General features: G+C 43.3%; 1 protein-coding gene and 1 pseudogene across 3 annotated transcripts; one reads left to right on the forward strand and one right to left on the reverse strand.

Annotated features, from left to right (window-relative positions):
• Positions 1-46,517: 46,517 nt before the first annotated feature.
• adgrl4 (adhesion G protein-coupled receptor L4) lies at positions 46,518-216,024 on the reverse strand. Of its 3 annotated transcripts, XM_063064756.1 has the most exons (16): positions 215,843-216,023; positions 199,127-199,313; positions 192,312-192,488; positions 155,119-155,271; positions 145,473-145,543; positions 137,139-137,318; positions 132,627-132,810; positions 121,222-121,338; positions 120,928-121,133; positions 116,687-116,860; positions 114,427-114,630; positions 113,231-113,451; positions 110,650-110,716; positions 79,528-79,619; positions 69,764-69,932; positions 46,518-48,934 (listed from the first exon to the last, which is right to left on the reverse strand). In XM_063064756.1, the coding sequence occupies exons 3-16, from the start codon at positions 192,376-192,378 to the stop codon at positions 48,872-48,874; spliced, it is 1,968 nt and encodes a 655-aa protein (XP_062920826.1). In that variant the 5' UTR covers positions 192,379-192,488; positions 199,127-199,313; positions 215,843-216,023; the 3' UTR covers positions 46,518-48,871. The 3 variants fall into 3 exon arrangements, with proteins under 3 accessions (XP_062920826.1, XP_062920825.1, XP_062920828.1); XM_063064755.1 differs by lacking the exon at positions 199,127-199,313 and having other exon boundaries at positions 215,843-216,024; XM_063064758.1 differs by lacking the exons at positions 155,119-155,271; positions 192,312-192,488; positions 199,127-199,313; positions 215,843-216,023 and adding an exon at positions 155,017-155,108.
• On the forward strand, positions 183,104-183,202 carry LOC134355292 (U6 spliceosomal RNA; annotated as a pseudogene).
• Positions 216,025-288,358: the final 72,334 nt, after the last annotated feature.

The following is a 288,358-nucleotide window of genomic DNA, read 5'->3' on the forward strand; positions in this document are numbered from 1 at the left end:
TCCTGTACGTCTAGGACAAGCAGTCGGGACGCCGCTTTTTGGTCGACACCGGAGCGGAGATCAGCGTCTTACCTCCAACGAGTTACGACACCCGCAACAGAGAACCGGGACCCACCCTGAGGGCCGCTAATGGCAGCACAATACGAACCTACGGCACCCGCACGGTGCGGCTACAGTTCAGCTCCAGCCGGTTCACGTGGGACTTCACACTGGCCGCCGTGGCCCAACCACTGCTGGGGGCAGATTTTCTACGAGCCCACAGCCTGCTGGTCGACTTGCAAGGGAAGCGATTAGTCCACGCCAAGACTTTTCAAACGTTCTCCCTGGGTGAAGCACAGTTGCCAGCCCCACACCTGGACTCCATCACGCTGTCCAACGATGAATTCACCAGGGTCCTGGCGGATTTCCCATCAGTACTGACACCGCAGCTCACGGCAGCCATGCCCAGACACGGAGTACAGCACCACATCCCGACCCAGGGACCACCCCTCCACGCCCGTGCTCGAAGGCTTCCCCCGGACAAGCTCCGACTGGCGAAGGAGGAGTTCAAGAAGATGGAGGAATTAGGGATCATACGACGGTCCGACAGCCCATGGGCCTCCCCCCTTCACATGGTGCCGAAGGCAACGGGGGGCTGGAGACCATGCGGTGACTACCGCAGACTGAACGAGGCTACAACGCCAGACCGCTACCCTGTGCCGCACATTCAAGACTTCGCAGCAAACCTACACGGCGCAAGGATCTTTTCCAAGGTAGACCTCGTCCGGGGATACCATCAAATCCCTGTACATCCGGACGACATCCCCAAAACAGCACTTATCACCCCGTTCGGACTTTTCGAATTCCTCCGAATGCCGTTTGGTCTAAAGAATGCCGCACAGACTTTCCAGCGGCTAATGGACGCGGTGGGACGCTACCTGGACTTTGCACTCATCTATTTGGACGACATCATCATAGCCAGCAGTAGTCGGTAGGAGCATCTGTCCCACCTCCGCCAGCTCTACTCCCGCCTGAGCGAATTCGGCCTTACAATCAACCCAGCCAAATGCCAGTTCGGACTCGACACCATTGACTTCCTGGGCCACAGGATTACTAAAGACGGGGCAACCCCGCTGCCCGCCAAGGTAGACGCGGTCCGCCACTTCCCCCGACCCAACACAATCAAAGGCTTGCAGGAATTCGTGGGTATGGTGAATTAATACCACCGTTTCCTCCCCTCAGCAGCCCGAACCATGCGCCCCTTGTTCACTCTAATGTCGGGTAAGGGCAAGGACATTACCTGGGACGAAGAGGCCGCAACCGCTTTCGTTAAAACCAAAGAAGCCTTGGCAAACGCCGCGATGCTAGTGCACCCCAGAACGGACGTTCCTACTGCCCTCACGGTGGACGCATCCAACACAGCAGTCGGTGGAGTGCTGGAACAACTCATCAAGGGTCGCTGGCAACCCCTGGCGTTCTTCAGCAAACACCTACGACCACCCGAGCTCAAATACAGTGCTTTCGACCGGGAGCTATTGGCAGTATACCTGGCAATCCGGCATTTCAGGTACTTCTTAGAAGGTAGGCCCTTCACCGCGTTCACATACCACAAACCGCTTACCTATGCGTTCACGAAGGTGTCCGACCCCTGGTCGTCCCGCCAGCAGCGACATCTGTCCTACATCTCCGAGTACACGACGGATAGCCGACATGTCTCTGGAAAGGACAACGTTGTGGCAGACGCACTTTCCAGACCTACCATACAGGCCCTGTCCCAGGGGGTGGACTATGCAGCGCTGGCAGAGGCACAGCAGGCAGACGCTGAGATCCCCAGTTACAGGACTGCAGTCTCCGGTTTGCAGCTCCAAGACCTCCCCGTAGGCCCAGGTGAGAGGACCCTACTATGTGACGTAGCTACCGGCCAACCCCTCCCCGTCGTCCCAGCAGCCTGGCGCCGGCGGGTTTTCGAATCCATTCACAACTTAGCGCACCCCTCCATCAGGACAACCGTCCGGCTGGTCGCCAACAGGTTTGTGTGGCATGGACTGCGTAAGCAGGTCAGTGAATGGGCCAAAACGTGCATGCAGTGCCAAACGGCCAAGGTGCAGCGGCACACCAAGGCTCCACCGCAGCGGTTCGAACCCACCCGCCGGAGGTTCGACCACATCCATGTGGATATCGTGGGGCCCCTGCCAGTGTCACGAGGAGCGCGGTACCTCCTAACTATGATAGACCGGTTCACCAGATGGCCAGAGGCAGTCCCGCTCAGCGACACCACCTCCGAATCCTGCGCCCGAGCACTGATCGCAACCTGGGTAGCCCGCTTTGGGGTACCGGCCCACATTACCTCCGACAGGGGCGCCCAGTTCACCTCCAGCCTGTGGTCGGCTATGGCCAGACTTTTAGGGACACAGCTACACCACACAACTGCCTACCACCCACAGTCGAACGGACTAGTGGAGCGCTTCCACCGTCACCTGAAATCGGCTCTCATGGCCCGCCTGGAGGGGCCTAACTGGGTGGACGAACTTCCCTGGGTCCTGCTTGGAATCCGCACGGCGCCCAAACAGGATCTGCACACCTCGTCGGCCGAGTTGGTGTACGGCGCGCCCCTGGTCGTCCCAGGAGAGTTCATACCAGCCCCAAGGGGGCAAGAGGAAGAACCCACAGCAGTCCTGGACAGACTACGGGAGAGGCTCGGTAACCTGGCCCCCATACTCACTTCACAGCACGGACAGAGCCCGACCTGCGTACCCAAAGACCTGCAGAACTGTAAGTTTCTTTTTGTACAACGGGGCGGACACCGGGCACCGCTACAGCGGCCCTACGAGGGGCCATTTAAGGTGATCAGCAACAACGGGTCCACGTTAGTGCTGGACACTGGGGGGAGAGAGGAGGTTTTCACGGTGGACCAACTCAAACCGGCCCATGTGGACTTGGCGCAACCGGTCCAGGCTCAGGCACCGCGGCGCAGGGGCAGACCTCCCAAACAGAGGCCGATCCAGACTGTGGACATTGCGGGAGGTATCGCCGGTTCTGGGGGGGGGGGTTATGTGGCGACCCACTTTCTGGCACCCACGAACCGGCTCACGAAACAGCGCGTGTAGGCAGAGGGCCGGCAGCAAAAAGGGCGCCAGGCCATCTTCACCAGCGGGGGGAAAATCCCGGGCGCAGAAAGGGTCTGGGAATATACATTCCCCACAGCAATCCCGCCCAGGGAGGGCGGGAACGGGAAGGCTTTAAAGCGGGCCGCGAAGTTTGAATAAATCTCTTTCATCGCAACTCTAACTCACCGACTCCGTGTGGTTATTCTAGCGCTGTGTGTAGCACATCGCTAACAAGGGTTTGTAGCTTGGTATACCTGGTGCAGATTTGCTTCCCACATCCCACAGACAGTACAAAACACTGCCCCTGGAGCCAATGTCTATGTACTAATAGATGAGGAATGAACAAATAAGAACACAGTAACTTACAAGACAATTTGCCCCACCCAAGCCTGATCTCACCTAAGCCTGATGAACTCTAAAGACTGGTGCACTCACAAGAATGGCCACACCTCTTGTACCTACACTACTTGGGTTCTCCCTCTCTAATGAATTCTTCTTGCTGACTGTTCGTTCCTCAGATCAGAAAAACTGCTGCAGAACTCTGCATTTGAAATCTCTGTCACCACCCTGATTAAAAAGTAGCTCTTTTCACGCACCCCTGGTGTGGATTGTCCAACTCAAAGAAAACTAGCCTGAAGCTCCGCTTTTTAAATCTTGAACGCGGACCTGACTGAAAGGTAGCTCTTTTTAACCAATGCTGCTTGCTGACTGGATGCTCCAAACGGAGGGATATGGATCATAAACAAGCAGAAGGGATTAATTTAACTTGGAATCATGCTTGGCACAGTCATCCATTACAGAAGATCCTATTCCTGAGCAAAACACACAAAAATGCTGCAGGAACACAGGCAGCATCTATAAGGGGAATAAACCGTTGATGTTCTGGGCTGTAACACTTTGTCAGAACTGGAAAGGCAGGGGACAGAAGCTAGAGCAAGAAGAAAATGGGAAAAGGAGGAGTAAAATAGGCAGTTGATGGGTGAGACCAGGTCAGGGGAAGGGTGGAAGGGTGAGGAGAGAGGAATGAAGTCAGAAGCTGGGAGATGATAGGTGGAAAAGGTAAAGGGCTGAAGGAGAAGGATTCTGATAGAAGAGGATAGGAGAAAGGGAAGGAGGAAGGGATCAGAGCGAGGTGATGCACAAATGAGGAGAAGAGAAGGAATGAGAGGGTGACCAGAATAGGGAATGGAAGAAGAGAAAAGGTGGGAAGGGAAGCAATTGCCAGCAGTTGGACAAATTGATGTTCCTACCATCAGGTTGGAGGCTACCCAGATGGAACTTGAGGTGCTGTCCCTCTAACTTGTGCTGCACTGTTCTATGGATGAACTAAAGACCCCTGTAGAATTTGTGTGGGGGTGTGCGTTCACCCATTGCCCATTCCCAGCAGGGAGTTGCACATGCATTGCATCCTAGCAGCTAGGGTGCTGCAGCTCCAGTGCTACAGCCCACATCCTCAAGCTGCAGTAAATGCAGAGTCAGTGCATTGTTCCTTTATTGAATGACAAAGAATCAGGAAAATGTGCTGTAAATGATGCGCATCAATCTGTATCTAGCAGCAACACATATTACAATCCAAAATCATGTCTTGTAACATTATCAGTTGGAACTAATGGGTAACTGCTAGGTTAGACATGAATAAAATATTTTTAGTGTGAACGTAGCAAGGTTAAGAAAGGCATTAAAAATTATTAAAGAGTAGAGATAAAGTGAACCTAGAATATTACCTCGAGCCATAAATTCAAAATGATGAAAAGTAAATCCAAAATGGGATCTTAGAAAAATATTCTCTGCTTAAAGTATAATAACCATTCACAGGTATAAAAGGGGAGTCAAGCAATGGAGAATGATCATTTTCACAGCTCTGAATAGCTGTCAAGCCATTAGAGGGTATGGTACTTAAGTAACAGGACTAACATACAGACAGCCAGGCTATTGATTCTCACCGCAGCTGCCAAGGCACTTCAATTCAAATAATTAAATTAATCCAGCATAAAATACCACTATCAGTAAACGTAAACCTGCCGAATTCTTGTTATAAAACCCCATCTGGTTCACTGATAGCTTTCAAAGGAGGAAATCTACCAGTCCGACTTCAATGTGACTCTCTACCCACTAATCAAATTGATGCATAACAGGCAATTGTAAGCCAACCACTCTATCTAGGAGCCATTGAGACACTGACAATAGTTGCTGACCTTGTCGGTGACAGCCACATTTCGATATGTGAAGTAATATGTATTCTGGTGATGAATCGTACACTGTTTGATCAACAGAGGTTTGAATCATAGAACATAGAACACCATAGAACAGTACAGGCCCTTTGGCTCATGATGTTGTGTCAACCTTTTAGCCTATTCTGCGTCCAATCTTCCGCACCCTTCCTCTAATGAGGTGATCAGAACTGAACCCAAGCGTGGTCTAACCAGGGTTTTATCGAACTGCAACATTACCTTGCAGATCCTGAACACAATCCCCCGACTAATGAAGGCCATATGCCTGTGTAAACATCTTACTTCTGACATCACCTCCCCTATAATTTCCTCCAGTCACCTTAAAATTATACCCCCTCATGTAAGCCGTTTCTGTCCTGGGAAGAAGTTTCTGGCTGTCCAGTCATTCTATGCTTCCTTACCATCTTGCATACCTCCATCAAATCACCAATCATCCTTCTTCGCTCCAAAGAGAAAAGCTCTAGTTCGTCCGACGTATCCTTAGACAACGTGCTCTCTAATCCAGGCAGCATCCTGCTAAATCTCCTCTTGACCCTCTGTGAAGATTTGAAAGTGGTGTGAGAAATTTTAGGGAGAGGTTGGCAGAATAGAACCTGTAGCAGGCTGAGGGGTGACCTTATACGACTGTAGAAAGTCATGAGTGGTGCAGATAGTTAGAACGTACTTGACCTTTTACCTCAGGGAAAGGGAATCAAAACTAGAAGGCATGGGTTTAAGGTGGGAGGGGAAAGATTTAAAAGTATCTTGGCCAGAAACTTTGACTGTTTACTCTCTTCCATAAATGCTCCTGTGTTCCTCCAGCATTCTGTATGCTTTGGATTTACTTTTTTTTAAATCTCTGCAAGATTTGATCAAGGCGCTTCAGCACTAAACTAACTTTGCAGCTCCGACCTGCAACCATCAGTCCCTGGACCAGCTACACTTGCCTCAGTGTTGAACTGGCTCTGTGGCTGTGGAGTCATTTTCAGGGACACCGCAGTTAACGTTTGAAAGACTCAAAGTACATTTATTAATGAAGTATGTATGCAGTATACAACCCTGAGATTCATCTTCCCACAGTCAGCCACAAAACAAAGAGGAGCATGGAATGTGTTCAAAGAAAAAGATCTGTGTGTTACTTGCTTATTTTTTACTAAAAAAAGTTTTGTATGGTTTGTTCTTTTTCATACATTGGGTGTTTGATGGTTTTCTTGTGTGGGTTTTTTTTTAATGAGTTATATTGAGTTTCTTTGTTTTGTGGCTGCCTGTAAGGAGACAAATCTCAAGGTTGTATATTGTATAGATACTTTAGTAATAAATATACTTTGAATTTTGAACTTTGTGTTGTTATAGATTTATGGCACCTACGGAATTGATTGTGTTTAAGATTTGAAAGGAATTTCAATGGAGACTTCACGCAGAAGGTGATACATATGCAGAACTGTTGTGTCTGTGCACAGCTACAAATCAATTAAATAAAAGCACACATGTGGGAGATGGCTTTAACTGGTGTATTCACATTGCAGTGAGCAAGAGAACAATGCACGTGTGCAGGCAACAGATCATCATGCAGTATTTGGGGGGGGGCCTCATTGTTCTAAAAGAAACAGGTCCATACATTACACTTTCTCTCCTTTTAGACTAATGCAACATAAAACTATTTATGTACAAAGCATTCAACTTCCCTTTCATGAACCCATATTCCAAATAAACATGACTTCACAATAATAGTCCGTAACAACTTCATAGTTCTAAAGGTTCAGTATTTTGGGTGGTGCTCTGTTTCTTTCAGGATAGTGCCTCTGGATCTGTGGTAGGGGTCTTGTCTAAGATAACGTTCTCATTGCACCTCTGGACCTGTGGGGTGGCACCAGGTTTGGTAGGGGTCTTGTCGAAGACAACATTCTTGGTTTCCGATGTCACTTTGCTGTCAGTGACATGATCATCACTGGTGACTGTAATGTGTCCATCTTGTTGGATGAAATCGACTCGGTTGTGATCCTTGGTTGAGCATCCATTATGTACGTCAATGGTCCAGATCTTGTAGCTGTAGCTATCCTACAAAATGTCCACTTGTCTTCTTGGTAATCATGCGCTAGGATTTTCTGTCCAATTTCGAAGCTCCTTGCTGCTTCATTTGGCAACTGGCTGAACTGCTTATTCTTCACTTCCCTCCATAGATTTGGGTTTGGGAGGTCTATGAGATCTCTCATAGACCTCCTGAAACCTATGAACAACATTGCTGGTGTTTGATTTGTCATAGCATGAACAGAGATCCAATACACAAAAAATTGTCCACCTTGTGCTGTAGAGAAATGTACTCCTTGTCCACTTTAATGGACTTATTGAAGGTTTGGATAAATCTTTCAGCTAACATATTTGTTGCTGGGTGGTGAGGAGATGATTTGAAATGTTTGATGTCATTTTTCTTCATGAACTGTTGGAATTCTTCTGATGTGTACTGTGGTCCATTGTCACTCACAATTTATTCTAGTAAGCCTTTTCTGGTGAAGATAGTTCTCAGAGCAGAGACAGTCCTTGCTGAGGTGGTTGACTTCATTGGTATGACCTCCGGCCACTTCGAATGAGCATCCACAGCAAACAGAAACATGGAGTCCTAGAATTGCCCAGCAAAATCAGTATGTACTCTTTGCCATGGTGAAGATGGCCACTTACACGGGTGTATTGCTGCCTGTGGGGTGCATTATGAACTTTTTGGCATCCCGAACAGCTTTTGGCCAAGTCTCCGATCAGTTTAACTATTCCCTCCTCAAACACCTTCTGATTAGCATTAAGCAGCTGTGACAGTCTCTGGTTAGTGCTAACATTTGGGTTGTGGTTGCCTGTTGATGTCACACTAAGAGCTTTGATTGAGTGCCAGTCTAGCTGGATTTTTCTTAACCATTCACATCCAAAAAGAGCGGGCCCTCCACTTTTCAATACATAAAGCTCTAACTGTTGTGTTTGGCCTCTATATGTCACATTTACTTTCAGCTTGCCTTTGGGAGACACTTTTTTGCCTGTGTAAGTCTTTAGTATCACTGAGTTCTTCTATAATAGTATCTTAGAAAACAGTCTGTTGTAGTCAGCCTCTGGAATTATGGACAAAGCTGACCCTGTATCCAGCTCCATTTTTAGTTTTACACCAGACACATCTGTTGTGGTCCAGATGAGTTTGTGATCCGTTTCAGTTATACTGTGCAATTCCAGGCATGGCAGTTTACCTTTGTCAGACTCTATGTTGCCTGATTCTGTTTTACATTCAGTAATTTAATGCATTTGTTTGGTTTTGTGTTTGACACTTGTCACCCAGTTGTGCTTTTTGTCTGCCTTGCACATTCTCTCTATGTGACCTTATCTGTGTCACTTTCTGCAGACTTTTTCTTTTAACCAACAGTCATTTGCATCATGAGAGGATTTGCTACATCAATAACATTTTTGTCTTTTTGCACAATTCATGGACATTTTGTGCATTCCCCATTCTAACCTCCTTTTCTGTAGTTCCGATACATCCTTTGCTGCAGTCTCTAATAATATTGCAATGGTCATTGCCTGTTCTAAGGTTAGATCTCCTTCTGCCAGTAGCCTCATGTGAGTGCTTTGACAGTGCATGTCACATACAGGCTTATCCCTTAATGCATCAGCGAGTCCATCTCTAAAGTCACAGTACTGGGAAAGCTTGCACAGTGCTGCAATGTATTCAGAAAGGTTTTCACCTTTTGACTGGCTCATTTTGTAAAATCTTAATCTTTCAGCTATTACCAGTGGTTTAGGGCTCAAGTGACTTTGAAATTGCAACCATTTTGTTGAACATCTTGCTTGCTGGCTTTGCAGCATTGCTAAATTGGATAAAAGACTACTTTTTTGCACCCATTGAGCTAAGTGTAGGGGCTTTCTTTTACTCCTGCATGTTGTTTGCATTACAAGATGGTTCAGCCCACTTGATATATGACTCCCAGCCTTTACTAGCGCTATCAAATTTGTCAACTTTCCCAACCGAAACCATCGGCATGTTATTTTCACTTTAATTTCAGCGCTTCCTTCACTATTACTCATGCGTTCCTTTGTTAATGTCCGTGATGGCTTTCTCGTGCTGTTTAACTCTCGCTGTTTTGTCCTGTAACTGTTGGTGCAGGTCATGATATTCTCTGACATTCAGGTTCGTACTTGTTGCCAATTTGTTGTGTCTGTGCCCAACTATATATCAATTTAATAAAAGCATGCATGTGGGAGATGGCTTTAACTGCTGAATTAACATTGCAGCGAGAGAGGGAGAGAGAGAAAACAATAGAAAATAGATCAATTTTTTAGTGCTTAGATGGGGGTGGGGCGGCCATTGGCTTAAAAGAAATAGATCCATACATTACAGGAACAAGCTTCCAGAAGAAGTAGTTGAGGCAGGTACAGTAACAGTTAGAAGACACTTGGGCTGTTACGTGGATCGGAAGCGTTTAGAGGGATATGGGTCAAACACAGGCAAATGGTGCTTGTTTAAATTGGCATCTTGGTTCAGTATGGATAAGTTGGGGTGAAGTTTCTGTGCTATCTCTATGATCATCCCCCTGCTGTCAGCTATCCAAGTGTATGACATGCTTAGTCCCCTAACTAAAGAACCTTCCCTCTCCCTCCCCCACTTTCATACAGCTAGGACACTCATTCTAGAATGGTCCTGACTCAGACCATGCTTCACTGTGGACTATCTGCTGGCTCTTCTATTTCGCTTGTTGAAGCTTACTCCCCTCTGCATACTCTTCAGCTGTGGGGTGGTTGCTTGCTCAAATATGTTATCTACATTCTACAACACACACACACACACACACACACACCCCTAAACCAGAAGTGGGTTTGGAAAACTGCTTTGGGCTGGGTGCTGAGGTCTGGCTCACTGATGCACTATCAATTACTCCAAAAGACTGGAAGTAGAGTAGATACTGAAAGGCTTTTATTAACAGTAAATGGATCCACGTCCATTCTGAGTATCTATCCTGGACTGAGGGAGGAGCAGTGACACAATCGCCTTTATTCAGGGGTCTGTGGGAGGAGCCACAGGAGCAGTCAGCAGAGGGGTGTGTCCAGGCATGTCCAGACAGGTAACCCAGTTACAACATATATATATATATATATATGGTTTACCATAGGCACAAGAGTGTTTCGCTGCAGCAGGGCCTGGGTCCTGGTGCATGTCACAATCTGGGACAACTTAAACGTCAGCCCAGGTAGAATGGAAAGGCAGGGTATCGGGACCGGAGGTGAGGGTCGAGCAGATTCTGCTCACTCTTCTGCGATGTTCACTCCTCTTGAAGCACCTTCAATTACTCCAAAGGACTGAGGTTTGGTAAAATACTGGAAGGCTTTTATTCGCTGTACAATACGACCTCCACAGTGAGTGTCTGTCCCCGGACTGAGGAGGAGGGGCAAGGCGAACACCTTTATACAGGACTCTGTGGGAGGAGCCACAGGGGCAGTCAGCAGAGGGGTGTGTCCAGACAGGTAACCGAGTTACAACATATATACATGGTTGTATATATCTCTCCGCAATGCTGAGGCCGTGAGACTGCTCCAGCCGCTGTGCGCTTTGTGTCTGCGAGCTTCGTAGTGGTTTGCCCCGCTATATGATGAACAGAGACTGAGGCTTTGGGCCTACTCTGGCTGCTCCTGGGATCCGGGTCCGTGGACTCAGTTTGGTTCAGAATGCTGTTGCTTGCTTCTGTTGTCTGCATGATTTGTGTTCTTTTCCCTCTTTCTCTGTGTACTGGGTGTTGGTTCCTTGTTTTTAATGGGTTTCTTACTTTGTGACTGCCTGTATGAAGACGAATCTCAAGTTTGTACAATTTATACATAGTTTGATAATAAATGTACTTTGATAATAAATCCTTTGAAACTAGTAAATGTGATGCTTTACATTATCAGTGATTAGAAGATCAGAGTTTAATTCCCGCCACTGCCTTTAGGGTGCTTATATGTTCTCCTCCTGACCGAGTTCGTTTCCTTCCACATTCCAAAGACAGGCAGGTTAGGGTTAGTATGTTATTAGTAATTTAGCAATACAGAACGGAGTAGGCCTTTCTGGCCCTTCAAGCCATGCTACCTGATAAACCCAATTAAGTCTAACCTAATCATGGGACAAATTATAATGACCAATTCACATACCCAGTACATCTTTGGATAGTAAGTTATGGGCATGCTATGTTGGCGCTGGAAGCATGGCGATACTTCTGGTCTGCCCCCGGTGCGAATTCAGACTGTGTTAATCTTTAATATTAAACCTCTGACATCTCTTTCAGTAGTCAGGCCATTGTCTCTGTAACGCCACTCCTCTCTCCACAATACTGCCCGTCCTGTCCAGCATTTTCTGATTCCAAATGGTATTTTCCAACCTTCTTGTTTTACAAATACTTCTTAAGGTGTTGCATTGTGTGATGAGAGCCCTAGGTGAGGATGGTAAGGACTCAAGTGCTGGAGTATCCGAGACTAGAATCGAGACACGATACGTGACTGAGGTGAGAACAACATTCTAAACTAGACGGCAATCGGGAACCCGAAGTAGGGCTGACAATTGAGCACCGAACCTCAGTTCAGGTGCCCTATAAATATTAAAATCCTGGTGCCAAAACATGGCCGCCAATTGGCGGGATGGGCCTGAGTCTTTAAAGGGCTGCATCAGTTATCCATAGTCTGGAGAGTCAGAGCGTCTAAATCCCAGAAGCTGGCGCGGTTGGCTGAGTATCATCATAGCACTGAAGCAAGCATTCTTTGTTCACAGTCAGCTAGCAGAGAAAACAATAAAATAACTCACCACATCATCTGCCGGGTGAAAAGGGTACACTTTTCAAGAATACTTGGATATTATTTGTTGCTTCTGTAATCTCTTTGCTCTTCACATAATTGCATTGGCATTAATTTTTGTCTGAAGAAATGAATTGTGTAAAAATGTATATAAACTTGCCAACTGATCCATTAAAAAGCTTTTAGAACTATTTACAATATAAAATATTAGACTGCATGCACTCTCTTCCTGTGGTAATGATGGATGAGAACTGTAGGCATAATTATCTGAATCTGTTAGAAGTGCAGATCAGATAAATGAATCATTATAGTTGGAACTAATAACTCCCTAATCTCAAGTGACTGTTAAAATTGTCCATTCAAACACTTTTAGATGGAATATAACATGCCCTGTGTTGTAAGCTGTGTCCCATTTTAATAATTTCTGACTTTATTAAAGATTTTATAAATTTTGGCACATTATTTGATTAATACAATAAAATTCCACATTGTCAGGCTGGTGATGGTTTACCTGGAGTGTCAGTGACCCACTCAGCATTAGGTCAGCTATCTTCCAACAGCCTGAATCAATTCAACATCACATCTAAACGCTTTCACAGAAGGAATAAAGGCATCTCTACTTTTCTAAATGGGGAGGAAAATTCAAAAATCAGAGATGCAAACCGACTTCATGCAGGACTCCCTAAAGGTTAACTTGCAGGTTGAGTTGGTGGTATTGATGGCAAATTCGATGTTAGCATTCATTTCGAGAGCTCTATAATACAAAAGCAAGGGTGTAATGCTGAGGCTTTGTAAGGCATTGGTCAGACCACACTTGGAGTACTGCAAGCAGATTTGGGTCTCTTATCTAAGAAATGATGTACTGGCATTGGAGACGGTCCAGAGGAGGTTCACAAGAATTATTGCAGGAATGAAGGGGTTGACGTACATGGAGCATTTGATGGCTCTGGGCCTACACTCACTGGAGCTTAAAAGAATGAAGAGGGAAATAATTGAAATCTATTGAATATTGAAAAATCTAAATAGAGTGGATGTGGAGAGGATGTTTCTTTTTATGGGGGAGTCTAGGACCAGAGGGCACAGAGTTGAGGGACGTCAATTTAGAACAAAGATAAGGAAAAAATTCTTTCACAGATGAGAAAATCTGCCGATGCTGAAAATCCAAGCAGCACACAAAATGATGGAGAAACTCAGCTGGCCAGGCAGCATGTATGGAAAAGAGTACAGTCGATGTCTCTCGCTGAGTCCCTTCAGCAAGACTGGAAAAAAAAAATGAGGAGTCGAGTTTGAAGATGGGGGGAGGGGATGGAGAAACACAAGGTGAAAGGTGGAACTGAGAGGGGAGGGGCGAAGTAAAGAGCTGGGAAATTGATTGGTGAAAGAAATACAGGGCTGGAGAAGGGGGAGTCTAATAGGAGAGGACAGAAAGCCATGCAAGAAAGAAAAGAGGGGAGGAACACCAGAGGGAGGTGATGGGCAGGAAAAGAGATAAGATGAGAAAGGGAAAAGTGCTCGGTTAGTCGGCGCATCAAAGGTTATGGGTAGAAGGCAAGAGAGTGGGGTTTAGAAGTCATGGTGGAATGTTTGAGCAGATTTGATGGACCAAACTAACTGAATTCTGCGCCTATGACTTACAGCCTTATGGTCTCACTGTCAACTGTTCACTTGCTTCCATGGATGCTGCCTGACGAGCTGAGATCCTCCAGCACGTTGTACATGACGCCAGAATATAGAACATACACTGTAGCACTCTATCGGCCTTTTCACCCGTGAATGTTGTGCCGATCTTTAAACCCACTCTAAGACCAATATGAGCCTTCTCTCCTACATACCCTCTGTATTTCTCTCATCCATTTGCACATTTAAGCACCTTTTAGATCCCCCTCATGTATCTGCCTTTGCCACCACCCCTGGCAGGGTGTTCCATACACTCACCACCCTCTGTGATGATGATGATGATGACATTATCCTATTTCATACAGTCCTTGCCTATATGTCCATATATATTCTGAAAAAAAAATCAACATTACATCTAAAAACTAGGACAACATTGTACTCCACAGAAACACCTGGAGACCCAACCACTAACCTCAGTCACCACTTACTCTTACTCACACTGATCCAGGTCGGCCTCTCCAGCTTCCTGAGGACCCACCAATGGACAACCCCTTTGGAGATCGCAAAGCTGGTACTATTCTGGGACAAAGTTAAAACTCATGGAGCCACAGATATGTTGGTTTCTGATAATGACAAGAAACTTGCACGGGAGAGTTTTTCAAGTGGAAAAAGCTGTTGCACTGGGTCACTTCCACTCTCTTGACCTTGGAAGTCTGGGCCCAGTGGTACAAGTATATGAGTGGTTGTCACAAACTTGAGTCTTCCTTGGTTGTTGTGGTTGACCACGACGTCTTCTGTGCCTTGCCATGCCCTTTGCTCAATGGAGTGCTGCAGAGCCACGTTCCCGGCCATTGTAGATCTTATCTGGGTAGCCAGAGCTGACGTCACATGTTAGGGCAGGCATGTCCTTATCTCACTGGAGCTCGAGGCCCGCTGACTACCCTCACCTGGTTTAGACGACCTATTGAAGTGCTGTAATGCAGTGTGGCCGCTGTCAGATGCAAACAGGTACTTGGAGCTACAGGTGCGAATTAAATGTCTGGTGAGGCCCAAAGGTGAGAGAGCTGCCCCAGAATGGACATGAAAAGCCCCTCCACCCGAGGAACTACCCCTCCCTGCGCACCCCATACAGTTCTGGTGTACAGAAGAGGTACCACAGAGGTACAGTGTAGAATTCGGCCCTTTCGACTCACTAAGTCCACACTGACCTTTTTGTCCATCTATACTATCCCATTTGCCCGCATTAGTACCGTATCTGTTTAATCCTTACTTATTTTCATTGTCTGTCCAAAAGCCGCCCAATCACAGGGCATGGGTTGAGAATCAGAGGACAAAAGTTTGGGGGTAACACGAGGGGGAACTTCTTTACTCAGAGAGTGGTAGCTGAGTGGAACGAGCTTCCAGCAGAAGTGATTGAGGCAGGTTCAATGTTGTTGTTTAAAGTTAAATTGGATAGATATATGGACAGGAAAGGAATGGAGGGTTATGGGCTGAGTGCAGGTCGGTGGGAATAGGATAGGGTAAGAGTTCGGCACGGACTAGAAGGGCCAAGATGGCCTGTTTCCGTGTTGTAATTGATATATGGTTATATGGTTTGCCCCGCTACAGCATTTGCATCTATTAGGAACGATAAACAAAAAGCTGACTGATCTCAGTGGGTCAGGCAGCGTCTAGGGAGGGAAATGGACAGTTGGTGTCTCAGGCCAAGACCCTTCATCAGGACTGGAAGGAAAGAGGGGAGAGCACCAGAACAAAAAGTGTGGGAGGAAGAGGTGGAGTTGGCGGGTGATGGTGATGCAGGTGAGTAGGGAACTGCAGAGATCGTAGACATATGAGGAGTGTTTGATGGCTCTGGGCCTGTACTCGCTGGAGCTTAGAGGAATGATGGAAGATCACAATGGAAGCCACTGAATATTGAAAGGCCTAGATGGACTGGACATGGAGAGGATGCCACCAGTAGCTGGGGAGTCCAGGACCAAAGGACAGAGCCTCAGACTAGAAGGACTTTTCTTTGGAACAGAGATTAGGAGGAATTTCTTTAGCCGGAGGGTGGCGAGTCTGTGGAATTAATTGCCACAGACAGCTGTGGAGGCCAAATGATTGGGTGTATTTAAAGCAGAGATTGATAGGTTCTTCATTAGTAAGGATGTCAAAGGTTATGAGGAGCAGGGAGGAGGATGGTGTTGGGAGGAAAAACAAATCAACCATAATTGTATAGAGGACCTATTTATACTCTCCTGGGGCATGCTCTCTTCTCATTTCTACCACTGGGAAGGAGGTACAGGAGCCAAAAGACTCGCAGTCAATGCTGCTTCTCCTCTGATATCAGATTTCTGACCGGTCCATGAACACTACCTCACATTTTCTCCTACATTCTATCTATCTGTCTATCTGTCTGTACTAAATATCTGTTTATTTGTCTGTCTGTTTGCTTATTTGTCTATTATCTATCAATCTTGTTTTTTTGTTTATTTATTGCTGCTTGCATTAAATTTTGTGTCTGGCACTGTACTGCTGCCACAGAACAATAAACTTCATGACATATGTCAGAGATAATAATCCTGATTCTGACTCTGTCTATGTCACATCCCTCTAGGTACACTTGCTATGGTTTTATTTAATTGAATGTTCACCCTAGCTCTACCATAATTAAGCTAATAGAGTACACACTATCCAGTCCTTAATGAAGATTGTTATAGCTGAATGTGGTAATGGGGACAAGCTCACACTGCCTATTAAATGCTCCCAGTGGTGCGCACCTCAAATAGCCTCTGACAGCTCCTGGCCTTCATGTGTGGCCTAGCTACTAAGCCTAGCAGAACCGTTTCTACCAACAGGAAAGGGGCAAAGGTGGGTCAGTGGTGCCTTAAAACCAGTTGCTTCTGGCAGATGGGGCTCGTCGGCCACAGTTGGCAGCTCTTCTAGAGAAGGAAGGAAAACTCTGATCTTAAACTTCTCTTTCCTTGCAACTGTACCCAATCATGGGGAAGGCTTCGAGAGTAAACCCCGAGGGAAAAATCTGGAAGTGAAGTCCTGCAGGCAGTCCTGCATTGAGTTCAATGCTGACTGACAATTCCTGCGACATTGCTGGTGCCACAAACTGTATCATTCTCTGCTGTTCCTTGGGTTAAAGAGATGTGTGGAGAGGTGGAGCTTGCTTTCTATATCAAACTGTCCTGGATTGCAAGATATGGTTGACCCTGACCAAAAGAGGGCCCTCAATGAATACCACAAAATATTTCATTTTTATCACTATCTTGAAAAATACTTGATGCAACTTCCTCCATACATATTTAAAGTCAGATTTCTTTAAGAACTTGATATGGCACTCTGATGATGTCTTGCCATCCCAACTCTTCATGTTCATTTATGCACGTCCCATGAGGTAAAGTCATGCTGTCGTGAGGGAAGATGCGACAGCCCATCTTTACAGAGCGAGATTCCACAAAAGTGATGGGACATGAGCAGTTTATCTGTTTTATTGGTGGGGTTGATTGAGTATCATTCCTGGGACATGGAAAATGGAATTGAAATTGGTTTATTATTGGTACATGTACTGAGATACAGTGAAAAGCTTGTCTTGCATCCTGTTCACCCAGATCAGATTCTTACACAGTGCATTGAGATAGAATAAGGTAAAACATAGTCATAGTCATAGTCATAGTCATACTTTATTGATCCTGGGGGAAATTGGTTTTCATTACATTTGCACCATAAATAATAAATAGTAATAGAACCATAAACAGTTAAATAGTAATATGTAAATTATGACAGTAAATTATGAAATAAGTCCAGGACCAGCCTATTGGCTCAGGGTTTCTGACCCTTCAGGGGAGGAGTTGTAAAGTTTGATGGCCACAGGCAGGAATGACTTCCTATAATGCTCTATGCTGCATCTCGGTGGAATGAGTCTCTGGCTGAATGTACTCCTGTGCCCACCCAGTACATTATGTAGTGGATGGGAGACATTGACCAAGATGGCATGCAACTTAGACAGCATCCTCTTTTCAGACACCACCGTCAAAGAATCCAGTTCCATCCCCACAACATCACTGGCCTTACGAATGAGTTTGTTGATTCTGTTGGTGTCTGCTACCCTCAGCCTGCTGCCCCAGCACACAACAGCAAACATGATAGCACTGGCCACCACAGACTCGTGGAACATCCTCAGCATCGTCCAGCAGATGTTAAAGGACCTCAATCTCCTCAGGAAATAGAGACGGCTCTGACCCTTCTTGTAGACAGCCTCAGTGTTCTTAGACCAGTCCAGTTCATTGTCAATTCGTATCCCCAGGTATTTGTAATCCTCCACTGTGTCCACACTGACCCCCTGGATGGGAACAGGGGTCACCGGTACCTTAGTTCTCCTCAGGTCTACCACCAGCATGCAGAATGCAGAATGCAAAACAAGAATGCAGAATAAATTGCAACAGCTACAGAGACAGTGCAGCACAGGATCCTAATGAGGTAGATTGTAAGGCCAAGAGTGCATGTTATCGTACAAGAGCTCCTCTCCACACCCACTCTATCTAGGCCTTTTGCCTTTGGAATCTGGATTCAATTCCCATGCTGTCTGTAAGGAATTGCGTGTTCTCCCTGTGACTCTCCATCGGCTTCCTCTCAGTGCTCTTGTTTCTCCCCAGATTGCGAAGATGTACGGTTCATGGCTAATGAGATGTGATCATGCTATGCTGGCTCAGGAAGCATGTCGACTTTTGCAGGCTGCCTCCAGCACAGTCCCTGGATGGTTGTTGATGCAAAACGATGCATGTCACTCTATGTTTCGATGCACATGCCATAAATAAATGAATCTGAATCTGATATTGCATCTTTACTGGTATTGGTAATAGCTTATTATTCACATATACTGAGATACAGTGAAAAGCTTGTCTTGCATATTGTTCATACAGATCAGATCATTATAGCGTGCATTAAGGTAGAACAAGGTAAAACAATAACAATGCAAAATAAAGTGTTAACAGCTGTAGAGAAGGTGCAGTGCAGGTAAACAATAAGGTGCAAGATCTTAACAAGGGAGATTATGAGGTCAAAGGTCTATCTTATTGTACTAGGGAACTATTTAATTAGCTTATAACTCCAGGGTAGAGACTGTATCATCTGCCCAGTGGAAGAGGAAAGAAGAGAGAGTCTGCATTGGGTTTGGTCTTTGATTGATGGATGGCTTCTTGCTGTTTCCTAACATACTGAGATAAGGACAGAAGCACGTAAGCAGTAGCAGCTGGATTTAGACATCCCACCCTTCAAACCTGTTCTGCCTTTAAATAAGATGCTCTTCCTTAGCCAGTGTATAACATATCAGACAAAAAACAGGTCATGCATCAGGATATCAACTTGAAACCCCAACATACTGAAAATCTTTTGTCTCCACAACCACAGTTTGACTCACTGAATTCTTCCAGCATTTCTTGTGCCAGATTCCAAGATCAGCACTGTTACAACTTAAGACTATGAAGGCCATGATGGAACTTTATAAAACTTTGTCTAGCACACAGCCGAAGTATTGTGTACAGTGGAAAGATGTGATGGTGCTGAAGTGGATGCAGAGGTGATTCACCTCTGAATGGATGCAGTGGATCATGACCTGCTTGCCTGGGATGGCGCTTTTTAATTCTGAGGAGAAACAGGATGGATTGAGACTTGGGAGACTGCAGATGCCGGAATTTGAAGCGGCACCAAAAAAAAAAAGATTCATAAGACCATAAGATACAGGAGCAAAATTGGGCCACTTGGTCCATTGAGTCTGCTCTGCCATTCCATCATGACTGATTTATTATCCCTGTCAAACTCATTCTCCTGTCTCCTCCCTGCAACCTTTGATACCATTACTAATCAAGAATCAATCAGCCTCCACTTTATATATACCTAATGACTTGGCCTCCACAGACATCTGTGGCGATGAATTCCACAGATTCACTAACCTCTGGCTAGAGAAATTCCTCCTCATCTCTGTTTTAAGGGAACATTCTTTTATTCCGACGCTGCGCCCTGTGGTCCTAGACTCTCCACAACTAGAAACATCCTCTCCACGTCCACCTTATCTTGGTTTTTCAATATTCGATATGTCAGTGACTATCTTCTAAACTCTAGCAAGTACAGGCCCAGAAGCAACAAATGCTCGTCATATGTTAACCCTTTCATTCCTCTCTGCTTTGAAGTATTCCAACAGAATCTCCTGCCTCTGTGAGTGTGTGTGTGAGAGAGAGAGAGAGAGAGAGACTGTGTACCTACGTCTACTGATGCTTCTGGACACACCTTCAGTGATGTTCCTGGAATCATCGGGTGTTTCGGGTCTTTCAACATCATACAACCTCCTCCAGGTGACCCAGCCGGGGCTGATCAGACCCCAGCTTGTGTCCAGATGGCTGGCTACTTATGACTCCATGGCTCCCCTCTTTTGAGTCACAGCCATCTTGAGGCCCTCTCTGCCGCATCGGTGCTACTGCGGATGGCTCTCCTCTTCCTCTCTCCCTCGATGTCCAAAATGCTGAAGGCTCTAACTAAGGAACGGGCTACGAATCCCCTACAACCAACCTCCACTGGGCTTGCAGCTTCCTATCAACCCCTCCCTTCGCCGTTGCCTCCAGAATTTGGTTAACACCTTCATCAAACTGCTTCCACAGTGAAGTCATGTTATCTGCAGGCCATTTGATCCACCTCCTGTTAGACTTCATGTTAGGGGGATTAGTTTGCAACACTTGGAGGTTCCGGGCACTATGGGGTGACTCCAGGCCTGGCCCCTCCTTCGTCTCACCAGGTTGAACGCCTGCGCGTTGTGCTGCTCCTGCGCATTGTGCTGCTCCTGCGCCAAACACTTCACCTTCGCTTGGTGGATCTTCAAGCCACGATCGTTCTTGCAGATTTTGCCACATGCACACTGCTTCCTCATCGTCGTTTGTTCATTGCCTGGGTCTGATGTCGTTGTGTGCGAAGAGAGAGGAGAGAGAGGGGAGAGATATTCCACATTATGAAATCTTAGTTCCTATAAAAGCTCATCTTTGGTACCACTGTGTTAAAATTCAGTGTTTACCTGTGTGTGTAATGTAAGCCTGAACTGAGGAAAACAATTGTACTGTTGCTGTCAAAGAAAATTGCCAAATGCCTTGATATTAACAACAACACACATCTGACTGAAGCAAATATTCAAATCCTAGCCACAGGCATTATGACAGGATGTGCAAAAGAAAAGATACCTCTGCATAAATTGGCCAGCTAATACTTGTTAGGAACCCCCTGTCCCCGATAAAGTGGCCACTGAATGGATGTTCATGGTCTTCTGCTGCTGTAGCCCATCTACTTCAAGGCTCGATGTGTTGTGTGTCCAGATGTGCTCTTCTGCACACCAGAATCCGAATCAGAATCAGTTTTAATATTACCAGCATATGTTGTGTTAACTTTGTGGCAGCAGTACAATGCAATACCCGATAATAGAGAGAAAAATATGAATTACATTATATAATTGTTAAATTAAATAAGTAGTGGAAAAAATAGGAAATAGAAAAGTAGTGAGATCGTGTTCATGGGTTCATTGTCCATTCAGAAATCGGATGGCAGAGGGGAAGAAGCTGTTACTGAATTGTTGAGAGTGTGCCTTCATGTTTCTGTACCTCTTTATTGATGGTAGCAATGAGAAGAGGGCATGTCCTGGGTGGTGGGGGTCCTTAATGATGGATGCTGACTTTCCGAGTCCCCATTCCTTGAAGATGTCTTGGATACTGACACCTTCCTGTCAGCTTGAACCAGCCTGGCCATTCTCCTCTGACCTCTCTCATTAACAAGGCATTTTCACCCACAGAACTACTGCTCCCTATGCTCACTGGATGTTTTTTTTTTGTTTCTCGCACCATTCTCTGTAAACTTGAGAGACAGTTGTGCGTGAAAATCTCAGGAGATCAGCAGTCTCTGAGATCCTCAGACCACCCATCTGGCACCAACAATCATTCCCCAGCCAAAGTCAGCTGGATCACATTTCTTCCCCGTTCTAATGTTAGGACTGAACAAAAACTGGTCCTTTTAACCGTGCCTCCATGCCTTTATGCATAGAGTTTCTGTCACATGATTGCCTGAACAAATTAGGTACATTAACGAGCAAATGCACCTAATGATGTGGTCACTGAGTGTAAGAAACAAACTCGACTGCAGACTCCACCTTCCGCTGTGCTGATAGACCTCCATTTACTTTATTTTGTTTTTTCTGGCTTTGAGACCTTGGAGGATTTAACTTCCACCCGTTACTTCTGTTTTACTTGACTGACATTAGCTAACTCAGTGGGAGTGACAGCAACAGCAACTGAAGAATTTCTTGTTCTCTTCTCTCCGTTGACAGGTCTGAGTCTTTTCGCATCCCTTGCTGATCCATCAAAGAATTTGCCTCGGCTGCAAACCTCAAAGGAACCCTTTCATTTTGTGGCAAGTTAAACACTTTTATTGCCATGTGCTTGATTCCTTTGAATGCGGTTTGCCCAGTTAATGCCCGATTTTAAAGTTCTAAGTTCAAGGTTCAAATTTACTCTCAAAGGACCAGATGGTTCGAAATTGCACACTACAGTTAACCAAATAATTCAGGTATTGGGGATATGGATGCAAGTCCAGGGGATTAAAGAGGCTGTTGTTGGCATGGATGGTGGTGAAAACAGAGATGTATAGCGAATGCAGTTTTCCATAATAAGATATAGGGGCAGAATTAGGCCACTTGGCCCATCGAGTCTGATCCCGCATTTCATCATGCCTGATCCAATTATCCTCAGCCCCAATCTCCTGCCTTCTCCCCATATCCCCTCATGCCCTGACCCATCAAACTCTGCCTTAGATATACATAACGATCCTGGCCTCCACAGCTGCCTCTGGCAAAGAATTCCAAATTCACCGCTCTCTGGCAAAGGATATTCCTCTTCATCTCTGTTATAAAAGGATGTCCCTCTATTCTGAGCATGTATTCTCTGGTCTTAGGCTTTTGCACCACAGGAAACACCCTCTCCACATCTACTCTATCAAGGCCTTTCACCATTCAATGGGTTTCAATGAGGTCACCCCTCATTCTTCTGAATTCCAGTGAATACAGGCCTAGAGCTATCAAATGTTCTTCCTATGACAAGCCGTTCAATCCTGGTATCATTTTCATGAACCTCCTTTGAACCCTCTGCAGTTTCAGCACACCCTTCCTAAGATAAGAGGCCCAAAACTGCGCACAATACTTCATGTGAGGCCTCACCAGTGACTTATAAAGTCTCAACATTACATCCTTGCTTTAATGTTCTAGTCATCCCGAAATGAATGCTAACATTGCATTTGCCTTCCTCACAACAGACTCAACGTGCAATTCAAAGGCAGATGAAATGTAATGTAAATAAATGTAAAATATTATATATAGGAAGTAGAAATATTTGATACAAATATACAATGAAGGGGTCTTGAGTTAGAAAGTGCAGTGTATGAGAAGGATTTGGGTGTCCTGGTAGACTCATCATATCAACATCTAGTCAAGGCACATAAGCAATTATGAAAGCTAATCAAATGCTGGGATATATAATGCCCTCAGTGATGTTCAAGTCTAGAGACGTTCTCCATAAGCCTTATAAAATGGTTGTGAGGCCACATCTTGAATACTGTGTACAATTTTGGTTTCCGTATTTTGTGAGGCATGAGAGGCACTGGAGGGAGATCAGAGAAGAGTGACGAGACTCATTCCAGGTTGGCAGGGTATGAAGAAAGATTGAGAGAATTAAAGCTTTTTAGCCTAAGTAGATACAGAATGAGAGGAGACAAGACAGAAGTGTTCAAAATCATTAAGGGTATAAGGAAGGTGGCTGCCAGCTACTGCTTAAAAATTAATCCGTCAATGAGGACACAGCGCCACAGGTGGAGACTGGTTAAAGGGAGATCTCAAACTAACATCAGGAAACATTTCTTTACACAGAGTTGTGGATACATGGAACAAGCTACCTACTTATGTAGTTGAGAGTAGTACCAAAGAAACTTAGAGTCCTTAGAGTTCAAATCTAAACTCGATAAGTATTTCAACATACTATACGTAGAAACATAGAAAATCTACAGCACAATACAGGCCCTATGGCCCACAAAGCTGTGCCGAACATGTACTTACCTTAGAAATTACCTAGGATGACCCATATCCCTCTATTTTTCTAAGCTCCATGTACCTGTCTAGGAGTCTCTTAAAAGACCCTATCATTTCTGCCGGCAGCCCATTCCACACACTCACCACTCTCTGTGTAAAAAATTTACCTCTGACATCTCCTCTGTACCTACTTCCAAGCACCTTAAAACTGTGCCCTCTCGTGCTAGCCATTTCAGCCCTGGGAAAAAGCCTCTGATTATCCATGTGATCAATGCTTCTCATCATATTGTACACCTCTATCAGATCACTTCTCATCCTCCATTGCTCCAAGGAGAAAGGGCCGAGTTCACTCATCCTATTCTCATAAGGCATGCTCCCCACTCCAGGCAACAGCCTTGTAAATCCTGTAGTGAGACAACCAGAATTGAGCACAGTACTCCAAGTGGGGTCTGACCAGGGTCCTATGTAGCTGCAACATTACCTCTCGGCTCTTAAACTCAATCCCATGATTGATGAAGGCCAATACACCATATGCCTTCTTAGCCACAGAGTCAACCTGCATAGCAGCTTTGAGAGTCCCTCTGTGACCCCAAGGTCCCTCTGATCCTCCACACTGCCAAGAGTATTACCATTAATACTGTAATCTGCCATCATATTTGACCTACCAAAATGAACCACCTCACACTTATCTGGGTTGAACTCCTTCTGCCACTTTTCAGTCCAGTTTTGCTTCCTATCAATTTCCTGCTGTAACCTCTGACAGCCCTCCACTCTATCCACAACACCCCCAACCATTGTGTCATCAGCAAACTTACTAACCCATCCCTCCACTTCCTCATCCGATCCTTTATAAAAATCACAAAGAGTAGGGTCCCAGAACAGATCTCTGAGGCACACACTGGTCACCGACCTCCATGCAGAATATGACCTGTCTACAACCACAGTTTGCCTTCTGTGGGCAAGCCAGTTCTGGATCCACAAAGTAATGTCCCCTTGGATCCCAATAAGCCTTGCATGGGGTACATTATCAAATGCCTTGCTGAAATCCCTATACACTACACTTACTACTCTACCTTCATCAATGTGTTTAGTCACATCCTCAAAAAATTCAATCAGGCTCATCAGGCACGACCTGCCTTTGACGATTCCTAAGCATATTATGACTCTCCAAATGTTCATAAATCCTGCCTCTTATGGTCTTATTCATCAACTTACCAATGACTGAAGTAAGACTCACTGGTCTATAACTTCCTGGGCTCTCTCTACTCTCTTTCTTGAATAAGGGAACAACATCCGCAACCCTCTAATCCTCCGGAACCTCTCCCGTCCCCATTGATGATGCAAAGATCATCGTCAGAGACTTAGCAATCTCCTCCCTCACCTCCCACAGTAGCCTGGGGTACATCTCATCCGGTTCCGGTGACTTATCCAACTTGATGCTTTCTAAAAGTTCCAACACATCCTCTTCCTTAATAGCTACATGCTCAAGCTTTTCAGTTTGCTCTGTCCTCCCTACAATCGCCAAGATCCTTTTCCATAGTGAATACTGAAGCAAAGTATTCATTAAGTACCTCTGCTATCTTCTCTAGTTCCATACACAGTTTTCCACTGTTACACTTGATTCTCACACATCTTATCCTCTTGCTCTTCACATACTTGTAGAATGCCTTGGGGTTTTCCTTAATCCTATCCACCAAAGCCTTCTCATGGACCCTTCTGGCTCTCATAATTTCATTCTTAAGCTCCTTCCTGCTAGATCTCTATCATTGCCTAGTTTTTTGAACCTTTCATAAGCTCATCTTTTCTTCTTGACTAGATTTACAACAGCCTTTGTACACCATGGTTCCTGTACCCTACCATCCTTTCCCTTTCTCATTGGAACATACTTATGCAAAACTTCATGCAAATATTCCCTGAATACTTGCCACATTTCTTCTATACATTTCCCTGAGAACATCTGTTTCTAACTTATGCTTCCAAGTTCCTGCCTGATAGCCTAATATTTCCCCTTATTCCAATTAAATGCTTTCCTAACTTGTCTTTTCCTATCCCTCTCCAATGCTATAGTAAAGGAGATAGAACTGTGATCACTATCTCCAAAATGTTCTTCCACTGAGAGATCTGACATCTGACCAGGTTCATTTCCCAATACCAGATCAAGTACAGCCTCTCCTCCTGAAGGCTTATCTACATATTGTGTCAACAAACCTTCCTGAACACACCTAACAAACTCCATCCCATCTAAACCCCTCACTCAAGGGAGATGCCAAACGATATTTGGGAAATTAAAATCTCCCACCACAACAACCTTGTTATTATTACGCCTTTGCAGAATCTGTCTCCATATCTACTCCTCGATGACCCTGTTACTATTGTGTGGTCTATAAAAAACACCCAGTAGAGTTATTGACCCCTTCCTGTTCCTAACTTCCACCCACAGAGACTCAGTAGACAATCCCTCCATGACATCCTCCTTTTCTGCAGCTGTGACACTATCTTTGACCAACAGTGCCATGCCCCACCTCTTTTGCCTCCCTCCCTGTCCTTTCTGAAACATTTAAAGCCTGGCACTTGAGGTAGCCATTCCTGCCCCTGCACCATCCAAGTTTCTGTAATAGTCACAACATCATAGCTCTGAGTACTGATCCACGCTCTAAGCTCATCCACATTGTTCATAATACTCCTTGCATTAAAATAGACACATCTCAAACCATCCGTCTAAGCACGTCCCTTCTCTATCACCTGCCTATCCTCCCTCTCGCACTGTCTCCACACTTTCTCTACGCTTTCTCTATTTGTGAGCCAACCTCCCCTTCCTCCATCACTTTAGTTCGGTTCCCACTCCCCAGCAATTCTAGTTTAAACTCTCCCCAGTAGCCTTAGCAAACCTACCCGCCAGGATATTGGTCCCCCTGTGATTCGAGTGCAACCTGTCCTTTTTGTACAGGTTACACCTGCCCCAAAAGAGGTCCCAAGTAACCTGAATCCCTGCCCCCTGCTTCAATCCCTCAGCCACGCATTTATCCTCCACCTCATTCTACTCCTATACTCACCGTCACGTGTCACAGGCAGTAATCTCAAGATTACTACCTTTGAGGTCCTGCTTCTCAACTTCCTTCCTAACTCCCTGTACTCTTCTTTAAGGACCTCCTCCCTTTTCCTACCTATGTCGTTGGTATCAATATGTACAATGACCTCTGGCTGTTCTCCTTCCCACTTCAGGATATCGTGGACACGATCAGAAACATCCCAGACCCTGGCACCTGGGAGGCAAACTACCATCCGCGTTTCTTTCCTGCATCCACAGAATCACCTGTCTGACCCCCTAACTATAGAGTCCCCTATCACTGCTGCCATCCTCTTCCTTTTCCTACCCTTCCGAGCCACAGGGCCAGACTCTATGCCTCTGTTGCTTCCCCCAGGTAGGACATTCCCCCCCCCCCCAACAGTAATCAAGCAGGTTTACTTATTGTTAAGGAGAAACAGCCACAGAGGTACTCTCCAGCATCTGCCTCTTGCCCTTCCCTCTCCTGACTGAAGGCTGGAAGTCTCCAGAACTTCCCACATCTGACACCAAGCACAGAACACCGGCCTCACACACATACTTCCTGTCTGTATTCTACACAGATAACCTAGCTCACCTCGATCTGTTATCGTGAGCCTTCCTATTCTGTCTCCCTCTACTCCATCACCCGCTCTGTACAGCTGTCTCCTTTTAAACTCTTCTCACTATTCTGACTGGCTGTTGTCCACGCGCTTGCACAGTCATGCCCTGATCAAACTGCTGAAGAAATAACCGCTGAATAAGAATTTGACAAGCTTTGTTGGGCCAAATGGCCTGTTCTTGTCAAAATCTTTCTAATGTTCTAATGTTCTAATTAACTCCTAGAGAATCCTGCATCAGGACTCCCAAATCAAAACCATTAACATACAACATAAAAAAGAATCAGTCCCAACACAGATCCATGTGGAACACCACTAGTCACTGGCAGCCAACCAGAAAAGTCTCCCTTTATTCTCAGTCTTTGCTGACTGCCAATCAGCCACTGCTTTATCCATGCCAGAATATTCCCTGTAATAACATGGGCTGGTAGCTTTTTAAACAGCTTTATGTGTGGCACCTTGTCAAATGCGTTCTGAAAATCCAAGTACACAACATCAACTGATTTTCCTTTGTCTATCCTGCTTGCTATTTCTTCAAAAAATTTCAACAGATTTGTCAGGCAAGATTTTCTCTTGAAAAAACCATGCTGACAATGGCTTATGTTATCATGTGCCTCCAAGTACCCTGAGACCTCATCCTTAATAATCAGCACCAACATCTTCCCATACACTGAGTTAGATCTAATTGGCCTATAGTTTCCTTTCTTTTGCCTTTCTCTGTTGTCGAAGAGTGTCGTGACATTTGCAATTTTCCAGTCTTCTGGAACATTTCCAGAATCTAGTGATTCTTGAAAGATCATTACTAATGCCTCCACGATCTCTTCAGCCGCTTCTTTCAGAACATCTGATCCAGGTGACTTATCTACCATCAGACCATTCTGTTTTCCAAGAACATTCACTCTAGTTACGGTAACTTCACACACTTCATGACTCCGACACCTGGAACTTCCACCATACTGCTGGTGCCTTCCACAGTGAAGACTGATGCAAAATACTTATTCAGTTCCTCCGCCCTTTTTGGTGTCCCCCATTACTACCTCTCTAGCATCGTTTTCCAATGGTCTAATATCCAATCTTGCCTGTCTTTTACCCCTTATGTATCTGAGGAAACTTTTGGAATTCCTTTTAATATTAGTGGCTAGCTTACTTACTTTCGCATTCCATCTTTACCCTCTTAATGACTTTTTATTTGCCTTCTGTTGGCTTTTAAAAGCTTCCCAATCCTCTAACTTGCCACTAATTTTTGCTCTGTTATGTGCCTTCGCTTTGGTTTTTATGTTGGCTTTGACTTCTCTCATTAGCCATGGTTATGTCATATTGCCTTTAGAATTCTTCTTGCTCGTTGGGATGTCTACATCCTGTGCCTTCCGAATTGCTTCCAGAAATTCCAGCTATTACTGCTCTTCCGTCATTTCTGCCAGTGTTATTTCCAATCAATTGTGTATACAATGCAGAATTCCAAACTTTGCAGATGATGAAAAAATTCAGCAGAGTTGAACAGAGTAGAGAATTCATGGGAATAGAATCATAGAGTCATAGAAAAGTACAGAATAGAAACAGGCCCTTCAGCTCATCTAGCCTGTGCTGAACCATTTCAATTGCCTGCTCTCATTGACCTGCACCGGGACCATAGCCCTCTATACCACCACCATCAATGTAGCTATGCTAACTTCTTTTAAAAGTTGAAATTGAACTTGCATGCACCACTTACACTGGCAGCTCGTTCCACAGTCTAAGTGAAGAATTTGCCCCTCATGTTCCCCTTTAGATTTTCACCTTTCACCCTTAACCCATGACCTCTGGTTGTATTCCACCCAACTTCAGTGGGAAAAAAGGCCTGCTTACATTTGCCCTATCTATACCCTTCATAATTTTGTAAACCTCTAACAGTTCTCCTTTCAATCTCCTACATTTCAAGGAATAAAGTCCTAACCTATTCAGCCTTTTATTTTAACTCCATTCTTGGCAACATCCTTGTAAATTTTCTCTGTACTCTTTCATCCTTGAAGATGAATTGTTGATGGATGAGAGTTCAGTGAAAATCCCTCTCACTGCTTCCTCTCTGTGGATTCAGGACTGTGTACAGTATACATACTATGATAATCAATGTGCTTTGAAACTTTGCTTTTACTCTGGCTTCTCTTTTCCTTTCCAGTTCTGATGAAGGGAAATGTAGACTGTTTGTTTCTCTCTTTAGATGCTGAGTTCCTCCAGCATTTTGTTTATATTGCTCTAGATTTCCAACGCCAGCAGAATCTTTCAGAATGATTTGCTACTTCTCTGCGAAGTCTCTTCGAGGTAGGCCTACCCTGAAGAAGTTTAAAACTTCTCTTCGGTGGTCTCTGCCACTCGTATCTGGTTTCTTCTCTCTTCCTTTCCAGTGCTGAAATTTGACTGTTTATTCCTCTCCATAGTTTCTGGCTGAGCTGCTGAGTTCCTCCAGCATTTTGTGTGTGCTCTTGTTGGATTGTTGTGCTGGTAATTGGTTTATTACTGTCATAAGTACTGAAGTACAGTGGAAAAGCTGTTATGCATGCCATCTACGCAGATTATTTCATCACATCAGTAGACCGAGGATATACAAGGGAATATAGAACATATATTCAGAAAGAGGTGGCTGAAGAGATTGTGGAGGAATTATTAATGATCTTTCAAGAATCATTAGATTCTGGAATGGTTCTAGAGGACTGTATAACTGCAAATGTCACTCACTTTTTTAAGATAGGAAGGAGGCAGAAGAAAGGAAATTATAGGTCAGTTAGCCTGATTTCACTGGTTGGGAAGATGTTGGAGTCCATTATTAAAGAAGAGGGCTTGGGCTATTTGGGCACATGATTAAATTGGCCAGAGTCATAATGGATTGCTGCAGGGCAAATCTTGACAAACAAATCTCCTGGAATTCTTTGAAGAAAAAACAGACAGGATAGACAAAGGAGAGTCAGTGGAAATTGTTTTCTTGGAATTTCGGAAGACCTTTGACAAGGTGCTACACATTGAGGCTGATTAACAAGATAAGAGCCCGTGACATTACATTAAAGATGCTAGCATGGATAGAGCTTTGGCTTTCTGGTGGGAGGCAGCGTGGGAATAAAGGGGACCTATTCTGTTTGGCTGCCAGTTACTAGTAGTGTTCCACTACTAGGGGTCGGTATTGAGACCGTTTCTTTTTATGTTGTATGTCAGCAATTTGGATGATGAAATTTATGGCTTTGTGACCAAGTTTTCAGACAATACAAAGATAGAAGGAGAGACAGGAAGTGCTGAGGAAGCAAGGAGTCTGCAGGAGGACTTGCAGATAGGGAGAATGGGCAAAGAAGTGACAGATTGAATATGGTGCAGGGAAGGGTATGTATACACACATTGGTAGAACAAATAAATCTGTGATCTATTTTCTAAATGGGGAGAAAATTCAAAAATCCAAGGTGCAAAGAGACTTGTGAGTCCTTGTGCTGGATTCCCTAAAGGTTAACTTGCAGATTGAGTCAGTGGTAAGGAAGACAAATGGAAAGTTAGTATTAATTTCAAAAGGACTAGAATGCAAAAACAAGGATGTAATGCTGAGGCTTTATAGGGCATTGGCCAGACCACACTTGGAATATTGTGTGCAGTTTTGGGCCCCTTATCTAAGAAAGGACATGTTGGGATTGGAGGGGGTTCAGAGGAGGCTCATGAGAATGATTGCATGAATGGAGGGGTTAACATATGAGGAGTGTTTGATAGTTTTGGGTCTGTACCCGCTGGAGTTTAGAAGAATGGGGGGAGACGGGATCTCATTATAACCTATCGAATATTGAAAGGCCTAGATAGAGTAAATGTGGAAAGGGTGTTTCCTATGGTGGAGAGTCTAGGATCAGAGGGACAGAGCAGAGACAACTCAGAATAGAGGGACATCCATTTAGAATGGAGATGATGAGGATGGTGAATCTGTGGAATTCATTGCTACAGACAGCTGTAGAGGCCACATCATTGCGTATATTTAAAGCTGAAGTTGATATTTTCTTGATTGGTTAGGGTGTCAATGGTTATGGGAGAATGGGATTGAGAGGGATAATAAATCAGCATAATGGAATGGCAGAGCAGACTAAATGGGCCAAGTTGCCTCACTCTGCTCCTATGTTTTATGGTCTTATATAATGTTACAGAGAAAGTGCAGTATTGACAGACAATAAGAATTAGGGCCAAAATGAGGTAGGTTGTGAGATCGAGAGTCCATCTTATTTTACAAGAGCTCCATTGAATAGTTTTATAACAATTGAATGGAGCCTGGTGGTATGTGCTCTCAAGCTTTTGTATCTTCTGCCCAATAGGAGGCGGAGAAAAGAGAGCATGGAGGAGCATGGGACAGCTGAAGTGAAATGAGGTAAAGTGATCAGTGATACATTTTGGCAGGACCAGAAACATAAAGGGCAATACAAATTCAATTATACAGCTTTAAAGAAAGTGCAAAAGCACATCAATACATCTAAATCTTTGAAGTTGACAGGACAGGTTGAAAAGATTTCTGAAAAATTATTTGTGCCTCATGGGTTTATCAATAAAAAAAAGTTGATGAAAGGAAGAAACTTCTGTTAAAGTTTTTAAAAAAAGTGTTGGTTGGGATTTGGCTGGGATATAACATTAAACTTTGTATTTTGGGGAAGGTGTATGAAATTATGAAAGGCTTAGTTGAGTCGAAGGCAGCATTGCAGTTAGCAAATTGTTTTATTTATTTATTTTTTTCTTTGTTGTATACAGGGTGGAATTGGCCCGTTCAGCCTTTCCTGCCATGCTGCCCAGAAATCCCAATTTAACTCTAGCCTAATCACAGAACAATTTATGATGATCGGTAAACCTACCAACTGGTACGTCTTTGGCTTGGGAGGAAACCGGATCACCCGGAGGAAACCCATGCAGTCATGGGGAATCACACAATCTCCTAACAGGCGGCAGTGGGAACTGAACCCAGGTTCCTGGTACTGTAAAGTGTTGTGCTAACCATTACACTACTGTGCCACCCCTGTAAGATTGGAGTTCTGCTCTGTCCCTCTGGTCTGAGACTCCCTCACTATAGGAAACACCCTTTCCTCATCCACTCCGTCAAGGCCTTTCAACAGTCAAAGGGTCTTGGCCTGAAACATCGACCGTACCTCTTCCTAGAGATGCTGCCTGGCCTGCTGCGTTCACCAGCAACTTTGATGTGTGTTGCTTGAATTTCCAGCATCTGTAGAATTCCTGGTATTTGCTTTTCAATATTTATTTGGTAGGTTTAATGAGGTCCCCCTGCCACCCCTGTTCTTCTAAACTCCAGCGAGTACAGACCCAGAGCCATCAAGCAAATGTTAACCCTTTCATTCATGGAATCATTCTCATGAGCCTCCTCTTGCCCCTCTCCAATGCCAGCATGTCTTTTCTTCGATAAGGGGCCCAAAACTGCTCACTGTATTCCAAGTGTGGTCTGGCCAATGCCTGGAAGAAGGCAGTACATTCCCTACCGGTGCTCCCGTTCCCTCCCACATTCCAAAGATGTACAGGTTAGGGTTAGTGAGTTGTGGCCATGCCACGTTGGTGGCAGAAGTGTGGCAAAACTTGAGGGCTGCCCCCAGCACAAGACTCACAAATTTCATTTGAAGCAAATAATGCATATTTCGCCGTTCAGATGAACATGTCACAAATAAGGTTAACTTGTTGTGTCAAGATGAGGTAACCGTCAGAGCAGAGGAGAAACACCTTATATTCTGCCTCCAACCTGATGGTATGCATATCGATTTCTCCTTCCGGTAAAGATATTATTCCCTGCCCCTCCCCTCTTCTTCAATTTTCTTCTCCGGCCTCCTCCCTCGTCTCACCTTCCCTTGGGTCTGCTTCTTCCTCACTTTCTCCCTATGGTCCACTCTCTCCTGCTGTCAGATTCCTTCCTCTTCAGCACTTTACCTTTCCTACCCACCTGGCTTCACCTATCACTCCCCAGCTATCCTTCTCCCCCTCCCTCAGCTTTTCATTGTGGCATTCTCCCTTTCCTTTCCCATCCTGAAGAAGGGCCTCAGCTCAAAATGTCAACTGCTTGTTCATTTCCGTAGTCGCTACCTGACCTGCTGTGTTCCTCCAGCATTTTGTAAGTTGCTTTACATTTCCAGCATCTGCAGAACTTCTCGGGGAAATGTGGGGAAATGTAACTTAGATTAGGTGGGATACTCGGCATGGAACCATTTGAGCCAAGGACCTGTTTCTATGCTGTATAATGTTTTGTATTTAATGATTCAAGTGTGGGCACATGGCCAAGTGGTTAAGGCATTGGACTAGTGACCAGAAGGTCATGAGTTCAAGCCCCAGCTGAGGGAACGTGTTGTGTCCTTGAGCAAGGCACTTAATCACACATTGCTCTGCGATGACACTGGTGCCAAGCTGTATGGGTCCTAATGCCCTTCCCTTGGACAACATTGGTGTTATGGAGAGGGGAGACTTCGCAGGCGCAGATCCATGGTCTCACAAGAGCCTTTATTTATTAATGTTTCAATAATATTTGAGTTATCTTTTTATATATACATATATATTATTTGATTAACCATTCTTGTTTGTTTAAATAACACTGGACGATAAAAACTTTTTTTTGAAAGTCTTGCTTCCTCAGTAATTTTTTGTATTTATGATAGAATGCTTGAAGCTGAACATGAATATAATTTCAGACTACTTTCATCACAGAGAAATTTGTAGAAGCAGGAACTTAACTTTTATTGAATATAATATGTTTAATTGCATAATGGTGCTGACACTTTGTAGTAGTTCAACTAAATTTAAAATGTTTTGTTGATGATGTTCATTTGTAACCAGTGTCTGAGGCTTCTTGCTTAATTGTCCAACAATTGTCAGCCAGCATTGATGGATTCCAATTGTTCTGATGCTGTTTCTCCATGAGCACAATGTCCTGGTGAAAACTTTCACCATCTTTGTCACTGACAGCAGCAAAATTTGCTGTCTAAATGTGAATGCAGTAAATTAATCTTTAGTGACATGTTGCACTTCATGGTTTTGTATGCTTAATGCATATTGTCAACCAGCTGCAAATAGTTTGGTGCTCAACAACATTCTTGAATGCCTTCCATGTCCTTTTCTCTGGTCCCACTGGAAGTTCTTTGAATTGCTTGCCATTGATGACCTGTCTGATTTGTGGACCAAAAAAAAAGCCTTCTCTAATCTTGGTATCATCTATTCTGGTGACAGCAAATTCCAACCTTGCAGTCTTGAATCCAATAATTCTGTGTTTGCCTTTGACAAACCCAATTCTCTGGCCAGGTCATTTAACTCAGACTGAATTATTAGACAAGGCTCACTCGACATAAGGGGTTCAAAATCTGCATCAGTATCAGTGTCATTTTCCATTCCTAGCTCATGCATCATGGCATCTTCATTTGCCTCGTCTAGACTCCACGTCCTGTTTTTCTAAAACCTGTTCTGCCATGCAGCATCTGCCCTTTCTAAACATGCCTGGGCAAGATAGAAAACTTTTCAGCTTATGTTGTGGGCAACATTTTAATTGACTTGAATTATGAATTGAAATAACTGATAAAAGCGATTTTAAAAAATGCATGATAGGGAAATTTCAAGTTGACTTCCATGATCAGCAGCCCAAAATCCATAAGATACACACAAAAGTGTCCGGGAAGCAAAATCTTTGTTGTCCACTGTAATTCATTATGGGTTCTATGGTAAAAAAAAAACGCGAATTGCATACGTCATCACACTATCACTTGATCCATATGCATGCCTCGCTTAAAGTAAACATGAAGCTAGACTCACATTTCGGACTCCTGTGTCCGCCTTGCAATTAGTTAATGCTTTGAAGTTACAAAACATAACAGAACAGGATCTTGGAGAGGTTAACAGGAGTGAGAGGCTTCGAAGATGTTGGAGAGAAGGGGCTGGTGGCCTCTAAACTTACCAGAGGTTGGAATCAGAATGAGGTTTATTAGCACTGACATATGTCAAGAAATTTGTTGTTTTGTCACATCAGTATAGTGTAATATGTAAAGAATAACTATAAGTTACAATAAAAATACTATATATAAAAAGAAATTGGTAGTGCAAAATAGTGAGGTGCTGCTCATGTGCTCATGAACCCTTCAGAAACCTAATGGCAGAGGGGAAGAAGCCATTCCTAAAAATGATGAGTGTGTGTCTTCAGGCTCCTGGTGCTCTTCCCTGATGGTAGTAATGAGAAGAGGCATGTGCTGGATTGTGGGGCCCTTCATGATGGATGTCACCTCCTTGAAGGTGTTTGGGAGGTACATAGTGCCCCTGATGCTTACAACCCTCTGCAGCTTTTTCCAGTCCTGCACATTGGCATCCCCAAGCCAGCTGGTGATGAAAAACCAGTCAGAATGCTCTCCACGGTACATCTGTACAGATTTGTTGAGTCATGATTGTCAAAATATGATTTTTTTTTTGTTTTGTGGTACAGCATGGCCCAGTGAGCCTGTCCCTCCTGATTACACCTGTATGACGAATTAACCTACTAATCCACATATCTTTAGACTGTGGGAGGAAACTGCAGCACCCAGAGAAAACCCTTGTGGTCACGGGGAGAACCTGTAAACTCCTTACAGACAGCAGCGGGAATTGAACTTGTGTTGCTGTTGCTATATTAATGTTATGCTGGCTGCTACACTACTGTCCACCCCCAAGAGATGTCACAAGTTTATCATATATAATTTGCAAGCTTAACATATGAAAGGTTCTGTGGTTGAACTCACTGGAATTTAAAAGGATAATGTGGGATCTCATTGACACCTATCAAATGTTAAAAGGCCTCGATAGAGTGGATGTGGAGAGGATGTTTCCTATGGTGGGGGTGCCTAAGACCAGAGGACACAGCCTCAGTCCATTCAAAATGTCCCTTTGAAATGAACAGATTCGTGATTAATCAGGGAACGAAAGGTTACAGGGAGAAGGCAGACAATTATGGGTGGGGGGGGAATGGATCAGCCATGATGAAAGTGCGGAGCAAACTCGATGGGCCAAATGGCCTAACTCTGCTCCTACATCTTATGGGGAGAAGGAATAGGCAAAGTGCATATCGGGGCTTTAGCCAATTAAGAAAACAAATTGACAGGCTGCAAAATACTGCTAATATTTGTAGTTAAAAGAGTAGGGAAATTCTGTGCAGCAAGAAAGCTCCAATCTTCTGTAGCATTTTATTCTTGGTAATACATTGCTGGGCCCTTGTCCAAACTCTGTAATGAGGCAGCAAGAATGCAACATCTTCTGGGCTGAGACATTTTTATTAAATCTCTTTCTTCATTTCCTCTAATGGGATTTTCAGCTTGACAGATACGAGGAGTGACAAGACAAATGCGCCACTGAAAAACTGGGGGAGTGCTTCTTAAAAGCACAATTCCTGCTACTTAACCAGGAATGGATCTAACTCCTGCTTAAACAAACAAGGAGAGCTGTAATTTTCCCTTGCATTAGGCTTCTTATCACAAGATGGTCTGATTAATAGCTGCCTTAAAACAGTTCTGCACTATAGCAATGAAACAGGCCATTTGGCCCATTTAGTCAATGCTGAATGGCTGCTTCTGTGCTGTAGTGCTCTAAGTCTTTATGTCTCTATGTCAAATTTCAAGGTTATTTTGCTAGCAAATAAAGATAACAATTTGGAGGGATGTCTTCTCTTTTTCTGAGCACTGACTCAGTACACATCTAGCTATTACAGTAATCAGAAGAAAGTGATGTTGGAATGTAAGTCTAGCTTTGATCTTGTGGAGACAGAACATGATGGAAACACTCAGCATCCCAGTCAGCATCTGTGGAGATAGTGCTGGAATACAAGATTAATGCTGACCTTACTGAGACAGCAAATGCTGGAAACAATTAGCAGATCATTTGGCATCTGAGGACGTGATGCATGAGTACCTATTATATACTGTATACAGTGCTTATAAAAAGTATTCACTTACCCCTGTCATGGTCCCGTCTGGCTAATACCTCAGTAATTGGGCCTCAATCCCCTCGTCTAATTTCCAATCATTCCCAGTTCCACTAATTACACACACCTGCCTTCCATCAGTAAATGCAGGATAAAAATCCTGTAATCAGAACCAGGAGCTGCTAGTTCGTTGGTTGACTCTTGATTGAGTAATCTTGTTTCATGGTGCTTTCGGACTGTCAGTTCTAAGTTCTGCATCATTTTCCTGGACTCTCTCCCTCCAGAATGAGGGGTCACAGTTTGAGGATAAAGGGGAAGCCTTTTAGGACTGAGATTAGGAAAAACTTTTTCACACACAGAGTGGTGAATCTGTGGAATTCTCTGCCACAGGAAACAGTTGAGGCTAGTTCATTGGCTATATTTAAGAGGGAGTTAGATATGGCCCTTGTGGCTATGGGGATCAGGGGGTATGGAGGGAAGGCTGGTGCAGGGTTCTGAGTTGGATGATCAGCCATTATCATAATAAATGGTGGTGCAGGCTTGAAGGGCCAAATGGCCTACTCCTGCACCTATTTTCTATGTTTCTACGTTTCTATGAATCTTGTCTCTGTGTAAAGACTCCCCTGAATACCTATTTCACGCTCGCGACTGTGCTAATGTTTCTCGATCCTGTCTCCATGCCTGTGTCCAGCACTTGGGTTTGCCCCACAGCAACGTCCTTGCAACAACTCTTCTCTTGGAAGTTTCCATGCTTTGTTGTTTTATAACATGCATCAGAGTGGATTTAATTTGGCTTTTTTGACACTGATCAACAGAAAAAGGCTCTTTCGTGTCAAGGTGAGAGCAGATCTCTACAATGTGATCTAAATTAATTATAAATCTAAAACAAAATAATTGATTGCATAATTACTCACCCCCTTCAACTCAGTATTTAGTAGTTGCACCTTTGGCAGCAATTACAGCCTTGAGTCTGTGTGGATAGGTCTCTATCAGTTTTGCACATCTGGGCACTGCAAATTTTCCCCTTCTTTACAAAACTGCTCAAGCTCCATTGGATTGCATGAGGATTGTGAGTGACCAGCTTTTTTTCGAGTCTAGCTACAAATTCTCAATTGGACTGAGGTCTGGACTTGGCGTGGCCTCTCCAGGACATTAAATTTGTTGTTTTTAAGTCATTCCCGTGTAGCTTTAGCTTTATGCTAGGGGTACTTGTCTTGCTGGAAAACAATCTTTTCCCAAGTCACAGTTCTCTTGCAGACTGCATCAGCTTTTCCTCCAGGATTTCCCTGTATTTTGCTGCATTTATTTTACCCTCTACCTTCACAAGCCTTCCAGGGCCTGCTGCAGTGAAACATCCCCGCAGCTTGATGCAGCCATCACCGTGCTTCATGGTAGGGATGGTGTGTTTTTTGATGATATGCGGTGTTTGGCTTATGCCAAACATAGTGTTTAGTCTGATGGCCAAAGAGCTCAATTTTGGTTTCATCAGACCATAGAATCCTCCTCTAGCTGACGTCAGAAACTCCCACAAGCCTGGCCAACTCTAGCCAAGATTTCATGTGAGGTTTTTCAACAGTGGCTTTCTCTTTGCCACCCTCCCATAAAGCTGTGACTGGTGAAGCACCCGGACAAAGGTTGTATGCGTGGTCTCTCCAATCTCAGCCAGTGAAGCTTGTTTTAGCTTTGTATTGGCTCAGTGGTAAGTGTTCATCAGTAACTGGTAAGACTTAAACTAACTTTAAGCTACTGGGTGTTACTATTTCGGAGGACCTGTCCTGCACTCAGTAAGTGTAATTGTAATGAAAGCATAGCAGTGCCACTACTTCCTAAGAAGTCTGCAGAGATCCAGCATGATTCCTAAACCTTCGACAAACTTCTATAGATGTGTGGTGGAGGGTGTTTTGACTGGCTGCATCTTGGCCTGGTATGGAAGCACCAATGCCTTTGAATAGAGAATCCTACAAAAGATAGTGGAGTCAGATCAATTCATCACAGGTAAAGCTCTTCCCAACCATTGAGCACATCTACATAAAGCGCTATCATAGGAAAGCGGCGTCCATCGTCAGAGATCCTCACCACCCAGGGCAAACTCTTTTCTCGTTGCTGCAATCAGGGAGAAGGTACAAGAGCCTCAGGACCTGCACCACCAGGTTCAAGGACAGTTACAACAATTACTTATTGATCCTATTACAGTTACTATTCTATAGATTTGCTGAGAATGCCTGCAGGAAACTGAATCTCAGTGTTGTATATGGTGACATATATGTACTTTGATAATAAAGTTTACTTTGAACTTTAATATGCAGCCCTGTGGAAAAGTCTTTGGAACCCTAGCTGTATATATGTGCCTAAGACTTTGCAAAGTACTGTAGATATTCACTCATTCATTCATTTATTATGTGCCGTGTTGTATGATGTAGGGGATTATAGTCTTGACCATGACTGGTCTTGCCAAGTTTTTCTACAGAAGTGGTTTGCCATTGTCTTCTTCTGGGCAGTGTCTTTACAAGATGGGTAACCCCAGCCATTATCAATACTCCTTAGAAACTGTCTGCCTGGCGTCAATGGTCACATAACTTGTGATGTGCACCAGCTGCTCATTCGACCATCCACCACCTGCTCCCATGGCTTCACATGACCCTGATCAAGGAGGCTAAGCAGGTGCTACACCTTGCCCAAGGGTGACCTGCATGCGAGCAGACGACAGGAGTGCCTTACACCTCCTTTAGTAGAGATGTACCTCCACCCTGGCACCATACTGTAGATATAATATAACTATATAAATATATCTTATTGTATGTATATATATATATATATATATATATATATGATATGCAGTATAATTTGTAGCACATCTTAAGGATTGCAGAATCAGAATCAGGTTTAATATTACCAACATGTGTTGTGAAATTTGTTAACTTAGCAGCAGTAGTACAATGCAATACATGATAAATATAGAAAAAAAATGAATGTGTAAGTCATTGCCTGGAATGCACTGCCTGAGTCAGTGGTAGAGGCAGATACACTGGTGAAGTTTAAGAGTCTACTAGACAGGTATATGGAGGAATTTAAGGTGGGGGGTTATATGGGAGGCAAGGTTTGAAGGTCGGCATAACATTGTGGGCTGAAGGGCCTGTAATGTGCTGTACTATTCTATGTTCCATTTACAGTAAGTGTATATATGCATATTGAATAGTTCGATTAAAAATTGTGCACAACAGAAATAATATATATGAAAATGTGAGGTGGTGTTCATGGGTTCAATGTCCGTTTAGGAATTGTATGGCAGAGGGGAAGAAGCTGTTCCTGAACCACTGAGTGTGTGCCTTCAGGCTTCTGTACTTCCATCCTGATGGTAAAGATGAGAAGAGGGCATGCCCTAGATAATGGGAGTCCTTAATAATCAACACTGCCTTTCTGAGGCCCCGTTTCTTGAAGATGTCTTGGGTGCTTTTGTACCGTTGTGGCAAAACAAGAAATTTCATGACAAATGCAGTGATAATAAACCAGAGTCTGACTAATTCTTCTGAGGGATTCTCCTGGTACCCTGGCTTGCATTTCTCCCTCAACCAACAGGACCAATTACAGAGAGAAGATAAAAGCAAAGGTGATTTACTGCTTGTAGATCTTGCTGTGCAGAAATTGGCTGTCATAATTCTTACAAGTGTTAGCGCAAAGGGTGATCACTGTGTATGGTTGCTTTGAATTTTATTTTCTTACAGTAGGACAATAAAGTGCAGTTAAATAGTAATGTTTTACATTATTAAATTGTGCAAATGCAGCACTAAAAACTGTTATTAATCTTTTTAACTGAATAGATTTTGCCAGCTTTTCTACAGGAATGTATTCGCAATTTTGAACATTACTGGGAAGTTGACTCTCAAAACACATTGCCTCCCACTTCATATTGATGCATAATGAGAATGCCCCTGAACACTCAAGCCCCTGTGACTCGTGAACGTAAATGAAGGTACTGCAGCCTTGTTCTGATTCAGGCCTTTTAACGGAAATGAGTTTGGCATAATTTGCCCCTGATTTTGACAGGTTTGGTTTTGAAAGGCATGTTCGTGCCGTGCCTCTCAACGTCCTGGGTTCTGAATAAAGCAAACTACCTGTGGTCTAAACCTGTAACTGAAATCGTGGCTGGCTGAAATCTTTGTATTGCAAAGAAAGAAAATAACTGAATAATGAGACTGGGTTTGGGATGTCCCAAAGGGCTTTGCAGTTAATTTAAGATTTAGTTGCATTTGTAGACATAGCAGTGAACGTTTGCAAAGCAAGCTTCCACAAGCAGGTAATCTGCGTTCCTTGTTGAGTTAGAGGTTCTGTGAAATCATGGTGAGCATCCCTGCTGAGCAAGTGATGCATATCCACCTGAGAGGGTAAATGGGGTCTCCATTTAAGGTACACCAGTGGCAATATTTCATTAGGTGTTTGAGGAAATTTGGCATATCACCAGACTCTAGCAAATTTCTGCAGATATACTGAACATAGAACATAGAAATCTACAGCGCATTACAGGCCCTTCAGCCCTCTATGTTGTGCTGACCATGTAATCTACACTAGAAACTGCCTAGAATTTCCCTAGGGCTTAGCCCCTCTATTTTTCTAAGCTCCATGTACCTATCTAAGAGGTTCTTAAAAGACCCTATTGTATTCGGCTCTACCACTGTCGCCGGCAATGCATTCCATGTACCCACCAACCTCTGTGTGAAAAACTTACCCTGACATCCCCTTGGTACCTATTTCCAAACACCTTAAAACTATGCCCCCTTGTGTTGGCCTTTCAGCCCTGGGAAAAAGCCTCTGGCTATCCACACAATCAATGCCCCTCATCTTCTTACATACCTCTGTCAGGTCACCTCTCATCCTCTGCTGCTCCAAGGAGAAAAGCCTAAGTACACTCAAGCTATTCTCATAAGGTACACCCTCCAATCCAGGCAACATCCTTGTAAATCTCCTCTGTACTCTCTCTATAGTATCCCCATCCTTCCTGTAGTAGGGTGACCAGAACTGAACACGGTACTGCAAGTGGGGTCTGACCAAGGTCTTTTATAGCTGTAACATTACATTAGGAGCATTCTACCTGATTGCATTACCTAGGGTGTGCTTTCTTCCCATTGTTACCGTCAGAGAGGAGGTACAGGATACTGAAGACACAATCTCAACATTTTCGGAACAGCTTCTTCTCCTCTGCTGTCAGATTTCTGAATGGATGATGAAACTATGAACACTACCTTACTACTTTTGCTCTCTTTTATTCATCTCCTTACAGACAGCCACAAAACAAAGAAACGCAATAGAACTCATGATAAAAAAGACCGTCGAACACCCACTGTGCAGAAAAAAACCTGTCATGCAAACAATAAAAGTAAGCAAATAACATCCAGAACTGAAGCCTATGAAAGTGAGTCCATAACTGCAAAACCAGTCATCACCGCAGCCAGTTCAGGAGCCCATTAGTTGCCACAGCTTCAGCTCAGCACAGAGATGAGTAAATCTCTTGGATCCTCCTGCCCAGACACCCTGACATTTTCAATCTGGCCCAGAGTTTAAATCAGCCAAATCTCGGGTTGTTCTTTACACCTGCGCCCTGACCCTGCCACCTTAACTCAGCCCGTACACACCACGCCATAACTGTCCCGCACCTTTGAGACTTCAGTATACACACTGCAAAAATGCCAGGTTGAACAGGTGGTTCAAAAGCTCAACTCCAACGGGGAAGTTAGAGGCTAAAGAGAAAAAATGTGATTAATACGGTAATTTATAGTTTGTTTGTTACCAGCAAGCATTTGCTGTGCTTCACCAGTGCAGTCTTAATCCAGAAAGAAATAATATACCTGGTTGAGATTATGATGCCTTTGGCAATGCATATGACTTCAATGGATCATTGGGCTTTGTGCTCTTGCATCTGGAACAGAGCTAAGATCTACCATCCATTTGGAAAGATATTGGAGAGGGCCCAAAGCAGATTCATGAGAATGATCCTAGGAATGAAAGGGTTAACCTTTGAGGAGTGTTTGATGGCTCTGGCCTGTACTCGCTGGAGCATTGGGTAAGGCCAAGTCATTGGATGTATTTAAAGCTGAAGTTAGTCATAGTCCTAGTCATACTTTATTGATCCCGGGGGAAAATGGTTAAATAATTGCTTTTGAATCCCTGATGCATGGACGGGGTGAACCCGCGATCTACGGTTTACGAGACCGAAGTTGATAAGTTCTTAATTAGCAAGGGGGTCAAAGGTTATGGCAAGAAAGCAGGAGAATGTGGTTGAGATGGATAATAAATCAGCCATGACGGAATAGTGGAGTAGACTTGATTGTCTGGATGGCCTAATTCTGATCCTATGTCTTATGGTCTTATAACCTTTTGACTTGGAAGAAAATATGTTCCACTAGTCTGGTACCAGCTCAAGGTTACAATAGAGAAGGCTGCTGTGAGGAAGCCTTATTCATTGGCATGTCAAGAACCCTGTTTATTGCTACATTGCCTATCTTGCTGTAATGCTGAACAAAGTCACGGGAGAGATGCAGCTAGTAGATAGAAAAGTGGTCTTTTATTCAACAAAATGAGACACTCTCTGGAGGGAGAGGCCTGTTCAAGCCAATATTACATGACATTTTGTATACTAAAGATTAAAGGACAATTCTACTTACAATGTATCTATAACCCTTCCTTTGAATTACATAAAATTTTCTCACTTCCTTCTTCACTCCCACACTCCAGATACCCAAAATGAATGTTAATCAGCATTATCTATAACTGCTGTCCACAACTTCTGGAAACTATTGTTTAGGGCTGCATTTTAAATTAATCTACAATCCATGTTCGGGGTGAAAGATTGATTGCTGAAGTTAATGTTTGCTTATATACCATAATTCCAGAATATGTCCTAACAGTCCCATTTCGCAGGCCTCCCGAAGTCACCATTGGATTATCACTGCCTAGTGTGTAGTCCTGCTTTCTTGCACATCCTGGGCATATACAGGGAAATGGCTGGCAGAATGTCCAGCATTTCTTGATTTGGCTGTATTTCCTACAGTGAGCACAAAATCTACACGTGTAAACGAATTCCTTCCTGTTTGTCAACAGACTCCTTGGCTTTCTTAGGGAGTTTCTGGTAGGTTGCTGGTGACTAGTGGTGATCCACAGGGGTTGATATTGGCACTGCTTCTTATATTCTATATCAGTTGAGGGAATTGATGGCTTTGTGGCCAAGTTTGCAGACAATACAAAGATAAGTAGAGGGGCAGGTTGTGTTGAGGAAGCAGAGAATCTGCAGAAGGATTTAGACAGATTAGGAGAATGGGTGAAGATAATGGCAGATGGAATACAGTACAGGGGAAGTGTATGGTCATCCATTTTAGAATATAGGTATAGACAATTTTATAAATGGGGGGCAGTTCAGTAATCAGAGGAGCAAATGGACTTGGGAGCCCTTGTCCATGTATTGGAGAGGAAGTTCGCAAGAATGGTCTCAGAAATGAAAGGATTAATATGTGAGGAGTGTTTGATGATTCTGGGCCTGTGCTCGCTGGAGTTCAGAAGAAAGAGGGGAAGATTGCATTGAAACCTATCAAAAAGGTTCTCGTCACCTATCTACTGGAAAGATATCAAGAGAGCAGAGAAAATTTACAAGTTCAGAGCCAGGACTTGAGGCTATGAGTTATAGGGAAAGTTTGAATAGATTAGGACTTTGTTCCCTCAAGCACAGGGGAATGAGGGGAGACTTGATAGAGGTATACAAAATTATGATAGATATAGATAGGGTAAATGTAAGCAGACTTTTTTTTCCCCTTTGAGGCTGGGTGAGACTAGAACTAGAGGTCATGAGTTAAGGGTGAAAGGTGAACTGTTAAGGGGAATATGAGGGGGAACTTCTTCACTCCAACTGTGGAGCAAGCTGCCAGTGCAAGTGGTGGATCCAGGTTTGATTTCAACATTTAAGAGAAATTTTGATAGGCACATGGATGGGAGGGGTTTGGAGGGCTATGGTCCAGGTGCAGGTTGATGGGACTAGGCAGAATAATAGTTCGGCACGGATGAGATAGCCTGCAGGACCTGTTTCTGTGCTGTGCTGTTCCATGACTCGTTGATTCTAATAATGAAAGGCTTAGATAGGGTGGCGCGTGACCAAGTGGATAAGGCGTTCGTCTAATGATTTGAAGGTCGCTAGTTTGCGCCTTGGCTGAGGCAACACGTGTGTCCTTGAGCAAGGCACTTTACCACACATTGCTCTGCGACGACACCGGTGCCAAGCTGTATGGGTCCTAGTACCCTTCCCTTGGACAACATCGGTGTCGTGGAGAGAAGACTTGCAGCATGGGCAACTGCCGGTCTTCCATACAACTTTGCCCAGCCCTGCGCCCTGGAAACATTCCAAGGCGCAAATCCATGGTCTCACGAGACTAACGGATGCCTATATAAGATAGGGTGGACATGGAGAGGATGTTTCCTATACTGGGGGAGTCCAGGACCAGAGGGCACAGCCTTAGAATACAAGGGCATCCCTTTAGAACAGAGTTGAGGAGAATTTCTTTAGCCAGAGGGTGGTGAGTCTGTGGAATTCATTGCCAAGATGGCTATGGAGACCAAGTCTTCGGATATACTTAAAGCAGAGGTTGATAAGTTCTTGATTAGTTTAGGTGTCAAAAGATACGTGAGAAGGCAGGAGAATGGGGTTGAGAGGGATAATGAATCCACGCTGGAGTGGCAGAGCAGACTCGATAGGCCGGGTGTCCTGATTATGCTCTTATGTTTGATGGACTTATGGTTCATCTGCAGTTGTTATTGCCCTCTCTTGGCCTTGTGTGAGAGGACTATAGTTAGTCACAATTTTGAACCACAGTTGACCTGTGGTTAAGGTGCTCCCATGTTGCTCTTCAGGAGGGAGAGCCATAACATTGAGCAAGCAACGAAGGAGGAACAAAATTCGAATGGGGCCTTACAATTTCAATAGAAATTCTTCTCAGCTGTCAGTTTTGCTGAACACCATTGATTTAGACCTTGCTTCAACCTTACTCTTCAGCGATGGTAGAGAAAGGAATAAATTATATTAAGCAGCTTCTTTGCTTCATCTCATTACAAGGAACTCTCGCGCACACACACACACACAGAAAAAAAACTATTTCACACCTTTATTTAAAAAGCATAAACGTAAATGAGTTTATTTTGCAGAGAATTCTTTTTTATCCATAGAAATCTATATACAGGATAAAACTCTTCACCAAATTACCAGTCAGTTGAATTACTTTATAAGAAATTCCAGAATCCCATATTCCTCATCCTGGTTGACATTCTTATGCATTGAGCATAGGAGTTCAAATTTTCATGAAACGAGTCCCTGATTAGAGGGCTTACTTTGGTGATCCATAAAATTTCCTACTTAAAGAAGGTGCAGCAGCATCTATGCTTGCTGAGGAGATTGAGGAGATCATGGAGTGCAAGGCTTCCTACCTCCATTCTAACAATTTTTTATGGGAGCAACATCAGGTGTGTCCTGTCTGGTTGCATCATTGCATGGCACAGAAGCTGCGAGGCATCAGGACACATGACTCTACAGAGGATGGAAAAAGATGCTGAGAAGATCACCAGGGTTTCCCTCCCCTTCTTTGTGACTCTTACTGGGGTTGTGCATATGAAAGGCCCATAGCGTTGTTGAGGATCCCTACCACCCATCCCACACTCCTTGACCCACTACTGTCAGGAAGGAGGTACAGAAGCAACAGGACTAGGACCACCAGTCTGAGTAACAGCTTCTTCCCTCAGGCTGTGAGACTAATGAATACCGTGCCACCACTGAGGACATGTCACGAAGACTTTTTACCTATACCGACTGCTTGCATTTTGAAAATATATTTTATTAACTTACTTGTGGTAATATTTTAAGTGCTGTATGTGATATGTTGTGTGGGTGCACTGTTCGAAGGAACTTAGTTTCGTTTGTATATATGTACAGTCAGATGACAATAAACTTGAACTTAAATGTTGTAAATTAAGAATCTGTGAAATGAAATAGTCCACAAGGTAGAGGTGTTCTCATCACAGTCCCGTCTATAGAACTGGATAATACTAAAGAGGCGACCAATACTTTGGCTAACTATTTTTATTTTTTTTTGTTTACCTATTTATTCCAGTGCAGGACAGGCCCTTCGAGCCCAAATGTGCCGCATTGCCCAGCAACCCACCTAATCAAAATCAACTTACAATAAACAATTAACCTACCAAACGGCGCATCTTTGGCCTGTGGGAGGAAACTGATGCGTTCATGGGGAGAAGGGACAAAATTCTTACAAACGGCGCTGGAGTTGAACTCTGAACTCTGGGAAGACCTGAGCTGTAATAGTGTTGCACTAACATCTACGCTGCCGTGGAGCAGGGTCTCCCACTATCTCTCCTTGCTGCATGCTGGAGGACCCAAAGCCACAATCTAATCCGCAATGCAACAAACTTTCTTTTCCTGCTGTGCCCTTTTGTGGGATGTTTTCACGGGACTTTTGATTTGGGAAGGGAAAGTGGAGCCACGTCACCACGGCTAGCTCACCGGAGGTAAGCCAATCAAGTTAAAGCAGCAAAATTCTTTGCCAGCAGAAATTGAAGAAAATTCATTCTCCAGAGCTTGAGATTGGAATATTCAGTCACTGACTAGTTAACCTACAGAAAATACTGAACTTTGTCCATGAATCACTGTATTCTACATCGTGAAAGCACTCTCATGGTATTGTCAAGACTAATCCAGCAGGTAAGGTTATCCTAATGACTAAGCTCACTTCGTCAAAAGTCTTCAAACACCATGCCTTGCATTTTATTACTCTTCGAAACAAGATCCAGCAGGGATCAATTTGGGCTGAATGGCCTCTTCCTGCGCTATCTTTATGATAAAGCAAGCAAATAAAAAACAAACATATTTCAGAGTTTCACACTGAGGAGATGTGAAACTGTGGAATTCTCTGCCACAGACTGCAGTGGACGGCAAGTCCATGAGTATATTTAAGGTGGAAGTTGATCGTTTCCTGGTCGATCAGGGCATCGAAGGAAATGGTGAGCAGGCAGGTGTATGGGGTTCAGTGGGATCCGGGATCAGCCAAGATAAAATGGCAGAGCAGACTCGATGGGCTGAATGGCCTAATTCTGCTCCTATATCATATGGTCTTGTGGAGATCAACTGTCATTGTCCCTTTTGAATGAGGGATTTAATTCCTAAAATGCAAACCGAGAAATTACAATTGAGGTTTTACCGGATGCAAGGTTGCATGAAGGAGAAATTGCTTTAACACTTTCATTATACATTTACAAACTAGACAGGAATCCAAATGGAACCAGAAACCTGTTGTAAGGATTTTAAGCGATTTGTGTACTCCATTTCACCCACACTTTCCCAACACAGCCCACCCCATACAGCAAAACTTTAAATAACTTATGGTCACGGCCCATCAATGTTACTTGTAGCTCTACTGAGAGGCATCTTTTTTCTTCTCCCATCGCAGTGCTGGTTGTCCATCATCTTCAGCCAAATTCATCTCAGGTATTCAAAGCAACAGGGCACATTTTTAAATAACCGGTAGTACTCTTTCTGAATCTGTCAAATGCAAAAAATACAAGCAAATTAATTTCACTATTTATTCAGATTTCAAAGTTTCAATTAGACATCAGTGGCTGGGTGGCACAGAAGTTTTTCTCGCATTGCGGCGAGTATTTGCCATTGGTTGGGCAGACTAGGTCTTCTTGGAGGAGTGTAGAGGAGGTTTTCCAGAATTATCTCAGGAATGAAACAATTAACAAACGAGGAGTGTTTAACGGCTCCGGACCTGTACTTGCTGGAGTTTAGAAGAATGGTCGGGGGGTTTGAGGGGGGGAAATCTTATTGAAACCCATCGAATATTGAAAGGTCTAGACAAAGTGGGCATGGAGAGGACGTTTCCAATCATGGGAAAGGACCAGAGGGCACAGAATTAGAATAGAAGGACATCATTTTAAAACAAAGATGAAGAGGAATTTCTTTAGCCTGTGGGTGATGAATCTGTGGAATTCATTGCCTCAGATAGTCAAGTCATTGAGTTTATTTAAAGCAGATGCTGAAAGGTTCTTGATTAGTCAAGGTGCCAAAGGTTAAGGAGGAGTAGGCAGGAGAATGGAATTACGAAGGAAAATGATCAAATATGACTGTATGGAGAAACATACTTTATGGGCTGAATGGACTAATTTTGCTCCTTTGCTTTATGGTCCTATTCCTAGGAGACTGAGAGGTGACCTTACAAAGGTGTATAAAATTGTGAGCAGCAAAGTTAGGGTGAATGTGCTTTACTCTTTGGTATCTGTGTGGAGCCATTCCTAATCAATATCCTTGTGCTGGTTCAATGTAAGAACTATTAGTGTAACACTATGTGGAGTACTTCGCCATGTATTCAACCTGAGCCTGAGGCTCTGGAGGGTTCCTGTGCTGTGGAAGACATCCTGCCTCGTCCCTGTGCCGAAGACGCCGCGCCCCAGCGGCCTCAATGACTACAAGCCGGTGGCATTGACCTCCCACATCATGAAGACCCTGGAGAGACTTGTTCTGGAGCTGCTCCGGCCTATGGTCAGGCCACACTTAGATCCCCTCCAGTTCGCCTACCAGTCCCGACTAGGAGTTGAGGATGCCATCGTCTTCCTGCTGAACCGTGTCTACGCCCACCTGGACAAGCCAGCGAGCACTGTGAGGGTCATGTTTTTTGACTTCTCCAGTCGTTCAACACCATCCGCCCTGCTCTGCTGGGGGAGAAGCTGACAGCGATGCAGGTGGATGCTTCCCTGGTATCATGGATTCTTGATTACCTGACTGGCAGACCACAGTACGTGTGCTTGCAACACTGTGTGTCTGACAGAGTGATCAGCAGCACTGGGGCTCCACAGGAGACTGTCTTGTTTCCCTTTCTCTTCACCATTTACACCTCAGACTTCAACTACTGCACAGAGTCTTGTCATCTTCAGAAGTTTTCGGATGACTCTGCCATAGTTGGATGCATCAGCAAGGGAGATGAGGCTGAGTACAGGGCTACGGTAGGAAACTTTGTCACATGGTGTGGGTAGAATTATCTGCAGCTTAATGTGAAAAAGACTAAGGAGCTGGTGGTAGACCTGAGGAGAGCTAAGGTACCGGGGACCCCTGTTTCCATCCAGGGGGTCAGTGTGGTCATGGTGGAGGATTACAAATACCTGGGGATATGAATTGACAATAAACTGGACTGGTCAAAGAACACTGAGGCTGTCTACAAGAAGGGTCAGAGCCGTCTCTATTTCCTGAGGAGACTGAGGTCCTTTAACATCTGCCAGACGATGCTGAGGATGTTCTACGAGTCTGTGGTGGCCAGTGCTGTCATGTTTGCTGTTGTGTGCTGGGGCAGCAGGCTGAGGGTAGCAGACACCAACAGAATCAACAAACTCATTTGCAAGGCCAGTGATGTTGTGGGGATGGAACTGGACTCTCTGACGGTGGTGTCTGAAAAGAGGATGCTGTCTAAGTTGCATGCCATCTTGGTCAATGTCTCCCATCCACGACATAATGTACTGGGTGGGCACAGGAGTACATTCAGCCAGAGACTCATTCCACCGAGATGCAACACAGAGCGTCATAGGAAGTCATTCCTGCCTGTGGCCATCAAACTTTACAACTCCTCCCTTGGAGGGTCAGACACCCTGAGCCAATAGGCTGGTCCTGGACTTATTTCATAATTTACTGTCATAATTTACATATTACTATTTAACTATTTATGGTTCTATTACTATTTATTATTTATGGAGCAACTGTAACAAAAACCAATTTCCCCCGGGATTAATAAAGTATGACTATGACTATTAGAGAACAAATATCGCCTCTCTCTTCTCCTATCAGATTCCTTCTTTAGCCCTTTACCTCTTCTACCTATCACCTGCCAGCTTGTACCCCTTCCTCTCTCCCCACCTTCTTATTCTGACCTCCTCCTCCTCCTCCTCCAGGTGGCAGAGTGTGGCAAAATTTAAGACGTGATTATTTGAAGAGCGAAGTGTGTGAGAGAGATTAGAGAGAACTTTATTTGTTACATGTACATTGAAACATCGAAGGGCACCATGGTTGTGTAGGACGTGAGGTACCAAAGCAGTTAGTATGATGCGATTGCAGCTCGGGGCCTTTCAGAGTTCAATTCCGATGTCGTTCTTTAAGGCGTCTGTATATCCTCCCCGTGGAATGTGTGGGTTTTTCCCGGATGCTCTGGTTTCCTCCCACACTCCAAAGACATAGAGCGTCAGTTAGTTGGTTGTGGCAAATGTCCGGTGATCAGGTTAGGGTTAATTGGATTTGTCGTTTGTCGCTGGGGCAGTGTGGCTCGCAGGTCTGGAAGGGCCTATTCCACGCTGTATTGGTGAAATAAAATTAACATATGATAATACAGCGTTTGTGTCCAATCAAATCAGCGAGCAATATGCTGGGGGCAGCCCACAAGTGTTGCCACACTTCCGTCACCAGCATAGCATGCCCACAACCCACTATCCTTAACATCTGTGGAATGTGGGAGGAAACTGGAGCACCAGGCAGAAACCCACATGATCACAGGAAGAACAAACAAACTCTGTACAGACAGTGGTGGGAAATGCGTTACGCTAACTGCTACATTACCATGCTATTCAAAGATGAAATTACCTGGTGATGTCATGCCAAATAGAACATATTATTGATAAATATAAAATAACCATTCCTGAGAAATAAAGGAATTTTGTGACTGATGAGAGACTGAAATATCTTGGGGTTTGGATGTCCTTGTACACGGATCGTTGAATATTAACATAAAGGCACTGCATATGATTAGAAACTCAACTGGTATGTTGACCTCTATGGTAACATGGGTTAATTGCACAGGCAAAGGCATCATGGTACTACAGTTCATGGTGTGTGCAGGTCTGGTCTCCCCAGCTAATGAAAGATTTACTTGTGGTCGAGACAGAGTCAGAGAGACATAGAAAAGTACAGTGCAGAAACAGGTCCTTTGGCCCATCTAGTCTGTGCTGTACTGTTTGAACTGCCTACTCCCATGGACCTGCACCAGGACCATAGCCCTCCATATCCTTACTATCCATATACGGTACCTAGCTAAACTTCTCTTAAACATTGATATCGAGCTCATATGCATCACTTGTGCTGGCAGCTCATTCCACACTCTTCACAACCCTCTGAGTGAAGAAGTTTCCCTGCATGATTCCCTTAAACTTTTCACCTTTCACCCTTAACAAACATTCACTTGGCTTACTCTGAATGAGGCAGGTTTGTTGTAAGATAAGAAAATAAATAATCCAGGCCTGTACTCCCTTGAGTTGAGGGAAATTAGAGGTGATTTCATTGAAATCTACTGAATTGTTGTAAAGTTAACAGAGACACAGGTGATTCTGCAGATGCTGAAAATCTTAAGCAACTCAGAATACTGGAGGGACTCAACAAATAGCTGACATTTCATGAAGAGGAAGAGTCTCAGCCCAAAAAAATTGACTGCTCATTTCTCTCCATTACTGCTGCCTGTCCTGCTGAGAATTCGCATCATATTGTGTGAGTTGCAGAGTTAATGTTACTTTGAATGGGACGTCCAGGACCAAGAGGTCACAGACTCAAAATAAAGAATTAGATATTCAGGATGAAGATGAAAAGAAATTCTTTCACTGAGAAGGTGGTGAACCTTTGGAATTCCCTCCCTAAAGGAACTGGGGAACCTAGCTCATCGAGTAGAAAAAAAGGTTCACTTTTGTTCTGGGCCCTCCAAGAGGACCATGACCTTGTCGAAAGGGGTTTGAAGCTTGCGTTCCTTAGTGACCTAGAGAGCTGTGTTGGCTGGAGTCAGGGCTTTATGCTTTGACTCTTTGTAGGGTCACTCATGCCAAACAGGTCAAAGGGTAGAGTCCACTGGTCCTCCAGGTTTGGGGGTTCAACACGAGGCTAACAACCCTGACTGGTTAAAAAAATTGTTATGGAAACAGCAATGAAGAATCCTCTATCTGTGTGTGGTGGTACAAACATAGGCAAAGGCTGTGTGCTTAGACCATAACTATGCTGCCGATGATTTATACATCTCTGTAAGGTCAACACTCAGTCTCCTAACCTGCCAACCTCTGGGATCATCACCATCTAGGCCATGCTTTCTTCCTGGCTTCTACCATCGGGAAGGAGGTAGAGGAGCCTTAGCTCCCACATGACCAGGTTCAGACAGAGTCATTACCCCTCAACCATCAGGCTCCTGAACCAGTGTGGATAACTTCATTCACTTCAACACTGAATTGATTGCTCACACTATGAACTCACTTTCAAGGACTCGTTCTCAATATTACTTATTTATTATTAATTTTTTGGGAGAATTGCACATTGACTTCTTACGCATTTTGGCGTTCATCCTTATACATAACACTATATATTCCGTGAGGGTGGGCTCCACGCTGATGGCATGAGTATCGATTTCTCTTTCCAGTAGAAAAACATTTCCCTTCCCACTTCCTTCTTCTTCTATTTCCCCACTCTGGCCTCATACTTCTTCTAGCCAGCCTATCTCTTCGCCTTCCCTTTCTCCTATGATCCACTCTCCTCTCCTATCAGCTCCCTTCTTCTCCAGCCATTTATCTTCCCCACACACCTGGCTTCACCTATCACCTTCTGGCTAGCCTCCTTCCCATTCCCCCACCTTTTCATTCTAGCGTCTTCCCGCTTCCTTTTCAATCCTGAAGAAAGGTCTTGGCCTGAAATGTTTACTATTTATTCATTTCTATAGATGCTGCTTGCCCTGCTAAGATCCTCCAACATTTTGTGTGCGTTGCTTTGGATTTCCAACATCTGTAGACTTATTGGTGAGACCCGACGTAGACTGAGAGACTGCTCTGTCCACCAGTAAAAGCAGGCTCTCCTGGTGGCCTCCCATTTGAATTCTACTTCCCATTCCCATTCCGACATGTCAGTTCATGGTCTCCTCTACTGCCCCAATGAGGACGCACTCAGGTTGGAGGAACAACCTGAGTGCGTCCTATTCCGTCTGGGTAGCCTTCAATCTGATGGCATGAACATCGATTTCTTGAACTTCCAATAATTGCCCCCTTTCTCCTTCACCATTCCCTATTCCCATTTCCTTCTCTCACCTTATCTCCTTATCGGCCCAGCACCTCCCTCTGGCCTTCTATCCTCTCCTATTAGATTCCCCCTTCTCCAGCCCTTTATCTCTTTTATCAATTGACTTCCTAGCTCTTTATCTTAACCCTTCCCATCTCACAGTTTCAACTATCACTTACTACCTTGTACCTCTTCCTCTCCTCGCCCCACCTTCTTAATCTGACTTCTAATCTCTTTTTTCCAGTCCCGATGAAGGGTCTCAGCCCAAACCATCAAATGTTTACTCTTTTCCATACGTGCTGCCTGGCCTGCTGAGTTTGTCCAGCACTTTGTATGTATTACTATTAATCTGCAGACTTTCTCCTGTTTTTTGGTTATTTGTCTGCCTTTGTTTCTGTGTAGCTTTTCATTGATTCTACTGTATTTCTTTCTATCTACTATGAATGCCTGCAAGAAAATGAATCTCAGGGCAGTATATGATGACATATAGATAGACAGATAGATAGATATCCTTTTTTGATCCCGAGGGAATTTAGGTTTCGTTACAGCCGCACCAACAAGAATAGAGCATAAATATAGCAATACAAAAACCACAAACAATCGAACAACAAAATGCAAACTATGCCAGATGGAAAAAAAATCCAGGACCAATCTATTGGCTCAGGGTGTCTGACCCTCCACGGGAGGAGCTGCAAGTTCAATGGCCACAGGCATTATCAAAGTATATACTTACTTTGATAATACATTTACTTTAAACTTTGAACTTCTCCCCATAACTCAGGCCCTCAAGTCCTGGTAACGTTCCCTAAAATCTTCACACTCCTTCTAACTTGATAATGTCTGTCTCATAGGGCAGCGGAAACTGTCCATGATGCTCCAAGAGCAGTCTCACCAATAACAGCATAGTGTCTCAACTTCTATTCTCTATGAAGGCTAGCACGGCAATGAACCTTCTTCACTACTCATGGCTTCACTTTCAGGGACCTATGTACTCCGAGACCTCTCTGTTCTGCAACATTCCCTGGAAAAGTTAATGTAATTCTATGTCAAGATATGCAGCTAAAAAGCAAAGTCAGAGAAATGTAGTATATATATATTTTTTTCTGTTCTGTGATCTCTGGAAATCCATGATCAGCACATCTACAGATGGCTTAATGAAAACAATGTTTAAAATTCCTGTGCAGGATTTTCAACTGGGGTTGGGGTGACTTCCGCTGACGTGGAATAAACAGGACATAATCCAAAGGGAATATTGATAGAATTGATTAAAGGGATAACATCAAAAATGATTGACTGCAGAATTAGTGTGTCATGTACCGATGCATATTGACCTTGCCTCACAGTGGCAGTGAACCCTAATTAGTTATCTCCACACTGCAGCATTGAACGATATGTTGACAAGCTTGGTTAACAGTGACACATTTGTCCCAGTCAATAAAACCATAAACAGCAGCAGAATATATATTAAGCGCCTAAGTCTATCAGGAAATCCTTGCTAAATAAGAACCATAATGAGGTTAGAGGGCTGCCAGAAAGATGATTTCAAATCTATTTACTGTTTAGTGGCATTCTGACCTTTTCTTCCTTAATAATCTTGCCATACACAATTAGCTCAGATTAACTGTCAGCAATTAAACTGCAGGGAGAATTAAACGAGGGCACCACAGTGAGTAGAGCGCCTTGCTCTCAGATTCAGCAGCCCCAGGTTCAATCGTGACCTTGTGTGGAGTTTGCACCTTCTGCCTGTGACTGTACATTTCCTCACGTTTCCTCACACATCCCAGAGGCGTGCAAGTCAGTGGGTTAATTGGTCACTGTACACCCAAAGGCCTCTTAAAGGTTCGAAGATGCTCTTCTGCACACTGTTGCTATAACGTGTGGTTATATGAGTAACTGACGCCTTCCTGTCAGTTTAAACCAGGTCATTCTCCTCTGATCTCTCTAATTAACAAGGCATTTTCACCCACAGAACTGCTGCCCTTTGGATGTTTTTTGTTTCTTGCACAATTCTCTGTAAATTCTAGAGACTGGTATGCATGAAAACCGCAGGAGATCAACAGTTTCCGAGATACTTAAGCAACCCTGTCTGGCACCAGCGATCGTTCCTTGGTTCTGATGTTTGGTCTGAACAACAACTGAACCTCTTGACCATGACTGTACACTTTATGCTTTGAGTTTCTGCCACATGATTGGCTGATTAGGTATTTGCATTAACGAGCAGATGCACAGGTATACCTAATAAAGTGACCACTGAGTGTATGTTACCACTAACATGTCGATGAGTAGAGGAATCTTGATTGGGGTGGGGTGGTGGGAGCCGATGTATAAACTGAAAGAATATAACAAGGATAGTGTAAATGACTGCCTATTGGACAGCAGAGTCTTGATTAAGATTAAGATTAGATTAGCCTTATTGGTCATGCGTACATCAAAATATGCAGTGAAACGTGTTGTTTGGGTCAACGAACAACACAGTCCAAGGATTGCTGAGAGCAGCCCGTAAGTACTCCCATGCTTCTAACACCAACACAGCATGCCTACAACTTTACTACCCGTATGTCTTGGAAAGTGGGAGGAATCCAGAGCACCTGGAGGAAACCCATGATATCACGAGGACAACGTACAAACTCCTTGGAGACAGCAACAGGACTTTAATAGGCTCAAAGGCCCAGTTTCTGTGATGTGTGAGTCATCAAGGGCACAAACCTCCCCTCCATCAAGAACAGCAACAAAAGGCAGTGTTTCAAGAAGGCTGCACCAATCAAGAAAGACCCTGATCATCCAGGGCAAGCTCTCGTCTCATTACTACCTCAGTCCTTAAATTATTTAAAGACTACTTCCACCATCATTTGAGAAAGAGACAAAGATTTGTGGCCCTCAAATAAGAAAACAAAATTCACCTCACATTAGCACTGAATGGTTGACCACATACTTCTGTCATTAAGGATCCCCATCAGTTCTACCTGGCTGATGGGGACCTCAAGTGCTGGGAGGTTGCAGGTGACAGTGATCTCCCACCATCCAGAGCAGGTTCCCTTCTCATGAATACAGTCAGGGAGGAGGTACAGGAGCTTAAAGACCCACTCTCAGCATTTTAAGAACAGCTTCTTCCCCTCTGACATTGGATTTCTGAATGGACAATGAACCCATGAACGCTATCTCACTGTTCATCTTCTACACTTTAATTCTATTTTTATACTGACATTGAATGCAAGGTTATTGCTGTGACACCATGCAACTAGCTGAAGCCAGTGGTAGTCATTTTGTAACAGTAATCATAATAGTGAATTAAATTTCTTGGTAGGACCTTGCTCTCTGTGATTTTAGTAAAGTTACTTGTGTTTAATGACGATTAGAATCAGAATCAGGTTCATTATCACTGACTAATGTGAAATTTGTCGCTAATTGTCAACAGTGCAGAACAGCACATAAAATACTGTAAATTACAATAAGAACTATATACAAAAAATAAAAAGGTCATGTAAAAAGAGAGAAAAAATTGAGGTAGTGTTCATGGGTTCATAAACTGTACTGAAATCTGATGGTTGAGGATAAAAAGCTATTCCTTAAAAGTTGAGTCTGTGTCCTCAGGCTCCTTTATCTCCGCCCCCACAACCCCCAGAGAGTAGCAATGAGAAGAGGGCATGTTCTGGATGGTGAGAATGCTTAATGATGAATGCCATCTTCTTGAGGCACTGCCTATTGAAGACATCCTCGATGGTGGTAAGGCTAGTGTCCATGTTTGCAATCTTCTGCAAGTTCTTCCGAATTTGCGCACTGCTACCTCCATTCCAGATGGCGATGAAGCCAGTCAGTGTGCTCTCCACGGTAGAAATTTCTACAGAGGATTCTACTCTGAACTCCATTACTGTAGTAGATGATAGAAAAAAGAACATAAGAGCTAAGAAATAATAGGCCATCTGGCCCATCGAGCCTGTTCCACCATTCAATAAGATCATTGCTGATCTGGCAATGGGCTCATCTCCACCTACCTGCCTTTTCCCCATAACCCTGCTAAGAGGGCTACGTGGTAGGGAAATTCTAGGCAGTTTCTAGAGTAGGTTACATGGACGGCCCAACATTGTATTGTGGTTCAAAGAGTCTGTAATGTGCTGTAGATGTCTATGTTTCTATGCAAAAATCTATCCAAGTTTACCTTAAATGTATTTACTGAGGTAGCCTCCACTGCTTCATTGAGCAGAGAATTCCACAGATTCAACACTCTCTGGAAAAAGCAATTCCGCCTCATCTCCATCCTAAATATATTCCCCTGAATCTTGACATTATGTCCCCTAGTTCTTGTCTCACCTACCAGTGGAAACAATTTTCCTGCCTCTATCTTATCTATTCCTTTCATAATTTTATATGTTTCTATAAGATCTCCTCTCATTCTTCTGAATTCCAGCAAATACAGTCCTAGGCGACTCAATCTGTCCTCATAGTCTAACCCCCTCATCTCTGGAATCAACCTGGTGAACCTCTTCTGAACCGCCTCCAAAGCCAGTATATCTTTCCCCAAGTAAGGAGACCAGAACTGCACGCGGTACTCCAGGAGTAGCCTCACCAGTACCCTGTACAGTTGCAGCATACTTCCCTGCCCTTAAATTTAATCTCTCTAGCAAAAAAAAGGCCAACATTCCATTTGCCTACTTGATAGCCTGCTGCACCTACAAACCAATCTTTTGTGATTCATGCACAAGCACCCCCAAGTCCCTCTGCACAATAGCATGCTGCAATTTTTTTATCATTTAAATAACAATCTGCTGTTTCATTTTTCCTTCTAAAGTGGATGATCTTGCATTTATCAACATTGTACTCCATCTACCAGACCCTTGCCCACTCACTTAACCTATCTATATCTCTCTCCAGACTCTCCATATCTTCTGCACAATATGCTTTTCCACTCAATTTAGTCTCATAAGCAAACTTAGATACAGTACACTCGGTCCCCTCTTCCAGATTGTTAATGTATATCGTGAACAGTTGTAAGCCCAGCACTGACCCCTGCAGCACGCAGCTCACCACTGACTGCCAATCAGAGTAACACTCATATATCCCAACTTTCTGCTTCCCATTTGTTAACCAATCCTCTATCCATGCTAATACATCACCCCTAACTCTAAGCATCCTTATCTTATGGATAAGTCTTTTATGCGGCATCTTATCAAACGCGTTCTGGTAATCCAAATAAGTGACAGCTATCTGTTCCCCTCTATCCGCTGTGCTTGTTATATCCTTAAAGAACTGCAGTAAGTTTGTCAAACAGGACCTGCCTTTGCTGAATCCATGCAGCATCTGCATGATGGATCCATTTCTTTCCAGAAAACACCTCCCTATCCTAAATTGAAAGTCTGGAACAGCCTCACCTACTCATTAAAATGGAGGAAGACCAGCTGGGAGGAAGTCAGGATGTCAAGAGTCCATGCAGTTGTTAATCGTGGACAGCAGGAGAAGTCCTTAACACCACAAACCACTCACTCATCCTTCCCATCCAGTTGCAGACTCTGTGGTTTCTACACAAGTCATCAGAACTGAAATGGAAGTGACTGCCTCAAAGATTATGTTGGCAAAGTAGGGTGGTGCGGTGGTGTAGCGGTTACTGTCATCGTCTACAGTGCCATCAGTCACTGAACGGGGTTCAATTCCCATCTGTAAGGGCGTTCGTTATATGTTCTCACCTGACCCTGTGGGTTTCTTCAGGGTGTTCTGGTTTTCTCCCACAATCCAATGACATGGTTGGTAGGGTACTTGGTCACATGGGTGTAACTGGGTGGCACTGGCTCCAGTAAAGATTCTTTTACTCTTAGTAACAGGGTGGCAGGGTGGAAATATGTCTCTAGCAAAGGAGATGTAAGGTGCTCCTTCCCTCTGCTAGCCTGCACGTCTCCCTTGGGCAAGGTGTAGCACCTGCTTAGCCTCCCCGATCAGGGTCACATGAAGCCAAGGAAACAGGTGGTGGATGGTTGTATGAGGAGCTGGTGCATATCATAAGTCCTGGTTTATGACCACTAATGCCAGGCAGAAGGCAAATGCAAACAACTTCTGTAGGAAACTTTACCAAGCACAATCATGGTCATGGAAAGACCATGATTGCCCGTGTCCTATGAGATGGCACATAAAGAATGAATGAACACTTATTAATACCTCTGCTGAACCTGTTTCTATACCAGAACTTTTGCCACCCTTATTCCTATTATCAAAAGTAAAGTCCTACACAATCAAAGACTTTCTCGGCTCCCTGTTTCCTTGGTAGAAAGGCAGTTAGTGTAACACTACATCAGCAGTGATCGGAAGATCAGGGGTTCAATTCCTGCTGCTGTCTGTATGGAGTTTGTACATTCTCTCCATAACTTTGTGGGTTTCCTCTGGGTGTTCCAGTTTCCTCCCACTTAAAAATGTATGCGTTAACGTTGTGGGTATGCTATGTTGGTGCCACAAGTTACTCCTAGCACATCCTAGGACTGTGTTGGTTGTTCGCACATTTCAGTGTATACAGTGCGATACATTGATGTAGATGTAATCCTTAAAGCTAATCTTAAAGATCTTTATTTTTAATGTATGGATTAATAAAGAGACAGCTCTCTCCCTTTGCTCACATTTTGCCTTTGTAGCAATTTAACCAATATTGTTATTGCACAGACATTAACGAGTTTGATGTCAGCGTTGCAAATTCACGTTAGAGGAACGAGGAAGAGAACACAGCTTGCTTTCCCCCATGTGATATCAATGAACATCACAAACAAACAAGCAACTAAAACTTTGCTTGTTAGTTTGCGCTATTGATATGAGAGCCGAAGCAATCCCACAGTCCCATGATTCCATGGGTAATAATGCTAATGCACTTATCTACTGTGAATAGCAGTATAATTAGGAAGCAATTTATTTCCAGTTATATGTTGGTCATTGGAATATAAAGCAATATGGTAGCATATAATCAAGAAGGTGCTCTGATGCTCTTTACACTACTAATTATACATTGTCATTATTGTTAATGATATTCCAGCTATTTAACAGAGGCAAGATCTGTAATATATGGGGAAGATATATAAACTGGGAAAAGACATATGACTGATTTTGTTCAGCACTGAAGTTATGAGCTCACTTTCAAGGGCTCTACAGCTCATGTTCTCAACCTTACTTTCGGGGTGCAATGGTAGCGTAGCCGTTATCGCAACGCTATGACAGCTCGAGGTGTTCTGGAGTCTGGAGTTCAGGTCCGGTGCTGTCTGTAAGGAGCTTGTGCATTCTCCTCGTGAAGCACATACATTCCCTCCAGGTGCTCCAGTTTCCTACCACAGTTCAAAGATGTACTGGCTAGTAAGTCAATTGGTCATTGTAAATTGACCAGTGATTAGGCCAGGGTTCAGTAGGGGAGTTGCTGGGCGTTATGGCTCATTGGGCCAGAAGGGCCTGTCCCATACTGTATCTCTAAAGAAGTAGATACATAAATAATTTATTTGTTTTTTTTTGTAATTGCACAATTTGTCTTCTTATGCATATTGGTTGTTGGTCTGTCTTTGTGCATAGCTTTTCATTGATCCGATTGTGTTTCTTTGCATCGACTGTGATTGCCTGAAAAATGAATCTCAGGATGACATTCACATACTTAGAGAATACAATTACTTTGAACCCTTTGAACTTTTGATACCCTGAAAATGGAGCAGGCCACTCAGTCCCTGGTTCTGTTGTTCTAGATGAATGTGCCTGATCACCAGGCCAATATCATATTGAAAATTATGAGGGTTATAGATAGGGTGAGTGCAGGCAGGCTTTTTCCACCGAGCTTTGTGTGAAATTAGATCTAGAGGTCATAGGTTAAGGGTGAAAGGTGAGATATTGAACGGGAACTTGACGCGACGAGGGGGGGGGGGCTTCTTCACAAAGAGAGTAGTGTGAGTGTGGAATGAGTTGCCAGCAGAAATGTTGGACATGGCTTCGATTGCAGCATTGAAGAGAAGTTTGAATGAGTATATGGATGGGAGAGGTATGGAGGGTTCTGGTCCACGTGAGGACCTCCTCCTTCTCACCATTGTCTGCTAGTTTTAGAATATTGTACACAGTTGCTGTCACCTACCTGCAGGAAAGGTATCAACAAGCTTCAAAGAATACTAAGAAAATTTACAAGGATATTGCCAGGACTTGAGGGCCTGAGTTAAAGGGAAATCTGAAATAGGTTAGGAGTTTATTCCTTGGATACAGAGGAATAGTGGACTTCAGAAAGGGGGAGCCAAGGGAACGCACACCAGGCCTCATTGCGGGTTCAGCAGCGGGAGGGGTGAGCAATTTAATATTGCTGAGTGTTAGCATCTCTGAAGATCTATCCTGGGCCCAACATATTGATGCAATTATCAGGAAGGTATGTCAGTGGCTATATGTCACTAGGGGTTTGAGATTTGGTATGACACTAAATCTCTACAGATGTACATGGAGAGCATTCTGACTGGTTGTATCACTGTCTGGGATGGAGGGGCCACTGCACAGGATTGGAAAAAGATGCAGAGGGTTGCAAACTGAGCCAACTCCATCATGGGCACTAGCCACCACACCGTCGAGGACAGCTTCAGAAGGTAATGCCTCAGGAGGGCTTCAACCATCATTAACAAACCCCATCACCTAGGACATGGCCTCTCTCATTTTAGGATCAGCTTCTTCCCTTCCACTATCAGATTTCTGAATGGACAATGAACCACCCCATGAACAGTTCTTCACTGATTTTGCATTACTTATTTAAGTTAATCTTTAATATATATATATTACTGTAATTTACTGGCACAAAATAACAAATTTCATAACATCCGTCAGTAATATCAAACCCGATTCTGAGAATGAAGGGAAACTTTACAGAGGTGTACAAAATTATGAGAGTAGTAAATAGAGTGAATTCTTGCAGACAACAGGAATTCTGCAGATGCTGGAAACTCAAGCAACACACATCAAAGTTGCTGGCGAACGCAGGAAGCCAGGCAGCATCTCTAGGAAGAGGTACAGTGGATGTTTCGGGCCAAGACCCTTCGTCAGGACTAACTGAAGGAAGAGCTAGTGGGAAAGTGGGAGGGGGAGGGATGGAGCTAAGAGCTGCGAGTCTGAGTCAAAATGTGGTCGAAAAGTCGAGTCTACATCCGTTATTTATTTATATACACACATTCTTTCTCTCTCTCCTTTTTCTCCCTCTGTCCCTCTCACTATACCCCTTGCCCATCCTCTGGGTTTTTCCCCCCCTCCCCCTTTCCCTTCTCCCTGGGCCTCCTGTCCCATGATCCTCTCATATCCCTTTTGCCAGTCACCTGTCCAGCTCTTGGCTCCATCCCTCCCCCTCCTGCTTGAATTCTTGCAGGCTTTTTTTCCATTCAGGTTGGGTGAGACTAGAGTTAGAGGTCATAGAGTAGGTTTAAACTGGAAGTTGAAATATTCAAGGGGAACCTGGGAAGTAACTACTGCATTCAGAGGGCAGTGTAAGAGTGAAATGAGTGGAAGCGGTGGATACGGGTTCAATTGTAACATTTAAGAGAAGTTTGGATAGGTACATGGATGAGACCAGATTGGAAGGATATGGTCCCTGGATGGGATTAGGCAGAGGACTAGGTCAGAATGGACTAGATATGCTGAAGGGCCTCTTTCTGTGCTGTTCTACTGTATGACTTTATAACTCCCCCCAGATTCCACTACACACCCACACACAGAAGACAGTTTACAGGGACCGATTATCCTATCAGGATATGGTAAAAGAATCAGAATCAGGTTTAATATTACCAGTATATGTCATGAAATTTTTTAAACTTTGCAGCAGCAGTACAATGCAATACATGATAATATAGAGAAAAACTGAATTATAGTAAATATACATAAAGGCATCCGTTAGTCTTGTGAGACCATGGATCTGCACCTGGAAAGTCTTCACTCTCCGGGACGCAGGCCTGGGCAAGGTTGTATGGAAGACCAACAGTTGCCCATGGTGCAAGTCTCCCCTCTCCACGACACTAATGTTGTCCAAGGGAAGGGCATTAGGACCCATACAGCTTGGCACCAGTGTCGTCGCAGAGCAATGTGTGATTAAGTGCCTTGCTCAAGGACACAACACGTTCCCTCAGCTGGGGCTCGAACTCACGACCTTCAGGTCGCTAGTCCAATGCCTTAACCACTTGGCCACGTGCCCACAGTAAATATACATATATACATTAATAATGATATTAAATTAGTACAAAAAATAGAAATATGGAAGTAGTGAGGTAGTGTTCATGGGTTCATTATTCATTCAGAAATTGGATGGAAAGGGGGAAGAAGCTGAATCTTTGAGTGTGTGCCTCAGGCTTCTGTTCTTCCTTCCTGATTGTAGCAATGAGATGAGGGCATGTCCTAGGTAGTGGGGGACCTTAATGATGGATGCCGCCTTTTCGAAACACTGCTCCTTGAAGATGTCCGTAAGACTCTAAGAACATAAAATATAGGAGCAGAATTAGGCCATTTGGCCCTTCTTAGTCTGTTCTGCTATTTCATCATGGCTGATCCAATTTTCCTCTCAGCCACAATCTCCTGCCTTCTCCACATATCCCTTCATGCCCTGATTAATCAAGAATCTATCAACGTCTGCCTTAAATATACAGCTGCTTGTGGCAAAGAATTCCACAGATTCACCACTTTAGCAATAGAAATTCCTCATCTACATTACAAAAGGATGCCCCTCTATTCTGAGGCTTGGTCCTCTGGTCTTAGACTCCTCCACTATAGGAAACATCCTCTCCACATTGACTCTATCAAGGACTTTCACCATTCAATGGGTTTCATGAGGTCATCCCTCATTCTTCTGAATTTCGGTGAGTACAAGCCCACAGAAATCAAATGTTCTTCATATAACAAGCCGTCCAATCCAGGAGTCATTTTCGTGAACCTTCTTTAAGATCCTCTCCTGTTTCAGCACATTCTTTCTAAGATAAGGGGCCCAAAACTGGTCACAATACTATAATTCTCCCTTCACTTGTGCTTTATAAAGTTTCAAAATTACTTCCCTGCTTTTATATTCTAGTCCTCTAGAAAATAATGCTAACATTGCATTTGCCTTTCTCAGCACAAAATCCACCTGCAAATTAACCTTTTGAAAATCCTGTATAACAACTCCCAAGTCCCTATGCACTTCAGATTTTTGTGTTTTCTTTCCATTTAGAAAATAGACAAACCTTCTGTTTCTTCCACCAAGGTACATGACCATACATTTCCCGACACTGTATTCCATCTGCCACTTCTTTCCCCATTCTCCTAATTTGTCCAACTCCTTTTGTAGCCTGTCTACTTCCTTAAAACTACCTGCCCCTCCACTAATTATCATTGCAACAAAGCCATCAATTCTATTATCTGAATCATTGACATATAACCTAAAAAGAATCAATCCCAACACAGACTCCTGTGGAACACCACTAGTCACCAGCAGCCAACCAGCAAAGGCTCCCTTTATTCCCACTCTTTGCCTCCTGCCAATCATTCACTGCTTTATTCATGCCAGAATCTTTCTTGTAATACCATTGGCTTGAGCTTGTTAAGAAGCCTCATGTGTGGCACTTTGTCAAAGGCCTTCTGAAAATCCAAGTACACAACATCACTGATACTTCTTTGTCTATCCTGCTTGTTCTAGCAGATCTGTCAGGATAGATTTTCCCTTGAGGAAATCATGCTGACTATGGCTTGTTTTAACATGCGCCTTCAAGTACCCTGAGACTTTATCCTTAGTAATCGACTCCAACATCTTCTCAACCACTGAGATCACACTAACTGGCCTATAGTTTCCTTTCTTCTTCCTCTCTCCCTTCTTGAAGAGTGGAGTGACATTTGCAATTTTCCAGTCTTCTGGAACATTTCCAGAATCGAGTAATTCTTGAAAGATCATTAGTAATGCCGCCATGATTTCTTCAGCCACCTCTTTCAGAACCCTGGGGTGAACACCATCTGGCCCAGGTGACTTAACTACCTTCAGACATTTCAGTTTCCCAAGAACCTTTTCTCTAGTAATGGTTCCTTCACACAATTCATGCCCCCTGACACCTAGAACTTCTGCCATACTGCTAGTCTTCCATTTTGAAGACAGATGCAAAATACTAATTCAGTTCATCTGCTATTTCCTTGTCCCTATTACTACCTCTCCAGCATCATTTTCCAGTGGCCCGATATCTACCCTCACCTCTCTTTTACATTAATATATGTGAAGAAACTTTTGGCATGCTGTTTAATATTACTGGTTAGCTTACTTTCCTATTCCATCTCTACCTTGTTAATTACTTTTTAGTTGCCTTCTGTTGGCTTTTAAAAGCTGCCCAATTCTCAAACTTCCCATTAATTTTTGCTGTATTATATGCCCTCCCTTTGGCTTTTACAAACGTACATTGTCTTTGCCTTATCTTATTAGCCATGGTTGTGTCATCTTGTATTTGGAATACTTCATCTTCTTTGGGATATCTATATCCTATGCCTTCTGTATTGCTTCCAGAAATACTAGCCATTGCTGCTCTGCCATCATCCTTGCCAGTGTTCTTTTCCAATCAATTCTGGCCAACTCCTCTCACATGCCTCTGTAATTTCCTTTACTCCACTGTAATACTGATGCATCTGACTTTAGTTTCTGCTTGTCAAATCTCAGGGGAATTCGATTATATTATGGTCACTTTCCCCAAAGGGTTCTTTTACCTTAAGCTCTCTAATCAATTCAGTTTCATTGCACAACACCTAATCCACAATAGCTGTTCCCATCATGGCTCAACTATGAGCTGCTCTAAAAATCTATCTTGTAGGCATTCTGGAAATTCCCCCTCTTGGAATCCAGCACCAACCTGATTTTCCCAATCTACCTGCATATTGAAATCCCCCATGACTACTGTAGCATTGCCCTTTTGGCATGCATTTTCTATTTCCTGTTGTAATATGTAGGCCACATCCTTACTACTATTTGGGGGTCTGTATATAGTTCCCATCAGGGTCTTTTTACCCTCGCATTTCCTTAGTTCTGTCCACACTGATTCATCTCCTTCCTTCTGACTCTATGTCATCTGTTTCTTATGATTTGATTTCATTTTTTGACCAACAGGTCAATGCTCCCCCCCCCCCACCCCTTGCTTTCTGCCTGTTCTTTCAATCCAATGTGTATCCTTGGACATTAAACTCCCAGCAATATTCTTCTTTCAGCCACGATTCAGTGATGCCTACAACAGCATACACGCCAATCTGTAGCTGTGTTACAAGTCATCTACTTTATTCCCTATACTGTGCGCATTCAAATATAACACCTTCAGTTCTGTATTTGCCCTTTTTGTTTTGTTTTCCTTTTACGTTGCAACTCATCCTGTTGACTGCAGTTTTGCTCTGTCAACAGTCACTCTTCACTACACAATGCCTCTGTTTGTAAACCAGCTACCTCATCTTCAGCACTGTTATCCACCTTTCCTACAATACTTCCTACATTGAAATATACGCTGCTGATGACACTGGTCGCAGCATGCTCAGCCTTTTGATTCCTAACTTTGTCTGAGGATCTACTAACATCTGCCTCCACACCCTCTCCATCAACTGTTCTGGCACTCCGGTTCCCACCCCCGTGCAACGCTAGTTTGAACCCCACAGTGCAGTATCTTTGTGCTAAGATATCAGTCCCCCTCCATTCCTTCTATCCAGGTCAAACCTTCCCTGGAAGAGTGCCCAATGATACAGAAACCTTTCACCATCCCTCCTACACCAACTCCTTAACCACGTATTAAGCTGTATAATCTTCTTAGATATAGCCTCACTAGCACGTGGCACAGGTAGCAATTCTGAGATCACAATTTAACACCTTACTCCCTCTACTCTGTATGCAGAACCTCATCACTCATGACATTGGTACCTACGTGGTCCATGACTTTTGGCTGTTCACCCTCCCACTTAGGAATACTGAGGACATGATCCAAGATATCCCAGACACTGGTACCTGGGAGGTAATATACCATCTGGGAATCTTGTTCTTGCCCACAGAACCCCCTGTCCATTCTACTAACTAACGAATCTGCTATCACCACAGTGTGCCTGTTCTCCCCACTTCCCTTCGGAGTCACAATGCCAGACACAGTACCAAAGTCCCGACCACTGTGACTTTCCTCTGTTACATCATCCTCCCTGACAGTATCCAAAGTGATATATCTGTTGTAGGGGGAGACGGCCACAGGGGTACTCTGCACTAGCTCCTTACCCCTTTCTGCTTTCTGACTGTCACCCATTTTCCTTTGTCCTGCACCTTGGGTGTAACTACCTCTCTATATGACCTATCTATTACCCCCTTAGCCTCCCGAATGATCTGGAGTTCATCCAGTTCAACTTCTTAACGTGGTTTGTTAGAATCTGCAGCTGGATGCATGTCTTGCAGTTGTAGTCGTCAGGGACACTGGAGGTCTCCCTGCCTTCCCACATCCCACAAGAGGAGCATTCCAGTATCCTGCCTGGTATCTCTACTGTCCTAACTGAGTAACATAAAGAAGTGAAGGAGAAAAAGAAACTTAATCTTGAGTTACACACATAAAAGTTGCTGGTGAACGCAGCAGGCCAGGCAGCATCTATAGGAAGAGTAACGTCGACTGTACCTCTTCCTAGAGATGCTGCCTGGCCTTCTGCGTTCACCTTTTATGTGTGTTGCTTGAAATTCCAGCATCTGCAGATTTCCTCGTGTTTGATAAATCTTGAGCTCTTCTTTTTTTGCTTTCTTAGACTGAAGCCTTTCTTTGCTGAAGCCTTGAAGAGCTAAAGCCTCAAGATCACCACTCTGGCTTTGTCCACTGAGATGACAGCCACTATGATGATGGCCTGGATATTAAGGCAGCTAGTGCCTGTGATGGAGTTGACTAAGTTTACAACCCTCTGCAGCTTACTTTGATCCTGTACAATAACCCCCCATTCCCCATGCCAGACAGTGATGCAACCAGTTAGAAAGCTCTCCATGGTATATCTGTGGAAATTTTCAAGTGCTTTAGGTGACATTTGGCATCTCCTCAAACTTCTAATAAAAAACAGCCACCGCCTGTCTTCTTAAAGTTGTGTCGATATGTTGGGTACAGGTTAGGTCCTCAGAGATATTGACACCCAGGAACTTGTAATTGCTCACTCTCTACTTCTGATCTCTCTATGAGGACTGGTGTGCGCTCCCTCATCTTTCCTTCTCTGAGGTCCACAATCAGTTCTTTGAAGACTGAAACCTCCGGAAGAAACTCATGCACAATCTATATGGACAGCACCTGAAATCAGGAATGAACTTGAGCAGCTAGAACTCGGCCACTCCAGCGGTTCATGCTCTCATTCTTAAGTGACACTTACTTTCTTTGACAGGATGCAGAGAAATATGAAGATGAACATCCCTTGGAATGCATTGGAAATGGTGAATAGATATGCTGTCACCATGGTTCCCTTGACAATGTGCAACACCCCGAAAGTCCAGGTAGCACCAAGGAGGAAGAGAAGGGCCAGGGCACCACGAGCACAAGACCTGGAAAACAGAGTGAGAGAGTACATTAATTCACCTTCCATGCAGAGTTAGGTCACCCAAACAGACCTACATCTGAGGACCAGACTCATCTCAAGAGGGCCAGCCCCACCTGAAGAGGACCATACCAGTCTGAGGAGGTCCAGTCCCATCCCAGGAGGTCCAGTCGCATCTCAGGAGGACCAATCCCATCTCAGGTCCATCTATCTCAGGAGGTCCATCTGGTCCTCCTGAGATAGAGAATGCCTGAGTATAGCTGTTTAACATGGGAAGGCTGATGTACAGGAGGCCATCACATGGTCCTTGACAGATTGGGGTCAGGGTCCAGTGACATGGAATACAAGATGACTGAGGACCCTTCACTGCTGCAGCCTTCCTCCGCCTTCACTGGCATTGCAATGTGTCATCATCTTCTGCCAGCTCCACCATTGATCTCAGCAGGGCAGGCAGCATCTATGGAAATGAATAGATAGTCTATATGTTGGGCCTAAACTTTTCTTAAGGACAAAGAAGAAAAGGGTAAGATGCTGGAATAAAAAGGTGATTTTCGTGAAATTTGTTATTGCGCACAGCAGTACAGTGCAATACATAATAATAAAAATATTCTGTAAGTTACAATAAGAAATATAAATAAATAAACAAGTGGGGTAAAAGGAGAACAGAATAGTAAGGTAGTGTTCGGAAATATGATAGCAGAAGGGAAGAAATTGTCACTGAAATTTTGAGTATGAGTCTTCAGGTTCCTGTACCCCTTCCCTGATGGTAGAAATCAGAAGAAGGCATGTTCTGGGTATTGGGAGATCCCTCTCACCTGTGACTTCCCACCACTTTAGATCCCCGTAAAGCAGGCGGTACTGGTGGGATCCTTAACGATGGAAATATGTGGTTAACCATTGAAGATAAACATGAAGTGAATTTTTCTTCTTATCTGAGCATAGTGAATCTTTGAGTCTTTCTCAAACAATGATAGAAATAGTTCTTTAAGATTTTCAATAGATCAGTAGACAATAGGTGCTGGAGTAGGCCATTCAGCCCTTCGAGCCAGCACCACCATTCACTGTGATCATGGCTGATCATCCGCAATCCTGCCTTCTCCCCATATCCCTTCACTCGGCTATCTTTAAGAGCTCTATTTAACTCTTTTTTGAAAGAATCCAGAGAATTGGCCTCCACTGCCTTCTGAGGCAGAGCATTCCACAGAACCACAACCCTCTGTATGAAAAAGTCTTTCCTCAACTCCGTCCTAAATTGTCTACCCCTTACTCTTAAACTGTGGCCTCTGGTTCTGGACTCCCCCAACATCGGGAACATGTTTCCTGCCTCTAGCGTGTCCAATCCCTTAATAATCTTATATGTTTTAATCAGATCCCCTCTCATCCTTCTAAATTCCAGTGTATACAACCCCAGTCGCTCCAATCTTTCAACATATGAAATAGCTTTAAAACCAAGGTAGTAATGAGAAGGGGGCATGTCCAGGTGGTGAGGGTCCTTAATGATGGTCAATTCTTGATAAGGTTGAAGGTTACCACAAATGAAGACCACAATGAAATTAGGCAGGATCTCTTTGAATGGCAGAACAGGCAAGAGGGACTGACTGGTGTGTTCATACTGCTGATTTATGCATATGTTTGTATGTGTTTAGCTCATCACTGCCTGTGGGAGCTTGCTTGAGGATCCAAATGGCCTATTCCTGCTCCATTTTCTTCTGTCGCAGTTGTACATATCTTGCCGCTGCATTCCCTCCATTACAACTAAATATTTCATCAGCTGTAAAGTGCTCTGGGACACACTTGCACTCCTGAAGATGTTTGAGTGTCTGTGATTTTCTCTTTGTCACTGCTCCGAGTTAGCTTGCTGTCACATTTTCTTCATCATTCCCTCAGGAGAATCTTCTGCTCACCTTGCCTGTCCCTGGTTTTCAGAGTCATAGCAAGAGTCACCGCACTGACGCAGTCCCTTCAGCCCATTGAGTCTATGCTGACCGTCAGCCAGGTAGCCTTCCAGGTTCTACCCCTCACCTAAACACTAAAGACACTAAATTTGAGTTTATTGTCATACCTCCCGGGAGCGGGGAGAAGATGGCGGTGCGACAACAGCGTGTGTGACCACTTCGGTGGTGATGTCTGTTATCTGTCAAGTAGGGGACCGTGCACAATCCTGATTTGATGGAGACAGACGTGAGAACACGGAGGAACATCTGGAAAACTTCTGAAATGCCTGCTTTGCTGCCGCTGCTACTGTGTGGTAACCAGAATCTCCGGAGCTGAGGGCCTTGAAATCCTCGGCTTTGTGTGTTTCAGCGGCTGGGGAGAGGTCGAAGGCGCTCGGCAGAGGATGGCTCTCGGGAGGCTGTATCGGAAGGCTGCTCGGAAGCTCGGAGTTTTCGGATGGATGGACTCAGTGCTGGCTGTGGTCGGGTGCTTTCAAGGTATCGGTAAGTTGACGGTGCCTGGAGGTTTATGGCAGGGAGTTTCTCCCTTTTGCCGCTGTTATCAGGGACTCGGGAGTCGATCGACTTGGGACTTTGAGTCTTTTTTTTACTGTGCTTATGGACTGTTCTTCATCAAATTATGGTATTGCTTTGCACTGCTGTAACTATATGTTATAATTATGTGGTTCTGTCAGTGTTAGTCTTTGGTCTGTCCTGTTCTCTGTGATATCACTCCGGAGAAATATTGTATCATTTCTTAATGCATGCATGCATTTCTAAATGACAGTAAAAGAGGACTGAGTGTTCTCATAATAATAATGTAAGAGTAGGTGTGTGTACAAGTGCAGTGAAAAACCTACTTGCAGTAGCATCACATAAGCAGTATCCACAAAAGAAAACATAAGTGAAACAAATTTTACAAGAAAGAACACTGTTAGAACAATAAAAGCATATCCTCTGTAGTGCAAAGTGATCATGTTGCTGCTGTACTGAGATAATTAGAGTTGTACAGGTTGTTTCAATAATCAAATGGTGGAAGGGAAATAGCTGCTCCTGAACCTGGTGGTGTGGGACTTCAGGCTTCTGCAGTGTAGTTTTTAAAGTACATTTATTATTAAAGTATGTATGCGTTATACAACCCTGAGATTTGTCTTCCCACAGACATCCACAGAACAAAGCAGCCAGTTAATTGACTGAACCGTACATTTCTGGAATTTAAAAAAAAAATTGTTTCGAGATGCAGCATGGACCAGGCACCTTTGGGCCCACCACCCAGCAACCCACCTATTTTAAAGGCATCCGTTAGTCTTGCGAGACCATGGATCTGCAGCTGGAAAGTCTTCACTCTCCAGGGCGCAGGCCTGGACAAAGTTGTATGGAAGACCAGCAGTTGCCCATGCTGCAAGTCTCCCCTCTCCATGACACCAATGTTGTCCAAGGGAAGGGCATTAGGACCCGTACAGCTTGGCACCAGTGTTGTCGCAGAGCAACGTGTGATTAAGTGCCTTGCTCAAGGACACAACACGTCTCGGCTGGTGCTCGAACTCACGACCTTCAGATCGCTAGCCTTAACCGCTTGGCCACATACCCACCTATTTAACACTAGGCTAATCACAGGACAATTACAATGACCAATTAACCTACTACCCAGTATGCCTTTGGATTGTGGGAGGAAACCAAATCACCAGAGGAAACCCATACAAACACCTTACAGAGGACAGCAGAATTGAAGTCTAAACTCTGATGGCCCGAGCTGGAAAAGCATCACACTAACTGCTTCACTACCATGGCGCCTCCATGTGTGAGTGATTGAATACGTGGAGAGGATGTTTCAATAGACAATAGACAATAGGTGCAGGAGTAGACCATTCAGCCCTTCGAGCCAGCACCGCCATTCACTGTGATCATGGCTGATCATCCACAATCAGTATCCAGTTCCTGCCTTATCCCCATAACCTTTGATTCTGCTATCTTTAAGAGCCCTATCCATCTCTTTGTTGAAAGCATCCAGAGACTTGCCCTCCACTGCATTCTGGGGCAGAGCATTCCACATATCCACCACTCTCTGGGAGAGTATAGTTTTCTATAGTAGGGAGACTAGGACCAGAGGGCACAGCTCAGGATACAAAGACATCACTTTAGAACAGAGATGAGGAGGAATTTCTGGTGCTAGGGGGTGGTGAATCTCTGGAATTCATTGCCACAGATGACTTTGGAGGCCAAGTCATTGGGTATATTTAAAGTGGAGGCTAATATGTTCTTTATTAGTAAGGATGTTAAAGTTTACAGGGAGAAGGCAGGAGAATGCGTTTGAGAATGATAATACAGTAGTGGAGTAGACTTGATATGTCAAATGATCTAGTTCTGCTCCTATGCCTTATGGTCTTATGAATCAAGAGTGCCAGGAGAAAAGCCTGCAGTCATAGGGGAGGTTGTACTAAATCTGATAGTGTCATTGGTGAGAATTGAATCTGGGTCTCTGATGTTATGAGGCCGCCGCTCAACCATCAATTACTGGAAGTTCAAGAAATCAATGTTCATGCCATCAGCATGGAGCCTACTCAAATGGAATATAATGTGATGTTCCTCCACCCTCATTGCAGCAGTATAGGCCATGGATTGACATATCGGAATGGGAATGGGAAGTGGAATTAAAATGGGGCACAAATATCAATTTCTCAAACTTTTAGAGATTGCCCCCTCCTCCTTCACCATTCCCCATTCCCTTTTCCTTCACTCACCTCATCTCCTTACCTGCCCATCACCTCCCTCTGGTGCTCCTCCCCCTTCCCTTCCTTTCATGGTCTTCTATCAGATTCCCCCTTCTCCAGCTTTATACATCTCCCAACTTTATACACCTCCCGCTCCCTTCTCCCAGTTTCACCTATCACCTGCCACCTTGTACTTCTTCCTCCCCTCCCCCCACCTTCTTACTCTGACTTCTCCACTTCCTTTCCAGCTCTGATGAAGGGTCTCAGGCCGAAACATTGACTCTTTACTCTTTTCCATGGATGCTGCCTGGCCTGATGAGCTCCTCCAGCATTTTGTGTGTGCTTCATGTTTGTATTTGCAGTTGCCTTTTGCACACTGGTTCAACACCCATGTTGGTGCAGTCTCTCATTGATTCCGTTATGGTTATTATTCTATGGATTTATTGAGTATGCCCGCAAGAAAATGCATCGCAGGGTTGTATCTGGTGACATATATGTACTTCGATAATAAATTTACTTTACACTTTGAAAAGTATGCAGACATGCTCGAGTGGTTCAGTTCAGACCAAACATCAGAATGTGGAAGAAATGTGACCGAAGTCACTTTAACTGTGGAATAATTTCTAGTGTCAGATGGAGTGTTCGAGTATCTCAGAAGTTTCCTGGGATTTTCACGCTCAACAGTCTCTTGAGTTTACAGAGAACAGTGCAAAAGCAAAAAAAGATCCAGTCAGCGGCAATTTTATTGTTGTAAGTGCCTTGTTAATGAGAGAGGTCAGAGGAGAATGGCCAGACTGGTTCAAGTTGACAGGAAGATGACAGTAATTCAAATAACTACTTGCTACAACAGTGGTGTGCAGAAGAGCACCACTGAATACACAAAATATCAAACCTCGAAGTGGATGGGCTACAGCAGCAAAAATCCCCAAACATACACTCAGTGGTCACTTTATTAGTTACTGAAGGTACTTAATACAGTGGCACTGAATGTATGTTCAATCCGTTCTCCAGCTGCCTGCATACTTGCAAGGTGGGTTTAGTTGAATTACACAGTGTCACTTGGAGCGTAGAGGCAATTCATCACTGGGGAATAATTAGCTTTCAGTGTTAGTAGAGCTGTGTCATTGTTCCCTTTGGAAGCCAGTGTATATTACTGGGAGTGAAGGGAAAAAACTGATTGTTGACTTTGCGTTTTCAGGGACAATCCCTTCCTGATCCTGACGTCGGAGGATATGCCTTTGGTGAGATTTAGAAAGTGCTTGTGCAGCACGACAGGGTTGGGCAAACTGGAAACTTTGGTAACTAGGGACCACAGTAGTGTAGTAGTTAGCACGACCCTGTTACAGAGCATTCTGGAGTTTGGAGCTCAATTCTAGTGCCATCCACAAGGAGTTTGTATGTTCTCCCTGTGACTGCGTGGGTTGTCTCCAGATGCACCGGTTTCTCCCACAGTCCAAAGATTGGCCATTCAAATTGTCCTGTGATTAGGCTAGTGTTAAATAGGTGGGTTGCTGGACGGTAAGGTTCATGGGGCTGGAAGGGCCTGTTCTGTACTGTATCTCTGAAGGAGCCTTACCCCTTTCCAATGCAACGATCGGCTGCTTCACGTCAGATTCAATAATTAAATGTAAAGATTGGCTTTACTTGAGACAAATACAATACACTGAAATACACAATGCACCATTTGCATCAATGACTAACACTGTCTGAGCATGTGTGCAGGGGCAGCCCGTGGTTTTGACACAAACCTTGCGAGCCTACAACTTACCAACCCCAACCTTTATGTCTTTGGAATGTGGGAGGAAACCCACACGGTCACACAGAGAACATACAAATTCCTTTCCAACAATGGCAGGAATTCAAGTTCAAGTTTATTGTCATTCAACAAAACACATATATACAGCTAAATAAGACATCATTCCTCTGGGGTCAAGATGCAAAACACATTTATTCAGCCACAGACGCAACTGAACCCAGAATTGAAACCTGATCAGTGATCAATAGCACTGTAACCCATTGTGCTAACCGCTACACTACCAAACTCCCTCTGAACTAAACTGAAGCATTTCCATGAGTTGAGGTGACGCTGTCCTTTGTGTTGGTCCCTCCATTTCTGAATCGTCACAGCCACCTATTGTCTTCGATTGTCTATCTCTTGAACCACTGCCTATTGAACAGTGAAGTCGGGAATCCACACCATCCAAGCACCACATTACTGCTTTGTAGATTAAATTCTAATACACTTTCCTCATTGTCTTATGAAAGAATCGTCTTTATTACATACAGACTCACACTTTGCAATATTACGAGACTTGTTATTGACCACCCACTAACAAACCACACTATTTGTTAAACCATAAAGTCAACCTCTCACAATATGCGACTACACTATCTATTGAAATTTGGGAATAAACCAGATACTGTATTATGGAGCCACCCTGTCTATTGTGCTAATTAATGTACTTGTCTATTCATCTTCATGCTGTGACCTGGTTTACATGTTGTGCAGACCTTGGTGGAGTGATGGAGGCTGAGAGGGAATCTGATAGAGGTTTATAAAATTATGAGAAGCATAGACAGAGTAGATAGACAATATATATTTCCAAGGGTTGAAATGTTTAATACTAGAGGCATGCATTCAAGATGACATAGGGTAATTTCAAAGATGTGAGGGGCAAGTTGCTTCTTTACACAGAGATTGATGGGTGCCTAGAAAATGCTATATGCCTGGAGTGGTGGTAGAGGCAGATATTGTCTCACCAGGGTTATTTTTTTAAAAAAGAAAAGATTGTTTTTCATTTAGTAGGTGGATTGTATTTTCTCAGGTTTGCAGATTTCCTTGGATTGTTTACCCTTTCTGTCCAATTGTTTGTTTTTGGACTGGCTCTGGTTGTTCACTTTGTGTTGCAGGTGTCTCATTTGTGATCATGGGGATTGTTAAGCTCTCTTTGTATTTATCACTTTGATTCAGTTTGGGGTAATTCAACTAACACGGGATTTTCAATGTTTTGTATTGTTAGTTGTTGTTTTTGGGGATTATTACTTCGTCTGCACACGTGGGCATCTGATTGGTCCTGAATTCCTATGTGCTCCAGGGTGTATTTCGGGGGGGTCGGGGGGCTTGTCAACCCCTCTTCACTTGGTCATTGTGGATCCTTGTCTGGTGAAACTCTGACTGAGTCCTTCTGTGTATCGTGGTGAGGGTTCGGAGAAGATTCACTAGAATGATTCCAGGAATGAAAGGGTTACCCTATGAGGAACATCTGGCAGCTCTTGGGCTGTATTCCCTGGAGTTCAGGAGAATGAGGGGGGATCTCATAGAAACACCACACCAAATGTTAAAAGGCCTGAACAGATTAGATAGGGCGAAGTTATTTCCCATGGTAGGGGATTCTAGGACAAGAGGGCACGATTTCAGGATTGAAGGATGTCCTTTTAGAACTGAGGTGTGGAGAAATTACTTTAGTCAGGGGGTGGTAAATCTGTGGGATTTGTTGCCACGTACGGCTATGGAGTCATTGGGTGTACTTAAGGCAGAGGTAGATAGGTTCTTGATTAGCCAGGGCATCAAAGGGTATGGGGAAAAGGGAGGGGAGTGGGGATGACTGGATGAAATGGATCAGCCCATGATTGAATGGTGGGGCAGACTCGATGGGCGGAATGGCCTCCTTCTGCTCCTAAATCTTATGGTATTATGATTTCAGTTCTTCCAGATTCTGTATAGCATGCCTGAGTTCATTTTAGTTTTGCTGGTTAATTTCTGTAATAAATCTGTGGTTTTGTTTGATTTGCTGAAGTATCTGTGATACATGCACTGGAGTTTGCTAGTGACTCTGACAGATACATTTGGGACTTTTAAGAGGTATTTAGGTAGGCACACCTTTGTGAGGAAAATGGAAGGATATGGACATTGTGTAGGCAGAAGGGATTAGTTTAGTTGTCCATTTGATTACTAATTTAATTGGTTTGGCACAACATTGTGGGCTGCAGGCCTGTTCCTCTGCTGTACTGGTCTATGATCTATGTTCTATATACACACAGGAAAAAGAAGCTAGATGCTTTTTCCAATGTTATGATAATCTCTGAAGTTGGGTGCTTGTTATTCTGCTGAACACTGTGGGCATGCTATGTTGGTCCTGATATGTGAGCTGATACTTGTGGGCTGCCCCCAGCACACTCTCAGATTATGTTAGCCGTTAATGCCAACGATGCACTTCACTCAAACACGAGGAAATCTGTAGATGCTGGAAATTCAAGCAACACACACAAAATGCTGGTGGAACGCAGCAGGCCAGGCAGCGTGTACAGGAAGAAGTACAGTTGACGTTTCGGGCTGAGAGCCAGCATTTCGTGCGTGATGCATTTCACTGTATGTTTCGATGCACATGTGATAAGTAATAAAAAGGTCTAAATCAAATCTAATTTTCACCTACCAAATATTAAAAGCTGTAGGTAGAGTGGTCGTGGAGAGGATGTTTCCAGTAGTGAGTGAGTCAAGAACCAGAGGGCACAGCCTCAGAATACAAGGACATCCCTTTAGAACAGAGGTGAGGAGGAGTTTCTTTAGCCAGAGGGTAGTGAATCTGTGGAATTCATTGCCACGGATGGCTGTGAAGGCCAAGTCATTGGGTATAATTAAAGTGGAGGCTGATAGGTTCATGATTAGTCAGGGCGTCAAAAGTTATGGGGAGATTGGGGTTGAGTGGGAAAATATATCAGGCATTATGGAATGGCGGGGAAGATTCGATGGGCCCAAATGGTCCAGTTCTGCACCTATGTATTATGTTCAAAGTAAGCTTATTATCAAAGTATGTATACCATCTACAACCTTAAAGTTCATTTTCTTGCAGGCACCCACAGGAAAACAAAAAAATATAATAGAATCCACTAAAAAACACATAAAATAGAATAATTGAAAACTGAATGTAAATGGAAATTTTTTTGACTTTAAACTTACCTAATATTTTCATAGCAGCTCACTTCTGGTTTTAACATGGAAGTGTGCCGGAACACCTTGTAAATAATGACTCCAAACGCCAGGAGATTGACCTGGAAAATAAGCAAGGATGGACGTGGTTAGGCAAATGACTGGGAGTGGGCTAAAGGTGTGAGAGACAAAGGCTCAGACAAGGAAGAGGGGGATGGTTTGGAGCAGCACAAATAGGAAGCAGGATTGTGAAAGGCAGAGAGAAAAACTTTACATCTATGGCTGTGTGGTTAAGCACAGCTCTAAAACCGTTTTCAAGTTTGCTGGATAACAATACTGTTGTGGGCCGAATCAATGGTGGTGACGAATCAGCATGCAGGGGAGAGACTGAGAATTAGGCTGTGTGGTGTCACAACACCAACTTCTTACTCAGTGTCAGCAAGACAAAGGAACTGACTGTAGACCTCAGGAGAGGGAAGCCAGAGGTCCATGAAGCCAGCCCTCATCGGAGGACTAGAGGTGGAGAGGGTTAGCAACTTTACATTCCTGGGCTGTTCTATTTCAGAGGCCCTTGTGAAGGAAGCACAGCAGCACATCTGCTTCCTGAGGAACCTGCAGAGATTCAGCATGACATCTAAAACTTTGGCAAACTTCTATAGATGTGTAATAAAGAGTGCATTGGCTGGCTGCATCATGGACTGGTCTGGAAACACTAATGCCTTTGAATGGCAAATGCTACAAAAGGTATTGTGTGTGATATACGTTTTGCAGGAGCACTGTGGTCAGAAGAATGCTGTTTCATTTGGTCGTGTATATGTACAATCAGATGACAATAAACTTGAACTGTCGTCAACCTGAAATATTAGATTGAGATTAGTTTTCAGGTTCAGATTTATTCATCACACGTACATTGAAACATACGGTGAAATGTGTCATTTACATTAACAACCAACACATCCGAGAATGTGCTTGGGCCAGTCTGTAAGCGTCGTGATGCATTCTGACAGAGAATGCCCACAGTGTTCAGCAGAATAACACAGGACCTAACGAAATAGAGGAGACCAATCGACAAAGCAACAACAGTAAATCTTTAACCGTGTTTATCTCTCTACAGATGCTGCCTGATTGGCTGTAAGTTCCCAGCATTTTCTGTTTTTATTTCCATTTAGTTATTTATTGAGATAGAGCGTGGAATAGGCTCTTACTGCCCAGCTAATCCCCCCGATTTGATCCTAGCCTGATCATAGAACAATTTACAAGAACCTGCCAACCAGTATGTTTTTTGACTGTCGGAGAAAACCAGAGCATCCAGATGAAACTTCTGTGGTCACGGGGAGCATGTACAATCTTCTTACAGGCAGCAGCAGGAAATGAACCCCAGTCACCTGTACTGTAAAGCATTGTGCTAAGCACTATGTCACCATGCCACACCAATCTGATACAAAGGGTGAGACATTAGAGTGGATGGTAGGGTAGCGTTTAGTGCTGTGCTTCACAGGGCCAATAATTAGGGTTCAATTCCCCCCACTGTCTGCAAGGAGTTTGTTCATTATCTCCTTTGGCATATAGGTTTCCCTCGAGTGCTCTGGTTTCCATGACGACACTTGCTGGGCTGCCATGCTGCATCCTCAGACAGTGTTGGTCATTGATGCAGATGACTCACTCCACTGTATGTTTTGCTGTACATGTGACAAGTACAGCTAATCCGAGATCTTAAATTATGTTGCATCTGAACAAAACATTACTTAGACCACACTGGAGTATTGTGTGCTGTTGCATTTCACTGCACAATAATCATTGTTGATCAACAATCATTGTTGTGCTGGAGAAAGTTCGGAGGAGAATCATAAGATCATAAGACCATAACATATAGGAGCATAAATAGGCCATTTGGCCCATCGAATCTGCTCCACCATTTCATCATGGGTGATCCAATTTTCCTCTCAGCCCCAATCTCCTATCTTCTCCCCGTATCCCTTCATGCCCTGACCAATCAAGAATCTATCAACCTCTGCCTTAAATATACATAAAGACTTGCCCTCACAGCTGGCCTCACCACTCTCTGTCTAAAGAAATTCCTCCTCATTTCCATTCTCAAAGGATGCCCCTCTATTCTGAGGCTGTGTCCTCTGGTCTTAGATTCTCCCACCATAGGGAACCTCCTCTTCACATCACTCTATCAATGCCTTTCACCATTCGATAGTTTACAATGAGGTCACCCTCATTCTTCTGAATTCTAATGAATGCAGGCCCAGAGCCATCAAACGCTTTTCATATAACAAGCCATTCAATCCTGGAGACATTTTCGTGAACTTCCTTTAAAATCCTCTCCAGTTTCAGCACATCCTTTATAAGATAAGGGGCCCAAAACTGCTCAGAATACTCTGTGAGACCTCACCAGTGCTTTATAAAGTTTCAGCATTACATCCCTGCACATAGAGTGGACAGCCAGCGCCTCTTCCCCAGGGCACCACTGCTCAGTACAAGAGGACATGGCTTTAGGTAAGGAGTGGGAAGTTCAAGGGGGATATTAGAGGAAGGTTTTTTACTCAGAGAGTGTTGGTGCGTGGAATGCACTGCCTGAGTCAGTGGTGGAGGCAGATACACTAGTGAAATTTAAGAGACTACTAGACAGGTATATGGAAAAATTTAAGGTGGGGGGGGGTTATATGGGAGGTAGGGTTTAAGGGTAGGCACAACATTCTGGGCCGAAGGGCCTGTACTGTGCTGTACTATTCTATGTTCTATTCTAGTCTTCTTGAATTGAATGCTAACATCACATTTGCCTTCCTCAACACAGACTCAATCTGCAAATTAACCTTAAGGAATCCTGTACAAGGACTCCAAAGTCACCTTCTATCACAGTTTTTTGTATTTTCTCTCCATTTATAAACTTTTCATCTCTTTCATTTCTTCTACCAAAGTGCATGACCATACATTTACGGACATTTTTTTGCCCATTCTCCGACTTGTCTAAGCCCTTCTGTAGCCGCTCTACTTCTTCAAAACTACCTGCCCTCCACCTTTCTTCATATCATCTGCAAACTTTGCAACAAAGCCATCAATTCTGTTATCCAAATCATTGACATGTAATGTAATCAAATCTGTCCTGACACAGACCCCTGTGGAAAACCACTAGTGACTGGCAACTAGCCAGAAAAGACTCCCTTTATTTCCACTCTTTTCCTCCTGCCTATCAGCCACTGATTTATCCATGCCATGGGCTTCTGGCTTGTTAAGCAGCCTGTTGTGTGGCACCTTGTCAAAGGCCCTCTGAAAATCCAAGTACACAATATCCATCTGCTCTCCTTTGTGTATCATACTTATTATTTCTTTAAACAATTCCAACAGATTTGTGAGGCTTGATTTTCCCTGAAGGAAACCATGCAATTTTATCAAGTGCGTCCAAGTACCCTGAAATGATATTCTTAACAATTGAATCCAACATCTTCCCAACCACTGAGGTCAGATTAACTGGCCTATATTTCCTTTCTTCTGCCTCTCTCCCTTCTTGAAAAGTGGAGTGACGTTTGCGATTTTCCAGTCTTCTGGAACCATTCCAGAGTCTAGTGATTCTTGAAAGATCATTACTAATGTCTCCACAGTTTCTTTCAGAACTCTAGAGTGTATATCATCTGGTCCAGGTCCTTTATTTACCTTCAGACCTTTCAGTTTCCAAGGAACCTTCTGTCTAGTTATGGTAATTTCGCAAACTTCACGTCTCTTGACACCAGGAACTTCCACCATACTGCTCGTTTTCATCCGTTGTTTTGTTGTCCCCCATTATTAACTCTCCAGCATCATTTTCCAGTGATCTGATATGCACTCTCACCTCTCTTTTACACTTTATGTATCAGAAGAAACTTTTTGTATCCCCTTTAATATTATTGTCTAGCTTACGTTTGTATTCCATCTTTATCTCAATGGTTTTTTTAGTTGCCTTATGTTGGTTTTTAAAAGCTTCCCAAGCTTTGAATTTCCCACTAATTTTTGCTCTATTATATGCCCTCTCTTTGGCTTTGACTCCTTTGTTAACCATGGTTGTGTCAAGTTGCCTTTAGAATACTACTTCTTTGGGATATATATATATATCCTGTGCCTTCCAAATTGCTTCTAGAAATTCCAGCCATCATTGCCCTGCCATCAACTCTGCCAGGGTTCTTTTCCAATCAATTCTGCCCAACTCCTGTCTTATGGCTCTGTAATTCACTTTACTCTACTGTAATACTGATACATCTGATTTTCGCTTCTCCTTTCCAAATTTCAGGGTGAATTTGATCATATTATGATCACTTTCCCCTCAGGGTTCTTTTACCTTAAAGTCTTATCTAATGTTCAATAGAACATTGCTTCAATCAAGGAAAAATTAGATAGGCTGTTTTTTTCCCTGGAGTAATTATGTCTGAGGGATGACCAGATAATGATATATAAAATTAATTAGAGGCTTAGATAGAGTAGATCAAATCTTTTGGGTAGAGATATCAAAAGACTGCATTCAATCTGTTTAAGGTGAATGAAAGGAGTTTTAAAGGTGATCGAAGAGATAAGTACACTATTTTTTAAACACAGATAGTGGCTGATATTGGGAATTTTCTGCCAGAAGAGATGGCAGAATCCAATACATTCACTACATTTAAGAGACATTTAGACTGGCATGTAAATAGGAAAGGCTATGAAAATGGCACAGGCAAATGGGATTAGTGTAACTGGGTACAAAGTTCGGCATGGATGTGGTGGGCTGTGCCGTACAAGTCTATGACTCATATTTCCAGTCATTCCAAGTCATAGAGCCACGGAGGCAAATGAGTGGAATCAAGCACTTCGAACCAGCTCGTCCTGAGGTTTTGCTCTTGTCCAGTTTTATGCTCTTTCTGCAAGCCAACATCTATGGCTCTTAGCTGACAATGTTACGAGTACATTTCAGAGGGCTGTTTTATTTATTGAGATACAGTGCAGAATGGGCTCTTCAGGACCTTAGTGCTGTACCACCCAGCAACTCCCGATGTTACACTCACAACACGCTGGAGGAACTCAGCAGGTCGGGCAGCATCCGTGGAAAGTTCATCGATATTTCGAACTGGAACCCTTCGTCAGGACTGTAGAGGGAAGGGGCAGAGGCCCTATAAAGAAGGTGGGGGGAGGGTGGGAAGGAGAAGGCCGGTAGGTTCCAGGTGAAAAACCAGTACGGGGAAAGATAAAGGGGTGGGGGAGGGGAGGCAGGGAGGTGATAGGCAGGAAAGGTGAAGAAAGAATAGGGGAAAACACAATGGGTAGTAGAAGGAGGCGGAACCATGAGGGAGGTGATAGGCAGCTGGGGGAGGGGGCAGAGTGACATAGGGTTAGGGGAAGGGAGGGGGAGGGAATTACCAGAAGTTGGAGAATTCTATGTTCATATCATGGGGCTGGAGACTACCTAGATGGTATATGAGGTGTTGCTCCTGCAACCTGAGTTTGGCCGCATCATGGCAGTAGAGGAGGCCATGTATGGACATATCCGAATGGGAATGGGAAGCAGAGTTGAAGTGGGTGGCTACTGGGAGATCCTGTCTGTTGTGGCGGATGGAGTGGAAGCTCGACGAAGCGGTCCCCCAATCTGCGTCAGTATTGCCTGATCTGGTGAAAGTTCCCAGCATTTTCTGCTTTTATTTCTACTTATTTTTTATTTTCTTTATTTACTGAGATACAACGCAGAATAGGCTCTTCTGACCCTTTGAGCTGCACTGCCCAGCAATCTCTGACTTAACCCCAGCTTAGTCACAGGACAACTTACCATGACCAACTAACCTAGCAACCAGTACATCTTTGGACTGTGGCAGGAAACCGGAGCACCCAGGGGAAACCCACGTGATCACCAGGAGAAAATACAAGCACGTTACAGACAGAGGCAGGAATTGAACCTGAGTCACTGGCACTGCAAAGGTTGTGTCATCTAAACAAATACTGTTTTAGAGGCAGAATGAAGGTGCTGCCAGAACTTAAGGAACTGAGTTACAGGGAAAGGTTGAATCGGTTAGGACTTCATTCCCTGGAGCATAGAAGGAGGAGGGAGGGGGATGTGTATAAAATTATGAGGGGTATAGATAGGATAAATGCAAGCAGGCTTTTTTCCACTTTGGTTGGGTGAGCTGAGAACAATAGATTATGGGTTAAAGATGAAAGGTGATATATTTAAGGGGAACATGAGGGGGGACTTCACTCAGAATGTGAAATGAGTTTCTTGTGGAAGTGGTACAGTGGTGGGGTCAATTTCAAAATTTAAGAGAAGTTTGGGTAAGTACATGGATGGGTGGGGTATGGAGTCCAGGTGTGGAGCGATGGATCTAGGCAGAATAATAGTTCAGCATAGACTAGATGGGCCAAAGGGCCTGTTTCTGTGCATGATTCTATGACTCTAAAAATCATTTTAAAGAAAACGTTACAAAACACAGGAACAACAAGGCAGGCTTCATCTGAGGAGACAGCCCAAAACCAATGGATTAATTGTCCAACTGAGCAGTGGCTACAAGACTCAAATCAAATAAACAGTACCACGATCCTCCTTATAAAACCATTATTCAGAGTAATATATCTCCTATCACACAGAGATTCCACCTTGAATTCAGAATCTATTAAAGAATACGGGGAATAATATCAGATATTCATTAGTTGTTTGAACGAACTGCAGCAGAATCCGATGATGGACAATTGTTTGTGGCCACCTGGGTCCTCTGCCAGCACAGTGCAAATGTTCAACACATTCATGGGCAATTATTTTAACAGAGGCGTGCAGGATACCGCTTCGGCTTGGCGTAATTAAAAAATTGTGAGTGTTATAGTGATTATAGCTCTTCATAGAATGCAAAGTACTTCTGGTAGTGATTAGAGACCTTCCTGGATTAAAACAGCCAATTCTTGCTTCTAATCATTGAAGGTTCTTTAAAGCAAAAATCTAATGATTTGAAAAGTCACAAAATGAGTGACAGAGGAATAATCAACATCCTTCTGAGGAGCTGATGCATCTTTAGTGCCTTTTGACTCTAAATACAACCATCTGAAACATTAATCAGAATCAGTTTTATTATCACCTGCATGTGCAGCATGTGTCATGAAATTTGTTAACCTACCAGCAGCAGTACGATGCAATGTATGATAATATAGAAAGGAAAAAATAAATAAGTAAATCAATTATAGTAAGTATATATGTTTGCGTGTGTGTGTGTGTATATATATATATAGAATAGATTTGAAATAGTGCAAAAACAGAAAATATATATATTTAAAAAAGTGAGTCAGTGTTTATGGGTTCAGTGTCCATTTAGGAATCATATAACAGAGGGGAATAAACTGTTCCTGAATCACTGAGTGTGTGCCTTCAGGCTTCTGTACCTCCTTCCTGATGGTAACAATAAGTAGAGGACATGTCCTGGGGAATGGGGGTCCTTAATAATGGACATTGCCTTTCTGAGGCACCACTCCTTGAAGATGTCTTGGGTACCATGAAGGCTAGTACCCAAGATGGAGTTGACTAATTTTACAACTTTCTGAGGCTTCTTATGGTCCTGTGCAGTAGCAACCCCCCTCCCCTCACACCAGACAGTGATGCAGCCTGTCAGAATGCTGTTCACAGTTCATCACAGTACATCTTCAGAAGTTTTCAAGTGCTTTAGTTGACAAACCAAATCTCTTCAAACTGCTAATGAAATAGGTTGTTGCTGTGACACCAGTCAACTAGCTGGTCTCTCATCTCCATCTGAGATTCTACCAACAATGGCTGTATCATCAGCAAATTTATAGATGGTGCTTGAGCAATACTTAGCCACACAATCATGGGTATAGAGAGAGTAGAGCAGTGGGCTAAGCACATATTCCTGAGGTGCACCAGTGTTGATCATCAGCCAGAAGGAGATGTTACCACCAATCCATACAGTTTGTGGTCTTCTGGTTAGGAAGTCGAGGATCCATTTACAGAGGGAGGTACAGAGGCCCAGGTTCTGTAGCTTATCAATCAGGACTGTGAGAATGATGGTGTTAAATGCTGAGACATAGTGAAAAAACAACATACTGACATAGGTGTTTGTATTGTCCTGGTGAAGAGCCATTGAGATTGCATCCGCTGTTGACTTATTGTGGCAATAGACAAATTGCAGTGTGCCCAGGTCCTTGCTGAGTCAGGAGTTCAGTCTTGTCATGACCAACTCTCAAAGTATTTCATCACTGTAGATTTAACACTTTAAGTGGCAGATAATAATGGCTTTAATGTTCCACTATTTTTAATTTTATTTAGAGATACAGCACAGACTTGGCCCTTCTGTCTCAATGAGTCACACTACCCAGCAACCCACCTATTAGCCTAGTTAACCAAGAAGGCGCCGGTGAACCACGGCAACATTCTGCAGGCTACGTGAACTTACTTTGAACTTTGAATCACAGGAAAATTTACAATAACCAATTAACCCACCAGCATGTATGTCTTTGACGTCTTTGAATTGTGGGAGAAAACCCCACACGGTCATGGGGAGAGCGTACAAACTCCTCACAGGTGGTGCTGGAATTGAACCCTGATCTCCAACGTTCCAAGTTGTAACAGCGCCGCGCTAACTGCTGCATTACTATGGCGCTCCCTGGTGCACCACTTTAAACAAGAACATAGAAGAGCCCAGAAACACGTCCTTTGACCCTTGACATCACAATGTCTTCACCGAACTCAGTACCTAATTATACTAATTCCCTTCTATTCACACAGGGTCTATACCCCTCCATTCCCTGTATATTCAAAAGGTGGGAAAAATTAGCTTTATTTGTCAAATGGACATCAAAACATAGAAGCATGCTTGTATCAAGGACCAGCACTGTTCGAGGACATATTGGAGGCAGCTTGCAAGAGTTGCCATGCTTACAGCATCATCATAACGTGCCTACAGCTTCATGTTTATGGAATATGGGAAGAAACCAGAGCACCCAAAGGAAATACATGTAGTCATGGGGAGAATGTACAAACCCTTGACAGACAGGGTGGGAAATGAACCCTGATCGTTGGCACTGCTGGACAGTACGCTAAGCGCTGGGCTACCATGCCACCATATGTTTAGCTAAATGCCTCATCAGTGCCGCTATCGTATCTGCTCCTACTCCCACTCCAGCATGCTCACCGGGCATCTGCCGCTCCTTTTGTGTATATAAAACGTGTCCCGCACTGAAAGGTGAAAAGTTTAAGTGGAGCAGAAGGGGAAACTTCCTCACTCAGAGGGTTGTGAGAGTGTGGAATGCATGTGAGCTCGATTTCAGCATTTAAGAGAAGTTTGGGTAGGTACATGGGTGGAAGGGGTATGGACGGCTATGGTTCTGGTGCAGATCGATGGGTGTAGGCAATTTAAATGGTTCAGCACAGACTAGATGTGCCGAAGGGCCTGTTTCTGTACTGTACTTTTCTAATACTCTATGACATCTCCTTCTCATCTTAAATGCACATCCTTCAGTACTTGACATTTGCACCCTGGATTAAGTTGGAAAAGGCCTTTTGCCCCCACCAGCTTGCTCTGACTTCTCATCTTTTTTCCCAGTCCTGATGAAGGGTCTCAGCACGAAATGTTGACTGTTTATTCATTTGCATAGATGCTGCCTGACCTGCTGAGTTCCTCCAGCATTTTGTATGTTTTGCAAAGGATTCTGACCATCTTTACTTCCATTTAATAAGACAAGGGTTAACATATGAGGAGTGTTTGATGGCTCTGGGCCTGTACTCACTGTAGTTTGGAAGAATGAGGGGAGAATCTCACTGAAACCTATTGAATATTGAAAGGACTGGATCAAGTGGATGTGGAGAGGATGTTTCCTATGGTGGGTGAGTCTAGCACCCGAGGGCGCAGCCTCAGAATGGAGAGTTGAAAATTTGATAGAAATGTTGCAAATGAAAAGCGAGATTCTCCTGATAAAGGGGCTCAGCCAGAAGCAGCAACTGTTTAGATAAGAGAAAACTCCTCTGTAGATCTCCACAGCTGACACAGGGTCTTTGATCTTCGGAACTCTACCTCCCTCCATAAAGGAACACAGGATCTTTGACCTTTAGGGTTCTAACTCCCTTCCTTCTTCACACGTCCTGACCTGGAACCCCCTTTGACTTGCCAGTTCTTGCCTCACTCCTTCCTCTTTTTGTCATCTGTGTACATTGGCCTTCTGCCCTTGTCACTGACATTCCAAATGAAGGGTCTCAACTCAAAATGTTGACTATTTCCTTCCACAGATGCAGTCTGACCCACTGAGTCCATATCTTTTGCTTCAGATTCCAGCATCTTTTACAGAATGGGTCCCCAGTAAGTTTTGCGCTTCTTGGTAAAACACTTGAACCAGTCTTGGCTTGAAGACTTTACGGTTCATAGCTCTCTTTGGAGAATACCTGATCTTGAGCAACACATACAAAATGCTAGGAGGATTCAGTGGCTTAGATTGCATCTATGGAGGGAAATGAACAGTTGACGTTTTGGGTCGAGACCCTTCATCAGGACTGGAAAGAAAGAAGGAAGCCAGAATAAAATGGTGGAAGGAGGGGCATTAAAGATTAGCTTTATTTGTCACATATACATTGAAACATCAAAACATGCAGTGAAATGTGTCCTTTTGCATCAATGATCAATGCAGTCCTAACATGTGCTGGGGCAGTTCGCGTGTATTGCCAAACTTTGGCTGGCAACCTAGCATGCCCACAACACATTAACCTTAAGCTCTATGCTTTTGTAATATGGGAGGAAATCCACACAGTCATGGAGATGGTGTAAAAACTGCTTACAGACTGGGGCTGTGAAGCATTACACTAACCGTAACACTACTGTGCCGAGGAGCACATGTCGGTAATAGGTAAATCATTTGATCTTTAGTCCTGCTTGATTATTGCATTGGGATGAAGCTATTTCTGGTGCTTGGTCAAGTCATTTAAAGTGGATGTTAAAAAGTTCTTGATTAATAAGGGTGTCAAAGGTTGCAGGATCAATATACAGGGGAAGGGAATAATAAATGCAAGAGATTCTGCAGGTGCTGGAAATGCACACAAAATTCTGGAAGAACTCAGCAGGTCAGGTAGCATCTATGAAAAGAAATAAACAGTTGACAATTTGTCCAAGATCCTTCATCGGGACTGGAAATGATGGGGAAAGAAGCCAGAATTAGAAGGTGGGGGGGGGAAGGTAAGGGAGTACAAGCTAGGAGGTGACAGGTGAGACCAGGTGAAGGGGAAGTTAGGTGGGGAGGGGGGGATGAAGTGAGAAGCTGGGAGGTGATGGGTGGAAAAGGTAAAGGGTTGAAGAAGAGGGTATCTGATAGGAGAGAAGAATGGACCATGGGGAGGAAGGGAAAGAGGAGGGACACCAAGGGAGGTGATAGGCAGAAGAGAAGAGGTAAGAGGGGGAGCAAGAGTGGGGAATGGAAGAAGAGGGAAGAGGGAGTTAGAGAAATTGATGTTGAGGTTGAGACTACCCACATGGAATAGTATGTGTGCTCCTCCAAACTGAGTGTGGTTTCATCGTCTCAGTAAAGGAGGCCATGGTCTGACATGTTGGAATGGAATGGGGATAAGAGTTAAAATAGTTGGCCACCGGCAAATTCTGCTTTTGGTGGATGGAGCAGAGGTACTGGTCAATGCAGTCCCCCAACTTACGTTGCATCTCACCAATGCAGAGGAAGACGCATCTGAGCAATGGATACAGAAGATGACCTCAACAGATTTGCAGCTGAAGTATTATTTCACCTGGAAGGACTGTCTGGGGCCCAGAGTGGAGATTAGGGAGGAGGTGAATGAGCAGGTGCAGCCTTTCTTCCGCTTACTGGGGTAAGGGCCAGGAGGGAGATTAGTGGGGAGGGACAACAGGAAAAGGGAATCACGGAGGGAGCGATTCCTGTGGAAAGTAGGAAGTGGTAAAGACGTACTTGGTGGTAGGGACCCATTGAAGATGGCAGAATATGCGGAGAATGATATGTTGGATGTGGAGGGTCATGAGGTGGTAAGGTGAGGACAAGAGGAACTCTATCCCTGTTAAGGTGGCAGGAGGATGGGGGCGAGGGCGGGTGTCTGGGAAATGGAGGGATATGGGTGGTGGCAGCATCAATGATTGAGAAAGGGAAACCCCTTTCTTTGAAGGAGAACATCTCTGATGTTCTGGAAAGGCAAGCTTCATCCTTGGTACAGATATGGTGGAGACAAAGGAACTGAGAAAAGGGAACGCCATTTTCCAGCTGACCAGTGGAAGGGGGTATAGACAAGATAGCTGTAAGAGACAGTAAGTTTATAAAAGATATTGATAGACAGTTTGGCTCCAGAGATGGAGACAAAGAGATCGAGAAAGAGGAGGGAGGTGTAAGAAATGGACCAAGTAAATTTAAAGGTGGGGTGGTGGGGTGGAGATACGTCTGTAGCAAAGGAGCTGTATGTCCACGTTCATAAATCCTTGCCTCCGCTAGATTGCAGGCCTCCCCCCCACCTGATTAGGGTCGCATGAAGCCACAGCAGCAGGTCGTGGATGGTCACAGGAGCAGCTGATGCATATCGCAAATCCTGGCTATTCAACCACCGATGGCAGGCAGACAATCTCCGGACAGCGTTGATAATGGCTGGGGTCACACATCTCGTAAAGACACTGCCCAGAAGAAGGCAATAGTAAACCACTTCTGTGGGAAACTTTGCCAAGAACGTCATGGTCATGGAAAGCCCATGACCACGCATGTCATACGATACAGCACATAATGAATGAACAAACAACTTTAAGGGCAGGGTGGAAGTTGGAGGCAAAGTTGCTGAAATTGATGCACTCAACATGGGTGTATGAAGCAGCACCAATGCAGTCCTCAATGCAGTGCTGAAAGAGTTGGGAGTGTTACCAGTGAAGGCTTGGGACATTGAACATGAATAAAAAATAAACGGGATAATCAGTCAGCCATGATGGAATGGCAGAGCAGACTTGATGGGCTGAATGGCCTAATTCTGCTCCTATGCCTTGTGGTCTTATGGTCTGATATACAATGCTTCTTTGTGTATTGTGGGCCATCCATTTGTATATTATGTACTAAATACTGATCTCCTGCATTGCTAAAACGTGAACGAAGTAACTTTGAGAATGCCATTCTCCCATCTGTTGAGGGATTAATTTAGCTGCGGCTATAATATTTATGAGCTGGAAAAGCAGCACTGTCTGCAACATCAACCCAGAAAAGCGCGAGGCATACGTTCTCCAGCATTAATATGGATGGCTGCAGCTGAAACATGTCAGGAGCTCACACTAATTGTGGCTCCACATGACAGAGACACAAGTGCCAAGGCTTTTTTTCTCACTGGGTGTACCATGGGAAGATGTCACTTATCTTTGTTGGAGAGAGCTAATTATCATAGCGAGATTATGCTAAAAATACTCCAGTTTCTTTTTAAGTGCTGTTAAAAGTGTGGTGTCAAACCATTAAAACTTGCCCCACACTCCCACTTTCTTGCTGTTAAGCTATACCACAGGTTGCTCCTGGTTGGAGTATCCTCACATGAATCATTTACCTGGATCCATCCTTGTTCTCATTTCTCTGAGCGAAGCTTCGCTCTCTTTAAGGTAAAGCGTTTTATAATTTTGCTGCGGCCTCATTCTCTCATTAGCTGCTCAGACATCTTTGGATTGATGAACTTCCAATATCTCTGCCCAGCTCCAATATATTCCTAGCCCAGCGATGTTGAATGTGTCTTCATATAGTTAACACAAGTTCAGAGCAGGAGTAGACATCCTGCGTCTTCTCCAAGTAGGAGTCCACGTTCATAGATCCCGCAAAGTTCCCATGCAAGTTAGAGTGGTTAAGAAGGTGAATAGTGTGTTGGTTGTATGGGGTGTTCAGCGAGGGGTAAGACTTCTGGTGAAGGGGTTTGTTGTGTCCATTCTGGGGCAGCTCAGTCATCTTTGTTCTCCACCAGACACTCAGCTCCCACTTGTGGCTCCAAGCAGCTGTTTGCACGTGACAGTGGCCACACCACCAGTACTCCGCTTCAGCAGCCAGGCTAAACCAGGTGAGGGCAGCTGGTGGGCTCATACCCCAGTGAGGCAGGGGCACGCCTGTCCAAGCATGCAAAATTAGCTCTGGCAGACTGGGCGGGTGAGATCAACAGTGAGATCCAACGGCAAGGAAAGCAGCTTTGAAACACTCCATGGAGAACGAAAGGCATGACAAGGCACAGAGGAACACGCTTAAAAATTGCTGGTGAACGCAGCAGGCCAGGTACTATCTCTAGGAAGAGGTACAGTCGACGTTTCGGGCCGAGACCCTTTGTCAGGACTAACTGAAAGAAGAGATAGTAAGGGATTTGAAAGTGGGAGGGGGAGGGAGAGATCCGAAATGATGGGAGAAGACGGGAGGGGGAGGGATGAAGCTAAGAGCTGGGAAGTTGATTGGCAAAAGGGATATGAGGTTGGAGAAGGGAGAGGATCATGGAATGGGAGGCCTAGGGAGAAATAAAGGGAGGGGGGGAAGCCCAGAGGATGGACAAGGAGTATAGTGAGAGGGACAGAGGGAGAAAAAGTGAGAGAAAAAAAATGTATAATAATAATAAATAAGTAACTGATGGGGTACGAAGGGGAGGTGGGGCATTAACGGAAGTTAGAGAAGTCAATATTCATGCCATCAGGTTGGAGGCTACCCAGACGGAATATAAGGAACCTGAGTGTGGCTTCATCTTTACAGTAGAGGAGGCCGTGGATAGACATATCAGAATGGGAATGGGACGTGGAATTAAAATGTGTGGCCACTGGGAGATCTTGCTTTCTCTGGCGGACAGAGCGTAGGTGTTCAGCGAAACAGTCTCCCAGCCTGCGTCAGGTCTCACCAATATATAGAAGGCCGCATCGGGAGCACCGGACGCAGTTGTGACAAGAATACACATAAAATTAAGATGTTTGCTGGCCTGGGTTAGCATCAGTGGCATCAGCAAGTGGTCTGCCACCTGTCCTCAGGGGAAGGAGAGATAAGGAACAATGGAGCAGCGTCTGGAGATGTGTAATGAAGGGACGGGAGAGAGAGCTGTCTGGAGCGGCTCCCCCTTTGAACCCTGAACTGTTTGAAGTGATGGACAGGCGATACCCCAGCAGGGGGATAAAAAGGGACAGGTTCGTTAAGGCAGGACACACACGACACTCGAGGTAACGAGACCCTGGAAGCGGTGCACCTCTCACGAGTCGGTGGGAAGTACCGGACCTTAAACGCACAGGGCGGAAAGGTACGATCAGCGGGAACCCGGTGTGTGTCCACCCTTACTTGGGTGCCGGGTTCACTGCAGAGGATCGACCGCATCTGGAGGAGGGGTCACAGTCGGTGACCTCAGGTGACATCACAAAGGACCCGCCCGAAAGCTGCTTGTGAGCAATATCGCCGGTCTGTGAGTGGAAGCCGTTCTGAATGATCAGTCGTTCCCGTTCTCTCTCTCCCTCCCCCCACATTGTCCATCGCCATGGCAACGATTACTGCGAACTGAACTATTAAATCGAACTGGACTTTTGTGTCACTTTGAAATTGGTCATTTACCCCTAGACAACGATAGAGCTTGATTGATGCTGTTATCTTAATTCTGTGCACATGTGTGTTTATCATTGCTGAACTGTTGCATTTATTATCCTTTCGATTACTGTGTTGCTTGTTTCTTTAATAAAACTTTCTTAGTTCTAGTAATCCAGACTCCAACTGAGTGATCCATTTCTGCTGGTTTGGCAACCCAGTTACGGGGTACGTAACACAGTATATCACCCCAGCCGACTCACAGGTGAAGTGTTGCCTCACCTGGAAGGACTGTCTGGGGCCCTGAATGGTGGTGAGGGAGGAAGTGTAAGGGTATGTGTAGCACTTGTTCCGCTTACAAGGATAAGTGCTGGAGGGAGATTGGTGGGAAGAGAGGGTGGGGACGAATGGACAAGGGAGTCGTGTAGGGAGCGATCCCTGTGGAAAGAGGGGGGGGAGGGAAAGATGTGCTTAGTGGTGGGATCCCATCGGAGGTGGCGGAAGTTACGGAGAATTATATGTTGGACCCGGAGGCTGGTGGGGTGGTAGGTGAGGACAAGGGGAACCCTATTCCTAGTTGGGTGGCGGAAGGATGGGGTGAAAGCAGATATGCATGAAATGGGAGAGATGCATTTGAGAGCAGAGTTGATGGTGGAGGAAGAGAAGCCCCTTTCTTTAAAAAAGGAGGACATCTCCTTCGTCCTGGAATGAAAAGCCTCATCCTGAGAGCAGATGCAGTGGAGACAGAGGAATTGCGAGAAGGGGATGGCATTTTTGCAAGAGACAGGGTGAAAAGAGGCTGTGAGAGTCCATAGGTTTATAGTAGACATCGGTAGATAAGCTGTCTCCAGAGATAGAGACAGAAAGATCCAGAAAGGGGAGGGAGGTGTTGGAAATGGACCAGGTAAACTTGAGGGCAGGGTGAAAGTTGGAGGCAGAGTTAATGAAGTCAACGAGCTCAGTGTGCATGCAGCAAGCAGCGCCAATGCAGTCGTCAATGTTGCGAAGGGAAAGTCGGGGACAGATACCAGTATAGGCTTGGAACATGGATTGTTCCACAAAGCCAGCAAAAAGGCAGGCATAGCTGGGATTCATACGGGTGCCCATGGCTACACCTTTAGTTTGGAGGAACTGCGAGGAGCCAAAGGAGAAATTGTTAAGATTAAAGACTAATTCCGCTCGACGGAGGAGAGTGGTGGTAGAGCGGAACTGGTTAGGTCTGGAATCCAAAAAGAAGCAGAGAGCTTTGAGACCTTCCTGGTGGGGGATGGAAGTATATAGGGACTGGACATCCATGGTGAAAATAAAGCGGTGGGGGCCAGTGAACTTAAAATCATCGAAAAATTTCAGAGCGTGAGAAGTGTCACGAACATAGGTGTGAAGGGATTGAACAAGGGGGGATAAAACAGTGTCGAGATATGCAGAAATGAGTTCAGTGGGGCAGGAGCAAGCTGAGACAATAGGTCTGCCAGGACAGGCAGGTTTGTGGATCTTGGGTAGGAGGTAGAAACGGAAAGTGCGGGGTGTGGGAACTGTAAGGTTGGTAGCAGTGGATGGGAGATCACCTGACTGGATAAAGTCGGTGATAGTGTGGGAGACAATGGCCTGGTGCTCCTTAGTGGGGTCACGATCGAGGGGTAAATAAGAGGAGGTATCCGTGCGTTGTCGCTGTGCCTCGGCAAGGTAGAGGTCAGTACGCCAGACTACAACAGCACCCCCTTATCGGTGGGTTTTATAGTGATTAAGATTAGCGTGGAGGGAGGGAGGAATCTGCAGATGTTGGAAATCCAGAGTAACACACACAAAATGCTGGATAAACACAGCAGGTCAGGCAGCATCTATGGAGAGGAATAAACAGTCAAAGTTTTGGGCCGAGACCCTTTATCTGGTCTGGAAAGGAAAGGGGAAGCCAAAATAAAAAGCTGGAGGAAAAGGAGTTCAAACTGGAAGGTGATAGGTGAAGCTGGGTGAAAGGGAAAGTGGAGGAGTATTGCAGTATTGTGTTCAGTTCTGGTTGCCTCATTGCAGGAATGATGTGAAAGCTTCAGAGAGGGTGCAGAGGAGGTTTACTAGGATGCTGCCTGGATTCGAGAGCATCTCTTAGCAGGATAGATTGAGAGAACTAAGGTTATTCGCTTTGGAGCGAAGGAGGTTAATAAGAGACCTGATAGAGTTGGACAGCATAAGAAGCATAGGTAGACTGGACAGTCAGAGATCTTCTCCCAGTGTGGAAATGGCTAATTGATGAGGCCTAATTTTAATGGGTTTGGAGGAAATTATAGGGCGGATGTCAGAGTTAAGCTCTTTTACACAGGGAGTGATGAGTGTGTGGGACATGCTGCTAGAGGCGCTGGTAGAGGTAGATATATTAGAAGCATTTAAGATACTCTTAGATAGGTCCATGGATGAAAGAAGAGTGGGTGGCTATGAGGGCAGGAAGGTTAGATTGATCTTGGAAAAGGTAAAAATGGTCAACACAATGCCATAGGCTGATGGGCCTGTTCTATGTTCTAGAACATCCATCCCCTCGATCTGTTCTGACATTAAATAAGACCACAGCTGATGAAGTTATAAGTTGAACCCTGCATTCCTGCTCACCTCCAGTAATATTTCATTCCCTTCCTATCAACTATTTATCTAGCTCATCAATTATTTATTTTAAAAAAATTTCTTGACACATAACAAGGAATAGGCTCTTCCGGCCCTTCCAGCCACGCCACCCAGCAATCCCTCAATTTAATCTAATCACGGGACAATTTACAATGACCAATTAACCTACCGACCGGTGTGTCTTTGAAATGTGGGCGGAATATGGACATTCAGGGGAAACCCATGGGGTCATGGGGAGAACATACAAACTCCTTATAGACAGTGGCAAGAAATGAACCCCGGTCTCTGGTACTGTAAAGTACTGTGCTAACCGTGAGGTTACCGAGCAGCGTTTTTATGCTCTGTCATAAAAATCAAAGCTTCTGCTTCCAGATTTCCTTACGGGAAAGAGTTCCTAAGATGCACAACACTCAAAGAGAAAGATATTTGTCTCAGCTTGTGTCTAGCATAGGTAACTTTTTATTTTTTTTTAGAGAGATCCACAATGGAAACAGCTTCTTCACATTGACCCTTTCAAAGCTTCTCAGGTTCTGCTTGAGCCGCAAGATTTGGAATTCTCTTCAGTATCCTAACATAGCATAAGGCATGCTTGCCTTAATTTTTTGAGGAATTTAAGTTCAAGAATCGGGAAGTTATAAAACTCTAGTTATGAGTATTGCATTCATTTCTGGTTGCCCCATTATGGGAAGGATGTCGAGGCTTCGGAGAGGGTGCAGAAGAGGTTTACCTGTAATCAGCCTTCATGAGGAGAGTTTGGACACACTTGGGTTGTTTTCTCTAGAGCGGCAGAGGCTGAGAGGAGACCCAATAGAAGTTCATAAGATTATGAGAAGCACTGACAGAGTAGACAGCTGGTATCTTTCTCTGAGGGTTGAAACATCAAATACTGTATGAGAGGACATGCATTTAAGGTGAGAGAGGGTAAGTTGAAAGGAGATGTGAGGGGCAAAGTTGAGCAGACTGGTGGGTGCCTGGAGTGCAGGGATAATAGAGGAGGTAGATATAGAGCATTTCAGAGGACCTTAGGGACATGAGAGGGCAGAGAATGGAGGGATATAGACACTATATAGGTTAATTTAGTTGGGTTTTAATTACTGTTTTAATTTGATCAGCACAACATTGTGGGGTGAAGTCTGTGCTCTAAACTATTTCCTAAGTATTTGTATCACCAAATTAGACTCATAGAGTCAAAGAACAGTACAGAACAGAGACAGGCTCTTGGCCCATCCAGTCCATGGCTAACCATTTAAACTGCCTATTCCCTTCGACGTGCACCAGGACCATAGGACTTCATAGCCCTCCATACCCCTGGCAACACACACAGAATGCTGGAGGAACTTAGCAGGTCCATAAGGTCATTAGATATAGGAACAGAATTAGGCCATTTGGCCCATCAAGTCTGCTCCGCCATTTCTTCATGGCTGATTCAATTTTCCTCTCAGCTCTAATCTGCTGCCTGCTTCCTGTATCCCTTCATGCCCTGAACAATAAAGAATCTATCAACCTCTGCCTTAAATATACATAAAGATTTGGCCTCCACAGCTGCCTGCAGTGAAGAATTCCACAGATTCACCACTCTCTCACTAAAGGAATTCTTCCTCATCTCCATTCTTAAAGCACATCCACATTCTGAGGCTGTGTCCTCTGGTCTTAGGCTCTCCCATCACATCCTCTCTATCAAAGCTCTTCACCATTCAATAGGTTACGATGAGGTCACCCCTCATTCTTCTGGATTCTAATGAATACAGGCCGACAGCCATCAAGTGCTCTTCATATGACAAGCCATTCGATTCTGGAATCATTTTTGTGAACCCTCTCCAGTTTGAGCACAGCCTTACTAAGAATTGACAATAAACTGGACCGGTCAAAGAGAATTGACAATAAACTAGACTGGTCTAAGAACACTGAGGCTGTCTACAAGAAGGGTCAGAGCCGTCTCTATTTCCTGAGGAGGCTGAGGTTCTTTAACATCTGCCGGACGATGCTGAGGATGTTCTACGAGTCTGTGGTGGCCAGTGCTATCATGTTTGCTGTTGTGTGGTGGGGCAGCAGGCTGAGGGTAGCAGACACCAACAGAATCAACAAACTTATTCGTAAGGCCAGTGATGTTGTGGGGATGGAACTGGACTCTCTGATGGTGGTGTCTGAAAAGAGGATGCTGTCCAAGTTGCACGCCATCTTGGACAATGTCTCCCATCCACTACATAATGTACTGGTTGGGCACAGGAGTACATTCAGCCAGAGACTCATTCCACCGAGATGCAGCACAGAGCGTCATAGGAAGTCATTCCTGCCTGTGGCCATCAAACTTTACAACTCCTCCATTGGAGGGTCAGACACCCTGAGCCAATAGGCTGGTCCTGGACTTATTTCCTGGCATAATTTACATATTACTATTTAACTGTTTATGGTTTTATTACTATTTATTATTTATGGTGCAACTGTAATGAAAACCAATTTCCCCCGGGATCAATAAAGTATGACTATGAGTATAAGGGGCCCAAACCTGCTCACAATACTCCAAGTGAGGCCTCACCAGTTCTTTATAAAGTTTCAACATTACATCCTTGCTTTTATATTCTAGTCCTCTTGAAATGAATGCTAACATTGCCTTGGCCAGCCTCATCATAGTCTCAACCTGCAATTTAACCTTTAGGGAATCCTATACTAGGACTCCCAAGTCCCTTTGCACCTCAGTTATTCTGAATTTTCTTTCCTTTAAAAAATAGTTAACCCTGGCATTTCCTCTACCACAGTACATGACCGTATGCTTCCCGACACTGTATTCCATCTGCCATTTCCTTGCCCATTCTCCTGATCTGTCTGTCCGTCTGTAGTCTCTCTACTTCCTCAAAACTACCAGCCCCTCCATGTATCTTCATACCTTCTGCAAAACATTCAACAAAGCCATCAATTTCATCATCCAAATCATTGACATATAACATAAAAAGAATTGGTCTCAACACAAACCCCTGTGGAACACTACTGGTCACTGGCAGCCAGCCAAAAAATGCTCTCTTTATTCCTACTCTGCCTCCTGCCAATCAGCCACTGCTTTAAACATGCTAGAATCTTCCCTGTCAAAGCATGGCCTCTTAATATAAGCATCCTCATGTATATCACCTTGTCAAAGGCCTTCTGAAAATTCAGTAATACAATATCAACTGATTCTGCTTTGGCTATCCTGCTTGTTATTTCTTCAAAACACTCCAACAGATTTATCAGGCAAGATTTTCCCTTGAGGAAACCATGCTGACTGTGGTCTATTTTATCATGTGCCTTCAAGTATCCTGAGACCTCATCCTTCATAATCAACTCCATCATCTTCCCAGCCACTGAATATCCTCACTACACATTGCCTCTGTTTGTAAACCAGTTATATCATCTTCAGCACTCTCACCTGCCTTTCCTACAGTATTTATTGCAATGAAATATACACAGCTCTGGTCACTACTCACACCATGTTCACCCTTTTGATTCCTAACTTTGTCTAGGGTTTTACCAACATCAGCCTCCACAATCTCTCCACTAACTGTTCTGACATTCTGGTTCCCATGCCCCTGCAACTCTAGTTTAAACACCACCGTGCCATGTTAACAAACCTTCCCACTAGATATTAGTACCCCTCAAGTTCAGGTGTAAAACATCCCTTCTGTACAGGTCCCATCTTCCCTGGATCCAAAAATCTTCCCAATAATCCAAAAATCTTATGCCCTCCCTCCTACACCAACTCCTTAGCCATGTCTTAAACTGTTTAATCTTCCTGGTTCTAGCCTCACTAGCATGTGGCACAGGTGGTAATCCTGAGGTCACAACGCTGGAGATCCTGCCCTTTAACTTAGCACCTAACTCCCTGAACTCCCTTTGCAGAACCTCGTCACTCATCCTACCCATGTCATTGGTACCAACGTGGACCATGACTTCTGGCTGTTCACCCTCCCACTTAAGAATGTTGAGGACTCAATTCAAGATATCACGGACCCTGGCACCCGGGGGGGCAACATACCATCCCGAAATCTTGTTCTTGCCCACAGAAACTTTCATCCATTCCCCTAACTAATGAATCCTTGGGCAGCATCTGTGGAAAAGAGTAAACTGCCGACGCTTCGGGCTGAGACCCTTCATCAGGACTGGAAAGGTAGAGGGAAGAGGTCAGAGGTCAGAATAAGAACATGGCCAGAGGAGAGGAAGAAGTAAAGGTGGCACGTGACAGATGAAATCTGGAGAGGGGGAGAGGGTGAAGTAAAGAGCTGGGAAATTGATTGGTGAAAGAGTTAAAGAATTGGAGAAGGAAGAATGATAGAACATAGAACACAGAAGAGAATAGCATAGTTCAGGCTCTTCAGCATACAATATAGTCCCAAACCTTTAACCTACTTTAGGATTAACTAAACACTTCCCTCCCACATAGTTTGCAACTTTTACTTCACCCATGTGTCTGTCTAATAGTCTTTTCAATGCTCCAAATATATCTCCCCTCGACACCGTACCCAGCAGGGTGTTCCATACCGCTACCACCCTCTGTGTGAAGAGTCTACCTCAGACATCCCCTTTTCCATTCCTCCAAATGCCTCAAAGTTATGCCCCCTGGTATTAGCCATTTCCTCCCTGAGAAAAAGTCTCTGGATGTCCACTCTATCTATGCATCTTAACATCTTGTACACCTTTATCAAGTTGCCTCTCCTCTTCGTTTGCTCCAAAGAGAAATGCCCTAGCTCACTCAAACTATGCTCAAGACCTGTTCTCTAATCCAGGCAGCCTCCTGGTAAGTCTCCTCTGCACTCCCTTAAAAGCTTCTACACCTTTCCTGGAATGATGTGACCAGAACACTCTGATGGTTGCTGAACAGGTAAACCATGGAGATAGAGTTTACATGAAGCCAGGAAGGGTTCACACTTGTCATGCATTTACCCTGTCCGGACTAGAGGTGCATGTTTATTGAAGACAAGTTGAGCAAGCTAGGGCTTTTCTCTTTGGAGGGAAGGAGGATGAAAGGTGACTTGATAGAGATGCACAAGATGAGAAGAGGTATAGACAGATTAGAGTGTCAAAGACACTTTCCCAGGGCGGAAGTGGCTAACACCAGGGAGCATAACTTTAAGGTGATTGGAGGAAGATATATCGGGAGGATGTCAAAGGTAAGTTCTTTACACAGAAAGTGGTGGGTGCATGGAATGTGCTGCCAGGGGTGGTGGCAGAGGCAGATACATTAGGGGTAGTTACTCTTAGACAGGCATGTGGATGAGAGAAAACTAGGGGGCTATGTGGGAGGGAAGGGTTAGATTGATCTTGGAGTAGGTTAACCATTGTGCGCCGAAGGACCTGTCCTGTGCTGTCATATTCTATGTTCTAAATTCTATTACCACATTTAAATGGGAAAAGTTTTATTGACTTGTAAGTGACGGTGATATTTTAAGCAGTAAATTAATATCATTTGGTAGGTCTGCAGTATTTTTGGTGGAATGCAACATATTGGTTTATTGCTTGACATAAACACATTCTGCATGAGTTATTTCTCACTGTTACACGTATTATTTAGACAGGCATTGAGATGATCATTCAATAGCAGATGTTTTGTCCAGAATGATGGCTCATCTAGACCAGCTCTGATTTAATTATAGTTTTGCTCAGGGGATTAGATTTTCCATAAATTTTCAGTAAACAAGAACAAGGCCTTTGAAACCAACACTTGCAAAGTTTTCATAAGCAGTAACACACTCATTGGCCACTTTATTAGGCACCTTGTGTACCTAATAAAGTGTATGTTCGTGGTTTCCTGTTGCTATAGCCCATTCATTTCAAGGTTCAATGTGTTGTGTGTTCAGAGATGCTCTTCTGCACACAAGTGTTGTAACACGTGATTTGAGTTACTGTCAACTTGAACCAGTCTGGCCATTCTCCTCTGACCTCTCTCATTAAAAAGGCATTTTGGCCCACAGAACTGCTGCTGGATTTTTTTTTGTTCTTTTGCACCATTCTCTGTAAACTCTGGAGAATGAAGTGCATGGCGATGCCAGGAGATCATCAGTTTCTGAGGTACTCAAAACACCGTGTCTGGCACCAATGATCATTCCATAGTCAAAGTCGCTTAAATCACATTTCTTCCCTACTCTGAAGTTTGGGCTGAACAACAACTAAACCTCTTGACCATGCCTGCCTGCTTTTATTCATTGAGTTGTCGCTACATAATTGGCTGATTAGATATTTGCATTAATGAGCAGGAGTACAAGTGTACCTAATAAAATGGCCACTGAGTGTGTATTTACTCTTTTTCTCCCTAAGATGAACATTTGAAGATGAATCGGTAAGGTACACAGAGGAGGGTGGGCGTGGCAAAGAGAAGGGGTTGGAATCCACTGGAAAGGCTGTTATTTCAACATAAACAGGCCATGTTCTGTGAATGCGGACTTGCAGAGAGCCAACTGGTGAAGGTTCTCAAACCGAAACATCAACTGTTTACTCTCCTCCATAGATGCTACCTGATCTGCTGAGCTTTGCCACCATTTTATGTGTGTTGCTCTGGATTTCCAGCATCTGCACAATCACTTGTGTTTATGACAGTCAACAAGGAGCTTGCTGTGACTTTATCCACGGGGATTGGCAAACAACTAGAACCAAATAGATCCTAAAGAAATTTGGCAAAAGCAATTAAAGATCTAATCTTTAGATCTTTAGTCTTTATACTTAAATCAGTCCTAAAGGAATTGGGTCAATCAGATCATTAAGAAACTCTGCTGCCTCGACACTGAACTGACTTCCTTCAGGGTCCAAGCCTAGGTGGGGTGAATTTCTCCTCCAAGAAAATGAGTGCAAAATCCATCCTGAATCTGCTTCGATCTTTGAAGAAACTGTGTTGCAAAGGTTCAGCTGGCGTTGTGGTAATAAGTTAATCACAGGATCAATACAGTGATGAGAAAACTGCATCTACAGACCAGTTTCTGTCTGGGTAGCCTCCAACCTGACAACATGAACATCGATTTCTCTAACATCCGATAATTCCTACCCCTCCCCCTTTTCTCTTATTCTTTATACTTTATACTTTATTGTCGCCAAACAATTGATACTAGAATGTACAATCATCACAGCAATATTTGATTCTACGCTTCCCACTCCCTGGATTACAAATCGATAGTAAATATTAAAAAATTTAAATTATAAATTATAAATATAAAGTTGCCAGTGGTGTTCCACAGGGGTCCGTGTTGGGGCCACTTCTTTTTACATTGTACATCAACGATTTGGATTATGGAATGGATGGCTTTGTGGCTAAGTTTGCTGACGATACGAAGATAGGTGGAGGGGCCGGTAGTGCTGAGGAAACGGAGAGTCTGCAGAGAGTCTTGGATAGATTGGAAGAATGGGCAAAGAAGTGGCAAATGAAATATAATGTTGGAAAGTGTATGGTTATGCACTTTGGCAGAAGAAATAAATGGGCAGACTATTATTTAAATGGGGAAAGAATTCAAAGTTCTGAGATGCAACGGGACTTGGGAGTCCTCGTATAGGATACTCTTAAGGTTAACCTCCAGGTTGAGTCGGTAGTGAAGAAGGCGAATACAATGTTGGCATTCATTTCTAGAGGAATAGAGTATAGGAGCAGGGATGTGATGATGGGGCTCTATAAGGCGCTAGTGAGACCTCACTTGAAGTACTGTGGGCAGTTTTGGTCTCCTTATTTAAGAAAGGATGTACTGACGTTGGAGAGGGTACAGAGAAGATTCACTAGAATGATTCCCGGAATGAGAGGGTTAGCATATGAGGAACGTTTGTCCGCTCTTGGACTGTATTCCTTGGAGTTTAGAAGAATGAGGGGAGACCTTATAGAAACATTTTGAATGTTGAAAGGCATGGTCAGAGTGGATGTGGCAAAGTTGTTTCCCATGATGGGGGAGTCTAGTACGAGAGGGCATGACTTAAGGATTGAAGGGCACCCATTCAGAACAGAAATGCAAAGAAATTTTTTTAGTCAGAGGGTGGTGAATCTATGGAATTTGTTGCCACGGGCAGCAGTGGAGGCCAAGTCATTGGGTGTATTTAAGGCAGAGATTGATAGGTATCTGAGAAGCCAGGGCATCAAAGGTTATGGTGAGAAGGTGGGGGAGTGGGACTAAATGGGAGAATGGATCAGCTCATGATAAAATGGTGGAGCAAACTAGATGGGCCGAATGACCAACTTCTGCTCCTTTGTCTTATGGTCTTATAAATCATAAATAGAAAATAGAAAAATGGGAAGTAAGGTAGTGCAAGAAAACCGAGAGGCAGGTCCGGATATTTGGAGGGGACGGCCCAGATCCGGGTCAGGATCCGTTCAGCAGTCTTATCACAGTTGGAAAGAAGCTGTTCCTAAATCTGGCCGTACGAGTCTTCAAGCTCCTGAGCCTTCTCCCGGAGCCTTCTCCACTCCCATTCTGGCTCCCCTCTTACCCCTTGACTTCTTTTCATTAACCTATCACTTCCCTCTAGTGCCCCTCCTCCTTCCCTTTCTCACATGTTCTACTGTCCTCCCCTATTGGAATTCCTCTTCAGCCCTTTACCTCTTCCACCTATCACCTCCCAGAGTCTCTCTTCATCCTGCCCTTCCCCCATTCACCTACCTTCCTCTTCATCTCATCCCACCTATCACCTGACAAATTGTACTCATTCCCCTTCCTCCCACCTTCTTATTCTGGATTCTTCCTTTCCAATCCTGATGAAGGGTCTTGGCCCGAAACATTGACTGTTTCCTCCTCTCCATAGATGCTGCCTGACCTGCTGAGCTCCTCCAGCATTTTGTGTGTGTCCATCAGGGAGATTCCATGTTTAGGATAAGACTGTGACTCTTTCAACCTCACAGTTTGGAAATAAAAAGCATCATAATGCTATTTTTTATCATTTTGAATCCAAGAGACCTATTCCAGCATCCCCTGATTCATTTATTTGTATTTCAAGGAAGAAATATGAGTGGCAGCAGTTAGCGTAACATTATTACAGTACCAGCAATCCTGGTTTGCACGTTCTCCCCGTTACTACGTGGGTTTCCTCCAGGTGCTCCAGTTTCCTCCCACATTCCAAAGATGTACATTTATAGTTAGGGAGTTGTGGGAACACTACGTTGGTGCTGAAAGCACAGCAACACTTTGGGATGTAATGTTGAATTTGTACAAGGCATTGGTAAGGCCAAATCTGGAGTACTGTGTACAGTTCTGGTCACCAAATTATAGGAAGGATGTCAATAAAATTGAGAGAGTACAGAGGAGGTTTACTAAAATGTTGCCTGGGTTTCATCCCCTAAATTACAGAGAAAGGTTGAACAAGTTAGGTCTTTATTCTTTGGAGTGTAGAATGTTGAGGGGAGACTTGATAGAGGTGTTTAAAATTATGAGGGGGATTGATAGAGTTGACGTGGTTAGACTTTTTCCATTGAGAGTGGGGGAGATTCAAACAACAGGGCATGGGTTGAGAATTAGAGGACAAAAGTTTAGGGGTAACATGAGGGGGAACTTCTGAGTGGTGAATCTGTGGAATTCTCTGCCACAGGAAACAGCTGAGGCCAGTTCATTGGCTATATTTAAGAGGGAGTTAGATATGGCCCTTGTGGCTAAAGGGATCAGGGGGTATGGAGGGAAGGCTGGTACAGGGTTCTGAGTTGGATGATCAGCCATGATCATACTGAATGGCAGTGCAGGCTCGAAGGGCCGAATGGCCTACTCCTGCACCTATTTTCTATGTTTCTATGTTTACTCAGAGAGTGGTAGCTGTGTGGAACGAGCTTCCAGCAGAAGTGGTTGAGGTAGGTTCGATGTTGTCATTTAAAGTTAAATTGGATTGATATATGGACAGGAAAGGAATGGAGGGTTATGGGCTGAATGCAGGTTGGTGGGAATAGGATAGGGTAAGAGTTCAGCATGGACTAGAAGGGCCGAGATGGCCTGTTTCCGGGCTGTAATTGTTATATGGTTATAACATTTGTGGGCTGCTCCCGACACCATCCTGGCTGACTTCATTTGACACAAATGATGCATTTCACTGTATGTTTCAATATTTCGACGTACATGTTAGAAACAAAGCTAATCTTTATCTAATCTTTAAGAAAGGGAAGTTTTCCCTTGTGTCTTGGCTGATATTTACCTAACAACCAATCTAGATTATGTGAATAACACACACTAAATTCTGGAGGAATTCAGCAGGTCAGACAGCATCTGTGCAGGGGGAAAACAGTCAACGTTTTGGGCTGAGACTTTTCATCAGGACACTGAATGTTCTGAATTATCCAGGTCAGAGACAGTCAAGCCTGGCAACCAGGAAAGTTACAAGAGGTCCAGGTACGATATCCGGAAAACTATCTCATGAGCAAAGTGGCAACTCCAGACTAAACTTGAATCATGAAGGATGCTCAACAGTTATGGCAGGGCTTGAATTCCATTATCTCTTGTAAATTTAAATCAAGTGACATTGGTGACAACAGAGCTTCACCTCCAGAGGAAATCAATCTGCTCTCTGTTCGCTTTGATCGTCAAACATGGAGAAACCATTACTAACTCCTACAGTCCCCGATGATCCTGTGACTTCAGTTACTGAGGCTTATGGCAGCCTTCAGCAGTGCGAACTGACGAAAGCATCCAGCCTAGACAGGGTACCTGGACAAGGACTAAAGGCCTATGCTGATCATGCTGACTGGAGTATTCTTTGAGATCCTTAACCTCTCGCTTCAGCAGTCTGAGGTACTCACCTGCTTCAAGCAGGCTTCAAACATACAGGTGCCTAAGAAGAATGTGTAACCTGACTCAATGACTACCGCCCAGTAGCACTTACATCCACTCTGATTAAGTGTTTTGAGAGTTTGGTGATGACACTTATCAAACCCTATTGACTTATGGAGAAGGAAACTAGAGGTTCATGAGCCAGTTCTCATTGGATGATCAGAGGTGGAGAGGGTCAGTAACTTTAAATTCCTCGGTGTTATTATTTCAGAGGACCTGTTCTGAGCCCAGTACCTAAGTGCAATTATGAAGAAAGCATGGCAGTGCCTCTATTCCCTTAGGAGCTCGCAAAGACTCAGCATGATATCTAAAACTTTGACAAACTTCTGTAGATGTGTAGTGGAGAGCATATTGACTCGTTGCATCACAGCCTGGTATGGAAACACCAATGCCCTTGAACAGAAAATCCTACAAAAGGTAGTGGATATGGACCAGTCCATCATGGATAAACCCCTGCCCTCCATTGACCACATGTACATGAAATGATGTCGCAGGAAAGCAGCATCCATCATGAGGGATCCCCATCGTCCAGGACAATTTCTCTTCTCACCGCTGCCATCAGGAAGAAGGTGCAGGAGACTCAGGATTCATACACCAGGTTCAGGAACAGTTACTACCCCCCAGCCATCAGGCTCTTGAACTAAAGGAGATAACTTTACTCAACTTCACTTGCCCTATCATTGAAAGGATCCCATAACTTATGGACTCACTTTCAAAGACTCTTCATCTCATGTTCTTGATGTTTATTACTTCGTAGTTGTGCATTTTGTTGTCTTTTGCTCACCAGTTGAATGCCCAGCTGGTGCGGCCTTTCATTGATTCTATTATGGTTGTTATTCTATTATGGATTCATTGAGTATGCCCCAAGCAAATGAATCTCAGGGTTATATAGTGACAGATGCAGTATGTATTTTAATAATAAATTTACTTTGAACATTGCCTGTGCATGCAGGCTGCCTAACCTCCTTCATTATAACAGACTCTATAAAACAACTTGAGGTCAGGATTTGTAGACTTATATTACCAGTAGTGGGGTCAGTGAGTAATACAAGATGGAAACAGCCCCTTTGGCTCAGCTCATCTATACCTAGCCACACCAGTAAATTGGTTTATTGTCGTCACATGTACTGAAGTACAGTGTAAAACTCTGTCTTGTATACCAACAGTAAAGATCATTTCTCACCGGCCTATTACTTCCCCCTAAGTCCCCTCCTCCTTCCCTTTCTCCCATGGTCCACTCTCTTCTCCCTTTAAATTCCCTCCTCTCCAGCCCTTGACTTTCTCAGCCACATGACTTCACCTATCACCTTCCAGCTAGCCTCCTTCCCCTCCACCCCATCTTTTTATTCTGGTATCATTCCCCTTCCTTCTCAATCCTGAAGAAAGTTCTCGGCCCAAAATGTCAACTGTTTATTCTTTCCCAAAGATGCTGCCTGACCTGCTGAGTTCCTCCAGCATTTTGTGTATGCTGATTTGGATTTCCAACATCTGCAGACTTTCTTGTGTTTATCAAATGCTGAATGCATTTATTAGAGTCACTTAAATTTACATGCAAAAGAGTCATTATCGTCATTACATGCCATGTCATATGACATAGATGATCATTGTCTCATGACTGTGCTTGTTCTTGGCAACTTTTTTCCACAGAAGTGGTCTTCTTCTGAGCAGTGTCTTTACAAGATGGGTGACCCCAGCCATTATCAATACTCTCAGAGATAGTCTGCCTGGCATCAGTGATCACATAACCAGGACTTGTGATATGCACCAGTTGCTCATACGACCATCCATCACCTTCTCCCATGGATTCACGTGACCCTGATCGAGGAGCTAAGCTTTTGCTACACCTTTCCCAGGCTAGTGGGGGGAAGGAGCACCTTACACTTCCTTTGGAAGAGACGTATCTCCATCCCAACACCCAAATGAAAAAGAGTAGAATGGTAATATGAGTAGGAGTGAAAAGCAAGCCATTTGGCCCATTGAGTCTGCTTCACCACTCAATCATGGCTATTTATTATCCCTCTCAACCCTATTCTCCTGCTTTCTCCCCATATCCTTTAACACCTTTACTAATTAAGAACCTATTATCTTCCACTTTAGATATATCAATGATTTGGCTTCCACAGCCATCTGTAGCAATGAATTCCATAGATGCACTACTCATATCTTAGAGAGCAGTTTGCAACAAGACACCACATCCTGGCACGGTCTCTCCCCGTACCTATGCCCCTCTAAATCTTTTGTCTCCTGCAACTGTCCTAAGGGATTAGATTCTGATTCAGATTTTATAAAACTTCAGTATATGTTTTGAAAAGTTCAAACTTACTAAAATGATTAAACAGGCCGGACCAATGAAGCTCCATATAAAGTTGCTTTCTGTACTGAGCCAGCAGCTGTAGGGAAGAAAGATTGAGATAAAGTGGCTTGTGAGAAAATAACTCTAAGTATTTCCTTCTTCATGTGTAACTTTCTCCTGAACCCCTCATCATCCATCACCCACCAGCCCGCTCCCACCACCCACCCTCAATGGCTCTCCTGAAAGCAATGGAGATCATTCAGCCATTTTCACATCACGTGCTGCTTTAACCTAATCGTGTTGACAGAATTATTGAATGACACCATTCACCCCCCTGAAACTGTACCAACTTCTTATTGATTAATCCAGTCTGATGCTTGCTACTGCTCTTCTGCCATTGCCTTGTGAGTTATTTTCCCTCACGTGGTTGTCCTTCCCTTTCAACAGTTCTGAGTATCTCCAGTACCCTAGCAGACCACCATCCCCATGAGTTTGAGTATTATCTTCTCAGCATCTTCCCCTAACTCTTTAGCTCATAACTTTGACCTACTTCTCCTGATCTTTGAACCAAGTGGTAATAGGAATATTTTCTCTTGATGGCAGAAAAATGGAGGGCTATGGGGCTATAAGGGTTAAATTGAACTTCGAGTAGGTTAAAAGATTGGCACAACAATGTAGGCCGAATGGCCTGTACTGTGCTGTACTGTTCCCTATTCCATGTTCTAATTTCTCTCTCTGCATTTCTTATGTTCTGATTCACCTATATCATATCTCTAAGGAGAACTACCTTCAGCTTTTACTAATGTTGTGCGATTCCCAGGCATGGACTGATCAGACATCCATCTATAATGGTAAAGATGGGAGCAATCCTCTATCTTCTTCACATGTCTTCACACATGATTTCAGAAAGCAAGTGCTTAAGGTGATTATCTAAATCAAGTCCAGTGCTATAATCTACATATGCACAAGTCCGGTCACACATGGAAGACCATTTGACGCATCTTAGTTCAATCATGTAGAATTTGTAACCTTCTAACCTTGTAGACCATAAAGCAATGAGCACTATAGCCCAGAAACAGGCCCTTCAGGCCATCTAGTCCATGCCAAATTGTTATTCTGCCTAGCCCCATTGACACACGCCTGGACCATAGTCTTCCATGCCCCTCTTGTCTATGTACTTAAATGTTGCAATCAAGCCTGCATCCGCCATTTCTGCCAGCAGCTCGTTCCACTCTCATACCACCCTCTGAGTGAAGAAGTTCCAAAAGGGGTTCCCACTTTTTAACTAACTCTTTGCAAATGATCCCGAGAGATTTAGCCCTTCTATCTCTGACTATCCTTGGTTCTGCTCAGTCCTTCCATAAAATAAATGGGTTTCTCAGCATTGATCTGCTACTCCTCATCCACATTACCTTTTGGAGTTGAAATTCAGTTGGGCAAACATCACCGAAAAGTGCTAGAAAACCTATTACTTTGTTCGTGTCTCCTGCTATTTTCCCTAAGGTTGAAAACAAGAGCTGTCTCCTTCGTGAGATTATCCTGGAGTCCCTTTCTATCCATGCAGATGAGTAAGATAAGTAGCAAATCTTAAGTGACTTACAATAGCACCCTAGCAGATCTTAAATGACCTACATTGGCATCCTAGCAGATTTTAAGTGACTTACAATGTACATTGGGATCCTACCCCACCATACTATTGATTTTAAAATTTATATCCATTTATTTCATCCCTTATTAGTTGCATTATCCCTGCTATCTCCTCCAGATCTAGAACTCCAAGAGTTCATCCTTAACTTCCACCAATGATTGCCTGGGTTCCAAACTCTGGTTTACCATCCCGAGATCTCTCCAATCTTTCTTTTCTCTATGAAGACCCTTCTGAAAATATATCTCCTTTGAGTCACCTCCTCTAATAGTTATACAGAACAGAACCAGGCCCTTCCACCCAACGTGTCCATGCTGACCAAGTTCCCCCATCCAAGCTGGTCTCATTTGCCAGCTGCTGAACATTTCTATTCCGCGTACCTGTCTAACTGGCTTTTAAAAGTTGTTATTGTACGTGCCTCAATGTCTTCCCTTGGAGCTCATTCCACATCCTTACCACTCCTTATCTTCAAACGAAGATCCTCAAGTGGTAGAGTAACATCATTTAATTAAGAGATCTTAGATAGGTAGGTGGACGGACAGGCTCAGAAGGATATGGGCTGAAGGCATAAAATTAGGACTAGATGGGTGGACAACTCATTAGGCTGAGAGGCCTGTATTTATGCTGTATTGCTCCATAACAGAAGTTCCTGTTAATAAACTTCCCTCTCACATGAAATCTGTGCCCTCTAGTTCTTAATTCCCCAACCCTGGGAAAAAAGACTTTGTGCATTCACCGTTTCTATGTCCCTCAAGATCTCGAGAAGATCACCTCTCAGTCTCCTATGCTCCAAGGATTAAGATCCTAGTTTCACCCCATATCAAAGTCCTGGCAACATTCTTGTAAATTTTTTCTGCATCTAGTCAGCAAAAATCTGTATTTTAGCAAAAATATGAACAGGAACAGTGCTGCCACGCAGTATTTTTTTTTACCAAGGTCACAGTGCTAGAGGCAGCTCACACTTACATCTTATCAGTGCCGTAGTACTTGTAGCCCAACAGTGCTGAAATCCCCACCACAACAGAAGGGCTGCCGTAGCCGAAGATGTAGAAGTTTCTGTGCAGGAAACCTTTGTTGTAGATGACCCCAACCACAATGAGGTAGAGATGAATACCCTCGACACACATCCAGGCAAAGGCAGCCAGGAAAAAGTAGTGAAGCAGTCCGGCTACGATGGAACAGAGTAGCTGAGGGGGTGGGGAGGGTGGTGTGATGGTGCAGAGATTAAACATTGCATCTCGATAAAGAACACCAAACTTCTCAAAACCAAAAAAAAAATCCAAGAGATACTGGAAATCTACAACACCTCGCAGAGCAGAGACTGGATATTGCATCTTGATAATGATTATAGAGTCATAGATCACTACAGCACAGAAGCAAGCCTTTTGGTACAGCAAATCCATACTGAACTATTATTCTGCCTAGTATGTGGACCATTGCCCTCTATACACCCCCATTCTTGCACATATCCAAACTTCTCTTATACGTTTGTATTTTGAAATTGAACCCCCATCCACCTCTTCCACTAGCAGTTTGTTCCCTACTCTCACCACACCCTGAGTGAAGAAGATACTCCTCAAGTTCTTCTGAAACATTTCAGCTTTCATCCTTACCCCATGACCTCTAGTTCTTATCTCACCCAACCTCAGTAGATAAAGCCTGCTTGCCTTTACACTAGCTATTCCCCTCAAAAATTTTGCACTTCAGTCTGCCCTCATTCTCCTCAGCTCCAGGGAATAAAGTCGTAACCTCCTCCCCATAACTGAGGTACTCAAATCCTGGCAACATCCTTGTAAACTTTCTCCACATTCTTTCAAACTTATTGATGCCTTTCCTGTAGGTAGGTGACCAGAATGGCACACAGTACTCCAAATTAGGCCACGCTATCATCTTATACAACTTCAAAATAACATCTCAACTTCTGTACTGAATACTTTTGATTTATGAAAGCCAATGTGCCAAAAATTTTCCTTCAAGAAATTATGTATTTGTATTCCCTGATCCCTCTGAATACATCTATCAAATCTCCCCTTGCTCTTCTACTCTCTTGGGAATGAAGTCTTAATGTATTCTACCTCTAATAGTGTGCTTAATGGTTTGGGCTACCTCTTGGGAGAAGGTTTAAGGGGGCTGTGGAGCTAATGTTAATGTTCGTTGCTTACCTTATTGCTGTTCATGTTAATCCCAGTGAGGAACAAAAGTTCTGCAATAAAGAGACTGAAGCAGAGATTCTTGTGAATTGTTGTTCTGGTGCTCTGAATCTCACTGAAGAAACAGAAGGTAAAGATGCACATTGACAGGCAGATCAAGGACACGATAATTCCCAGCTGGGTGATCCGAGTGAGGATATTATTATGTAGAACATCCTGCAAGGGAGTAAGTGTCAAGAGCCTTAAGGTTCGGCTTCTGTGCGAAAATGCAGATGAGACAAACAGCAACAACTCACGCTTGTACAAGGCCTCCAACGAAGCAGAATTTGCCAAGAGATGCCTTCGCAGAACCAATCACTACTAGAATGTGACACCAATTCAAAAATAATATGAATTGACCAAAGCATCGGCAGTGGGTTAGGGTTTAAGAAGTCTCTTCACAGAGAATAAAGTGAAAGCAGAGTGGTTTGGGCGGGGAGTTTCAGTGGGATGGAGGAGGCCCATGTCAGTGTCACAGCCTTACAAATACTTCCCTGGTAGGATGTCTGTGGGTGTCGTGTTGACATTTTGTAAGTGAATATAATGATATGTTTGGTATGGTATTTTATCATGTATTGTTTAATAGTAAGTTTATGAAACAAAACATGCTTTTCAGTACAAAAGGAACTGTGAGATGGAAGTGTTATTAACAGTAACTGCAGTGGAGAGGAGAACTCTACAATGGGTGGCTAAAGCTGCCCAACGCATCACCAGCAGCGGCTTAGCCTCTATCAGGAAAGAGGACCGGGTCGAGACAACAGAGACTTATGGAGGAGTTCGGTGGGTAATAAAATGGACGAGTTCACAGCGCTAGCCAGGCGTCAGAGAACATTTCAGGAGTGCAGTGTTATGTGTTTTACTGGAATGGGGCCGCACGAGGACATACCCGATCAATCTTTTCCATGGGCGGCTTCCAGACCGTTCGGGCTGACCGGAAGTGCACTGAGAGCGGTAAGTGTAAATGAGTTGGGGGCTTACTGTTCTGGTTAACAACGGATGGTGCAATCCGGGTCATATTACGATCGAGGAACGTGTTTGTAGACCGGATATTGAACTTTTTGCTGTTGGACCCCGGCCATATTCCACCGAGATACAACACTGGGCAGCACGAGAGGTCGTTCCTGCCTGTGGCCATCGAACTTTGCAGCTCCTCCCGTGGAGAGTCAGACACCCTGAGCCAATAGGCTGGTCCTGGACTTATTTCCATCTGGCATAGTTTGCATTTTGTTGTTTGATTGTTTGTGGTTTTTGTATTGCTATACTTATGCTCTATTCTTGGTTGGTGCGGCTGTAACGAAACCCAATTTCCCTCGGGATTAATAAAGTATATCTATCTATCTATCAATCAGAGATATATACAGAAAGGTGCTTGATAAAGCGCAGCTTTACTGTTATTATTTTCCCCATATACCATCTGAATGCACTACTGTGATGGTGGCATGAAAAACAATGTTTATCACTTAACCTAGGTACGTGTAACAATAATGAAACAATTTAGCAATTTATCCCATAATCATCATATTTCTGAATGGTCTCTGAACACTTCTTTTTTATTGCACAATTTATTTTTGAAAATGATCAATTTTTATGTCTTTCCGCTGTACTGCTACTGCAAAGTAACAAATTTCATGGCATATTCCAGTGATAGTAAACCTGATTCTGATTCTACGTGGGTTCGTGATTGTTGGTCATAAATACATAAGGTCTGGAGATGAATTAAAGAATTTATTAAAGATTAAAGATTAGTTTTATTTGTCACATGTACATTGAAATGCAGTGAAATGCATTATTTACATCTAATCAAATCAGCAAGGATTGTGGTGGAGGCGGACCGCAAGTGTCACCATGCTTCTGGCATCAGCATAGCTCGCCCACAGCTTGCCAACCCGAGCTGTGCGTCTTTGGACTGTGGGAGGAAACTGGAGCCCCTGAAGGAAACCCATTCAATCATGAGGAGAATATACACATTCCTTAGAAACAGCGGCAAGAATCGAACTCTGATTGGTGTTCGCTGGCACTGTATGGTGATTGCGCTAACCACTACACTCCCTGGCGGTCCTGGGAGGTCCAGTGTTTGCATGCATGTGTGAGAAGGACTAATTTACAACAATGTGGGGAGAGAACTGAGGAATAGGTAAGTAACTCAGCGATTTCTTCCCCTGGAACAACAACATGTGTGCTTTAATCATTAGTACTCATAGGGCTTCTAAGACCAACGTAGGCCTCTACTTACCACGATGGGTGAAGATGACATCAGCACTGCAAAGCTGGTCAGGTGATTACATCGGCAGGTGGTATGCGTGGCATTGAAATGGAAGCTCTTGCACCCACTGGTGTCCCACTCCCCCTCCATGCTGGAAGTGGAGTAGTTCCAGAACACACAGACAGATTCGTGCCCCTTCACAGGCTAAGGTTGAGACAGAATGAAAAGGCACCAAGTTGCTTAACTCATTGTAAGAATGCTGGTCTTCTGTGAACAAAACACTACATCGCTGTAACCTGAATCCTATGTAATAAAGTCATAGACTAATGCAGCACACAAACAGCATCTTCCACCCTATATGGTACTACCAAGCTCGTCCCATTTTCCCCATAGAAACCAAAGGATCCCAACTGTGGGCGACAGACACCTTGGTTAATGGTAGGGATCAACAGCATAATAAACATTGGGAGCTCCTGCTCCAAACCCTTCATTCCCACTTACTTAGCCAAACGTCTTTTAAATATTATTATTGTACCTGCCTCAACCACTTGCCCTGATGGCTTAGTCCACACATGCACTACCCTCTGAGCAAAGAAGTTGCCCCTCCAGTCCCTTTTAAATCTTTTTCCTCTCACCTTAAACTTCTGCTTTCTCAGTTTGAGTTTCTCTTTCCTGCGAGAAAGACTGTGCACGTTCATCCTATCTGTGCCGCTCATATATGTCTATAAAATCACCCCTCAGTCTCCTATGTTCCAGGTAATAAAGTCTTAACCTGCATAACCTCTCCCTATAACTCAAGCCCGCGTATCCTGGCAGAATCCTTGTAAATTGTCTCTGCGGAGAAATCAATGTTCATGCCATCAGCTTCCTCCAGCCTGATAGTATGAATATTGCTCCTCCAAACTGAGTGCGGCCCCACCGTGGCAGTGGAGAAGGCCATGGACCGGCACGTCAGAATGGGAATGGGAGGTCAAATTGAAATGGCTAGCCATTGGAAGATCCTGCATTTTGTGGCAGACAGAGCAAAGGTGCTCAACAAAGCAATTCCCAAACCTGTTGAAATCAATTTATAATAAAGAGAAAGGGTTGGACTTAGACTCAGTGTGAATTCTTTCCGTCTACATTGCCCACTCATCCTAAGGTGTTGGCCACCTCTGAGGGAGTCAGTGAGCACAAGTATTTTATTTTTAATGCTTTTAATTATTTGCTTTAATTTAATTTGTTAAGTTAAATTTTATTTTAATTATTAGATATATTTGAGGAGTTTGTACAGGTTTCTATAAGAGACGTTGGAAAAAATCGTCTTGACAGATGGCAAGGTGTGACTGGCCAACAGGGTGTTGCAGAGGCTCAAGATGCATCTGCTGAGAAGCCCGTCCACCTTGCAGGCACCTCTCAGCTGGGGAGGGTCAATTCATCTGGGTCTCTGCAACCTGGAAGGTAATTCCAGGGTGGGCATCGCCAATGGCAACTCTATGAAGCAGGCCTGGTCTCCCCTCCCCTACCACAGCTCCAGCAGTACAAGATGGTCAAATCTATTAATCACTGACATGAAAATTACCACCTGATTAAAAGCCTTGATTCCTGTCTGTCACTTAACAAATAAATTACTTCCAGTGATTAAAAATTCCATAATCAAACCAATGCAAGCACATTTATCAAGTCGGTTTCCTTGTCTATCAAATATTTATTAGTTAAATTATTCATTTACTTTGTGTTCAATAACTCATGTAAAATAGAATGTAATGATTAAGGAGGGTGGTGAAACTGGGATAGAGGTGGGATGTAAATATGTTCTTGTGGTGATCAGAATGGGCTGGTTCACCTCCTTTCTTTCTCAGAATGACTAAACCTGTCTGGTCCACCCTGGATCAAAGATTGGCTTTATTTGCCATGTACATTCAGTGGCCACTTTATTAGATACACTTCTACACCTTCTCGTTAATGCAAATCAGCCAATCATGCGGCAGCCATTCAATGCATAAAAGCACACAGACATGGGAAGTGATTTTTGTTCCAAACATCAGAATGGGGAAGAAATGTGACCTGCATGACTTTGACCGTGGAGTTATTGTTGGTGCCAGACAGGGTGGTTTGAGTATCTCAGAAACTGCTGATCAGAGATTTTCACACACAACAATCTCTAGACTTTATGGAGAATGGTGTGAAAGACAAAAAGACATCCTACGAACAGCGGTTCTGGGGGCAAAACCGCCTTGTTAATGAGTGAGATCAGAGGAGATTAGGCGGACTGGCTCAAGCTGATGTGAAGGCGTCAGGAATTCAAATAGACCCACATTACAACAGTGGTGTGCAGAAGAGCCTCTCTGAATGTCGAACCTTGAAGTCGTTGGGCTACAGCAGCAGAAGACCATAATCATACACTTAGTTGCCAGTTTATTAGCTACAGGAGGTATCTAATATAGTGGCCACTCAGTGTAAACCAGCCACGATCGAATGGTGGAGCAGACTCGATGGGTCAAATAATCTAATTCTACTCCAATGTTTCATGGTCTTGCTAGATCACTCTTAGTAAAGCCTCATTTCCAACCTTTCAACTCTGGGGAGTATGAAGAGTGTTTGATGGCTCTGGGCCTGTGCTCACTGGAAAAATGAGAGGGGATCTCATTGAAATCTATTGAATATTGAGAGGCTCAGACACAGTGGACATGGAGTGGGTATTTCCTACAGTGGGAGAGTGTTGGACCAGAGGGCCCAGACTCATAATAGATGGACGCCCATTTAAAACAGAGATGAGGAGGAATTTATTTAACTCAAGGGTGGTGATTCTGTGGAATTCATTGCCGCAGATGGCTGTGGAGGTCAAGTCATTGGGTATATATAAAATGGAGGTTGATAGGTTCAAAAGGTTCCAGGGAGAAGGAAGAAGAATGGGGTTGAGAGGGATAATAAATGAACCATGATGCAATGGTGGAGCAGCTTCGATGGGCTGAATGACATAATTCTGCTCCGATGTTTCATGGTCTTACATCTTATTGTATTATGGTGTAATGCTCTGTAAAGTTTCACTGCTAATGTAATGGTTTCTCTGTAAGGTTTCACTCCTAATAGAAACATAGAAACATAGAAAATAGGTGCAGGAGTAGGCCATTCGGCCCTTCGAGCCTGCACCGCCATTCAGTATGATCATGGCTGATCATCCAACTCAGAACCCTGCACCAACCTTCCCTCCATACCCCCGATCCCTTTAGCCACAAGGGCCATATCTAACTCCCTCTTAAACATAGCCAATGAACTGGCCTCAACTGTTTCCCGTGGCAGAGAATTCCACAGATTCACCACTCTCTGTGTGAAGAAGTTTTTCCTAATCTCGGTCCTAAAAGGCTTCCCCTTTATCCTCAAACTGTGACCCCTCGTTCTGGACTTCCCCAACATCGGGAACAATCTTCCTGCATCTAGCCTGTCCAATTCCTTTAGGATTTGATACGTTTCAATCAGATCCCACCTCAATCTTCTAAATTCCAATGAGTACAAGCCCAGTTCGTCCAGTCTTTCTTCATATGAAAGTCCTGCCATCCCAGGAATCAATCTGGTGAACCTTCTTTGTACTCCCTCTATGGCAAGGATGCCTTTCCTCAGATTAGGGGACCAAAACTGCACACAATACTCCAGGTGATGGTTTCTCTGTAGCAGCAGTGTCTGGGTTATGACCAGAGATAATGGGGGCCTTGGAATGTGCGCCGTCCAATGTAAGGTGTTGTTTCTTTCTTGTGTGTTGGAGAGAAGCGATTCACGCGCTTTTGGTTCGGGAGATGATGGAAAGAGAAGATGCCAGAAAGGGGAAGTTGTAGACTGCAGGACTGAGCCATCTTCTAATGGGGTCGGGAGTTGATGGCTGGGGAAAATTGATGGAGGACGAACGGATGTGAAAACTGTGAGCTCCAACATGCGCATTAGACTGTTTCATCAAAATGGGCCCATTTTCTTTTCTGTTTTCCTTACTAACCTCATAGTCAAATTAAGAATTATAAAGCTCAATCGTTTAATTGCATATTGTGTACTGTTTGTTATTTCGTGGTGCTGATTTGTAACAGGGGACACATCGTGCTGCATCCACCCAAACCACATTTCTCAAGTTTGGCCGGGCTGGAGCCTGTCTCCCCCGAGATTAATGCAGCTGGCCGGACCCGAGGGTTACAATGGGCTTATGTTTTATGGCCCTATGGTCTTTCCAGATCTGTCTTAGTAAATCCCCACTTGCAACCTTTCAACTCAGGATAGAGCAGTTCTCTTTGTCCCCAGATACTGACCTTCATATGCCTCAGTGTAAATGTTATATGGTCCATAAGGTACAGTGCTGGAGGTTTGGCATTGACAGCTGCTGCAATGATGGGTGAGTTCAAGGTATATTCCTTCTGCGGTACCGTCCCGTTGACTTCCCACTCCTGGGAGCTATTAGCGGCTTCCAGCAGCAACCCAATACTATTAAACTGCAGGAAAATGACCGCCACAGTCCCTAAAGATACACAGAAACATCTTCCGTGAGTATTACTGACAAACAAGACACGGAATCATACTCAATCCATCGCCTGCAGTTTGCTTACCGTTTGAGCTGGCCCCGTCGTCCTTTCGTCCAGAAATACTTATATGACTGTCTTCCAAATTTGCTTGAGTTGGAGGTTGCTCATCTTGATTTAGATCAAAAGTGTACATTTTGAGAGCTGTGGAAGCAGGGAAACGTTATTAATAAGTCATGAATCAGTAACTCTGCCTGCTCAGACTCTTCTAAATATAAACATATATCGTACACCCATCAGCAAAAATATAACAGCACCGGTAAATATTCACAGGCTGCATGAAGGAAACAATGCTGAATTTAAAGAAAAATATATTTTTTAGCCAACTCTAGCAGAAGCTGATGGAAGTAGTGCATGTTTCTGCATTTCCTGACAGTTCAGCATTTAACTTCTCAAGGTGGTCTGTGGAATAATGTCTCTCCCTCATCACAGAGTCATAGAATACTACAACACAGAAAAAGGTCCTTTGGCCCATTGAGACCATGCTAAACTATTATCCTGCCTAGTCCCGTTGACCTGCACCCAGACTGTCACCCTCCCTACCCCTCCCATCCATGTAGTTATCCATATTTTTCTTAGTGCTGAAATCCACTGGCAGCTCATTCCACAATCTCATGACCCTCTGAAGAAGTTCCCACTCATGTTCCCCTTAAACATTTCACCTTTCACCTTTAACACATGGCCTCTCATCCTAAAATTCCTACTGCTGGAGCCTCCATTTATGCCGTGTCATCTCTAAGCTTATAACCTAATGGTATCAAATCTGAGTCGAGTATGATGTTCTCCTAAAAGGTCGGCTTTTGTTGGGTCCTCGGGTGGCTGTAGAGGCTGACGCGGAATCCACATATTCTGCTGCAGTGTGGGCAAAAGTAAGTGGTGGTTGTCATTGGCGGTTGGGTCTTTTGGTTGTTCGGTCTCTCCAGTCACAGGTGTTGCTTCTTCCCTGTGGCACAGTGGAGGTCACGATCATGTAGCCTAGCTCCTTCTTGAACAGATTTCCTGCAGGTGATTCTATTGAGTGCCATGTCTTTCCCGTTTTTAGATGTAATGTTGAATTTCTTCAGGCTGATTTTGAAGCTACCTTTGAAGCATTTCTTTTGCCAGCCAGGGGTTCATTGACCTTCCTTCAATTGGGAGTAAAGGATTTGTTTGGAGAAACATCCAGATAACATAATCTATCATCGGAGTTGGTGTTGCTTTATCATGCTGTTCTCCTCCAGTACACTGTTTTTAGTGCATCTGAGCTTCCAGCCAATTCTCAAAACCTTTTGTAAGGAACTTTGGTGGTATTGTTCCTGGGCTTTCAGGTGCCTATTGTAGGTGGTTCATGATTTAACTCCATTCATTAGACCATAAGACATAGGAGCAGAATAAGGCCACTCAGCCCATCAATTTTGTTCCATCATTCCTTCATAACTGACTTATTGTCCCACTCAACCACACTGTCCTACCTTCTCCCTGTAACATTTGACACCCTGACTAACCAAGAACCTATCGACGTCTGCTTTAAAGACACCCAATGACTTGGCCTCCATAGTCTTTTCTTTCTTTTTCAATCTTTCTATTAGTTTCATAAAATATAAACATAACATAGCAATAATACAAAATAGTTGGGAATACATTGTTATACTTAAGATGAGTAATTATAAAACCAAATAGTATTAATTGACAAAACTCCCAATCATGTAGGATACCAATGAATAATACAGGACAAAAAGAAAATTACTAGAGAAAAATCATGAAAAAAGAAAAAAAAACAACCCCCCCAAAAAAAACTAATCTAAACAGAATTAATCAACTAAACTAAAAGGACTTGGGCAATTTTAACAACGTAAAAATGGAAGAAAAGAAAACCTTAGTGTCGACGACTCCGTTCCTCTCAAGGCCTCCATAGTCACCCGTGGCAATGAATTCCACAATTCCTAACTCTCTGGCTAAATAAATTCCTTCTCATCTCTGTTCTAAATGGACATCTCTTTATTCTGAGGCTGTGTCCTCTGGTCCTAGACTTATCTACTAAAGGAAACATCCTCTCCACATCCACTTTGTCTAGGCTTTTCAATATTCAATAGGTTTCAATGAGATACCCCTCATTCTTCTAACGTCCAGTGAGTACAGGCCCAGAGCCATCAAATGCTACTCAAATGTTAACCCTTTCACGCCCAGATTCATTCTCGTGAACCTCCTCTGGACAGTCTCCAATGCCAGCATATCTTTTCTTTGATAAGAGGCCCAAAACTGCTCAAAATACTCCAAATGCAGTCTGACCAATGCCTTATATAGCCTCAGCATCACATCTTTGCTCTTACATTCTAGTCCTCTCAAAGTGAATGCAAACATTGTATTTGTCTTCCATACCATCAAGTCAACCTGCAATTTAATCTTCGGAGAATCATGTATGATTACTCCCAAGTCCCTTTGCCCTTCTGACTTTTGAATTATCTCCCTGTTTAGAAACTAATCTATGCCTTTATTCCTTCTACCAAAGTGCTTAACCGTACACTTCACTATACTCCATCTCTGCCACTTCTTTGCCCATTCTCCCAATCTATCCAGGTCCTTCTTCAGACTCCCTGTCTTTGTATCATCTGCAAACATGGCCACAAAGCCATCAATTCTCTAATTCATTGACATATAACGTGAAAAGAACCCATCCCAGTACCAACACTATTGTCACTGGCAGCCAATCAGAATGGACAACCGTTATTCTGACTCTGTCTCTTGCTACTCAGAAAATCTTCTTTCCATGTTAGTATCTTTCGTGTAATACCATGAGCTCTTATTTTGTCACCTTTCAAAGGCCTTCTGAAAATTCAAGTAAACAGCGTCCACTTTGTCTATCCTGCCCGTTATTTCCTCAAAGAATTCCAAGAGATTTGTCAGGCAAGATTTCCTCTTAAGGAAATTATGCTGGCCTTGGCCTACTTTATCATGTGCTTCCAAGTACCCTGAAATCTCCTCTTCTTCTTCTTCTTTTTTGTTTTATGGCGGTTGGCAACCAGTTTTCAGTGCATTACCGCCAGCTGCTAGACTTCTTGTGTTTCCGACCAAATATGTCCTGGACTTCTCTATTTTAGACAATCTAGTTCAGCCTGCAGTTCTCTATTAGCATCACTCTGTAGTTGCAATTCCTAGTGAATGCTTAATGTGCTCATTAGATAACACCGCAAACTGCTATTCTTCCCTAATTTTGTCACGTTTTCGTGTAGTTGCATTACCTCAATTACATTGATTTCATCTACATCACTTGTAAGACTAAAATCATCTTGTTAAAGAATAGTAATTATCGCACGTTATACTTTTAAATTGCTGTTTTTCGAAGTCTACCTGCTTTTTCAGGTTTTCTTTTATTTGGATCGTAGCCTGCAGTTGTTTACTGAGACCTCGGAGTTCTTCTTCATTTGCTTCAATGTTTTCATTTTATAATCTGAATGTACATAATTCACTTTGCAACAAATTCCTTTTCTTTTTGTATCCTTGTAATAATTTTCTTCATTTTCCAATCTCTTTCCAACTCACCGTTGTTCTTGTCGGGTACTTCTATTTGTTGTTGGTGTTCTGCACATTTACCCTGGGCTTCAACCATAAAATCTGAGGATTTTCCTTAAGTTCTGAAACATTTCTTAAATTCTTGACCATTTGCGATAAGTATACTGCCATTAAGATTCCATCTCCCCCACCTGAACTGTTGAATCCTCCATTCAGCGTTTCTTTGACTTCTTCCCACCTAATTCCTTTAATACCAAGATACTTTTCTGCAGACTTGATGATAATTCTAATTTTCTCAGTTCTTTTGCTTGTTTGCGCTGAAGAATTGCGTTCACCATAAGAAGCACAAAATCCTTTCTACTCATTAATAGTGTATCCTTATTTTTCATATTACAGCCCTCACAATTCACCAGTTTATTATTCCCTGTATTTGTTTGCTTGACAACCTTTTTTCATCAAATTCTTTCACAGCCTCTGCATAACTGATTCCTTGAGTTACTTTTACATACTGTATCTCAACCACCTTCTTGCTATAAATGCACCCTCGACAAGCTGCGCTGTGTTCCTCGCCACAATTGCAGCATTTCAGCCTAGTTCCCGCTTCACATTTCCCATATTCATGTTCTCCAGCGAATCTCCCTCATCTTTGTTTTCCTCTGCAGACCGCTGCAATGTGCCCAAATTTCTGACATTTATATATATGTTGCTCTAGATGCCACCATCTCCTATGTGAGTGGACTGGCTGAAATTAAAAATTAAATCTCATCCTTAATAAAAGTCTCCAACATTTTCCCAACCACTGAAGTCAGGTTAACTGGTCTATGATTTCCTTTCTTCTGCCTCCCTCTCTTCTTAAAGAGTTGAGGGTCTTTTTCAATTTTCTAGTTCTCTGGAGCTATTACAGAATCTATTGATTCTTGAACGATCATTACTAATGTCTCCACAATCTCTTCAGCTACCCCTTTCAGAATCCTGGGGTGTAGTTCATTTAGTTATCTACCTCCAGACCTTTCAGCTTCTCAAGCATCCTCTCCTTAGTAATAGCAATTACATTCACCTCTGCCCTTTTTGGATTTCGGATATTCTGCTGGTGTCTTCCACAGTGAAGACTGACATAAAATACTTATTAAGTTTGTCCGGCGTTTTATGATCCTCATTACTACCTCTCCGGAATCATTTTCTAGAAGTCCAACCTCCACTGTTGCTTGTCTTTTAATCTTTATTTCTCTGAAAAGACTTCTGTTATTCTCTTTGATATTTTTGGCTAGCTTACCTTCATATTTAATCTTTTCTCTCCTTATGCTTTTTTTCAGATGCCTTCGGGTGCGTTTTAAGAGCTTCCCAATCCTCTAACTTTCCACTAATTTTTGATGAATTATATACCCTCTGTTTTGCTTTTATGCTTTCTTTGACTTCCCTTTCCCTTGTCACCAACAATTGCTTTATCTTCCCTTTAGAATAGTTATTCATTTTTGGGATGTTTCTATCCTGCGCCTTCGAATTGCCTTCAGAAACTCCAACCAATGTTAGTCTACTGAAATCCCTGTTAGGGACCCCTTCCAATCACCTTTGGCCAGCTCCTCTCTCATGCCTCTGTAATTCAGTTTACTCCACTGTAAAATTATTACATCTGATTTGACAATAAACTGGACTGGTCAAAGAACACTGAGGCTGTCTACAAGAAGGGTCAGAGCCGTCTCTATTTCCTGAGGAGACTGAGGTCCTTTAACATCTGCCAGACGATGCTGAGGATGTTCTACGAGTCTGTGGTGGCCAATGCGATCATGTTTGCTGTTGTGTGCTGGGGCAGCAGGCTGAGGGTAGCAGACACCAACAGAATCAACAAACTCATTCGTAAGGCCAGTGATGTTGTGGGGATGGAACTGGACTCTCTGACGGTGGTGTCTGAAAAGAGGATGCTGTCCAAGTTGCATGCCATCTTGGTCTGTGTCTCCCATCCACTACATAATGTACTGGTTGGGCACAGGAGTACATTCAGCCAGAGACTCATTCCACCGAGATGCAACACATAGCGTCATAGGAAGTCATTCCTGCCTGTAGCCATCAAACTTTACAACTCCTCCCTTAGAAGGTCAGACACCCTGAGCCAATAGGCTGGTCCTGGACTTATTTTCTGGCATAATTTACAGATTACTATTTAATTATTTATGGTTTTATTACTATTGAATTATTTATGGTGCAACTGTAGCGAAAACCAATTTCTCCCAGGATCAATAAAGTATGACTATGACTATGACTATTTTATCTTCTCCTTTGCAAACTTCAGGGTAAGTTCAGTAATGTAGCAATGCCACCTGCACTGTAAACCGGAAGTTTTTTTTTAAACCTGTAGGTCACAGTCTCAGTGGTGAGTCTGTGGAATTCATAGCTGTGGGCAGCTGTGGAGGCCAAGTGATTGGGTATATTTAAAGAGGAGGTTGACTGATTCTTGATTAGTGAGGGTGCGGAAGATCATGGTGAGAAGCAAAAGAATGGGGTTGAGAGAGAAAAGATTAAGTAGGAAGTTAAGCTAGTAGAATGGCAGAGCAAACTCAGTGGGTCAAAAAGCCCCATATGGTCTTCTGGCCTTCAAAAACTCTTTTCCTTAACCTTGAATAGGCTCCACTAGCACTACTCAGGCAGAGGTTCATCTCTGAGTAGGTGTCTGCTGTAGAGGAGAAAATGTTGCCAAAGTAGGCAAAGTGGAAGTTTAATTTCAACCAGTCCACTCACACTCACACAGGAGACCGTGGCACCTAGAGCAACATAGATAATGCTGGAGGAGCGCAGTGGGTTAAAATGCATCAGCATCAGGGAGCATGTCAGCTTTGGGTGGCATGGTGGTGTAGCAGTTAGCAAAATCCTTTAACATCAATCACCGATTGGGGTTTGATTTCCACTGCTGTCCATAAGGACTTTGTACATTCTCCCCATGACAACATGGTTTCCTCCAAATTCTCTGGTTTCCTCCCACATTCCAAAGACATACAAGTTAGGGTTAGTAAGTCGTGGGCATGCTATGTTAGCACCGGGAACATGTGGACTGACCCCAGCACAAATGAAGCTTTTCACTGACTGTTTTCGATGTTTCAATGCATATGTGACATTACACTAATCTCTGTCTTCAGCATCTGTGGAAGGAGACGGACAATTGGCTTTTTGGGTCAAGACTCTTCATCTGGATAACATCATTTAAGAAAGGAACGCTGGCTTTGGAGAGGGTTCAGAGGCCAAGTCCCTTTATCGGGACTGGAGAGGAGGGGGTGGGGGGGGGGAAGTCAGAGTAAGAAATCGGGGAGGGGAAGTAGTGAGAGATTAGTAGAAGATGATAAATGAGACCAGGTATGGACGAAAGTGCGTGGGTGGGAAGGGGAGGGGGAAATAAAATAAAAAGCTAGAACAGGACAAGTGGAGGAGGTAAAAGGCTGAAGAAAAAAGGAATTTGCTTCTTTTCCCTTTCTTCTTTCCAGCTCTGAAGAAGGGGCTCATCCCAACATGTTAACTGTTTAATTCCATAGATGCTGCCTGACCTGCTGGGTTCCTCTAGCATTTTGTGTGTGCTGTTCTGGATTTCCCATCATCTGCAGACTCTCTTGTATTTCTAGGTTCAGGGTGTTGCTTGACTTATTCTCTGTTTCCTCTGACTGTTTGCTTTGGCATCTGATTTCAGTTATTAGCTCTTTGCTTAGAGCTAGTTTGCAGTGCTTGGCGATTACATGATCCATTTTGTTAATTGATTCAAATCATGAGCCAAATATTTGCTTCTTAATGTATCCAAGCCTCCACCTACAGAAAAGCATTTCCATTTGACTGTGCATAAATAACACTTTATTCCCCTTGGAACCTCTCTTGGAAATACTCCTGTTAAAATCATTTTATAAACTAAAATGTCCTGAGGTGCTTTGCAGTAAACATTATCAGTCAAAATTTGGTGGGAACTACACAAGTGCAGAGTTTGGTGAAAGCAAGGGGTTTAGGAAAATCGGGTCTATTGACACAGGACATAGATGTCCAGGAATGGAAAACCCTATAGAGTGATGGGTACAGACCAGTCCATAACAGAGTAAGCCCTCTCCAGAATTGAGCACACCTCCAAGAAACACTGCCACAAGAAAGCAGCATCCATCATCAAGGACCACCACCACTCAGGCCCTTCTCAATTCTTGCTAATACCATCAGGCAGGGGGTACAGAAGCCCCATGTCCCACAACACCAGGTTCAGGAATGGTTATTACCCTTTAACCATCAGACCCATGAACCAGTGTGGATAACTTCACTCATCTCAACACTGAACCTATGGGTTCACTTTCATGGACTCTGCAACTATTGTTTACTGTATTTATTTATTTATATTTTTATTATTTGCACAATTTGTCTTCTTTTGCACAATGGTTGTCTGTTAGTCTTTGTTATTTACAGTTTTAATAAATTCTCTTTTATATCTTTTATTTTCCTGAAAATGCTGGCAAAAAAAAATCAAATCTCAAGGTAGTATATGATGACATATACGTACTTCAATGATAAATTTACTTTGAACTTTATGATTTAGTCCAGGTTTCAGAGTTTGGGTTCAGACAGCTGAAGGGGTGGAATGGAGACCTGGTAATTTGACTGGAACATGGAATGAGTATTTATGAGGAAAGACTAGACTGGCTAGACTTGCTTTAGAGCACCAGGGATCACTGATCAGGATTCAACTCCTGCCACTGCATTTAAGGAGTTTGCATGTTCTCCATGCGTGTTTCCTCTGGGTATTCTGGTCTCCTTCTAGATTCCAAAGATGTATGGGTGAATTGTTGGCATGCTATGTTGGCGCCAGCAATGTGACAACACCTGCAGACTGCCTAGCACAATCCTTGCTGATTTGACTTGACACAAATGACATTCTTCGCTGTACATTTTGATATTTGGATGTAGATGTGACAAACAAGTCTTATCTTAACCTATCTTCAATTCGCTGAACTGATAATTGGTTTATTATTTGTCACATACAGTGAAAATCTTTGTTTTGCGTGGCACCCAGACAGGTAGTTCACATTGTAAACACAAAAGAAAACACAGAAACAAAATGAAGAATATAGCAGTCGGGTTGAGTTTTTCTCCAATCTTGGCAATTTACTTGCAAACATTTCCATCACCACGCGAGGAGAGATTGTCAGTGTACTTTTGATTATGATATGTCCTCTGAATGCTTGGCTTTTATAAATGTTCAATCAACTGATTGGACGTAATTTCAGAAACTCAATTGTGATCTGGGGAGGAAATTTTATTGCTGGTTGGCTGTGTGGTGAACATTGTGCGCTGTGATCTGGAATTTTATCTGCATCAGCTCATAAATAGTATCGAGGTCTACGTGTTACAGTTTTAGAGAAAATGCAGTGTAGGTAGACAGGTAAAAGGAAAATAACTAGGTACACTGAGAGATCAAAAGTTCCTTTCAAAAGTCTGGTAACAGACGGATAATAGATGTCCTTGAGCTTGGTGCAACATATTCTCAAGCTTTTGTTTTTCTGCTTGATGGAGAAGAGAGAATGACTGGGTGAGTGAGGTGCTTGATCGTTGGGTGCTTTCCAGATACAGTGGAATATGTAGGCAGTGTCAATGGAGGGGAGTTTGTTTCTTGTGATGAACAGGGCTGCATTCACAACTCTGTGAATTCCCTTGTGGTCTCAGCAGACACGTTGTGTGTGCGTCTGGATCAAATGCTTAGGGCAACACACACAAAGTGCTGGAGGAACTCAGCAGGCCAGGCAGCATCTATGGAGGGGGAATCAATAGTCAATGTTTTGGGATGAAACCTTTCATCAAAGCTCACAGACCAAAAGGTTTCTGTGATGCATCCCTGTAAATTGGTGGGCATCACTGGATATATACTGAATTTCCTCAGACTTTTGAGAAACCTTAGTGCCACGCAGGATCCTGAGTGCTCTTGACAAGATGGATGTAGAAAACATGTTTCCTCTTGTACATGAATTTAAAACAAGGATAGAGGTGTATAATATGATGAGGAATTTATAGAGTGGACAGACTATGCTTTTTGCCCAAGGGCAGCAATGGTTAATAGTCTCCATTTAAGTTAAGGGGCCTATAACAATACTGGTTAAATTTCAGTCCAGATGGTGCTGAGCTGTGGTCTCACCAAAGTCATGGCTTAGAATGACTGTAGTTGATTTTTCAGGTTTGTATGGATGTTTTTTAGGGCCAGAGTGGTGAGTTACAGGTTGGGTTAGAATTTAGGCACAGGGATGTGGGGGATTTAGAGGTCCAGGCCAGAGTCTAGGTTTCTGCTCTGCATTCTGTGTTTGAAGGCCAGAGACTTGGATGTGGGATGAAGGACGTCCATGGGCAGATGTCGGGCTAGTGGACCAATGAGGACAAGGAATTGTGGACCTGCAGCTCAATGAGTTGTCAGCAGTTTCCATGATCGGAAGTCTGTCCTGGCAGAAGACATAAGGACCAGTGATCCCTAGGTATGCGAGTTGACGAGATCAAAGTTTAAAGCGCAGAGTTTGGGGTCTCGGTCTTCGGCGATCTGGAGTTTGGGGTCTTTATCCATCATCACTGGTGTACCCTGGGGCTGGCAGCGAAGATCAAAGCCCGGAAGTTGAGGCTGATGGCCAAAGCCTTGGTCTGTGAGGCTACGGGTCCACTAGGGAAGTCAAAGGCCCAATATCTGTGAGTCCACAGGTTTGCTGGCGGCTCAAGGCCCAGAGACAGCCTGTCCTGGGGTTGGAGGGTTCTGTGTGTGTACAGGTGGGAGGGAGGAATGGGGCTTGTTTTGCTGTCATTCTTTGTTGCTGTTGTTCTGCTTGTGTTGTTCTGTGAACACGGTGGACTTGCTACGTTGGTGCCAGAATATGTGTCAACACTTGGGGTGAACAGACAATGCATATTTCCTAGGGCAGCAATGACTAATACTCTCCGTTTAAAGTAAAGGTCCTGCTCCAGTCAAGATGGCACTGAACTGCGGTCTTGTTGAGGTTGTAGCTCAGATGTAATTGTTGGCTGGGATGTGCCCCAGTAGGTTATGTTGGTTATCAATGCAAACGATGCATTTCGCTGTATGTTTCAAGATTCAAGTACATTTATTACCACAGAATGTATAAATTATACATCTTGAGATTTGTTTGCTTATAGGCAGCCACGAAGCAAAATGTTTGGATGTCCATGTGGTAAATAAATGAATCTGTACCATCTATTCCTCAACCGATGCCAGTGTAAAAATCAAATTTATTCTAAATTGAAAAGATTAAAGATTAGCATTATTTGTCCAACGTACATCGAGACATAAAGTGAAATGCATTGTTTTGTGTCCGAGGACTGTGGTCGTGGCAGCCCAGTGCTTTCAGTGCCAACATAGCATGCTCACAACTCACTAACCCTAACTCGTACGTCTTTAGAATGTGGCAGGAAACCGGAGCACTCAGAGGAAACTTGCACGGCCTTGGGGAGAACGCACAGACTCCTTACAGGCAGCAGTGTGAATCGCAGCCTGATGTGTGATCATTGGTTCCGTGAAGCGATAGCACGAGCTGCTACGCCAATGTGCCACTCCAGGTTATTAGGTCAATACAGCTCATCAACTGGCTGTCACTTCTCTCACGTCCTTCCCCTATAACAGTACCTCACTGTCAATAAATGGTTCAGGAACGTCTTAAAATGCTAAAACATGCTGAATAAATGAATTCTTTTCGTGCTTGTTACAAAAAGAAATTGCTGTGTCGGATCAAAGCCCACCATCGCTTAAAGATGCTGAGTCTGTCAGCATGAAAAATATTGTCCACAAAACAAAGTATTCAGCAGCCAACTTGAAGCATTCTTTGAAGGTTAACTACTGCAAAGACAGCAGTACGACTGTACTTGAACTTGAACAGAGCTGCAGTGACAGGTTTATAATACAATCTCACAGACTAATCACCAACAGTATGGGACACATTACTTACTGATCTCACTTTCCTTAAACACCATCTCTGTTGTGCCCCTCAGGTGCTGTGAGACACTGACTGCCGACGTTTCCGTGGTATGCAGTAACTTGGTGGCACTTCTTCTCCTCTCGTCTTCAAGGATCTTGCTCCACGCCATCATCTCACTTGGTTTCACAAGATTGTTCACTGTTCTCACAATGGCCTAGAGTGCATGTGTGGGCAAAAGTTAGTTAGGATTTTAACATAAGACATCATTTCACTAAATACTTGAGCAAACCTCTACTAATAATCTGTTGAAAGTATACTGACTGTCGGTACTCACGTCCTTCTACAGATGCGCACTGGAGGCACCCTAACATTCCGCATCACTGCAGGGTACGGAAACTGCACTGCTGTGGACAGGAAGGTTCTATAACAGGTAGCCAAAACTTCCCAAAGCATCACTGGCACCAGCCCACCTGCCATCAAGGACATATATACAGAAAGGACCAGTAACACCATGAAGGTTATGGAGAAGAGGAGTTCGGTGGGTAATAAAATGGACGAGTTCACGGCACTAGCCAGATGTCAGAGAACATTTCGGGGGTGCAATGTTATGTTTTTCACTGGAACGGGGCTGCACGAGGACATACCTGATCAAAACTTTTCCATGGACGGCTTCCAGACCGTTCGGGCTGACCAGAAGTGCACTGAGAGCGGTAAGCATAAAGGAATTGAGTGCTTACTGATCTGGTTAACAACAGATGGTGCAATCCTGGTCCTATTACAATTGAGGAATGTGTTTGTAGACCGGATATTGAACTTTTTGCTGTTGGACTCCGGAAATATTCCACTGAGATACAACACTGGGCGGCACGGGAGGTTGTTCCTGCCTGTGGCCATCGAACTCGCAGCTCCTCCCATGGAGGGTCAGACACCCTGAGCCAATAGACTGGTCCTGGACTTATTTTCCATCTGGCATAGTTTGCATTTTGTTGTTTGATTGTTTGTGGTTTTTGTATTGCTATATTTATGCTCTATTCTTGGTTGATGCGGCTATAACGAAACCCAGTTTCCCTCGGGATCAATGAAATATATCTATCTGTCTATCTATCTATCTATCTAAGGATCCCACCCACCCTGCAGTCTGTCTCACTCCCTTCAAGGATGAGGCTACGTAGCATCCACAACAGGTCCACCAGACTCAGAAACAGTTACTTTCTCGACTTTCTGGACTGAGCATCAGCACTGGTCAGGAGGGGGAAGGAATCCAGAATAAGGAGGTGGGGGAGGCGTATAAACTGACATGTGACAGGTGAAGTCGGGTGAGGGGGAAAGTGTGTAGGTGAAGGAGGGTGGATGAAGTGAGAAGGGCTCGATAAAGGCCTCAGCCTAAAATGTCAACTGTTTATTCCTCCCCTTAGCTGCTGCCTGACCTGCTGAGTTCCTCCAGCATTTTGTGCCTGTTCTTTCTTTTCTGATTTTTTCCCCTGAGTGTATTGTGCATCTGTACTGCGGAGAGCATTCTAACTGGCTGCATCACTGTCTGGTATGGGGGGCTGGGGGTTGCCGGGGGCTACTGCACAGGATCGAAGTAGGCTGCAGAGAGTTGTAAAATTAGATCGCTCCATCATGGTCCTAGCCTCAGTAGTATCCAAGATATCTTTAAGGAGGATGCCTCAAAAAAAGCAGTTCCCATCATTAAGGACCCCCATCACCCAGGAAATGCTTCTTGTTGTTACCATCAGGAAGGAGGTACAGAAGTCTGAAGACGCACACTCAGTGATTCAGGGAAAACTTCTTTCCCTTTGCAATCTGATTTCAGAAAGGACAATGAACCCATGGGCACTAGCTGACTACATTTTTGCTTCTGTTTTGTGCACCACTTATTTACGTATTTAAATTACTTACTGTATTACTTACTGTAATTTGAAATTTTTTCTCTCTTTTACTATGTATTGCCTTGACCTGCTGTTGCAAAGTTAACAATTTCATGACATGTGCCAATGATATTAAACCTGATTCTGATTCTGTGCCTGTGATACTTTGGCAAGTAAGTTTCTCATTGCGCCTGTGCATGTATGTACTTGACTTTGATTAAAAGCTCTGTAGTAACAACAATGGGGCAACATATGGACAATGAAACACTTGTTAGGTCCGGTGTCAATCTGCATTGAAATTCAAGCCCTTCAGTGTGGTAGGGCACTGGAGTTTGGGAGTTAGATCTTTGGAGACTGTGGTCACAGGGTGGAAGGAGATCAATCTGGCAGTTTGTAGATATTTTTCAGAGACATTTTGGAGACGTGAGGTGGCAGATGCTGGAATTTAGAAGTGGGGTCTCAAACTGAAGCATTAACTGTCTACTTTCCTCCACAGATGCTGTCTGACCTGCTGAGTTCCTCCTGCATCTTGACTGTTACACTGCTTTCTTCAGGCTGTGGGTGATGGAGGAGGGGATGGGTTGGGATGAGTGGGCTGGAGGCTCTGGAGGAGAAGATTATGAGGTCAAAAGGAGAGCAGATCAAGGAGCTAGAAGACCTACTGGAAATTGGTGGGGGTATTAATTTAATGTTTGGGAGGTGCAGGATGAGGATTTAGGTTACTTTACATCCCTTATGGAACTCTATGTCTTATGTCCACATTGTCCCTCTAGTTCCATAAGACCATAAGCCATCGGAGTGGAAGTAGACCATTTGGCCCATCAAGTCTACTGCATCATTCCATCATGGTTGATTTATTATCCTTCTTGAGCCATTCTCTTGTCTTCTCCTCATAACTTTACTAATCAAGATCCTATCAACCTCTGCTTTAAATATTCCCAATGACTTAGCCTCCATAGACATCCATGGCAATGAATTCCACAGATTCACCACCCCCTAGCTAAAGAAATCCCTCCTCACCTCTGTTCTAAAGGGATGTCCTTCTATTCTAACATGGTGCCCTCTGGTCCTAGACTCCCCCACTATAAGAAATATCCTCTCCATGTCAGTGTACTCCCTGTAATGTACTAGTAGGAGATTGACAGAGAGAAAGTAACACCATTTCAGATGTCCCAGATGTGGAACACACCTGTTTGAATTTTCTCATTGGCATGGTTGTAATTTAACTTCAGACATGGAAAAAATTGATTATCGTCAGCATAATGATAAATTTAATTGCATTTGAATCCAAATATTAGAAATTCATGCTAGGTCACTTGTACCACAGAGGAGAAATGGATCAGGTGTGCTCTCTATAAATACTCAGTTAAGCACAAGCTTGGTTTGTGCTTTGGTTAGGGACTACCTGGGGATATCTTGTGCAGTAGGCTTATTTCTGGGGAAGGACATGAGACAGCTAACAGTATGAATTCAAGTCCCTGTAAGCATCTAAGACACATTACATAGTACATAGAACAGTACAGCACTGTACAGGGCCACGAAGTTGTGCCAACCTTTTAATCTATTCCAAGATCAATCTAAACCTTCTCTCCTACCATTCATTTCTCTTTCATCCATGTGCCTATCTAAGAGATTTTTAAACGTCCCTGAGGAATTTGCCTTTACCACCACCCCTAACTGTGTGTACTACACACGCACCACTCTCTGTGTGTGAAAAAAACCTCTCCATTCTCTGTTCTCCATTCGTCTTAAAATTATGCCCTCTCCTTTTAGTCATTTCCACCCTGAGAAAAAGACGCTGGCTATCCAGTCTATCTGTGCCTCATTATTTTGTACAGTACACCTCTATCAAGTCACTTCTCATCCTCCTTCACTCCAACGCATCTGCGGTTGTGAACTTTCCTCTATTCAGGACATTTACAGCAGCAGGTGTGTAAAAAAGAACCCGGCAGATCACCAGGGTCTCCAGCCACTCCTATCACAAACTATCAGTCCCTATCGGCTGCTACCCGCTGGCAAACAGTACTGGAGCGTTAAGGCAGCACCAGCAGGTTCTAGGGCAGCTTCTTTCACCAGGACATCAGATTTATCAATACACATTGATCCGATTGCATACCCGACTGTACATTGATCTGATCGCGTATCTGACTGTACATTGTATCTGATGTACATAGATGTATACAAAACAATTATGTATACAGTACATTCTTAGTGTTTGGACAATATCCTCCCACATTTCCCCTCTTTATTGCTTGTACATTGTGATGGAGACACAACGTAAAGATGTTTACTCCCTTGGATGTAAGAAATAAAATAAATTCAAATGCAAGAGCAAAGCCCTAGCTCACTCAACCATTCCTCATAAGAAATGCTCTCAGATCCAGGCAGCATCCTGGTAAATCTCCTCAGCATCCCCTCTAAAGCTTTCACATCCTTTCTATAATGAGATGACCAGAACTGAACACAATACTCTAGGTGTGGTCTAACCTGGGTTTTATAGAGTTGCAACATGACATGCAGTTAAAAAAGAGACTTGCATGAACAATATCTGTATAATGCTTCTCTCTTATTTTTGATTTCGTTGTATGAAAAATAACTGCTTCTACAGCACCAGTGCTCAAATAGGAATTTCTACCCCACCCACAGGTGTTTGTCCATTGGAATAACCTACGTTAATGGTTATGTTGGCAATGGCTGCTGTATTGGGTAGAGTCTCGTTGATCACACTCAGTGATGGCGTTGATCGTAAGAGGACTTCCGTGTATAAAAGAACGTCCGTCGCGGTCAGGCCTCCCGTGGTGTTCTTGGCTATTTCTTCCAGCGCGGTCTGTGATTCTCTGAATCTGCTCAGCTGTTAAAACACATCAAAGCTGGCAGATTACAAAATAACATAAAATGAAACAGAACTGAGATAGAGATCCCCTGGTCCTCACCTTCCATCCACTAGCCTCTGCATCCATCATATTATCTTTCATCATTCCATCAGATGCAATGGGATCTCACCAGTGTTCATATCTCCCCCCCCCCACCCCTTTCCACCTTCTACAGGGGTCCCACTCTCCATCAATTTATGGTCTGCTTGTCCTTCCCCACCCCTTTCAATCTTCTTCAGGGACCACTCCCTCTATGAGTCCCTGGTCCAAGTTGTCCTTCCTCATCCCTTTCCACCTTCTGCAGGGACCACTTTCTCCATGACTCCCTGGTCCAGCTTGTCCTTCCTCACCCTTTTTACACCTTCTACAGGGATCACCTCCTCCATCACTCCCTGGTCTACTTGTCCTTCCTCACCGCTTTCCACCTTCTACGGGGACCACTCCCTCCATGAGTCCCTGGTCCAACTTTTCCTTCCTCACCCCACATTTTCCTTTCTTTTCCTCACCTGCCTTCACCTCTCTCTGTTGCAACATACACAAAATGCTGGAGAAACTCAGCAGGCCGGGTGGCATCTATGGAAGTGAATAAACGTCGACGCTTTGGACTGAGACCCTTCATTAAGACTGGGAAGGAAGTGGGGAGGTGCCAGAATATAAAGGTGGGGGAGGGGCAGGAGAACAAGCTAGAAGGTGGTAGGAGGTAATGTAAAGGGCTGAAGAAGAAATCTGAGAGAAGAGGACAGTGGATCATGGAGAAAGGGAAGAATGAGTGGCACCATAGGGAGGTGATAGTCAGGTGAGAAGAAGAGATAAGAGGCCAGAGTGGGAAATAGAAGAAAAAGGAAGGGAGGGGGGAGAAAAGGAAAAAAATACTGGAAGGGGAAATAGATGCTCCCTTTAGTGTCTCTCCTCCTTCCCTCTATCCCGTGGTTAACTCTCTTCTCAGTCCTATACCTTTTCCTCCTATCATCTCCCAGCTTCTCACTGTTCTCTTTCCCACCTCACACACTTTTCCCCTCGTCTGGCTTCACCTATCACCTGCCAGCATATACTCCTTCTCTTCCTTCGACCTCCTATTCTGTCTTCTTCCTCCTTCCTTTCCAGTCCTGATGAAGGGTCTGAGCCTGAAACACTCTCTGTAGATGCTGCCTGACCTATTGAGTCCCTCCAGCATTTTGTGTGTATTGCTCTGGATTTCCAGCATCTGCGGACTTTAGGAGTTTATATTCTGTTATTATATCTTCAGCGTTTCCTCCAGCATTTTGTGTGTGTTACACATCCCTCACTAAACTGTCATCCTTGGACTTGTCCACTGTCAGGGTACTAAAAGAACAATATCTCATATTCTCCCTGGGTCATCTGCATCCAGTGGTATAACATAGAAATTTGCAATTTCAAGTAACCTTTATCTCCTATGTTCCCCTCTCGCTTGAGCTGACCTGCCTTCCTTCCGCCCATCACCTATCTTCCGCCTCTTCTCTCTCCACATCCACTCTATCTAGGCTTTTCATAGTTTTCAATGAGATGCCCACTCTTCCTTCTAAACTCCGGTGAGTACAGGCCCAGAGGCATCAAATGCTCCTCCAAAGTTAATCCTTTCACTCCTGGGATCATTCTCATGAACCTCCTCTAGACTCTCTCCAGTGCCAGCACATCCTTTCATAGATAGGATGCCCACAAGGGAGGAGGGGATTTCATTCAGGTCCACAGCCCGAGTAGAAAAGGCAGCAGCGGGTCGCTACAGCGAAAAAGAGCTTTGACCTGAGACCAAACAGCTTTTGGGATTGACTAGCAAGAGCAGAATAAAGGAAGGCAGGGGCAAGAGCAGTGGCCGTCGTCTGAGTGGACAGAGCTAGAGTGGTGATCTTGAGGCTTTAGCTCTTTGAGGCTTCAGTCAGAGAAAGCAAAAGAAAGAAAAGCTCAAGGTTAAGTTTTTTTCTTCATCCCTTCTTTATATCTGCTCAGTTAGGATACTATAGATGCCAGGCAGAATAGTTGAATGCTCCTTGTGTGGGATGTGGGTAGAACCTGATGACTACAACTGCAAGAAGTGCATCCAGCTGCAGCTTCTAGCAATCTGTGCTAAGGAGTTAGAGCTGGAACTGGATGAACTCCGGATCATCCAGGAGGCCTCCATATGGAGAGATGGTTGTACCCAAAGATAGAACATCATTCTTAAGATAGACAGAACAGAGGTCCCCAACCTTTTTTGCACCGCGGACCGGTTTAATATTCTTGAGGACCGGCCGACCGGAGGGTGGGGAGGGTGTTAATCACGACCGGAATATAGGTGATAAGTCAACTGTAAGTCACTTATCATTGGCTAATACACTCAATTTTGTTTCTAAAAGGGTTTATCTAACAAATTTAATATTAAACACACCGCATATTTTCCTCGCATGAATATAGTGATAAGTCAATTATAAGTCATAAGGGAGTTCCTTATGTCCAGTCTATTCCACAATTTAGTTTTCATTGCATTCATTGCAGAAAACCCCGCTTCGCAGAGATATGATGTTGGAAATGGAAGGAACATTTTCAGAGCTTTCATGGCTATCTCAGGATATTCAGCCTTGACTTTGATCCAGAATGCCAGCAGAGATGTTATGTCAAACATATTTTTCAACCCACCATCATTTGCAAGGTTGAGGAGTTGATCTTCTTCCCGCGCTGACATGGATGATTCACCGGGGACAGTCACAAATGGGTCACAGACCCATTCCTTTGCACGTCTTGGGTTGCTTGTGGCTGGGAAGTAATGCTCGAATTCTGTTGACAGCGAAAATAGGTGTTCGCAGACCAGCTGTTAGCCTCAGTCTCTCCCAAATTCCAAGCTAATGTTGGGAACATGTCAAATATGCCCCTGTCCAATTGCTGTCCCCACAGTTCCAGTTTGGCTGTGAAAGCAGACACTTTATCTGCCAACTTGAAGACAGTTGTCATTCTCCCCTGGAGTGACAAATTGAGTTCATTGAGCAGGTTGAAGATGTCACACAGATAAGTGAGTTTTGCTATCCACTCCTCATCACTGAAGTGTGCTGCCAGTGGTGACTTTTTTCCTGAAAGAAATCTCTGTAGCTGCTCTCTTAACTCAAAAACCCTGGCCAGGGCTCTCCCCCTTGATAGCCACCTGACTTCAGTGTGTAAGAGAAGGCATTTGTGCTCTGCATCCATTTCCTCGCAAAGGTGCTCAAACAGACGTGAGCTCAGGGCTTTTGCTTTGATGTGATTGATAACTTCAACAACGTCACTCAAGTCAAGTCAAGTCAAACCACTTTTTATTGTCATTTCAACCATAACTGCTGGTACAGAACATAGTAAAAATGAGACAACGTTTTCCAGGACCATAGTGCTACATAAAACAATACAAAAACTACACTGAGCTACATAAGAGAAAACACAAAAATTGCACTAGACTACAGACCTATCCAGGACTGCATAAAGTGCACAAAACAGTGCAGGCATTACAATAAATAATAAACAAGACAGTAGGCACAGTAGAGGGCAGTAGGTTGGTGTCAGTCCAGGCTCTGGGTATTGAGGAGTCTGATGGCTTGGGGGAAGAAACTGTTACATAGTCTGGTCGTGAGAGCCCAAATGCTTCGGTGTCTTTTTCCAGATGGCAGGAGGGAGAAGAGTTTATATGAGGGGTGCGTGGGATCCTTCATAATGCTGTTTGCTTTGCTGATGCAGCGTGTGCTGTAAATGTCTGTAATGGTGGAAAGAGAGACCCCGATGATCTTCTCAGCTGACCTCACTATCTGCCGCAGGATCTTGCGATCCGAGATGGTGCAATTTCCAAACCAGGCCGTGATGCAGCTGCTTTGGATGCTCTCAATACAACCCCTGTAGAACATGGTGAGGATGGGCGGGGGTGGGAGATGGACTTTTCTCAGCCTTCGCAGAAAGTAGAGATGCTGCTGGGCTTTCTTTGCTATGGAGCTGGTGTTGAGGGACCAGGTGAAATTCTCCGCCAGGTGAACACCAAGAAATCTGGTGCTCTTATCGATCTCTACGGAGGAGCCATCAATGTTCAGTGGAGAGTGGTCGCTCCGTGCTCTCCTGAAGTCAACAACCATCTCTTTTGTTTTGTTCACATTCAGAGACAGGTTGTTGGCTCTGCACCAGTCCATTAGCCGTTGCACCTCCTCTCTGTATGTTGACTCGTCATTTTTGCTAATGAGACCCACCATGTTCGTGTCATCGGTGAACTTGATGATGTGTTTCGAGCTGTGTGTTGCAGCACAGTCGTGGGTCAGCAGAGTGAACAGCAGTGGACTGAGCACACAGCCCTGGGGGGCCCCCATGCTCAGTGTGATGGTGTTGGAGATGCTGCTACCAATTCGGACTGACTGAGGTCTCCCAGTCAGGAAGTCTAGGATCCAGTTGCAGTGGGAGGAGTTCAGGCCCAGCAGTTTCAGCTTTCCAATCAGTTTCTGAGGAATGATTGTGTTGAATGCTGAACTGAATTTGATGAACAGCATTCGAATGTACGTGTCTTTTTTGTCCAGGTGGGTTAGGGCCAGGTGGAAGGTGATGGCAATGGCATCATCTGTTGAACGGTTGGGACGGTACGCGAACTGCAGGGGGTCCAGTGAGGGGGGCAGCAGGGTCTTGATCTGCCTCATGACAAGCCTCTCGAAACACTTCACGATGATGGATGTGAGTGCGACGGGACGGTAATCATTGAGGCAAGACACTGAAGACTTCTTTGGCACGGGGACGATGGTGGCAGCCTTGAAGCACGTAGGAACGGCGGCGCTGCTCAATACGCTGTTAAGATCATGTGACGTTTTTCGGCTAGCCAGCATTTCCCTGTGTGTGACACGCTGTGTAGATCGGCATTCAGGAGCAACCCCTTTGACTCGGGTAGTGAAACCAGGCTCGTTAAGCTGTTCCAACAGCTGTGCTTCGATGTCCTCCGCTACGTCATCGATTCTCCTTGAAACTGTGGCAGCTGAAAGAGAAACCTGTGTCATCTTGTTAGCTGCAGCTTCTCCCAACAGTTCACAGCACACGTCCTTGGCAGCAGGCAGAATCAATTCTTCACCAACAGTGAAAGGCTTCTTAGCCTTAGCAATACAGCTAGCCACTAAGTACAACGCTCCCAGAGCAGCAGCATTTGTGAAGGTGGTGGCTCTCCGCACTTGCTTCTGTCCCGCCTGCTCACGTTTTTTCCGCTCAAAAAACTCAATGGGTTTGTCTTTAAGTGCAGGGTGCTTGGATTCAAGGTGCCGAAGCAGTTTTGAGGGCTTCATTGCCTCATTAGACAGCTTGTCTCCACATATCACACACAGGGGGCTTGGAGCGTGCGAGTCACAGGGCGCAATAAAGCCATATTTTATGTACCACTCATTGTATTTTCTGTTGAAAGAAGCTTTCTTTTTTTTTGCAGTCACGGCCTCAACTGTCTCTGCGTTTTCGTCATCATCATTCAGCCTTTTATGTCCCCTACCATCTCTTCCAAAGAAACTCTCAAGCGATGTTTGTTTTTTACTCATCGAGTAGTTGTAGGTTAATGACGGATTGATGACCTCGCGTGGGTAATGACCTCGCATGCGTTCAAGTTCAACAGTGCGTGACAGAGAATGAGGAAAGGTGCAGTTGACTCATATCGTTTCCTCACGGCCCGGTAGCACATGCTTTGCGGTCCGGTGATTGGGGACCACTGCCTTATAAAGCCTCAGTATGACATCCTTGCTTTTATATCCACTTGAAATGAATGCTAAACATTGCATTTGCTTTCCTAACCACTGACTGATTTGGAGCCCGTTGCAAAGGGACAGTAACCAGTGGACAGTCACCAATTTTTATCGACACACCATTGAAAACATTGTGCCTGGATTCTTCATGGCTCGCTACAGCAACTGCTCTGCCTGTGACCATGAGAAACTGCAGAGAGCTGTGGATGCAGCTTAGCACATTACAGAAACCAGCCTCCGCTCTGCAGACTCTATCTACGTTTCTTGCTGCCTTGGTAAAGAAGCCCACGTAATCAGACGCTCCACCCAACAAGCACATTCTCCCTTCTCCCCCCTCCTATCAGGCAAAAAATGCAAAAGTCTGAAAGCATGTGCATTGGACTCAAGGACAACTTCTGTACTGTTGTTATAAAACTATTGAATATGATGGACTCTTAACCTTAGAGTTCACTTCTGACTTTGTACCTTATTGTTGGCCTGCACTGTACTTCCTCTTCAACTGGAACACTTTATTTTGTGTTCTGTTATTATTCGCCCTTGTCCTGCCTCACTGCATTTGGGCCAACAATGTTTAACCTCCTTTGTTTCTCTGTCGACGGAAAAGATCCAAGAATAATCAGGAATCTCTACTGGCAACAAAGTGCAGCCGTACGGATAGACAACGAGATTGGTGAATATTAGCCAATAAAGCGAGGAGTCAGACAGGGTTGTGTTCTATCACCAGACCTGTTCTCCCTGTACAATGAAAACATCATGAGAACCATACAAGACCTACCTGGAATAAGTATAGGAGGATACAATGTCAACAACCTCCGCTATGCGGATGATACAGTACTGATAGCAAACAGTGAAGTAAATTTACAGAAGCTAGTATCTACCATCAACACAGAGAGCGAAAGACTTGGCCTAACCTTAAACAAGAAGAAAACTGAAGTATGGTAGTGTCAAAGAAACCTGATATCCTAAACTGGAGGATCGTATTGGGAAATGAAATCCTGAAACAAGTTCACAACTTCAAGTACCTTGGATCATGGGTAACGTCTGATGGCAAATGTGAAACAGACATAAAAGCAAGAATAGCAATGGCAAGAACAGCATTTACAGAAATGAGAAACACCCTAATGAACAAGAAAATAGCAATTGACATCCGCCTTAGAACTCTCAGCTGCTACATTCTTCCTATATTGATGTATGGCTGCAAGTCATGGACCATCACAAATGCAGTGGAAAAAAGAATCAATGCTCAGGAGAATGCTATGCATATCATATACAGACAGGATAACCAACGAAGAGGTTCTACAAAAATCAAAAACAAAATGTACATTACTTAAAAAAATCGGAAAATAGCAATCAAAATTCTTTGGACACATCATGCGAAGAGAGACATTAGAACATTTGGTTACAACTGGAAAGCAGAGGCAGACAGGGAATGAAAATGATAGACGGAATAACATCATGGTTAGAAACAGGAGAGGCAACAACTACAATTCGGAGGGTCAGAGACCGTGATGGATGGAGAGACATGATCGCCCATGCCGAATGGTAAGGCACCTGAATGAATGAACGTTTCTCTGTCTCAGCCTCTTGTCCAGTTGCATATAGAGTCAGAGAGTCACAGAGCACTAAAAGCCCTTTCAAAGTTCAAAGTACAAAGTACATATATTTATCAAAATATATATGCAGTGTACAACCCTCCCTGAAATTTGTCTTCCCCACAGACAGTCACGAAACAAGAATGTTGGAACTAACCTGCCCAAAGAAAATGTCAAATATCAAACCCCCCTCCCACCCACACAAATAAATCATGTAAGTAGCAACAAAAGAAAAACAAGCAAAAATACAGAATATAAAAACACAATATCAAAAAGCATATTTCGATACAGTTCAGTCCCCACTGGTCTATCTAGTCTACGCTGAATTATTGTTCTCCCTGGTCCCATAGACTTGCATCTGGACCATAGGCTTCCATCATTTTCCATTCACGTATCATCCAAATTTCTCTTAAGTATTGCAGTCAAAGCTGCAACTATCACTTCCTGTTGCAGGTCATTCCACACTCTCACCACCCTCTGAGTGACGACGTTTCCCTTCAAAAGATTCACCTTTCATCCTTAACCTAACACCTCTTGTTCTGGTCCTACCTAGCCTCAGTGGAAAAAGCCTGTTTGCCTGTACCTTATTTTTCCCCCTCAAAATTTTGTGTACCTGTATCAAATCTCTCCTCACTCTGCTGTGCTCCAGGGAATAAAGTCTGAAACTATTCAACCTTTCCCAAGTCTTAGCGACATCCTCGTAAATTTTCTCTGTATCTTTCAATCTTATTGGGATCTTTCCTGTCAGTAGCTGACAAGAATGGCACACAATACTCCAAATTAGGCCTCACCCGCATCTTATACAATTTCAACACAGCATCCCAATACACATTATTACCTGCTGTAAGGTATTATTAATGTTTCCGGAGAGACAGTCCTTATTTAAGTAGCAGGGAATCTCTGGAACCTCTAGAAAGGGAGCACAAGATAAAATTATTAACTTCACTCAGTGTCACTGTAGAGTTTAATTTTATAATTAATCAACTCTTATCTTCTACATCAGAGGCATTATGCTGGCTTACTGTCTTTTCTTGGTAAATGATTACCATAACAAATTGGTTACTTGCCATATGATTCTCCTGAATTTTTTTATTACTAATTTGTAGTTTTTACAGTGGTTAATTAATGTATTGGAGCAATACTTGCGTATCAATTTAGCCCTACAATTGCAACCATTTACATGGAAACCCCAGCTATTAGAGTGACAGAGAGAGGTGTCAGGAGGTGGTCAGTATTTAGGTTAAAGAGTACGGAGAAGATTTATGAGGCTGTCACTGGGACTTGAAGGACTTAATTGAGGAGAGAGGTAGAGTCAGAATCTGAATCAGGTTTGATATCACTGGCAGATGTCATGAAATTTGTTGTTTTGTGGCAGTAGTAGAACAATACTAAACTAGGCATGACAACCTGCCTTAGAGTACTGAAATGTTACGTTTATCCAGTTGTGTTACATGGCTCAGAACGTTGGACAATATCTAGTAACATGAGGAAACGAATTGTAACAGCAGAGACGTGGTTTTTGAGGAGGATGCAAAGAATATCATGGACGAAACGAATATCTAACGAGGATGTCATGAGCAGAGTAAACACAAAAAAAGAAATAACGTATGAGATCATGAAAAGGCAACGCAACTTCATTGGACATGTGATTAGGAAAGAGGAGTTAGAATGCACGGTAATCATGGGAAAGATTGAAGGGAAGAAAGCAAGAGGAAGACAAAGACAAATGATGATGGAGACAGCAGCCGGAGAATTGGAAATGAATACCAATGAATTGATCCACTTGACCCGAAACAGGAGTGTGTGGGCCATGGCAGGCAAAGCTCAAACCGGACATGGCAACTGATGATGATGATGATGACGATGATGATAACATTGTTATACATAACAATAAAAAACACTATAAATTACAATAAGAAATATACAATAATGTGCAAATGTCCTATATATATAGCTAGCTAGGGTGTCTAAGACTTTTGCACATTACTGTATTTGTCAACATGGAGTGGAGAATGAGTTTGTAAATCTGGCGGGAGCAAAGGAGGTTGGGAATGCCGAGGGTGGAGCACTGTGGGAGGGGTGTGGGACAGGTGACAGAGAAGCAGTACTAGGATGAGGGATAGCACAGGGAATCTCTAAAAAGGGAGCAGAAAATAAATATTAACTTTACTCAATGTCACTGCAGAGCATTGTAGAGTTTAATTTTATAACTAAACTGTGGGTGTGACACCAGGCAAGGTCATTTGATTTCAAACAATTGGTTTATTAATCATTACAGAATGCTCCCTGGTGCTTCCCACTCCCTCCACTCTCCCTTCCCCAACCATGATTCTGCTCTCCCTGTCCCCTTCCCACTCTCAGTCCACAGTAGAGACTCATATCAGAATCAAGATTACCATCAGTCACATATGTCATGAAATTTGTTTTTTCTTGCAGCAGCACTACAGTACAATAGACAAAATTACTACAGTACTGTGCAAAAGGCACAGGCAACTCTGTATGTGCCTAAGAGTTTTGCACACTACTGCATATAAAAAATTAAATTAATGCAAGAAGGGGATAAAAACAAGTGTTCATGGGTTCATTGTCCATTCAGAAATCTGATGGCAGAAGGGAAGTACGTGTTCCTGAAACATTGAGTGTGTGTCTTCAGGCTCGTGTACCTCCTCCTTGATGGTAGAAATGAGAAGGAGCATGTCCTGGGTGATGGGGGGGGCTGTGGGCCCTTAATGATGGATGAAATTCGGGTGATGGGGGTCCTTATTAATAGATGCTGCCTTTTTGAGACATTACCTTTTGAAGGTGTCTTCCATGCCCTTGCCCATGATGGAGCAGATTGGGACTTTGGTGATTGGAGTGTAGGAAAATGATGGGTGGTCTTATTGAGGCATATAACATTTTGGGGGTCAAAGACAGGATGGATGTACACTGTGTTTTTCCCAGGGTTACGGATTCAAGAACTAGAGGCATGGGTTTAAAATGAGTGGGAAGAGATTTGAAAATAACCTGAGGGGCACTTTTTTACCCAGAGGGTTTCAGTATATGGAATGGACTGTCAGAGGAAGTATTTGAAGCAGGTAATTACAACATTTAAAAACTACCTGGAAAGGTACATGGATAGGAAAGTTTGGACTATAAGATCATAAAACACATCCAGTGACTGAAGAAATAGATCGCCATCTTTATTCTGAGGCCGTGCCCTCAGATCATAGACTCTTCTATTAAGTTTAATGCAAATGACACATTTCATTGTATGTTTCAATGTACGTGTGATAAATAAAGCAGAATCTGAATCTGAATCCTCAGGTTGCCATGGAAATATGGAAAGGATTAACATCTGTGGACGAGCGCATCCAGCTATTTACCCACCTCCTTTCTGGTCTCACAGTATTCTTGAATTACAACCTGGAAGCCACGATAGTCTAGCGTTTAACACAACATCATTGCGGTCGGAATTTGGAGTTCAATTTCAGTCTCCTCTGTAAGAAAGTTTGCATGTTTGTCCTGTGAGCGTGTGGGTTTCCTCTGGGTGCTCTGGCTTCCCTCCACATTCCAAAGACATGTTGGTTAGTAGGTTAATTGGTCACGTAAATTGTCCTGTGTTTAGGCTGGGGTTATATAGCTGGGTTGCTGGGTGGTATGGCTCATTGGACTGGAAAGGCCTGTTCTGCACTGTATCTCTAAATAAATAAATGATATAAATAATAGAAACATCCTCTCCACATCCACTCTATCCATCCTTTAGTATCTGATATCTCAGCTTCTTTGAGATTCCCCCATCCTTCTGAATTCCATCAAGCACAGGCCTAGAGATTTAAAAAAAATCCATTACACATCCAAAATAACACACACAAAATGGCGGAGGAACTCAGCAGGTCAGGCAGCATCTATTGAAATGACTAACCTGCCGACGTTTCGGGCTGAGAACCTTCCTTGGGACTGGAAAGGAAGGGGGGGACAATGCTCAAATAAAAAAGTGGTCGGAGGGGAAAGAGGCTAGCTGGAAGGTGATAGGTGAAGCCAGGTGGGTGGGAAAGGTCAAGGGCCGGAGAAGAATGGATCTGATAGGAGAAGTGAGTGGATCATAGGAGAAAGGGAAGGAAGAGGGGACCCAGAGGGAAGTAATAGGTGGGTGAAAAGAAGTAAAAGGTCAGAATGGGGAATAAGATAAGGGGGGAGGGGTTAGGATTTGGTTAGTGGAAGGAGAAATCTATATTCTTGCCATCAGGTTGGAGGGTACTCCAAGATGGAATATAAAGTGTTGCTCCTCCACCCTGAGGATGGCCTCATCATTGCACAAGAGGAGGCCATAGACTGACATGTTGGAACAGGAAAGGGAATTGGAATTAAAGTTTGGCCACCAGGAATTCCCACTTGTGGTGATGGTGCAGAGGTGCTCAATGAAGTGTTCCCCAATTTACAATCGGTCTCTCCAATACAGAGGAGGCCCCATCGGGAGCATCGATAGAAGACCTGAGCAGATTTGTAGATGAAGTGTTGCCTCACCTGGAAGGACTATTTGAGGCTCTGAATGGAGGTGAGGGAGCGTGTATACAGTCATCCATCTTTACATCCCAGGGTCATCCTTGTGAACCAACTCTGGGCCCTCTCCTGGGCCAGCTGAGATGCAGGGCCAAAAATTACTCACAGTATTCCGAATGCAGTCTCGACCCAAAATGTTGACTGCCCATTTCCCTTCACAGATGCTAACTAATCCATTGAATTCTTCCACTAGTTTGAATTATAATCAAGTAACTGCAACAGATGTTTTAGGATAAGTAACGATATTTCCATGTACCTATCCAAACTTCTCTTATATGTTGCAATGTAACACACATCTACCACTTCCGTTCCACACTCACACAACCCTCTGTGTGAAGATGTTTCCCCTCAGGTTTCTCTTAATATTTCAAATTTCACCCTTGATCTTGTAGTCTCACCCAGCCTGAGTGGATAAAGGACGCCATGTGTATTGACAAAATGAATATCGATTTCTCTAACTTACAGTAATTTCTCCCCACTCCACCTTCTCACTTTTTCCATTCCCCATTCTGGATGCTCCCTCATCCCTTCTCTTCTCCTCACCTGCCCATCAGCTCCCCACGGTGTCCTTCCTCCTTCTCTTTCTCCTGTGGTCCCCACTCCTCTCCAATCAGATTCCTTCTTCAGTCTTTTTCCACCAATCGCCTCCCAGCTTCTCACTTCATACCCCCTCCTCCATCTCCCTACTTCACCGGGCTTCACCTATCACCTTCTATCTTGTACGGTTTCTTCTCCCCCCAACTTTTTATTTGGCTTCTTCCCACTTCCTTCCCTGCCCCACTGAAGGGTCTTGGCCCAGAACATCAACTGTTTATTCCTCTCCATGGATGCTCCACGAACTGAAGAGTTCCTCCAGAAATTTTGTGTGTTATTCTGAATTTCCAGCATCTGTGGAGTCCCTTGCATTTATGACATGCATTCACACATGTGAAAGTTAATAAGTTTGGCCGTCAGTTTTGAAACATTAAAGAAAAGATGGAACAGTGAGAATGAAAGAGGCAGATACAGGATAGGCAAAGTAGACCAAGCAGGCAATGGGGAAAGGAGGAGAGGAAAGACGGGGAATGAGAGATCACACAAGAAGGGAGGAAGAAGTGGAGAGTGAAGGAGAAGATAAAGAATAATCCTTGCAATGTTTGAGAATGAGGGGAAATTTGATAGAGGTATACAAAACCATGAAAGGTATAAATAGAGTAAATCAGCAGGCTTTTTACAGTGAGATTGGATGAGATTAGACCATAAAATATAGGATCAGAATTAAGCTATTCGGCCCATCGAGTCTGCTCCATCATTTCAACATGGCTGATCCGTTTTCCTTTCGGTCCCAATCTCCTGCCTGCTTCCTGTATCCTTTCATGCCCTGATTAATCAAGAATCTATCAACCTCTGCCTTAAATATGTTGTTCGTCCATCAATGACGTCGATGAGGACCTCGACACCATATGATGGTGTCGAGACTAGCGCGTGATTTGGATTTAAGTGAGGGAGAGTTGCGCAGCGTCAGCCTCACTCTCTCTTCCCAATTCCCATCTGGATCCAGTGGCAAGACAGAGTCTAGACGGCTGGAGATGGGACTAGGCACAGTGGATGACCAGGACATTTTCTGTGTCTTGTCCTGCTCTACATGTTCCACGACGCTTGCAGAGACCGCCTTCTTGACTGTTGGACCTTCCATTGGTCTCGTCCGCTCAATCCGCCGTAGTCTGTCTTCGCCTTAAATATACCCAATGGTGGACTCCATGGCTGCCAATGGCAACAAATTCCACAGATTTATCTCTTCATCTATGTTCTGAAAGGACATCACTCTATTCTGAGGTTGCGTTCTCTGGTCTTAGACTCCCCACCATAGGAAACAATCTCTCCACATCCACTCTATCAAGGCTTTTCAACATTCGATAGCTTTCAATGAGATCACCCCTCATTCTTCTGAATTCCAGTGAGTACAGTCCCAGAGCTATCAAATGCTCCTTATGTGAGAAGCCTTTCAAACCCGGAATCATTCTTGTGAACCTCGTTTGAACCCTCTCCAATGTCAACACATCCTTTCTTTGATAAAGGGCCCAAAACCGCTCACAATACTCCAAGTGAGATGTCTTATAATGCCTGAACATTACATTTTTGCTTTCATATTCTAGTCCTCTCGAAATGAATGTTAAAACTAGAACTAGAGGTCATGGGTTAAATGTGAAAGGTGAAACGTTTAAGGGGAAGTTCTTCACCCAGAATGTGGAATGAGCTGCCAGCAGAAATGGTAGATGTGGGTTCAATCTCAACAGTTAAGAGAAATTTAAATAAATACATGGATGAAAGGGGTATAGAAGGCTATGGTCCAGATGCAGGTCAACGGGATGAGGTGTAATAGTAGTCTGGCATGGACTAGGTGGGCCGAAGGGCCTGTTTTTGTGCTGTAGTGCTCTATGACTCTGAATAAATAATACTGAGAACACGAATTGTAGAGCCCTTGAAAGATTTGATTGTCTGCTTTGAAATATTAAAAAGAAGATGGAACAGTGAGAAAGAGAGAGCAAGTATAGGAGGGAAGAAGGGGACCAAGTGGGTGAGGGAGAAATAAGGAAAGGGAAGAGATGGGAATGAGGTAACACGGGAGAAAACTGAAGAGCTGGAGAGGGAAGGAGAAGCTGCAGAGAGGAGAAAAGGGATGGAAAAGCTAATGCAAGAGACGGAGAGTCCCCCCATTTTGCTGGATAGTAGGGATTTGAGATTTCACAGCATTGAATTCTGTAACATCAATTACCCTAATAAATCCTGGCATTTCCAATCTTTGTAACAACGTTGAATCATATGAAGTGTGCAGCGAATAAATGATTTGCACTATTTCAAAGGGGCTAAGAGGCAAGCTGGATAATATGAAAACTTAAACATGCTTTAAAGAAAAGAAAGGTGTTTGTGTGTGAATTAAAAAGACAATGATAAATGTAGTGGGGTTCTGCTCAAGGTGACGGTGTCCATGCTCATTGCTGAGGCTCTTATTACTTCTGCATCTAGTGGATTTCAAACATCATCGGGGATTTCGACTTTCCAAATGGAATGCAATTCCAACCACATCATCTTTAAGGTCTGTGATTACATCTGATGAAAAAAGAAATAATAATTTCTGGACTTCAAAGAAATCTGTCACCTGTACCCTCTTTGATCAAACTGTTCAAAGGAGGAAATTTGACCGTTTGATTTACTCTCAAGGTTGTGGGGGAAAGGGGAGGGGAGAGTGGAGGAGAAAGTTTAAGAGACTACTAGACAGGTATATGGAGGAATTTAAGGTGGAGGGTTATATGGGAGGCAGGGTTTGAGGGTTGGCACAACATTGTGGGCCGAAGGGCCTGTAATGTGCTGTACTATTCTATGTTCTACATAAAAAAAAAGGAAAAGTGGCGGCGTGGAAGGAAGCTCAAGGAGCATGGCCGAATTCCCTTCGTGCCAAAGCAATTCTCCGGCAATCATGAGAACAGAGCAAATGGCATTTTGAACATTGCTAGACATGAGACAATCCGGGCTCCAAGTAGAACTCGCTTAGTCTCCTTTCAAGTAAAGGCACTGGACCTTATTTTAACATCTCAACTATTTCTTCTGCCTGTACCCATGTATCCAATGTCCACGCATAAAGAACCCATGGACACTACACCACTACTTTTTATCTTACTTTTGCTCTCTTTTTGCACAACTTATTTAATTTAATACATATTAAGTATTAAATATATTAAGTTATATTATATTAAAATTAAATTACATTATATTATTTAAAAAAAGCAGAATTAGGCCATTTGGTCCATTGAGTTTGCTCCACCATTTCATCATGGCTGATCCATTTTTCCTCTCAGCCCCAATCTCCTGCTTTCTCCCCATACCAATCAAGAATCCCTCCCATCCATCAAACAATCTCTTTGACCCCTACCATCAGGCAGGAGGTACCACAGCATTAGGAGATGAACTGTTAGGATGGGAAACAGCTTCTTCCTTCAGACAGTAAGACTACTGAACTTTCTGCCACTATTCTGGAATGACCACGTACAAAGTGCTAGTAGCATTATACTGCTCACTTTTTAACTTGTATCATGTATACACATTATTTGTTAATTTGTTTTGTGGTAATATTACCTTATGTGTTGTGTGTGTTATATGTACTATATTGCGCACCTTGATCAGGAGGCACATTGTTTTGTTTGGTGGTATACATGTGTACTGTTGAACGACTATAAACTGACCTTGAACTTGAATTTGAATGGCAATGTTTCAATTTGGATGAAGTTCATTGACCTTAGATGTCAACCCTCATTCTCTTCCCATAAAACGCTGCCTGACCTGTTGTGTGTTTCCATCATACCCTCTGGTTTCGTTCCAGCTTTCTTGCATCTGCTGTTATTTTTCCTTGATTTTTCAAGGAACGGAATGGCCCACAGATGATGTGAAATGTGACGGAGAGCTCAGGAGGAGAATAAACAGCAAGGTGTCAGTGTTTCCCCTTCTGTGCATTTGCACTCATCTTGTTTAAGATGAGGAATCATCTTAAATATAACATTGAAAATTTCCAGAAATGATCACTTCTTTTTTTTAAGGTACAGTAGTGGTAGTAGTGCGATCACTCGAACCATGTAAAATATTCTCTTGAGGTGTTGCCTATTGGCAGGTACTCAGATGGCTGTGAAGTCTGATCTGGGATCCACAAAGTCTGATAGATTTCCTCAATGGAGAATGCTTGTGTGTGACTTTGTTTAACGTGAGGAGGCTGATGCACAGGCAGCCTCCACACGACCCTTGACAGATATGGGTCAGGGTCGAGTGGTACGGAATGCAAAATGACTGGGGACCCTTCACTCCTGCAGCCTTCCTCCACCCTCACTACCATTCTTGTAACAATCCTACCTGAGGTGCTTAAGGAGGGCTAACCTGCTCCAAAAATCACTGACTATCTTTTATCGATGTGTTACTGACAGCATGCTGACACAGGGAATGAGTGTGTGGTACTCTCGCTGCAGCAAGACAGATCACGGAGTACTCCATCCAGTGATTAGGATGGCTCAGCACATCACTGGGATTCAACTACCGGACCTGGAGACAATCTACATCTCTCAATGCCTACAGTACACTTGTAACATCATTAAAGACTATCCCAGACACTGTTCAATCTCCTGCTGTCTGATAGGAGATAAAGAAACATCTTGGCCAAGAGAGTGAGATTGAAAAACAGCTTCTACCTGAGGGCTATTGTGCAGCTGAATCATGTTACATCCCGGCTTGCCAATGGTCTTTGAGTGTTATGGACCATCAAAGTCACTTGTTGCATGCAAATATGGGAATTTTTGTTTAAATTAAGCTGTACTGCATGCACTGTAAGTATCTGCTTTGCACGAACTGGAGTAGCACCACAATTTCATTGTCTTGAGCAATGACAATAAAGTTCTATTCTATTCTGCCGTCTGCATCTTCTGCCAACTCCACTGTTGGGGTCTTGTTTGGATTGCCCTTTGTCTGAAAATTCCGCCTTGACCTTACCTCCATGGGTGTCACTACCAGAAGCTAAGTTCCAGACGGCATCATTCTCAGGATTTCCGGAATGCCCCAGCTTCTACACCACTATGAGGTGATGATCCTCAGAAAAGAATATTTAGAAATACAGCCCCTTCCAGCCCAATGAACCCGTGCCACCCAGTTACACCCCATGTGACCTACTAACCTACGAACCCGTACGTCTTTGGAACATGTGAGGAAACTGGAGCACCTGGAGGAAACCCATATGGCCAGAGGGAGAATATAGCAACTCCTTACACACTGTGGCGAAATTGAACCTGGGGGTCACTGGCGATGTAAAACGTTATGCTACTCACTCTGCCAGCCTGTTTGCCCAAAGACGTAAAGACATAAATGTTTAAGACAACACATCTGAACATGAGCACATCCTGTGTGCTCGAGTCTGCAGCTGTGCCTACCCTGGCACGTAGTACCATCATTTGGGATGAATTCCTTCTTCTGATTTGAGGACTGGTAACCCCTGATGCAGGTACAGTAGAAACTCCCGTAGGTGTTGTTGCAGGTCGCATTTTGTCCACAGGTTAACGTCGAATTCTGGCACTCGTCGTCATCTGAGGTAAAACAAAAACAAATTCCTCACAGCAAAGCCAAAAATGAGAAGAAAGAACCTGCAGTTCTGTATAAACATCCGTCACACAGATCAGACCACCTACACTTCAAAACAGCTCAGGAAAGCAGCCAAAACAATCAGGGACCCCGGCCACCCTGATCATTCTCTCTTCTCCCCTCTCTTGTCAGGAGGAAGATAAAAAAAGTCTGAGAGCGCAGAATCAGAGTCAGAATCAGGTTTATTGTCGCTGAAATATGTCTTAGAATCAAATTCCAGAGGACAAGCACAGCTTTAACACCAGGTGAGAAAGTTGAAAGGAAATCTGTTAGGCAAGATCTTTTTTACACAGAATAGTGAGTGTTTGAAACAGGTTACCAGGGGTGTTGGCGAAAGCAGATATGATGGTGGTGTTTAACAGGCTGCCAGGGTTGTTGATTAAAGCAGGTATGATGTTGGTGTTTAATAGGCTGCCAGGGTTGTTGATTAAAGCAGGTATGATGGTGGTGTTTAACAGGCTTTTGACAGAAACACAAATATGCATGAAATGGAGAGATATGGATCATTTGCAGGCAGAAGAGATTTAATTTAATTGTTTGGCAGAAGGCCTGTTCCTGTACTGTTCTGCACTATGCTCTTTGTTCTATTCATAGTCATGCAGACACACTGTACAATATGGAAAAAAAACGTCCCAACTCATTGATGCCAGCCGGCTTGTTTTGCCCATATTCCTCCATATCAGGGGTTCCCAACCTTCCTTATGCCATGGACCCCTACCAGTAACCGAGGGGTCTGTGATCCCCAGGTTGGGGAATACACCTTTCCTGAACAATCACAATATCCAAGTGCATTTTGAATGCTGTAATTGTGCCTACCTCTACCATTTCCCCCGCAGCTTGTTACATATACCCGTCAAAGTCAAAGCCAAAGCAAATGTATTACCAATGTACATACATGTCACCATGCATCCCCATGAGATTTACAGGAATATACAGGAAAATAATGAAATACTATAGAAATAGTGAAAAACTACACATAAACAAAGACTGAAAAAAATGTACAATATAAGATAATTTGTGCAATAAAAATAAACAAACAAATAAATAAATAGATCAATAAGTAAATGATTGTTGGCAAAATCTTAGATGAAGACGAGGAGGCGTACAGGACTGAGATATGCCAGCTAGTTGAGTGGTGCCACAGCGACAACCTGGTATTTCATTAGGCGTTTGAAGAGATTTGGTTTGTCACCTAAAACACTCAAAAATCTTTATAGATGTACCGTGGAGAGCATTTTGACAGGCTTCATCACCGTCTGGTATGGTGGGGGGGGGGAGGGGGGGGGCAACTGCACAGGACTGAAAGAAGCTACAGAAAGCTCTATCTTGGATACTAGCCTCTGTAGTACTCAAGACATCTTCAAGGAAAGGTGCCAAAGAAAGGGGGCATCCATTATAAAGGAACCCTATCACCCAGGACATGCCCTCTTCTCATTGTTACCATCAGGAAGGAGGTACAGAAGCCTAAAGGTACACACTCAGTGATTTAGGAACAATTTCTTCCCCTCTGTCATATGATCCCTAAATGGACATTGAACCCATGAACATTACCTCACTTGCATTATTTCTGTTTTTGCACTATTTTTAATCTATTTTATATATATATATATATTTAACGTAATTGATTTACTTATTTTAGTTTTCTGTATTATCATGTATTGCATTGTATTGCTGCCGCTAAGTTAACAAATTTCATGACATGTTCCAGTGATAATAAATCTAATTCTGATTCTGATTCTGAAATAGAAAGATAAGTAAATAATACTATAGAGTCCTTGAAAGTGAGTCTGTGGGTTGTGGAGTTAGTTCAGTGTTGATGTGAGTGAAGTTGCCCACGCTGGTTCAGGAGCCTGATGGTTGAGGGTAATACCTGTTCCTGAACCTGGTGGGGTGGGACCTTGGTAGTAGTGAAAAGAGAATAGCGTCTGGATGGTGGGGTCCCTGATCATGGATGCTGCTCTCTCCTGGCAACACTGTTTGTAGATATACTCAATAGTGGGGAGGGCTTTGCCTGTGATCCCCCTCTGTGTGATACTAACCATGCAAACTACATTGTCATTCATATCATTGACAGAGATAAGAGACAGCAGCGGTTTGACAACAATCCTGTTGGCCAACCACTGTCACAGGCCTCTATTCTGAAAAACAACCCTCCACTACTATAACACTAGAGATAATGCAGATGCTGGAATCCAGAGCAACACACACAAAATGCTGGAGGAACTCAGCAGGCCAGGCAGCATCTATGGAGAAGATTAAACAGTTGACGTTTCAGGCTGAGCTCCTTCGTCTGGACTGTTCTACTACCCTCCGAGTCCTACCACCAAGCTGATTTTGTATCGAGTTTTTTTTGTGTTTTTATTTCAACTTTTTTAAGCTTAGCATTCTTGCAGAAGTCACTGTAAGTGCTAAGCATTGATTAGTGAAGTGTAACTGAATTGTTGAAGATATCAAAAATTCTATTTCCTGCCTAAGAAACTGACTAATTTTGGATGAGCAAAAAGTAATTTTTGATATGAGTATTCTCATTCTGTGATAAAAATTTCATCGCTTTACAAGATAAAACATGGTATTTCAATTTTCACTTTAATGCAATGTGATGTTCCAATCTTTATTTATTTCTCTGTAAATAAGTTATTCTTTACCTCTTTTTTTTTATCTTACTGACTAAGAATTAGAAACAGAGAGCCATAGGCTCATACAGCAAAGGAACAGGCCCTTCCTTCCACTGTACCCATCCTGACCCTTAAGCACCCATCTCTAATCATCATCATCATTACGTGCCGTATCATATGATGTGGCTGATCATGGTCTTCTGTCTTCTTTATCCATGACCCATGATTGTTCTAGGCAAATTTTTCTACTGAAGTGGTTTGCCATTGCCTTTACAAGACGGATGACCCCAGCCGTTATCAATACTCTTCAGAGATTGTCTGCCTAGCGTCAGTGGTCGCATAGCCAGGACTTGTGATCTGCACCAGGTGATCATACGACCATCCACCATCTGTTCCTGTGGCTTCCCGTGACCCTGATTCTGGGGGCTAAGAGGTGCTACACCTTGCCCAAGGGTGACCTGCAGGTTAGCGGAGGGAAAGAGCACCTTACACCTCTTTTGTTAGAGACATATCTCCACCCCACTATCTTTAATACAACTGCCTATTCGGTGTTTTAGGCAATTATATTCTTCCTGGTTACATGTCCATGGTTTGTAGAACCTGTTGTCAACCTGCGTCAGAAGGCAAATTGGAGTGGATCCACGTCCTGGAAGGAGCACATAAGTCCCATTACAAAGAAGGCACAACAGCACTTCTACCTTCTTAGATTCAGCATGTAATCTAAAGCTCTGACAAACTTCTATAGATGCCCAGTGGAGATTACCCTAACTGGGGGCATCATGGCTTGGTGTGGAAACACCAGTGCCTGGATACAGAAAAACTTAAAAATCGTGGTGGGTACAGCCCAGTCCATCTCATTTAAAGCACTCCACAACATTAAGCACATTTACAGGGAGGACTGCCACAAGAAAGGAGCATCAATTATCAAGGACCCCCACCATCCAGGCGATGCTGTATTCGGGAAGAAGATAGAGGAGCTTTAGGTCCCACACCACCAGGTTCAAGAACAGTTATTATCCTCTCACCATCAGGCTCCTGAACCGGTGTGGATAACCTCACTCACCAAAACTCTGAACAGAATCCACAACCTATGGACACACCTTCAAGGACTCTACAACTCTTGCTCTCAGTAATATTTATGTATTGATTTAGTTATTTTTTTTAAAAATTTGCACAGTTTGTCTTCTTTTGCTCATTGGTTGCTTGCTAGTCTTTGTATGTAGTTATTCATTGATTCTGGTGTAATTTTATTTGTTTCCTTGTGAATGCCTGTAAGAAAATTAATCTCAAGATAGCATATGGTGACGTATGCGTACTTTGAGAATAAGTTGACTTTGAACTTTGAATTTTGAGCCTGACTGAAAGATGCATCAGCATATGTTTCAGCTAAACAAGATGGTGGTGAGGCTGCATTTGGAACGTTGTGCATAGTTTTGGTCACTCTGTTATAGGAAAAATCTTATTAAACTGTGATGGTATTGGGTTTGCTGAACGATTGGATATAAATAGTCACAAGTACTCCCACTAAGGGGAGATTATACTCTAACTACCCAATCTTCAAAGACTACTTTACTTCGCTGTTTACCCTCCACAGTAAGTTTCAGCTGCCAATACCTATGTATCTGAATGGTGGGTCCTGCTCCCTACCAAGGAGAAGATGCTTTCACCTAACAAAGCAGTTTAAACATAGTTCATTTATTTTCAGTAATAAACACTTAATTCCAAACAATTCTCTTGAAACACATTTAAAACTCACAGAGGATTTCTAATGTGTAAGACGATTCCAAATTACAAACTATTTCTAGAACACAAAGGATTTCCAAACAGGTACAATTCTTATAAACTAATGACATAACAATCATGCAGATGAATGAATTGTCCATCATAGAAATTGAAACAAGAGGAATGGACCTTAGTCACCACTTGATGTTCTTCAACCACTCTTTATAAGCCTGACCTGCCCTCTATATTTACACCTTATTTTTACCACCTGGATGACTTCACATGTCTATAATATTTTCTCAGATACCCTTTTTAAACAAGTGGTCTAGAAGCATCTTGGAGAAATAGATTTCAGCTCAATATTCATAGTTCACAATTAATGCTGTAAAGATAACTTCCTTAAGCACATAAAAGCTTCCAACTATAAACACGTCCGTTATTTGATATGCTAAATATTACTATCCATCTGGTCTGCAAGCTTCCTTGAACTAAGCAACTGAGAGTCAGCTCATCTGTTTGAAACAAGCCAAATTAAGCAATCCATTGTCTTGTACTGCACACTTATTCAGCAATCAACCAGCTGCAGTGAACTGAATCTTACCTCTTACAGACAGAGCATCTGCTATATGCCGAACTTGTTTGCAAAGTTGCTGTATAGACAGTACTTGTTTTAATTTCAAGCTGATAACTGCTTTCCATTTACATTTCAATAAGTGAAGACTGACTCCCATTTATGACCAAAAGTCAAACAGCTGTTAGTCAGAAACACAAGAGGGACTGCAGATTCTGGAAATCTAGAGCAATGCACACAATGTGCTGGAGGAACTCAACAGGTCAGGCAGCATCTATGAATCAGTATCAGCTTTATTATCACCAACATGTGTCGGGAAATTTGTTAACTTAGCAGCAGCAGTTCAATGCAATACATAATATAGAAGAAAAAAAGTAAAAATAAGTAAATCAATCACAGCATATGTATATTGAATAGATTATATGTAATGAAAAACAGAAATAATATATATTAAAAAAGTGAGGTAGTGTTCATGAGTTCAGTGTCCATTTAGAAATCGGATGGCAGAGGGAATGAAGCTGTACCCTAATCACTGAGTGTGTGCCTTCAAACTTCTGTACCTCCTACCTGATGGTAACAGTGGGGAAAGGGTATGCCCTGGGTGCTGAGTGTCCTTAATAATGGACGCTGCCTTTCAGAGACACCGTTCCTTGAAGATGTCCTGGGTACTTCGTAGGCTAATACCCAAGATGGAGCTGACTAAATTTACGACCCTCTGCAGCTTCCTTCAGAATAAACAGTTGACATTTCAAGCCGAGACCCTTTATCAGGTCCTGATGAAGGGTTTTGGCCCGAAATGTTGACTGTTTATTTCCATTCCTGCAGCACACTGTGTGTACAGCTGTTAGTCAGAAGTTTTCTTACAATTGTTTGTGATTTTATGAATAACAGCTGCTGTGTTTAGAATGCAGGCTTTACAAAACATAAAAAGAGGTCTCGGAAGTGAATATCCATCACAAAACTAGTAGGCTTTACCAGAATGTGCCTGGACTTGGAGTGCTGAGTTACAATGAGAGGTTGTGTAGACTAGTACTTTATACCCTGGAACATAGGGCATTATGGAGTGACCTGAAAGAGGTAAACAAACCATGAGAGACATCATCATCATCATCTTTATGTTCCTTGTCATATGATGTGGGCCATCATCGTCTTTGACCATGGTTATTTTTCGCAAATTTGTCTACAGAAGTGATTTGCCTACTTCTGGGGAGCATTTTCACAAGATAGTTGAGCCCATTATCAATGCTCCTCAGAAACTGTCTGCCTGGAATCACAAAATGAGAGGATTTAACAGAATGTTGCCTGGACTTGGGGTCCTGAGTTACAAAGAGAGGCTGCATACACTAGGACTTTATTCCCTGGAACATAGGACATTAAGGGACCACCTGACAGAGGTATATTCAGGATGAAAACACATTGTTTCAGGGGAGGGAGTTTTCTACAAACCAGAAGGCATTGATTTAAGGTGAGAGGTGAGAGATTTACAAGGGACATCAGAGGAAGCTTCTTCATACAAAGGGTGGCACATATTTGGTCTGAGCTGCCAAAAATTGGAGAGGGTCCAGGGCAAGTTTACTATAATGATCCCGGGAATGAAAGGGTTCACATATGTGAAGCGTTTTGTGTTCTGGGCCAGTTCTTGCTGGAGCTTAGAAGAATGGGAGATGATGTTTTTTAAATCTACCAAATATTGAAAGTGGACATCGAGAGAATGTTTCCAATAGTTAGAGAGTCTAGGAGTAGAGGGTACAGCCCCAGAAAAGAAGGATTCCCCTTCAGCACAGAGGTGAGAGGAATTTATTTAGCCAAAAAATGGTGAATCTATGGAATTCATTGCCACAGACGGCTGTGGTGACCAAGTCATTGAGTATATTTAAAGTGGAGGCTGATGATAATAATAATCAGTAGTAATAACAACTTTATTTATATAGCCCCTTTTATATATTAAAATACAAACTCAAAGTGTTTTACATAGATTGTAAATGTAAATCAATATAGTCATAAATAAAAGGTTTTTTATTAATGATTGTGTGAAAGATTATGGGAGAAAGCAGGAGTTTGAGAGGGAAAATAAATCAGCCATGATTAAACGGCAGAGCAGCCCTAATGGGCTGAATGACTTAATTCTGCTCCTATGTTTTATGGTCTTATTGTCTTTAATACTATGTGCTGGTGATTTTGGTACAAGTAAGTTTTTCTTCACAGCTGTGCACATACCCACTTGTGCGAATGACAACAAACCCAACATGAATGAGCTCAAACAACAGGAATTCTGCAGATGCTGGAAGTTCAAGCAACACGCATCAAAGTTGCTGGTGAACACAGCAGGCCAAGCAGCATCTGTAGGAAGAGGTGCAGTCGACGTTTCAGGCCGAGACCCTTCGTCAGGAGCTACACCTCCTCCATGGTCAAAGTGTTCTTAAGCTGTTTTACCTTCAGCTACATTAAACTGTATTGAAAAGCAATCATTCTGTTCAGTGTATGAACTCAGCCATTGAGAGCTGTTGTAGGTATGATGAATTTGTCCATGAAAGTTCCTTGAGAATTCATTACCTTATCGAAGTACATCCCATACTGGTTGGTTGAAAGACAGGTTCCAAAGTACTAAGTTGGAAATGAAACCTTGAACTTTTATTCATTTGCAACATTTCAGATACTACTTAATATTTCCAGCTACTCTATTCCTTTCCTCATCTATCTCAAATAGAATTACCACAGAATCGGAATATGAAACAGTACAGGGAGTGACTATTTGGTCCATCAATCTTGTGCTGGCCCTTTGGAAGATCTACCTGATTAGTTCCCCTCCACTGTTCTTTCCCCATAGCCCTGAGATTCCTTTTTCCTTCTAACTGCATTGAAAAATACACTTGGGTACCTCCTGTGCCTTATAAAGTGGCCACTGAGTGTATGTTCGTGGACTTCTGCTGCTGTAGCCCATCCTCTCAAGGTTCAATGTGTGGTGCGTACAGAGAAGCTCTTCTGCACATTACTGTTGTAATGTGTGGTTATTTGAGTCTCTATTGCCTTCCTATCAGTTGAATCAATCTGGTCGTTCTCCTCTGACCTCTCTCATTAACAAGTCAATTTTGCCTACGGAAAGGCTGCTAGCTGAATGTATTTTTGTTGTTTGCACCATTAACCAAAGTGTCCGTAGACCCCAGGTTTGGCGCCCCTGAGACTTGAGCACCGCGTCTGGCACCAACAATTCTTCCACGGTCAAAGTCATTTCGATCACATTTCTTCCCCGTTCTGATTTTGGTCTGAATGACATCTGAACCTCTTGACCATGCCTACATGCTCTTAGACATTGAGTTGCTGCCAAATGATTGGCCAATGAGATACTTGCGTTAACTAGCAGATATGCAGGCATACCTAATAAAGTATGTAGAACTACACGTAACAGGTTAATTCCAAATATTTTGATGTTGGTTGAGTTTTCCCAATATTAACTCACAGGAGCAAAGCTAAATAACTTCAAGGCAGATTGCAATGTGATTTCAATTTTACGGAGAACTTATTGTAAGTGAAAAAAATTCAAAGAATAATATATCAGAAAATTGTAATTGTGGTTATTATATTTATTGAATGCACAGGGTAAATGTAGTCATAAAGGAAACTTTCCCCGACAACTCATATTGCAAACGAATAGTACTTTTGCTAAGAAGCACATCAAATGCTGGATGAATGCAGCAGGTCAGGCAGAATCCATGGAGGGGAATAAATAGCAACGTTTCAGGCTGATACCCTTCATCAGGACTGCAAAGGAAGGGGGGAGAAGGTAGGGGGAGGGAAAGGTGTACAAGCTAGGTGATAGGTGGGTGGGGGAGGACAGATGATGTAAGAAGCGGAGAAGTGATTGGTGGAAGAGGTTAAGGTCTGAACAAGAAGGAAACTCGTAGGTGAGGAGAGTGGACCATGGGAGAAAAGGAAAAAGGAGGGGAATCTAAAGGGAGGTAATTGACATGTGAGGAGAAGAGAAGAGGTAAGAGGGGATTCTGAATGTGGAATTGAAAAAAAGAGTAGTGGGAGGGCATAGAATTTTTTTCAAATCAGAGAAATTGATGTTCATGCTATCGGGTTAGAGTCTGGCCAGATGGAACACGAGGTGATGCACTTCCAACCTGAGAGAGCCTCATTGTGGCAGTAGAGGAGGCTTGGACTGCCATGTCAGAATGGTAATGAGAAGAGGAATTAAAATGGATGGCCACCGAGAAATCCTGCTTGTTGTTGCAGATGGATTGAAGGTAACTGAGCATCTGGTCACGGGGAGAGAGTATAAACTCCTTACAGACAGGGCTAAAATCGAACTCCGAACTCTGATACCCTGAACTGTAATACTCTCGTGCTAACCACTACGTTACCCGGTATGCAAGACAGGCTTTTCACTGTGCCGTGGTACAGATGAAAGTAACAAACCAATTCCTGGTCCAAAAGTGTGAGGAAGAGACAGGCCAAGGTGATGCAGTCTCAAAGGAACATCTCCACCCAGCGTCAGGGAAGGAGATGGTGTTGGAAGTCAGGTAGGCTGTCAGCCAGAGGAGGAGATGAGAATGAATGGCTCTCTGCCAGGTATGGGACTCTGGGGGATGGTGGGAGTGGTTAGGTTACCTCTGCACCACCTCTACCTTCCTGGTGCATCGGCATGCAGGGCCCACAGGAACTGGCAAAGGTCAGCAAACAAGGTGGGCCCTGGCCTAACACTCCACCCCATTACAATCTGTGTGACACTGAAACGATAGTTCAATCCAACAGCACTCTTCATCTGTAACAACACACTGGGCACATTCGTAATAGGACACAATGGTAGCACAGCAGTAACCGTGACATTTTCACAGCTTGGGGTGTCAAGAGTTCCAAGTTCAGTTCTGACACCCTCTGAAAGAAAGATCGTGCATCCTTCCCTTGTGCGTGTGGGTTTCCTCTGGGTGCTCTGCTTTCCTCCCACAGCCGAAAGGTGGACCAGTTAGTAGGACAATTGGTCATTGTAAATTGTCCTGTGATTAGGCCAGAGTTAAATAGGTGAGTTGCTGGGTGATGTGGCTCATTGGGCTGGAGGGGCCTGTACCGCACTGTACCTCTAAAATAAATAAAGTCATCAGTATAATTAAAAACGTGGAACAGATGGTGTTTTGTAGAAAGGCCTGAGGAAACAAACTGAAATATAAAAGGCAGAGCGATGTTTAAAAAGTAGTCAGCGCCAAAGTACACATCAGACAAATGTAATCAGATGTCAGGTATTAAAAGTGCATATCACAGGCATGTCCTGTGTCCTCCCCCTGCAAGCAGCTGACTGTTTTTCTCTGGCAGTTTTCCCTACTTTGGCAGCTCCCCATCTCCAAAGTTTTGCCTCTGTTGTTCCTGGACAGATGTCTGCCAAATAAGTCAAAGTTCAAAGTAAATTTATTATCAAGGTATGTACTTGTCACCGTATAACAATTACAGCACAGAAACAGGCCATCTCGGCCCTTCTAGTCCTTGCCGAACTCTTACTCACCTAGTCCCACCAACCTGCACTCACCCCCTAACCCTCCATTCCTTTCCTGTCCATATATCTATCCAATTTAACTTTAAATGACAACATCTAACCTGCCTCAACCACTTCTGCTGGAAGCTCGTTCCACACAGCTACCACTCTCTGAGTAAAGAAGTTCCCTCTCATGTTACCCCTAAACTTTTGCCCTTTAACTCTCAACTCATGTCCTCTTGTTTGAATCTCCCCCACTCTCAATGGAAAAAGCCTATCCATGTCAACTCTGTCTATCCCCCTCATAATTTTAAATACCTCTATCAAGTCCCCCCTCAACCTTCTACGTTCCAAAGAATAAAGAACCAACTTGTTCAACTGTTCTCTGTGACCAATGGAGGCAAGTTTGTTGTCTTATGCTGCTGTAGCCCATCCACTTCAAGGTTCAATCTATTGTGCATTTAGAGATGCTCTTTTGCAGACCATTGTTGTAACACATAGTTATCTTGAACACCTCGAGATTCATTTTCTTGCGGGCATTCACAGTAGAACAGATAAATATTTAAAAAAATTAGTGAAAAGCTAAACACAAAGACTGACAAGCAACCAATGTGCAAAAGAAGGTAAAATGTGCAAATAAATGAATAAATAGTACTGAGAAGATAACCTGTAGAGTCCTTGAAGGTGAATCTGTAGGTTGTCGAATCAGTTCAGTGCTGAGGTGAATGAAGTTATCCACACCAGTTCAGGATCCTGATGGTTGAAGGGTAATAACTGTTCCTGAACCTGGTGGTGAGGGACTATAGGCTTCTGTACATCCTTCCCAATGGTAGCAGTGAGAAGAGAGCATGAGCTGGATTGTGGGGTCTTTGATAAGGGATGCTGTTTTGGGGTGGCAGCAATACTTGTAAATGTGCTCAGTGGTGGGGATGGCTTCGCTTGTGATGGACTGGGCTATATCTAACACTTTTCGTAGGCTTTTCTGTTCTTGGGCATTGGTGTTTTCATTCATACCAAACCGTGATGCAACCAGTCAGAACTTTCTTCACCTGTAGAAGTTTGTCGAAGTTTTAGATGACAAGCCGAATCTGTGCATACTTTTAAAAAAGTAAAGGTGCTGTCTTGCTTTGTTTGTGATGGCAATAACATGCAGGTAATACTTACCAGGCGATCCAATAAGGTGATTGTCATAACAAAACATGGTCCTTATTTCATTTCACGTTCCACACTCGTACTAAACCTATTTGCTGAGAGGATACAAGCCCCCCACTGAGGGCTCATTCAGGATGAGCAGCTTCAAGTTCCTTCATGTCAGCATCTCAGAGGAGCTATCCTGTTCCCAACACACTGGTGTAATCACCAGTGGTAATACTTCGTTAGCAGTTTGAGGAGATTTGGTATGCCAACTAACATTATTAAAATTTTCTCCAGATGTGCAGTAGTGTCAGTACTTCCAGTTGACCTTTGTCTTTTTGTGTGTTTTGCCCCTAGCCGTCAGTCTGTGGTTTTGTGTTGCCATGTGCTCTTGTTTGTTTTCATGCCCCATGAGCTCCTGTCCCTGCTCCTGCCCCTGTATTACTGAGTACTCCGCATCTCCGCAACTACTGCACAGAGTCTTGTCATCTTCAGAAGTTTTCTGATGACTCTGCCATAGTTGGGTGCATCAGCAAGGGAGATGAGGCTGAGTACAGGGCTACGGTAGGAAACTTTGTCATATGGTGTGAGCAGAATTATCTGCAGCTTAATGTGAAAAAGACTAAGAAGCTGGTGGTACGAATTGACAATAAACTGGACTGGTCAAAGAACATTGAGGCTGTCTACAAGAAGGGTCAGAGCTGTCTCTATTTCCTGAAGAGACTGAGGTCCTTTAACATCTGCCGGACGATGCTGAGGATGTTCTACGAGTCTGTGGTGGCCAGTGCGATCATGTTTGCTGTTGTGTGCTGGGGCAGCAGGCTGAGGGTATCAGACACCAACAGAATCAACAAACTCATTCATAAGGCCAGTGATGTTGTGGGGATGGAACTGGACTCTCTGACGGTGGTGTCTGAAAAGGGGATGCTGTCCAAGTTGCATGCCATCTTGGTCAGTGTCTCCCATCCACTACATAATGTACTGGGTGGGCACAGGAGTACATTCAGCCAGAGACTCATTCCACCGAGATGCAACACAGAGCGTCATAGGAAGTTATTCCTGCCTGTGGCCATCAAACTTTACAACTCCTCCCTTGGAGGGTCAGACACTCTGAGCCGATAGGCTGGTCCTGGACTTATTTCCTGGCATAATTTACATATTACTATTTAACTATTTATGGTTCTATTACTATTTATTCTTTATGGTGCAACTGTAACGAAAACCAATTTCCCCCGGGATCAATAAAGTATGATTATGACTATCTCACCCGTTTCTCATTATTACCTGTTTTGCTGCCACTTCTGTCTCATTGTGCTCCACCTATCAGCTGCCTCTCTGTTTATTGCTCAGTGTATTTCAGTCCTGTGTTCTCACCTGTTTGTTGCCAGATTGTGCCCGTGAATTTTTTCTGAGCCTTTCCAGCATTCTGTACCCTGTCTGAATATCAACTCTGCCTCTTTCCCGACTCTGGTTTTTGGATTTCTCTGGACGTTTTGATCACTGCCTGAACCTTGGTGGCAACTTTGTTTGCACCTTGGGATTTGTTACTCAATTAATATTACTGTGTGCACAGTACTGGGTCTGCAGTTGGATCCCTGCTCCAGTGCCCTGACTGGTGGGGAACATTCTGTCTGGTATGGAAGCTCAAGCATGCAGTATTGTTGGAGGCTGAAGAGGGTTGTACACTCAGCGAGCTCCATCACAGGTTCAAACCTCCCCACCGTCAAGGACATCCTCAAGATGCAGTGCCTCAAGGAGGTGACATCCATCGTTAAGGATCCTCACCATCCATAACATGCATTCTACTTGCTACTGGTATTTAGGAGGCAGTACAGAAGGCTAATGATTACTGAATGGTCCAAGAACTCATGACCACCACCACACTGTTCCTCTTCTGTACTATTATTTGTTTGTTTATTCTTGTAACGCAAAGTAGTTTTTAATGTCTTGCTTTGTACTGCTGCCACAAAATACAAAAAGTCATCACAAGCCAAGAGTGATTTTAAGGAAACATGTCTCAAGAGCCAAGGTAGTAGTAAAGACAACCGATGAAAGCAATGTGGTGTACAGGACCACCTGTGGAGATGCAACAAGATGAGTCAGAATCAGGTTTATTATCACCGGCACGTGATGTGAAATTTGTTAATTTAGTAGCAGCAGTTCAATGCAATACATAATCTAGCAGAGAAAGAGAGAAAAAAATAAAATAAAACAATAAATAAACAAGTAAATCAACTACATATATTGAATACATTTTTAAAAAAATATGCAAAAACAGAAATACTGTATATTAAAAATGTGAGGTAGTGTCCAAAGCTTCAATGTTCATTTAGGAATCGGATGCAGAGGGGAAGAAGCTGTTCCTGAATCGCTGAGTGTGTGCTTTCAGGCTTTTGTACCTCCTACCTGATAGTAGGAATGAGAAAAGTGCACGCCCTGGGTGCTGGAGGTCCTTAATAATGGACGCTGCCTTTCTGAGACACCGCACCCTAAAGATGTCCTGGGTATTTTGTAGGCTAGTGCCCAAGATGGAGCCGACTAGGTTTACAAGCTTCTGCAGCTTCTTTTGGCCCTGTGCAGTAACCCCTCCATACCAGACAATGATGCAGCCTGTCAGAATGCTCTCCACGGTACAACTATAGAAGTTTTTGAGTGTATTTGTTGACATGCCAAATCTCTTCAAACTCCTAATGAAGTTTAGCTGCTGACTTGCCCTCTTTATAACGACATCAATATGTTGGGACCAGGTTAGACCCTCGGAGATCTTGACACCGAGGAACTTGAAACTGCTCACTTTCTCCACCTCTGATCCCTCCATGAGGATTGGTATGTGTTCCTTCGTCTTGTCCTTCCTGAAGTCCACAATCAGCTCTTTCGTCTTACTGATGTTGAGTGCCAGGTTGTTGCTGTGGCGCCACTCCACTAGTTGGTATATCTCACTCCTGTACGCCCTCTCGTCACCACCAGAGATTCTACCAGTAATGGTTGTATTGTCAGCAAATTTATAGGTGGTATTTGAGCTATGCCTAGCCACATATTGGGCAGTTAGGAAATAAACATTCAGCTCATTTACAGAAACATGAACCATTTCAGCTGGTCTGGTTGGAGCAGTCAAACTACCAGCAAACAATATGCCTTTAAACCTAATGCACTGGAACTTGCTTCTCCTTGGCGATTTCAGTTGCTTCAAAATGCAGTTCCATTCACTCAGAATACAATATACACTTGTCTCCTGTGTAATCAAACACATCTATCTTTCTGATATAGCCAGCCATTTGTTTTTTTTAAATTTATGATTATTAACATACAGTACTCAACAGTTTATGAACCCATGACTTTGTCTGTTTACTGCGTTTTTTAAATCATGACCATTTTTCTCTCTCTCCTTTCTGAAAAGACAAGTGCTGCTCTGTTATTTTAAAAAATTGAATGCCTCTTTGCACTTCAACAGGTAGGTAGCCATCTCAGATTTAGTTTAAAACTACCTTGCAACCACTGTTATGTTTCGCAGCTCCAAATGTTCAAACTCATTGAAAGAAAAAGATGAGAGTCGGAAACGTGTGTATGGCAGTTTTGTTTTTACTTTAAACGAGGTGTGCACATCTGACACGCTGATGTGATGACGTATGCCATTCACATACTTTTACGCACTGTATAACCCACAATGAATTACTTAAGTGAACAAGACTGCATCATTATATAATATATTTACAATATTGTTTTAATATTATTGAAATAGTTACTCCCACCTTGGGGGAGAAACCTTATTTATGCCACTCATGATTTTATAAACACTCTGTAAGGTCCATGTGGGAAGAGTGAGCAATGTCAAGTTCCTGAGTGTCAATATCTCTGAGGATCTGACCTCGACCCAACAAATTTATACAGCTGCAAGGAACATAACTGTGGCTATATTTCATTAGGAGTTGGAAGAGATTTGGATGTCAGCAAAAACATTCACAAATTTCCACAGATGTACCAGAGAGAGCATTCTAACTGGCTGCATCACTGTCTTGTGTGTGTGTGTGTGTGTGTGTGTGTGTCTATATAGACACACACATGCACATATACACTTACTATAATTCAGAGTTTTTTTTCTATTTTTATGAGTTGCATTGTAATGCTGCCACAAGGACAACAAATTCCACAACATATGCTGGTGATACACTGATTCTGAAAGTTGCTCTTCAGCTTCTTGTGCGGCAGGACAGAAAAATGCCCCAAAATATATACATCCTCTCTTATTTCTGGCAAGATCCTCACAAATATGTGACAGTAATAAACCAACATGGACCCTGGTGTACCACAAAAATAAAATTCTCGAGAACTGAGAGTTAAGACAGAGAGGAGAACGATGTCTTCTTCTGTTTCAATTGTTGAGAACAGCCAAGTGGCAAAGAAACAGCATCATCTCATTTGGGAGCTGTAACAACCTGTGGTCCTGAGAGTCATGGTTACATAACCTGTGCCACAGAGATCTCCTGGGTAACAGGATGCAGTGTATGCCTTTGAGTGATCCCCACATTATATATGTGCTGTGTCGTGTGACATGACGACCACGGCCATGACCATGATTGTTCTTGGCAAATTTTTTGACAGAAGTGGTTTGCCATTGCCTTCTTCTGGACAGTGTCTTTTCAAGATGGGTCACCCCAGCCCATTATCAGTACTCTTTGGAGATTGTCTGCCTGGCGTCAGGGGTCGCATAACTAGGGCCTGTGCGATGTATTGGCTGCTCATTCAACCATCCACTGCGTGCTCCCGTGGCTTCACGTAACCCTGATTGGGTGGGGGAGGGTGCTGCGCAGTTGCTACACCTTGCCCAAGGGTGAACAGCAGGCAAGCGGAGTGAAGGAGAGCGTTACCCCTCCTCTGGTAGAGATGTATCACCCAATGATATAAGTAAAATATAAAATTATGAGAGGCACAGGTAGGGTAGATGGATTCCTTCTTCCTCTGTGGTGAAATGTCAAATAGTAGACGGCATAGTTTTTAGGTGGGAGAGGAAATACTTAAAAGAGATATGCAGGGCAAGCTTTTTTTTTAAATACACAGAATGTGATAGTTACCAGGAAATCGCTGCTGGGAAGGTCTTTAAAAGCAGATGTGATTGTTTGACAAGATAAGAGCCTATGGTATTACAGAAAAGATTTTAGCATGGATACATTTTTGGCTGTCTGGCAGGAAACAGAGAGTGGAAATAAAGAGGCCTCTTCTGGTTGGCTACTGGTGACTAGTGGCGTTCCTCGGGGTTTGGAATTGGGACCACTTCTTTTCACATTATGTGTCAATGATTCGGATGATGGAATTGATGACTTTGTGGCCAGGTTTGCAGATGATATAATGAGAGGTGGAAGGGCAGGTAGTGTTGAGGAAGCAAGGAGTCTGCAGGGAGAATGGGCAAAGATGTGGCAGATCGAATATAGTGAGGGAAGTGTATAGACATGCATTTTGGTAGAAGGAACAAAAGCATAGGTTATTTTTCAAATGGGGAGAAATTTTTAAAAAAATCAGAGATGCAAAGTGATCTGGAAATCCTTGTGTAGGATTTTCTAAACGTTAACTTACATATTGAGTCAGTGGTATGGAAGTTAAATGCGATGTTTACATTGATTTTGAGAGGACTAGAATATAAGAGCAAAGATGTGATGCTGGGGCTTTATAAGGTGTTGTTGAGACTGTACTAAGAGTATTGTGAGCAGCTTTAGGCTCCTTTTCCAAGAAAATGTGTTCTGGCATTGGAGAGGGTCCAGAGAAGGTTCATGAAAATGGTTCTAGGAATGAAAAGTTTAATCTGTGAGGAGCGATTGATGGCTCTGGACCTGTACTTGCTGGATTTTAGAAGAATGAGGGGGTATCTCATTTTAACCTGTCAAATAATGAAAAGCCTAGACGGAGTAGACGTTTCCTAGAGGGCACAGCCTCAGAATAGAGGGAGTCCATTTGAAACAGAGATTAGAAGGAAATTCTTTAGTCAGATGGTGGAGAATCTGTGGAATTCATTGCCACAGATGACTGTGGAGGTGTATTTAAAGCAGCGGTTGATAGGTTCTTGGTTAGTCAGGGCATCAAAGAGTATGAGGAGAAGCCAGGAGAATGAGATTGACAGGGAAAATCAATCAGCCATGGTGGAATGGAGGAGCAGACTCGAGGGGCTGAGGGGCCTAGTTCTGCTCCTCTGCTTTATGTCTTTATGGTCAAAGTTTAACAAGCATTTAGACAGGCACATAAACCCAAGAGGTATTGATAGAGCGTAGAGCCAGATATTTTATTCCCCAGAGCAGAAATGACTAATGTGAGGGTGTATAATTTTAAGATGATTGGAAGAAAGAATAGGGGCAATATCAGAGGTAGTTTCTTTACAAACCCTATTTCCAGAAAAGTTGGGATATTTTCCAAAATGCAATAAAAACAAAAATCTGTGATATGTTAATTCATGTGAACCTTTATTTATCTGACAAAAGTACAAAGAAAAGATTTTCAATAGTTTTACTGACCAACTTAATTGTACTTTGAAACATACACAAATTTAGAATTTGACACTCAACAAAAGTTGGGACAGAGGCATGATTACCATTGTGTTACATCACCTTTCCTTTTAATAACACTTTTTAATCGTTTTGGAACTGAGGATACTAATTGTAGTAGATTTGCAATTGGAAATTTTGTCCATTCTTGCTTGATATAAGACTTCAGCTGCTAAACGGTCTGTGGTCTCCGTTGTCTGATTCTCCTCTTCATGATGCGCCATACATTTTCAATAGGAGATAGATCTGGACTGGCAGCAGGCCAGTCAAGCACACACACTCTGTGTCTACAAAGCCACACTGTTGTAGCCCATGCAGAATGTGGTCTGGCTGAAATAAGCATGGACGTCCCAGGAAGAAACGTCGCCTTGATGGCAACATATGTCTCTCTAAGATCCTAATATATGCCTCAGAGTCAATGGTACCTTCACATACATGCAACTCACCCATGCCGTGGGCACTGATGCACCCCCATACCATCACAGATGCTGGCTTTTGCACCTTTCGCTGATAACAATCTGGATGGTTGTTTTCATCTTTGGCACGGAGAACTCGACGCCCATTTTTTCCAAAAACTAGCTGAAATGTGGACTCATCTGACCACAGTACACGGTTCAGTCCATCTGAGATGAGCTTGGGCCCAGAGAATTCGCCGGCATTTCTGCATAGAGTTGATGTATGGCTTCCTCCTTGCTTAATACAGTTTCAAGTTGCATTTCTGGATGCAGCGATGAACTGTGTTGAGTGACAATGGTTTTCGGAAGTACTCCCGAGCCCAGGTGGCTATAATTGTCACAGTAGCATGATGGTTTCTTAGGCAGTGCCACCTGAGGGCTCGAAGATCACGTGCATTCAACAGTGGTTTCCGACCTTGCCCTTTACGCACTGAGATGTCTGAATTCTCTGAATCTTTTCACAATATTATGTACTGTAGATGTTGAAAGACCTAAATTCTCTGCAATCTTGCATTGAGAAATGTTCCTTTTGAACTGACTAACAATTCTCTCATGAATTTTGGCACGAAGGGGTAAGCCACGACCCATCCTTGCTTGCAAAGACTGAGCCTTTGATGGATGCTGCTTTTATACCCAGTCATGATCCCTCACCTGCTACCAACTAGCCTGCTTAATGTGGAGTCTTCCAAACCTGTTACTTGAATATTCTGTGCACTTTTCAATCTTATTTTAACTCTGTCCCAACTTTTGTTGAGTGTGTTGCAGCCATCAAATTCTAAATTTGTGTATATTTACAAAATACAGTAAGTTGGTCAGTAAAACTATTGAAAATCTTTTCTTTGTACTTTTGTCAGTTAAATAAAGGTTCACGTAAGTTAACATATCACAGATTTTTGTTTTCATTGCATTTTGAAAAATATCCCAACTTTTCTGGAAATGGGGTTGTACATAGAGAGTGGTAGGTTTGTGGAACAAGCTGCCGGGGTGGTGGTAGAGACAGATACATGAGGGGAATTTAGGAGACTCTTAGATAGGCATGGCCAACTGGTTAAGATGTCGGTCTAGTGATCTGAAGGTCGCTAGTTCGAGCCTCAGCTGAGGCAGCATGTTGTGACTTTGAGCAAGGCACTTAACCGCACATTGCTCTGTGACGACACCGGTGCCAAGCTGTATCGGCCCGAGTGCCCTTCCCTTGGACAACATCGGTGGCGTGGAGAGTGGAGACTTGCAGCATGGGCAACTGCTGGTCTTCCATACAATCTTGTCCAGGCCTGCTCCCTGGAAACCTTCCAAGGTGCAAATCCATGGTCTCACGAGACTAACAGATGCCTATATAAAAAAGATAGGCATATGGTTGAAAGAAAAATGGAAGATTATGTGGAAGGGAAGGGTTAGATTGATGTAAGAACAGGCTGTGAGCTTGGCACAATGTAGTGGGCCGAAGAGCCTGTGCTGTTCTGGACTGTTCTATGGTTTATGGACAGGCAGGAGTGGAGTATGTTTGGGCAATGCAATTAGTTAAAATCAGTATGGTTGCTGCAGACAGTTTGGACAAACTGACTTGTCCTTGGGATGTTCTGTTAGCTGTATAATAGCAATGTTTTCTTGGCCATTTCCTCCGGATTGAAAACAGTTTGGTTGAAATTTCCTGTATGCAATTTACAGTCATGTTGCAACAGTGAGCACACGTTCAGACCGTGCCACTGGGTGTGAGAAGCACTGTGAAATCTTGCCTGAAGACCCATGCTTTTCTTCCATTTGTCCACAAAGTGACGTCAGCGTAGAGCTGAAGACCTCCAGCACGTTTTGTTTTTGTTGCTCTGACTGTGAGAAACTTCATGGGCACAAGTGTTATCATCAACCAACCATTATGTAAACAAGACTTTAAAGACTTTGATCCAAGTCAAATATCCCTGGAATAAACTCCTCTGTTACGTGCTTGTGGACACAACTTTGGACTGATGAACCTCAGGAAAAAAGGCCATTTCTGATGTCCCTCTCTGTTGGATATCCTCCATTCTATTCCTTACAAAAGCTATTTACTAAAGCTACAAATTTGGATTTAGATCAAACGCCAATCTACAAAAGAATGTTGAGGCTCTGGAGTCAATAGAATAGTTCACGATTAAGGCTTCTAGTATTTTTTAAGTAAAGCTCTGAATCTAACGTTGGTGTTAAGGAGTTTGTATAACCCATGGAGGACAACATCTGAGTCCATATATTTGCCGTGAGTTAGCTAAACCACAGAAGGACATCAAGTATATACTGCACAGTCAATGTTTTGGGCTGAGACCTTTCATCAGCACTGGAAAGCAAGGGAACAAAAACCAGAATGATGAATGATCTCAGCCTGAAACATCGACTGTTTATTCCCCTCCATAGATGCTACCTGAATACTGAATTCCTACAGCATTTTGTGTGTGTTGCTCTGGATTTCTAGTATCTGCAGAATCTCGTGTTGATAGAGGCATAGAGTCACAGAAATATACAGCACAGAACCAGTTCCTTGCCGAAACAATTTAAACTACTTACTTCCATTGACCTGCACCGAGACCACAGCTCTCCATATCCCTATCGAAACTTCGCTTAACTGTCAAAATCAAGCTTGAATGCACCACTTGCGCTGGCAGCTCGTTCCACACTTGCACAATGCTCTGAGTGAAGAAGTTTCTCCTCATGTTCCTCTTCATCTTCTCCCCTCTCACCTGTTACATGCTCAAGGAGATCTATTTTTTTTGAGAGAATGATGTAATGGTCTTTTGGAGGTCACCTGATGTGATTCCCCCCCCCCCGCCGATGTGAGGTCACGTGATGACATGTGTCCCGTGACTATATAAGGGTTGACCCAGGTGATGCAGTTGGTTTCTGAGTTTGTAGATTTCCAGGTGGAACGTGCTGTGTCTCCGTTTCTGTTGCGTGTTTGTTTTTGTGACGCAGTTTCATTTTTAAAACGGTTGTATGTTCTATTGCAAAATACCATATTATTTGGACTGGAAATTTTTGCTAGATGTGTTGATTAACTCAATTCCAAAATTCAAAAGGAGAATGAAAAATTCATCGAAGTGCAGGATCGAAGGATCGAGAGAAGTCGGCATCATTTGGCAGTTTAATAAAGGATCGACCTTTTTGAGTCTTCGTTGGAATAGCAACCTGCATCGAGATAACTCTTGCCAAAAGAGCAATGAGTTCATGCAAAGGTGTGCTCTCTCTCTCTCTGAAGGAATTTAAGGTCAGTCGATTTAAACTGTTTATTTTCGGCATCGTGAATCCTGTGGACAGAACCAGCAGTAAAGTTGGGTCTGTGAAGAAATCCTTCTCCAGAGAAGTCTCTCCCAATTGAACGTGTAAATCTGTTGGACTTTCGAAGTTATCACTTTAAGAACCATATCTGACTGTATCGCTTTAAGAACTGTTTTCGTATTTAACGCTTTAAGAACCAGAGCCGAGTGGTGAGTTGGTGAACGGCTGCATATCTGTTAACTTCCGGTTAAAGTTTTCGTTTGTTTTTTTTCCCCTTATCTTTTATCGGTGTTTAATAAATGTTTGGTTATTTTTATATAACCTGTCTCGATTGATATTCATTGTTGCCGTTTACGTTACACACCTTAACCCTTCACCTCTGGTTGTAGTCCCACGCAACCCCAGTGGAAAAAGCCTGCTTGCATTTACTGCATCTATAACACCACAAAGCCACACTCAGGTTGGAGGAGCAACACCTTATATTTCATCTGGGTCGCCTCCAACCTGATGGCACGAACATCGAGTTCTTGAACTTCCGGTAATTCACCTCACATTCACCATTCCCCATTCCCATTCCTCTCTCTCACCTTATCTCCTTACCGGCCAATCACCTTCCTCTGGTGCTCCTCCCACTTTACTTCTTTCCATGGCCTTCTGTCTGCTCCTGTCCAATTCTCCCTTTCACCAGCCCTGTATCCCTTTCACTAATCAACTTCCCAGTTCTTTACTTCACCCCTCCCCCACTCACCCCCCTCCCCCGGTTTCACCTATCACCTTGTGTTTCTTTATCTCCTCCCCCCACCTTCTTACTTTGACTCCTCATATTTTTTTCTCTAGTCCTAATGAAAGGTTCGGCCGGAAATGTTGACTGCACTCTTTTCCATAGATGCTACCTGGCCTGCTGAGTTCCTCTAGCATTTTGTGTGTCTTGCACGAATAATATTGAATACCTCTATCAAATTTCCTGTCAATCTTCTATGTTCCAAGAAATAAAGTCCTAACCTATTCAATCTTTCCTTAATACTCAGGTCCTCCAGACCCAGCAACATTGTTGTAAATTTTCTCTGTATTCTTTCAAACTTATTTACATTTTTCCTGTAGGTAGGTGACCAAAACTGCACACAATACTCCTAACCAGGCCTCACTAATGTCTTATACAACTTCAACATAACATCCCAACTCCTGTACTCAATACTTTGATTTATGAAGACCAACGTACTGAAAGCTTTCTTTATGATCCCATATATATGTGACTCCACTTTCAATGAATATTTCAGGTTTGTTAAGTAAGTTTGTATCTTTATTGACATCGATCTTTCTTGTGATCTATTGCAGACACACTGGTAAATATTATGGTTTCCCATTCCATTGCAATCTCACCACTTACTGGGTGGATTATCTTCTCCCAAATCCCCTTGTTAGATTTATTCCTGGTTATTTTATACAGATGGCTCATAGCTGTCCTCATCTCTGCAACTGGAGAGTAGCTCAGTTATTAAATGGCACTGTATAAACATACTTAGACATATATGAAAATGTGAATTTACTGTTGGCAAAGCAGTTAATGGCTCTTCTGTGTGCTAAACTTCTGTGAAGACCTCCCTGAAGAAATGAAGCCAACAGGAAAATTATTCTTCCCATTCATTTCACAATGGTGTCCTGTATATTTTCTATAGACTCAGCGATCACCTTACTAGGTGATCTGCACTGAATAAAGGCACCTCCTGTACCTAACAAAGTAGCCACTGACTGTAGGTTTGTGGTCCTCTGCGGCTGTACCCTATCCATTTCAAGGTTCAGTGTGGCATGCATTCAGAGATTCCATTCTGCACACCACTGTAGTGACACATGGTTATTTGAGTTACTGTCACCTTCCTAATGGTTTGAACCAGCCTAGACATTCTCCTCTGATCTCCCTCATTAACAAGGCTTTTCCATCCACAGAACTTCCACTTACTGTTTTTTTTTTGTTTTTCACACCATTTTCTGTGAACTCTTGAGACTGTCGTACATGAAAATTCCAGGAGAACAGCAGTTTTAGAGGTACTCTCTACATTGATGACTGTGTGGCTTGGCACAGCTCAAATACCATCTATAAATTCGCTGATGTCAGCAGCATCTCAGATGGCAATGAGGTGGAGTACAGGAGTGAGATAGATCAGCTGGTTGAGTGGTGGTGGACCAATAACCTTGTACACAGTGTCAGCAAGACCAAGGAATTGATAGTAGACTTTAGAAAGGGGAAGCCAGGAGAACATGGATCAGTCCCCATCAAAGGGCCAGTGGTGGAAAGGGTGAGCAGCTTCAAATTCCTGGGGCGTCAACATCTGTCCTGTAGCAGCATGTTGAGGCAATCGTGAATAATGTTTAATGATGCAGATTGTATTAACCCAACACCCCATCTTCCTTCCTCTCTCCTTCTGATTCCACCAAGTTCTCTCACATCATCATCTTTCCCCTTCCACATCTGATTGCATTAGCCCCTCATCTACAAAATTAACACACTGGGTCTCCTGTCCTCTCTCAAAATACTTCCATCAGCCCTTCATCTCTCCCTTATCTGGTTCCACATATCACTTCCCTTTGTCGTCAGATTCCAGGATCTGTAGCCCCTTGTTGTCCAGAAAGAGATGCCTGTATATGATCTACATCCCTCCCACCCTGCATGTCCACGAGTCTAACAGTCTCTTAAATACCACGGTCATATCTGCTTCCACCACGATCTCCGGCAGCCTACTGCAGGCAGCTATCACACTGTGTTAATAAAAAACCCTGCCCTTCACATCTCACTAAAACAAAAGAAGATTGACAGGTTCTTGATGAAAATGAAAGCAAAGATTGATAGGTTACTGATTAATAAGTGAGTTAAGGGGTACTGGGAGAATGTGATTGAGGGGGAAAAAAATCAGCCACGATTGAATGGTGAAGGAGACTGTGGGCTGAACGTTTCCTCCACTATGCCTGGCAGCCTGTTGCAGACACTCGCCATTCTCTGTATAAGAAAAAAACCTTGTCCCGCACAGAGTCACAGAGTTATCCAGCAGGCATCATGCCTTCTGGAGCTCAGCTCCTGATAGGGTCACCCATGGCAGTAAGGTTCAGGGGAAGATTCTAGACGAACAGCTGTTTAACCAAGACCTCGGCAGTGGAGATTGCTGAAGATAATGACACATCACAAGTTAGACAGACAGATAGATAACAGATCATCTAGATAGATAGATATCTACATTGCTAATTGGCCAACTAGTTAGATAGACAGATGACTAGATGGATAGAAAGGCAGACAGATAGATGGATAGATTGATAGATATATAGACTGCTAGCTGGCCAACTATCTAGCTAGCTAGGTAGATAGATAAATAGATATTAGGTGGATAGATTCAAAGATTCAAAAAACTTTATTGTCATTCTAACCGTACATGAGCTCTGCAGGGCAGAATGAGACAGCGTTTCCCAGGAGCAGTGCAATCATAACATAACAAACACAACACTAAATAATAAACATAACAATAAGTAGTAAAACACAACAGCCTGTGACAATAAAATATAAATTTTTATTTTATATAAACAATACAATATAAAACACAACATAACTCAGATAGATAGGTAGATAGATAAATAGGTAGATAAATGGTCAGCCAGTTAGACAGACAGATATTATAGATAGATAGATACTGTTACAGCTCAGGACATGAGAGTTAGGAGTTCAATCCTGGTGGCCTCTGTAAGGGGTCTCTGTATGTCCTCCCTGTCGAAGACATGCGTTTTCTCTGGATACTGGAGTTTCCTTCCACAGTCCAAAGACGTACCGGGTAGGTTAGTTGGCAAACGTGAATTGCTCCCTGATTAGGTTGGGATTAAATCAGGGTTGTTGAGGGTTGCTGGGTGGTGCGACTCGAAGGGCTGGAAGGGCTACTCTGTGCTGTATCTCAAAAATAAAATACATAGATAGATAATGCAAGGGAGTCTTGGAAATCACCTCCCACTCCCCTGTGCTCCAAGGAAAAAGCTCCTAGCCTATCCCAAACTCTCCTGACAAGTATTTTTAAAACTTTTCCCCCTCACCTTAAAAGCATGTCCTTTAATATTCCCTGGGGAAAGGTTTATGACCATCCACCCACCTGTGCCTCTCACTATTTTATAAATTTCTATCAGCTCTGTTGAGTTCCGTACTTTTGATAAAGTGTTTGCTTTTATAACTGAACTGAAAAGAATTTCCTTCCAAGAAGATTAAGTGTTTTAAAGTAAATCCTTAATTTGTTTATTTTATTTAGAGATACAGTGCAGAACAGTATCTTCCGGTCCAACTAGCCACACTGGCAAGCAACCCACCTACTTAACCCTAACCTAATCACAGGACAAGTTAACCTACTAACTGGTACGTCTTCTGGTGGAAGAAACCAGAGCACCCGAAGGAAACCCATGCAGTTCACGAGGAGAACGTACAAACTCCTTACAGACAGCACCAGAATTGTCCAAACTCTGGAAACACCCTGATCTGTAATAGTGTTGTACTCAATACAATGCCACTGGATGTGGACATCACTGCCGGCAAGTCATTGTCCATAGCCAATTACCTCTGAACCTGAGGAGGGATAACAGCTTGATGGGTGTGGAATGACACACAGGCCAGACTCCAGTAAGAACAACAAGATCCTACTGTCCAACAATCTCTTAGACCATTCCCCCCCTATCCCACCAACCATCAGGCAGGAGGTTCCATAGCATTAGGACAAGGACTGTTAGGATGGAAAGCAACTTCTTCCCCCAGGCCATGAGACTACTGAACTCTCTGCTACCACCCACATCTCGTCACATACGAAGTCCCAGTAACATTATACTGTTTACTTTTTAAATTGATAATGCACCCTATTATTCGTTAATTTTACACTTTTTACATTACATGTCAATGATTTGGATGATGGGATTGATAGTTTTGTTGCAAAGTTTGCTAACGATATGAAGATAGGTAGAAGGACAGGTAGTTTTGAGGAAGCAGAGAGGCTACAGGAGGACTTAGATTAGGAGATTGGGCAAAGGAATGGCAGATGGAATACGGTGTTGAGAAGTGCATGGTCATGCACTTTGGTAGAAGAAATGAAAGGGTTGATTATTTTCTAAATGGAGAGAAAATACAAAACACTGTGATGCAAAGGGACTTGGGAGTCCTTGTGCAGGATTCCCTATAAGTTAATTTGCAGGTTGAGTCTGTGGTGAGGAAGGCAAATGTAATGTTAGCATTCATATCAAGAGGACTTTGTAAATGTCAAAACTTTATTAAGCACTGGTGAGGCCTCGCTCGGAGTATTGGGAGCAGGTTTGGGTCCCTTATTTTAGAAAGGATGTGCTGAAACTGGAAAGGGTGCAAAGGAGGTTCACGAAAATGACTCCAGGATTTAATGGCTTGTCGTATAAAGACCGTCTGATGGCTCTGGGCCTGTGTTCACAAGAATTTGGAGGAATGAGGCATGACCTAATCAAAACCTATCAAATGGTGAAAGGCCCTGATAGAGTGTACATGGAGAGGATGTTTCCTGTGGTGGGAGAGTCTAAGACCAGAGGACAGACTCAGAATAGAGGAGCGTCCTTTTAGAATCAAGATAAGGAGGAATTTCTTTAGCCAGAGGGTGGTGAATCTTTGGAATTCTTTGCCGCAGGGAGCTGTGGAGGCCAAATCTTTCTGTATATTTAAGGCAGAGATTGATAGATTCTTGATTAGTCAGGGCATGAAGGGATACGGGGAGAAGGCAGGAGATTGGGGCTGACAGGGAAATGGATCAGCCATGATGAAATGGTGGAGTAGACTCAATGGGCCAAATGGCCTATTTCTGCTCCTTCATCTTATGGTCATATGGTCCTAATTTATATGTGGAAATATTACTTTTTCGTTTGTATGTATACAGTTGAAATGACAATAACCTTGAATTTGAACCCTCTTTAACAAGAAATCTAAATTTTATTTAATTACTTGTACTTAACTTCCCCAGCAGAATTTGAACCGATGCCTTTGCATTAACAATTCAGACCCTTAGCTACTCATCAAGATGTGCTTTGGCAGCACGTATACTAAACTTGGACGAATATAGCGAACATTAGCGTAGACCTTGCACAAGGATAACACATTTGAGAAATGTTCCATATTTTTAGGCCTACTCAGTAGAGTAGCAGTTAGCACAATGTTTTACAGCACCAGCTTTAAAATCGGCCAGGGTTCGATTCTCAGCATTAAGGTATCCTAATTTCTATTAAGTTTTGAAATTGAACCCATATGCACTACTTCTGATGGCAGCTCATTACACACCCTTACCACCCTCTGAGTGAAGATGTTTCCCCTTAAATATTTCACCTTTCACCTTTAACCTATAACCTCTGGTTCTCAACTCACCCAACTTGAGTGGAAAAAAAGCTTGCCTGCATTTACCCCATCTATAGTCAAACATAACTTTGCAAGCCATTTGGATAGGCACGTGGACGTAAGGAAGACATGATATAGGTAGGAAGGATTACTGTTTGGATGTTTTTGATTTGATTTTTAGCTGGTTCGGCATAACACTGTGGGCCAAGTGGTTTGTTCCTGTGCAGAACTCTTCTATGTTCTATCCAACCTCCTCTCATTCTCCTAGGCTCCAGGGAATACTGTCCTAACTTACTCACCCTATCCCTATAACTCAGGTCCTCAAGTTCCAGCAACATTCTTGTAAATTTTTTTCTGTACTCTTTCAGTCTTATTTCTGCCTCAGTATTTGCCTGGGCAGTATAGTAGCATAGTGGTTAGTACAATACCTTGCAGTACAGGCAACCAGGATTCAATTCCCGCCTCTGCCTGCAAGGAGTTTGTGCGTTCTCCCTGTGACCGTGTGGGTTTCCTCTGGGTGCTCTGGTTTTCTCCCACATTTCAAAGACATACTGGTTAGGATTAGTGTGTTGTGAGCATACTACGTTGGTGCTGGAAGCATGGAGACAATTGTGGGCTGCCCCAAGTGCATCCTTTGGACTGTGTTGGTTTTTGGCACAAATAATGATGCACCACTGTGCCATCTTGCGACTGGTTTGTGCCAAACTCTCAGCCAACTTCCTCAGATCAAGATCCAACAGCAATATGGTAATAGCTAGATTTGTTTCAGTATTGAGTGGTCACATTTGATTACTACCAAGCAGGTTTTGCCCACAGGAGGGACAGTAAATTTCATTTACAGTACTGTACATTTGCACAGTACCGTAATGTTATGTATTACATTGTACTGCTGTCACAAAGACAACAAATTTCACCACATATGCCGGTGATATTTAAACTGATTCTGGTAAGAAGCCAGGAGCTACCCCCTAAACCTATGCCCTCCAGCTTTTAATTCCCCAACACTGGGGAAACAGACTCTGCAAAATGGAATATGGATTCATTGGACAGAAGATGTTGATTGTTTCAAATGCCTGGTGATAGAGAAGGATGGTGTTTGATACAAGTAACACTTATTATGAATCAAGAAGAACAGTAATCATCTCAGTAAGAGGGAGGCCATGAAACAATAGTCTCTGGAACTACCCAAACATATGCTCATGGTTCCCTTCAACTCCAGGGCAGCACTGTGTTCCTGAGAGCACTCAGGAATGCCTGAAAGTGTAGGAGCAATCATCATATGTGGGCTGTTTCCGCACATCTACTGAGATGCCAATGAAAATAGTAATCTTCTACAATGTGCCTGATTAGCCAAGGGACTCAAAAACAATTTCCATAGGATTTCCTGGAATCCACAACAGGATGATTTTTTTTCCCATTTTGAGAACTGGCTTGTCGCCACCAGTGAGAATGTCTGCAGTCCCAGGGGTGGGGAGGGGGCTGAAGGCAGAGTATGAAATTGTGCTGGTGAATGAATGGAATGTAGGCTCTCTCCAAACCTCAGCTGTGGCCCCTGGTGGGATTCACTGTGGTGTAGTACGGAAGGAGTGCTGTGTTGTTGGGGAGGCAAGTGGAATTAGCCCATAAAGAGGTGCACAAGATGATAAGAGGCATAGATCAAGTGGACAGCCCGAGAATTTTTCCCTGGGCAAAAATGGCTAACTCACAGGGACATAATTTTAAGGTGACCGGGGGAAGTATGGGGGGGTGGTGGGGGAATGTTAGTTCTTTACACAGTTAGGGGTATTATTTATTTTGTATATATTTGTTATTGCAACCTATGGTAATTTTTAATGTATTGCTGTATTGAGCCTACGGACTTCTGTACTTGCCATAGTGTGTTGGGCTTCTGGGTTTCTCGAGAACCTCTATTTACTAATTATTGTCTTAACAAGAGTTGTTAAACCCTTGAGATTTTGGTTTAATCTTATCAGGTTAATTGTGAGTAACAACACCTTATATTCCGTCTGGGTAGCCTCCAACCTGATGGCACGAACATTGACTTCTCAAACTTCCGCTAATGCCCAACCTCCCCCTCATACCCCATCCGTTATTTATTTATATACACACATTCTTTTTCTCTCTCTCCTTTTTCTCCCTCTGTCCCTCTCACTATACCCCTTGCCCATCCTCTGGGCTTTCCCCCCTCCCCCTTTTCTTTCTCCCTGGGCCTCCTGTCCCATGATCCTCTCATATCCCTTTTGCCTATCACCTGTCCAGCTCTTGGCTCCATCCCTCCCCCTCCTGTCTTCTCCTATCATTTCAGATCTCCCCCTCCCCCTTTCAAATCTCTTACTAGCTCTTCTTTCAGTTAGTCCTGACGAAGGGTCTCGGCCCGAAATGTGGACTGTACCTCTTCCTAGAGATGCTGCCTGGCCTGCTGCATTCACCAGCAACTTTGATGTGTGTTGGTTGAAATGCCAGCATCTGCAGATTTCCTCGTAAATGTGACTGGCACAGGTTTCCCGCATTCTATGATTATCTAAAGAGGACTCTAGTTTCGTCTCTTAGCATATACATGTATATAATTATAGTCATTGTGTTAGACAGAATGATTTGACTCGTGTTGTCGCTCATTAATTCCTTCAAGACTTGTATTCCGTGTCTAACCTCTTGTTTCCATCTTCTCATGGGAAATCTGTTTTCCTGGGTCGTGCTGTTGTCAGTGCTCTCCGTGACTGAGGCTGCCTTCCACCACCCCCAGGTTGAGTCAGCACCAGCAACTGTTGTGACAGAGAGAGCCTACTATTCCTCTACTCTTGGATCCAGCCTGGCGAACGCGCACAGTGACAATTGCACGGTAGCGTAAAGCAGTTAGCGCAGCTGCTTTACAGCGCTAGCGATTACCAAGCAGAGCAAAACCACATGCTTATGGGTTCACGGACCAATCAGAAATCTGATGGTGAAGGGAGAAGGACAATGTTCCTAAAACATTAAGTGCATCTTCAGTCTCCTGTAACTCCTCCTGGATGGTAGTAATGTGAACTCTGATGATGACTCAGAGTACAGAGGGGAAGTGGAGCGGCTGGTGGACAGGTGTGACAACAGCAACCAAAGTCTGAACGTGGAGAACACCAAGGAAGTGATTGTGATCTTTGGGAAGGTGGAGGTGAACCATCCCCCTCTGTGCATACATGGCTCCTCTGTGGAGAGAGTTAAAGTAAACCAAGTTCCTGGGAGCTCACATCACCTGGTCCCTCAATATCACCTCCCTGAAGGCACAGCAGCACCTCCACTTCCAAAGAAGATCGAGGCAAGCAAAGCTTCCCTCAACGCCCAACTACCTGCACTGAATTTTACTGGAGCATCATTGTGTCCCGAGAAGCTGTATCTCCATCCGGTATGAGAACAGTCGAGCATCAGACCGCAAGTCCCTACAAAGGACTGTGAGACCAGCTGAGAGGATCATGGGGATCTCCCTACCATCCACTGGGGACATTTATCTGCATCACTGCATATGCAGGGCCCTTAGTGTTATTAAGAACCCCATCCAGCCAGCCAGCATCCCCTTCGACTTTCTACCATCAAACAGGAGACGCTGATGCATACAGACAATAATGGTCAAGGTGAGAAATAGTCTCTTCCCTCAGGCCACTAGGCTTCTGAACACCCTGTCACATAGTAAGTGAAGTGTCACCAGTTAATTTGTTCTGTACTGTAAATATTTAATTTATGCATTTTACTTTGTGTGTGGTTCATTTAATTCTTACTTTCCTAAGTTATTGTGTTATGCTTATTACTGTGCTTTACACACTGGTCTGGAGGAACATTGTCTTGTTTGATGGTATACATGTATATAATTAAATGACAATAGACTTGTCTTGATAGAGGCCATGTCCTGTATGGTGAGGGTTCTTGATGATTGATGTTGACTTCTCAAGGCTCCACGTGTTTAAGATGTCCTCTATGATGAGGAGGCTAGACTCCCCTCCTCAATCTCAGAGTGTGAACTACACTGCTTATAGCTTGAACGATTCAGTCTTTATCTACTCCTCAACATGCCTCCCTTTAGGAACAAGGCCTTGGAGGTCTGTACTCCATGAGGTTAATTGTATTTCTGCATGTTTTGAGACCTTGTGCTTCTTTCGCCTTGAACCCCCTCACCCTATCTCCCGCAGCTAATCAAGGTCTTGAGTCAGCTGGGAGGAAGGAAGCAGCCGATTTGCCTTGGAATATGGAACTTGAATAATCTCCTTTTGGCATTGTCTGCTGGTCAAGGCTTTTGTGTTGCTGCAGTAGTTGTTTATTAAGCTGTCGAGAAGTATACTGGGGTGGTGTGGAGAATGCTTTCGCTCTACGTTGCCACTACTGCCTTTCTTGGCAGCAGGGCAGTGTAGCAGTCTGCACAATCGCTTTCAGCTTCAGCAATCACTTATTGGGGTTCGAATCATGCCACTGTCTGAAAGGAGTTTTCTCTAGGTGCTCCAGTCTCCTCCCACATTCCAAAGACATACGGGTTGGGCTTAGTGAGTTGTGGGCTTGCAATGTTGGTGCCAGAACCATGGTGACACTTGCTGGCTGCCCACTTACCCCAGCACATTGCAAATGATGGTGTAAGCGTAGAACACCGTGCAGGCCTTTTGGCCCATGATGCTGTGCTGACCCTTCAATCTACTTCATTTGCAATCTAACCCTTCCCTCCCACATAGCTCTCCACTTTTCTTTCACCTGGTAGGCTGGAGTCTGGTTCAGAAGATTTTGAAAGATAAATGTGTCATTTTATTTATCATTTGCAAGTGCTTGGAGGCAGACTGCAAGTGTCACCATGCTTCCAACACCAACAAAGCACGCCCACAACTTTCTAGCGCTAACTGAGGCGTTTTTGTGAATGTGGGAAGATACCAGAGCACCCAAAGGAAAACCGTGCAGTCCAACTCCTGACTGGCAGTGGCAGGAATCAAACCCTGAACAGTAACTGTTGGACGGTAACATAGTGGTTGGTACCAGTGTCCTGGGTTCAATTCTTGCCGCTGCCTGTAAGGAATTTGTATGTTCTCCCTGTGACTGTGTAGGTTTCCTCCAGGTGCTCTGGTTTCCTCCCACAGTTCAAAGGCGTAGTGGTCGGTAGGTTAATTAGTTATTGTAAATTGTTCTGTGATTAGGCTAGGGTTAAATCGAAGGATTGCTGAGTGGCGTGGCATGAAAGGCCGGAAAGGCTATTCTGTATCTCAGTAAGTAAATAAAACAAAAGCGATTGTGCTAACACTATGGTTACGTGCCACCAAGGAAGACAGAAGTGGCTACTCATGCTCAAAATACCCCCAACACCTCGTTTCTAGGCCGCATCTATTTCTGTTTATATATGTAAGAATATCTTTGCTATATCTGAAAAGATCATTGGATTGGACAGTACTCCCCGTACTTGGCTTTCTCGCATGTAGACATGTTTGTTTTTGACACAACGGGACATTGTGTTGTGAATTGGCAGCTTCCCAGGGAAAACAATGTGGCTTCAATTTGCCAAGATCTGTTGTGACTCCTGATTCAGGCAACATGGGCTTCACAGTAACTGGTTCAGAACACAAATCATGGAACCATACAGCACAGAACAGGCCCTTCAGCCCACAATGTTGTGCTGAACTTTTAACCTGCTCTAAGATTAATCCAACCCTTATGACCTTGCACCTTATTGTCTGTCAGCTCTGCATTTTCACTGTAACACTTCATTCTGCACTCTGTTATTGTTTTGCCTTGTACTATCTCAACGTACTGTTGTAATGAATTGATCTGTATGAATCAAAGTTCAAAGTAAATTTATTTTCAAAGTACATATATGTACAACCCTGAGATTCATATTCTTGAGGACATTCACAGTAAATACAAAGAAACACCTTAGAATTAATCAAAGACCACACCTGACAGTACAGACAAACAACCAATGTGCAAAAGACAACAAATTGCCCAAATACAAAAAGGAAAAAAAAAAGCAATAATAATAAATAAATTAGCAATGGGCATCAAGAACATGAGATGAAGGGTCCTTGAAAGTGAGTCCATAGGTTGTGGGAACAGTTCAGCATTGGAGTGAGTGAAGTTATTCCCTTTTGGTTCAAGAGCCTGATGGTATACAAGTCGAGCTTTTTTACTGCACCTTGGTACATGACACAGTAAAAAATTGACCAATTTTTCCAGCTTCCACAACTCTCCGAGGTAAAAAATTGCAGAAATTTCCCACCCTCTAAATGTTACATTACAGGGGGATCTTGATCAGCTGAAATCCAATTAGTTCCATCGCCCTTCACCTTGTTTCCTGGCAATTTATCTACACACCTATCAAATAGGCTTAGAATGGTCTTCTTACTCATTAAAGGTGAACGCTTGACCTCATAATCTACCTCATTACACTAACTTACCGCTTGTTACGCCACTGGTGTTTAGGGCAGCAATGAAAGTTCTCCATCTCTGTCTGTAGAGAAGGATTATTCAATGTTTTTTCTGTAACAATTATTTTTTGACCACTCAGGGTTGGTAGCCCTGAACTGAACTCCCAGACCTGGAGGACCAGTGGACCACTCTTGGTCTGGCCTCTACGTTTTGATCTGTTTGGTATGGGAGACCCTACCAACAGCCAAAGCATAAATCCCTGCCTCCAGTCAACATGGCTCTCCAGGTCATTGAGGCACACAAGCCTCCAAACCCTACAACAAGATTGTGGTCCTCTTGGAAACACCTCATTATGACCTTGCACCATATTGTCTGCCTGCACAGCACTTTCTCTGTAACTGTAACACTTTATTCTTCATTCTGTTATTGTTTTACCCTGTCCTAGCTCAATGCACTGTGTGATGAATTGATCTGCATGAATAGTATGCAAGACAAATTTTTCACTGTGTCTTGGTACATCAGCCAATAATTCATCAGTTACCAATTACACCCACTAATGTGCGATTTGCAGTTCCTAATCTACTTTGGTAGATGAAAAAGAACCATCACAAAAAAACCATGCAGACTCTGCATAGACAGCATATGTAAGAGCGTAAGAAATGGGAGCAGGAGTTGGCCATCTGGCCTATCAAACCCGTTACATCATTCAATAAGATCATAGCTGACCTGGATGTGGACTCAGTACCAATGACCTTTACTCCATAACCTTTAAGTCCCCTGATATGGAAAATTATATCTAAATACACCTTAATTCTATTTAATGAGGTCACCTCTACTGCTGCTTTGGGCTCCTATGTCTTAAGGTCTTTTGTAAAGAAGAGTCAGGGAAAAATTGCCGTGTCCAGATGTAGAAAGCTGACAGAGACCTCTCCGACATAGACTCAAGGCTGCAATTGCTGCCAAAGGTGCAACGACTAAATACTGACTTGAAGAGGGTGAGTTATTATACAATTAATTATTTTGTGTTTAATAATTGTAATAAATTAGACTAATTTGTAGAAATATGTTTTCACTTTGACTCAAAAGAGTCTTTCTGCTGATCAGTGTCAAAAAAGTCAAATTAAATCCGTTGTGATTCAATGTTGTAAAACGATAAAACATGAAAACTTCCGGGGGGGGGGGTGGTGAATACTTTTAAAGGCACTGTAATTTTATGTGTTCCTAGAAGATCTCATCTCATTCTTTTGGATTCCAGCTATGATAGACCCAGGTGACTCAATCTCTCCTCACAGGCTTACCCACTCTTCTCCAGAATCAATCTGGTGAACCCCTTCTACACTGCCTCCAAAGGCAGTGTATCTTTCCTCGAGTGCGGAGACCAAAACCGAATTCGGTACTCCAGGTGCAGCCTCATTGGGACCCTGCACAGCTGCATCATAACCTCCCTGCTTTCAAATTCAAACCCTCCAGCAATGGAGGCCAACATGCCTTCTTGACAACCTGTTGCATCTACAAAAGCACCTAATGTCAGGATTGAAAACAGGTCCCAGCAACTGTGAGCTGCAGAACCAATGGCTGTACACTTGTGAAATATGAGGAGTGTTTGAGGACTCTGGGCCTGTACTCACTGGAGTTTAGAAGAATGAGGGGGGGATCTTACAGAAACCTACCAGTTATTGAAAGGCCTAGCTGGAGTAGACGTGGGGAGGATGTTTCCAGTAATGGGAGCTGCCACAGAATAGAAGGACGTCCCTTTGGAAGAGGGGTTCCCAGCCTGGTGTCCATGGATTCCTTGGTAAATGGCTGGGGTCTATGGCATAAAAACGGTTGGGAAACCCTGCATTAAAACAAAGATGAGGAGGAAATTCTTTAACCAGAGGGTGATGAATCTGTGGTATTCATTACTACGGACGGCTGTGGAAGACGAGTCATTGGGTATATTTAAAGTGGAGGTTGATAGGTTCTTTATTAGTAAGGGTATCAAAGATTACTCTGAGAAGGTAGGAAAATGTGGTTGAGAGAGATATTAAATCAGCCACGATAGAATGGTGGAGCAGACTCAATGGGCCAAATACTGTCATTCTGATCTTATGGCTTATTGCCCTATGGTCTGTTCATACCCATCAAATGGGCTTAGATTCCTTTTGGCACTTAGACTGGACAGCTTGCATGATAAAGGTGATCTCATATCAACCTTGCACCTTATTGTATGCCTGCACTGCACTTTCTCTGTAACTGTAACACTTTGTTCTGCATTTTGTTACTGTGTTAGCTTGTACTATCTCAATGCCCTGTAGAAATGAAGAGATCTCTATGGATGGTATGCAAGACAAGTTTTTCCACTGTGTCTTGTTACATTTGACAATCCATTACAATTTCCAATTGACAATAATTTATATAGTACCAATTACCAATGCTGTGGCATTAATGGACTGAATGGCTTCCTTTTGTACTGTGAATGTCAGTGCCTTGTCCATTAAAGAACAGATGACATTATCGACAGCGATGAGCAGCACCTTGGAGCAGAATCTCCTACCTTCGCAGAACCGTATTCCATCGCCTGTGTAGCCTGTGTTGCAGTAGCACCCGGGTTTCCCCCCCATCACGGTGCAGCTCGCATTCTTGTTACACGTGTTGCCACCACAGTCTGTGTTGGCTTGAGCACCAGATCTTGGTGACAGGGAGCACAGGTCCAATAGACTGGACAGCCACACTGCAATTCGAAAAGACAAGGAGGAAGTATGGTTAAAAAAACACAGCACGGAGCATGGAACAAACAAAACTATGCAAGATCCTTTGTAATTTTGAAAACCACTGTCCCTTCTCTCAAGCCCTTATGTGACCTGTAAGACCATAAGACTTAAGAGTAGAAATAGACCATCTAGCCCATTGATATTGCTCTGAATTCTAAAGGGACATCCTTGTATTCCAAATCTATGCCTCTGTTCTGAGACTCTCCCACTATTTGAAAAATTGTCTTCGCCTCTATCTTGGACTTCCATTATATCGTAGGTTTCAATGAGATTCCCCCTCATTCTTCTAGATTCAGCGAGGACAGGCCCAGAGCCATCAGCATGCCTCACACATTAACCCTTTCATTCCCAGGACCATTGTCATAAGCCTCCTTTAGATTCTTTCCAATGCCAGCACATCCTTTCTTAGATATGGTGCCCAAAACTGCTCACAGTATTCAAAATATGGTCTGGCCAGTGCCATGTAAGTTTTAGCATTACATCAATGCTTTTATGTTGTTATCCTCTCTAAATGCTGGTCTTCGATACAACCTTGCCCAGGCCTGTGCCCTGGAGAGTGAAGACTTTCCAGGCGCAGATCCATGGTCTCGCAAGACTAATGGATGCCTCTCGAAGTAAATGCTAATATTGCATTTGCCTTTCTTACTACAGACTCAACCTAGGTGACTTTTAAGGAATTCTACACAAGGACTCCCAAGTCCATTCACACTTCCAATTTCTAACTTTTCAGCTATTTAGAAAATAGTCTACACCTTTATTCCCTCTGCCAAACTGCGTGACCACATATTTCCTCACATTGTATTCCATCTGCCATTCTTAATGCTCCAAGAATGACAGGGTGACTTGGTGCATTCCTGAGATATGACCAATGTAGAAGCTGAATTAATAGCCATTTTCCAAGCATGATCATCAGCTTAAGATGCTTGGGGTTTTGAATGCAGGTCAAAATGGGAGCTAAAAGACCAGTCAGCCCATCATGGCAGTGCTATCCCTTTGAAAGTGTGACATAATTGTTGAGAGATCAAAGAATGCTATTTGACCAATCAAGTCCAGGGTATCTCTGTGGAAGCTTGAACCCTTTCCCTAAAGCTCTGACATTTCTCAAACAAGAGAAAGATGCAGATACTGGAAATCGAAGCAGCACACATAAGGAAGCCTGCTGAATTCCTGCAGCATTTTGTGTGTGTTGTTCTGGCATTTCTCTTCCTTTTAGGTACTGATCCAATTCCCTTTCAAAAGTCCAGACAGAAAATGCATTCCTCTCTCTTGGACATTTCAGATGTTACAAAGGGTGATACAAAGTTAGGTGGAGGTAGTGTTGAAGAGGTAGTGTTGAAGAGGCAGTGAGTTGGCATGGATTAGGAGAATGGGCAAAGAAGTGGCAGATGGAATATAGTGCAGGAAAATGAATGGTTATGCACCTTGTTACTAAGTCTGTGGATGATCAAAAATAGGCAGGGAGCGCTGAGGAACCAGAGAGTCTGCAGAAGGTCTTGGACAGATTGGGAGAATGGGCAAAGTGGGGGTGGACGGAATACGATGTTGGGAAGTGTATGGTCATACACCTTGGTAGAAGGAGTCAAGACAAAAACTATTTTCTAAACAGGGACTAAAATGGAAATCAGAGGTGCAAGTGATCTTCGGAGCCCTCGTGCAAGATTTCCTAAAGTAAGGGTTCCCAACCTGGTGTTCACAGAACACGTGATTAATGGTAGGGGTCTATTGCATAAAAAGGTTGGGAACCTCGGTCCTAAAAGTTAACTTGTAGGTTAAGTCAGTGGTAAGGAAGGCAAATGCCTCTGTCACCCAGGATATTTAAGAAGGGTGGGAGGCAGCAGAAAGGAAACGATAGACCTATTAGCCTGACATCAGTGGTTGGGAAGTTGTTGGAATCGATTGTTAGGGATGAGATTACTCAGTACCTGGAAGCACATGACAAGATAGGCCAAAGCCAGCATGGTTTCCTGAAAGGAAAATCCTGCCCAACAAACCTACTGCAATTCTTTGAGGAAATTACAAGCAGGGTGAGACAAAGGAGATGCAGTAGACGTGGTGTCTTGGATTTTCAGAAGGCCTTTGACAGGTGCCGCACATGAGGCTGCTTAGCAAGATAAGAGCCCATGGAATTACAAGGAATTTACTAGCATGGGTGGAGCATTGACCGGTCGGCAGAAAACAGAGTGGAAATAAAGGGATCCTATTCTGGCTGGCTGCCGGTTACCAGTGGAGTTCCACAGGGGTCGGTGTCGGGACAGCTGTTTTTTACGATGTATGTCAATGATTTGGACTGTGGGATTAATGGATTTGTGGCTAAATTTGCCGATGATACAAAGATAGGTGGAGGAGCAGGTAGTGCTGAGGAAACAGAGAGCCTGCAGAGAGACTTAGATAGTTTAGGAGAATGGGCAAAGAAATGGCAAATGAAATACAATGTTGGAAAGTGTATGGTCATGCACTTTGATGGAAGATGTAAATGGAAAGACTATTATTTAGATAGGGAGAGAATTCAAAATGCAGAGATGCAAAAGGACTTGGGAGTCCTTGTGCAGGATACCCTAAAGGTTTACCTCCAGGTTGAGTCGGTGGTGAAGAAGGCGAATGCAATGTTGACGTTCATTTCTAGAGAGATAGTATATAAGAGCAGGGATGTAATGTTGAGACTCTATAAGGCACTCATGAGACCACACTTGGAGTATTGTGTGCAGTTTTGGGCTCCTTATTTTAGAAAGGATATACTGACATTGGAGAGGGTTCAGAGAAGATTCATGAGAATAATTCCAGGAATGGAAGGATTACCGTATGAGGAACTCCAGGCAGCTCTTGGGCTGTATTCCCTGGAGTTCAGAAAAATGAGTGGGGATATCATAGAAACATTCCGAATGTTAAAAGGCCTGAACAGATTAGATATGGCAAAGTTATTTCCCATGGTAGGGGATTCTAGGACAAGAGGGCATGACTTCAGGATTGAAGGACATCCATTTAGAACTGAGATGTGGAAAAATTACTTTAGTCAGAGGGTGGTAAATCTGTGGAACTTGTTGCCGCAAGTGGCTGTGGAGGCCAAGTCATTGGGTGTAGACAGGTTCTTGATTAGCGAGGGCATCAAAGGGTATGGGGAGAAGGCAGGGGAGTAAGGATGACTGGAAGAATTGGATCAGCCCATGGCTGAATGGCGAAGCAGGCTCGATGGGCCGTATGGCATACTTCTGATCCTGTATCTTATGGTCATGCTCTCTTCTCAGGATAGAAGGCTGAAGGCACACACTCAGTGATTCAGGAACAGCTTCTTCCCCTCTGCCATACAATTTCTGAATGGACATTGAACCCGTGAACACTGCTTCACTACTTTTTAAATTATTTCTGTTATTGCATTACTATTCCTAATTTAACAGCTTAATATAAACACATATATACACATACTCTAATTCATTCATTTTTTAATATATCTATCATGTATTGCATTGTACTGTTGCTGATAGGCTAACAAATTTCACACAGGAGGCTAACAAATTTCACAACATATATTGGTGATATTAAGTCTGATTCTGAAATGCAATATTAGCATTAATTTCGAGAGTTCTAGAATGAAAAAAGCAAGGTTGTAACATTGAGGCTTTATAAAGCATTGGTCAGATCACATACGTTACATGTAACCTTGTGTGTTTAAAAAGAGGTGGTCCTTTTGAAGCTCTCTCGTCACTTTAAAAGTATGCCCTCTAATTCTGGATTCCCCAGTTCTGGGAAAAGGACTGAGTGGATTCATCCAGCCTGACAAACTGCCCGGACAAATCCTTAGATTATGTTGGCTCATTCCTTGATAAGAGGATGCTGTCCAAGTTGCATGCCATCTTGGACAATGTCTCCCATCCACTACGTAATGTACTGGGTGGGCACAGGAGTACATTCAGCCAGAGACTCATTCCACCAAGATGCAACACAGAGCGTCATAGGAAGTCATTCCTGCCTGTGGCCATCAAACCTTATAACTCCTCCCTTGTAGGGTCAGACACCCTGAGCCAATAGGCTGGTCCTGGACTTATTTCCTGGCATAATTTACGTATTACTACTTAATTATTTATGGTTTTATTACTATTTAATTATTTATGGTGCAACTGTAACGAAAACCAATTTCCGCTGGGATCAATAAAGTATATGACTAATGCAAATGACGCATTTCACTGTATGTCCCGATGTACATGCGATAAATAAATGAATCTGAATAGCACTCTCAAATTTCTACAAGATCACATTTCATTATCACGCTTGACAACCATAACCAAATACCAACTGATAGCAATAAATTCCTGATTCACTAATCTCCCTCCCGGCACTTCTCTCTGCGAGTGGCTGAGGTGTTACATCTGCCTCCTCTCACCTCCATTCAGGGCCTCAACTAGTCCTTCCAGGTGAGGCAGCACTTCACTTGCGAATTTGCTGGTTCAGCTTTTGTGTCTGGTGCTCCCAGTGCGGCCTCCTCCACACTGGTGAGAGCCGTCGTAAATTGGGGGACTGCTTTATCAACCACCTCCACTCCATCCGTCAAAAGTGGAACGTGCTGGTGGACAAACATTTTAATTCTGACTCCCATTCATGCTTTGACTTTTTCCATTCTCCACCTGTGCTACGAGGCGACCTTCAGGGTGGGGGAGCAACACCTTATATTCCACTATGAGGCGACCTTCAGGGTGGGGGAGCAACACCTTATATTCCACTATGAGGCGACCTTCAGGGTGGGGGAGCAACACCTTATATTCCACTATGAGGCGACCTTCAGGGTGGGGGAGCAACACCTTATATTCCACTACGAGGCGACCTTCAGGGTGGGGGAGCAACACCTTATATTCCACTACGAGGCGACCTTCAGGGTGGGGGAGCAACACCTTACATTCCATTTGGGTAGCTTCCAACTTGATGGCATGAATATTGATTTCTCCTTCCAATAAAAAAAAAGTCTCCCTTTCTTCTTTTTCTGTTCCCTACTCTTGCCTCTTACCTCATATCACCTGCCTATCACTTTCCTCCTGGGTCCCCCCTTTCTCCCATGGTCCACTCTCCTCTTCAGCCCTTTGTCTTTCCTATCCATCTGGGTTCACCTGAGACCTTTTAGCTAATCTCTTTCCCCTCCCCCCCCCCCCCCCGTTTTAATTCTGGTGTCTTCTAATCCTGATGAATGGTCTTGGCCTGAAACATTGACTGCTTATTTATTTCCACAGATGCTGCCTGGCCTGCTGTGTCTCTTCAGCATTTCCTGTGTGTTGCTTTGGATTTCCAGCATCTGCAGAATTTTTCGTGTTAATCAGCTCCTGAGATTCCAAGGCATTTTCAAAGCATTTAATTTGTCCCAACAACTTTGATTATGAAATTTATGGAATCTTTTACATTTGCCATCAACTGAAGCTGTCCGCGAGCCCTCTGTTGGTCCACGTTTATACAAGGGAGTGGATTAAAACTACTGAGGGGAATTGAAATCCATCATGTAGAAAGGCAGATGTGTTTTCAAACCACGAGGAAAACCCTGTGAGCAGGAACGGGCACGTTACAGGAAACAGGAAGAAGGTTTGGTCTAGCCAATTCCTCCTCCATGCATCAGCAATGTTTCATCGTGACATCCTTTAATGTCTGCTCTTTCCAGAAATAATTTCAATTGTTTGCTCAGACTATTCCTACTGTCTTTGATGTCCTTCCCAGCTAACACATTCCAACATTCTATTAACCTTTCAGGAACTTGTTTCTGCTTGTCTTTCTTCTTTACTCATAGTTCTTTCACTTTTAGCTCGTCCCCATCAGGGATTCAGAATCAGAATCCGGTTTATTGTCTCTGCCATATGTTGTGAAATTTGTTGTTTGGCAGCAGTGTAATACATAAAAAAAATATAAACTACAATAAGAAATATATACTGTCATAGAACATAGAATAGTACAGCACAGTACAGGCCCTTCGGTCCTTAGGGAAGGCGGGAATGTCATACATTGAAAGATTGGAGCGACTGGGGTTGTATACACTGGAACTTAGAAGGATGAGAGGGGATCTGATTGAAACATATAAAACTATTAAGGGATTGGACACGCCAAAGGCAGGAAACATGTTCCCGATGTTGGGGCGTCCAGAACCAGGGGCCACAGTTTAAGAATACTGGGTAGGCCATTTAGAACGGAGTTGAAGAAAAACTTTTTCACCCAGAGGGTTGTGGATCTGTGGAATATTCTGCCTCAGAAGGCAGTGGAGGCCAATTCTCCGGATTCTTTCAAGAAATAGTTAGGTAGAGCTCTTAAAGATAGCGGAGTCAAGGGTTATGGGGAGAAGGCAGGAACTGGGTACTGATTGTGGATGATCAGCCATGATCACAGTGATATGGCGGTGCTGGCTCGAAGGGCCGAATGGCCTACTCCTGCATCTATTGTCTATTGACCCTTTAACCCTGCCTCCCATATAACCCCTCCCCACCTTAAATTTCTCCATATACCTGTCTAGTAGTCTCTTAAATTTCACTAGTGTATCTGCTTCCACCACTGACTCAGGCAGTGCATTCCACGCACCAACCACTCTCCGAGTAAAAAACCTTCCTCTAATATCCCCTTTGAACTTCCCACCCCTTACCTTAAAGCTATGTCCTCTTGTATTGAGCAGTGGTGCCCTGGGGAAGAGGCGCTGGCTGTCCACTCTATCTATTCCTCTTAATATCTTGTATACATCATGTCTCCTCTCATCCTCCTCCTCTCCAACGAACACGAACGCACACACGAACGCGAACACGAACGCGCACACACAATCCTCAGTTGCTGATCTTGGTTCATGAAGACAGAAAAGGCCACCACTTTAAATGGGACACCATGGGACAGCGTAGACAAAGCATACATGAGAATTTCAGATGCATGGTTCTCTTCTGATAACTTCATAAACATATCGAAATAGATGCCATCTACGAACCCCTAGGAGCTAAAGCTAATAGAACGTGTGGCAATAGAATTCAAAGGTCAACTGAAGGGGTAGCCAATCAGGACCAAGGCAAGCAAACGAGGAACTATATAAACACCAGCACTCCCAGAGAGAAACACCAACAACTGCACCGTGAGGATGTCACCACAACTGGTGACAAAAGGCCTGCAAGTTAATTGCCAAGCTCGGTGAACACTGCAACATCATATATAAAGTGCCTATAAAAAGTATTCACCCACCTTTCATGTTTTATCATTTTACAACATTGAATCACTGTGGATTTAATTTGGCTGTTTTTTGACACTGATCAACAGAAAAAGACTCATGTCAAAGTGAAAACAAATCCCTACAAAGTGATCTAAAGTAATTACAAATATAAAACACAAAATAATTGATGGCATAAGTATTCACCCCCTTTCATATGACACATCAAATCATCACTGACGCAGCCAATTGGTTTTAGACATCACATGATTAGTTAAATAGCGATCACTGCGGGCAGTCAAGGTGTTTCAATTGATTGTAGTGAAAATACATCTGTATCTGGAAGGTCCAACTGCTGGTGAGTCAGTATCCTGGCAAAAACAAGACAAAAGAACACTCCAAGCAACTCCATGAAAAGGTTATTGAAAAGCACGTCAGGAGATAGATACATGAAAATTTCCAAGTCACTGAATATCCCTTGGAGTTCAGTTAAGACAATCATCAAGAAATGGAAAGAATATGGCACAGAGTGATCGTGCAAGAAGGGAAGCATTAAGGGAGGCCAGCAAGTCTATGACAACTCTAGAGGAGTTGCAGGCTTCAGCCGCTGCGATGGGAGAGACTGCACACACAACTGCTGCCCGGATGCTTCACCAGTTGCAGCTCTATAGGAGAGAGGCAAAGAGAAGACAACTGCTGAAGAAAAACTCAAATGAAATCTCATCTAGAGTTTTCCAGAAGGCATGTGGGAGACTCCGAAATCAGCTGGAAGAAGGTTCTATAGTCTGATGAAACCAAATTTGAGCTTTTTGGCCATCAGACTAATTTCTATGTTTGGCGTAAGCCAAACACTGCACATCATCGAAAACACACCATCCCTATTGTGAATCATGGTGGTGGCTGCATCATGCTGTGGGGATGCTTCATGGCAGCAGGCCCTGGAAGGCTTGTGAAGGTAGAGGGTAAAATGACTGCAGCAAAATATAGGGAAATCTTGGAGGAAAACCTGATGAAGTCTGCAGGAGAACTGTGACTTGGGAAAAGATTTGTTTTCCAGCAGGACCACGACCCCAAGCTTAAAGCTAAATTTACACAGGAATGGCTTACAAACAAGAAAGTTTATGTCCTGGAGTGGCCAAGTCAAAGTCCAGACCTCAATCCAATTGAGAATTTGTGGCTGGACTTGAAGAGGGCTGTTCACTCACTATCCCTATGCAATTTGATAGAACTTGAGCAATTTTCTAAAGAAGAATGGGGAAAAATAGTAGTGTCCAGATGTGTAAAGTTGATAGAGACTTATCCACACAGACTCAAGTCTGTAATTGCTACCAAAGGTGCATCTGCTGAGTACTGACTTGAAGGGGGTGATTAATTATGCTATTAATTATTTTGTGTTTATTAAATTATACATTTTGGCCAAATTGTCAAAGTTTGTTTTCACTTTGACACAAGAGTCTTTTCTGTTTATCAATGTCAAAAAAGGAAATTAAATCCACTGTGATTCAATGGTGTAAAACAATAAAACATGAAAACTTTTAAACTTCTGGGGGGGGCTAGAAGAGGGTGAATACTTTTATAGGATATATATATATATATATATATATATATATATATATATACACACATACATACACAAAGATTCTTGCAAATTTCTACAGATGTACCATATACAGAGGACACTGCACAGGATTGGAAAATGCACCACACAGTTGTAAACTCAGCCAGCTCCATTATGTAGACTCTCCACCATCGAGGGCACCCTCAAAAAGCAGAGCCTCAAAAAGGTGGCATCCATCATTAAGGACCCCATCATCCAGGACATGCCCGCTTATCATTGGTAACATCAAGGAGGTGGTATAGGAGCTGGAAGACAGACACTCAATGATTTAGAAACAGCTTCTTTCCCACTGCCATCGGATTTCTGAATGGACAATAAACTCATGCATACCAACTCACTTTTCAAAAATTTTTTGATCTTTTTGCACTACTTATTTAATTATATATGTAAATTTTTCATAATTATAGTTTTTTATTATATTTTGCCACGTACTGCTGCCGCAAAACAACAAATTTTACGTCAGTGATATTAAAGCTGATTCTGATAAAAAAAATAAATTAAGTACGGAGCAAAGATGGAGCAAAATTAGCGAGGTAGTGTTCATGGGTTGGTTCAATGTCTGTTCAGAAATCTGATGGTGGAGGGGAAGAAGCTGTTCCTAAAACACTGAGTGTGGATCTTCAGGCTCTGATGTTAGTAACAAGAAGCGGGTGTGTCATGAGTGATTGGGATCCTTACTGATGGATGTTGCCTTTTTGAACTCTTTTTGACACACGGCAACATATTTGGACTAATTTTAATGTATTTCTTCTCTTAAGCTTAAAAATATAATTTAAATGAACTAGAAGTCTGATTTTAGTTGGAAGGCAACTCACTGCCAATGCAAGTAACAAAGTTTGTTAGGAAGGGAAAGCTGCTTTTAGATAGCAACTTTCGGTACCTTGTGATGGTCTTTAATGTCTAAGGCCAAATTAACATCTTTACCATTAGAGTGGCATTCTAGCGTCGTGGTTGGCACAACGCTTTGCAGTTGAAATGACCCAGGTTCAGTTCCTGCCACTGCCTGTAAGGAGTTTGCATGTTCTCCCCCTTGACCACGATGGTTTTTTCCCCACAGTCCAAAGATGTACTGGTTGGTAGGTTGATTGATCATTGTAAATTAGAGTCATAGAAAAGTGCATCACAGAAATTGGCCCTTCGCTCTATCTAGTCCATTCCAACCGCCTACTTCCTACAATCTATACCTGGACCATACTATCCCCATGTACCTGTTCAAACTTCTCTTAAACTTTGAAATTGAGCTCACATGGACCACTTGTGCTGGCAACTTGTATCACACTCTCACAACCCTCTGAGTGAAGAAGTTTTCCTTCATGTTCCCCTTAAACGTTTCACTTTCCACCCTTAAGCCATGACCTCTGGATGTAGTCCCATCCGATCTCAGTAGAAAAAAGCCCGCTAGCATTTACCCTGTCTCTGCCCCTCATAATTCTGTACACCGTATCTGTACCCCTCATGAAATTGTTCTGTGATTAGGCTAGGGTTAAATTGGGCATTGCAAGGTGGCCTAGCTCGAAAGGCCGGAAGGGCCGACTTCATGCTGTCTCTCAATAAATAAATAAATAAATAGTTGCAAGTGTGAAATAATAAACATGATTTCCCATGGCTGGAGTGTTTAGCACAAGAGGGGATAGATTTAATTTGAGATCTTGGGGGTTCAGAAGAGTTCTAACGCGGTAGTTTTTCCACACAGAAGGTGGCTGGAATGTGAGCTGGGAGAGGTGGTGGAGGCAGATGCACTCGCAACTCTTAAGCATCATCTAGACAGGAATCTGAAATGCTAAGCTTGAGGGCGCGATGGAACAATGTACATAGGTACAATGGTCAGCATGGAGAGGGTGGGCCAAAAGGCCTGTTTTTGTTCAGCACGAGCCTGTGAATCTTTGGCTAATTTTGTGCAGAGCAAGGTCCCATAAACCTGCAGTCTGATACTGACAACATGAGCTTGTAAATTATACAACCTAACTCGGGGCAGCATGGTAGTGTAGTGGTTAGCACAATCACTGCTTGGAGTTCCATTCTCACTTCTCTTTCTCTCCGTGACCATGTGGGTTTCCTCCAGGTGACCAGCTCCCTCCCACATTCCAAAGATGTACAGTACGGGTTGGGCTTGGTGAGTTGTGGGCATGCTTTATTGACACTGGAAACTTAGTGACACTTGCAGGCTGTCCCTAGTGCAATGTTTGCTGATTTGATTTGACGTAAATGATGCATTTCACTGTACATGTGACAAATAAAGCTAATCTCTTTCCTTTAAGGCTAACTGAGAGATAAATATTAGTGAGGCTTCTAAGCCCTTTTTGGAAATCATGGCAAAGTCACTTTCATGTCCATGAGAATAGGAAAATGGAACCTTATCTTTAAAAACCCTGTGGTGCAGAGCCCACTGCATATGCCATTGGGGTTGAACACAGAATCTATAAACTCAAAACTAAAATGTTCTTTGTGAAAAGGTGCATTAACAGAGTTAACACATAACATCGACCATGTGCAAATTTGAGGAAGGACATTCTTGCTATTGAGGGAGTGCAGCGTAGGTTCACAAGGTTAATTTCCGGGATGGCGGGACTGTCATATGTCGAAAGATTGGAGCGACTGGGCTTGTATACACTGGAATTTAGAAGGCTGAGAGGGGATCTTATTGAAGCATATAAGATTATTAAGGGATTGGACACACAGCAGGCAGGAAGCATGTTCCCACTGATGGGTGAGTCCAGAACCAGAGGCCACAGTTTAAGAATTAGGGGTAGGCCATTTAGATCAGAGTTGAGGAAAAACTTTTTCCACCCAGAGAGTGGTGGGTATATGGAATGCTCTGCCCCAGAAGGCTGTGGAGGCCAAGTCTCTGGATGCTTTCATAAAAAAAAAATGGATAGAGTTCTTAAAGATAGCGGAATCAAAAGTTATGGGGATAAGGCAGGAACTGGATACTGATTGTGGATGATCAGCCATGATCACAGTGAATGGCGGTGCTGGCTCAAAGGGCTGAATGGCCTACTCCTGCACCTATTGTCTATTGGGATAGTATAGCACAGTTCAAGCCTTTCAGTCTGCAACATTTATTTATTTAGCAATACCGTGTGGAGTAGACCCTTCAGAACCTGCAGGCCATGTGGCACCAGCAGTCCCACAACCTCCATTAACTACAACCTAATCATGGGACAATTTATAATAACCCATTAACTTGCCCGGTACATTTGTAAGATGAAACTCGAGCACCTGGGGAAAACCTACACAGTCCATAGTGAGACCATTCAGAGACTCCTTACAGAACAGCGTTGGAATTGAACGCAAAACTCCAGAACTCCCAAAACCATAATAACATCTTGCAAATCCTTACACTAACATGGCTCCCATATTATGCTGACTTTTTAAACCTACTCTAAGATCAAGCTAACCCTTCTCTCCCACATAGCCCTCCAGTTTTCTTTCGTCCATGTGTCTATGTTAGAGTTTCTTAAATGTACTTAATGTACTTGCCTATTCCACCATCCCTGCCAGGACATTCCATATACCCATCACTCTGTAAAAAACCTACCTGACAGCCCCTTATACTTTTCTCCAATCAGCTTAAAATTATGCCCCCTCGTATTAGCCATTTCCATCCTGAGAAAATGTCTCTGGCTATGCACTTGATCTATGCCTTTTATCATCTTGTACCCATCCATCAGGTCATCGCTTGTTCTTCACCCTAAAGAGAAAAGCCCTAGCTCATTCAACTTGTTTTCATAAAACATGCATAATCCTGGTAAATCTCATTTGCACCTTCTCTAAAACTTTCACACCCTTTCTATAATAGAGACCTGAAGTGACCACAATACTCCAGGTAGCTAAAGTACATCTCATTTCTGAACATAAAGATAAACTGTCTTCTCTGGATAACTTCCAAGTAAATACACCCAGTGGTCACTTTATTAAGTACCTCCTGTACCTAATAAAGTGGCTGCAGAGTGCATATTATTGGAGTTTTGTTGTGTAGCCCATCCAGTTCAAGGTTGAATATGTTGTGCATTCAGAGATGCTCTTCTGCACACCACTGTTGTAACATGTTGTTATTTGAGTTACTGTCACCTTGAGCCAGTCTGACTATTCTCCTCTAACCTCTCTCAATAGCAAGGCATCTTCACCCACAAAACTGCCACTCACTGGATGCTTTATTGTTTTTTGGCACCATTCTCTGTAAACTCTAAAGACTGTTGTTCATGAAAATCATAGGAGATCAGTAGTTTTTTTAAGATACTCAAAGCACAACATCCGGCGCCAACACCCATTACACAGTCAAAGTAACGAAGATCACATTTCTTACCCATTCTGATGTTTGGTCTGAACAGCAAGTGAACCTTTTGACCATGACTGTATGCTTTTCCGCATTGAGTTGCCACCACGATTAGTTAATTTGATATTTGCATTAATGAGCAGGTGCACCTAATAAAGTGGCCACTGATGCAGCTCTTGTCACCCTGTTACCAGAGTGAGGTGGGAAATTTGGAGAAGAGGTTCAACAAGGTGCTGCTTGGTTTAGAGAGTACTAGTTATTGGGAGAGGTTGGGCAAACTCTGCAGTGTCAGAGGCTGAGGGGAGACCTCATAGAAGTAAGGAAAATTACAAGAGGCAGAAGTAGATTCTTTCCCCAGGTTAGGAATATCAAATGCTAAAGGTCATAGCTTTAAGATGAGAGGGGAAAAGTGTCAGGACACTGAAGCAGGAACTCAATTGCAGACAGTACTGTGCACACTGTGATAGTTACTGAGTAGCAAATCCAAGAGGGCAACAAAAGTCAGCCTCAAAGTTCAGGCAGAGATCAAAACCTCCAGGGAAATCCAAAACCAGAATCGGGAAACAGGTAGAGTTGACAGACAGACAGAGTACAGATACAAATGCTGGAAAGGCTCAGGAAAATTCACTGGCATAATCTGGCAACAAACAGGTGAAAACACAGGACTGAAATACACTGAGCAATAAATGGAGAGGCAGATGATAGGTGGAGCACAATGAGACACAGGTGGCAGCAATACAAGTAATAATGAGAAGCAGATAAGAGACAGAGTACTCAGTAATATAGGGGCTGGAGTAGAGCAGGAGTGGGGACAGGAGCACATGGTAATACAAAACCACAGACTGACAGTGAGGGGGAAACACACAAAAAGACAGAGTTCAACTGGAGCTACTGACAGAAAGTTTTTAAGTTGCCAGTGGTAGGTTTTAACACAGAGAGCAGTCAGTGCACTGAGTGTGTGCCACCAGGGGAGGTGGTGGTGGAAGCATGCACAATTCTGGAGTTTAAGGGTCATTTAGAACCTTCTTCCTGTTTTCTGTAATGTGCTTGTTCCTGTGTTTTCATTGCGATTTCAAAACACAGCTCTCTTTCCAGATGATGGATTTGAATTCCTTTCAGTAGAGTCATCGCGTCACAGGACACTACAGCACAGAAACAGGCCCATTGGTCAGTCCGGCATAGACCAGACTGTGCTGAACTATTACACTGCCAAATCCCATCGACCTATACCCGGACCATAGTCCTCCATATTCCTCCAACATATATACTTATCCAAACTTCTCTTAAATAATGAAATCAAACCCACATCTACCACTTCCACTGGCAGCTTTTTCCACATCCTTACCACCCTCTGAGTGAAGATTTTTCCCCTCATCTTCCCCTTAAAAATTTCATTTTTCACCCTTAACCCATAACCTCTAGTTTCTCACAACCTCAGTGGAAAAAGCCTGCTTGCATTTACCCTATCTGTACCCCTGATATGACCTTATTACACCATTCTATGCCTGACACGTAACAATAATAAACAAATTCCAATTCCAATTCGTCTCTAGACCTCTCCTATTCATATGTTATTTTCAAAGTTCATAGTAAATTTATTATCAAAGTACATATATATCACCATATACAACCGAGATTCAATTTCTTGTGGGCATACTCAATAAATCTATAATAGAATAATAAAATAATAGAATCAATGAAAGTCCGCACTACCTTGGGCATTCAACCAGTGCACAGAAGACAGCAAACTGTGCAACTGCTAAAAGAAAAAAATAATAATAATAAATAACTAAGCAGTGAAAATTGAGAACTTGAGATGAAGAGTCCTTGAAAGTGAGTCCATAGGTTGTGGGAATGAAGTTGAGTGAAGGGATCTCCCTTTGGTTCAAGAGCCTGATGGTTGAGGGGTAGTAACTGTTCTTGAACTTGGTGGTGTGAGTCCTGAGGCTCCTGTACCTTCTTCCTGATGGCAGTAGAAAGAAGAGGACATGTGCTGGGTGTTGGGGGTCCTTGATGATGGATGCTGCTTTCCTGCAGCTGTGCTTCATGTAAATGTGCTCAATGGTGGAGAGGGCTTTACCTGTGAGCTGTATCCATTACTTTTTGTTCAAGGGAAAGGGTGTTGGTGTTTTCATACCTGGCTGTCATGCAGCCAGTCAGTATATTCTCCACCACACAGCTACAGAAGTTTGTCAAAGTTTTAAATGTCATGCTGAATCTTCACAAACTCCTAACAAAGTAGAGGTGCTGCTGTTCTTTCTTTGCTGGACCCAAGCCAGATCCTCTGAAGTGATAACACTGACGAATTTAAAGTTCTCCACGTCTGATCCTTCACTGAGGACCAGCTCATGGATCTCTGCTTTCCTCCTCCTGAAGTCAATAATCAATTCTTTGGTCTTTGGTCTTGCTGACATTGATTAAGAGGCTGTTCTTGCAAGAGATCTTGTAATCATTACCATTGACACAGCCTCAACTACTTCCTCTGGCAGCTCATTCCATGGAGAAGTTGCTCCTTGAGACCACTCAATCCTACACAAATTCTACACTATTCCCCTTTCTTCTACTCCTCTCACATTATCATCACCCTCCAACCCCCCCGATTCCACCACTCACCTAAACACGAGGATCAATGTCCAGTTGCCAGTAACCTACAGACCTGCATGACTTTAGGATATGGGAGGAAACAGGAACACCCAGTGGAAATACAGATGGCCACACTGAGAACGTGCAGACTCCACACAGACAACACCAGAGACTGGGACTGGCCTGTGCCTCTGGCACAGGAGCAAACTCATACTTACAGAAATGGAGAAGATCCAGACCGTGAGGAATATGCCTCATCTGTCACTGGCTACAACAGTAAGTGTGTAGACGATGTTGGTACCTCGAGGATGGTCATTTCATAGCCCAACCAGGAGCTGAGGATAAACACAGGGGCATGCTTCCTACTCAAAGCTCGGGATGTTGTCTTCAAGCCAGCTGACAGAACAACTCTCAAAGTGGCCAGGAGAAACATCATCTTAGGCCTCAAGAGGGCAAAGACTGCCTTTGCTCAAAAAATTCAGGAACACCTGTCTAATTCATTCAACTTCAGTCACCCCATCACTGTGCTATTCCCACAACATATGGACTCACTTTTAAGGACTCTTCATCACATGTTCTTGATATTTATTGCTCACTTGTTTATTATTAGTATTTATTTCCTTTGCATTTGCACAGTTTGTTGGTTTTTTTAACACATTGTTTGTTGTCAGTCTTGTTGGGTGTGGACTTTCACTGATTCTATTGTGTTGCTTGTATTTACTGTGAATGCCTGCAAGAAAATGAATCACATGGTTGTAAATGGTTAGGTATATGTACTTTGATACTGGTCCCAAGCTGTATGGGTCGTAATGCCCTTCCCTTGGACAACCTCGGTGGCATGGAGAGGGGCGACTTGCAGTATGGGCAACTGCCGGTCTTCCATACAACCTTGCCGAGGCCTGCGCCCTGGAAACCTTCCAAGGCGCAAATCCATGGTCTCACGAGACTAACGGATGCCTATATATGTACTTTGATGATTAATTTACTATTAACTTTTCAATAACAATACCCGGCGTACATGGCTGGGCATCCAGGGCATCTCTGACATACGCAAGGAAAAATAACATTAACTGGGTAGTGACGCCTCCCTCCCTGATGCTCTAAACAACTTTTATGTACGTTTCAAGACTTGCAACACAATTCTGGTCATGAAAACTACTCCTCTGTCAGGTTAGCAGAGAACTCTACACCTTCAGAACTAAACATCTACTGCATGATGGCACTGACACCAATCTTCATGAAGTGCCTTGAACAGATGGTAATGGCATATATCAAAAACTCCACACCTGCCACATTGGACTCTCACCAATATGCTTACCTACAGAACCTCTACAATAAATGCCATAGCATCTGTCATACGCCTGGCCCTGACATTCTTTCAGAATGCCGTTTCTGTAATTCAGCTCGGCATTCAAAACTATTGTCCCACAGACTTTGGTGAACAAACTCCTACTCCTCAGTCTAAATACACCACTGAGTAACAGGGTGTTGGACTTCCTAACCCACAGATTTCAGATAGTCAGCATGCAGACCCGCTCCTTCCCCCCCTATAATCCTCAATACAGCGTCTCTCGGGGCTGTCTGCTGAGCCTATTGCTGAATACTCTGCTCGCAGATGACTGCATGGCCAAACACCCCAAGAAATCACATTGTCAAGTTCGCCAATGACACAACAGTGGAGGGGCTCATCTCTGGCAATGATGAGATGGCCTGCAGAGAGGAGTTGGAAAAGCTCAAGTCCTGGTGCCAGGCAAATAACCTTTTCCCCAATTCCAACAAGACAAAGGAGATGGTTATTGACCTCACCCCACACATCCCTCTTTACATCAGTGGCACAGCAGTGGAAACTGCAAACAGTTCAAACTCATGAGAGTGCACATCTCACACAACCTCTCATAGACCCGGAACACATTCCACACAATCAGGAAAGCTCACCAACACCTCTACTTTCTGAAGAGAACAGGACTATGCACATTATTCTCACATTGTTCTACAGATGTGCAATAGAGGGCATGGAACAGAAACCGTACTGCGGCAGAGAGGGAGGCTCTAAATCAGGTAGTCAAAAATGCCCAATGCATCACTGACATCAGCCTACCTGTCATCAGGGACATCCCATCCACCCTGCTCACGGACTGTCTGTCCCTCTCCCATCTGGGAGGAGGCTACGTAGCATCTACATCTGGATCACCAGACTCTAAAGCAGTTCATTTCCCCAATCAGTAAGACTGATCAATACCTCTGCCCACTAACCCAATGCTCCACACCCCCAAGCACCACTACTTAATTATTTCCTGTCAATCACCTTATGTACAGACACTCCTGTGCCTGGCATCAGTCTATGGATACCAGTCTATGCACAGTGTATAAACTATTCTATGTACTTATATTTATTGTGTTTTTAACATTGTTATTGTGTTCTTTATCTTACTGTGTTGTCAAGTTCTTCATATCAGCTTGGTGCTCAGAGTGATCCAACCTTGCACACGGGCCCGTTGGACAGGTGAATGGATTGGAAACATTCCAAAGGTTATGGACCTTCAAATACTATGACATGGGATCGGCTTGGATGAGGCACCGTGGTCAGATAGACCAGCTGGGCAGAAGAGCCTCCTTCCGTTAGACCTCCAAGAGGACAACAATCGTGTCATAGGGTTTGGAAGCTATGACCCAGAATGGCCCAGAAAGCTATGCTGACTGGAGTCAGTGCTTTATGCTTTGGCTCTTGTAGGGTCACCCATGCCAAACAGGTCAAAGGGTAGAGGCCCCTAGTCCTCTAAGAGTGTCCCCCAGTCCTCCAGGTTCAGAGTTTCAGCTCAGAGCTAATAACCCTGACGGGTCAAACAAAATTGTTATGGAAAGAGCAATGAAGAATCCTTCTACTTCTGAGTGTGCCGGTATTCCTGAGTCTCCAGCAGAAATTTGCATGACTGACAGTAGTGAAAGCAGCGAAGCAGCTACCGACATGGTGAAGGAAGCCTTTAATATGGCTAGAGATGGAGGATCTTCATAGTTGCCCTGAACACCAGTAGCATAGTGGACAGTAAGTGAGTACCCTGTCTGAGCATATGAAGGAGATAGTTCCACCAGCATTACAAGAAAACAGGCAGATTGTCCATTTCTCATTTCTGTTTTTCTTCAATTATCGTTTTGCAATAACTTTGATTAAAGATGAAAAGATTAGCTTTATTTGTCATGTATACATTGAAACATTAAACCATCGCTTGTGTGAATAAAATGCGCAATCTGAGGATGTTGCTGGGAGCAGCCCACAGGTGTTGCTGTGCCTCTGGCGCCAACATAGTATGTCCACAGCTCACTAACTCTAACCTGTACGTCTTTGAAATGTGGGAGGAAACTGGAGCTCCCGGAGGAAACCCACATGGTGACTGGGAGAGCGTACTATCTCCTCATAGACAGCAGCTCAACTTGAACCCCGTACCATGGCACTGTAAAGTATTATACTAGCAGTAATGCTACTGTGACACACATAGCTGTGGTTATAGGATAGACGTTGATCGGGGGGAGGGGAAGGGGCATCCGATCTGATAAACAGTCACTCTGACAGTGCTGTTCCCCCTCCCCCACCACCTTAGCACTGCCCTGACCACGGAACATAACCAGAATCAGAATCAGAATCAGGTTTAATGTCATGACGCACAGTACGTCATAAGGTTTGCTGTTTTGGAACAGCAGGACAATGGAATACATAAACACACAATAAACCATAATAAGAAATAGTTCTAAAAATTCAAATTGAATATGTGGTGCAAAGAGAGAGCAAAAATCGTGAGATAGTGTTCACAGTTTAGTTCACAGACGACTCAGAACTCTGCTGGCTGAGGAGAAGACGCTGTTCCTAAAACATTGAGTGTGGGTCTTCAGGCTCCTGTACCTCCGCTCTGGTGGTAGTAATGAAAGAGCATGTGCTGGGTGATGGGGTTCTTAATGATAGATGTTGCCTTTTTGCCAATAAAATAAAAAATCAAACATGCCAAAAAATTGACAATTACACATATATGTAATTTATCTATTTATTTAGAGATATAGCACGGAGCAGGTCCTTCTGGCCCAACGAGTTGCTGCGCTCAGCAACTCACCCATTTAACCCTAGCCTAACCACAGGACAATTTACAGTGACCAATTAACCTATTAACCTGTAGGTCTTTGGACTGCGGGAGGAAACCAGAGCACCCGGAGGAAACCCATGCGTTCACAGGGAGTACATACAAACTCCTTGCAGAGGGCACTGGGATTGAACTCTGAGCTGTAGTAGCATCGTGCTAACCACTACACTACCGTGGCAGCAACTCCCTAACAGCTCCTATGACACAATACACGCAAATGAAGTGTTTTTGCAGAGATATAGCCAAAGTAATTTAATCACGCAGATGGTAAAACTACTGGTAAAATACTTTATTGTTTGATACTTAGATCCAGCTGCTCCCCATGGGCCTCCCCGACACCAGGAAGTGATGGTTGTTCTAATCACTGTAACGTTGTAAACATGACAGCAGGATTTCCTGCAACCCTGTTTTCCTCCAAAACTGGTAAGCCCCATTCCAAATTGTCTTGGTGACTAGAATAAAGTCATAAAATCAAATAGTTTGGATAGGGGGCAGAATTTAAGTCACTATAGCTATGTTTCAAGCAGCGAGCCAATTAATCAGGCCCTTTCTACACAACATTGCGATTATTGTTTTCAACTGTATTTTCAAATCCATTCTGAAGGTGACTGTTGTGTCCGATCCCACAGACACTACCTTCAAGATCACATTTCACCGTGAGAAACTGAATAATTTTCTCCTCATCTTCCCTCTGAACATTGGCCCAATTATCTTAAATCTGCTCTGCCTAATTGCTGACACTCCAGCAGCCTTCTTTCTTGCATTATTAAAAATCCTACTAACTTACAACATCATTAAAAACTATGTTTTAATTTTGTTTCCTGCAGAGAATGACCTCAGCTTATTAAAGCAGCGATTGAAGAATATCAGCTGGGAGCTGGGGAGGTGCATCATTAAGAGCCACATCACTGAGGAAATGCCCTCTTCTATTAGAGAGGAGGTACAGGACCCTGAAGATCCACACACAATGTTTTAGAAAGAAGTTTTTTCTACTGCACCATCAGATTTCTGAATGGACAATGAATACTACCTCACTACTTTTACCTTCTCTTTGGACACTTATTATTTATTAGGAACACCTGTGCACTTGGTCGTTAATGCAAATATCTAATCAGCCAATCATGTGGCAGCAATTCTGTGCATAAGAGCATGCAGGCATGGTCAAGAGGTTCAGTTGTTGTTCAGAATGGGGGAGGATATGTGATCTAAGTGACTTTGACCGTGGAATGATTGTTGTTGCCAGACAAGGTGGCTTGAATATCTTAGAATCTGCTGATCTCCTGGGATTTTCATGCTCAACAGTTTGTAGAGTTTACAGCGAATGGTGTGAAAGACAAACAGCATCTAGAGAGTGTCAGTTCTGTGGGTGAAAATGCCTTCTTAATGAGAGAGGTCAGAGGAAGTAGCCAGACTGGTCCAAGCTGACAGGAAGGTGACAGTAACTCAAATAACCACACATTACAACAGTGGTGTGCAGAAGAGCATCTCTGAATGCACAACACATTGAATCACAAATGAGATAAAAGGGTGGGAGGAGAAGATGGAGACACGACACAGCGCATGCAGCTCTCCAATGAAATGATATCGTATTTGTAAGTAGGACGCCGTGCACAATTCTAATTTGATGGAGACAGATGTGAGAAGCACAGAGGAACATCTGGAGAAACTTCTGAAATGCCCGGTTCGCTACCGCTGCTATTGTGCGATCGAGAATCTCCGGAGAGAAGGCCCCAAAATCCCCAGGTTTGCCTGCTGCTGGTGACCGAGGCTGAGGTCGAAGCGTTCAGCAGAGATGGTGCTCGGTACTCGGTGTCGGAGGGCTGATCGGAGGCTCGAAGTTTTCAGACGACTCAGAGTTGGACGGTGGTCGGGCATGGCAGGGAGAGTTTTCTTCCTTCTCCCGTCTGCGTGAGATGTGGAACTTTTGAGAGACCTTGAACTTTTTTACTGTGCCATGGCCTGTTCTTCATCAAGTTATGGTATTGTTGCACTGTTGTAACAATATGTTATAATTATGTGGTTTTTGTTAGTTTTTCAGTCTTGGTCTGTCCTGTGTTTCTGTGATATCACACCGGAGGAATATTGTATCATTTCTTAACGCATGCATTACTAAATGATAATAAAAGAGGACTGCGTGTCCTCATAATCTAATCCAATCTAATCTGAAGATGCTGGAAATCAGGTAATGCACACAAAATGCTGGAGGAACTCCATGCCAGGTAGCATCTATGGAAAAGAGTGAGCAGTCGCTGTTTGAGGGTGAAACTCCCTGAAGTGAGTGGGCTACAGCAGCAGAAGACCCAAATGTTCTCTCAATGGCCACTTTATTGGGTACAGGAGGTACCTAATAAAGTGGCTACTGAGCGTATATTATATATTCCTTATTATAATTTATAGAATATTTTATGTATGTACTGTAACGTTGACATAAAACAACAAATCTCACAACATACTGTATGTCAGTGATACTAACCCTGATCCTGGTTCTGGCTCTGATTCCCTTTGGAACTCTCTTCTGCATTGTTTCTCTTCAGGGGAAGCGTGGAATTTTACACTGCAGCAGGGGTTACACGACGAAGTTTGTTGAATGGAAGTAAGATGCTCAGAGGTTTTTAAGGAAGTACTTAAAAGTGGCTAAATATATCTGAAATAAAGGCAGCAGGTGCTGGAAGTACTCAGCAGGTCAAGCTGCATCGGCACCTAAATGAATCTCTGCCTTCCTTTCCTTTTGAACTAACAACAAGCAGCTAAGAGCCATATTAAATCCACAGCTGCAGACATTGCTAAAAAGTAGCTACTGCCCAGCAGAGTCTTTTGTGGACACTTTCTGGACTCTGATAAGTAAAGCAAAAGGAAATATCCCTTGCTAATAGAAGCAGGCAATGGTTTTAAGCATTAACTCCACAGCAGCATACATTGCAAATAAAACATAGCTACTACCCAGCCAAGTCTTTTGTGGACACTTTCTGGACTCTGATAAGTAAAGCAAAAGAAAATAACCATCATTAATAGAAGCAGGCAATGGTTTTAAGCATTAAATCCACAACAGCACACATTGCAAATAAAACATAGGTACTGCCCAGCAGAGTCTTTTGTGGACATTTTCTGGACTCTGATAAGTAAAGGAAAAGGAAATATCCCTTGTTAATAGAAGCAGGCAATGGTTTTAAGAAGCTTAAGAACAGAACTTGAACTTGCATAGACCTTGCCACAGAGTAAAGAGCCAAAGGCACTTCTTCATAGAGCGTACAGCAAAGTAAAACTTGACTCCAAAATACATCATAGAATAGAGTGGGCAAATGCTTGGATAAAAATGTTGGTTATAAGATGCACGTTAAAGGAGACAGGTAGGGAGGTTCGGAGAATAACCTTTTGAAATTAAGGCATTATGGATGAGAACAATAAAGAGTCAATAGAGAGATGCATAATATATAGAACTTCCGTACAACAGCATGCCATTAGTGAAGAAGACTTCTTTTCCAAATGATTCTTGCCTGAAGTCTTCCCATTTATTAAAGGTAGCTAGCACAACTATTGCATGGGGTTCACGTTTCTGTTGCCCCACTTACCACACAGTAAGACGAATTTCATGGAGCCTGCAGCCAGTGATCAGCCCTGCGATCGGAGTTGGGGTGTGCAGCCACAGTTCTCCTGCTTTGAGGCGGCACCAGTTTCCTGACTAACTTCTTTCCTGCCTCTGAACTAAGGATCTGAGATCATCACATCCTGCATGGAGTCAGGAATCCCAACAATCAAAGGCCTTCATTTCTCTTCCCAGAAATTTTCGATAATAGTTATAATGTATGAACAAAAAAAAAGATCCATTAAAGGAAGAAATAAATCAAACAAATATTTAAAGATAAGGTTAAAAATGAAATAAATCAAAATTTTCCACAGGTGGTACTGCTCCCTGTGTGGCCCCTTCCACACTGGTGAGAACAGACATAGATTGGGGGACTGCTTCATCGAGCACATTTGCTCCGTCCGCCACAACAGGCAGGTTTTCCCAGTGGCCACCTATTTTAATTTTACTTCCCATTCTCGTCCTGACATGTCGAACCATGGCCTCCTCTTCTGCCACGTTGGAGGAGCAACACCTCATATTCTGCTTGGGGAGCCTCCAACTTGGTGATATGAACATTGATTTCTCTAACTTCAGGTAATTTCTATTCCCCCCCCCACCAACTTCTCTTTTTCTATTCTCGATTCAGGCTCCCGTCTGATCTCTTCTCTTCTCTTCACCAGCCCATCACCTCCGTTTGCTGCCCCTCCTCCTTCCCTTTCTCCCATGGTCTATTTTCCTTTCCTATCAAATTCATTCTTCTTCAGCCTTTACCTTTTCCACTTATCACCTCACAGCTTCTCACTTAATCACCCCCTCCTCCACCTCCCACCTTCTACCTCAGCTGATCCACCTATCATCTGCCAGCCTGCTCTCCTTCCCCTCCCCCACTTTCTAATTCTGGTTCCTTCTCCCTTCCTTTCCAGCTCTGATGAAGGATCTCGGCTCAGAACATCGACAGTCTATTCTCCTTCCTAGTCGCTAGCTGATTGGCTGAGTTCCTCCAGCATTTTGTGTGTGTTTTACTGAAGTTTGTATCCATAACCATGGACTAACTGAAGCAAATTAGTGTCAAAGATATATTGTTAGCAATGGCAATCCTAGATCAATATACACCACATATTGATTAAGTGTCCTCATAATCTAATCTAATCTATATCTTGATAAAAATGGCAAGTGTGTTTAAAGGATTCACAAAGAGATTCTGCAGATGTTGGAAATCCAGAGCAACACACACAAAATGCCAAAGGAACTCAGCTGGTCAGGCAGCACCTATGGAGGGAAACAAGCAGTCAATGTTTTGGGCTGAGAACCTTCATTAGAACTGGTGATCCTTCCCTTTGCATTCACTGTGGTATAGCATGAAGACCTGTTTGTTCTAACCACTGTTGGGCTTGTCTCCCTTCATGTCACAATTATGGCAATGTATTGGTGGTGGTGGGGGAGTGTAGAGGGGTGGGTTAATGGGAGGAGATATTGATCAAGCCTGACCCCTTCGGTAACAGTAAGCACAAGGGATTCTACAGATGCTGGAAATCCAGGTTAACCCACACAAAATGCTGGAATAACTCAGCAGATCAGGGAACATCTATGGAAATGAATAAACAGTCAATGTTTTAGGCCAAGACTCATTATCAGGACTGAATTTGAAGGTGCTGTTAAAGAGTCTTTGCTCAAAACTTTGACTGTTTATTTCTCTCCATAGATCTGGGTGACCTTAAGAGGTGTAGTTCAAATGGATAGCCAGAGATAAATAATCACTAACTTAGTTGAAGTGACATTCAAATTCAAGTTCAAGTTTATTGTCATCTGAATGTATACAACCAAACGAAACAATATTCCTCCGGACCATAGTGCACGCAGAAAAGTTATATCACATACAGAACATAAAACAAAACATCACCATCAATAAGTTAATAAAATATAATTCAAGATGTATGTTTTGACATCTTTTTTTTTGCAGCAGCTGTACAGGGCAAAGGCATAAAATCACTAGAAAAATACAACAATAAATAAATTGTGTGGAAAAAAGGAATAATGGGGTAGCGTTCATGGTTCATGGACCTTTCAGAGATCTGCTGGTGAAAAGGAAAAAGCTGTTGCTGGATCATTGATTGTGGATCTACAGGCTCCTGTATCTTTTCCCAGATGGTGGAAATGAGAAGAGGGCATGTCTCAGATAGCAAGAGTCTATCAATGATGGATTGTGCCTTCTTGAAGATGTCCTTGATGTTGCACAGGATTCTGCCCATGATGGGGTGGGCTGGAAGGTGTCCTTGATGTGGCGGATTGTTCTGCCCATGTTAGAGCTGGTTCTGCGGCCCCTTGCAATCCTCTGCATTGCAGTCTGTGAAGCACTCCAGTCACAATGGTTTCCGCCGTAGTTCTGTGGAAATTAGTAAGTCTGTGGTAACAGACTGAATCTCCTCAAGTCCTAACTCAGGTAGACATGTGGAGTAAGGAATAGTTTGTGTGTGAAGTTGATGAAGTGGGTGAAAGATCACCAACACGTAATGTCAGCTATTGCTCTTTCCACCGAAGCTGACCTGTTGACAGTCTCCAGTGCTTCCTGTTCTTAATTTCTAATTTCCGTAACCAGCAGTTCTTTTGCTTTTCCTGAAACACTCAGTTTCCATTTCTAAATATTTTAATGATTGCACATGCAGCATACAGCTCTCTAGAAACATGAACAAGCAATATATTTTCTTTAAGTGGATGAACGGATGTGCTGGCATGGGAGAGGGTCCAGAGGACGTTCACGAGAATGATACCAGGAGTGAAAGAGTTAACATATTAGGAGCATTTGATGACCCTGGTTCCGTACTCACTAGGTTTTAGAAGATTGAGGGTGGATCTCATTGAAACCTATTGAATATTGAAAGTCCAGGATAGAGTGGACTTGGAGAGGATGTTTCCTATAGTGAGGGAGTCCAGGACCAGAGGGCAGAGCCTCAGAAATCAAGAACATCCCTTTAGAACAAAGATAGGGAAGAATTTCTTCAGCTGGAAGGTGGTGAATCTTTGGAATTCATTGACATAGACAGCTGTGGAGGCCAAGTCACTGTGTATGTTTAAAATAGAGTTTGCTAGGTTCTTGATTCATCAGGGTGTCAATGGTTACTGGGAGAAGGCAGGAAATAGGGTTGGAACAGTTAATGAATCGGCCATGATGGAATAGCAGAGCAGACATAATGGGCTGAATGGACGAATTCTTCTCCTGTGTCTTATGGTCTATGGTGCTAGGTCTTTGTTTAACTTTGAAGTCAAAGTTGGGGTTATTGTCACATGATCATCGGGGACACTACTCAGCCCAATTGTAAACTGTTTCAGCCGCTTCTGTCTGGCAAACGGTACCGCAGCATTAAAGCCACGACCAACAGACTACAGGACAACAGGAATTCTGCAGATGCTGGAAATTCAAGCAACACATATAAAAGTTGCTGGTGAACGCAGCAGGCCAGGCAGCATCTCTTTTCCTAGAGATGCTGCCTGGCCTGCTGCGTTCACCAGCAACTTTTATATAGACTACAGGACTGCTTCTTTCTACAAGCCATTAGACTTTTAAATCTGCACTTTGCGATGGAGTCATAACGCAAAGATTTTTACTCCCTCGCTTTGTGGGACGGATGTAAGATTAAAGTAAATTCAGTTTAATTCAATTCAATGTGTGCATAGGTACAACAAAACATTATTTTCTGCAGCAACTTGACACACGACACGCACAAAAAACATCATTTAAACATAAATTATACACAATTATTACAAGTGGAAAAACATGATTAGAGCATAGAGAAACAAATACAGGCAAATGGGATGAGATCAGATAGGTTGGCATGGACGAGTTGAACCAAAGAGTTTGTTTCAGTGGTGCATGAGTCTACGTGCAGGCAGATGGGGCTGGTTTGGAGTAGCACCAAGGTTAGCATGAAAATAGTGGGCCGAAGGGTCTGTTCTTGTGCTGAGTGTTCTTCTTCGTACAGTCTATGTTATATGTCTGTCTGAGTGAGTACAGCAGATGTTCTTCTTGATGGAATCTTAAAGCAACCTGGTAGTTTTATGACTTCCTTTACAGTATAACATGTTGTAACATGTCCCTGTGATGCTGCTGCAAGTAATTACATATATTTACATGGGCAGAGTGCTGATGAGGGGTCTCGGCCCAAAACATCAACTACGAGGGGTGATTGATAAGTTAGTGGCCTAAGGTAGAAGGAGTCAATTTTAGAAAACCTAGCGCATTTATTTTTCAACATAGTCCCCTCCTACATTTACACACTTAGTCCAGCAGTCGTGGAGCATACGGATCCCTTCTTTGTAGAAGTGGTCCACAGCAGGGGTGATTGATAAGTTCGTGGCCTAAGGTAGAAGGAGATCAGTTATTAACTTCAAACTTTCTGCATTATCACTCAAAGAGATGAACTGCATGTGCGTGTAACAAGAGCATCTTGGACCTCCAGGTGGTCCACAGCAGGGGTGATTGATAAGTTCGTGGCCTAAGGTAGAAGGAGATGAGTTATACAGCTCTCGTTACATGCACATGCAGTTCAACTCTTTCAGTGAAAATGCAGAAAGTTTGAAGTTAATAACTCATCTCCTTCTACCTTAGGCCACTTCTGCAGGTCCAAGACACTGACTTCTATAAAGAAGGGGTCCATATGCTCCACGACTGCTGGACTAAGTGTGTAAATGTAGGAGGAGACTATGTTGAAAAATAAATGCTGGACAACAGCTGGACTAAATGTGCAAATATAGGAAAAATAAATGTGCTAAATTTTCTAAAATTGACTCCTTTTACATTAGGCCATGAACTTATCAATCACCCCTCGTACTTATTACACTCCATTGATGCTGCCTAGCCTGCTGAGTTCTTCCAGCATTTTTGAGTGCGTTACTCTGCATTTCCATAATCTGTAGAATCCCTAGACCACTGGCCCAGCTCATTAGAGAGCAGCCCAATAACTGTGACCATTTGCCCTGTGTAATTTTACTTGCCTGCAATGGGTTATTATAATTTAATTTGCCAGGGTTTTCATCACTTCTCAAACCACACACCTTTCCAGCTCTCCTTGTCTTCCCCCACCTCCTTCACCCCCGTTCTTTCCAGCTCACTACTCACTGACTTCTCCATGGGGTATTGGTTTCCTGTCCCAGAGCAGTCTGGTGTCATATTTCTACCAGATAAATCAATGGGGCCGCGTTGGATGGGGAAGACCCTCAATTCCTGTAGTGGTGAATCATACTGGGGGTCATCATGGTCTGAGTCGACGTTCCCCTTAGGGGTTGGGGGGCACATGAGTGGCGACAGTCCCAATGCTTTTCTTTTTAAATCTTTTTATTGAATAAGTATACAAAAAGGTAAGCCATATAGGCACTAATACACTGTTAGAATATAATAAAATTACAGAAGATATTAATACAAAAAAAAACTACAAACAATGTAATTTAAACATAACGTACCAAGGTAACATAATAGTATACTAATTTTTATATATATATCAATAGAGAAAAGGAAAAAAAAACCCAAAAAAAACCCACTGTGCAACTAAACTAAAAGCAAAGCAAAGCAATGGGCTAACTTGAAACCAAACAGAGTTAAAAAACTTAAAATCACATCCTCAATCCTGACCTCCATTAAAAACAGTAAAAAAAACAAGAAGGGTATATATTACATTAAATGAAAATATTGAATAAAAGATCTCCAAGTCTGTTCAAATTTAAATGAGGAGTCATAAAGATTGCTTCTAATTTTCTCCAAATTCAAGCATAATATCGTCTGAGAAAACCAAAAAAAGGTAGTTGGAGCATTAAGCTCTTTCCAATGTTGTAAGATACATCTTTTCACCATTAAAGTAAGAAATGCAATCAATGTACGGGCTGAAGGGGAAAGATTACTGGAAATTTTAGGTAGTCCAAAGATAGCGGTAATAGGGTGAGGAGAGATATCTATATTCAATACCTTGGAGATAATATTAAAAATGTCTCTCCAAAAAGTTTCCAGAGTAGGGCAAGACCAAAACATATGAGTTAAAGAGGCTATCTGCCCCGGACATCTATCACATGAAGGATTAATATGAGAATAAAAGCGCGCTAACTTATCTTTGGACATATGTGCTCTATGAACAACTTTAAATTGAATTAGGGAATGTTTAGCACAGATAGAGGAAGTATTGACTAATTGTAAAATCTGCCCCCAGTCATCCACGGAAATGATAAACCCCAATTCCTGTTCCCAATCTACCCTAATCTTATCAAATGGAGCTTTCCTAAGTTTCATAATAATATTATAAATCATAGCCGATGCACCTTTCTGACATGGATTAAGGTTAATTATAGTATCTAAAGTGTATGTAGGGGGAAGCATTGGAAAGGAAGAAAGTATAGTACTTAGGAAATTTCTAACTTGTAGATATAGTCCCAATGGTTTTAAGGAATGCAATAGAACATTGCTTAAAACATTGACTATGAATACAGGAATGAAAAGGCATTGCATGGTTTATTCTTGTAAACACATTTTTACTAGGAATAAAGTTTATTTTGGTATAAAAATGGGCAGTGCGGCTTGTTGAGTCAGAAGGGTCTGTACCACACTGTATCACGAGATAAATAAATCAATAAAAGTAATCTACTTGATAAATTAGGGAACTGAGGCTTTGTGTAACATTAATGCAACCACGTAATTGTTATTGTGACTGGCTTCAGAAGAGAAACAGTGGCGGGACCTATTGAAATGTGAAAACAATGACAGGAGGAGTTCAGTGCAGGGAATTATGAATTTATACTCATGGTCTCAGATTGCAGGAGCAACACCTCATATTCCATCTGGGTAGCCTCCAGCCTGATGGTGCGAAGGTTGTTTCCTCAAACTTCCAGTAATCTTTCCCCAAACCTCCTCCCCAACTCTTTTTCCATTCCCCATTTTAGCTCCCCTCTTACTTCCCTTCCCATCACCTCTGGTGCCCCTCATCGTTCCCTTTCTCCTATGGTCCTCTCTCCTCATAAATCAGATTCCCTCTTTGAACCTATCCCCTTCCAGCTTCTCACTTCATTCCCCCTTCCCCACTCACCCACCTTCCCCCTCAACTGGCTTCAGCTATCACCTGCCAGCTTGTACTCTTTCCCCTTCCCCTTCCTACCTTCTTAACCTGGTTTATTAGCCATTTTCCCCCCTTCTCCCTTTCCCCCTCTCACTTCTTCCATTCACCATTCTGTGCCCCCCCCCCCACCTCTTCTCTTCTCCTAACATGTCTTTCACCTCCCTCTGCCTTCCCTTTCTCCTGTGGACCACCGACCTCTCCTATTAGATTCCTTCTACCCACCCTCCCCCATGGCTTCACCTATCACTTTCTAATTCGTGCTCCCTCCCCTGCACCTGGCTTCTGCCCCCTTTCCCTCCAGTCCTGCTGAAGGGTCTCAGCCCAAAACACTAACCGTACTCCTTTCCAGAGATTCTGCCTAGCCAGTTGAGTTCCTCCAGCATTGCGTGTGTGGCAGGGTTCCTTCACCACTCTGTGTGTGCTGATCTGTACCAACTATGTTATCTCTCTATTGTGACAGACATGCCCACATCAAGTTCTTGTAACGCACTTCAGCATTGCAGTACGCATCCATTAAGTCCCTGACTCTCTTTTTCATTCGATATGCTTGCAGCAACACAACAAAGGTATAACTGTGATATTTTTAGCTTCTATTGGAGTGAATGATAAAAAAATGACAGTGAGCTTCCTCTGCTGCTTGTAATCAGTATTTTACCAGAAATGTTTTGTTGGCTTCAGTAAGTAACACCCGAAAGATGTGATGTACAAATTCCCACTCACTCTGGCTAGAACTGCATTGTTCAAAGTTCAAAGTAAATTTATAATCAAAGTACCTATATGCCTGGGTGGAGGATGGAGACATGTCTCTACCAAAGGAGGTGTAAAGTGGTTCTTCCCTCCCGCTAGCTTGCAGATTACCCTTGGGCAGGGTATAGCACCTGCTTAGCCCCCCAAGCAAGGTCACGTGAAGCCATGGGAGCAGGTGGTGAATGGCCGTATGAGCAACTGGTGCATATCACGAGTCCTGGTTATGCGACCACTGACACCAGGCAGTCAGTCTCTGAAAGGTATTGATAATGGCTGGAGTCACCCATTTTGTGAAGACACTGCCCAGAAGGCGACAATGGAAAACCACTTCTGTAGAAAAAATTGCCAAGATCAATCATGGCCATGGAACGACCATGATCACCTATGTCATATGACACATAATGATGATGACGATCTTCCCTGATCTACAATTTCAATCCTGATGAAGAATGGTGACCCCAGCATCGACTGTCCATTTCCTAGCACAGATGCTGCCTGATCCTCTGAGTTCCTCCAGCTCTTTATGTGTTGCTGAAAGAGACTGACGTGTCAGTTGTCCTAAAGGAAACAAAGCGGACAAAATAAATCCAAAGACATGTCAGAGAAATGAGAAGATAATAGAATGCATCTAATCAGAAGTGGAAAAAAAATAAAGCTGCAGCAACAACAACTGAAATGCTGGAAGAGCTCAAGCAGTCAAGCAGCCTCTGAGAAAGAACCCATTACACAGACTGCTTCTTTCCAGGGTTTCTGTGTTTGTTATTAGCAGAAGTAGTTCACATCAGTTTTGAAGTATTAGATTATGGATAATCAATTGGTGGACTTCTTTGAGGAACTAATTTAACCTTTTGATATTGGTTGCCTGGGGATAATGTGAAGACATTGTGCAGAGTGTGGGTGTCAATTATTCATCAACTCAAGCTTTAAATCTTGTTATGACAGATAAAGACGCCAGCAGAAGGGACTGAGATTCAGAGTGGAATTCAGCAGTAAACATAATGACTGTGGGTTACCATTTGTTAATCTGGAAATAAATTATTAATTTAGGAATTTTCTAGCCTTGTGTTGGCATCTCAATGTATTGCATGAATGGGATATATTTTTCTGAAGTGTTTTTGCTGAATACACAGTGGATCCTATCCACCCTCTACACGTCCATAAAGTGGAGTTGATCCAAGGGATAGGATACAAGGAGAAGGCAGCAGAATGGGATTGAGAGAAGGAAGGGGACATGAGGGTGATGAATTTGTCAAGCTCATTGCCACAGACAGTTTTGGTGGTTAGGTCATTGGGTATTTTTAAAGCGGAGGTTGATTAGTCAGGGCGTCAAAGGTTATGGGAAGAAGGCAGGAGAATGGGGTTGAGAGAGATAATAAATCAGCCAGAATGGAGTAGACTAGATGGGCCAAATGGCCTAATTTTGTTGTTTTATTTTATGATCTTATTGTCTTATGATAAATGGGAGTATGTGCCTGATATGAAATTCATATCACAGAAACCAAGTTTGATTCAATCAATAATAAAGACTATGAAGGGAAAAAATCAATGCCAGACTGACTCAACAGCAGCACAGGTCACTTGCTTAAATATAATTTAATTCCGTTGTCTCCTCCAGGACTTTGCAATATCTGGATTCTCCATCATTTTATTTTCTCCCTTCCAGTTATACATGTATTACAGCCAGGGGCGTCCGAGTTCGCAGTTCAGTTCTGATGCCGGCTGTGCGAAGCTTATGTGGTCTCCCTGTGAGCACGGGGGTTTCCTCCGGGTGCTCTGGTTTCCTCCCAAATCGCAAAGCCATACAGGTTGGTCGGTTAAGTGGTCATTGTAAATTGTCCCGTGATTAGGCTCGGGTTAAATAGGTGGATTGCTGGGCAGTGTGGCCCGGTGAACTGGAAGGACGTGTTCTTCATGGTATCTCCAAATAAGTAAATATTCTTTGGCAGGTCGGTAATTTTGTGTGTTTCAGTGTGCCCTGTTTAATGAAAAATTATCATTCTGGTGAGTTTGGATAAGGAAGATTTGAGGAAATTGGAATATAAAACTGAGATTGGTTTTGCGATTTTGGATCGCCAGTTGTGAGATTGTACACAGTGGGCATGTGTGCCTGTATCTGTCGGCACTAGAATAGAAAAGGGCAAAGCACTGTCCAGGGACATTCACAGGGAGAAAAGAGAAAGTCACTTATTAACAGGCTGCTGGCTAATGCTGACTAATTCTATCATTTGCTTTTGAACCTATTCATCTCTGTAACTTTGTCTAGTTTTTCACATATCCTTCTAAGCCCACTCTTTGAACCAGCACATGCCAGCAACTTTTAATGACCTGTAAATTTCTCTGAGGTGTATTTTTCGTTGTGGCACCAGAAGTATTTCAAGCCACTTTTCTAAGGTGAGGAGCGATATACTCAGTGGAAGGACTACAGCAGCAGAAGATAGCGAACTTCTACTCAGTGGTCACTTTACAGGAGGTACCTAATGAAGTGGCCGTTGAGAATATAAATGCAATTTATTTTTACCATGGCTGGAGGTTATAGGCCAGACGCGTCACAGCTTCCATGATTTATTTCCAGTTCAGCTTTTGAAAAGATTAAGAGGAAAATTTTCTTTAGCCGGAGACTAGTGAATCTGTGGAATTTGTTGCCATAGGCAGCTGTGGAGGCCAAATCTTTATGTATATTTAAGGCAGCGATTGAGAGATTTCTTAATTGGACAGGCCATGTAGGGATATCGAGGGAAGACAGGACAATAGGGCTGAGAGGGAAAAATTGGATCAGCCATGATGAAAAGGCAGAACAGACTCGATGGGCCAAACGGCCAATTCCGCTGCCGTGTCTTATGATCTTACGGTCTAAATTATTTGGATACAGTATATTAGTGTGATCACTTGAGCTAAGTGTGAAGTTCTCTTAAGGGGTTGTCTTTTGGAGGCCAACACAGGACCCACATATTCTGGTACAGAGTGGGCAAGAGTAAGTTGAGGCTATTGTTAGTGGTTGGGGGTCTTTTGGTTCTTCAGTCTCTCCTTTTGCAGCTGCTGCTTGTTCTCTGAAGCACAGCCAAGGTCACTCTTATGTAGCACAGCTCCCTCTTGAACAAATTTCCTCCAGATAAATCTGTTGACTGCCATACCTTCCCAGTTTTTAGATTTAATGCTGAATTTCTTCAGAATATATGCAGTACTGTGCAAAATTCCTAGGCACACATACTGTATATAGCTGGGGCATGTAAGACTTTTGTACGGTACTGTATTGTCGACATGGAGCAGAGAGTGAGTTTGTAAATCTGTCCGGAGCAAAGGATGTTGGGAATGGTGAGGGCGCAGTGCCATGGTAGGGGTGTGGGACAGGTGGCAGAGAAGGAGTGCCAAGAATGGGAGGGTGGCATGGGTACAGACACACCCAACCCTGAGACACCAGGCAAAGTCATTTGATTGGATGCAATTGTTTTATTGATCATTACAGAATGCCTCCCTGGTGCTTCCTGCTCCCTCCCCAACTATGATTCACCTCTCCCTGCCCTTCCTACTCCCAGTCCACAACAGAGACCCATATCAGAATCAGGTTTATCATCACTCATATACGTCATGAAATTTGTTTCTTTTTTGGAGCAGCAACAGTACAGTGCAATACATAAAATTACTGCAGTACTGTGCAAAAGCCTTAGACATCCTAGCTATATATATGTGCCTAGGTCTTTTGCACAGTACTGTATGTGGATATATAATGGATAAATGACTATATGAAATCGAATAACGTCATCAATAATGTCATCATCACCATGAAGAGTGGTGGTACGTGTGGAATTCCTCATTCTATTTCATCCAGTCATTTATCTAACCATCTATTCCTTACTCCTTTCTGTGTTTTCCAGCTAATTCCTAAGTCCATCTCTGTTACTTTCCTCAACATGTGTGGAATTCAATGTTACAGTCTCCTCCTCTGTCACATCATGCATAGCGCTTAATTATCAAAGCACCTTTCTCAGCAGATCCCAAACTGCTGGCCCCTAACCACCAAACAGGATGCTTACCGATTGGAACATCACTGTCTGCATGTTCTCTTCCAAGACAAACACCTTCCTAACTCTGAAGTAGGTATGTCTTTCATAGTCATAGAGTCATAGAAAAGGACAACATAAAAACAGGCTCTTCAGGCTATTAGTCCGTGCCAAACCATTTAGACTACCTACTCCCATCATTAAAATGTTCCCACAACTAATGGACTCACTTTCAAGCAATCTTCATCTCATGTTCTCAATATTTTTTTTGCTTATTTAGTTATTACTATTGTTTCTTCCATTTGTTTTTGCACAGTTTGCTGCCTTCTGCACTCTGGTTGAACGCCCTAGTTGTACGGTCTTTCATTGATCCTGTTATGGTTATTTTTCTACACATTTGTTGAGTATGCACACAAGAAGATGAATATCAGAGTGTGTATGGTGACGTATATGTATTTTTTAAATAAACTTTACTTTGAACTTTGAGCTGCACCTGGACCATAGCCCTCCATACCCATACTGTCCATGAACCTATCCAAACTGCTCTTAAATATTTCATTGAGACAGAAGAAAAAAATAGAATGCAGAATACAGTGTAACAGCTACTGAGAAAATGCAGTGCAGGTAAACAATAAAGTGCAAGATCAGAACAAGGTAGAGCTGTCTACCCAATAGTAGTCCGAGAACTCCTTGATCTACCGAACTGAAGGCAGCTCATCCCTGCCTTGTCAAGGGCAATTAGGTATGAACTTGTATCCAGCAAATGAATGAAAATAAAGCCCATTCCCTTACATAACAGATTCCCATTCTCACTACCCCAGAGTTGAAGAATTCTCTCTGCAATCAAAATCAGAATCTGCTTTATGCATTCGGAGATGCTCATTTGCACACCGCTGTTGTATCTCATGGTTATTTGAGTTGCTTTTGCCTTCCTGTCAGCTTGAACCAGTGTGGCCATTCTCCTTTGACTCCCTCATTAATAAGGCATTTTCACCTGCAGAACTGCTACACACTGGATGCTTTTTTTTTTGAACCATTCCCTGTAAAGTCTAGAGGCTGTTGTGTATGAAAATCTCAAGAGATCAGGAGTATCTAATATATATGTCAGAAATTTATCATCAGAGTACATGCACGTCACCACATTTATCTACAATACTGTGCAAAAGTCATAGGCACATAAACGTATATAGCTAGGGTGTCTAGGGTTTCTAAGACTTTTGCACAGTACTGCAGTAATTTTGAGCATTGCACGGTGCTGTTGCCGCTCCAAAATAAAACAAATTTTATGGCATATGTGAGTGATGATTCTGATATGGGTCTCTATTGTGGACTGAGAGTGGGAGGGGGCAGGAAGAGTTGAATCATGGTTGGATCAAAGTAAGATTGCCTTAGGGACTCCAGGTCCAGAGTTTTCCTTTGGGGTTTATTTCCAAAGCCTTCCCCATGAGTGGGTTTAGCTGCTAGGCAGCAGAGGTTTGAGATCAGAGATTTCCTTCTCCTTGATGAGCTGCCAACCACAGCTGACAAGCACATCTGCACAAAGTGACTGGTTTTAAAGCACTATGACAACTTTAAGGAGCCTATATATCAAAGTTCAAAATTCTTTTTTTTTAATTTTATTTTTATTTGGATAAGGAATTCACAAATATCATGTACTTTTTTCACACATATAACCTTTTCCATTTCTTTATATGTATAAAACTACAATTATTTATACATTCTTAAGTACACATTGAGATGATATAAAAGGAAAATAAACATTTAAATAGATAATTATGTACTGTGGTAAATCTAACCTATTAGGCTAAGTAATGAAATTAGTTGTTAAGAAAAATGGTAATAATAGTTTCCATACAACCCTTCTGGACCATTTCCACTGGTCCAAAATGTTGCATACAAGCCTATATACCAACCATTGTAAGTGTTTATATCCTAATTTGTTCATGCTTGTTCCTGCCCACAGACATAATTATCCAATCCCTATGTACTTGTTTACTTAATTTTTTCATTTTTTTTATCCCTTTCCCAAATCTTTCCCTTTACTTGTGTTAATTCTCTATTTTCCAAAAAAAACAAACATTTAGACTAGGGGTGCTTACGTTAGCAATATTACTGTGTTGATGAGAAGAGCAATATAAATCATTAGGAGAGTCATCTAAAGTCTGCTCGCATTGGGGTTATATATTCAATCCATTTATTCCAGATTTGATAAAATCTTTCTTTTTGAGTTCTCAGGGAGTAAGTCAACTTTTCCATTTTCAGTACTTATAATCAGAGTACATACCTGTCACCACATACAACCCTGAGATTCTTTTTTTCTTTTTCTGCGGGCATACTTAGCAAATCTATAGAACAGGAACCTTAAACAGCATCTATGAACTGTAAACATCAGGAACTGTAAGCTGTAAGCAGACTGTGCAAATGCAGATAATAAATAAATAGCAATAAATAATTAGCATGACATAGCAAGATAAAAGAGTCCTTAAGTGAGTGTAGCTGTCTTGTTTTGTTCAAGAGCCTGATGGTTGAGGGGTAGTAACTGTCCCTGAACCTGATGGTGTGAGTCCTGAGGCACCCGTACCTTCTACCTGATGGCAGCAGTGAGAAAAGAGCATGGTCTGGGTGGTGAGGGTCTTTGACGATGGATACTGCTTTTCTACGGCAACGTTTCAAGTAGAAGTGCTCATTGGTTCAGAGGGTTTTACCCATTATGTACTGGGCTGAATCCACTACCTTTTGTATATACATTGTAATTTATAATTTTTTTAAATGTATTACACTGTACTGCAGCCTCAAACTAACAAATTTCATGCTATATGGCATCGATTATTAAACCTGATTCTGAGAAGAGGAATAGCGAGGTCATATTCTTTGTTTCATGGACAGTTTAGAAATCTGACGACGGAGTGGAAGAAGCTGTTCATAAGTCGCTGAGGGTCTTCAGGTGTCTGTACCTCTTCCCTGATGGTAATAATGAGAATGGCTTTCAAAGACTTAACAGTGGCTTTTTTTTTGTATTTTTGGAATAGTGTTAAACCTTCTTAGTTGCAGTGATCTCTCTGTCGCTCTAAAAGCCTTCCCCAATGTTAGAGAGCTTGCTCCAAATGTATTTCAGTCTTCTATTGTCCAGAATAAAAGGCAGACTCCAGTTAGTCAGTTCTTTTAGGTTTAAACTTTTTGTTAGTCTCGTCATTGTGAATCCTGAGCTTTACCATCTTCATTGCTTCTAACCCCTGATTTTTTAATACAGGGACCATATTTGCGATATGCTCTCCTGCTTATTTGTCAAATGTATTTTGACATGTTTACAAAAGTAATAGAAAATATGAGTCCGCGACGCTCAAAACTGGGTCCCGAATCATTAATCATTCTTCTTTATATTTAATCATTGGACCAAAAAAGAAAGCAATAATGGGAGGACGATTCCAGGAAGAGCTCGAAATGACTCAGTTTTGTGTTGTACAAATCCTGTGTGTGCCCACCTCCATTTCAATGAGCTTTGCCAATATCCAGCAGATATATATTAGAGTTTCGGACGCATAAACATTCAGCCAAAAGCCTTATTCCAACTCTCCTGCAATTAAAATTCTTTACACTTCTGACCTCAACTTCATATTTAGCCTTTCTGGCATAAAAAAGATTCAGACCCTGGGGACTGTGGTGATGTTATGTCTCCCAGTCATCGACAGTTGATCTAATATTGTGAATAATCTCAAGGAATTCTTCTCGGACTATGCAAATAACTCAGAACTACGCGGGGAGCTGATGAATGACTCGCAAGATGAGTCTAGACATTAAGTTATGCAATTGAGAGATAAACTTTGCAGTTTTTCCAGTCAAGTGTGTCGACACAGCCGTAAGCTAAAATGAAGTATTGAGAATAACTTTTAAAGTCCATGGTGAATACATTGAACATTAACTATGCTTTTGTAACCTGCAGACACGACTGATACTTGTCTTTCCATGTTCCATTCTCTGTAAGTACAGAACTCTAATGTTAGCGACCCATCCCTTGCAAAGCTCCTAGGCGACCTTACAGAAGTCATAGACCACTACGGCAAAGAGGAAGGCCCATCAGCCCATCTAAACCACTGCTCGCTGTAAGGAGTTTGTTCGCTGTCCCCGTGACTGCGTGGGTTTCCTTCGGGTGCTCTGGTTTCCTCCCACAGTCCAAAGACAAGCCAGTTGGCAGGTTAATTGGTCATTGTAAATTGTCCTGTGATTAGGCCAGGGTCAAATCGGGGGTTGCTGGGTGACGCAGCTTGAAAGGGAGGAAGGCTCTGTTCCGCGTTGTATCTCAATTAATAAATAAACAAACAAACAAATAATCCATACCGAACTGTTATTCTATCTAATCCCCTTGATCTGGACCATGACCACAGCCCACCATTCATGTCCCATCCACATACTTAACCGAAACTCTCTAAAAAGCTGCAATCCTCCACTTTTGTTGACAGCTCATTTCTCTCTCTGATTGAAGAAGTTTCCCCTCAGGTTAAACTTTTACAATTAATGATCTCTAGTTCAAATCTCACCCAACCTCAGTGGAAAAAGCCTACATGCATTAACCATATCTATACCCCTCATAATTTTGTATACCTCTATCAAATCTCCTCTCATTCTCCAGTGCTCCAGAGCATAAAGTCACAGCCAATGCGACCTTTCCCAACAGCTTATGTCCTCAAGTCCTGGCAACTTCGTTGTAAGTTTTCTCTGTACTCTTTCAATCTTATTGATACCTTTCCAGTAGGTAAGTGACCAGAACCGTACATAATACTTCAAATTAGATCTCAATGTCTTATACAACTTCAACATAACATCACATCTCCTGTACTCAATAAATTGATTTTTGAAGGCCAATGTGTCAAAAGTTCTCTTTACAAACCTATTCACCTGAGATTCCACTTTCAAGGAATGATGGATCCCTATTCCCAAATCTCTCATTCTGCTGCACTCCTCAATGCCCTATAAGACCTTGGTTTCGATCTACTGAAATGCAAATCCTCACACTTGTCTGCATTAAATTCCATCTGTCATTTTTCCAGCTGGTCTAGATCTCACTGCAAGTTCTGATAGTCTTCCTCACCATCGACTACACCCCCAATCTTGGTGCCATCTGCAAATTTGGTGATCCACATCCAGATCATTGATATAGATGCCAAACAACAATAGATACAGCACTGATCGCTGGTTTGTTTTTTCCCAAAGTGCAACACCTCATGTTTATCTGCACTGAGTATTTATAATAGTGAGAGATATAGATACAGGTGTCTGGTGGATATACATCTTTACCAAAGGAGGTGTAAGACGCTCCTTCCCTCCGCTAGCCTGCAGGTCACCCTTGGGCAAGATGTACGACCTGCTTAGTCACCTCCCTCCTTAATCAGAGTCATGTGAAGTCATGGGTGCAGGTGGTAGATGGTCGTATGAGTAGCTGGTGCATATCACAAGTCCTGGTTATGTGACCACTGACGTCAGGCAGACAATCTCTGAAGAGTATTGATAATGACTGGGGCCACCCCTCTTGTAAAGACACTGCCCAGAAGAAGGCAATGGCAAACCAATTCTGTGGAAAAATTTGCCAAGAACGATCATGGTCGTGGAAAGACCTTCGTCGCCCATGTCACACGACGAATGAGATAAGGTGGGTGGTAACAGGCTTTCCCGCAGGGTAGGGGAGTCCAGAACTAGGGAGCAGAGATTTAGGATTAGAAGGGAAAGATTTAAAAGGGATCTAAAAGGTAGTTTTTCACAAGGAGCCTGGTGAGTGTACGGAATGAGCTGCCAGACAGGTGGCTAGAAGCAAGTAAAACAGTACCATTTAAGAAGCAGACATCAGGCCTCTAACTTCCAGTCATGAAGACCAGGGGGCTTCCAACTTTTGAACCCAGGTGGCTGGAACTGTAAGGCGGCACTTCAACAGCAGCACCACTATGTTGACCGCAGTTGCCGATAATGTGGGTCTACATGTTGAAAACATTGTAGTGGAAGAGGTGGTCCATAGCGGTTCTTGTTGACGGAAGGTTAGGACTGAGCAGGTTAGTGTACAAACCAGATGGTTGTAGGGAAATGGCTGTTCCTGAGCCTTATGTGGAAACACCAATGCCATTGAATGGAATATCCCACAAAAAGTAATGGATGTGGCCCAGTCCATCACGGGGAAAGCCCTCCCCACCATTGAGCACATCTACATGAAATGCTGTTGCGGGAAAGCAGCATTCATCATCAGGGACCCCGACCATACAGGACTTGTTCACTTCTCATTGCTGAAGGTACAAGAGCCTCAGGACTCACATCACCAGGTTCAGGAACAGTTATTACCCCTCAGCCATCAGGCTCTGAACAAAAGGGGATAGCTACACTTAATTTCACTTGCCACATCATTGAAATGTTCACACAACCAATGGACTTTCAAAGACTCTTCATCTCATGTCCTCAGTACTTATTGCTGATTTATTTATTATTATTATTTCTTCTTTTCTGCATTGGCACAGTTTGTTCTCTTCAGCACTCTGGTTGAATGGTCTAGTTGTGCAGTCTTTCATTGATTCTGTTACAGTTATTATTCTATAGATTTGTTATGTATGCCACAAGTAAATGAATCACAGGTTTGTTTATGGTGACATAGAAGTTGTACTTTGATCCCAAATTTACTTTGGACTTTGGTGTTGTGAGAGGGCAGGCCTCTGCATGCCCTGCCTAACGGCAGAAGCACAGAAAGGAGATAACGGTGATGAATTTAATTCATTCAGCCGCGTAGGAAAAATCATTTGGCATATTTAACGGGAGCTTGATAGGTGCAAGTTAATTATTATCAGATTTTCTTCCCTGAGGCAGTTAATCTGATCAACCATTCTATTTAGCACCCTCATCCCCCCTATCTGTTACCTCAGTAACTACCTTGCGCTGTAAACACTTTAAACCATTGTTTACAATGTTTGTTTGCATTGTAAGTACATGCTGGTATTTATGTGTTTATGCACATTTTTCCATATCCATACTTTAACCTCTAACTTTATTTTTATACAATTATTTATGCTTTACAATTGTTGAATGTTGCTGTATTTTGTTGCATGTCGTGCCAACACACCACAGTGCACATAAGATGGTGCCAAATGGCTGCTCCTTCAAGCCCATCTGTGGAAACAGCTTAAATTCATCTCTTTAATGTCACTTTTTTTTCTTTTCAAGGTGGCAGGAGCTCTGTCGAAGTCTGTGATCTGCACTGGCACTCAAACTGCAGTTTTTCACAGCAGATGAGTTCCCGCTCCTGAAGATCACTGGCCGGCTGTGTTTGCGACATTCTCCAGGAGCGGCCTGGAAGACGCACACCTCCAGTGGACGACCGATTCCAGGCTAGTGCCGCCGACTGAACACGGCAGGAGAAGGAACATCAGAATTTTGCAGCGGCGGATACTATGGATGGAGGTCTCTGTAGTCGAGCAATCGTTCTCTCTCCCTCTTTCTCTCGATGTGGGGAGACTTTGATACCAATTCTCGAGTTGGAGAAGCTTAGAATAAATCCCAGATTGTAACATCCTACCAGCAACTGTTTGTTGGTCTCCCCCTTCACTGTGAAATGGATGGCATCCCTCTGTCCCTAGTTAGTGAGAGAGAGAGCCTGTGGCATGTCGAACCATCCGGTAAACAATAGTTTTTGTTGACTGCAGATCATGGTCTCTCCTTGGGTGCTTTGCTGTTATGTTGCAGGTGGTGGGCACTGATGCTTTTTGCTAAAATGGTTGAGGAGTGGAGATTGATGTTCTACTGCTGCTTGTGTGGAGGAGGGGGAGGGAGGGCTTTGAGGTCGTCGTGTTTTTCTGCTGTTCATTCTTTTGGGGTTCTCTTCTGATTTTCATGGATGTCTGTGAAGAGTAAGAATTTCAAGTTGTATACTGTATTATTTGAATTCCTAATACATGCACATGCCACTGGGTATACTTAAAGTGGAGCTTTAATTAGTAAGGGCTTCAATAGTGTTGGGCACGTGGCCAAGTGGTTAAGGCGTTCGTCTAGTTACCTCAAGGTCGCTGGTTCGAGCCTCAGCTGTGGCAGCGTGTTTGTGCCCTTGAGCAAGGCACTTAATCACACACTGCTCTAGTCTCTGCGAGGAGTGGCGCCCCACACAGACTTCCAATCTGCGCCTTGTAAGGCATGAAAATGCCCGACGCAGGCCTCTCATGGTCTGAGTCGACGTTCCCTCCCTCCCTTCAATAGATACGGGGAGAAGGCAGGAGAACGTTGATGAGAGGGATAATAAATCATGATGGGATGGTGGAGCAGACTCAATGGGTCAAATGGCCTAATTGTGCTCCTTTATCTTAAGGGCATGATCAAATAAAAATACATGGCAAATAAAAATTATCTTTGATCCTTGATGGCTGGCACCTCATCCCAACTTCCCTTTTCCAAAGTCATTCCTGCCTGTAACTCACTTCCCTTGGCCTAACTCTTTGACCAGATTATCAGTTTCCTGCCAGAATGCACCTGAGTTAAGATAGTTGTCCATTTGACCAGATTCAGTGCTTTACTACGAGAGTGGGAGAACTCCCTGTCCCCTTTAATATGAGGTGATAGTTTCATGTATTAACAAGCAGAAATGCTGTGTTGCACAGGAGAGTGGAAAGATTGAAATTTGTAGCCAGAGAAGGGTTCCGATATCAGTATCAGCAGTCAGAAGTGAATGCAAATTTCAATGGGCAGGATGAAAATGCATTTCAATTCTTTTCCAAGTTTGTGCTTAGTGATAAGAGGCTTGGAAACATGTGCCTTTGAAGATAAGGCATGAAATAACACAGGATTTTGTAAATATAGTATCAGGTTTGATTGGCTGTATGTTTTTGAGGAGAAACTGGGCTCTTTCTTTGTGTGGGATTGCCTGTCGGGTGATCTATTGCTTTAATATTGTCTGCCAATTTAGCTGGCACCAAGTCGAGTACAGATAAATGTAATGGACAAAGACTGTAAAACTAACTCCCTTCCTTGTGTAAACAGAGAAACCCTACTGATTGCTTTCTTTACATGACCATTATGATTGGCATGATTAATAATGCGAGTACTGTGGGGATATTACAAAGAAATGATTTGCCTTCAAGATAGACACTCAGAGGTCACTTTATTAGTACCTGAATGTATGTCCGTGGTCTTCTGCTGTTGTAGCCCATCCATTTCAAGTTTTGATGTGTTGTACATCTAGGGATGCTCTTCTGCACACCTGTTGTTACATTAGCTTCTCGAGTTAGTGTCGTTTTTCTGTCAGCTTGAAACAGGCCGGCCATTCTCTTCTGACCTCTCACATTATCAAATCACAAACAGGAAATTCTGCAGGTGTTGGAAGTGCATAGCAGCATGCACAAATTGGTGCCCCGTGTACCTATTAAAGTGGACACTGAGCGTACATCTGTGATCTTTTGCTGCCGTAGCACAGCGGTCCCCAACCACCGGGCCACAAAGCATGTGCTACCGGGCCACGAGGAAACGATTTGGCGATATGAAACAATATGAGCCAGCTGCACCTTTCCTCATTCCCTGTCACGCACTGTTGAACTTGAAATAACCTACCAAATCATACCAGTAACACATAAAACCTAAAATAACACTAACATATAGTAAAAGCAGGAATGATATGATAAATGCACAGCCTATATAAAGTAGAAATAATGTATGTACAGTGTAGTTTCACTTAGCAGGATGGGGAAGATTAAGCCAAAACTGATTTGTAGAAAAAAAAATCGGCACGTCACGCATGCACACACAGATGCCCACGCAAGACTTCATGGTCATGGTAGTCTTTCTCGGGGTAAACACAAATGCCCCGTATTTGACTGCTACTTTTGTCCCTTATTTGGGAGTGAGAAAGTTTGCAACCCTACTTGAACACCCCCCAACGGTTGGCTGGTCCGCAAGAATATTGTCAATATTAAACCGGTCTGCGGTGCAAAAAAGGTTGGGGACCCCTGCTGTAGCCCATTCACTTCAAAGACAACATGTTGTACATTCAGAGATGCTCTCTGCACACCACTCTTGTAATGTATGGTTATTTGAGTTACTGTCACCTTCCTGTCAGCTTGGACCAGTCTGGTCATTCTCCTCTGACCCCTCTCATTAACAAGGCATTTTCGCCCACAGAACTGTCGCTCGCTGGACATCGTTTGTTTTTTGCACATTCTCTGTAAAATCTGTAGAGACTGTTGTGCGAGAAAATCTCAGGAGATCAGCAGTTTCTGGGATATGCAAAGCACTCCGTTGAGCACCAAGAGTCAATCCGCAGTCAAAGATCACGTTTCTTCCCCGTTCTGATGCTCGGTCTGAACATCAACGGGACTGAATGCCTGCAAGCTTTCATGCATTGGGTTGCTACCACATGACTGGCTGATTAGATATTTGCATTAACGAGCTGTTCTACGGAGGTACCTAATAAATTGGCCACTGAGTATATGCACAGTGCCTTTCACAATCCCACAATGGCAAAAGGAGAGCCATTGAAACAGTACAAGAACCATGTCAGTCAGTTAGCGCTGTGGACTGCCCCTGAGCACAGTCATATGATGGAAGAGCAGGGTTGGGCTATTCAGCTGATCAAAGATGCTCCAGCATTACATCATGGCTGATTTATTATCCCACCCTGTCCCATTCTCCTGCCTTCTCCCTGTAAATGATCAACCTCTGCTTTTAAAATACCCAACGTTTTGGTTTTCGCAGACGTCTGTGGCTATGAATTCCACAGATTCACCACCCTCTGGAAAAAGATTTCTTCTTCATCTCTTTTCTAAAGGGATGCCCTTCTACTCTGAGGCTATGCCTGCTGGTCTTAGACTCCCCTACTGTAGGAAACATCTCCACATCCACTCTATCTAGGTCTTTCAATATTCGATAGGTTTCATAGAAATAGAAATTTACAGCTCATTACAGGCCCTTCGGCCCACAATGTTGTACCAACCATGTAACCTACATGAGGTATGAAATTTCAATGAGATTTTCTCATTATTCTTCTAAACTCCAGCTAGTACAGGCCTAGATCCATCAAACGCTCCTGATAGATTAACCTTTCATCCCCTTGATCATTGGCCTGAAGCTCCTCTAGACCCTCACCTATGCCAGCACAGCTCTAGGATTGTGTTGGATGTTGCTGCAGAACCACTCCTTTCACTGTATGTTTTGACGAACAGGTGACAAATTTAAGATTCAAGATTATTTATTGTCATTCTTCAGGAAAGGGGAGAAAATAATTGTTACTCTGGATCTGATGCAGCATTAAAAAAAAACACGATAGTGTAGTGGTTAGCACAATGGTTTACAGTACCATCAACCCAGGTTCAATTCCCACTGCTGCATGTAAGGAGTCTGTACATTCTCCCCGTGACTGCGTGGGTTTCCTCCAGGTACTCTAGTTTCCTCCGACAGTCCAAAGATATACCGTTAGTCTTGCGAGACCATGGATCTGTGCCTGGAAAGTCTTCACTCTCCAGGGCGCAGGCCTGGGCAAGGTTGTATGGAAGACCAGCAGTTGCCCATGCTGCAAGTCTCCCCTCTCCACGACACCAATGTTGTCCAAGGGAAGGGCATTAGGACCCATACAGCTTGGCACCAGTGTCGTCGCAGAGCAATGTGTGATTAAGTGCCTTGCTCAAGGACACAACATGTTGCCTTGGCTGGGGCTCAAACTCATGACCTTCAGGTCGCTAGTCCAATGCCTTAACCACTTGGCCACGTACCCACAAAGATGTACCAGTGTTACGTTAATTGATCATTGTAAATTGTCCTGTGATAGGGCGAGGGTTAAATCGGGGGATTGCCAGGGAGCACGGCTAGAAGGGCCAGAAGGGCCTATTCCATACTGTATCTCAATAAATAAAGAAGTAAACAATAAGCATAAAGAACATGATGAATATAAATACATAAGATTAGCTTTTGTACAGTACCTACACTGATTGTATGCACATAAAGTGATTCTGGGCACAGAGTGTCTGTACGTAAGGTGACTGACAGGAAATGCTATCGTCATAGTGCTGGAGCAAATCTTATCTTAATCTTGTGTTTGGCAATCAGAAACATCATTGTTATTTAGGTCTTCTCTTTAAGTGAATTATTCATTTATTTGTTCATTTTTCAGCCTGTGGGCAACACTGACAGCATTGGCATTTATTCCAGGTTTGAAAGGCTTGTCATGTGAAGTGTGTTTGATGGCTCTGAGCCTATACTCACTGGAATTCAGAAGAATGACAGGTGACCTCACTGAAACTTGTGGAATGTTGAAGGGCTTCAACAGAGTGAATGTGGAGAGGATGTTTCCTATGATGGGGTAGTATAAGAACAAGAGGACACAGCCTTAGAATATAGGGCATTCTTTTAGAACGGAGATGAGGAGGTATTTCTTTAGAGAGAGAGTGGTGAAACTGTGCAATTCATTGCCATAGGCAGCTATGGAGGCCAAGTTAGTGGGTATATAATAATAATAATAATAATAATAATAGTAATAGAGAAATTATTTTGTTACAGCAGCAACATTTAAAATCACACAGCAATAATAATAAATAATAATATTAACTAATAATAAAGTGCAGAATAATAATATACACAATAATAATTTTCCAATGTGCAATAATAAAACAGAGATTATTGTACTATGATGTGTGTTCTCCTGTCGCACTGAGATGAACTGTTGTCTGTGCTTACTGAATTTGGTAGGAAAGATTTTCTGTAACGATCCTCGTGACAGTGGAGCTGAATGAGTCTGTTCGAAAGGATACTCAGCTACTTATTCAGTAGGTAATGGAGAGGATGTGCCAGATTGTCCAGAATGAATAACAGTTTGCTTAGTGACCTCCTCTCCACCACTAACTCAAAAGAGTCTGGGTTGTAGCCAAGGACAGATCCAGCCTTTTTGATGAGTTTATTTAGTCGTTTTGCATCACTAGCACCGACGCTGCTTTCCCAATATAAAGCAGCAAAGAAGGTTGCACCTGCTGCAACAGACTGGTAAAAGATCTCCAGCATCCTGCTGCAAACATTGAAGGATCTCAGCTTCCTTAGGAATAGAGTCTGCTCATCCCCTTCTTGTAATCAGCCCTGGTGTTGGTTTTCCAGTCAAGTCTGTTGTTGAGGTGAACACCCAAGTATTTGTACTCCTCCACCACTGCAACTTCTTCTCCCTGAATGTATACAGGACTCGTCACCGTCCTCTTCCTCCTAAAATCAATCACCATCTCCCTGGGTTTGGCCACATTCAGGAGCTGGTGATTCCTCCCGCACCACTCCATAAACTTGTCCATCAGTCCTCTGTACTCCAACTCCTCTGATACACCCAACCACCGCAGGGCCTTCAGAGAATTTCTGCAAGTGATGAGACTCAGATTTTGTACTGAAATCCTGAGATGTACAGTGTGAACAGAAACAGACAAACTCCTATACTTTAGGCAGAATTTGATAGCTTCTTGATTGCTCAGAGCATGAAGGGATACGAGAAGAAAGCGGGAGACTAGGACTGAGAGGGAAAATGGATCAGCCATGATGAAATGGCATTTCAGTTTCGATGGGACAAATGGCCTAATTCTGCCCCTGTATCTTATTGTCTTATCGTCTTTTTGCCTCTTGTTATCTGCTCTTCAGATGTCATGGTAGGCTTTCTTCACGCACTGATGAAGTTCTTCTAGTGAAAGATGTTGTTCTTTTTGAGTATATTTGATAGGATGAAACTGAAGGAATAGTTGTCCCACTTGGAGAGCATTCAAGATGTTGGCTAGGGTGTATCAGATTAGATCAGTTGATCATTTGCTTATTGTTGATGCACCATTGAGAGCTTTCTGTCTGGATGCATAATGGCTTGATATTTCAACTGCTCTACATGTGACCATTAGAAACTGAAGAGTCGTGGGCACAGCTCAACCCATCACAGGAATCAGTCCCTCCTTTATAGACTCTGTCTATACTACTCATGGGCTTGGTAAAGGAGCCAACACAACCAAAGACTCCACACACCCTGGCATTCTCTTTTCTCCCCCATCCCACCGGGCAGAACAAAAGTCCTGAAAGTATGTACCACCAAGCTCAAGGACAGTTTCTATCCTGTAGTTATGAGATCTTGAACTGATAGAGTCTTGTATGATAATATAGACTCTTGACCTCACAAACTACCTTGTTATGACCTTACACTTTAGCACTTACCTGCAAGCTTTTACACTTTATTCTTCATTGTTATTGTTTACCTTGTTCTAGCTCAATGCCCTGTGTAATGATTTGATCTGTATGAAAAGTATGTAAGACAAGCTTTCTCTTAATCTTAGTGCCTGCAACAATAATGAACCAATACCAAAACCAATAACCAGCTGAAGGAAAGGCTTCATTAAGCTGAAAAAATGCAGAGAAAGTTTATAAGATGTTGCCAGGGCTTGCTAGAAGACTGAGGTGCATAGATACGGTAAGTGCACACAGTCTTTTTCCAAGGGAAAGATAACCAAAAACTAGAGGTCAGAGGTTAAAGGTGAAAGGGAAAATATTAAAATGGCTCTGCAGGAGCAACTATTTCACACAGAAGATGGAGTATTTTTTGTTGAGTACCAGAGGAAGTAGTTCAGACAGGTACAGAAATAACAACATTTAAAAGACACTCTGGTAGATGCATAGATAAGTAAGTTTAGATGGATTTGGGCGAGATGTGGGTCATATGGCAATGTTTTGTGGGCAGCATACAAAATTACTAGATATACATTGTCTGAACTGTTATCACTGCAATCTGCAGCCCATAATTTCCCTTTAAGAAGCATACTTCTGAACTCTATTATTTATTTCTATTTTATTTGCTCTATTTGTCTTCTTTTGCACATAGGTTGTGTTCAGTTTTTGTTTGTGTACAGATTTTCATAAATTTTATTGTATTTCATTATTTTCTTGCAAATGACTAAAAGAAAATGAATCTCTGGGTAGTAATGATGACATATATGTACTAAATAAACTTACTCTGACTTACTTTGACATCAGGTCAGCATGGATGATTTGGGCTAAAGGGCCTGTTTCTGTGTTGTATTACTCCATGACTCTCTTAATTCATGAACAAAATTTAAATTCTACAGCTGGTAGAATATGAATTCACACCTCTGAATAGCTCACAAAAAGTGCCTTGGAATCTTTCATATGCACCTGAGTTAAGGCCTTAATTAGTATCTTGTTTACCATAACTCCTGTAGCAATGAAGTCGCTAATTTTTTGAGCTGGCTTCTCCGGGGAGGATGGAGAACTGAAAATTCTCAAGACACTCAGCAGGTCATAGAGTTTCGGAATAACACAGCACAGTAACGAGCTCGTCAGCTCATCTGGTCCATCCTGAACCAGTCCCATCTACCTGTACCTGGACCATATCCCTCCAAACCCCTTCCATCCACTTACTTATCCAAACTTCTCTTAAATGTTACAATTGAACCCACAATATTTCATCAGGTGTTTGAGGAGATTTGGTACGTCGCCAAAGACACTCGGAAGTTTCTACAGATGAACTGTGAGGAGCATTGTAAGTGGCTGCATCATCATCTGGTATGGGGGGAAGGGTGGGGGGGCGCTACTACACAAGATTGGAATTAGCTGTAGAAAGTTGTGAACTCAATCAGCTCCGTTATGGGCACTAGCCTCCACAGCATTGAGGACACCTTTAAGGAGCGATGCCTCAGAAAGGTGGCATCCATCATTAATGACCCCACCATTACAGAGGTCATACCTTGTTCTCATTGCTACCATCAAGAGGAAATACAGGAGCTTGAAGACATAAACTCAACGATTCAGATACAGGTTCTTCCCCTCTGCCATCAGATTTCTGAACGGACATTGAACCCATGAACACTAACCACCTCATTACTTTTTTTTCTTTAAGGCCGAAATTTATCTTTATATATAATTCTCATGGTAATTTACAGTTTTGAATATTATGTATTACATTGTACTGCTGCTGCATAACAAATAAATTTTATGACCAATACTCATTCTAATTCTGACATCTATCACTGCTGCTGGCAGCAGGTTCTGCACTCACATCTCCCCTGCGAGTGAAGAAATTACCTCACAGGGTCCCCTTGAATATTTTACTTTTTACCCGAAACCTATGACCACTGTCTCCAATCAGGTAGCATCTTCAGAATGTATCTTCTTCATCTTGAAACATTATCTCTGTTTCACCTTCCACAAGTGGTTTAACTTGCTGATAGTTAGCCGCATTTTCTGCTTTGAATTCAGATTTCCAGTCTGCGATTTTATTTTAATTTTCACTGCCCGGATGCAGACTTGAGTTCCGCCCTAAACTTCACCAGTCTATTTTTCTGTTGAAACCAGTGAACTGTGAAGACATTAAATGACTAATGTGAGGGGGCCTTAATTTGAAGGTGATGAAAGGAAAGTGTGGGGGGTCGGGGGATGCCAAAAATAACATTTTTACGCAGAGAGTGGTGAGTGCATTGCCAGGGTGGTGGGAGAGGGACATTTAACAGATCCTTAGATAGGCACATGGATGATAGAAACAATGGATGGCTATTATTCCAGAAGACCACTAAAACACCCTTAGCCACAGGTGAGGTGCCAAAGAATCAGGCTTATTATCACCGGCATCCTTCGTGAAATTTGTTAACTTAGCAGCAGCAGTACAATGAAATATACGACAATATAGAAAGAAGAAAAAAAAAGTATTTCAATCACAGTATGTATATATTTTGTAAATATTTAAAATAGTGCAAAAAACAGAAATAATATATATTAAAGAAAAGTGAAGTAGTATTCATGGGTTTGATGACCATTTAGGAATCGGATGGCAGAGGGGAAGAAGCTGTCCCTGAATCGCTGAGTGTGTGCCTTCAGGCTTCTGTACCTCCGCCCTGACAGTAACGATGAGAAATGAGTATGCCCTGGATGATGGGGGTCATTAATGATGGATGTCACCTTTCTGAGGCATTGTTCCTTGAAGATGCCCACAAGACTATAAGACCATAAGATATAGGAGCTGACTAATTTTGCAACTTTCTGCAATTTCTTACGGTCCAGTCAGTAGTTCCCACCACCACCTCACCCCCCCCCCCCACCAGACAGCAGAATGCTCTCCATGGTACATTTATGGAAGTTTTTGAGTGTTTTAGTGGGCAAACCATATCTCTTTAAATTCCTAATGAAATATAGCAGCTGCCTTTTCTTCTTTGTAACTGCATCGATGTGTTGGAACCAAGTTAGATGCTCTCGATACCCAGAAACTTGAAATTGCTCACTCTCTTCACTTCTGATCCCTCCATGAGGATTGGTTCATGTTCCCTTGTCTTACCCTTCCTGAAGTCCACAATCAGCTCTTTCATCTTAGTGACATTGAGTGCCAGGTTGTTGCTGCGACACCACTCAGCTAGCTGGTATATCTTGTTCCTGCACACCCTCTCAACTCCATCTCAGATTCTACCAAAAATGGTTGTATCATCAGCAAATTTATAGATGGTACTTGAGCTATACCTAGCCACACAGTCATGGGTATAGAGGGAGTAGAGCAGTGGGCTAAGCACACATCCCTGAGATGCACCAGTGTTGATCATCAGCAAGGAGGAGACATTATCACCAATCCACCCAGATTGTGGTCTTCTGGTTAGGAAGTCGAGGATCCAATTGCAATCACATACACTTACGTAGGAGAGAAGGGCTAGAGTGATCATAGAGTGGGTTAAAACTTTGGTGCAACATCATGGGCCAAAGGGTCTGTAATATGCTGTAATTTACCAAGTTCTATGTCTGCATGAATGACAGAAAGATAGAATGATAGAATGTCCATATGTAGCAGAGTGCGGTTAGATTGTTTGTAGGGATGGTTAAAATGTCAGTACAACATTGTGGGCTGAAGAGCCTGTACTGTGCTGTACTGTACTGTATTGTGCTGTGCTGTACTGTGCTGTGCTGTACTGCACTGTACTGTGCTGTACTGTATTGTGCTGTACTGTACTGTATTGTGCTGTGCTGTACTGTGCTGTACTGTACTATGCTGTACTGTACTGTACTGTATTGTGCTGTACTGTACTGTACTGTATTGTGCTGTGCTGTACTGCGCTGTACTGTACTGTGCTGCACTGTATTGTGCTGTACTGTACTGTATTGTGCTGTACTGTACTGTGCTGTACTGTATTGTGCTGTACTGTACTGTGCTGTGCTGTACTGCGCTGTACTGTATTGTACTGTGCTGTACTGTATTGTACTGTACTGTGCTGTGCTGTACTGCGCTGTACTGTATTGTACTGTGCTGTACTGTATTGTGCTGTACTGTACTGTGCTGTGCTGTACTGCGCTGTCTCTGTTTTATGTTCTTCAGAAAACTGATTTTAAACAGTTGCAAAAAGAGTGAAACACAATTTATTGTCTTCACGCGTACCTTGATCAGTCAATCTGGGAATAAATTATGCAGAGATGATTTATTTCAAGTTGCATCCTTTCTTTTGCAAAGGTAATACAGTAATTTAACAAGGTCTTTACATATGCCCAAAGCAATGCTTGGTCATTTCACATATGAATTGTCTTCTGTTGCCATGATGTAATAGATGTGGTATTCCCTTTGGTGTGAAATCTCCCTGTGCCTTGTTTAAAGGAAATATGAGGCAATGCAGGAATGTTATGACTTTCTAGACTGATGCAGAGGGAAGTTTTTTTTTCAGTTGGGTAAATGCCCTTCAATCTTTTGGGATAGATTTTATGCAGATTCAGATTAGTTTATTGTCATATACACTGATGTACAATGGAATTCCTTGCAAGCACGAAGCTCACAGAGTAAATAGTACACTTGGTCATATACACTCAGTTCCCACATCATTAGCTACCTCCTGCACCTAATAAAATGGACACTGAGTGTACGTTCACGGTCCTCTGCTGCTCTAGCCCATCCAATTCAAGGTTCAACGTGTTGTGCAGTCAGAGATGCTCTTCTGCACATCACTGGTATAACGTGTGGTTATTTGAGTTACAGTCGCCTTCCTGTCAGCTTGAACTAGTCTGGCCATTCTCCTCTGACCTCTCTCATTAACAAGGTTTATTTGCCCGCAGAAGTGCTATCCTAGATTTTTTTCCCCTGTTTGCACCATTCCACTGTGAACTCTGCTGTGCGAGAAATTCTCAGGAGATTAGCAGTTTCTGAGATACTCAAACCACCCTGTCTGGCAACAGCAATCATTCCACGGTCAAAGTCACTTAGATCAAATTTATTCCCCATTCTGATGTTTGGTCTGATCAACAACTGAAACTCTTGACCTTCTGATGCCGTGATATGAGAGAAGGTTCTTGGGAAAGTGGAAGTTCTAAAGTTAGATAAATCATCTGGACCAGATGGCGTATACTCCAGAGTTCTGAAAGAGGTGGGTGAAGAGGTTGTGGAGGCATTAATAATGATCTTTCAAGAATCACTTGATAGGGAGAGATACTATAGAGAGAGTGCAGAGGAGATCTACAAGGACATTGCGTGGATTGGAGAGCATGGTTTATGAGAGTAGATTGAGTGAACTTGGCCTTTTCTCCACGGAGTGACAGGTTATGAGAGGTGACCTAATAGAGCTGTATAAGATGATGAGAGGCATTGATCGTGTGGATAGCCAGAGGCTATTTCCTAGGGCTGAAATAGCTAACACAAGGGAGTATAGTTTTAAGGTGCTTTGAAGTAGATATAAGGGGGATGTCAGAGGTAAATTTTTCATGCAGAGAGTGCTGGGTGCGTGGAATACACTGGCAGCAAAGGTGGTAGAGGCAGATACAATAGGGTGTTTTAAAAGACTCTTAGATGGATACATGAAGCTTAGAAAAATAGAGGGCTATGCAGTTGGGAAATTCTAGGCAGTTTCTACAGTAGGTTATATGGTCAGCAGAACATTGTGGGCCAAAGGGCCTGTAATGTTCTGTAGATGTACTGTTTCTATGTTCCGGAAGACTGGAAAATTGTAAATGTCACTCCACTCTTCAAGAAGGGAGAGAGGCAGAAGAAAGGCTACTCTAGGCCAGTTAGTCTGACCTCAGTGGTTGGGAAGATGTTGGAATAGATGATTAAGGATGAGGTCTCAGGGTACTTGGAGGCACATGATAAAATAGGCCAGAATCAGTGAGGTTTCCTCAAGAGAAAATCTTGCCTGACAAATCTGTTGGAATTCTTTGAAGAAGTAGCAGGCAAGATAGACAAAGGAGAATTGGTAGATATCGTGTACTTGGATTTTCAGAAGGCCTTTGACAAAGTGCCACACATAAGGCTGCTTAACAAACTACAAGCCCGTGGTGTTACAGAAAAGACTCTAGCATGGATAAGGCAGTGGCTGACTGGAAGGAGGCAACAATGTGTGGGAATAAAGGGAGCATTTTTGGTTGGCTGCTGGAGATTAGTGGTCTTCCTCAGGGTATGCTGTTGGGACCAATCCTTTTTACATTATATGTCAATGATTTGGTTGATGGAATTGATGGCTTTGTTGTGAATTTGGCAGACGATATGAAGATAGGCGGAATGGCAGGTAGTTTTTGAGGAAGTAGAGAGGCTACAGAAGGACCTGGACAGAGTACGAAAATGGGGGAAGAAATGGTGGATGGAATACAGTGCTGGGAAGTGTCTGATCATGCATTTTGGTAGAAGAAATGAAGGGGGTTGAATCTTTTCTAAATAGAGAGAAAATACAAAAAGCTGTGATGCAAAGGGATTTAAGAGGCCTTATGCAGGATTCCCTAAAGGTTAATTTGCAGGTTAAATCTTGTGGTGAGGAAGGCAAATGCAATGCTAGCATAATGTGGATAAATGTGAAGTTATCCACTTTGGTGGCAAAAATAGGAAAACAGATTATTATCTGAATGGTGGCCGATTAGGAAAAGGGGAGGTGCAACGAGACCTGGGTGTCATTATACACCAGTCATTGAAAGTGGGCATGCAGGTACAGCAGGCGGTGAAAAAGGCGAACGGTATGCTGGCATTTATAGCGAGAGGATTCGAGTACAGGAGCAGGGAGGTACTACTGCAGTTGTACAAGGCCTTGGTGAGACCACACCTGGAGTATTGTGTGCAGTTTTGGTCCCCTAATCTGAGGAAAGACATCTTTGCCATAGAGGGAGTACAAAGAAGGTTCACCAGATTGATTCCTGGGATGGCAGGTCTTTCATATGAAGAAAGACTGGATGAACTGGGCTTGTACTCGTTGGAATTTAGAAGATTGAGGGGGGATCTGATTGAAACGTATAAGATCCTAAAGGGATTGGACAGGCTAGATGCAGGAAGATTGTTCCCGATGTTGGGGAGGTCTAGAACGAGGGGTCACAGTTTGAGGATAGAGGGGAAGCCTTTTAGGACCGAGGTTAGGAAAAACTTCTTCACACAGAGAGTGGTGAATCTGTGGAATTCTCTGCCACAGCAAACTGTTGAGGCCAGTTCATTAGCTATGTTTAAAAGGAAGTTAGATATGGCCCTTGTGGCTACAGGGGTCAGGGGGTATGGAGGGAAGGCTGGGTTCTGAGTTGGATGATCAGCCATGATCATAATAAATGGCGGTGCAGGCTCGAAGGGCCGAATGGCCTACTCCTGCACCTATTTTCTATGTTTCTATGTTTCTATTCATTTCAAGAGGATTAGATTATAAAAGCAAGATGTAATGTTGAGACTTTATAAAGCACTGGGGAGGGCTCACTTGGTGTATTGTGAGCAGGTCTGGGCCTCTTGTCTTAGAAAGGATGTGCTGAAATTGGAGCGGGTTCAAAGGAGGTTCATGAAAATGGCTTGTCATATGAAGAGCGCTTGATGGCTCTGGGCCTGTACTCACTAGAATTCAGAAGAATAATGGGTGACCTCATTGAAATCTATTGGATGGTGAAAGACCTTGATAGAGTGGATGTGGAGAGGATGTTCCCTATGATGGGAGAGTCTAAGACCGGAGGACACAGCTTCAGAATAGAGGAGCCTCCTTTCAGAATGGAGATGAGGGGAAATTTCTTTAGCCAGAATTCCGTGGAATTCGTTGCCACAGGCAGCTGTGGAGGCCAAGTCTTTATGTATATTTTAGGCAGAGATTGATTGATTGATTGATTGATTGGTTAGGGCATTAATCAATACGGGGGAAGGCAAGAGATGGAGAGGAAAATTGGATCAGCCATGATGAAATTGTGGAGCAGACTTGATGGGCCAAATGGCCTAATTCTGCTCCTATATCTTCTCATCTTATGTAATAGATGAGATCAGCAGTCTCTGTGGTACCCATCCCCCATCCCCACCCCCCACCCCCGTCCGGCACCAACAATCATTCCACAGTCAAAGTTACTTAGATCACATTTCTTCCCCATTCTGATGTTTGTTCTGAACAGCAACTGAACTTCTTGACCATGTCTGCATGCTTTTATACATTGAGTTACTGCTACATGATTAAGGGCTTAGATATTTGCATTAATGAGCAGGTGTACAGGTGTACCTAATAATGTGGCCAACTGAGTGTAAACGTAGCAATAAATACAATGATGTGATATATTGGCGAGACCTGACGCAGACTGGGTGATCATTTTGCTGAACACCTACGCTCTGTCCGCCAGAGAAAGCAGGGTCTCCCAGAGGCCACATATTTTAATTCATCGTCCCATCCCCATTCTGATATGTCTATCCACGGCCTCCTCTACTGTAAAGATGAAGCCACACTCAGGTTGGAGGAACAACACTTTATATTTCGTCTGGGTAGCCTCCAACCTGATGGCACGAACATTGACTTCTCAAACTTCCGCTAATGCCCCACCTCCCCCTTGTACCCCATACGTTACTTATTTATATACACACGTTCTTTCTCTCTCTCTCCTTCTTCTCCCTCTGTCCCTCTCACTATACCCCTTGCCCATCCTCTGGGTTTTTCTCCCCCTCCCCCTTTTCCCTCTCCCTGGGCCTCCTGTCCCATGATCCTCTCATATCCCTTTTGCCAGTCACCTGTCCAGCTCTTGGCTCCATCCCTCCCCCTCCTGTCTTCTCCTATCATTTCGGATCTCCCCTTCCCCCTCCTACTTTCAAATCTCTTACTAGCTCTTCTTTCAATTAGTCCTGACAAAGGGTCTCGGCCTGAAACGTCGACTGTACCTCTTCCTAGAGATGCTGCCTGGCCTGTTGCGTCAGCAACTTTGATGTGTGTTGCTTGAATTTCCAGCATCTGCAGATTTCCTCGTGTTTGCAATGATGTGTAATGTTTAGTTTTTCATTGTTCTATTGTAAATATTTGTTCTAGTGTGAATGCCTGCAAAAAATGAATCTGAGTGTAGTATACAGAGATATATAGACACTTCTGTAATACATTTACTTTGAACTTTGAAAACAGCTGAATTGTGCAAAGGGACAGCACAGTAGCATTGTAGTTAGTGCAATCGCTTTATAGCGCCATCTTTAAGACCTGAGGAGAGTTAAGGTACCGGTGACTCCTGTTTTCATCCAGGGGGTCAGTGTGGACATGGTGGAGGATTACAAATACCTCGGGATACGTATTGACAATAAACTGGACTGGTCTAAGAACACTGAGGCTGTCTACAAGAAGGGTCAGAGCCGTCTCTATTTCCTGAGGAGACTGAGGTCCTTTAACATCTGTCGGACGATGCTGAGGATGTTCTACGAGTCTGTGGTGGCCAGTGCTATCATGTTTGCTGTTGTGTGCTGGGGCAGCAGGCTGAGGGTAGCAGACACCAACAGAATCAACAAACTTATTCGTAAGGCCAGTGATGTTGTGGGGATGGAACTGGACTCTCTGACGGTGGTGTCCGAAAAGAGGATGCTGTCCAAGTTGCATGCCATCTTGGTCAATGTCTCCCATCCACTACATAATGTACTGGGTGGGCACAGGAGTACATTCAGCCAGAGACTCATTCCTCCGAGATGCAACACAGAGCGTCATAGGAAGTCATTCCTGCCTGTGGCCATCAAACTTTACAACTCCTCCCTTGGAGGGTCAGACTCCCTATGCCGATATGCTGGTCCTAGACTTATTTCATATTTTACTGGCATAATTTACATATTACTATTTAACTATTTATGGTTCTATTACTATTTATTATTTATGGTGCAACTGTAACGAAAACCAATTTCCCCCTGGGATCAATAAAGTATGACTATGACTATTAGGATTCATTTCCCGCTGCTGTCTATGAGGAGTTTGCAACATCCTCTCTACTAGCTTTCGATGCCCTGGTTTCCTCCCACATTACAAAGACATACGGGTTAGCATTGGTAGGTTGTGGGCATGCTGTATTAATATTTATATTTATTATGTTACTTTTTATTGTTGTGTTCCAGATTAACAATTATTTCATTCACCTTTATACTTATGAGCTGGAAATTATATTGAACAATCTTGAATCTTGAAGCATAGCAATTCTCGGTGGGGTGCCCACAGCGCATCCTTGGACTGTGTTGGTCGTTGACACAAACAACATATTTCACTGTATGTTTCAATATAATGTGACAAATAAAGCTCATCTTTAATCTTTGAGAATTTCCATTAATTCATCTCCATCCGGTGCTGAACAATCATGAACCCACGTAGAATCAGAATCAGGTTTATTATCACTGATGTATGATGTTAATTTTGTTATTTTAGTGTAGTGGAACAGTGCAAAGACATAAAAATCTACAATTTAAAAAATAAATTAGTGTAAATAAAAACTTTGTGTTTAGGGTCGATTCAGAAATACGATTATTATCGAAAAAATTTGTAAATTGGTTTATATTGTTATACGTACTAAGGTAGAATGAGAACAACACATCCTCAGACTGTGTTGGTCATTAATACAAATGACAAATTTTACTGTATGTTTCGAAGTTCCGGCATTCATGTGTAAACAAAGCTAATCTTTCTTTCCCTGGTTGTCACTGAATAGAAATACTTGAGCTACTGATCTAACAGAATTCTGGGTTTGCCTTTTCCAAGCACGCTGATTCAAGGGAGACCACTCACCACCACCTACACAGGGACAATTCTTTAAATGTCATTCTCTGTATGAATGCAAAAAAAAATGAAGTGTGAGTTTCGGCTGGCTGGTCTACCATTTTCCAAACAAGAGGAAGTCTGCAGATGCTGGAAAACTGAGCAACAGTATAGGACTCCAACAGACCCACAGGTGAAGGCCCCAAACAGTCCTTCCAGGTGAGGCGACGCTTCATCGGTGAGTCTGTTGGGGTCATATACTTTGTTCAGTGCAGCCGGTGTGGCCTCCTGTATATGGGTGAGACCTAACATAGATTGGGAGACTGCTTCACCGAGCATCTACACACAGTCCGCCAGAACAAGTGGAATCTCCCAGTGGCCAAACATTTTAATTTCACTTCCCATTCCCATTCTGATACGTTCATCCATGGCCCCCTCCACTGTCGTGTTCAGGCCACACTAAAGTTGGAGGAATAACACCTTATATTCCATCTGGGTCGCCTCCAACCTGATGGCATGAACATTGATTTCTCAAACTTCCAGCAATGCCTCCAACCACCCCCCACTTCATTATTTCCCATTTCCCATCCCCTTGCCCCTCTCTCATGTAATCTCCTTGCCTGCCCATCGCCTCCCTCTGGTGCTCCTCCCCCCACCCCTTTTTTCTTTCTTCCATGGCCTTCTGTCCCTTTCAGCAATCAACTTCCCAGCTCTTTGCTTCATCCCTCCCTCCAAGTTTCAAGCCTGGCGTTTCTCTCTCCTCTCCCACCAACTTTCAAATTTACTCCTCAGCATTGTTGAAGATTTTTGGCCTGAAATGTCGACTGTACTTTTTTCCATTGATGCTGCCTGGCCTGGAGTTCCTCCAGCATTTTGAGTGTGTTGGTTTATCGTTTCCTTTCTTTTGCCTTCCTCCCTTCTTAAAGAGTGGAGTGACATTTGCAATTTTCCAGTCCTCTAGGGCCATTCTTGAAAGATCATGACCAATGCATCTGTTATCTCTTCAGCAACCTCTCTCAGGACTCTGGGATGTAGTCCATCTGGTCCAGGTGACTTACCCACCTTAAGACCTTTGAGTTTGCCTGGCATCTTTTCCTTTGTAATAGCAATGGCACTCACTCCTGCTCCCTGACACTCGCAGACCTCTGGCTCACTGTGCCAGAACCCTGGCACGGCAGAGCGGCGGCACCTCACACTGTCCTCGTTCACCTGGAGAAGAGGGTGCATACATTACAATCCCGTTCCTGGACTACAGTTCAGCATTCATCGCCATAATTCCCTCCAGACTTGACAAGAAACTCAGCAACCTGAGCCTGCACCCTGTGGTGCAGCTGAATCCTAGACTTCCTATCGGATCGCTGACAGGTGGTAAGGATGGGCTCCCTCACCGTTGCCCCTCTGACCCTCAATACGAGTCTGTGGTGGCCAGTGCGATCATGTTTGCTGTTGTGTGCTGGGGCAGCAGGCTGAGGGTATCAGACACCAACAGAATCAACAAACTCATTCATAACGCCAGTGATGTTGTGGGGATGGAACTGGACTCTCTGACGGTGGTGTCTGAAAAGGAGATGCTGTCCAAGTTGCATGCCATCTTGGTCAATATCTCCCATCCACTACATAATGTACTGGGTGGGCACAGGAGTACATTCAGCCAGAGACTCATTCCACCGAGATGCAGCACAGAGCGTCATAGGAAGTCATTCCTGCCTGTGGCCATCAAACTTTACAACTCCTCCCTTGGAGGGTCAGACACCCTGAGCCAATAGGCTGGTCCTGGACTTATTTCATAATTTACCAGCATAATTTACATATTACTATTTAACTATTTATGGTTTTATTACTATTTAATGATTTATGGTGCAACTGCAATGAAAACCAATTTTCCCCCGGGATCAATAAAGTATGACTATGACTATGACTAATACAGGTGCCCACCAGGGTTATATCCTAAGTCCCCCCCCCCGCCTCAACTCCCTTTACTCCGACGACTGTGCTGCCACACACAGCGCTAATCTGCTGATCAAATTCGCAGATGACATGAGGTTGATCGGCCTTATTTCTAGTGGTGACGAGACAGCCGGCAGAGCAGAGGTTAACACCCTGACACACTGGTGCCAAGAGAACAACCTTTCCCTCAGTGTTCAAAAAACAAAGGAGATGATTGTGAATTGCAGGAGGAACGGAGACAGGCTCATCCTGATCAACATCAACGGGACTGCAGTTGAGAGGGTGAGTAGTTTCAAGTTCCTCGATATACACATCACCGAAGATCTCACCTGGACTGTACACACTGGCTGTGTGGCAAAAAAAAAACAACAGCGTCTCTTCCACCTCAGGCGATTGAAGAACTTCAGCATGGGGCCCCAAATTCTCAAGACCTCCTACAGGGGCACCATTGCGAGCATCCTGACCGGCTGTATCACTGCCTGGTAAAGGAATTGCACCAACCTTGATCGTTGGGCACTGCTGAGAGGGGTATGGATAGCCCAGCGCATCTGTGGATGTGAAATTCCCTCCTCTGAAGACATTTACAGCAGCAGGTGCAGAAAGAAGGCCTGGAAGATCATCAGGGACACCAGTCACCCCAACCATAAACTGTTTCAGCTGCTTCCGTCTAGCAAATGGCACCACAGCATTAAAGCCAGGACCAACAGGCTATGGGACAGCTCCTTTCTACAAGCCATTAGACTTATAAATTCACATGTCTGTACATTGCGATGCAGTCATAACACAAAGATTTTTACTCCCTCACGTCGTGGGATGGTTGTGGGTTCAAATAAATTCATTCATAACTGCACTGCTAGTGTCTTCCACAGTGAAGACTGATGCAAAATACTCATTACGTTCATCTGTCATTGCTTTGTCCCCCATTACTACCTCACCAGCATCATTTTCTAGTAGTCCAATATCAACTCTCACCTCCCTTTTACTCTCTATATAACTGGAAAAAGCTTATGGTATCTTGCTTTACATTATTGGCTATTTTGCCCTCATATTTCATCTTTTCCCCTCTTATAGCTTTTTTAGTTGCTTTTTGTTGGATTTTAAAGCTTCCCAATCATCCAACTTCCCACTCACTTTTGCAACATTATATGCTGTTTCCTTGGCTTTTATGCAATCTTTAACTTCCCTTGTCAGCCACCACTGTCTAGCCCTGCTGTCTGAGAACTTCTTCCTCTGTGGGACATATCTATCCTGTGCCTAGTGAACTATTCCCAGAAACTTCAGCCATCTCTGCTTTGCCATCATCTTCGCTATTTCCTTTTCCAATCCACCTGGGCAAGCTCCTCTCTCATGCCTCTGTAATTCCCTTTATTCCATTGCAATACTGATACACATAGGTTATGCTTCTCTCTCTTAAGCTGCAGTATAAATTCATTCGTATTATGATCACTGTCTCTTAAGGGTTCCTTTATGTTAAGCTCCCTAATAAGGTCTGGGTTATTACACAACACCAAATCTAAGACAGCCTTTCCCCTAGTAGCTTCAAGCACAAGTTGCTTTAAAAAGCCATCTCGTAGGCATTGAACAAATTCCCTCTCTTGTGATTTGACACCAGCCTGATTTTCCCAATTCCCTTGCATATTGAAGTCCCCCATTACAATTGTGACATTATCTTTATTACATGCCTTTTCCAACTCCCTTTGCAATCTCAACCCCACATCCGGGTACTATTTAGAAACATAGAAACATAGAAAATAGGTGCAGGAGTAGGCCATTCGACCCTTCGAGCCTGCACCGCCATTTATTATGATCATGGCTGATCATCCAACTCAGAACCCAGCCTTCCCTCCATACCCCCTGACCCCTGTAGCCACAAGGGCCATATCTAACTTCCTTTTAAACATAGCTAATGAACTGGCCTCAACAGTTTGCTGTGGCAGAGAATTCCACAGATTCACCACTCTCTGTGTGAAGAAGTTTTTCCTAACCTCGGTCCTAAAAGGTTTCCCCTCTATCCTCAAACTGTGACCCCTCGTTCTAGACCTCCCCAACATCGGGAACAATCTTCCCGCATCTAGCCTGTCCAATCCCTTTAGGATCTTATACGTTTCAATCAGATCCCCCCTCAATCTTCTAAATTCCAACGAGTACAAGCCCAGTTCATCCAGTCTTTCTTCATATGAAAGACCTGCCATCCCAGGAATCAATCTGGTGAACCTTCTTTGTACTCCCTCTATGGCAAAGATGTCTTTCCTCAGATTAGGGGACCAAAACTGCACACAATACTCCAGGTGTGGTCTCACCAAGGCCTTGTACAACTGCAGTAGTACCTCCCTGCTCCTGTACTCGAATCCTCTCGCTATAAATGCCAGCATACCGTTCGCCTTTTTCACCGCCTGCTGTACCTGCATGCCCACTTTCAATGACTGGTGTATAATGACACCCAGGTCTCGTTGCACCTCCCCTTTTCCTAATCGGCCACCATTCAGATAATAATCTGTTTTCCTATTTTTGCCACCAAAGTGGATAACTTCACATTTATCCACATTAAATTGCATCTGCCATGAGTTTGCCCACTCACCCAACCTATCCAAGTCACTCTGCATCCTCTTAGCATCCTCCTCACTGCTAACACTGCCACCCAGCTTTGTGTCATCCGCAAACTTGGAGATGCTGCATTTAATTCCCTCATCCAAGTCATTAATATATATTGTAAACAACTGGGGTCCCAGCACTGAGCCTTGCGGTACCCCACTAGTCACCGCCTGCCATTCTGAAAAGGTCCCGTTTATTCCCACTCTTTGCTTCCTGTCTGCTAACCAATTCTCCACCCACACCAATACCTTACCCCCAATACCGTGTGCTTTAAGTTTGCACAGTAATCTCCTGTGTGGGACCTTGTCAAAAGCCTTTTGAAAATCCAAATATACCACATCCACTGGTTCTCCCCTATCCACTCTACTAGTTACATCCTCAAAAAATTCTATGAGATTCGTCAGACATGATTTTCCTTTCACAAATCCATGCTGACTTTGTCCGATCATTTCACCGCTTTCCAAATGTGCTGTTATCACATCCTTGATAACTGACTCCAGCAGTTTCCCCACCACTGACGTTAGGCTAACCGGCCTATAATTCCCCGGTTTCTCTCTCCCTCCTTTTTTAAAAAGTGGGGTTACATTAGCCACCCTCCAATCCTCAGGAACTAGTCCAGAATCTAACGAGTTTTGAAAAATTATCACTAATGCATCCACTATTTCTTGGGCCACTTCCTTAAGCATTCTGGGATGCAGACCATCTGGCCCTGGGGATTTATCTGCCTTCAATCCCTTCAATTTACCTAACACCACTTCCCTACTAACATGTATTTCGCTCAGTTCCTCCATCTCACTGGACCCTCTGTCCCTTACTATTTCTGGAAGATTATTTATGTCCTCCTTAGTGAAGACAGAACCAAAGTAATTATTCAATTGATCTGCCATGTCCTTGCTCCCCATAATCAATTCACCTGTTTCTGTTTGCAGGGGACCTACATTTGTCTTTATCAGTCTTTTCCTTTTTACATATCTATAAAAGCTTTTACAGTCCGTTTTTATGTTCTCTGCCAGTTTTCTCTCATAATCTTTTTTCCCCTTCCTAATTAAGCCCTTTGTCCTCCTCTGCTGAACTCTGAATTTCTCCCAGTCCTCAGGTGAGCCACTTTCTCTGGCTAATTTGTATGCTACTTCTTTGGAATTGATACTATCCCTAATTTCTCTTGTCAGCCACGGGTGCACTACCTTCCTTGATTTATTCTTTTGCCAAACTGGGATGAACAATTGTTGTAGTTCATCCATGCAACCTTTAAATGCCTGCCATTGCATATCCACCGTCAATCCTTGAAGTGTCATTTGCCAGTCTATCTTAGCTAATTCACGTCTCATACCTTCAAAGTTACCCCTCTTTAAGTTCAGAACCTTTGTTTCTGAATTAACTACGTCACTCTCCATGTTAATGAAGAATTCCACCATATTATGGTCACTCTTACCCAAGGGGCCTCTCACGACAAGATCGCTAATTAACCCTTCCTCATTGCTCAAAACCCAGTCCAGAATATTTGAGTCCTATATTTATTTCACCCTCGCAGTTTGTTAACTACACAGAAACATAGAAAACCTACAGCACAAATGAGGCCTTTCGGCCCACAATGCTGTGGCAAACATGAACTTACTTGAGAAATTACCTAGTGTTACCTAAAGCCCTCTATTTTTCTAAGCTTTATTTACCTATCCAGGAGCCTCTTAAAAGACCCTATTGTATCTGCCTCCACCACCGTCACCGGCAGCCCATTCCACACACTCACCATTCTATGCATAAAAAAACTTACCCCTGACATCTCCTCTGTACCTACTTCCAAGCACCTGAAAACTGTGCCCTCTCATGTTAGCCATTTCAGCCCTGGGAAAAAGCCTCTGACTATCCACACGACCAATGCCTCTCATTATCTTATACACCTCTGTCAGGTCACCTCTCATCCTCTGTCGCTCCAAGGAAAAAAGGCCGAGTTCACTCAACCTATTCTCATAAGGCATGCTCCCCAATCCAGGCAACATCCTTGTAAATCTCCTCTGCACCCTTTCTATGGTTTCCATGTCCTTCCTGTAGTGAGGTGACTAGAACTGAGCACAGTACTCCAAGTGGCGTCTGACCAGGGTCCTATACAACTGTAACATTACCTCTTGGCTCTTGAACTCAATTCCGTGAGTGAAGAAAGCCAATGCACCATATGCCTTCTTAACCACACAGTCAACCTGTGCAGCAGCTTTGAGTGTCCTATGGACTCAGACCCCAAGATCCCTCTGATCCTCCACACTGCCAAGTCTTATAATTAATACTATATTCTGCCATCATATTTGACCTACCAACATGAACCACCTCACACTTATCTGGGTCGAACTCCATCTGCCACTTCTCAGCCCAGTTTTGCACCCTATCGATGTCCCGCTGTAACCTCTGACAGCCCTCCACATTATCACAACACCCCCAACCTTTGTGTCATCAGCAAATTTACCAACCCATCCCCCCACTTCCTCATCCAGGTCATTTATAAAAATCACAAAGAGTAGGAGGTCCCAGAACAGATCCCTGAGGCACACCACTGGTCACCGACCTCCATGCAGATTATGACCCATCTACAACCACTCTTTGCCTTCTGTGGGCAAGCCAGTTCTGGATCCACAAAGCAAGGACCCCTTGGATCCCATGCCTCCTTACTTTCTCAATAAGCCTTGCATGGAGTACCTTATCAAATACACCCATAAAGATTCAACATTCTCTGATCCTTAGTCATCTCTTTCTAAAGGCATAATTCCATCTCTTACCAATGGAGTCACACCACCACCTATGCCTTTCTGCCTGTCCTTTTGATACAAATATGTCCTTTGATATTATGCTCCCATCTACGGCCTTCTTTCAGCCATGACTCAGTGATGTCCACAACGCCATATCAACCAATCTCTAATGAGTTCATCCACCTTATTCCAAATGCTACGCACATTTAAATACAGCACCTTCAGTCTTGCATTCTTCACCCTTTTGAATTTTGCTTCTATGGTACAACTTAACTCTTTGCTCTGTCTGCATTTGTACCCAGTCATTGGCCTGTCCATCCTTACATTCATGTTACACCAGTCATCTACTCGTAAACCTGCTGGGGCATCCTCAGCTCTATCATACCGGTTCCCATCCCCTGCCATATTAGTTTAAACAGCTCCCAAAAGCTCCAGTAAACCTGCCCGTGAAAATATTAGTCCCCGTCGAAACAAATGAGTCTTTTTCTGTTGATCAATGTCAAAAAAGCCAAATTAAGTCCACTGTGATTCAATGTTGTAAAACAATAAAACATGAAAACTTCCTTCCGACAGAGGATGAGAGGTGACCAAATAGAGGTGTATGAGATGAAGAGAGGCATTGATCGTGTGGATAGTCAGAGACTTTTTCCCAGGGCTGAAATGACTAGCACGAGGGAGCACAGTTTTAAGGTGCTTGGAAGTAGGTACAGAGGAGATATCAGGGGTAAGTTTTTTATGCAGAGAGTGGTGTGTGCATGGAATAGGCTGCCGGTGATGGTGGTGGAGATGGATACGATAGAGTCTTTTAAGAGACTCCTGGACAGGTATATGGAGCTCAGAAAAATAGAGGGCTATGGGTAACCCTAGGTAATTTCTCAGGTAAGGACATGTTCTGCACAGCTTTGTGGGCCGAAAGGCCTGTATTGTGCTATAGGTTTTCTATGTTTCTATGTTTTTATGAGGGATGATTATCTTTTATAGGCACTGTATATATTTCTTATTTTAATTTATAGTACATTTATTGCACTGTACTACTGCAACATAACAGCAAAACTTCATGAAATATCTCAGTGATGATAATGTTGATTCTGATTCTAAACAAATTCCAACTGTCTGGCTTCCTCTCCCTTTAATGAATGGCAACAGGCATCTTTTATTGTTCTGTTCTGGCCTTTTTATGACTAAGAGGAAATGTGTTGACAATGAATCTGTCCATTAGCAAGGGTGGGAAAAGGAAAAGGGCAGGACCTGATCATCAATCATTGAATGAAAGCAACGTGTAGTAGTTTCCAACAAGTGGGAATCAAGTTTTCAAAATACACATCAGCAAATTCAAAGGCAGGCTCATTTTATTTAGATTCAGGCTCATATATTTATCACAAATACATTGAAACGTGCAACAAACAAAAACCTAAAGATGTGCTGGGAAAAATTCGCAAGTGTTGCCCCCCTTTCCAGCGACAATATAGCATGGCCACAATGCTTGACAGATCAACATAGAACTTCTGTTAAGATGGCGGTGTGCTTGGACGCAGCAGGCACTCTGGGTCCCATCAATGGTGTATATGTTTATCCTGTACATCTCTCTTGTGTTTGGCAATCACCGCTGGATACTGAAAACATCAGGTACTGAAGGACTACCTCATCAGCAAGTCACTCAATAGTGATGGAGCTGGACATATTGTGTACCACTGGTGTGTTCTCGCCAGGACACGTAGCGGAGTGAGTGACTGTCTTGAATATTTTTATTGTGATCACAAGACCCTGTCAGACACTGGTGATGTAGAATACTGCAAGTCCAGTTCACTGGCATGGAGAAGGCCCGTATACCTTTGAGTTGCCTGCTGGTGGTTGCCAGTGAAGGAGACGTTGGAGCTGGCTGTGTGCTGTGTTGGGGTCTAGCCCCTCCTGTCGGTGTTCCCCTCAGTGTTTGTTCGGTGTTCCCCTCAGTGTTCGCTCGGTGTTCCCCTCGGTGTTTGCTCGGTTTTCCCCTCGTGTTCGTTCGGTATTCCCCTCGGTTTTCCCCATGGTGTCCTCCTCGGTGTTCCCCTCGGTGTTCGTTTGGTGTTCCCCTCGTGTTCGTTCGGTATTCCCCACGGTGTTCGCCCGGTGTTCCCCTCAGTGTTCGTTCCGTGATGCCCTCTGGTGTTCACTCAGTGCTCCCCTCAGTGTTCATTCGGTGTTGCCCTCTAATATTCCCTCGGTGCTGCTCTCAATGTTCACCCAGTGCTCCCCTCATTGTTCGTTCAGCACTGCTCTCTGTTGTTCACTCTGTACTCCCCTCAGTGTTTGCTCGGTACTCCCCTCAATGTTTATACAGTGCTGCTCTCCAGTGTTCGCTCGGTGCTGCTCTCTAGTGTTTGCTCAGTGCTGCTCTCCAGTGTTTGCTCGGTGCTCCCCTCAATGTTTATACAGTGCTGCTCTCCAGTGTTCGCTCGGTGCTCCCCTCAATGCTTATACAGTGCTGCTCTCCAGTGTTCGCTCGGTGCTCCCCTCTATGTTTATACAGTGCTGCTCTCCAGTGTTCGCTCGGTGCTCCCCTCAATGTTTATACAGTGCTGCTCTCCAGTGTTCGCTCGGTGCTACTCTCCAGTGTTTGCTCGGTGCTCCCCTCAGTGTTTGTTTGGTGGAACAGCAAGGTGGATCAGGACAACTCAGGGCTATATCATTTTTTCTCTCTTTGTAACTGTATATTTTTTCCCTGAAATCGTAACTATATATGCTATTTCTGCCACATTCTACTTACAATGTGCTGTGTGCTGCTGGAAACGTTTTACAGTTGGTGCTGCAGGAAAACTGGCAAATGACACTTAAAGGATTGACGGTGGATATGCAATGGCAAGCATTTATAGGTTGCATGGATGAACTACAACAATTGTTCATCCCAGTTTGGCAAAAGAATAAATCAAGGAAGGTAGTGCACCCGTGGCTGACAAGAGAAATTAGGGATAGTATCAATTCCAAAGAAGTAGCATACAAATTAGCCAGAGAAAGTGGCTCACCTGAGGACTGGGAGAAATTCAGAGTTCAGCAGAGGAGGACAAAGGGCTTAATTAGGAAGGGGAAAAAAGATTATGAGAGAAAACCGGCAGAGAACATAAAAACGGACTGTAAAAGCTTTTATAGATATGTAAAAAGGAAAAGACTGGTAAAGACAAATGTAGGTCCCCTGCAGACAGAAACAGGTGAATTGATTATGGGGAGCAAGGACATGGCAGACCAATTGAATAATTACTTTGGTTCTGTCTTCACTAAGGAGGACATAAATAATCTTCCAGAAATAGTAAGGGACAGAGGGTCCAGTGAGATGGAGGAACTGAGTGAAATAAATGTTAGTAGGGAAGTGGTGTTAGGTAAATTGAAGGGATTGAAGGCAGATAAATCCCCAGGGCCAGATGGTCTGCATCCTAGAGTGCTTAAGGAAGTAGCCCAAGAAATAGTGGATGCATTAGTGATAATTTTTCAAAACTCGTTAGATTCTGGACTAGTTCCTGAGGATTGGAGGGTGGCTAATGTAACCCCAATTTTTAAAAAAGGAGGGAGAGAGAAACCGGGGAATTATAGACCGGTTAGCCTAACGTCGGTGGTGGGGAAACTGCTGGAGTCAGTGATCAAGGATGTGATAACAGCACATTTGGAAAGCGGAGAAATGATCGGACAAAGTCAGCATGGATTTGTGAAAGGAAAATCATGTCTGACGAATCTCATAGAATTTTTTGAGGATGTAACTAGTAGAGTGGATAGGGGAGAACCAGTGGATGTGGTATATTTGGATTTTCAAAAGGCTTTTGACAAGGTCCCACACAGGAGATTAGTGTGCAAACTTAAAGCACACGGTATTGCGGGTAAGGTATTGGTGTGGGTGGAGAATTGGTTAGCAGACAGGAAGCAAAGAGTGGGAATAAACGGGACCTTTTCAGAATGGCAGGCGGTGACTAGTGGGGTGCCGCAAGGCTCAGTGCTGGGACCCCAGTTGTTTACAATATATATTAATGACTTGGATGAGGGAATTAAATGCAGCATCTCCAAGTTTGCGGATGACACGAAGCTGGGCGGCAGTGTTAGCAGTGAGGAGGATGCTAAGAGGATGCAGGGTGACTTGGATAGGTTGGGTGAGTGGGCAAACTCATGGCAGATGCAATTTAATGTGGATAAATGTGAAGTTATCCACTTTGGTGGCAAAAATAGGAAAACAGATTATTATCTGAGTGGTGGCCGATTAGGAAAAGGGGAGGTGCAACGAGACCTGGGTGTCATTATACACCAGTCATTGAAAGTGGGCATGCAGGTACAGCAGGCGGTGAAAAAGGCGAATGGTATGCTGGCATTTATAGCGAGAGGATTCGAGTACAGGAGCAGGGAGGTACTACTGCAGTTGTACAAGGCCTTGGTGAGACCACACCTGGAGTATTGTGTGCAGTTTTGGTCCCCTAATCTGAGGAAAGACATCTTTGCCATAGAGGGAGTACAAAGAAGGTTCACCAGATTGATTCCTGGGATGGCAGGACTTTCATATGAAGAAAGACTGGATGAACTGGGCTTGTACTCATTGGAATTTAGAAGATTGAGGGGGGATCTGATTGAAATGTATAAGATCCTAAAGGGATTGGACAGGCTAGATGCAGGAAGATTGTTCCCGATGTTGGGGAAGTCCAGAACGAGGGGTCACAGTTTGAGGATAGAGGGGAAGCCTGTTAGGACTGAGATTAGGAAAAACTTCTTCACACAGAGAGTGGTGAATCTGTGGAATTCTCTGCCACAGCAAACTGTTGAGGCCAGTTCATTGGCTATATTTAAGAGGGAGTTAGATATGGCCCTTGTGGCTACGGGGATCAGGGGGTATGGAGGGAAGGCTGGGGCGGGGTTCTGAGTTGGATGATCAGCCATGATCATAATAAATGGCGGTGTAGGCTCGAAGGGCCGAATGGCCTACTCCTGCACCTATTTTCTATGTTTCTATGTTTCTATATTTGGCTATAGACATGTAGAGTGATAATTAAACTTGAAACTTGACATTTGAGACAGAACACACCAATAACATCAAAACGAGCAGAGTTCCGTCCTCCCACTCACCAGCCGTGCACACACACACACACACACACAGTCCCTGTCCTTAAACCATTACCCATTACTTGATCTTTAATTCTCCCCTCTGTCTCCAAAACCATCTCTACGAATTAAAAAAAACAATTATATCTGAGCCACGACCTTGACAGAGACTGTAGCATGATGCCATCTTGACTGAAATGATTTAATTCAAATTACTTCAAATACATTAGTACTGCGCTGTTGAGCTGACCCCTTAACCTACTCTAACTTTCCCACATAGCCCTACATTTTTCTATCATCCATGTGCCTATCTAAGAGTCTCTTAAATTCCTCTAATATATCTGCCTCTACTACCACCCCTGACAGGGCATCCTACACACTCACCACTCTGTGTGAAAAAACTCAACCTCCTCGGTAAACTTACAGTTAAATGGATGGAAATTCAGGCGGGTGCTGACCCCTCATTGTGTGTGGTGCACTCCAGTTAAGTCCTACCACTCCCTTCCACCCCACAACCTCCCCTCACCAAATTTTCTAGCTGCTCTGCATCCAGCCATTTATCAGCCAGATAGTAAAGACCCATCTCTCTGTGTTCTGAGAAACTCCAACAAAATGCTGGAGGAACTCAACAGGTCAGGCAGCAGTTATGGAGGGGAATAATTAGCTTTTAAGCCAAGATCCTTCATCAGGACTGGAAAGGAAAGGGGGAAGAAGCTACAATAATAAGGTGAGTGGAGGGGAGGAGCGCATGTGGCAGGTGACAGGTGAGATCAGGTGAGGGGGGAGGTTGTTGGATGAAGAAAGAAGCTTGGAGGAGATAGGTGGAAGAAAAAGGTATCGATAGAAGAGGAGAGTTGACCATGGAAGAAAGGAAACAAAGTGGGAAGAGGAAGAGGTGGGAGGAGTGTCTGGGTGATGGAAATATTGAGAGGGTGAGGGAAGAGGAAAGAGGAGAGGAACCAGAGGGAGGTGATGGGCATTTAAGAGTCTTTTAAATGCCTCTAAAGTCTCTCCCTCTACCACAGCACATTGGAACTTGGGTTCGTGCTGAAAAAGGCAGGGAAGAAGCAAGAGAAACACAAAGCTTTGCTTCTTTTCAGAGCTCACTGCCATCGCTATTCACACTCCAGGAAAAATAACTCTGCAGACCTCCCTGGTGTTTAGGCAACCTCGACTGGACTCAGTTCTCAAGGTGCACTGTGAACATGGCTCAATACAATTGGAACCTGACATCTTCTGCCTTCTAAGTAAATTTCACCTACCAATTGAGTTATCTGCTCAAAGAATTGCAGTCAATTCCCAGGTCACAAGTGATTGTCTCCGAACTCGTCAAGCTCTCCTTATAGCTTTTCCTCTCTGAACACATCCTGTGTAAATCCCCCAGAGCTTTCTTATTCCACACTGTGGATGCCACTTACACTAACAGGTCTGTAATTACTTTCGAGACTTTATAATCTATATTCCACGCCACAGGCCCAGCCTCTGAATTTATCGAGCTTCTAAAATATTAAACCAGAAACTTGCTCCTTTCTCGTAGATTTCCTGTGAGGATTAACAGATGGATCTCACCTTGTTCAGATGTTCAATCTTAATGTGTAACTTCTAGACACCGCACTTTCACCGAAGGTAGCTAATATCATAAACCCTTCTACCAATGACATGGTCTAAATGAAGGCAGGAACTCTCCACTGCCTGCCAGCAGTGAATTCATAAAGAATAACTGATCGACATCCAGCTGCTCTTATCTCTCAAGGCACTTCACTGAGAGAAGGCGAGGGAGATTAAATGATAAAGTCAAAAAAGTTACATGAGAAGCTCCAGCTGACAAATCAAAGAGATGTGGAGAAAAGCTGCAGAGGCTCAGGGTGGCATCCTAGCGTGCTGATTAGCAGAACTCTTTACAGTACCAGTGACGCAGGTTCAGTTCCCATTGCTGCCTGTAAGGAGTTCGTACCTTCTCCCCGTGACAGTGTGGGCTTACTCCCACAGTCCAAAGACATAGTGGTTAGTAGGTTAATTGGTCACTGAAAATTGTCTTGTGATTACGCTAGGGTTAAATAAAGGGATTGCTTGGCGGTGTGGCTTGAAGGGCCGGAAAGGCCTATTCCACGCTGTATCTTAATAAGTAAATAAATTTCACAAAAACAACAGTAAGTTCAGGATGGACCATAGTTTAATAGCATAACACTATTACAATGCCAGTGGCCCTTAGGGCTCAATTGCCACCACTGTCTTTAAGGGGTATGCATGTTCTCCCCATAACTGTGTGGGTTTCCTCTGAGTGCTCTGGTTTACTCCCAGAGCACTCAGACAAATGGATGAGGAGGCTAATTGGTCACATGGGTGTAAATGGTCAGTGTGGACTCATTGGACTGGAAGGGCCTGTATCTCTAAATAAGAAATCTAAAACTAACTTCTGATTAAGTTAAACTTATAGTATCTAACTTCACTCTGCTGTTCTGCTCACTATTTTTGATATAATCATTCTAAACTTCTAAATCAAAATTCTTTGACTCAAACTGTTTTTCCCCTGTGCACTAATATGCTGAAATCATCCATATGGATGGCATGCAAAAACAAACTGTTTCACTGAACCTTGGTATGTCAGAATCAGGTTTAATATCACTGGCAACTACCATGAAATTTGTTGTATTGTGGCAGCAGTGGTGTGTAATACATAATAATTTTAAAAAACCTACAAATTACAATTGGAAATATGTGTGTGAATGTATATATATATATTTCTTTTTTTACATATAATTATATATATATGTGTGTGTGTGTGTGTGTGTGTGTGTGTGTGTGTGTAGTGCAAAAACATAGCAAAAATGAAAGAAAAGTGAGATAGTGTACATGAGTTCAAAGTCTATTCAGAAATCTGATGTCGGAAGGGATGAAGCAGTTCCTGACATGTTGAGTGTGTGTCTTCAGGCTCCTGTACCTCCTCTCTGATGGTAACAATAAAAAGACGGCATGTTATGGGTAATGGGGTCCTCAATGGCATATACTGGCTTTCTGGAGCATTGCCTTTTAAAAATGTCCTCGATGCTGGGGAGGCTACTGCCCATGATGGAGCTGGCAGCTTGCAATTTTCTGCAGCTTTATCTGATCTGTGTGCGAATAGTAAACTAGTTCCCAATTTATTTCCAATTTTAAATCCAGAATTAACTTAGTTCTTTTTGCTGCTTAAATAAAGCGATTATTAGAACAAGATCAAGGTCAAAGTTCAAAGTAAGTTTATGATCAAAGTACAGATATGTCACCATATAGTACCCTGAGATTTATTTGTCTCTGTGGGCATTCACAGTAGAACAGAATAATACAAAAGACTCAATTAAAAAACTACACACAAAGGCTGACGAGCAACCTATGTGCAAAAGACAAACTGCAAATACCAACCAATCAATCAATCAATCAATAAATAGATAGATATCGATAAATAAATAATACTGAGAACATGAGTTGTGGAGTCCTTGAAAGTGAGGCCATAGGTTGTGGAATCAGTTTAGAGATAAGGTGAGTGAAGTTATCCACACTGATTTAGGAGTCTGATAGTTGAAGGGTAAAAGTTGTTCCTGTACCTGGTGCTGTGGATCCTAAGGCTCCTCTACTTCCTTCCTGTTGGCAGCAGCAAGAAGAGAGCAAGGGCTGGATGGTGGGGATCCTTGGAGGTGGATGCTGCTTTCTTGTGGTAGTTCTCCTTGTAGACTGGGCTCAGTGGTGGGAGGGCTTTTCCTGTGCTGGACTGGGCTATTTCCACCACATTGTAAAGCTGTACTTTATCTCCTCCATTGAGGTACAGCACAGGTATGGCCCATATTTTTTATAAAATTGCCACAAGTATATGGCCCATATACTTTAGCCCACATTTCTTTGCCTATTCTTTTCATCTGTCCAAGACCTTCTGCAGCCGCCTTGCTTCCTTCACACAACCTGCAACTCCACTTGACTTCATGTTGTCTGCAAACTTCACCACAGAGCCATCAATTCCATCATTCAAATCATCAACACACTATGTAAAAAGAAGCAGTCCCTACACCGACCCCTGCAGAACACCACCAGTCATTGGCTGCCAACCAGAAAAGGCTCTCTTTATACCTGTCTTTGCCTCCTGCCAATCAGCCAATGCTCAACCCATGCTAGTATCTTTCCTGTAATACCATGGGCTCTTCTCTTGTTAAACAGCCTCCGGTGCGGCACCTTGTTGAAGACCTTCGAAAATCCACGTACACAACATCTACCGCTTCTCCTTTGTCTATCCTGAGTGTTATTGCCGCAAAGAATTCTAACAAATTTGTCAGGAAAGACTTCCCTTGAGGAAACCATGCTGAATTTGGCCTATTTTATCATGTGGCTCCAAGTACCCCAAAACACACATCCTTAACAATTGAATCCAACATCTTCCCAACCGCTGAAGTCAGACTAACTGGCCTATAATTTCCTTTCTTTTCATGGAGCTATACCTGATGGTTTTAATCCTTCCCTGTGTTTAAGAGCCGATTCACAACTCATAAAACCATGCATCATATTATGTAGGATACAGTATTATTTTTGCTGGATTTTCGAGTGTCTTTGCAGTCCAATGGGCAGTCATACTGAGGAGGCTGTTGGGAATAGCCATTCAGAGCTAATCAAATGCTTATTCAGCTATTGCAAGTGACGCCATTTAGACTCTATTCAAAATCAGTTGGTGCTACTAGGCACTAATCATTGATTCATTGCTGCACCGAATTGCCAAATTTGTTCAGTTCTGCCAACCACTTCAGCACTTTAAAAGAGCTGACAGCCTCATTTCCTGCTAAAATGCCCCATAGCCACTGGTCTTTGATTGCCTGCCACACTGCACAGACACACACCACAATCATTGCTTCATGGGTGATTGGGCTCCTACATTAGACTTGATGCTGTGTTGCAAAAACTACCCAGAGGCAGAGGCTGGAGATGGGGAGAGAAGGAGCTGGCTTTACTTTCCTCTCTATACAGTCTTGCAAAAAGGAAGGGTAACTTCGAAATCAGAATCGGGTTTATTATCAGCGTCTTATATGATGTGGATTTTGTTGTTTTGTGGCAGCTTAAGAACAGAGCATGGCAACATAGAGGTTAGCACAATGCTTTACAGTACCAGAAGCCCAGGTTCAATTTCAAATCAGGTTGCCTTGTGCTGGGTGAGCCGCTGACAAAGTCAAATCAGCTTGTCCTATGTTGGGTGAGCCACTGACAAAGGCAATCCAATTTGTTTTCCAGGGAGTGAACGCTGGGGACCAGCACCATTGGGAGAATGGTCTGCCCCCAACTCATCTCGGATTCCAGCGCACCCATCGCATGACTGTTCTCTCCCACGTCGTCTCCAGTGCCTCCTCCCCTGGGTGGCTGTTACAGGTGACGCTGTGGCATGAGGCCCTAGTCTGTGCGCCCTAGGGAAGGAGAGCTATTGGGCTCACAGTATTTTGTCTTACTAATGTCCAACAGAGTCTTGCGAGTACAATAGAAGTGTTTGCACCTTTCATGTTGTGGTGTTTCTCTCTGGGAGTACTTGAGTTTATACAGGTCCTTTTACACTTGCTATCCCTTCAGTTGACCTTTGAATTCTACCAGTTCGTGTTTCTTTGGCTCTTAGATGGCATCTATTTCAATATGCTTCTTCATGGAGTTAACAGAAGAGAACCACGCTTCTAAAAATTCTCGTGCCTGCTTTGCGTTTGCCTGCACCAGAACCTGTGTGGTGTCCCAGTTAAAATGGTGCCCTTCTCGGTGTTCATGTACTGAGATCAGCGACAACAGATCGTGTCTCCGCGTCACCAATTTGTGTTCCCGTGAACGAGTTGAGAGTTTACAACCTGTCTGCCCGACATAGTTCTTGCGGCAGTCTCCACGGGTGACCCTGTACACCACATTGCTTTTGGCAGTGTCTTTACTGGTACCGGTGTTCTTGAAATAACTTTCCTTAAAGCTTCACCATCATCACCATCCTTAACATTTGCACCATTTGTTGGACATGGAGAGGTTGCAGCGACCAAACATGGCTCCACCTTACTGGAAGAATACAGTGCAGAGACACCGTGTAACTATAAATTCCAAAATTAATTGTGTGAAAAAAAGGACTGGTGAATAGTGTTTGTGGGTTCATAGATCATTCAGAAATCTGATCAGGGAGGGGAAGAAGCTGTTTCTGAATCATTGAGTGTAGGTCTTCACATTCTTGTATCTCCTTTCTGATGGTAGTAACAGGACGAGTGGATAACTTGAATACTGAGGTTGCTTAGTGATGACGGCCTCCTTCCTGAGTCATGACCTCACGGGTGGGGAGGGACGTGCCCATGAAGGGGTTGGATGAGTTGAGCGATTCTTGCAATCCTGATTACTGGAGTGACATGGTAGCATAATGATGAGCATAATGATATTATAGTATCAGCCATAAGATTAGGACTTCAAGTTCAAGTTCAAGTTTAACAGTCATTCAACTAAACATGGACGCCCATGAATACAGCCAAACGAAATTGTGTTCTTCTGGGGCCAAGGGGCAAAGCACAGTACCGACAGTCACGCGGCACAAAGCACATATAAGATAACAAGCAAGTATGAGACATGTAAAATAGTCACATAGTCCATTGTCCTGAGTCCATGAATGTTGCAGAAATCGGCAAACACAATACGGCTTGTCTTCTGCCAAGTGAACACTGGGGGCAGCACCAACTCCGGCTTTGATGTCGCACCACACCACTTCTGTTGGCGTGCACGGACTCCGATGCCTTTCCCTTGGGCAGCTGTAAACAGGTGACACTGCGGCTACGAATCAGGCCACGCCGCTCCCCCACCATCTGCCCCGATTAGATTATGATTAGATTATGAAGTCCTCTTTTATTGTCATTTAGTAATGTATGCATTAAGAAATAATACATTATTTCCTCCGGTGTGATATCAGAAAACACAGGACAGACCGAAAAAACTGACAAAACCACATAATTATAACATATAGTTACAACAGTGCAACAATACCATAACTTGATGAAGAAGTCCATGAGCACAGTAAAGTTCAAAGTCTCTCAAATGTCCCATGTCTCACGCAGATGGGAGAAGGAAGAAAAACTCTCCCTGCCATACCGACCACAATCCGACTCTGAATCATCCGAAAACTTCGAGCTCTGATCAGCTCTCCGACACCGAGTACTGAGCGCCATCTCTGTCCGAACGAATCGACCTCCTTCTCGGTCATCAAAAGCAGGCAAGGCCGGGGACTTTAAGGCCTACCCTCCGAAAGATTCCCAACCACACAGTAACGACAGCAGCGAACAGGCGTTTCAGAAATTTCTCCAGATATCCCTCTGTGCTTTCACATCCATTCTCCATCAAATCAGAATTGTCCACAGCCCCTATTTAACAGACGCGATATCATTTTTCACCGGAGGGCTGCGCACACGCAGGTGCGCCGCCATCTTCTCCTCCCGCCTCCCGATAAACCAGTGATTCGGACTTGCAGCAATCCACGTCAACAATGTCCAATAGTGTCTTGCAATCACAAAAAAAGCAACTAAGACGATCACTCTAGACTGCACACCACTCTCATGCACCAACTCCGCCAACACCTCTCTGACGCTGGTAGCAGCACGATCCATGCTGTCCAGTTCCTTCAGTTTCTCTGCCAACAAACAAATTGCCGCTGGGGCAGACCTGTGGTACTTTAAGCTCTTAATGTCTAGCAGGACCTTACGATCATAAAAACTATGTTTTAAAAGGATAATAACAGCTTTGGTTGACCCCATAGAAGCTGCTGAGTTTGAACATGCCATTATCTTACCGGAAGCTACACCAGATTCGATTTCTGCCGTTGTGCGTTCTCTCATTACCATGTGCGTTTCTTCCAGTTTCCTCCCACATTCCAAAGACATATAGTTGGATTTAGAGAATTGTGAGCATACTATGTTGACACTGGAAGTGTGGTGACACTTGTGGATTGTCCAACTAAATCCTCAGTGATTTGTTTATTGCAAATGATGTGTTTCCCTGTATCCTTCAATGTACATGAGACAAAGAAAGCTAATCTTTAATCTCTCTCCATACAAGGCTGTGATACAATCAATCTGCTCTCCACCGTACATCTAAAGAAACTTGCTGCAGTCTTTGTGACAGACCAAAGCTCTTCGAACTCCTAACAAAGTGGAGCCGCTGGCTTCTTCGTGATTGCATCAATGTGCTGGGCCCAGGATAGATCCTCTGAGGTGCTGACTACCAGGAACTTGAAACTGCTTACCCTTTCCACCACTGATCCCTCCAGGAGAACCGAACTGCCTCACCTTGTTAGCTGGATGCTCCTTCTAATCTTCAGAATGAAGACTGACGGTGGTTTCCTCAAAGCAAAGTGATTTGCCAATGTTTGTGCAAGAAGAGTATTGTCCTGCTGATATTGTAACATTTCAGATGGCCTGCCCTGGGCAGAGCTCATAGATGTATTGACGGACAAGGCATGCAAACACCTCCACTTTCCTAATAGTTCAACGTGATTTGGCATCTCACCGAATACTCAGCCATGATGAAATGGTGGAGCAGACTCGATGGGGCAAATGGCCCAATTCTACTTCCATATCTTATTATAGGAGTCCGTTAGTCTCATGAGACCATGGATTTGCGCCTTGGAAGGTTTCCAGTGCGCAGGCCTGGGCAAGGTTGTATGGAAGACCGGCAGTTGCCCATGCTGCAAGTCTCCGCTCTCCACGACACCGATGTTGTCCAAGGGAAGGGCATTAGGGCCAATACGGCTTGGCACCAGTGTCGTCGCAGAGCAATGTGTGGTTAAGTGCCTTGCCCAAGGACACAACATGCTGCCTCAGCTGAGGCTTGAACTAGCGACCTTCAGATCACTAGACTGACGCCTTAACCACTTGGCCATGCCATCGAGTCTACTCCACCATTTCATCATGGCTGAGTATTCGGTGAGAAGCCAAATCACATTGAGCTATTAGGAAAGCAGAGGTGTTTGCATGCCTTGTTCGTCAATACATCTATGAGCTCTGCCCAGGGCAGGCCATCTGAGATGTTACAATATCAGCAGGACATTACTCTTCCTGCTCTTCCATATCTTATGGTCTTATGTCAAAAGTATCCCTAGAGTCAGGTTTATCATTACTGAATATGTTATAAAATGTGTTGCTTTTCAGCAAAACAATACATAAGATTTTGCTGTAAGTCACAATAAGGAATATATTAAAAATCAAATAAGCAGTGCTAAAAGGGAGCTAAATAGTGAGGAGAGTTCATGGGTTCGTGGTCCATTCAGAAATCTGATGGCGGCGGGGATGAAGCTGTTCCTGGAGTGGTGAGTGTGTGTCTTCAGGCTCTTGTACCTCCTCCCTGATGGTAGTAATGCAAAGAGGGCATGCCATCTGGGTGATGCCTTCTTGATGCCCTGTGTTTTGAAGATGTCCTCAATGGTGGGGAGGCAAGTGCTCATGATGGAGCTGGCAGAGGCTACAAGTACTTGCAATGTCTTTCAATCCAGTGCAGCCGAGCACCTGTCCCAGGTGGTGATGCAACTGTTGGAATGCTCCCCATTGCCTAGCATGCTAATTGCAATGCACAGGAATGCAATCGGCTGTAGAGAGCAGTGGGTACCGCATTTCCCATCACAGACAAATCCCTCCACACCATTGACAGTATCGACAGTGTCCTGTATTAAGAAGGCAGAATCTATCACCGAAACTCCGCCATGGATGGTCGCAAGCCAGCTGAGAAAGGAGGATGTGTGGTGAAAGTGGAAGCCACAAGGCCAATAAAACAGGATTGTGAAATTTGTCGAGCTGCTGTCTGAAACCTATGCTCCAGCAGGGGTGATGGGCTTAAGCAGAAGAGGAATCTATCATCAAGGATCCCCACCATTCGGGTCATGCCATCTTCTCGCTGCTACCGTTGAGCAGGAGGTACAGAAACCAGAAGTCCTACATTACCAGGTTCAGGCACTGATACTTCTCTACAACCATCAAGTTCTTGAATTGACCTGCGCAATCCTAACCGTTCCTCAGCAATGGTACGCTACATTCCACCTCTTGCACTACCATGGACGTGACGCTGTGTTTTTGCAAAAAGTCTCATTGTGCACAATGTTTTTCTTCATTCTCTTGTACAACTTAATTATAATTTATGTTCCGTGTGTTGCCTGAGGTGCTGCTGCGAGCAAGGTTTTCAGTCTACCTGTACATCTCTGTAATTGTGTATTAGATAATTGACTTGACTGGACGTCCTGATCTTCTCCAACTTTTCTGTTATGTTCCCCTCCCAGATCACCACCGTGCCAACCAGAGTGCAAAAGACAGTGAACTATGCAAATACAAAAAAAATGATAATAATAAATAAATAAGCAATATATTTTGAGAACATGAGATGAAGAGTCCCTGAAAGTGAGTTCATAGGTTGTAGGAACATTTCAATGATGGGGCAAGTGAAGTTGAGCAAAGTTATCACCTTTCATTCAAGAGCCTGATGGTTGATAGTTTAGACTGTGGTGCAATTGAACCCCAATCACTGGCACTACAAAGCGTTAGGCTAACCGCTACACTACCATGCCACTGTCTACCCTGGGGGAAAATATCTGATTGTCTCCCCTATCTATGGCTCTCTTCAATTAATGAATGTCTAACTTTATCCTCATTCTAACTCCTAACATAAACCTCAGGTCCCCCACAACCTCCAACAATCCCGGGAAACAATTCAAGTTCCTCCAAACTCTCCTTGTAGGTCATACCCCCAATCCAAGGTAATTTAATAGACCTTTACTGTACCCTTACCAAAGCTTGCATATCCTTCCTGTAATGGGTCAACCAGAATATAGAACATAGGACATCACGGCACAGTGCAGCTCCTTCAGCCCCTGATGACCTTCCTACCTACTCCTAGATCAATCCATCCTTTCTCACATACATCACCCTCCATTTTTTCATCATCCATGTATCCATCTAAAAGTTTCTTAAATGCCCCTAACGAATCTGCCTCTATCACCAACCCGGCAGGACTTCCATGTACCCACCAGAATCTGTGTAAAAACACACACGTACAATCCTCTAAGTGCAGACTAATCAAAAGCTTATAGAGGTCTGTTTGTGGTATCTTACCAAGAATTCACCAACACAACACCATTCATCACATTGCCACAAGTGATTCTGCAGATGTTAGAAATCTTGAGTAACACACACAAAATACTGGAGGAACTGAAAATGTCAGGCAGCATCTATGGAGGGGAGTAAACAGTTGGCGTTTCGGGCCAAGACCCTTTCAGGATCTGCTGAGAAGCTGCCTGAGCCGCTGAGATCCTGTGCCATTTCCTGTGTGTTGCTTCACTACACTCAAAAGTAATCTATTGTCTGCAAAGCACTTAAGTATGTGCTTAAGATTACTGACTATTTAAATACATCATCTTTTTTAAGTGGTTATGCTTATTATCATCACAGATGTGCAAACGCAGGAAATGAAAGCTATGAAAGCTAGCTTCATGAAACCGTAGCCAAGTACAAGGTGACCCAAAACATAAGTTAAACATCAACTTATATTAACAAAAATTAAAAATGACTGATGTGTGCAGAATTAACAACAAAATAAGCATAACAATGTTAATGGAATATTGAAAGAGAAGGAAAGAATAGTCCAAAATAGTGGAGCTTTTCAAATTGGAATCTTGAGGTGTGGATCTTCAGGGTCCCGTACCTCTTGCCTGATGGCAGCATCGATTCCTGGATGGTATGGATTCTGCCTTCCTGAGACACTACGTGTTCAAGATGTCCTTTAATAGATGGAAGATCTGTAACCTTGATGGAACTCTCTGAGTCTTCCATTCTCTATAGAACCTTGTGTTCTTGTGCATTGGAGTTTATTGTCCCTTTAGCTCTGCTGCACATACAGTCAGTGATCACCTTATTAAGTACCTCCTATTAGAAGACCATTAGACCATAAGATATAGGATAAGAATTAAGCCATTTGGCCCTTTGAGTCTGCTCCACCATTTCATTATGGCTGTTCCAATTTTCCTCTCAGCCCCAGTCTCCTGCCTTCCCCCTATATCCCCTCATGCCCTGACCAATCAAGAATCTATCAACCTCTGTCTTAAATATGTATAAAGACAGCTTCCAAAGCTGTCTGCGGCAAAAAAGTTCTACAGATTTACCACTCTCTGGCTAAAGAAATTCCTCCTCATCTCTATTCAAAAAGGACACCCCTCTATTTTAAGGCTGTGTCCCCTGCTCTTAGACACTCGCACCATAGGAAATCATAGGAAATATCCTCTCCACATCCACTCTATCAAGGCCTTTCACCATTTGATAAGTTTCAATGAGGTCACCCCAAATTCTTCTGAATTCCAGTGAATACAGACCCAGAGCCACCAAACGCTCTTCATATGACCAACCTTTCAATCCTGAAATTATTTTTCTGATCCTCCTTTGAACCCTGTCCAATTTCAGCACATCCTTTCTAAGATAAGGAGCCCAAACCTGCTCGCAATACTCCGTGATGCCTTACCAGTGCTTTATACATTATACTTGCCAATCTGCAACTGTGCTGAAAGTTCATCTACCCTATTCTGTATACTGCACACATTCAGTTACACCACTTTCAGTCCTGTGTTTACCCTTTTCGATTTTGTCCACCTTTTACGTTACAAATCATCCTGTTGACTGTAGTTTTGTCCTATCAACAGTATCTCTTCACTACTCATTGCTTCTGTTTGGTAACCAGTTACCTGATCTTCAGAACTATTGTCTGCCTTTCCTACTTTGTCTGAGGTCTGACCAATATCTGCCTCCACAGCCTCTCCACTAACTGTTCTGGCACTCTGGTTCCCATCCTCCTGCAACTCTAGTTTAAACCCACCGTGCAGTATTAGCAAACCATCCTGCCAGGAAATTAGTGCCCTTCCAGTTCAGGTGCAAACTGTCCCTAATAAAGTGGCCAGTGATTGTTTGTTAGTGGTGTTTCAAATCTCTTACTAGCTCTTCTTTCAGTTAGACCTGACGAAGGGTCTCGGCCCAAAACGTCGACTGTACCTCTTCCTAGAGATGTTGCCTGGCCTGCTGCGTTCACCAGCAACTTTTTATGTGTGTTGCTTGAAATTCCAGCATCTTCAGATTTCCTCGTGTTTGTTCGTGGTCTTCTGTTGCTGTACCCCATCCGCTTCAAGATTCACATGTTGTCTGTTCAGAGATGCTCCTTGTAACACACGGTTATTTGAGTTATTGTCGCCTGCCTGTCAGTTTGAACTGGTCTGGCCATGCTCTTTTAATCTTTCTCATTAACAAGGCATTTTTGCCTGCTGACGTGCCACTCACTGGATTTTTTTTTAACCTTTGCACCATTCTTTGTATATTCTAGAGCATGCTGGGTGTGAAAATCCCAAGAGATCAGCAGTTTCTGAGAGCTGAAAGAACCTGTTTGGCAGCAACATGTATTCTATGGTCAAAGTCACTTAGATCACATTTCTTCCCTATTCTGATGTTTGGGCTGAACAACAATTGAACCTCTTGACCAATTCTGCATGCTTTTTTTTTACGTTGAGTTGCTGACTGATTATACATTTGCATTATTGAGCAGGTGTAAAGGTGTACCTAATAAAGTGGCCACTGAGCGTATATCCTGACTAATTTCACTGCTCTCGAGATTTATTAGCTTTCCCAATAAAACTTCCTATTTTAAAACTCCAGTGAACATTTATATCCTGTAAGGGATAGATGGTTTATGTGATTACATAGTGCACTGAAAGAATGAACGGGAATGTATACTTTTATTTGAACTTTCTCATCATATGCAGATTGCAAAATAATAAACATTAATAACATTCCACCATCAAATAATCTGCTTTAAACTCTAGAACCATTGAAATGTGTAGATAAATCCCCAAATGCCCAAGATGCTCAGTAGAAACATTTTTGTTGAAATGCAAGGCTCATTTGAGGGCACTGCTAAAAAAAGATCACTTGCTTGCAGATTATGAATTACAATTTTATTTGTTTTCAACAGATTTTAGACAGTGCCATAAACAATGCATTCATTATTATTGTAAAAAAATAACTGTTAACACTTCTGTGATACCCAAGGCATATTAGCTGACGGATAATTTAATAGATTATCTCTCACCCCATTTGTGTGGAACTTTTAATCATTAGTTTTGGCAACATAATCAAAATGGGCATAAATTATAATGTAATAATAAATTGCAGGCAAATCAAACATCCTTTCTGCTGTCAGGTGTGAGCATGACTACAGTACATAATTCTGCTCTAGCCCACTTTGGCAATATTGCCATTGGGAAGGTGGGACAGGAACCTCTGGTCCCACACTGCCAGGTTCAGGAACAGTTATTACCTCCAACCATCAGGCTCCCATGATTTCCCTTTCAATTACGCTACAACACATGTTCTGAACGTTATCTATTTATTACTATTGTTGTATCTTTTTTTTTCCCTCAGCTCAGGCTGAGGTATCAGCATAGCCAAGTGCGCTGATTCTCAGTTGCTAGGAACCTTCGGACTATACTAGTGGTGTTTAGTGTTGTAGCTTTCTGGAGATTTACATAAATGTTGCTGCATAGGCCTAATTGTTTAATGCTATTTTATAGTGCCTTTGGGATGATGCCAGTTGTAGATATTACTGTCAGGACAATGTATACACTGTTCATGTTCCATAGTCTTTCAAATTCTTCTTTTAGTTCAGCATATTTCTGGTGTTTTTCACTTATTTATTTCTGTGTTTTATGTGTGTTTGGAATTATTATCATTATCTTATTTGTTTTTTTTCACTTTCAAAGACTTCATCTCATGTTCTCAATTTTGATTGCTTACTTATTTATTATTTTTATTATTATTATAAATTATTTTTCCTTTCTTTTTGTATTTGCAGTTTGTAGTCTTTCACACATGAGTTGTCTGCCCTTCCGGTGCGGTATTCATTGATTCCATTATGGTTACTGGAATTTTTTGAGTATGTCTGCAAGAAAATTAATCTTCTCAGGGTCCTATATGGTGACATATATGTACTTTGTTCATAAATTTACTTTGAACTTTTAGCTTTTTGTAATTTCACAGATTGTCTTATACATATTCAGAATCAGGTTTAATATCATAGGCATATGACCATAAGACGATAAGACAAAGGAGCAGAAGTCGGCCATTTGGCCCATCGAGTCTGCTCCGCCATTTTATCATGAGCTGATCCATTCTCCCGTTTAGTCCCACTCCCCCGCCTTCTCACCATAACCTTTGATGCCCTGGCTACTCAGATACCTATCAATCTCTGCCTTAAATACACCCAATGACTTGGCCTCCACTGCTGCCCGTGGCAACAAATTCCATAGATTCACCACCCTCTGGCTAAAAAAATTTCTTCGCATCTCTGTTCTGAATGGGCGCCCTTCAATCCTTAAGTCATGCCCTCTCGTACTAGACTCCCGCATCATGGGAAACAACTTTGCCACATCCACTCTGTCCATGCCTTTCAATATTCAAAATGTTTCTATGAGGTCCCCCCTCATTCTTCTAAACTCCAAGGAATATGTCGTGAAATGAGTTGCTTTGTAGCAGTAGTACAGTGCAATACATTTTTTAAAAATCTATAAATTACAGTAAGAAATATACATATTCATTTATATATATATATATATATATTATATCTATATTCATCTATCTTTATATAATAAAAAAGAGAAAAAAAGAAATAATGAGTTTATGCTCATTATCCATTCAGAAATCTGATGCTAGAAGGGAAGAAACTGTTCCTAAAATGTTGAGTGTGTGTCTTTAGGCTCCTTTACTTCCTCTTTGATGATAGCAATGAGAAGTAGGCGATGGGAGATGGAAGTACTTAATGACTGATGTCGCCTTCTCGAGGTATCACCTTTTGAAGATAACCTCGATTCTGTGGAGGTTAGTGCCCATGGGGAGCTGGCTGAATTTGCAACTTTCCGCAGTTTTTTCTGATCCTGCGCAGTTGCCCCTCATTACCAGACAGTGATGTAACCAGACAGAATGTTCTCCACAGTACTTCTGTAGAGACTTGCTAAAATCTTTGGTAACATAATCAAATTCCTAATGAAATACAGCCTTCCTTGTAATCCCCTCAATTTATTGGTCCCAAAAGCTTGACATTCATATCATCCTGCTGTGGCTTGCATATCATGTAGGCATCTGGATTGCAGCATCCATGGTCTGCCCCAACCAACTGAGCACCTCAAGGCCTCAAGATGTTGGGCCCAGGAAAGATCTTTAAAGATGTTGACACCCAGGACCATTGATTGTTTGTCCTTCTTTATTTGTTTATGTGCTGTTTTTCGTTGATCCTATTGTGTTTCTTTGTATCTACTATGAATGCCCACAAGGACAATAAATTTATTTTGAACTTTGAACTTGAAGAGTTAATATACACAAAGGACCATTCATGCATCAGGCTTGGTGCATTGGCCAACTCTGGCATCTTGTTTGACAATGGTTCTTTCAAAAAAATTCTCATTCTTGTTTCCAGTTTCCTCCATGTTTTGCTTCTCCATATCTCTGCAACCTTACTTCAACTTCAGAACCACTTGAGAGTCGCTGTGTTTCTTGACTGCTATTCTCTTGCACGTCGCCAAACAGACCATGCCATCTTCTCACTGCTGCAATTGGGCAGGATGTACAGAAGCCTGAAGTCTCACACCACCAGGTTCAGGAACGTCTTTACCGCGACCATCAGGTTCTTGCGTTTAAGAGCCCTGAGGTAATGTTGCAGCTCTATCAAACTCCAGTTAGACCACACTTGGAATATTGCGTTCTGTTCTGGTTGCATCATTTTAGGAAGGATGTGATAGCTTGACTGATGATGCAGAGGGTACTTACCAGGTTGTGAATTAGAGAACATGTCTCATGAGGATAGGCTGAGCCAGCTAGGACCTTTCTCTTTGCAATGAAGGAGGATGAGAGGGGACTTGATGGAGAAGTCTACAAGATGAAAAGAGGCATAGGTTGAATAGACAACCAGTGCCTTTTTCCAGTGGTTTTTACTCTCCACGCCTCGTGATGCATCGGGCAGCAACTTTGCCGTTTCATTAGTATTTTTCTCTGTTTTTACGAGGCCAAGTTGCCAGCTCGATGTTTAACCCAGCACGGATGGAAAGTGCACAAAGAGCTGGCCGGGTTCAGACTTGGGACCATTCACCTCGAAACCCGGTGCAAATGCCACTGCACCACTGGCTGCCTTTTCTTTCGCTACTGTGACAATGTTAATATCAGAGGGCATCATTTTAAGGTTAATTGAGTTAGTTTTAGGTAGGGTTTTTTTTTACACAAAGAGTGGTGGGTGCTTAGAAAGCATTGCCAGGGATGGTGCTAATGGCTGATATGTTCGGGACATTTAAGAGACTCTCAGATAGGCACATGGATGAAAGAAAAATGGAATGTTATGGGCTGTGAAGGAGAGCAGAGTTACAGTGGATTAATTACAGAGTAGGCTTATATAGGTTGGCACGTTATGTTGGCCCGAATGACCCATACTGGTCTGTATTGTGCCGTACTGATCTATGTTCTATGTAGTGTGTTCTATGTGCTATATTCTATGTTCTAAGTTCTATGATCTATGTTCTATTATTAGTACTTTATGCTTGAACTGACTTGCAAAATCTTAATATATTCTCAAAAACCGGACATTACTGACCTCTTTTTCACTACCATGGACTTAGAGCAGGTGTCCCAACCTGAGATTCACGGACCCCTCAGTTAGTGGTAAGGGGTCCGTGGCATAAAAAAAGTTAGGAACCACTGACTTGGAATCATAGAGTACTACAGCACAGAAACAAGCCCTTCATCCCAACTAGTCTGTGTGGAACTATTACTCTACCTAGTCCTATCGATCCACAGCTGGACCATACCCCTCCCATCCATGTAGCTATCCAAATTTCTCTTAAATATAGGGTTATCGGGTACTTGTTTCTAACTGCATTTATCTGTAGTTTTGCATGGTCTTTTTGTTTGCTATATTGTATAATTTATGTACAACAATTTTTGTTTGAATATGATGCTGAGATGCTGCTGCAAACAAGCTCATACTGTAATGGTACCCATACCTCACCATGCTTGAGTGTTGTTCAAGATTTCCAACATCTGCAGAATCTCGTCTCTGTGCAGTTCTATAAAGGACTGGGGTGACTGCTGTACTAGGAACTGGCATAAATTCAGTGGGCTGAATGGCCTTGTAGTGTCATAACAATTCTGTGACTCCATAAACTGAGTGCTTCTTTGCTGCTCGTCTGGAACCAATGAACCCATGACATGAATCGAGCTCCTTCAGTCCACACCCTCTTGAGATTCTGCAGGTGCTGGAAATCCAGGCAGCATCTATGGAGGGGAAAGAACAGTTGATATTTTGGACTGAGACCCTTCATCAGGACTGGAAGTAGCTAGAATAAGAAGATTGGAAGGAGTTCAAGCTGGATAGCGAATGAAGAGGGGGTGGAGTGAAGTGAGAAGCTGGGAGGTGATCGGTAGAAAAGTTAAAGGGCTGAAGAAGAAAGGATCTGATAGGAGAAGAGAATGGACCATGGGAGAAAGGCAAGGAGGAGGTGTACCAACAGTGGGTGATAGGCAGATGAGGAGAAGAGAAGGGGTAAGATGGGAGCCAGAGTGGGGCATGGAAAAAAGAGAGAAGGGGAGAGGGATAGAAACTACTGGAAGTTTGATGAATTGATGTTCATGCTGTCAGGTTAGAGACTACTCAGATGGAATACAACATGTTGCTCCTCCAAACTGAGAGAGGCCTCGTCGTAGCAGTAGAGGAAGCAATGAAATGACATGTCAGAATGGGAATGGGAGGTAGAATTAAAATGTGTGGCCCCTGGGAAATCCTGGCTTTTGCAGCAGGTGGAGTGAAAGGGCTCGACAAAGTGATTTCCCCTCACTCCCCCCAATCTGCATTGGGTCTCACCGATGTAGAGGATGTCACGCGAGGAGCACTGGACCCAACAGACTCACGTGAAGTGTCACCTCACCAGGAAGGATTGTTTGGGGCCCTGAAGTGGTGAGGGAGGAGGCGTAGGGGCAGGTGGAGCACTTGTTACACTTGCAGGGGTATGTCCAAGGAAGAGATTCACTGGGGAAGGACCCTCCCGATTAGGCTGCTTGTAGCATCTTACTTTGCACAAAATGGCAGCTTCATTTCCCTACTTAGCCCACCGCTACTAAATTCGAGAAGCTTCTCACTGTGAGCGAGCAACTTTGGAAGGACTTGGAGATGTCATTATATAAACATGAAGTGAATTCTTTCCTTACCAGGCCCTGTAGTTATACTGTTCTTCCATTAGGAAAGCCTTCGGGATTTAACACATGTTGCATTGTGAGGCAGACGTGCCAGAGGTTCACCAGTTGAACTTATTCTTATGAAGCTTCTTTAAAGACCCAAATCCCAGGGGTAATTAAGTTTTGAATTTCTTGCCGTATATCTATTAAAATGACATACATTACAAGTTACACTAATTTCTAGATTCCGTAAAGTTCCTAATATTTGAAGTTCTGCAATCATCCTTAATTGTTATAAACAAACATTAACAACTGAGGGATTGATAGGCAATGGGTTTCGGAGCTTTCACACCATGAGATATGCAAATTCTGCTGTTTTAATAGTTCTGCTGCTGTAATAAGTTTGTTGGGCTGGAATTGAGTTATATTGCTTTATGCAAATATATGCTGATTAAATCGGATTTCTCCAGGAAAGAAAATGGGTGCAAAATGCTAAGAGCAGGACATCGTACAGAGACGGTGTTCAGAGGATGACTGAGGGCTGATTTGCATTCAGTTCCCTGCCTGCCGCTGTCCTACATTGGACAGAATGATTACCGAAGTAGAAAGAGATCAAAATCTTCAGCAACTCAAGCAACAAATAAGCACAGAGAATTACACCCAGTAGCCACTTTATTAGGAACTTCCTGTACCTAATAAAGTGGCCACCGAGTGTATGTTCATAGTTTACGCTGCTGTAGCCCATCCATTTCAAGGTTCAGAGATGCTCTTCTGCACACCACTGTTGTAACATATGGTTATTTGAGTTACTGTCACCTTTCTGTCAGCTTGAACCAGTGTGGCCATTCTCCTTTGACCTCTCTCATTAACAAGGCATTTCCGCCCACATTGCTGCTCATTAGATTTTTTTTGTTTATCGCACCATTCACTGTAAACTCTAGAGACTGTTGTGAATGAAAATCCCAGCAGATCAGCAGCTTCTGAGATACTCAAACCACCCCGTCTGACACCAACTATCATTCCATGGTCAAAGTCACTTAGATCACATTTCTTCCCCACTCTTATAGTACATAGAACATAGAATAATACAGTACAGTACAGGCCCTTCAGCCCACAATGTTGTGCCGACCCTTAAATCTTGCCTCCCATATAACCCCCCACCTTAAATTCCTCCGTATACTTGTCTAGTAGTCGCTTAAACTTCACTAGTGTATCTGCCTCCACCAGTGACTCAGGCAGTGCATTCCACGCACCAACCACTCTCTGAGTATAAAACCTTCCTCTAATATCCCCCTTGAACTTCCCACCCCTTACCTTAAAGCCATGTCCTCTTGTACTTAGCAGTGGTGCCCTGGGGAAGAGGCACTGGCTGTCCACTCTTATGTTTACTCTGAACCTCTTTGCCATGTCTGCATGCTTTTGTACGTTGAGTTGCTGCCACACGGTTGTCAGATTAGATATTTACAATAATGAACAGGTGTACAGGTGTACAGGTGTACCTAATAAATTGGTCACTGAGTATATGCCATATGAGTCTCCATTAGCTATATGCAAACTTTCACAAACTAATGTTTGTTGGCCTTTATTGTTTGTTTATTAAACGTGAACTATTTTGTTCGCATCTGGAAGACCTTGCATATCTATCTATCTATATATATACCTGTCCATATATATAGTCTGTCCTTGAACTGTGGGAGGAAACTGAAGCACCAGGAGGAAATCCATGTGGTCATGGGGAGAATTTAGCAACTTCTTACAAACAGTGGCAGGAATTGAGCCTTTATTATCTGTATGGAAGAGTATTGCAAATGAGTTAAGTATGGAACAATCTAGACATAAACAAACTAGACATGATGCTGAGATGCAACACAGAGCGTTATAGGAAGTCATTCCTGCCTGTGGCCATCAAACTTTACAACTCCTCCCTTGGAGGGTCAGACACCCTGAGCCAATAGGCTGGTCCTGGACTTATTTCCTGGCATAATTTCCATATTACTATTTAACTATTTATGGTTTTATTACTATTTAATGATTTATGGTGCAACTGTAACGAAAACCAATTTCCCCCAGGATCAATAAAGTATGACTATGACTATATGAAGGCACAAAGGTTCAAAGGTCAAAGTGCATTTATTATCAAAGTACATAGTCACCATATACAGCCTTGAGGTTCATTTTCTTGCTGGAGTACTCAATAAATCCAGAATAGAATAATAACATAACAGAATCACTGCAAGACTGCAGCAACTTAGGCATTCAACCGGTGAGCAAAAGACACAAACTGTGCAAATATAAAAAAAGAAAGAAATGGTAAGAAGAATAAAAAAGAAGCAATAAATATCAAGAACATGAGATAAAGATTCCTTGAAATTGAGTCCATAGGGTGTGGGAACATTTTAATGATGGGGCTGGTGAGGTTGAGTGAAGTTATCCCTTTTGATTCAAGAGCCTGATGGTTGAGCCAGCAGGCTTTTGAACCAAAGATGATAATTACAGCTCTGTAATACTCTGATTCGACCACACTCGAAGTACTGTGTTCAAGTACTGTGTACTACAGTCCTGACGAAGGAGTTCAGCCCAAAACATTGACTGTACTTTTTTCCACAGATGCTGCCTGTCCTGCTGAGTTCCTCCAGCATTTTGCGTGTGTTACTGTGTTCAGTTCTGGTCACCATAATTTCGGAAGGATGTGAAAGCTTTAGAGAGGGTGCAGGTGCAATTTATCAGGATCCTACCTTGACTGGAGAGCATGTCTTATGAGAAAAGTTTGAGCAAGCTAGGGCTTTTCTCTTTCGAGTGAAGGGCAATGAGTGATGACTTGATAGAGAAGTACAAATTGATAAGAGTCATAGTGGCTAGCCAGAGCATTTTCCCAGAAATAGCTAATACAAGGTAGTATAGTGGTTAGTGCAATTGCTTTACAAAGCCAGTAATCACCAATCAGTGTTTGGTTGCCGCTGCTGTTTGTAAGGAGTTTGTATATTCTCCCTATTACTATGTGGGTTTCCTCTGGGTGCTCCGGTTTCCTCCTACATTCCAAAGATGTATGGTAAGCACAAGTGCATGCTATGTTAGCATGTGATACCATGTTGGCTCTGGAAGCCTGGTAATTCTTGTGGGCTGCCCCCAACACAATCCTCGCTAGGATAAGGCCAACAAGGCCATTTATTAAAACTCACTAAGTGAATGCTAATGCCAACACTGCACCCAAATACTAAATGAATCCCACTCTTTTTCAATGTCTGTCAAAACCATAGTCTTCTTTCCTGGGCAAGGACATGGGTAAGCAGGGAGTATAAACGTTGCTGTGCTTTTGGTCAAGTCTCAACAAGACTAGAGCGAAAAGAAGGGAGTTAAATACTACCACAATAAAACAGTAATTAGCTGGAATGAGCACGATTGTTGAACCTGTTGTGAAGCCCGCCTGAGCAGGCAAGCAGACTCTGTAGCAGAGTCCGCGATTGAGACAGAAGGTATAAAAGTCACATAGCATGTACTACTAAACTCAAGAATAGCTTCTTCCCCACTGTGACAATGCTATTGAATAGACCCCATAACAATGAGATATACTTTTGAGCTCTCAATGTCCCTCATTGTGATATTGCACGTATAGTTTGCCTGCATTGCACTTTCTGAGAAGTTGTTACATTTTATTCTGTATTATGTTATTTTATTTTGTACTATCTCAATGCAACGTGTAATGATTTATATCTATGAACAGTATGCAAGAAAAGCTTTTCACTAGTACATGTGACAATAATAAACCAATTCCAAATGTATAAATTATATTTGATATATGTTTTTCTTGTGACTATTGTGTCTCTGATGTTATGTGCCTGTGATGCCGCAGCAAATACATAGCTAAGTTTTTCAAGACACATTTTCATACATGTGCTTGTGGATATAGAACATGAAACATAGGACACTCCAGCACAGTCCAGGCCCATCGGCCCATTCTGTTGTGCCAGTCTTTTAACCTATTCTATCAATCTAGCCCTTCCCTCCTTCATAACTCTGCATTTTTCTATCATTCCTGTGCCTATCTAAGAGTCTCTTGTTTATGTATAGATTTTTCATAAATTCTATTGTATAGCAGTAGCAGTGTGATCACTCGTTGAGTATGACATTCTCCTAATGGGTTGTCCGTTGAACATGTGCCATAAGATATCGGAGCAGAATTAGGCCACTTGACCCATTGAGCCTGCTCTGCCATTTCATGTGGCTGATCCATCACTCTCTCAGTCC

This window comes from Mobula hypostoma, chromosome 12 (genome assembly GCF_963921235.1).
Source record: "Mobula hypostoma chromosome 12, sMobHyp1.1, whole genome shotgun sequence".
In the NCBI taxonomy this organism is placed as follows: domain Eukaryota; kingdom Metazoa; phylum Chordata; class Chondrichthyes; order Myliobatiformes; family Myliobatidae; genus Mobula; species Mobula hypostoma.

Excerpts from the sequence above, each read along its gene's own strand:
- adgrl4 (XM_063064755.1), bottom strand. The coding sequence starts at position 215,864 with ATGAAATTCGTCTTACTGTGTG. Across the intron at positions 192,489-215,842 it reads GAAATTCGTCTTACTGTGTG|TGTGGCTGTCCAGTCTATTG; the intron begins GTAAGTGGGGCA and ends TTCGAATTGCAG. Across the intron at positions 110,717-113,230 it reads TACTACGGCACTGATAAGAT|CTGCTGGCTCAGTACAGAAA; the intron begins GTAAGTGTGAGC and ends TCTTCCCTACAG.